The 288,358-nt window shown below is 38.0% G+C and overlaps 4 protein-coding genes and 2 pseudogenes across 26 annotated transcripts; 1 reads left to right on the plus strand and 5 right to left on the minus strand.

Moving 5' to 3' along the window:
- Positions 1–2,418: 2,418 nt before the first annotated feature.
- Positions 2,419–19,763, minus strand: METTL2A (methyltransferase 2A, methylcytidine). 5 transcript variants are annotated; one of them, XM_025436701.2, is made up of 9 exons: positions 19,605–19,763; positions 19,308–19,399; positions 17,220–17,578; positions 14,726–14,775; positions 14,345–14,405; positions 11,312–11,451; positions 9,525–9,631; positions 7,420–7,485; positions 6,030–6,669 (listed from the first exon to the last, which is right to left on the minus strand). In XM_025436701.2, exons 1-9 carry the CDS (start codon positions 19,712–19,714, stop codon positions 6,515–6,517), a joined length of 1,140 nt encoding a protein of 379 aa, XP_025292486.1. In that variant the 5' UTR covers positions 19,715–19,763; the 3' UTR covers positions 6,030–6,514. The 5 variants fall into 5 exon arrangements, 3 of the variants coding, with proteins under 3 accessions (XP_025292489.1, XP_025292486.1, XP_035576253.1); XM_035720360.2 differs by having other exon boundaries at positions 19,298–19,399; positions 19,605–19,743; XR_003131852.3 differs by lacking the exon at positions 7,420–7,485 and adding an exon at positions 7,486–7,633 and having other exon boundaries at positions 6,531–6,669.
- An 8,514-nt stretch (positions 19,764–28,277) lies between these two features.
- On the minus strand, positions 28,278–169,168 carry EFCAB3 (EF-hand calcium binding domain 3). Of its 14 annotated transcripts, none has more exons than XM_049114617.1 (25): positions 121,847–121,906; positions 116,712–116,765; positions 115,847–115,951; positions 112,469–112,522; positions 106,417–106,521; positions 105,536–105,589; positions 103,886–104,045; positions 96,796–96,879; positions 94,488–94,541; positions 93,741–93,845; positions 92,297–92,350; positions 91,737–91,842; positions 86,535–86,570; positions 81,401–81,454; positions 79,818–79,922; positions 70,950–71,003; positions 59,259–59,349; positions 55,516–55,592; positions 48,232–48,375; positions 46,449–46,520; positions 45,241–45,361; positions 38,959–39,152; positions 38,419–38,603; positions 31,652–31,774; positions 28,278–28,752 (listed from the first exon to the last, which is right to left on the minus strand). In XM_049114617.1, the coding sequence occupies exons 12-25, from the start codon at positions 91,795–91,797 to the stop codon at positions 28,426–28,428; spliced, it is 1,644 nt and encodes a 547-aa protein (XP_048970574.1). In that variant the 5' UTR covers positions 91,798–91,842; positions 92,297–92,350; positions 93,741–93,845; positions 94,488–94,541; positions 96,796–96,879; positions 103,886–104,045; positions 105,536–105,589; positions 106,417–106,521; positions 112,469–112,522; positions 115,847–115,951; positions 116,712–116,765; positions 121,847–121,906; the 3' UTR covers positions 28,278–28,425. The 14 variants fall into 14 exon arrangements, with proteins under 14 accessions (XP_048970574.1, XP_048970570.1, XP_048970571.1 ...); XM_049114613.1 differs by having other exon boundaries at positions 86,517–86,570; XM_049114614.1 differs by lacking the exon at positions 121,847–121,906 and adding an exon at positions 117,080–118,541 and having other exon boundaries at positions 86,517–86,570.
- LOC112652932 (spermine synthase-like) lies at positions 112,924–114,169 on the plus strand (annotated as a pseudogene).
- On the minus strand, positions 128,211–201,357 carry LOC112652933 (uncharacterized). 6 transcript variants are annotated; one of them, XM_035721230.2, is made up of 16 exons: positions 199,808–201,357; positions 197,301–197,354; positions 191,709–191,793; positions 191,165–191,269; positions 184,306–184,363; positions 181,861–181,961; positions 179,921–179,974; positions 177,917–178,021; positions 176,640–176,693; positions 174,540–174,593; positions 173,887–173,991; positions 158,728–158,781; positions 158,038–158,138; positions 145,036–145,089; positions 144,199–144,303; positions 142,756–142,787 (listed from the first exon to the last, which is right to left on the minus strand). In XM_035721230.2, the coding sequence occupies exons 6-14, from the start codon at positions 181,919–181,921 to the stop codon at positions 145,048–145,050; spliced, it is 630 nt and encodes a 209-aa protein (XP_035577123.1). In that variant the 5' UTR covers positions 181,922–181,961; positions 184,306–184,363; positions 191,165–191,269; positions 191,709–191,793; positions 197,301–197,354; positions 199,808–201,357; the 3' UTR covers positions 142,756–142,787; positions 144,199–144,303; positions 145,036–145,047. The 6 variants fall into 6 exon arrangements, with proteins under 6 accessions (XP_035577124.1, XP_035577128.1, XP_035577123.1 ...); XM_035721228.2 differs by having other exon boundaries at positions 181,861–181,964; positions 184,310–184,363; positions 191,740–191,793; positions 199,808–201,345; XM_035721227.2 differs by having other exon boundaries at positions 181,861–181,964; positions 184,310–184,363; positions 199,808–201,345.
- A 14,782-nt stretch (positions 201,358–216,139) lies between these two features.
- Positions 216,140–229,247, minus strand: LOC112652934 (transformer-2 protein homolog beta-like; annotated as a pseudogene).
- On the minus strand, positions 228,659–260,548 carry LOC112652935 (uncharacterized). Its single transcript, XM_049114620.1, has 17 exons — positions 260,526–260,548; positions 259,861–259,965; positions 258,785–258,835; positions 257,993–258,048; positions 257,207–257,312; positions 247,862–247,915; positions 245,632–245,736; positions 244,966–245,070; positions 244,237–244,342; positions 243,292–243,345; positions 240,346–240,450; positions 238,894–238,947; positions 238,035–238,139; positions 231,691–231,744; positions 230,207–230,311; positions 229,500–229,553; positions 228,659–229,114 (listed from the first exon to the last, which is right to left on the minus strand). The coding sequence occupies exons 8-16, from the start codon at positions 244,987–244,989 to the stop codon at positions 229,549–229,551; spliced, it is 612 nt and encodes a 203-aa protein (XP_048970577.1). The 5' UTR covers positions 244,990–245,070; positions 245,632–245,736; positions 247,862–247,915; positions 257,207–257,312; positions 257,993–258,048; positions 258,785–258,835; positions 259,861–259,965; positions 260,526–260,548; the 3' UTR covers positions 228,659–229,114; positions 229,500–229,548.
- Between the last annotated feature and the right edge of the window lie 27,810 nt (positions 260,549–288,358).

Below are 288,358 nucleotides of genomic sequence, written 5' to 3' on the forward strand. Positions count from 1 at the left end.
CTGAGGTCAAGACCTGAGCCAAAACCAAAAGTCAGATGCTTAACCCACTGTGCCACCCAGGCACCCATCATTGTATTTATTTTTAAAGATACCTTATATTGGTGCCCTTGGGTGGCTCAGTCATTTAAGTGGCTGATTTTTTTTTAAGATTTTATTTATTTATTCATGAGAGACACAGAGAAAGGCAGAGACACAGGCAGAGGGAGAAGCAGGCTCCATGTAGGAGCCTGATGTGGGACTAGATCCCGGGTCTCCAGGATCATGCCCTGAGCCAAGGCAGATGCTCAACCACTGAGCAATCTGGGTGCCCCAAGTGGCCGACTCTTGATTTCAGCTCAGGTCATGATTTCAGGGTCCTGGGATCGCCCCGAGAAGGGCTCTCCATTTGGTGAGGAGTCTGTTTGAGGATTCTCCCTCCCTCTGCTCCTCCCCTAACTTGCATGCACACTCTCTTTCTCTAAAATCAATAAATAATCTTATTTATTTTTTAAATTATTTATTTATTTGTGAGACACACAGAGAGAGAGAGAGAGAGAGGCAGAGACACAGGCAGAGGGAGAAGTAGGCTCCATGCAGGGAGCCCGATGTGGGACTCGATCCCAGGACTCCAGGATCACACCCTGAACCAAAGGCAGATGCCCAACTGCTAAGCCACCCAGGTGTCCCATCAATAAAAAATATTTAAAAATACCTTCTGTTAATGTCAAGTGATACTTGTTTTATATTTTTAGTAGTGATTTAAAGTTTCCTTTCAAAATAAATTTAAGAATGTAAGTTATTTTATTTTTATTTTTTTTAAAAAGATTTTATTTATTTGTTCATGAGAGATACAGAGAGAACGAGAGAGAGAGAGAGGTAGAGACACAGGCAGAAGGAGAAGCAGGCTCCATGCAGGGAGCCCGATGTGGGACTCGATCCCAGGACTCCAGGATCACATCCTGAGCCAAAGGCAGACGCCCAACTGCTAAGCCACCCAGGTGTCCCATCAATAAAAAATATTAAAAAATACCTTCTGTTAATGTCAAGTGATACTTGTTTTATATTTTTATTTTTTATTATTATTTTTTTATTTATGATAGGCACACAGTGAGAGAGAGAGAGGCAGAGACACAGGCAGAGGGAGAAGCAGGCTCCATGCACCGGGAGCCCGACGCGGGATTCGATCCCAGGTCTCCAGGATCGCGCCCTGGGCCAAAGGCAGGCGCTAAACCTCTGCGTCACCCAGGGATCCCTTGTTTTATATTTTTAGTAGTGATTTAAAGTTTCCTTTCAAAATAAATTTAAGAATGTAAGTTATTTTATTTTATTTATTTTTTTAAAGATTTTATTTATTTGTTCATGAGAGACACAGAGAGAGGTAGAGACACAGGCAGAGGGAGAAGCAGGTTCCATGCAGGGAGCCCGACGTGGGACTCGATCCCGGGTCTCCAGGATCAGGCCCTGGGCTGAAGGCGGCACTAAACCACTGAACCACCAGGGCTGCCCCAGTTATTTTATTTTTATTATTATTTGGAAAGAGAGACTCCTAAGCAGGCTTCATGCCATTCCATCTCATGACCTTGAGATCATGACCTGAGCCAAAATCAAGAGTTGGACTTTGACTGGCGCCCCAGGATATTTTAAGTTTTATTTTTATTATTATTATTTTTTTGGATATTTTAAGTTTTAGTGAAGAAATCCAAACTCAGGAAAGTGGGGAATGAAGGACTGAATGCAATTTGGGGCTCATGTTGGGGTGAAGATGCCACGCTTGAGCCTTTGGTGAGTCTACTGGCCACCATGTTTCAGGATTCCCAGTCCTCAACCCCCCACATCCGCCAAGCATGGAATTTGACTATGGCTGTTTGCTCTGTAACTTGATCATGCACTGTGTTCCACTGATGGCAGGCAAGATGATGTCCAATCTTGGACCTAGAAATTCACAGAAATAGAGCAGGGTGGCTGTGACGCACCATTTCAGTGTTTTTACCTGCGAAACTTAACAGCCAGTGCTGCTTCTACTTGCTAACCCAGGTTCCCAAATCAACCTGCACACCAAATTAAGCAGCATATAAAACAGCCTGCCACGCATCGATGCAGTTGGGCTCCAAAAATAGCAGCTGAAGCCACAAACCAGAGAACAGACCTTTGTGAGCAGAGTGAAAGAAGCTGTTTGTCCTGAGCTCATCTTTTAAGCCACTGATACAGCTCCCCACTATTACTAAAGTGACATCTTTAGGCAAAGATAGGAATCAATTGGAGGAAAATAGGATGTCCTAATACATCAGCTTTTCCTTTTCCTCTTAAGTTTCTAAGACCCTATTTGCCAACCAGAGCCCAAGAGAGTGCAAACTTACATGAAAGCAAGGCAAAGCATAAATTTGACATAATTAGCAGAGGCCAGGCTCAAGATGAAGAACACAAATGGGACGATGAATCTCTGATAATGAATGAGTTCTTGGGGCACAAATCCACACTCTCCCAGGTTACATCCTGACCCTGTGCACCACCTTCACGACTGTGGCTTTACACCAGCAGGTCCAGTGCACCTCTCTCAAGTTAAACTATTATTCATTTTTCAAGCAACATCGAATTTATCTCCTCAGCCAAATGACTAGTATTGGCAGAGCAGTTTCAGAAACTTGTCCATTAGACTTGAATCTAAACCACACAACTTCCTGAGTAGCTTCACACGTGGAGTTACCTTCCCCGCCAACACAGCACTTTTCTTGCACCAAGAATATCAAGAGATCAGACCTGAAAATACAAAGTACAAACTGGTGGTTGCCAGAAGGGAAGAAGGGTGGGGGGGAAGGACAAAATAAGTGAGGGGGAGGGGGAGGCACAGGCTTCCAGGTATGGAATGGATAAGTTATGGGGATGAAAGGCACTGTGTTGGGAATGTAGTCAATGGTACTATAATAGTGTTGTATGGTGAGACTGCAGCTCCACTGAATATAGCATAACATAGAACTGTTGAATCACTATGTTGTATACCTGAAACTAATGCAACATTGTGTGTTGATTAAAAAAATACCAGAGATGCTGTTGGGAGTCAGAGCCATAGTCTAGACTATATGTTTTTGAGTGGCACACCAAAATCATACTTTAATCTACTTTCACCATGTTTATTTTTAAAGATTTTAATTATTTATTCATGAGAGATACAAAGAGAGAGAGGCAGAGACACACAGGCAGAGGGAGAAGCAGGCCCCATGCAGGGAACCCGACGTGGCACTCGATCCTGGCTCTCTAGGATCACATCCTGGGCTGAAGGCGGCGCTAAACCGCTGAGCCCCCCGGACTGCCCTACCTTCACCATGTTTAATTGTCCTCTGACCATTATTAGAGATTCCAAGGCTAAAAGATTATGTCAAGTCCCTAATGGAGTTTAAGGTAGCATGACAGATAAAAAGTCAGAGAGCAAGGGAAGAGAGCTTAGTAGATGTCAGAGAAGAAAGCAGAGCAGCAGGCAGAAAGAGGTTCATTTTTTATACCTAAAGCCCAAAGCCTAAGCTAGGTGCTTCGAAGATGCTCTTCCTGTTACTTTGAAATGCTTCATGACATACCCTTCCAGTGACTTTTTTTTAGCTTTAAATATATTCAGTATAATGGAAGAAATAGGAATCTCCTTCCCTCCCACTCTTTAAAACTCACTAATAGGGGTGCCTGGTGGCTCAGTTGGTTGGGTGTCTGCCTTTGGCTCGGTCATGATCCTGGAGTCCTGGGATGGAGTTCCACATTGCTCCCTGCTCAGTGAGGAGTCTGCTTCTCCCACTGTTGCCTCCTCCCTGCTCAAGCTCTCCCTCACTCTTTCTCTCAAAAAAAAAAAAAAAAAACCCACACCTCACTAATGAAGCTCAGCAAGGTGGACGTTAGTGCAAGGGCAAAGGGATGGTGGTGGTGGTGGTAGGTTGTTGGACCCCAGGCAGGGTGAGGAGGTTGTCTGTGGGAGGCAGGGAGCTGTGGTGGTAGTGACTTGGAGCAAGGTGTTAGAGCCCAAGAAGTGAGGAGGCCATCCACATGTGAGCGGTAGCAAAGGAGAATGTTATATATGCGGGCATTGGCCTAATGTATTGAAGGTTATGGGAGTTTGGGATTGTTGGAAAGAGATTACAAGTACAGAGAAAAACTAGAATAACAACCAGAAGAAATCTTGTGGTGTTGGATTGGAATTAAAGGCATTAATCTGAATGGATGGTTTTCAAGATCTATGTTTAAGTATAGAAATACAGTTGCAAGTATGCATGTATGTATGTACATATATGCAAATACCTGAAGGCTCCATCCACTGATGGGGGTTGGAAAAAGAACACCCCAAAGCCAATAAGCACACTTAGCTTGGTTTCTAAATACCTTTCTGCACTAAAAGACACCAGAACTCCTTGAGGGATATGGCAGATTGACTGGGGCAAGAAAGTGTATGAGCCTAAACAACCCGTGCTTAAAATGCTCAAAGAATAATGGGGAGTCACGAGTTCACAGAAGCATTTGAAGAGGCCCCCCCCACTGGCCAAATCTGGAGTAATGAGCACCAAAATAATGATAGTATATACAATAATCATTTAATAAAACAGAAGTCTGAGTCCACGTTACATAAATGAATAGAAAAAAGAAAGCTTTCCCTACAGAATGCCAACCAATAATATAGAAAGAATGGAGGGATTAGGAAACCCTCTCAGGCTACCATCATAGCAGTAGTTCAGCCAAGAAACTGCATCACAGATACCAAATTAGGGGCTGGAGTTTGATGAGGAATGGGTTTTTACCCGATTTCAAAGCACAATCCCACAAGATGCTTATTAGTAACTTTTCAGTGGAGAAACCCAGCAGATACCACTTCAGGTAAGTGATCAAGGTTAGCATAATCAGTAACAGGAATTCAAAACATTATCCTGATAGGATGTAACAGGAGGGGCAAAGCTCCACTTGATGTTCCTGCCAGAAATGTGTAACCTGAACCAAATCATGAGAAAGCATCAAGGAACCCAAATTGAGGGACAGCCTGCAAAATAGCCTGGAATCTTCAAATGTCAACGTCATTAAAATAAGCCTGGATTGTTCCAGAGAGCAGGAGATTGAGACATGACTACTAAGTGCAACTTTTCTCTAGTGGTAGATTATTGGGGACGTTGGGAAAATCTGTGGGTGGTAGCGTTTTCATGTTTTTACTCCTGATGGATTTATTTGGTGATACAGAACATATTCAGTTATAGGAATTATACACTAAAATATGTGGGAGTGTTGGGACATAACCTTACAACCCACTCTTAAAAATTACTCAGAAAGGGCAGCCCAGGTGGCTCAGTGGTGTAGCACCATCTTCAGTCCAGGGTGTGAGCCTGGAGGCCCGGGATCGAGTCCCACGTCCGGCTTCCTGTATGGAGCCTGCTTCTCCCTCTGCCTGTGTCTCTGCCTCTCTCTCTCTCATAAATAAATAAATAAAATCTTAAAAAAAAATTACTCAGAAAAAAAAGGACTATTCCTGCAACAGTCTTGGTAATTGGTACTTTTCTTTAATTTGAAATTTTTTAGGGGCACCTGGGTGGCACATTTGGTTAAATATGATTTAATATGATTTTTAATATGATTTCAGCTCAGGTAAAAGTCGTAATTTAAAAAAAGCACAACATAAAGAAAGTAATACTGCCAATGCTCACTTCTATCATTCATTCGGTCATGTGGCTAAAATAAAGTTCTCTCAGTTCCTTTTGTGTCAAACATTTAAGGGCACACACACACACACACATACACACACACACACACAAAAAAAAAAAAGAGAGAGAGAGAGAGAGAGAATTTTGCAAAAATCAAGATCTTTCCCAGGACTCCAGGATCAGGCCCTGGGCTGAAGGCAGTGCTAAACCGCTGAGCCACCTGGGCCACCTTAAAGTAGTATTTTTGAGTCAGGAAAATATCCAAAGAAAGATGATTGTTCTTCATGTGTCTCTCGCTGAACAACACTTTTATTTACCCTTGAATGTATCAACTGCCTTGCTTAGGTATTTGAACTCTGAAATAATTTAATGTAACTCCCAGTCAAATGACACTTTATCATACATAATACTTCTTTATTATGTTCATATATAATAAATTCTTGATGCCTTTAAATTCATGATTCTTAGGAAAGTTAGTTATGATTAATTACAAAATGCCAAGAAAGATTCTTTGAGATCTCAAAGTAAGAAAGAAACTTAAGGAGGAGGAGGTGCCTGGGTAGCTCAGTTGGTTAAGCATCCAGGGTTGATCTCAGGGTTGTGAGTTCAAGCTTGGCAGTGGGCTCCATGCCGGGCACAGAGCCTACAAAAAAAAACCCCAAAACCAAAGCAGCCCAACAACCTTGAGGAAAGTATATACAAAAGGGCTTCACAAATATGAAGGACAATTATTAGAAACTTGATAAAAAGCAACCTGTTCTAGGTTCAATGCTCAAGTCTGAATCCTTGAACTTCCCAACATCAACAAGACACCATTCGTGAATGTTCTTTTTAAAAAAACTCCCAAGAACTCCTATCATGGCAAGAGCAGGTGCCTCTTAGCCAGTGCCGGACAGGAGAGGCTTGCGGTATTTGCACTGAATCCAAACGCGGTACATTGTCAGCTGTTTCCCTCGGTTCACTTGCAATCGGCGATCCACCAGGTTCTGAACCTTTTCCAGTCCAGCAGTAGTGAAAAGTGTATCCAGCTCATCTGGTTTGGGAAAGAGATGTTTATATATTTTCTGCTGAAGAAAAAACATTGCCTACCACTTCCTATGTTGAAAGGGCCACTGTGAGACAGTTTTTATTTATCTATTTTAAATGGCTTTAGCTGGGCTGTTTGTTTATAAGCACAGTAGCAGCTTGGTAATAGCAAATTTGTATTTACACAGAGGAAGCCAAACTATCTGGGAAGGGCAGCTTAGGGTCCAGAGAGAGAGCCTAATAAGTCAGCTGATGGGGGGGTATTTTCCAGAAGGGCTTTATGGACACTTGAAGATGACATGCAAAAATCTACAAAAATGTTAACTTCACAGTCACTTTTTTAGGGGAGAGGTTCTACCACGTTAACTGAAAGCTTAAGAAAGTATGTGACACAATAAAGGGCCCAGGGACGACACTGAACACATGACCAGGGCAAACTGTGGAGAGCAATTCAGGGTTACACCTGGACCCCGGGAGAACCCAGCCTCAGGGTGAAGCCAACTGCATCAAAATCTTGCAAAATGGGGTAGGCTCCCCCAGTTCTGGACAAAGTGACAGGGAGGAAGAGCACACAACAGAAGGGCAAGGTGGAGACCGAAGTGGAGCCTGCTTGGACAATGGGCCCTGGGCCACCAAGGGCAGGAAAAGGCTGCAAAAGGTAGGAGGGGCTCAACAGCTGTATGTCGAGGACACAGAGCAGCACTGCAGCTAGGGTTTTGGGGACCACCGACATATGTAAAGAGGAACGTCTTCCTACCTTGTGTGAAGAAGTAAACTCTAGTACCATCACCTCTCACATAGAAATTTTCAGACAGACACTGACCTGTGGAGCGATGTGATAAAAATCAAACTTGAAAGCACTTCTTTGAATTTCACTGCCAATCAAATGTGCATCATGATACCGATTTCTTAGAGAACAGACTCCTGTCTTGGTTACTGTGGGCGCTTTGTAGGACTCTGTCATTTCCCTCCTACAAAGGAACGGTGCTTTGGAGAGGGGTGGCGTGATCCAATTTCAGACTTAGATCACACATTCTCAGCCTTCTGTTCAAGAGCAGTTTCAGGTTGACAACAGTGTTCTTTCCCCTCCCTCATTAAATAAACACCATGTACTCTTTGTAAAACAAAAATAAATAACTAAAAGCCAGGGACCATAGTGAAACTTACGGAAAGGAAACCTGAGATAGCCACCATGACCATGTCCCATGTCTCTGCACGTGTCCACGCATTCACAATACAACACATCTGCTGTTTCTATCATGGACACTCTCCCTTTAGCTGCCAAGCCCTCTGACATAATGCCAATTCACCAACCCAGTATGTAATCCTTCTACACCTTTGGAATGTCAATATCTTACTTGCTTTGCTTAGTTCTCCCCAGCTACTCTTATATGTGCGATCAAGTTTAAAATACACATCTGCACACTGATTTTCTCATCGGGAATGCAGAATGGAAACCCCTCTAAGACTACTGGTATGGGGTCTACCTCAAGCGGCAGGCAGTGTTACCCTCTCCAGAGGCATTCGTTTTGTTCCCAAGATTTTGGCAACACACATAGTACATGCTAGGTCTTGAGTAACTCCCAAGAGTTAAAAGACTGGGTAGAGAACACCAGTGTGCTTAAAATAAAAAACCCCCAAGCCCCAAACACCACTAACAACTTGTTATTTCTACCAGTAATGGAGAAGTATATCTCCTTCTTTGAACTGGCCAGCAGTAGGTTTAAGAAGTGGTTATCTCACTGTAGGCTTTGTTACCTTGAAGTTTGTTTTTGGCCATTTGGATTTGCCCTTCAGTGAATCAACTCTAAAATTTCCCTTTCCCGTTTTTTTGGGTGGGTTATTGATCTGCTTATCAATTTGCCAACAGGGCCTTGAAGAACACAGATAATAATTAAGTCTTTATCTGTTCCAGGCACCAAAATTTGTCTTTCAATTATTTATTTTATTTATTAAAAGAATTTACTTATTTATTCATGAGACACACACAGAAAGAGGCAGAGATGTAGGAAGAGGGAGGAGAAGCAGGCTCCAGCAGAGAACCCGATGCACAACTCAATCCCAGGACTCTGGATCACGTCCTGAGCCAAAAGCAGACGTTCTACCACTGAGCCACTCAGGTGTCCCATCTTTCAATTTTTTACTTATTTTATTTGTAAAAAGATTTTATTTATTTATTCACAAGAGAAAGAGAGAGAGAGAGAGAGGGAGGGAGGGAGGGAGGGAGGGAGAGGGGCAGGGGCAGAGACACAGTCAGAGGGAGAAGCAGGCTCCATGCAGGGAGCCCAACTTGGGACTCCATCCCAGGTCTTCAGGATCAGGCCCTGGGCTGAAGGCAGCACTAAACCACTGAGCCACCTGGGCTGCCCTCTTTCAATTTTTTAAAGACACCTTTTGGCATGCCACATTTAAAATTATTCATGTAATCAAATCTTTTTCTAAAAGTAGCTATTCTAAAAGTAGCTGTCTTGGTTAAAAGATCTCCCCAATATCTAATTATACAAATCTTCAAAAACATACCACCCTGTCACGTACTAAGTGGCCTTATATATGGAGCTATTAATTCAAGAATTTTTATTCGATTTCACTGATTCATAAGTCTAACAGGATGGCAAAACTTCTTGTTTTGGTTATAGTAGCAAAATGCCATAATTATTCATTTAAAAAATTTATTTTATTTCATTCATTCATTCATTCATTCATTTGACAGAGTGTGTGTGCAAGCAGGGGAGGGGCAGAGGGAGAGAGAGAAGCAAGCCCTCTGCTGAGCAGGGAGCCTGACGTGGGGCTCAATCCCAGTACTCTGAAATCATGACCTGAGCTGAAGACGAATGACTGAGCCACCCAGGTGCCCCAAAATACCTTTTTTAAACCGAAGCTGAGCCATGTCATAGCGGCCATAATCTCGCAGAAGCATCAACCCTCCCGGTTTCAGAAGTCTGCTCAGCCTGTTGATAGCCTTCTGCATCCTGTGGGGCAACAAGGAATGAAGATCAGGTCTCCTTTAAGGACAGGATTCTTTTTCCTTGAAGCATGTCTGTAAAAGCCAGTGGACTTCTTAACCCTGACACACGAACCCTGAAATCTTAGCTCCTCTGCTCCTGCTTCAGTCAGAGTGGGAGCACACACCCAAGCTTCTGCGGTCTGCTCAGGACTGTGGCTTTGACCCACTCCCTTCAGGATGAAGAGGCCTGAGGATAACCTGCTTCTGTTAGAGTGCGCCACTTAAGATACTCTGCATCTGGCTCACTTCGTATTCCTCTTGGGATTATCTCATGGGGAAGCCATCCCTGCCCTGTGCTCCCAGGGCTCTCGGAGCACAGCCCTGAAAACGGAGCACAGCCCTGAAAACTTGCGGTGCAGACTAGCTAGTTAGCTGACTCATCCGCCTGCCCCCCAGGCCTGAGCGCTTTGAAGGCAGAGACTGTATCTTTCCATTTGTTAAGTGAAGATGAAACTTTAAGAACTTACAATTTACATGGTGAGTCAGTATGCAAATGAGTGCCACGGGCAGAGCGCTTTACATTTTGACTGCACTCTGCACACACAAGTGCAGGTTTTAGCTGTACTAACCTCAGAAGTATAAGTGCTACAAAATCTGCTTAAATACAGAATAAAGAGTTTAATGATTTGTTTCAGTCACATCAGTTCTTAAGTTTGTAGCGTTTAAACTTCTACTGATATTTTATCAATCAATGAATCTCTATCCTCCAAACATGGGGCTTGAACTCATGACCCTGAGATCTAGAGTCGCATGCTCTACCAACTGAGCCAGCTGGGTGCCCCAAGATTTCTGCAGTTCTGAAAGTTTAGAACCATGCCCGGCCTTTTGGGCTGGCCTGCACCTGCCTTTATGCACACACACTCATAATACCTTCAGGTCAGATGACTCAGTGCTCTCCTCAAGGAAATGTGGGACAGAGACCATCAATCATTCCCCTAGGTCTCTAGCTGACACTGCTTCCTGAGGACAGTATCTCATTAGGAGAGCTGGCTGCCCACATCTAAGCAACTTTTAACAGTATCTTGCAGGGTTCAGCAAAAGACTTTCCTTTCACCCAAACTTGATTTTATGGAATTCCCCAGTACTGCAGTTTTCTGAAGAGCTTAAACATAAAGGAACATCTGAGTTAAGCTTCACTGTAAATTCTGTGTTGTTAATAAGCCTGATTTACTGAAAGCATTTAAAAAGCCCAAGTGACTGGCTTAGTTGATTGAGTGTGTGGCTCTTGATCTCGGGCTTGTAGGTTTGAGCTTCATGTTGGGTGAAGAGATTACTTAGAAATAGCTTAAAATAAAAAAAACCAATGAGGGGATGGTACCAAACAGCTGTGCACCCACTGTTCTAAAACAGCATGCTGAGATTATCAACAGGGGACGCCCCCACACCCAATAGAGACAGTGCTCCCGTTCCTGGCGGATGTTCAACCACAGCATCGAAAAGCCAACCCACCCGCTGCAATCAACTGGCAGAGGTTTAGAGGCACACAGATTTAGGAAAAGGGCCGAGATACTGCCATCACTCTGATAGAGTGGCTTCCCCCTGCCTATCAGATCACCCTGCTCACTTAGGGTCCAACTCTGGGATCAAGGTCCCTGATCCCAGCTTTGTTTTTGTTACACTATTGGTTAAAGGACCTAAAACTTACTTGTCTGGAACAACCGCTGAAAGAACAAATATAAGGATGATAATATCAAGGCTATCCCTGGGCACTGGGTAACTCTTATCTTCGTCACATAGATCGTGAACAAAGGCAAAGCACCGACAAGGATCATATGCTGAATTTGTCTGCAGACAGTTGAAAGTCACATAGGTTAGAAAATGTTCACACACACACAAAAGAAAATGTTCACACAGCCTTAGGGAAAGCTTATCTTGTGTTAAGTGTAACTGCTACTGCCTGCTGAGGGTTATCATTCTAATCATGAAGGCATGTATTCTTAGTCAAAGGCCCAGAATGTTGAACAATTCCAGGGAGGAGCCTGTGGAATCTAACTGGTATTTTTATGATATTTATTTTTAAAAAGATTATATTATCTCTACACCCAACATGGGGCTCAAACTTATGACCCTGAGTTCAAGAGTCACATGCCCGACCCACTGGGCTAGCCAGGTGCCCCAACTGGTACTTTTAAAATGTAATGTTTGGGATCTCCGGGTGGCTCAGCGGTTTAGTGCCTGCCTTTGGCCCAGGGCGTGATCCTGGAGTCCCGGGATCAAGTCCCACATCAGGCTCCCTGCATGGAGTCTGCTTCTCCCTCTGCCTTTGTCTCTGCCATTCTCTCTCATGAATAAATAAATAAAATCTTAAAAAAAAAAAAAAAAAAAAAAAGAAGATACTCTCTTCTAAAAAATAAATAAATAAATAAAATGTAATGTTTTTGGGGCACCTGGCTGGCTCAGTGGGTAGACCATGTAAGTCTTGATCTCAGGGTCGTAAGTTCAAGCCCACGTTGAACACAGAGCTTACTTAAATTAAAATTTTTTAAGTAAAATGAATGAGGGGCACCTGGGTGGCTCAGTTAGTTAAGCGTCTGATTCCTGATTTTGGCTCAGGTCATGATCTCAGGGTTGTGAGACTGAGTCCCGCATTGGGCTCCATGCTGGGTGTGAACCTACTTAGGATTTTCTCCGTCTCTCTCCCTCTATCCCCACACCCTCCTCTCATGCTCACCCTCTCTTTAAAAAAAAAAAAAAAAAAAAGGAATATTCTTGATTCTTCTATATTTTATTTTTTACTCTGATGTACAGAGTTAGATTTGAAGATTGGAAAGTGATCGGGAAGGTAAGTGACCACAAGAAGAAAAATCTCATCAGGAGACAAAACATACTAACATTTATTTATTTATTTTATTTATTTATTTTTTTAAGATTTTATTTATTCATGATAGTCACAGAGAGAGAGAGAGAGGCAGTGACACAGGCAGAGGGAGAAGCAGGCTCCATACAGGGACCCCGACGTGGGATTCGATCCCGAGTCTCCAGGATCGCGCCTTGGGCCAAAGGCAGGCGCCAAACCGCTGCGTCACCCAGGGATCCCACATACTAACATTTAAAGCATGATTGATTGGGATCCCTGGGTGGCGCAGCGGTTTGGCGCCTGCCTTTGGCCCGGGGCGCGATCCTGGAGGCTCTGGGATCGAATCCCACGTCGGGCTCCCGGTGCATGGAGCCTGCTTCTCCCTCTGCCTGTGTCTCTGCCTCTCTCTCTCTCTGTGTAACTATCATGAATAAATAAATAAAATCTTTAAAAAAAAAAAAAAATAAAATAAAGCATGATTGATTGATTAATGAGAGAGAGGGAGAGGCAGAGACACAGGCAAAGGGAGAAGCAGGCTCCATCCATGCAAGGAGCCCGATGTGGGACTCAATCCCGGGTCTCCAGGATCAGGGCCTGGGCTGAAGGCGGTGCTAAACAGCTAAACTGAGCCACCTGCAGCCCAGGGCCTGATCCTGGAGATCTGGGATCAAGTCCTGCGTCAGGCTTCCTGCAGGGAGCCTGCTTCTCCCTCTGCCTGTGTCTCTGCCTCTCTCTCTCTCTCCGTGTCTCTCATGAATAAATAAAATCTTTAAAACAAAATAAAAAATAAGACAACTCCTGGGGTGCCTGGGTGGCTCAGTCAGTTAAGTGTCTGCCTTCGGCTCAGGTCACAACCTTGGGGTCCTGGGATTGAGCCCTGCATTGGACCTCCTGCTCAGAGGGGAGACTGCTTCTCCCTCTAGCCTTCACCCCACTCGTGTATGCTCTCTGAAATAAATAAAATCCTTAAAAAAACAAAAAAAAAATTAACTAAAGAAAAAAATATAATTAATTAAAAATAAGCCTCAGTATTCACCTGGTCTAGATCTATAAAAGTAATTCACTCCAGAAAGACAAGGAACTTCCAATTCCAGAGCCCCTGTACTATAAGCATTATACATGATTAGACACATTTTAGGGTAATTTCTCTTTCCATATCTCTCTTCCCCAAAAATGACTTTGTTGCTCACTGACCACAGCTAATTAAAACAGAGCAAGTTTTGGATTGGGTCAATCAGACTCTGGGGACTTTGGAAGGACAATAAGTAATTCTGGTGAGGTTCTGAGAATGCCTGAACAAGTGGACTTGTAAGGGGGCAAGCCATGTTGGAGGTCACATGAAAAACTTATTACAGAAAGCTGGTCTGTAGACAAAGGACAAATGGGCTCTGGGCTATGAGAAATAGGAAACCATGAGCTTGAGGGAGGTATTGTGATAGGAAGAAGAGAGGGTGGCAACATCTTATCAGCTTAGCCAACTTGCCTTGGTATCTGCCACTTTTTCAGGGCAGAGTGACAGCCCTGGCTACACTTTATGCCTTTGGGTTCTATGACTGTCTCTTTCATTGGTTGAGTTTGTGTAGATGTTTCTGTGACTTGTAACTCAAAGAACCCTGACTAGAAAAAAAAAATCTCATTTTAATCCATAAAATCTAAGTTTGGAAAGGTCAGGAGACCTAACTAAAGTTCCATAGCTGGCCAGTAACAGGTTCCATGTTCATGTTTGGTTCTTTCCTCTACTCCCAGCTGTTTCAGGAAATCTTTTACTTTCAGACCACATAAGAATAAGAAATTTAAAAAAAAGTGCTAAAAACCTTGAATTTTAGGAAACCATTTCCCCTTTAATCAGTGAAAATTACAGATAGGAGCCATTGCACTTACCTGGACCAGTTCCACAGCTGTGGAAGAAAAATCACAACAGTAAACAAAGAGTCCTGGGTCACTGAAATGAACAGGAAAAACAGTAGCACAATTAAGACTACAAACTGAATTATGTCTGTTCTCTCTCCTGTATAGCAGAATTAAAATATCAAAGGGACCACATATTAACAGTGGAATAGGTTTTGAAGCTCATTAGTTTTCCTGATGACAAAGGTAACTAAGAAATCAAATTCAATCAAATCATTAACGGATAACAGAAATCGACATCTCCTATCCCCAGCATTCCCAATAACCACTATTATCAGTTTGCTGCAGTTTTGAGAAACCACACACCCTTTCTCCTCTTTGCTGTCTTACAGTTTAACTTTACAACACACTTACTTGTTAGTTTGTAAAATCGGAAAGACTGTGTTTCCCACACCACAACCAACCTGCAGACAAAAATGAACTTTTAGTTACAGGATGTTCCAAAGAATTAATTCCCTAGAGCTAGATAAATAATCAACAGTAGATAATCTTGTTTCATTGTATTAGCAGGGAAAGTGCAGAGACCAGAGCTAAACAGCACCCATGACATACCCTGACTTTGATCTCAGGAAGTCTAAAGTGGGGGGAGCCATAAAAGACAAGAGCATGGGCTCTCAGCAGCACAAAGGAGCTGCTGTGGAAAAAAGGGGGCATGAACTGCTTTTACTTTTTGAGTTTTAGCAAATAGTCCTAACGATGAAATTTTTTTTTTTTTTAAGATTTTATTTATTTATTCATGAGAGACACAGAAAGAGAGAGGCAGAGACACAGGCAGAGGGAGAAGGAGGCCCCATGCAGGGAGCCCGATGTGGGACTTGATCCTGGGACAGTGGGATCACACCAAGCCAAAGACAGATGCCCAAATGCTGAGCCACCCAGGCGTCCCCTTTTTTTTTTTCTTATTAATACAGCATTTCTTTGTCTTCCCTTTGTCAAACCCCAAGCCAACCACTTTCCCCAGGCTGCCTGGGGAGGTATAGGGAAAGGAGCATCCAGGGCAGATGGGACATAGAAAGACCTACAGGAGTTGGAGATGGTTCCTTCACAAGGCAAAGAGGATGAGAAGGGTCCTATCAGGAAAAACAACCCCATGGCCTCCTACAGGGCAAAGCCCAGAATGATGTAGAAGAGCTGTTGCTTCAGCGAGGGATTCCTGGCATAACCAAAGATGAGGCTCCCAAACAGTCCCAGTTCCAGCCCCGGAGCTAGGCAGCCCTATTGTGGCAGCCCCAGCCCCAATGAACTTGGCTGCTGTGTCGATGTCCCTTGTAATGGCCTGGGTTCCAAAGCTGTGACTATTAATAAGTGAGGTCAGGGGACATGGGGCTGCCAAGCTGAGGCTCTCATCTATCAGTGTCTCTGGTGGTTTTAGCACCACTGCAGACAGTGATCAGCTCAACAGCTGAGAAGTGCTCCTGACCAAGAAAGAGGTGGAGAAGAACTTTGCATATGTGTCCATTTTAGTGACGAGGGGGTATGACAGAAAGAGCTACTCCCAGTGCAGAGAAGAGAGGACAGATGAAACACTTTCTTACTGAACTGCACTTTATATTTTTTAAAGATTTTATTTATTCATGATAGACATAGAGAGAGAGAGAGAGAGAGGCAGAGACACAAGCAGAGGGAGAAGCAGGCTCCATGCCGGGAGCCCGATGCGGGACTTGATCCCGGGTCTCCAGGATCACGCCCTGAGCCAAAGGCAGGCGCTAAACCACTGAGCCACCCAGGGATCCCTGAACTGCACTTTATTATTGGAAAAATGTGTTTCATAGGCTAAAAAATTCATGAAAAAGGAACCATGGGGGCAGCCCGGGTGGCTCAGCGGTTTAGCACCACCTTCAGCCCAGGGCATGATCCTGGAAACCCAGGATTGAGTCCCACGTCAGGCTCCCTGCATGGAGCCTGTTTCTCCCTTTGCCTGTGTCTCTGCCTCTCTCTCTCTCTCTCTCTCATGAATAAATAAATAAAATCTTAAAAAATAAAAAAGGAACCATGGATTACATTATCCTCAACTGGGTGCTACTAAGAACAGTGACTATTTGGGGTGGTTGGCTCTGCGCTGAGTGCAGAGTCGGCTAGAAATTATCTCCCCTTCCCTCTGCTCCTCCTCCTGCTCTCACAAACTCTCTCCAAAATAAATCTTTAAAAACAAAAAAACCCCCAACCCCCCAAAAAAGACAGTGACCATTTACTAAGGGCTTACTACATGCCAGACACTATTTTTAGCGATATTACATCATTATCTCAATGTATGTAATTCTCATAACTACAAGGCAGAGGTCCTCTTCTGCTTGGGGGTTGGGGGGGGCTATAACAAGGTCAGGCTAGAGTACTCAACCCCAAGGTGAGCTTCCAGTGGAGTGCAGTCACCACTTGTAAATCTGCATCACAGTACCCACCCAGACAACGTTTCCAGGTCTAGCTTTATCTCAGCAACACCATCCAAACTAGGAAGACATGAACTCCCCCATGCCTGAGAAGCAGGCACCAACCCAACTAACCCCTCCCCTCCATCCTATATTACAAGAGAGGTAAAAGAATCTGTCTTTTGACTCGGGACTCTTTTCAGGTGGCAGGTATAGCACGATTCTACAATGTTCAGATACAACAGGATGTTTCCAGGTAACACCTCAGGTAATATCTTTGTTTGCCACACCCACCAGATATCTGGTTTGAATTTAAGACATGTCATTCGTTCAAAAATCGAGGGGTTTCCAAGCCAACATGAGTCAAGTCTAGTCAGCTTCTTCAGACACAATCACTTTTGTGGTCAGCCTCTCTGCACCATCCACATGTACAATACAACAGCCTCATTAACCCCACTATCAGGACAATAAAGGGGAGTTACCTCAAGTATTCTGTAGGTAGCTGAGGACCCAGGGAACTCATCCACACAGATTTCCAGGTGACTGAGTTTCTGAGTTACGTTTTCTTCCACAGGAGGCATCTGCATTTTATGTCCAAGGCTATTTGAAGAACACTTGTGTTGTTCTTCTATTTGTAAGCCAGGTCCATCCTCATTGCTTCTACATTGAGGTACTTTACTCCTCTTGTTCTCTGGGAGCAAATCATTCAAGTGGTTTTGGTTTTGGCTGGGTGCCAACTCTGGGAATTCAGTGAAAAGCCAATGTCTATCTTTGAAAAATCCATTTTCGTGGATTTTGTAGAATTCATTCCAATATTTGTGGGCATTGACCTCATAATCAACTGTAAATATTAAAGAAAGAATTTAAAAAACCATCTCCCAATGTTTATGTGTCCCTGATGTCAAACGTCATCCTGCTTCACTGAATGTAATTTTATACTAAAAGTATCTTCAAGTAGAGCCATAACCTCAGAACTGGAAATCTCTGAGTTCTACCACCTACCCTACATAAATTCCCTCTGTATCTTGCCCTTCTTAGGAGGAACTTTTACCAGGGAACTTACTACCAATTCTCCACCCACGTTTTTGGGTGGCTCTTAGCTATTAGAGAATTCTAACATTAAGGGGGGAAAAAAAAAAAAGAGAGAGAGAGAGAGAAAAAAAATTCTAACATTAAGCAGAAAATCTGTCTCCTGGTCAAAAAGTCCTACTTTCTTAGGGCCATACAGAACAATCTTTTGATTTAAGGGCGGTTATGCAGTTATTTTCACCGCTAAACCTTCTCTTTTACAGGCGAAACGTACCAGGTTCTTCAGTCATTCCCCATGTGAACTCAATGATTATGATACATGCAGCTTTTTTGTTTTATATACACTCCTCTGCCTGTGAGTCTTATCGAAAGTAGAGCTAAGGAATGAATTTAATACTACTAAAAGATCCTAAAAACAGAAATAAGTCTAAAAGGAAAGGAGAAAACAGAGACAAGAGGGAAAAATGTCTTCAGGTGAGAAGAGTTCTGATGAGAGACAACAGGAGAGACTTAAGGGTAGACTGCTTCCATCATAGTTTAAGGCCATCAAGGCAGCCGGCAGTCCCAGACTTCAGTTTTCTGCTCTTTGCCAATACAGGGCTTTGATTAGTGTAGTAGAAGAGAACAAAAATCTAACAAATTGGATTTTAGTTCCACCACTCCTACTACTAACTAACTGCTTACCTCTGGGTAAGGCACTTAATGTCCTGTGGTCCAAGTTTCTTTAACTGTAAAAAGAGGATATTGGACTACATGATTTTCAAAATCCCTTTCAGCTCTAACTTGCCTTGAACTAGTCTCTGTCAAACTATGTCGGGTGAGTATTTTGTAACTGGAATCTTCTAATTGTTACTGTGAACTGTGGGATACCACTCTCCCAATTTCTAGTCCTGCTTTGAATGGTCTTTTAGGACATAGGACCTGCCAGTCCTAGTTTTAGTACTTAGAGATGTTTTGCAGTGAAATCATCCACCTCTCCAGAAAGGGGTCTCTTTGACTTTGGCCAGGCTTACCTACATACACTCCTCTTCACCCAGCTTTCCTTGGACGAAGCCCTAAATCCTCATAGCCATCATCCAAGAAAAAGACATATAATTCACCATAGTTAGCTCCCTCCCCCAACGATATTTAGAATCTGGTCGCTAGAATCTAGCTTCAGTGACATTTCTTTAGCCGGAGTGTAATCACGGGAAGCACAGCCTCTAAGTCGATCACGTGACCACACGGCTGCCACAGGCCAGTCCTATTAATATGGGTCTAGTCGACCTAACTAAAAATGTATCCGCTAGAAAATACATCAGGATACAGTTCCTCCCTCTCGGATAAAGCCAAAATCTAAAGTCCCTCTTTGCCCTAATAAGATTTTGGGTGAAGCCCTTTGCCATCCTTACCCATCCCCTGTCCCTCCCATCCCACCCCCGAGTTCGGTATCAGTCCGGTAACAAAGGCTCTTGGCGGTCTCGGTCTCTGGCCTCTAGGGGAGAGCGTGTCCACTGGCACGCTGGCTGCTGCTACCATTGAGGGTCCACACCTGGGCGCACCTTGCTTCTCCTGGCACACCCGCTGGGTACTGTTCTCCCGGACTTTCCTCTCCGCCGCGGCGGCCTGCTCTTCCGACCACTCCACATTGTCCCTGGGAAAATCAAACGAGCAGCTTAGGGGCCTCACGTTCCAGCTGCGAGCGGGGTGAGTCGCTGGCCCCACAGGGCCTCTCCCGTGGAAGGAGAGCGCCTCGAGCAGGGCAGCGGGACTCGTGGCCGGCGGTCAGGGGCTTCTCAGAGAGCACGGGGCGGCGGGACAGAGGGCGAGCCGCAAGCCGGGAGGGGCAGGGCGGTTACCAGGCATTATGGTGGAAGACGCGCGCCGGATCGCTCAGAAATCTGCTCCCAAACTGCTGCCTCTTCTCGCCGACCGCAGCCAGCGCGCATTCAGGGTAAGGGTCGGCCATGACACCGGAGCCGGATGTGCCTCCCTTTCGGTAACGCGAGAACTTCCTGAGAGTCCACGCCCCCTCCGGAAGTCGCGGGGTCTGGGCGGGAAAAGAGCAAGGCGAGGCGGGGCGGGGCGGCTCTGAAGGGCCCCGCCGGGGTTGGAGCTCGAGCTCCGCCTCTGGGGCGGGGCAGCGCGCTCTGGGGACCCGGCACGTGGCCGCGGAATTGGTCAGAGCCGGCTTTTCCCTCCAACCCGAAAAGGTGCTGGCGAAGGTGCAGGCCGTCAGGAAAGTGGGAGACATTAGGCTTGAGCCCCCTTTCTGTGCTTGGGCCCTCTAACAGGTTCGCTAGTTTCCCTCAAGTTTTTTTTTTTTTTTTTTTTTTTTAAGATTTTATTTATTTATTCACGAAAGACAGGGAGAGAGGCAGAGGCACAGGCAGAGGGAGAAGCAGGCTCCATACCGGGAGCCCGACGTGGGACTCGATCCCGGGACTCCAGGATCACGCCCTGGGCCGAAGGTGGCGCTAAACCGCTGAGCCACCCGGGCGTCCCCATCCCTCAAGTTTTAAGACAGGAAGCGTCTTGAATCACTTTGAGAATTAAGGGTGCGTAGTCTCATGGTAGACCTGATGGCAGAAGAATTTGAGCAAGATTGCAAGCTGGCTGACGAAATAGGGGAGTTTTCCAGCTTTTATAGTCAGCTTTTTATAGTGTGGAAAGCTCTGAAAAAAAAAAAAGTTTCTTTTGGGGAAGGCTATAGAATGAATTCTGAGAACCTGCGGTTAATTTACATAATTTTTTAAAGATAGATTTTTAAAATATTTATTCATGAGAGACACACAGAGAGGCAGAGACATAGGCAGAGAGAGAAGCAGGCTCCATGCAGGAGGCCCAATGTGGGACGATCCTGGGACTTGAAACTAACGCACAACCACTGAGCCAGCACCCAGGCATCCCTTGTTTCTTTCTTTTTTCTTTTTTTTTTAATTTTGTTTTTTAAGATTATTTACTTAGAACGAGGGGGAGGGAGAAGTAGACCCTGAGATCATGACCTGAGCGGACGGCAGATGCTTAACCCACTGAGCCACATGGCGCCCCTATAAGTACATAATCTGTAACCACTTACTTTTTGGAATTACCCATACCCGAGCTTGTTTACACAATCTGCATTGTAATATAATGCACATAGTTTGTTAGATTAATACGTTTTTCAGCCTTCCATTTCTATGTCGATAATTACTATAGATGGATTCTCAAAAGAATCTAGAAGAGGGGATCCCTGGGTGGGCGCGATCCTGGAGACCCGGGATCGAACCCCACGTCGGGCTCCCGGTGCATGGAGCCTGCTTCTCCCTCTGCCTGTGTCTCTGCCTCTCTCTCTCTGTGACTATCATAAATAAATTAAAAAATTTTAAAAAATCTAGAAGAAAGTACCCAGTCGATACAAGGTTAATTGAAAAGAGTTCCAGGGGAGTAACGACTACCATTTGAAAGAAGTTAAGGAAAGGGTTAGTTTTTTAAGTGGAACAGTACTAGCCGGCACACTGGTAACCAGTGATCATTTGTTTTCATTGCAGATTCTTTCCACAGGCAGAAGGGAGCTCTGCGCGATTCTGTAATCTTTCTCAGAAAAGAAATACGAACAAGCCCTAAACCCTCCCTAATCACAAAGAAAAATATGGGAGTGAGTCGAGAAGATAAGATAGTAAAGAACTTGTACTTTATTTGAAAGCACTTCTGCCATGCTCATGGTCTTCTGAAACATTTGAACAAAACCTTTCCAAAAAGCAAGTATATAAGGATTTTTTTTTTCTCAAGGCCAATTGTTTGATACAGTGGTTGCTTTATATTTATTCTTGGCATCTTGTCTCTTCTACATGCTTTTTTCTTCTTACACCAAAAGCTGTTAATGCTCCCAGTCAACAGCCCCACTGCATATTTCCTCACATAGCATTCACTCTGTTTTCACTTGAAATCACTATATTAGTTCCAATAATCAGTCATTTAAAATGTCAAACAACTTGGGCCCTTTTGACAAAATGTGGTAAAAGTATCCTAAACCTAACTTCTTTAGAATTGGTTGGTTGACCTGTAAAACTTATTGTTCTCTGAATTTTGAAACACTCAAAAGCATTTTTCTGAAGAAATTTGGAAGACATGGCTGTTGAGTCCTTTTTGTATCAGACTATATACTGAACTGTATCTTCAGCAATACTTCTCAGGGGACCTATGGGGTCCCTCTGCTGGTGAGCTGCAGGAGCTCTTCTAGCTGGGTGGCATGGGTTCAAAGCCTGGAAAGGTTAAGAACACTCAGACTGAATTATGGCCTTGGGCGTCAACCTGGGACATGGGTAGTTAATTATTTCATGCTTTCCTTTGAGTTCCAATCAGTGGAAATACTGGTCTGTGTAAGCATGTGTTCTGGAACTGAAAGGTGGGGAAGGGTGTCCTAATTTGTTCTCCTTAAAGTTTCACAGAACATGTAGCAGCCCTAGATAATTAAGCTGGTTTAACAACTTTAAACAGACTTTGTGGTTCTTTTCTCATTGCAAAATAAATACATGTTTATTGTAGAGCATTTAGACAAAAAAAAAAAAAAGAAACTACCCCATTCCATCCTTAATTTAACCCATTAAACTCTTTGACTTGTATCCTTCCACTCTCTTTTTTCTAATTTATTTATAGAAGTCACTTTTAAGTTAAAATAGTTTTAGAACTGCTTTCTGCCTTCTTTTTTCACAGCTTCATTGAGGTATAGTTTACATACAATTAAATTCATCCATTATAAGTGTACAGTTTGACAGATTTTCATTAAAAAATCTATACTTGTGCAACTACCACCATAATTAGGTTCTAAAACAACCCCTTAAAGTTTTCTCATGGCTCTGAGCAGTTGTAGTCTGTTTTTTTTTTTATTTTTAATCTTTTTAAAAATTTTTATTTATTTATGATAGTCAGAGAGAGAGAGAGGCAGAGACATAGGCAGAGGGAGAAGCAGGCTCCATGCACCGGGAGCCCGACGTGGGACTCGATCCCAGGTCTCCAGGATCACACCCTGGGCCAAAGGCAGGCGCCAAACCTCTGTGCCACCCAGGGATCCCTGTAGTCTGTTTTATAACTTGATAATACCTTGTGAATATCATTCTTTTGCTTGAATGTTCTCTCTCTCTTTTTTAATTTATTTATTCAGAGAGAGAGAGAGAGAGAGAGAGGCAGAGACACAGGCAGAGGGAGAAGCTGGCTCCATGCAGGAAGCCCAACGTGGGACTCGATCCCAGGTCTCCAGGATCACACCCCTGGCTGCAGGCAGCGCTAAACCACTGTGCCACCGGGGCTGCCCTCTCTTTTTTTTTTTGGAATGTTCTTTTCTAACATTGTTTTAATGACCCTGGTATTGTTTAATAGAGCTGTATCATGATTTACTGGCCATTTAAGCTACTTTAAGTTTCTTACTATTATAAATCCAACATGATAAACATCTTTATAACTAAATCATTTTTTTAAAGATTTTATTTATTAATGAGACACAGAGAGAGAGAGAGAGAGTGAGAGAGTGGCAGAGAGAGAAGCAGGCTCCATGCAGGGAACCTGATGTGGGACTCCATCCCGGGTCTCTGGGATCAGGCCCTGGGCTGAAGGCGGTGCTAAACTGCTGGGCCAGCCGGGATTCCCTAACTAAATGATTTGTATATTCACGATTGCTTCTTTAGAAATAATTTCTAGAAGTGGAAGTACTGAGTCAGTGGTTATAATTAGCTGCATTACTCAGCTGTAAGGTCAGGGCATTTTATCTGTTCATTCATTGTTATATATCCAGGTCCTAGAATAGGGGCCAGCATGCAGTATGCAACTCAATAAATAATTGTTGAATGAATGGCTGAATACCTGTTGCTAAACTGTATTCCATCTGCAAGATGCCAGTTTCTACTGTCAACCACAGTGTGGGACAGATTGATAGACCATATTTCTGTACATTTTAGAATTTCCAGGACAGAAAAATATTCTGTCCTGTTGTCCTATTGATTCAAGAAAATATTCCAGGAATTTGAATATTTTGGCATCGAAATTACAGCTCTTAGATTGCCATTACAGTCATAACCATATCAAAAAAAATCTGTCAAACCATAAAACTTGTTTTTGAGGTAGGAACATGGTGACTTATCTATAAGATTCTTTTTTTAAAAAATATTTTATTTATTTGAGACAGAGCGAGTGAGAGAGAGCATGAGCAGGCCAAGGGGCAGAGGGAGAGGGAAAAGCAGACTCCTCGCCAATCAGGGAGCCTGACACCAGGCTCAGTCCCAGGACCCCGGGATCGTGACCTGAGCTGAAGGCAGACACTTATCCTACTGAGCCACCCAGGTGCCCCAAGGTTCTGTTTCTCAACATCATAATATTGTAAAGAATGGTAAATAGTGTTAGATAGTTTTGAATATTCAAGGTAACATAAATTTGCTTCAAGTCCAATTCATTAAATAGTTTTAGGAGCCTTCACAATCTTCATTGTTTTTTTCTGGCATGGTATGATTTCATATTATAAGCCACTGTCTCCATCAATATGGGACATGTCTTTTCCTTTTTCTAACAGGAAAAAAAATGTAATGGATGATATACACCTAAACAGTATTAAAATAGTAAATTGTATGCATATTTTTTCCACAATAAAAAGTACACCTCCCAAACTTGTAATAGTTATACATGCACATCTTTATTAAATGCACTAAAGAACAACAGCAACAAGTGTAATGGATGAGATCAACTATTTTTAAGAGGGATCCAAGAGATGAGCCTGATGACGCGTGACTAAGGAGCCATAGGAACACCCAAATTTAATCAAGAGTCCCTGGGAGAATCAGGGAAATACAAATCAAAACCGCAATGAGATACCACCTCACACCAGTGAGAATGGGGAAAATTAACAAGGCAGGAAACCACAAATGTTGGAGAGGATGCGGAGAAAAGGGAACCCTCTTGCACTGTTGGTGGGAATGTGAACTGGTGCAGCCACTCTGGAAAAATGTGTGGAGGTTCCTCAAAGAGTTAAAAAGAGATCTGCCGGGATCCCTGGGTGGTGCAGCGGTTTGGCACCTGCCTTTGGCCCAGGGCGCGATCCTGGAGACCCGGGATCGAATCCCACGTCGGGCTCCCGGTGCATGGAGCCTGCTTCTCCCTCTGCCTGTGTCTCTGACTCTCTCTCTCTCTCTGTGACTATAATAAATAAATAAAATTAAAAAAAAAAAAAAAGAGATCTGCCCTATGACCCAGCAATTGCACTGCTGGGGATTTACCCCAAAGATAAGATGCAATGAAATGCCGGGACACCTGCACCCCGATGTTTCTAGCAGCAATGTTCACAATAGCCAAACTGCGGAAGGAGCCTCGGTGTCCATCGAAAGATGAATGGATAAAGAAGATGTGGTGTATGTATACAATGGAATATTACTCAGCCATTAGAAACGACAAATACCCACCATTTGCTTCGTTGTGGATGGAACTGGAGGGTATTATGCTGAGTGAAATAAGTCAGTCGGAGAAGGACAAACATTATATGGTCTCATTCATTTGGGGAATATAAATAATAGTGAAAGGGAATAAAGGGGAAAGGAGCAAAAATAAGTGGGAAATATCAGAAAGGGAGACAGAACATGGAAGACTCCTAACTCTGGGAAACGAACTAGGGGTGGTAGAAGGGGAGGTGGGCGACGGGTGGGGGTGACTGGGTGGCGGGCACTGAGGTGGGCACTTGACGGGATGAGCACTGGGTGTTATTCTCTATGTTGGCAAATGGAACACCAATAAAAAATAAATTTATTAAAAAAAAAAAAAGAGTCCCTGGGAGATGGTGATATTATTCCCTGGAACTGAAAGATCATGTCATCTGCTGCCTCTGGCCTCTTTTACAAATAATCAAAAACCTAATGTGATTTATGGTCACATAAACTCAGATGCTTATTACTAGGGGAGCCATTAGGGGCTCATAGGGGTGGCTCTGTATTGAGATTAAGTGCCGGCATTTGGCTTTTCTTCTTCTGCCCAGGCACTTTTGAGCCAGGTGGAGGCAGCAGAGCGCAGCTGTTTGCTGGGGAGATAACCGCATGACCTCTGTATACTAGTTAAGAATTAGGAAAAGGAAACCAAAATAATCAACGTGATAGATCACATCAATAAGAGAAAAAAAACAACCATATGATCCTCTCAGTAGATACAGAGAAAGCATCCATTTCTGGAAAATACAGCATCCATTCCTGATTAAAACCTTTCAAAGTGTAGGGATAGAAGGAACATTCCTCAATATCTTAAAAAGCCATTTATGAAAAGCCCACAATGAATATCATTCTCAATGGGGAAAAACTGAGAGGCCTTCCCCTAAGATCAGGAAACACGACAGGGATGTCCACTGTCATCATTTTTTTTTTCCACTGTCATCATTGTTATTCAACATAGTACTAGAAGTCCTAGCCTCAGCAATCAGACAATAAAAAGAAATAAAAGGCATTCAAATTGGCAAAGAAGAAGTCAAACTCTCCCTCTTTGCAGATAACAAGATACTGTATATAGAACACCCAAAAGACTCCACCCCAAGATTTCTAGAACTCATACAGCAATTCAGCAATGTGGCATGATACAAAATCAATGCACAGAAGTCAGTGGCATTTCTATATGCTAACAATGAGACTGAAGAAAGAGAAATTAAGGAACCAATCCCATTTACAATTGCACCCAAAACTTAGGAATTAACCTAACAAAGAGGTAAAGGATCTATACCCTAAAAACTACAGAACACTTCTGAAATAAAATGAGGAAGACATAAAGAGGTGGAAAAACATTCCATGCTCATGGATTGGAAGAATAAATACTGTGAAAATGCCTATGCTATCCAGGGCAATTTACAAGTTCAGTGCAATCCCCATCGAAATACCATGGACTTTCTTCATAGAGTTGGAACAAATAATCTTAAGATTTGTATGGAATCAGAAAAGACTCCGAATGGAGTCTTTCTAGAGTTGGTAGGAGGCACAAGCACGGTTTTGCTAAAATGTCAAGTGTTGAAAGTGAGAGGGACAGAATGATGAAGGTAAGGTGGGCAAAGTGTTGTTTGCTGTCATGGCCCTTAAACTTATCTCAGTGAGGTTGAATAGTCAGAGGAATATTGAAAAAGAAAACCAATGCTGGGGGCATCACAATGCCGGATTTCAAGCTGTATCACAAAGCTGTGATCATCAAGACAGTATGGTACTGGCACAAAAAAAAGATACATAGATCAATGGAACAGAATAGAGAACCCAGGAATGGGCACTCAACTCTATGGTCAACTAATATTCAACAAAGCAGGAAAGAATATCCACTGGAAAAAGGTTAGTCTTTTCAATAAATGGTACTGGGAAAATTGGATAGCCACACACAGAAGAATGAAACTAGACCATTCTCTTACACCATACACAAAGGTAAACTCAAAATGTATGAAAGATATAAATGTGAGACAAGAATCCATCAAAGTCCTAGAGGAAAACTCAGGCAACAACCTTTTTGAACTTGGCTATAGCAACTTCTTGCAAGATACGTCTATGAAGGCAAGGGAAACAAAAGCAAAAATGAACTATTGGGACCTTAATCAACATAAAAAAGCTTCTTCACAGCAAAAGAAACTGTCAACAAAACTAAAAGACAACCTACAGAATGGGAGAAGATATTTGCAAATGACATATCAGATAAAGGGCTAGTATCCAAGATCTATAAAGAACTTATTAAACTCAACAGCAAAGAAACAAACAATCCAATCATGAAATGGGCAGAAGACCTGAACAGAAATTCCTCCAAAGAAGACATACACATGGCCAAAAAGCCCATGAGAAAATGCTGCGTATCACTTGCCATCAGGGAAATACAAATCAAAACCACAATGAGATACCACCTCACACCAGTGAGAATGGTGAAAATTAACAAGACAGGAAACAACAAATGTTGGAGAGGATGGGGAGAAAGGGGGACCCCCTTGCACTGTTGGTGGGAATGTGAACTGGTGCAGCCACTCTGGAAAACTGTGTGGAAGTTCCTCAAGAATTTAAAAATAGAGCTACCCTATGACCCAAAAATTGCACTACTGGGGATTTACCCCAAAGATACTGATATAGTGAAATGCCAGGACGCCTGCAACCCTCAGTTCATAGCAGCAATGTCCACAAAAGCCAAACTGTGGAAGGAGTCACAATGTTCTTCAACAGATGAATAGATAAAGAAGATGTAGAATGTGGAATGAATGAAGTGAGTCAAATGGAGAAGGACAATCATCATATGGTTTCACTCATATGAAGAATATAAGAAATAGTGAAAGGGATTATAAGGCAAAGGAAGGGAACTAGTGGGGAAAATTAGAGAGGGAGACAAACCACGAGAAACTCCTAACTCTGGGAAACAAAGGGTTGTGGAAGGGGAGGTGGGTGGGGAAATGGGGTAACTGGGTGATAGGCACTAAGGAGGGCACTTGATGGGATGAGCACTGGGTGTTATACTAAATGTTGGCAAATTGAATTTAAATTTAAAAAATGTAAAAAAAAAAATAGAAGGAAACGGAAACCACATTATGACTTAAACTTTTTTACTGGTCAGAATTCAAAAGATGTCAACATTTCCAGGTGCTAAGAATGTACTAGACAAAAGCAAGAAACCATAATTTTGAGATCTATGAAAAAGTAGTTTGCAGTGAGCTGTTTAGAAAATGTAGAAATTTCATTGTTGAGACCCTTTGAAACCTTTCCGTTTTCTTTTTCTTCCTGTCTCTGTATCACATTCACTGATATCCGAGGATGAAGAGAATACAAAGTTGTGGTAGGTATTCCTATTCATGTATGCATCATATAACTTTAAGTCCTTCGGTGAAAGTAATTCTTGGCAAACATTCCAGGACCATGTATAGGTAGAAAAGGTGTCATAAAAGGACTCATTTTTAGTGTCTATTCCAATCAGATCCCCTCGGATCTTCCGCCAGAGGTTTAGCATGTTTTTCCGGTGTTCAAGGGCAATTCCCAAGTTATAGGTATCTGTAGCCCTCTTCACCTGCAGTGAGAGAACAGACGTTTGCAGTAGTTACTGTAACATATCTTTGACTTATGAACCACAATTCTAGATATCTCAAGACTTACATTTCCAGGCTAGTTGAAAATCAGTGAGGTTATACATTGGGTGGAACCTCTTGAGGACATGTGAATTAGGAGTTGGTGGGCAATCAAAATGTCCACTTTGGGAATAATGAGATAACACATTTATGACAATATTAAGAACACAATATACTAAACCAAGGAGGAAATGTGGGATGGAAATAGTCTCTGGTTCTAAAAGGAGTGCCAAGGATGGCATTCAATCCAACCTAGGGCAGGGAGGGAGAAGATGCTAAATAGTTCCTTAAGGATTTGACCAGATTGAGGGGGTCCATTCCAGGGAAAGGAGACAGCATAAATAAAGGGTCAAAGCTGATAAGCCTCTGGAGTTGGTAGGAGGCACAAGCACGGTTTTGCTAAAATATCAAGTTTTGAAAGTGAGAGGGAGGGAATGATGAAGGTAAGGTGGGCAAAGTGTTGTCTGCTGTCATGGCCCTTAGGCTTATCTCAGTGAGGCTGAGAGCCCTTTTCTCAGTGAAAATCACTGAGTGTAAGTAGTAGTAGTAAGCCACTGTTGCTGATGGAAGCAAGACAAATCTCAGTGTGTGGAGCAGAATATATAGTTGAAAATCCTGCCACTATGGAGAGGGAAACATTCATCTGCAAGGACAGGGATGTAGCTAGAGCTTCACGTTAGATCAGCAGCTGTGTGGAGAATGGGTGAGGCGAGCAGCTGTGAGGGAGGGATAGGAGGTTGGAGGGTATCGTCCAGGTAAGACCTAATGAGGGCCTCAGTTAAGGCAGTAGGGAGAGGATGAAGAGGACAGATTTGAAAAATCTTCAGTAGAACAAGAATCGCCATATTTGGTCATAGGTGGATGTGAGGAGTGAGGACAAAATATAAATTAAGGATGACTCCTGGCCTTCTAGTTTCAGTGACAGGGTAGATGGTGATATCAACCCCTGAGATACAGAATCCCCAATGAAGAGCCAGTTTGATGCAAGATGATGCGTTTGAATTGGACATGTATAGAGTTTGATATGCTAAGACAGTGAGGTCAAAATGTTCATCAGGCAGTGAGATGAGTCAAAGGTACTGGAGAGAAGTCTAGGTTAGTGACAAACTTAACTTATACCTTATCAGTATATAGGTGGCAGCTGAAACACTGAGGGTAGACTGAGATCATCTGAAGAATACTTGCCCTAGCTTTTCCTTCACTTAACTCAGAGATCCCCAGTGTTCTGCTGGGTTACAGGTATGCCACCTTACTGATTTTCTCAAGCTTCTTAGCCCTTGAGGCAGCTGCTGCTGTAGGCTGGAGGTCTCTGGCTATAAGTAGCCTCCATGTACTTCAGCATGAATATGCACCAGAGGTTGGGCCCACTCCTTTGTCTTTTTGTGGCATGTAGTATCGACCACCTGTAGCTTCATTGATCCTCATATATCACCAATGTATATTTCCTTCTCTTATCTTCCACCTTCACTCCAAGCTCATGGAGTGGAGGAACTATGCCCCCCTCCCCCCTGCTGTGGTATTCCCTACTCCTAGACCTTTTTTTTTTTTTTTAAGATTTTTATTTATTTATTCATGAGAGACACACACACACAGAGAGAGGCACAGACAAAGGCAGAGGGAGAAGCAGGCTCCATGCAGGGAGCCTGACTCGGAACTCGATCCTGGGTCTCCAGGATCACCCCCTGGGCTGAAGGTGGCACTAAACTGCTAAGCCACCCGGGCTGCCCTAGAACTTTGTTAATAGTGTATAAATATCTACTAAACAAATGAATGGATGAGTGCATATAACAGGAAGAGCAGTAGGATGGGACTAGAAAACAAGGAAATACCAAGCCTTAAGGGATGAACATTCAGGTAAGAAAAGGAAGAGGAAGGGACACAGAGTTGCAAGATGCAGTATTATAAAGGCAAGGAAGGGCAGCCCCGGTGGTGCAGCAGTTTAGCGCCGCCTGCAGCCCAGGACGTGATCCTGGAGACCCTGGATTGAGTCCCACGTCAGGCTCTCTGCATGGAGCCTGCCTCTCCCTCTGCCTGTGTCTCTGCCTCTCTCTCTCTCTGCATCTCTATGAATAAATAAATAAAATCTTTTTTTTAAAAAAAAGGCCAAGGAAGCAGAAAATGTCGAGGAGAGTTTGATCGTTAGTGTCAAATGTAGAAGGGAGGTGCCATGAAATACTAACACCCTAGTCTGTCTCTGTGGAGTACAAAAGTTGCTAATATGTCAGGACACAAAAGCAGACAGGCAGCATAGAGTTATGGTTAAGAGTGTGGATTCAAGGAGCCAAGCTCCTCATATTTATAATTCTGGCTCTATTACTTCCTCTATTACTTCTGCCTTTAGACAAGTCAATCTCTCTACACAGATCTATAAAATGACAATGATAACATCTGGAAGGATTGTTGTGATAAGTAAGTGAATTAGTGCCTGTAGAGTTCTTGTAGAGTGCGAATGCCTGGCACCTAGGAAGTGCACTTAAACTCTTCTTCTTTTAGCTGCTGTAAGAAATAGCACTCAATCATGATTCCCTTAGTACACCTGCTCACTATAACTGCTGGTTTACTGCTTTAACTAGTTGCTATTTCCAGCAAGACACAAACAAATGTCCCAGAAACAATGCTAGGTATGGTTCCATGGGTGATTAGCAGGATGAATTATAACAGCTAACATTTGAATCCATTGGATCATAGAGCAAGAAGCATCATTACAATGAGAAATGATCTTGTCTTATTTTAAAGATGTAGAGCTGGAAAAAAAATCTTTGGGATGTGTGGTTGTAGTATTGAAGTGGAAAATATTCTTGTCAACACATTTTGGGAAGGGATGCAACAGTGAACACTCACATGCTGTTTAATAGCAGTTGCATCCATCACTGTCCAATTCTGCTTCTTCTTGAATATTTGGTCAATAGCCAGGATGTCACTTGGATAGCCTGAGACTGGGTCGATAGGCTTTATATTTTCTGCCTTTATGCATTAAAAAAAGAAGATTAAAGATATATTTTGGGTTGAATTATATAACCAAGACATAATAAACAGAAACACATCATATTAGGAAGGGGTTTGTATTGATTTATAAGGTTATTGCTAAGCCACCTGTCCATATTTTGTGGGCTCCTGGTATAGCGCTGTGTATAAATGAACATTTAGCAAATTCTCTTTCATAATGAAACTTACTCAGATATGTAGACCAGAAGATGGTTTATGTGTGGGATAGATATGGAGGGTGGAGGGGAACCAACTCTGTCCTGGCCAAATTTTCCAAGCCATCTTACTTTCCAAACTTCAACTGGGGAACTGGCTGTTTTCCCTGTTCCTGGGCTGCTGAACAGTGCTGGTAGAAATCATGTAAACATGCAGATTGCTTGCTTGCTTTTTCTTTCTTTTCTTTTCTTTCTTTCTTTCTTTCTTTCTTAAGATTTATTTTTAAGTAATCTCTACATCCAATGTGGGGCTTGAACTCACAACCCCGAGATTAAGAGTTGTATGCTCTACTAACTGAGCCAGCCAGGCGCCCCAGATTGCTTTCTTTGAAAACGTGTAGTACCCAGTCTCATCCAGGCCCTTGGGACTGCTTGACATTACTTTTCTTCATTGAATGCTCTTAACCCTCTTATAGACATTCATAGCTGTCCTCCTAGTGGCTGCTGGAAAACCAGATCTGCACACTCCCTCAGCTAATGATCGTCTCACCAGGACTAGATAACATTAATTCTTTTAACTCTTTTTTGCACCTTAGGATTTCTCCATTGTGTTGCCTGATTTTTCCTCTTTGCTGTTGCTTCTTCTTCTTCTTCTTCTTTTTTAAGATTTTATTTATTTTTTCTTGAGAGAGAGAGAGAGAGAGGCAGAGACACAGGCAGGAGGAGCAGGCTCCATGCAGGGAGCCTGATGTGGGACTCGATCCCAGGACTCCAGGATTACGCCCTGGGGGGAAGGCAGGCGCTAAACCACTGAGCCACCCAGGTTGCCCTGCTGCCCTGTTGCTTCTTCTTTTTAAAAGATCTTATTTATTTGAGAGAGAGACACAGAGGAAGTGTGCAAGCTCGGGGGAGTGGGAGGAGCAAAGGGAGAGAGAGAAGCAGATTCCCCACTGAGCAGAGAGTCCAACATAGCACTTGATTCCAGGACCCAGGGGATCATACCTGAGCTGAAGGCAGATGTTTAGCCAACTGAGCCACCCAGGTACCCCTCTGCCCTTGCCTCTTATATGTAAGAGTTTTTTTCTGATTTCCAAGGCCCCAGTATCTTTATTAATTTCCCTCCTGGACCATTTCCCTTAGATTTTCCTTGTTCCATGGCTGGCTTCATGGGTGTGTGACCTGTTCAATCCCATAGGACTATGCGCTTTGAAGATCCCTGAATTTGGTTTATTGCTCTGCTGTTGCTGTCTTTAAATTCTTAGTAATTTTTGGAGAAGGGGCCCTAAATTTCCATTTTGCCCCTGGCTCCACAAATTCTGTAGCTAGTCCTGCCCCCTCTTCCATCTTCAGTTTCTCTTCCTTGGGCAGTGGTTGCCAGCTTTGGCTGCATGTTGGAACTTCTAAAAATACTGAAGCCTAAGCCCCATCCCCAGCTCTAATTGGATAGGGTTGTGGCCTGAACACAGGGTTGTTCAAGGCTCTCCTTGGTAGTTCTGTTGTGCAGCCAGGATTGAGAATCACGGCTCGGGACGCCTGGGTGGCTCAGCTGTTAAGTGTCTGCCTTCGGCTCAGGCTGTTATCCCGGGGTCCTGGGACAGAGTTCCACATCAGGCTCCCTGCACAGAGCCTGCTTCTCCCTCTTCCTCTCTCTCTCTCTCTCTGTCTCTCATGAATAAATAAATAATTTTTTTTTTAAAGGAGAATCATGACTCTCAGGGCCCTTCTTCCCAGCTACTAATGTATTCAAGCTCCCCCTGTCCTGAAACAACTTTTCCTAGATTCTGATTCTGCAATGTTCCATATCTCTTTTCCTTAAACAGATAACATTTTTTTTTTGTAAAATCAGTTGATTTCCTTTTTTAATTTTTTAAATAAAAGATTTTGTGTTTTTTATGTTTGCTTTATGTTTCTGGAGATGCATGATAAATATTTCCCATTGTGACTATGGATTTACTTATTCACCTTCTTAGCATGCATAATGCCTTTAAAAAGTCTAATCCTTACAATTCTGTTAACTGTCACCTTATCTGTCAATTTGCTAGGTGCATACACATTCAGGATAGTTATATATCTTCCTGATGAGTTAAAAAATTAAATATCATCTTTATCTTTAGTTATGTTTTCCTTAAATTTTACTTTCCCCATATTAATAGATTGATACTGGCTCACTTTGATTTGTATTTGCCTGATGTATCTTTTTCTGTCCTTTTACTTTCAAACTTTCTGTGTTATATTTTAGGTGTGTCTCCTTTAAAGAATATATGTCTGAAAATTATTAAAAATCAGTCTTAGTATCCTTTTAGACTTTGAAAGATGATCCATTGTTTGTTTTTCCCTTTTTAATACTTTTTAAAAAACTAGTATATTTTATCTTTTATTGTGATTGCTTATATATTTGGATTTTTCTGCCTATTTTGTTTTGTACTTTCTATTATTCCATGTTTTCCCTTTTTTTCTTGTTCTTTCCCCCTTCTATTTGACAGTTACTTGTTTTAATAATTATTCATTAAATTATTCATGATTCATTTTACTGATTATCCTCACATTTTAAACACTTATTATAACTTTAATGAAATATAGATTTGGCCAATATCCTAAGTCTCTACTCAAACAATAAAATGAACTTGGAAAACTTTAATTCTGAATACAACCCTCCTCATCTCCCTTGTCACTGTGGTGTATGGTATTTTAGTTCTTGTTGATTAGTACTCCCCAAACCAGTAATTCTTTTTTCTTTCTCCTTTTTTATTATTTTTTTAAAAGATTTATTTATTTATTCATTCAGAGAGAGAGAGGCAGAGGAAGAAGCAGGCTCCATGCAGGAAGCCCGACATGGGACTCGATCCCAGGTCTCCAGGATCACACCCTGGGCTGCAGGCGGCGCTAAACTGCTGCGCCACCAGGGCTGCCCCTCTTTCTCTTTTTTTAAAAAAGATTTATTTACTGAGAGAGAGAGAGAGAGAGAGAGAGAGAGAGAGAGAAAGAGAGAGTGTAGGGTGGGGAGGGCAGATGGAGAGCAAGCAGACCTCTTGCTGAGCGGACAGCCAGTTGCAGGGCTCCATCCCAGGACTCTCAGATCATGACCTGAGCCAAAATCAGGAGACGCTTAACCTCCTGGGCCACCCAGGTGATTCTTTAAATTTATTTTTTTAAAACATTTTAAAAATATTTTATTTATTTCTGAGAGAGAGAGGCAGAGACACACACAGGCAGAGGGAGAAGTAGGCTCCATGCAGTGAGCCCACATGGGACTCGATCCCAGGTCCCCAGGATCAGGTCCTGGGCTGAAGGCAGCACCAAACCGCTGAGCCACCAGGGCTGCCCAATTCTTTAAATTTAAATAACCACTGTGGCTACCATTATTGGAAGTCTCAGGCTTAGATTGTGTAGGATTCTGTGAGTTATAGTAAAGATTTTGGCTTTTACTCTGAATGATATGAAAAGCCTTTGGAAAGTTTTGAGTTGATTTTAGTGGAGCCACTTTGGTTGCAGTGTTGAGAATAGACTGCAGAGAACAAAGATAAAAGGGGACCATTTAGGGGATCCCTGGGTGGTGCAGCGGTTTGGCGCCTGCCTTTGGCCCAGGGCGCGATCCTGGAGACCCGGGATCGAGTCCCACATCGGGCTCCTGGGGCATGGAGCCTGTTTCTGCCTCTCTCTCTCTCTCTCTCTCTCTCTGTGACTATCATAAAAAAATAATAATAAAAAATAAAAATAAAAAAAGGGGACCATTTAGGAAGCTATTGACACTTTCTCTGCTGATATGATTAGAGACAATCTTGCTTTCAATGAATAAAGGTTTTGTATTATATTTTCCTTTCATCCAAAAGATATTTAGTCTCCTATGGGCCAGGTTCTGTTCTAGGTGATAGGGATTGTGAAAGAAAGAAAGTACTTGCCTAAATGACCCTTATATTCTGAAGAGATTGACAGTAAACAGATAAGGATCACAGGTGGAGAGCTTAGTGTTGGGAAATAAATTTATATCATTTTTTAAAATTTATGATAGTCACAGAGAGAGAGAGAGAGAGAGAGAGAGAGGCAGAGACATAGGCAGAGGGAGAAGCAGGCTCCATGCACCAGGAGCCCGACGTGGGATTCGATCCTGGGTCTCCAGGATCGCGCCCTGGGCCAAAGGCAGGTGCTAAACCGCTGCGCCACCCAGGGATCCCGGGAAATAAATTTAAAGGGGAATAAAGTTTCCCTAATGTCCAACTTGTCCGTAATATCTGCCTGTGGATATGATGAGTTCATCTGCAGAGATAAAGATCAAGTCTGCTACTGTGATACTCCTCTATAGTATTTTTTATTTTTTTAAAAAGATTTATTTATTTATTCATGAGACACACACACACACACACACACACACACACACACACAGAGGGGGCGGGGGCAGAGACACAGGCAGAAGGAGAAGCAGGCTTGCCACAGAGAGCCCGACATGGAACTTGATCCCAGATCCTGGGATCACGACCTGAGCTGAAGGTAGCTGCCCAACTGCTGCACCACCCAGGCGTTCCAAGAGTCTTTATTTTTTAAAAAGTTTTTATTCAAATTTTGGTTAGTTAACATACAGTAATATCAGTTTCATGTGTTCAATATAGTGATTTAACACTTGCATGCAACACCTGGTGCTCATCACAAGTGCCCTCCTTAATCCCCATCACCTATTTAACGTATCCTCCTACCCATCCCCTTCTGGTTACCATCTGTTTGTTCTTTAGAGTTAAGAGTCTGTTTCTTCTCTCTTATTTTTTTCCCTTTGTTTCTTAAATTCCACATATAAGTGAAATCATATGGTATTTGTCTTTCTCTGACTGACTTCTTTTCCTTAGCATAATACATTCTAGCTCCATCCACATTGTTGCATAATGGCAAGATTTTTTTTAAAAGATTTTATTTATTTATTCATAAGAGACATAGAGACACAGGCAGAGGGAGAGGCAGGCTTCATGCAGGAAGCCTGACATGGGACTCGATCCTGGGTCTCCAGGATCTCAACCTGGACTGAAGGCAGCACCAAACCGCTGAGCTACCCGGGCTGCCCCCAAATGGCAAGATTTCATTCTTTTTTATGACTGAGCAATATTCCATTATGCATATATGTGTGTGTGGGGGGGTGTGGGTGTGGGTGTGTGTATGAGCTTTCCCTTTTCTCTATATCCTTGCCAACACCTGTTGTTTTCTTCTAGAATCTTTAAAAATTTTTTATTTTACTGTGGTAAGAATACTTAACATGAAATCTATGCTCTTAACACATTTTTTGGTGTACATTTTGTTAATTACAGGCACAGTGTTGTACAGCATATCTCTAGAATTATTCATCTTGCATAACTGAGATTGTATGCCTGCTGATTAGCAACTCCCCATTACACCCTCATTCCAGCCTTGGAGACTCTTAAACCCTATGCCTGGAAGGCCTTCTAAGAGGTTCTTTTTAATTAATTAATTAATTAATTATTCTTCTAAGAGGTTCTATTGTAATGTGAACACCACGTGGACTTCTGGAACCCGGAGATGCCTCACACGGTGGGCTGGTCTCCAGTCAAATCTTGATGTTGTTTTGCAGGCTGGGAGGCCTGTCATAAACCAGGAGTAAGCCCAGAGCTTCCTCAGAGAATTTCTAGAAACCAAGGCATGGTGGCCTGACAGCTTAAAACTCAGAGCTTGAAGGAGGCCAGAAGATGTAGCTGGACTATAAGTAGAGTTCTAGTCCAAGGGCAGGCTGGCGCCTCTGTCACAGCATCATTCCACTCAGTTGAGGATCTGGTTCTCTCATCCCATGGTGTCTGGCCCAACCATGATCTAGAGCCAGTTGAGGGAGCCCCAAATGCAGCTTCTGGCCACTAAGTTGAAGGGAGAGCAGGCATAGGTAGGATTTAAGGAGCTTTTTATTGTTATTCTTATACTCCTCACCTCTATCCCCAAGTGTAAGGTAGTTTTCATTAAGTTTAACTATTTGTTGAAATTAAATGAAATATTTGTACCTGGGCTTAAATTTAGGAGCACAGCTATGGAATCTGGTTTGAAATATAATGACTAAGGGGCACCTTGGTGGCTCAGTGGTTGAGTGTCTGCCTTCAGCTCAGGTTGTGATCTGGGGTCCTGGGATTGAGTCCCACATCAGGCTCCTTGCAGAGAGCCTGCTTCTTCATCTGCCTGTGTCTTTGCCTATGTCTCTGCCTCTCTCTATGTGTCTCTCATGAATAAATAGAAATCTTGAAATATAATGACTGAAAATGTCATTAAAAATGGGTTGGGGTGACTGGGTGACGGGCAATGAGGGGGGCACTTGGAGGGAGGAGCACCAGGTGTTATGCTATATGTTGGCAAATTGAACTCCAATACAAAAAATTAAAAAAAAAATAAATGAAAACCAAAAATCTCATAAAAGATGTTCTTCTGTTAAATTAGGACTTGAAAACCTAAGTATTTAAATTAACTAATGTGACATAACCAAAATCTTACCTGTGTTTTCCAATCCCTTTTATGGAAAAAATAGTTCTCAAAGAAGTTCAGCGGCTCTCTTTTCCTTAGCATTTCTAATTTCTGTATGTCTTTGAATGGCTTTCCCATCACCACCCCGTCCACATTAGGAAACAATGGAAAGACGGGTATTTTTGAATATGGGCTACCTGAAGGAGGATTGCACCCTTAAAAGATAAAAACAAAAATGGTATTATGAACAGTGTAGGAATAAATTTACATAAAAGACATGCATGCAGTGCCTGTTTTGCTCTGTGTCTAGTCTTCTCAGTGGCCATGACCCCTGTTTTCACTCTTTTGACCTCCCTCCCCATCCACAGAATCTAGGCTTCATCCAGACTCTAGGCTTCACTTGTATCAGGAGGACTCAGGTGAGGATGTAGATTTGTTTTCAAATGATATCTGTCACTCAGAATAGACTGTGGTTCTGCTTTTATAGTACTTGGCCTCTACTATTTATTTCTGACTAGTAATGTACAAATAAGTCCTTTACAACAATGGGAGAGGACAAATGGTTCTTACTCTTGAGCTCTTCAAGAAATTTAAGTAAATCCTTTTCTCTCATTATTGCAATCCGGGCAGCATTTGCAAAGGCAGCTGTGCTTGAACTTGGAGGTGTGCATATATCTAGTTTAAATCTCCTTTTTCCATAACCCGTAGTGTAGGGGCTCCACGACATTCCTGATGTGGTTTCCTGGAATTTTCTTTGGAAATAGCTAAAAAAAAAATTAATCCATAAAAGAATAAAAAGTGCTGTATAGTCCTACTGAAAAAGTGTCTGTTAGACAAAAAGAAAAAAAAAAGTCCAGTTGCAAGTTGCATGATGAATACATTTATTTTAAAGTTAATTTGCATATTTGTTCAATATTATTAAATGCTTATTTCTGTGACATTTATAGAATATCTATTAATACTTTGCACAGGCTATTTGGCTAGTTTATATTTCTAGTCTCTGGGCTTTAGTTTCCTTCCTCTGCCCCAAACTCCTCAGTCCTGTCTAGAAAAATATCTATTGATTGTGATCATTGACAAAACCTTAAGTGGTACCAGCTTGAATGCAAATATTAAACATACCTATGATTATATTACTTTATGTTGAGTTTAAAATGTAACTTTTAGTTAAAAGAAATCCTTATTGCATAGAGTTTGAAAAATAAAAGTATAAAAAAGAAAATATCACCTGTAATTTTACTATTTGGTAAATCACTACTGATTACATTTCTTTGCAGTTGTGTGTGTGTATGTGTATGAACATGTGTATAAACAGATCTAGTAGATCTATTGGTATTCATTTATGTTATAAATTCTAAAATTACATCAGGCTATGTATGCTAAAGGACTCTCATTCATAGCACAAACATCCCCAAAGGTAACATCTGATGTACAGACATGCATGCCTTAAATATTAATGGTAGATCAGATTCCTTCTTGTAGCTAGAATGGTGGATTTCCTTTGCAGCTGTGGTAGAGACCTGGCTGCTGAGAGGGAAGGACTTGTTTCTTACTGACTTGGTGTAGTGGGGCTTCAGTATGAATGTGGAAGACCTCACACTTCTCAGCATGCTGGGCAGAGGAGCATCACTTCTTAATGTCCCAGAGGACAAAATATAACACCTTGGTTTCTCATCATTATGTAGACAGGTTTTTCTTTTATAACAATGGGATCTGAGATGATGACAGGCAACTTTTTTTTCTCTTCTCTTCTCAGAAAGAGGGAAAGAACTCATTCTAAACTTTGGAACTGCAGCAGTGGTTTGGTAGATGTGCCAATAGCATTCTGATTGAAGCCTGGATTATTTATTTATTTTTTAAAAAAAGATTATTTGAGAGAGAAAGAAAGTGAGAGGAAGCACGAGTGGGGGAGGAACAGTGGGAGAGGGAGAATTCAAGCAGACTCTCTGCTGAGAGCAGAGCCCAACACAAGCCTCCATCCCATGACTCTGAGATCATGATCTGAGCCAAAATCAAGAGTTGGATGTCTAATCTACTGAGCCACCCAGGAATTCCTAGGGTTGGCTTATAATCAGATAATTCCTTCCCTGTCCTTGAAACCAACCATCCCCAGTGCTTTCACTCTTCTCTGAAAACATATTAACACTTAGTGTAATTTAATTCCTACCAGGTCCTTCAAGGTTCACCTTTTCTTTCCCTCCAAGTATCCTCTGTATACTCTACAGGTCTGAGTGTGGTTTGCAGGCCAGCAGCATCGGCAGCACTGGAGACTTGCCAGAAGTGCAAATTTTTTTTTTTAACATTTTATTTATTTATTAGACAGAGAGGACAAGCACGGCGAGCGAGTGGCAGAGGGAGGAGAAGCAGACTTCCTGCTAAATAGGAGCCCGACATGGAGCTCCATCCCAGGACCCTGGAATCATGACCTGAGCCAAAGGCAGCAGCTTAACCGAGCCAAAATAAGAAACTGACCCCTCAAAATACAAATTCTTGATCCTCACATAAATCTATTGAATCAGAAACCCTAGGATCCAGCAATGTTGAAACAATCACTCCAGATGATCTGATGTGTGCTAGAATTTGAGAACACTGCTGCAGTCTATATTCTCCCCTTCCCTGACACACTAATCTTTGCTCACCGGTTACATACCATGTTGTATTTATAACTAGTGGCTTCCTTCCCTTCTTCTTCCCTTATTTCCTTTTGCAATCTTTCTTTAATAACACAGATTTTCCTGAAATCCCTTTTGGTTCCTGGATGCCTATTCATATTTAAAAGTGAGAGTAAACATTCTTTAAGACCAATTAGAAGCTTTTTGGTATGGTGGGTTGTATTGAGTGGGAACTTCACTGTCAGCTAATTGGGTGGAGCCCAATTAAAGAGATTTAAAAAAAGATTTTATTTATTTGAGAGAGACTGAGTGAGACCAAGAGAGCTTGAGCGGGGTAAGGGGCAGAGGGAGAAGCAGACTCTCCACTGAGCGGGGAGCCTGATGCAGAAGCTTGATCCTGAGACTCCCAAGATCATGACCTGAGCAGAAGGCAGAGGCTTAACAGACTGAGCCACCCAGATGCCCTTAAGAGGCCTTTTAATTGTGATTATCCATGGGTTTTGCTCTCTTGGCTAGTCAGTTACCCTGGTGAGGGATTGTCTGATATTTTAATTGAGTGGTATGAATCTAGCTGTCAGCACATTGGGACCTAGGGAAGGGGAAGGTGACTGGTGGGGCGGGGGGCCTCATCATTCAATAAGTGGACTTTCACATAATTCTGGGTTTCCACTCTGATACCTTCATACTTAGTTATGTCTGATATCCCCGAGTCCAAACAATACTTCTGGTATATCTTCTTCAGAAAGGTAATTGTCAGGGCAGTCCCTTGGTTGTGTGGGGTTAGGGAAAAGAATCTAAGGGTCAACCTGCTTCTCATGTTACTTTTAACCAGTCTTTCTGTTTCAGGATTCTCCTGCTCCCTACTTTCAGAGGTTGTTGGTGCCTCAGTTCCTGAGCCTGTCAGGTGTTCTATGATGAGAACTGGCTTCTTGACCTTCTCCACAGCAGGTGTTCAGGTGTCAACTTGTTCTGAGTTTACCAGCGGGTAAACAGTCATCCATTTCCTTTCAGTTTCCCAAATTATGTTGATATCTCTTGTCCAGTGTTTTCCCTTTTTTTGTGGGTTTATGCCCTCTAAAATTCTTTTTTTTTTTTAAAGTTTATTTTCTTGAAGATTTTACTGAGAGAGAGAGAGAGAGAGAGAGAGCAAGCAGGGGGAGGGGCAAAGGGAGAGGGATAAGCAGATTCCCCAATGAGTAGGGAGCCCAACCTGAGGCTCCATCCCAGGACCCTGGGGTCATGACCTGAGCTGAAGGGAGACACTTAGCTAATTGAGCCACCCAGGTGCCCCTCCCTTATGATTTCTTAACTACCATCTTAACTGTCAGATCTAACTCTACCCATTTAGTTCTGACTTCATCTGGCCTCACTTTAGCATTTAATACTGGGGGAAAGTCTATCCTGGTTTGGATTTCTCTGTGGCTCTGGCTTCTTTGACTTCACACTGTCATGGTTCCCTTCATGATGACTAATGTTTTGACTCATATTTCGTTTGCTGACTTCTCTTTTTCTTTCCATTCCATAAGTATGGGAATTGCTCATGGTTCTGTCCTCAGTCCTTTGCTTTTTTCCTCACCCCCTCCCCACCATGGGGATAGAGAGAAGTGCACAGTTAAGAGGTAGGTTTAGGAGGTCAAATAGGATTTCATGATTGGTTGGATGTGGGGATTGACAGAGCAGCAGCAGCAGCTGAGGAGGATGCTGGGTCTTTGGCAATTGGATAAACACAGTGAGACAGTGGAGTCACTCACTGACATTTGAAAGCCAAGTGGAAGAACTAGTAGAAGTGGGGTTGGGTGAGGGAGATGAATTAGGTTTTGACATTTTGAGTTTGAGGTACCTATGGGACTGCCCAGTAAGCAGATGGAACCCTAGAGAGGGATCTGGGCTAGGTATACAGCCTGATCTTCTCTACGCCATGTTCTCCTTGCCTGTCAAATGGGTGTTGGAGCCTACCTCACATGGTTGAAGTAGTGATTAAATGAGGTCATTCAACAGAGGGCTATTGAGTGTAAATAATTTTTTCTAGACACTAAGGATATAACAGTGAATAAAACAGACAAAAATAATCCCTGTTCTCATGGAGAGCAGCATGAGAAAATACATAACAAAATAAATAAGTAAATTATATACTATACTAGAAGGTGATAGTGTGAAAAAAAGAGAAAGGGAGACAGGGAGTGGTAGGAGGGCTGAATTTTAGATGGGGGGACAGAGAAGTCCCTACTATATGACAGTATTTGAACAAAGACCTGGAGGTGGGGAGATAGTGACTCATGTGGATATCTGGGCAAAGAGCATTCCAGATAGGGGGATCAGCAAGTGCAAAAGCCTGGAGGTGGGAGCATGTCTGGTCTATTTGAGACAGCAAGGAGGCCAGCATGGGTTGAACAGAGTAACAGGAGATGAAGTCAAAGAGTTCAGAGGTGAGTGCAGATAATCTAGAGGGCCAGTAAGTCATGTAGAGTGTGAGGCTTGTACTCTGAGGGGAATGGAGAGTTTTGAAGGTTTTGAGCAGAGAAGCAACATGATCTGATAATGTTTTAAAAGGATCATTTGTAAAAAAAAAAAAAAAGAAAAAAGGACCATTTGTTGCTGTATGTGTCAAGACATCAGGTAGGCAGAGGGCGTGCTGAGAATAGATGGTGGAGTGGGCAAGTCATGGAGGTGGGGAGGAGACAGTAATCCACAAAAAAGCTAATGCATGTAAAGTGCACACTCAGCATGCTATGCTCAATAAATGCTATAATCAACTATGGGCATACCTATAAAAATCTAGGATTAACCAACTCAAGATCAGCTTTCTCAGGAATGAATGATTCTTTGCCACTCATTTGACAATTAATTATGTGTTATATTTTGTGTCACTTCACATCTGCATATTTAGTTATCTACATACTTATGGCTTTTCTCTCAATTTATATTTTAAGTTCCTTACATGCAAATGCTATGTATTAAACACTTGATTTCCTTAGAAACCAGGTTTATGATAAGTAACAGCCAAAATCTTTGTCATAATAAAAACACTAGCTAAGATTTCCTGAGCACTACTGGGTGTGAAAGGCAGTCTAGGGGAATGGATAAGAGCATGGGTTCTAGAATTAGACTGTGCTAAAATCCAGGCACCATTGCTCCTTGGGCAAGTTACTTAACTACCTGTACTTCAGGTTTTTCATTTTAAAATGAGGATAATAGTATCCATTAAGGAGGTGAGGATTAAAATAAATAATATATATGTTCTATGACTATTCTAGCTACCTCCACAAAATAATAATATTTATTGAGCTCTAGGAATATTTATTGAACCACTTCACCTGCATTATCACATATCCCCACAACTGTCCTATAAAGTAGGTATTTTTAGTTTTATTATTGTAAGGTAGGTATTATTATTGTTGTTTCCATTTTATAGGTGAGGAAACCAAGGCTGAGAAGTTAAGCAATGTGCCAAATTTGTGTACCAATAGCAGGCATTTAATAAATGCCTTTGAATCGGAATAAAGAGTAGAATTTTATGTACCCTTTGATTCTATATCTGACAGATATAGGATAGCATAGAGAGATTACCCATTGAAGATTCTGAAAACATTCTGTATTTTTAAGTCTAAGAGGGAAAGCAGGATGCTTTGAAAGAGTATGAGCTAAAAGGACTGATAACAGCAATATTAAATATCTATAATACAATGATGAAAATAGATTGAGGAAATTTATCTTTAGTGGTATTTACTGGAATAAAGCACATTTGGGTGTGAGAATGTTTCCTCATCCTCTATTTGCAAGTCCAGTTCTGGCTCAGCTACAATCCAAAGGCTACTTTGGGAGGTCTGGAATCGCTCTACATTAATCCAGAGTCAAAAGATCTCTTGGGAGCCCCTGGTAGTTCCAGCATGAATGGGAACATCTTCCAAACTAGATTTCCAAGGCCACCCAAAGTCATCCCTGGAAAAGTCTTACTCTTCTTGGATTCTATAGCCTAGGGTAGGAGAGTCTGAACTTTTTTGGCCATCTTATGCCTTCAGTAGGCCCTGAGATGGTCTGAGGTCCATCTTGTGATTTCGGAGTTAGTAGAGTGGGGATGAAGGAATAGGTCTCATGTGGCATGTGAGCATTGCCACAGACCCCTTCTCCTTTGTTTTGGAGCATACCCTGTGGACTAGGATGTTAATCAGATGTGACTGCTTTGTAAATATCTTCATAAGTGCTTCTATGAAGGCTGATTTTATCCTTCTTTGCCACTTACCTTACTATTTCCATTATAGCCTTTCTTGGTAAAGCTGAAGTCTCTACAAGCTTTGATAGTATTTCAAACAACAGGATCCCTGGGTTGCCAGCTAAATCTAAACATTTCTCCTTTTCTGGAACTATGAAGGGGAAAAAATTCAAAATGCCTTCTGAAAAAATATCTATCCAAAGAAGTAATAAGCCTTTTACAGTCTTTTTATTTTATTTACAATATTAATACTAATCCAGGTACTAGAAAATTATAGAAAAACATTCAAAATCCATTTCATTTGGTAGAAAGGTCATTTTGATTACTGAATAGACTGATTAATCATTAAAAAATACTTTAGTTCCATGACTTCTAAATAAATATTGACTTATAAGTTAATACATTTAACATAAACACGACTTATGCATTAAGGACTATTGTCTTGTTCTTCTGGGTAAAGGAATTGCTGATAAACATATCTCAGGCTTGCAGGCAAACCCTCATTATTACAGTAGTACTTGAAGCAGTAGCTTCTGCCTCTTTTAAGGACAGTTCACTGCCTATGAATGAATGTATTTTCAAAACCATATACAGTATTTGGAATTTGGAATATATTTATCCTAGAAAACATGACACAAATTGTAGTTAGTTTTCCCATGCAGACTGTTAAACTCATAAACAAATCCTCAGAGGACTAATAACAGTATGTTAAGGACACCTCCACCTCATTTATGACCTTGTGTGAGAATATGCTCTTTAACCTCCAGCTGACTCTCCAGTCCTTGTACTGAGGGCGGACTTCATCAGGATAAGGAGGATATTTTTGGAATAGTGAATGGTCTATACCCCAAATTTGCATGAGAGAGAGCATTTTTCTTTTTCTAAAAAAAAAAAAAAAAAATCATTTGTAAAGAGAGTACCTCCCAAAGTGGCACATGCATTTGGTAAAGAATATTATAAAAGGTGACTGAATTTTTCTACACTATTCTAAGTGTTTGCATTGGAGGGCAAAAAGCAGTGTCTCCTGCAGAAGGACTTGACACATTTAAGTTAGAATTCTAAACTTGTATCAATTTGCTTAGCAAATATTGTTTTGGAGAAGCAGTAAGACAGTAAATCTCATCCCAGAATATGCCTTCCTCACTTGTCTCCTGATCTGAGGCCTAAATGAATAATGGTTACTATGCAGTGAATTGCAGCCACCCAACCACCATCTGTTCAGTAATATCTCTACTTACCCACAGCTTTAAGGAAGAGGTTCTTATCTGTTAGCACCTTTATAAAGTCTGAGAAATTCACCTTCCCATCTCCTGCAACAGAAATCTAAGGCTCAGAACAAGGACATAAGATGCATTTCAGTAATCAAATTATATATTAAAGAAAAAATAAAAACACCTTGGACTATTCAATAGTTAAAATCAGACAGCATGTTAAAGCTGGAGACTTGCAGGATGCCTGGGTGGCTCAGTGGTTGAGCGTCTGTCTGCCTTTGGCTCAGGGAGTGATCCTGGGGTCCTGGGATGGAGTTCCGTATAGGGCTCCCTGCAGGGAGCCTGCCTCTCCCTCTGCTTATATCTCTGCCTCTCTCTCTGTGTCTCTCATGAATGAATGAATAAATAAAATCTTAAAAAAAAAAAAAAAGCTGGAGACTTGCTCAGGGGAGAATTGGTCTTGAAGTGGTTTTAGCACCAGAATTTGAATGACCCACAGCCACCAGAAGCAATGGTGGGAGTATAAACGTCAAACTAGGGGGTTTCAGCCCCTGCAGTCCTATCTACTCACTCCTTTCCTAGAGACTTGCCATTTTTTCAAGGAATCCATTCCAGCTTTCCCACACCATACCCACCTCTGATTATTTCTTTTTTTTTTTTTTTTTAAAGATTTTATTTATTTATTCATGAGAGACACACACAGAGAGAGGCAGAGATATAGGCACAGGGAGAAGCAGGCTCCATGCAGGGAGCCTGATGCAGGACTCGATCCTGGGACTTCAGGATCACACCCTGGGCCGAAGGCAGGCACTAAACCGCTGAGCCACCCAGGGATCCCCTGATGTTTCTATTATTATAACACCCCAAAATTGTACCCACTCTCCTCTAATGTATAGGCTAGTGCTATTAGAGGCATGTGTGTGTGTTTTGATGCAAGAACAGGAAAATTGGGCAGAGTTAGTAGAAACAAGTGACACCTTAATTAACTGGTGACATTGATTCATAGGTGGAACTTATGCTACTTTAATGAGGCACTGGTAGTTTGGTGGGGAGAGGTGAAAGGAGATAATGCACTGAATATATATTCCATACAACATATCAGCTTGGGCTGTAATCACTAGTCAGTATATTCATTTTTTTTTTTTTTTTTTTTTTTTTTTTTTAGTCAGTATATTCAAAGGAAGTATCTCAAAGCTTTAAAAATATAAACAAGGGATCCCTGGGTGGCTCAGCAGTTTGGTGCCTGCCTTCAGCCCAGGGTGTGATCCTGGAGTCCCAGGATCAAGTCCCATGTCGGGTTCCCTGCATGGGGCCTGCTTCTCCCTCTGCCTCTCTCTCTCTCTCTCTCTGTGTCTCATGAGTAAATAAATAAAATCTTTAAAAAAATAAAAATATAATTTAGGTGGCATCTAAGGATCGAAGGAAAATTTGTACTATATGATTCAAATGGAAACAAGGGGCTTAGAGTTTCTTGGTAACATGTCAGTTTTGAAATTCTCAATGCCTTTATATCTGTTATTTCAACGCACCCTTGGAAATGTACGTCATGACAGGTAATCTGAATTTAATATGAATGTGACAGTCACTTTTAGTTTCCACACAGGGTTTTTCAAAGAATAGTCCATTTTGTAGCATTACTTTGATTTTTTCTGCATTACTTTGATTTTGTGACTTGTACATATACCTTACTGATACCCTCAAAGGGAAACACATATATGTACCTTTGATAATAAATGAGATTTCTTATGAAAGAAAAAATATGTTTATAAAAACCTTTTATGAGAAAAATAATCATAAGTCAAATACTCACGATCAATATCAGCACACCTTAATTCATTATAGACATCACGCTTGGTTAGATTCATTCCCAACTTAGCTAAAGTGCACATCATTCCATGTAAATCAATACAGCCAGTTTTATCCTTGTTAAAGAAGTTGTAGGCATCTTGGAAGGCTGAGGAAATGTAATTAAGTTAGGCAGTTATTCAAGAATAAGTACATATTCTGGTAACTAGGACAGACTATATGGTTGACTGGAGATCATGTTCTGGAAAAGTATTGAGAGAAAAATGCGTACTTAACAGACATTTTTATTTTTATTTATTTTTTATTTTTTAAATTTTTATTTATTTATGATAGTCACACACACAGAGAGAGAGAGAGAGAGAGAGAGGCAGAGAGGCAGAGAGGCAGAGACACAGGCAGAGAGAGAAGCAGGCTCCATGCACCGGGAGCCTGATGTGGGATTCGATCCCGGGTCTCCAGGATCACGCCCTGGGCCAAAGGCAGGCGCTAAACCGCTGCACCACCCAGGGATCCCAACAGACATTTTTAAAAAAAGATTTTATTTATTTATTTGAAAGAGAGAGAGTGTGCATGTGTGTGCGTTAGCAGGGGGCCAGAGGGAGAGGGAGAACAGGCTCCCCCATGAGCAGGGAGCCCCATATAGGGCTCTATCCCAGGACTCTGAGGATCATGACCTCAGCCAAAGGCAGACACTTAAACAACTGAGCCACCCAGGCACCCCTTAATAGATATCTCATATAAAGGACAGCATCCTTCCAAGAGATTTGAACTAGAATAAACTACTTGGTGGAAAACCAAATATATTGCTAAAATGGCCTTTGAAAGCTGTCCACACCTTAATTCTTGGAACCTGTGAATGTATTACTTATAGGACAAAAGGGACTTTGCAGATATAATTAAGATAAATCATCCTGGATTACTGAGTGGGCCCAATCTAATCACAGGGTCCCTTAGGCAGCTAGAAGCAAGAGAGATGTGAGAAGGACTGGACTCTGTTGCTGGCTTGAAGATGGAAGGGGCACAGTGATGTGACACACAGAGAGCCAGAGCCTTAAGGAGTGAGAGAGTCTCTTGGCTGATAGCCAGTAAGGAAGTGGCACTTCAGCCCTAGAATTACAAGGAACTAGGTTCCGCCAAGAACCTGAATAAGCTTGAAAGCAGATTTTTCTTCAGAGCCTCTTGATAAGAAATCAGGCTGGCCAGCTCCTTCATTCTGACCTTGCAAGACCCAGAAAAGGGGAACTAGCCGAGCTGGACTTCTGGCCCACAGAACTGTGAGATAATGAATTTGTGTTGTTTTAAGTTGCTAAGTTTGTAGCAATTTGTTGTGGCAGCAACAGAAAATGGAGGCACCAAAATGGACCCAAATTATATGTATGTGAATGTGTTGAATAGATTCAAAAGTTTTTTTCAAAGACATACTCAGGGCATTAAATGGAACCAAAGTTAGACATGTATTTTCTAAAATTAGTGAATGAAGAAATTAACCCAGAATAAAGTATATCTCAAATGGCACCAGAATAAAACTTATTTCATATCACATTCAAGTGTTAGCATCTGTATGTATGAGAGTGATTCATCTTGTGGAGATATAATGATACCTGCCTTAAAATTGTGTGAGTAGGTAACATTTTTCTCCCTTGGTTGAAGGAAGGCTTCTCTAGGGCTGGAGTCATCTCTAACTTGTTTCTAATTTCTCCCAGTATTTCTAGCATGTCAGTAGGCATGTGCCAGGTGCTGCTTCAGGTGCTTAGGGTACATTAGTGCCCTAATGTGCCAGGTGCTGCTTCAGGTGCTTAGGGTACATTAGTGCCCTAAACAGACAGAGATCTCTGCCCTTCTATAAATGAAATGAATAGGTAAGTTGGATAGCACGTTAGAAGGTTAGAAGATGGTGACGCCTGGGTGGCTCAGTGGTTGAGCATCTGCCTTTGGCTCAGGGTGTGATCCTGGAGTCCTGGGATTGAGTCCCACATCGGGCTCCCTGCATGGAGCCTGCTTCTTCCTTTGCCTATGTCTCTGCCTCTCTCTCTCTCTCTCTCTCTCTGTGTGTCTCTCATGAAAAAATAAAATCTTTTTAAAAAGAAGGTTAGAAGATGTTAAGTGCTCTGGAAAAAAGAAAAAATAATGCAGGTCGAGGGGCTTGGCGGTTCCAGGGGTTGAGGGGTAAGTTGCTTGTATTAAATAGGTGAGATCTGAGCAAAGACTTGATGGGGGTGAGGGAGTGGATATCTGGGAGAAGAGAGGACCAGACAGAGGGAAGAGCAAGAGCAAAGGCACAAAGGGGAATGGGCCTGATATGTTCCAGGGACAGCAAAAGGCTAGTGTGGCTGGAGCAGAGTGAGCAACAGGAGAGGAGTTGGAGAAAGATGAATGGATAAAGAAGATGTGGTTTATGTATACAATGGAATATTACTCAGCTATTAGAAATGACAAATACCCACCATTTGCTTCAACGTGGATGGAACTGGAGGGTATTATGCTGAGTGAAGTAAGTCAGTCGGAGAAGGACAAACATTATATGTTCTCATTCATTTGGGGAATATAAATAATAGTGAAAGGGAAAATAAGGGAAGGGAGAAGAAATGTGTGGGAAATATCAGAAAGGGAGACAGAACATAAAGACTGCTAACTCTGGGAAACGAACTAGGGGTGGTAGAAGGGGAGGAGGGCGGGGGGTGGGAGTGAATGGGTGACGGGCACTGGGTGTTATTCTGTATGTTAGTAAATTGAACACCAATAAAAAAAAAAAAAAAAAAAAAAAAAAAAAGGAGAGGAGTTGGAGAGGTCAGAAAGATGTGTGTGTGTGTTTGTGTGTGTGTGTGTGTGTGCATGCACAGTAACGTTTTTACAATTTTATTTATTTTTTATTTTATTTTAGATTGGTTTTAGATATAGTTGCAAATTTTATTTTTGGATTGGTTTTAGATATAATTGCAAAGATAGCCCAGAGAATTCCTGTAGATCCCTCACCCAGTTTCCCCTAATGTTAGCATCTTAGAGTACTCTGATTCAATTTGTCACATCTAAGAAGCCAACAGTGGTTTAGTGCTATTAACTAAACTTTTTTTTTTTAATATTTTATTTATTTATTCATGAGAGACAGAGAGAGAGAAAGAGAGAGGCAGAGGGAGAAGCAGGCTCCATGCAGGGAGCCCGACATGGGACTCGATCCCAGGTCTCCAGGATCAGGCTCTGGGCCAAAGGCAGGCACTAAACCGCTGAGCCACCAGGGCTGCCCCTATTAACTAAACTTTAGATATTAATCAGATTTCTTTAGTTTTTCCCTAAGGCCATTTTTCTTTTCCAGGATATTACATTTAGTTGTTTTATCTTTTTAGCCTCTTTTCTGTAACAGCTTCTCAGGCTTTCCTTGTTTTGGAAGACCTTAACAGTTTTGAGGAATATTGTTCAGGTATTTTGTGGAAGTCCCTCAGTTTGGGGTTTTCTAATGTTTTTCTCATGGTTTGCTTGAGATGAGGGATTTTTAGAAAGAAGACCAAAGTGAAGTGCTATTCTCATCAGTATATTAAGGTTATGTATTATCAATATGACTTATCACTGATATTTATCTTGATTCCTTGGCTGAGGGAGTGTCTGTTGGGGTCTTCCACTATAAAATTACTTCCCTCCTTTTCATATTTTACTCTTTGGAGTAAGTCACTAAAGGAAGTCCAGACTCAAGGGACCGAGAGCTGGGGACAGGAGATCTAAGTTCTACCTCCTGGAGGAGGTAATATCTACATTCATTATTTGGAATTCTTTTGTTTATTTTTTTAAGATTTTATTTATTTATTTATTCATGAGAGAGAGAGAGAGAGAGAGAGAGGCAGAGACACAGGCAGAGGGAGAAGCAGGCTCCATGCCAGAAGCCCGACGTGGGACTCGATCCTGGGACTCCAGGATCACACCCTGGGCCAAAGGCAGGTGCTGAACCGCTGAGCCACTCAGGGATCCCCTGGAATTCTTTTGTAAGAGAGATTATCTCTTTTCCATTAAAAAATTCAGTCTCCATTCTGTCAGGAGTGACTTGCAGGTATTTATTTTATACTTTTAGTTATAATCCAATACTATTTTATTTTTGTTGCCCAAATTGCTCCAGCCTTAACCACTGTGAACCCCCTTTGAGGTTGGCCTCTGCATCCCTTTGAAAAGCTCCTGTGTCCTTTTTTTTTTTTTTTAAGATTTTATTTATTCATGAGAGACAGAGAGAGAGAGAGAGAGAGAGAGAGAGAGAGAGGCAGAGACACAGGCAGAGAGGGAGAAGCAGGCTCCATGCAGGGAACCCGATGGGAACCGATCCCAGGACTCCAGGATCACGCCCGGGGCCAAAGGCAGGCACTAAACCGCTGAGCCACCCAGGGATCCCATCCTTTTGTTTTTTGAGAACTTCCTTACTTTGTCATTGTAAGATGTTGCAGGTTTGTCTTGTATATTCCCTACCCAGGCACTAGAATCAACCATTTATCCAAGCAACTCTGCTTCTTTTATAGGAAAAGGGCATTTAAATTTCTGGGTGGTGGGTATGCTTGTTGCTGTGGGGGTGTTAGTGCTTAAGTCCTTTCAACAGACAGAGCTAGGAAATATGTGTATGAATGCTGATACACATATTTATTTCTTGATTTACTTGTGTGTATTCCTATGAAGCTAAACATGAGTTCACAGGTGTTCACACTGATGTCTCAAATCTAACCCAGTACTGCTGGTTCACTTTAGCCTTCTCACCCAGTTTCTCTGTAACTTCACACCTTCCCACTCCAACAATGAGAATCCTGGCTCCCACCGCCCACCGTCCATTTCCTGAGTTATTCCATCCTAGTATATAAGTATAACAATTGTAGAATTTTTAAGCTATACCCCTATGAGAAACAACTGTACTGGCTAGAGTACGTTGTTTATGTATAGTTCCTTTGTGTTTTGTGTTAGAGTTTGTAGTCAAAACACCATTTTCAAAGTCCCTCAGGTCAGTCCTCCCCTTACCGCTCCCTGACTTATGTTTTAGCAATCACTCTAGGTGTCATTACGTTTGGGTAGAAGTATGGAGCATCAGGGGGCTGTTGTGGGTGAACAACAATGTATCTCAGATCAGGGTTGTAGCAGAGGTGGTACAAATTGGCTGCTTCTAGATATATTTTAAAGGGAGAGCCAGGGCAGCCTGGGGGGCTCAGCAGTTTAGCGCCGCATTCAGCCCAGGGCATGATCCTGGAGACGGGGTGGGATTGGGTCCCACGTCGGGCTTCCTGCATGGAACCTGCTTCTGCCTGTGTCTCTGCCTCTCTCTCTGTGTATGTCTCTCATGAATAAATAAAATCTTAAAAAAAAGAAGCTTCCAATAATTTAAAAAAAATAATAAAGGGAGAGCCCATGAGGTTTCCTGGTGGACTGATCAGTAGGCTGAGACAGAAGTGTCAAGGATGTCTCCAAAACTTTTTCCAGAACAGTCAAAGGAGATGGGGAAGGCTATGGGTAGAGCATATTTTAAGAGTAAAAGGCTGAGGTGAAGGAAGAATAGGGAGTTATTGCTTAGTGGGTGTGAAGGTTCAGTTTGGGAAGATGAAAATGTCTGGAGGTGGATGTGGTGATTGCTATAGAACATACAAATATATTTAATGTGTTGACCTGTACATATACACTTGAAAATGGTTAAAATTATAATTTTTATGTTATATATATTTAGCTACAATAGAAAAGAGAGTATGAGGAACACATCAGGAGTTCAGTTTTAGACATGTTGATTTTGAGATGTCTACTAGACATACAATTGGAAGTGTTGAGGAGGCAGTCAGAAATGAGCCTGGAGCTGGGGAGAGAGGCTCTGGTTGGACATACACATTTGAGAATTGTCAGCATATAGATGATGTTTAGAACCTGTTCCTTCCTGCAGAAACCACATGTAAGGAAGGCTCTTGCCCATTCTTACCTACTCCTTGCCTCCTGAGTGACTCTGGTGCTGCCCCTGTGCAGCCCTTCATGGTGTGCTGTGTCTCTTACTTCTAGGGATCTATGAGTATAAAACACTTCTTTCTCTTTAACAGTCATATCTGTGTCTGTATGTCTGAAAATACCTGATTAAAATAGATCCTTGGGGGACGCCTGGGGAATCAGTTGGTTGTGTGTCCAACTCTTGGTTGGTTCAGGTCATGATCTCAGGTTAAGATCTCTTTGGTTCAGGTCATGGGATTGAGCCCTGCCTTAGCATGGACTGTGGAGTCTGCTTGAAATTCTCTCCCTCTGTCCCTTCCCCTGCTTTTATGCTCTCTCTCTCTCTCAAATAAAATAAATAAAATCTTAAAAAATAGATCCTGGGAACCCTTAATACAAGCACCAATGTATATTAATGCACGATAGAAACCTTAAACTTTTAGAAGGCTATAAATAGTTATTATTAAGGCATTTAGCTCAGTTTTACAATGAAAAATGCAATTCTGATTTTGACAATCTCTTGTTTTTAAGCCAGCTTTCCCAGCAGTAAACGTGATTCTTTGATTTCTGTTTTGTTTTCAATTGGTTCCAAGTTTGGAGGAGTAAAGCATTAGCCTTCTCAGAACCAAAAACAGCCATGATTAACTTTATTTATTTATTTTCTTTCTTTTCTTTTTTCTAAGGAGTCATGCCTTCCCTTTCCTTTGGGCCTTTGCAGATTCCACTCTTTCTGTCCAGAATACTTCCCTTGCACTATTTGCTTCCTACTCATTATCCAGCTTTCTCTAGGACTCCTCTCTTATCTGACCAATACTAAGTCAGGAGACTATCTTTCATGTTCCCCAAATACTTTATACTTCCTCATAACTTGTGTCATATTGTGATTTAAATGTTTCAGTCTAAAATTCATGGTTTAATGGTCTGGGTTCCCTGAAAGAATTCCTATCAGGGCAGTGACAGTGACCATGTCTGATTTTTTACTTGTTATGTTTCCTATGCTTAGTATAATATGGGCTTTAAATAAATATTTGCTGTTTGGATTAATAAACTATAGCCAGTATAGCTATTTATACTGCCCCATTACTTGATTTCCATTTGACTTTGCATTTTTTTCTTTTGTACACCCACAAGTTCTTAATTGAATAAAAATATTTGTCTAGGACTGTCCAAATCCAAGGAAGATGTTTGTTTAAAAGTAATCCCCCTTCCTTCCCACAAATTAGGCACTGAATTAGAACTTTTGCTCTCAAATAGCAGAGTACTACAGAAAACTCTTGAAATCACAGATCTCTCTTAGAGAAGAAAATGATCAGATTTATCAAGGGGTCATTGTTTATGCTTTCATTTGAGGGCTGATTTTCATTACCTTGAATTTGTGAAGTATTCAGCCTCTTTTCTTTGTGTTGTAATTGGCAGGGGAGAGATTCTGGTAAATCTTTATACCTGACAAAAGACATGAAAAGATTTAATACATATATGAAACCAGCAAATATTAGTTCCATTTATCAGTTTTTGTTGACTGGAATGACTGTAAGCATCACAGTGTACCTCCTAAGGGACCTGTTACTGTCACTCGCCAATAGTTACAGGACGGGCAGTGAAAAAATGCTGGCTGCTGAGGTCCATATTTGCCCTATCCCTGCGTTGCCCTTATACCCTTAAAAAATCTGATTTTCTTCATTTTACAAAAGTGGAAACTGAGGCTCAGAGGGATTAAATAACTTGTTCCAAATTGCGCAGATAATAGGTGAAAGTCCTGGGATTCAAATTCAGGTTTATCTGACTCCAAAGCTCAAGGATATAAGCCCTACACTATTCCTATTGCTAGAAATATAAGTTGCTTTAAATTTTTATTTTATTTATTTTTTAAGATTTATTTATTTATTTATTTATTTATTTATTTATTTATTTATGATAGACATAGAGAGAGAGAGAGACACAGGAGGAGGGAGAAGCAGGCTCCATGCTGGGAGCCCAATGCGGGACTCCATCCCGGGACCCCAGGATCGCGCCCTGGGCCAAAGGCAGGCGCCAAACCGCTGAGCCACCCAGGGATCCCCATGTTTTAAATTTTTAAATGGTATAAATAATCTTATGGTGAATATCTTTATACTGAAAGCTTTGTAACTGTAGTTATTTTATGACTTTAACTGCCAAATTGTATTTTTACCAGCATATAAAATAGAGGTAGTATAGCTATACATTATCTCTATGTGTATCAACTATCTATCTATCTATCTATCTATCTATCTACCTTTCTAACTTTCTTTTTTTTTTTTTTTCCTTTCTAACTTTCTATCTATCATCTGATGCAGAGAGTGCTTCTAGAAAGTTTGGAACCTTGGGTGACTTTTCATTTTCTCAGAAAAATAAAATCTGGAAAGAGAGAAAACATATTAATATTTGCAGATAGTTTGTATAGATCTGCAGGAGGTTATTAATTTAGGAACATAAAAATATATTACCTAAAACTGGGTTTGCTTATAATACAGTTATTTAAAAGTAGATTTAAATAATCATGATTTTATAAATTAATTTTACTTAAAATACGTTTAGCTTTGATCCTAAGCTAAAAGTTTTATTTTTAAATTTTTTTTCTAAGCTTAAAGTTTTAATATGGAATCTCTTGGTTTTTATTTCTACAGGAAGCAGTTAAAAAAGTAAAAGGGGAAGAAATACTAAGCATGGGTAAATTTAAAAAGTTATGGTTTATGAATTTAGTATCCTCTACAGTCTCCAGTAGGTTCAACTAATTTTTTCTTTCTTTTTTTTTTTTAAATTTTATTTATTTATTCATGAGAGATACAGAGAGAGGCAGAGACATAGGTAGGGGGAGAAGCAGGCTCCTTGAGGGAAGCCCCATGTGGGACTTTATCCCCGGTCTTTGGGATCACAACCTGAGCCAAAGGCAGATGCTCAACCACTGAGGCACCCAGGTGCCCCCCTCAACTCATTTTCAAAGAGGCACCTGGGAAAAAAGGAAGTGATAAGGTCTCAAAATGTACCATTTCTAACTTTTTAGGTGTGGAATTTTACCTTTAATTTTCTCTGCTTTAATAACACTGATTTCTTCTTCTGATATTTCTGTTCTATTATCTGTTCGGACTTCTGAAAACTTAAGTTGGCCCTTACTCAGATACGGCATTTTATATTTGTTGTGTTTCTAAATAGAAATGAATTTCTTTTGCATGATATAAAAGATGCAGTAGATGGAGAAATATGGATTTCTCAAGAAGCAAGAGGAAAGTAGAAGGCCAGGCAGTGTGTTTTTATTAGTTACATAAAAAAAGGGATACTCTTGGGATGCCTGAGTGGCTCAGCAGTTTAGTGCCTGCCTTCAGCCTAGCGCATGATCCTGGAGTCCCAGGATCGAGTCCCACGTCAGGCTCCCTTCATGGAGCCTGCTTCTCCCTCTGCCTGTGTCTCTGCCTCTCTCTCTCTCTGTGTCTCTTATGAATAAATAAAATCTTTTTTTTTTTTAAAGGATACTCTTCGCAGAATTTCAAATCTTACCTTGGCTCATGCATGGGAAAGTCTTTTTATTTTATAATGTTTCAAAGGTTTGAAGTACCTTAGATTTGGAATGAGCCCAGTCTGGCCTCTCATCTCATGGAGGAATTCCCTCTACGTGTGGTATTATCGAGTCTGTGCTTGACTACTTTCCATGACAAGGATGTCACTAGTTCAAGAGACAGCTTGTAATTCAGGGTAAGGGAACAACGAGATCAAGGGATCTGGCAGCTTTAAGGTTGTCTTACTCACGTGCCTCTAAAAAGGTCAATAATCTACTTCTGTAGCAGTGGCATAGTCAAGGACAGTAGGAGAAATACTCTCAAAATGGCACAGAAAGTGGATGGTTTGAGAGAGAAGAGAGGCTTTTCTTCTTATGCTGTGATAAAATATAGACCAAGCTCTTTCTTTTGGTCATTTGTGGCTACAGTTTACTGGAATTTGTAATTATCAGACTAAGAAAAAAGCTATTTTTATTTTTTTAAAGATTTGATTTATTTATTCATGAGAGACACAGAGAGAGGCAGAGATACAGGCAGAGGGAGAAGCAGGCTGCATGCAGGGAGCCTGACATGGGATTCGATCCTGGGTCTCCAGGATCATGCCCTGGGCTGAAGGCGGCGCTAAACCGCTAAGCCACCCAGGCTACCCCGAAAAAAGCTATTTTTAATGTCACAGACATATCTCCCTTCCCAATTTTAGCGTAAGGTTAGTCACAGCCAATTTACCCAGATTTCATTTTTCTGGCCATGGTTGAGCTACAGACCCTTTCTCTGGACTGACTTGCTTAAGGGATTAGGTCTTCTTTCTGATCCTCTAACTTTATTCTCTGTTAAACTGGCACTCAAAATATCTTAATGTATTACTGACAACTTCTTAAGCCCTCTACGATAGTCTGTCCTCTTACGCAAAAATTCTCTCTCATTTGAGGGGAACAGGAAAGAGAACTTTTTGTTTCTCCAATCTAAAAGGACATATATTTTTTTCTTTTCATAAAGAATCTTTATCTTTGGGATACCTGGGTGGTTCAGCAGTTGAGCACCTGCCTTCAGCCCAGGGCATGGGATTGGAGTCCCTGAAGTCCTGGGATTGAGTCCCACATTGGGCTCCCTGCAGGGAGCCTGCTTCTCTCTCTGCCTGTGTCTCTGCCTCTCTCTCTGTGTCTCCCATGAATGAATAAATAAAATCTTAAAAAAAAAAACTTTATCTTCAATTCATATGCTTAGTTTTTTTTTCATATGCTTAGTTTTATAAATAAATTTATCTTTGGGTACTTGAAGAGCCTTCTAATTTGTTTCCCCATAGCCTTGTGGGTATTTAAAATTTGTTATCACCTTAATAGGTCTTTACCTTAATCTATGTGGGGTACCTGGGTAGCTTAGTTGGTTGGGTGTCTGACTCTTGGTTTCAGTACAGGTCTTGATCTCAGGTTCATGAGATCAGGCCCCAACTCAGGCTCTGTGCTTGGCACAGAGTTGGCTTGAGATTCTCTTTCCCTCTGCCTCTCTCCCTGCTCGTGCTCTCTAAATAAGTAAAATCTTTAAAAAAAAAAATTCTTTACCTTAATCTATTTATCACCTGAAGACATTCATTACTTACCTCTTGCCATGGAAGCTGGGTATTTTTGTTAGAGGATTCAGCTTAAGTTTTGATTTAATGTCAGAAACTGCCATGGGGCCAGTAACTCTGTCTGGAATTCAGAAGATACAAATAGGATCAAATCACAGATGAATTCCTCTCTTTTCTTTTTTTTTAAGATTTTATTTATTTATTCATGAGAAACACAGAGGGGAGAGAGAGAGAGAGAGAGGCAGAGACACAGGCAGAGGGAGAAGCAGGCTCCATGCAGGGAGCCTGACGTGGGACTCAATCCCAGGTCTCCAGGATCACACCCTGGGCTGAAGGTGGCGCTAAACTGCTGAGCCACCCGGGCTGCCCAAATTCCTCTATTTTCTTTAGCAACTATTCTAGCTCAAGACCTAGAGTTTGAAGTCCAGGGCCTTGAGGAACATGTGCAAATGTGCACATGTTCAAGTTAGATGTATGTGCAAAGTTGGAAGGCCATGTGTAAGAACCCCTTCACTGTCCTGAGATCTCTAAGCAAAATATCTTACTGTTGTCTCCCCCTTCAAATAGTGTCACTCTGATCATGTATAAAAGCAAATGGTACCGTGTGACATAGATAAAGCATCCTGGAAGTGTGTGGAAAAGTTATTTAAGTAACTTTAAGTAAAAACAAAATTTATTTTTGAAATAAGTAGACAATTTCATGTCATAATTGACAGAGAATAAAATGTGACAGCATTTCTAAAATATTTACCCAATTGTTTATATCTTGGATACCTGCCTGGTACTAAGATTTTCCCAGGATTTCCTTCTGGGAGGTCTGTCCCTGCCCTGTCAATTCTTAGGAGTGCATTGGTCTTTCTTGAATGTAGGAGTGGAGGTGGGATACAATGCTGTTTTGCCACTCTAAAACCTCCCAAATGGACTTTTAACCACTAGAGCCTCCCTCGTCCTGCCTTTCCACTTAGGCAGAGTTTGGGCATCAGGGCCTATAGATCAGAAGCTGGGTTGGTAGGGCTTCCCCCTTTTATTGTTGGTTTTACCTCTCCAATTGCAATTTTCAAAGTATAGACTGTATTAGGTGGTTCACTGGCAAGAACACTGGATTGCTGATTTAGGAATAATAGATAACTACTAGGAAGCCACAAAGAAAAGTCTTTGAATGTTTAGTTACAGTTTGGTCCATTTTCCCAAGTCTTCATCTCAGAGCCTGGAAAGCCAGTCATTTCTAAACAACCCCATTACATGTATTCAAACTCTAGAAACCTACCACAGAGATGGGAACTCCGGAGAGGCTCAATAATTTAGGCACTTGAAAGGTGCTGTGAAATCATCCTCATAGTGCAAAATAAACATTACTTTAAAAAACTACCTTCAATCTCTCATAGAGATGATAGATTGAAAAAAAAAGACTCAGCATAGACTCCTACAAAATCCAGATATTTGCCTACTTTTAAGCCATGCTTCCTTCCACCTCTGGGCTTCAATCAGATCAAGAATCCAATAAGGGGGTTTGTTCCATCATACAACTGTGACCTCATTCACTTCTCAGGCTTAGGCCCAGGTGACAATGACCTACGAGCCCCTTCCAGCTTTAGAGCAACCATGTTTTCACTGTGGTTTACTTAGCACCCCTGGGGTATGTGTGGGTGTGATTTGCAGAATGAGAACATTTTGACATTGTGGGGATTTCAGGGAAGGGGAAGTTTTTTGTTTTTAAATTTTGTATTCCATGTTAAACATTAGTGAGCTGAAGTTGTTCAAATGAAAATTTTTACCTAAATGCCTTGATTGAATGGTGATTAAGAACCATTTCATTCATTGCTTAAGCTTAGGAAGGACAAAACAAAAACTCTCATAGGGTTGAAGACTATAATATTATTGGAAGGAGTAATTTTAAAAAGCAATTACAAATTATTACTGTATAATTAGAAACTTTAGAAACTTTAATAGAAAAATATTTCTAAAAAAAATCTAAAATATTTCTAAAATTAGAAACTTTAATATTCAAGGTCTTAAATGTCTCATGGCATTGTAAATCATTTAGCACAGGAATTGGGCATGTTTTTAATCTTCCTCAGGGCCAAGCATAGATAGATACCTTTGACACCCAAGGTTTAGCTTCAGTCCTCAAAATTGTTTCAGGCCTCACTTAGTAGCTGCAGTTTTATAGGCTTCCTATCTCTGCTCTCAGAGTTTATTTATTATGAGAATAATTTTTTTAAAGATCTTGTTTATTTATTCATGAGAGACACAGAGAGAGAGGCAGAAACATAGTCAGAGGGAGAAGCAGGCTCCTTGCAAGGAGCCCGATGTGGGACTCCATCCCGGGACCCAGGATCACACCTTGAGTAGAAGGCAGATTCTCAACCGCTGAGCCACCCAAACATCCCTATTGTGAGCATAATTTGACATTTCCCTAGTGTTTCTGAACTTAGTACATTGCCTCCTATTCTGCTTTGTGATGCAAAGGGAAAGAAAGGGATGGTTTAATTTATAAATTAATTAAACAAGTATTTAATAAGGACCTACTCTGTTAGAGCCTACCAGGATTAAAATGGAAATACTGGCAGTTCCTATTGGATAGTATTGTTGAGAAGTATATTAATATTAATATTATTATTTTAAATTGTGGTAAAAAAACATAAAATTTACTACCTTAACCATTTCAAGCATACAGTTTAGTATTGTTAAGTATATTCACACTGTTGTGCAACCAAGTTCCAGAACTTTTTTATCTTGCAAAAATGAGCTTCTAAAATTATTAAATAATAGCATTCCATTTACCCTTCCCCTTAATCCCATTCTATTTTCTATGAATTAGACTTTAGAAATCTAAGTGGAATCACACAGTATTTGTCTTTTTGTGACTGGCTTATTTCACTTAGCATAATGTCCTCAAGGTTCATCCATGTTGTAGCATGTGTCAGAATTTCCTTCTTTTTTAAGCCTGAATAATAATTATATGTACCACATTTTATTTATCCATTTATCTGCCAAAGGACACTTGGATTGCTTTCACCTTTGGGCTACTATGAATAAAGTTGCTATGACACATTGGTGTACAAATGTCTCTTTGAGACCTTGCTTTCAATCTTTTGGATATATACCAAGCAGTAAATTGCTGGATCACATGGTAATTCCATTTTCAGTTTTTTAAAGAAATATTGTTTTCCATGGTTGCCACCATTTTACACTTCCACTAAGTGCACAAGGGTTTTAATTTTTCTAGATCATTTTCTGTTTTGTTTTTTGTTTTTTTTTTGACAGTAGCCACCCTGATGGGCGTGAGGTGATATATCTCACTGTGGTTTAATTTTTTATTTTTTTTTTAATTTTTATTTATTCATGATAGTCACAGAGAGAAAGAGAGAGAGAGAGAGAGGCAGAGACACAGGCAGAGGGAGAAGCAGGCTCCCACTGGGAGCCCGATGTGGGATTCGATCCCGGGTCTCCAGGATCGCACCCTGGGCCAAAGGCAGACGCTAAACCGCTGCGCCACCCAGGGATCTTTCACTGTGGTTTTAAATTATATTTCCCTAGTGATTAGTAATGTTAAGGATCTTTTCTTTTTTTTTGATTTATTTTTTTATTTTATTGAGAGAGCAAGCACATGAGCAGGGACGGGGCAGAGGGGCAGGAAGAGAGAGAGAATCCTCAAGCAGACTTCCTGCTGAGTATGAAGCCTGACATGGGGCTCAATCCCAAGACCCTGAGATCATGACCTGAGTTGAAATCAAGAGCTGATGGCTCAGGAAACCCAGGTGGCTTAGCGGTTTAGTGCTGCCTTAGGCCTAGGGCGTGATCCTGGAGACCCAGGATCCAGTCCCACATCTGGCTCCCTGCATGGAGCCTGCTTCTCCCTCTACCTGTGTCTCTGCCTCTCTCTGTGTTTCTCATGAATAAATAAAATAAAATCTTAAAAAAAAAAAAAAAGAAAAAGAGCTGACGGCTCAACTGACTGAGCCACCCAGACACCCTGAGTATCTTTTCATATACTTAATGGCTATTTGTATATCTTCTGTGGAAAACTGTCTCTTCAGTTCTTTTGCCCGCTTTTTTTTTCTGTTGTTATTGTTGAGTTGTAGGAGTTCTTTACATATTTTAGATATTAACCCTTTATTATTTGAAATATTTGCAAATACTGTCTTCCATTCTGTAGGTTGCCTTTTCACTCTGTTGATTGTGTTCTTTGATGCACAGTAGTTTTAGATTTTTATGCAGTCCAATTTAAAAATTTTTACTTTTGGTGTCATATCCAAGGGCTCATTCCCAGACCCACTGTCATGAAGCTTTTCTCCTACGTTTTCTTCTAAGAGTTTACTGCTTTGGGTCTTATATGTATGGAGAAGCAGAATTTTTAACATGTAGCACTGAGGGAAGAGCAATTTAGAGTGAAAAAAGAGCAAAAGCATGTAGAATAATCATAAAAATTAGGAGATGAGAAACAGTTCAGCTACATTAGAGGATAGGATTACATTAAGTGAGATAGTGGAAGCAAAAAGGATTAGGTATGTTGGATTGGGTGGTAAACAGAAGCAGAGATTGTGAATCTGAATCTCACACAAGTTTCATTTGCCTTACAGAGCATTTAAAAAATTTAAATTTCATAAATGAAAACATAGAGTTATCAGTTTAGGACTTTGCATGAAAAACCCAAAGATCAGAAAATGGCTCACATTCTGGTATAGCAGTAATTGGCTAGAGCAGAACAAGTGTCAACCTTTTAGCTAAAATCATTAAGATTCCTGATTGCCATAGTCCCTATTAATTTTTCTAGTTTCTTATACCATGCATGTCATTCATTTAATCTGTTTTTTTTTTTGTTTTTTTTTTTTGTTTTTTTTAGACATATACACATCTTCATTGTTAAGCTAAGGCAGTCTGCACTTTATTAGCACTGGGGAATCCTAAAGATATTTGAGTAGGAATGTTGAATGAATATAGCTGTTTTCTATGGGAATTAATTCAACCATATTACTCTAATAGTTATTTAGGCTCATATTCTCTTCTGACCTTATAAGGAATAAAAAGGAAGTGAATATTAGATGGGGCAGGATATCTGGTATTAGGCTTCTTCCTATGTAGTACTGTTTGCTAAAGCAGAAAAACTCCATGACAAAATGTTGTGTCTCAGTGTGATTTATAATTTGTAAGTTCTGAAAACCTAATATATAATATCTGATCCATCTTGTACAGACAAAGATATATGAGCCTTAAAGAGATGAACATTTTACAAGTTCTATCATTTACCAGATTAATGGGAACTGGACTTTTCAGAATAATAAAAAAGTAGCTACCTCTCTGTTAGAGATACTGCCCCAGTAGGCCAATTTCTTTACAGGCAGAGTTTCTCTTTTTTCTCCCTGGCTGTTTTGCTTTCCCTGACTGTAAGCACCTTGAGGTCAGAAGCTCAGTGTTCTATGACAGAATCATAGGAGGTGTTCAATGAATGACTTGGTAAAGGCAAGGTGTTCTTTCCTTTTTGGACAGAGATATTGTGCTTCATCATTACTCCCTCCCCTTTGGCTTGTCCTAATCTTTATGATCTAGAAATCATCAGGGTATGTCAGCATGAAGGAAATATTATTTCCTACCCTCAACTCTGGTAGGCTGGGTAGGCAAAATCCTCTGGGATGGCCTAATCCTGATGAGCCCCAATTCCTCTCTTGCTCCCTCCTGACTAGTCTAGATTAATGATAACGGAAATATTTGCAGAAATTAAAAGTCTTACTCCCCTTTACACAATATGACTTTAGTTATCACTCATTCAGACCAATAGTTATAATTTTAAAATTTATGTACAAATACATGGATGGGTTTTTTTGGAGCAGCAATAAACCCTGGCCCCCATACCATTCAAACAAGGCATGCGGTGCAAGGGTGTGTGGGGGATTATAAGAATAATACTTATAAGGCAATAAGGGGAAAATATAAAATATATTCCTCCTGTTTGTTTATTCTTGAGAATCAATCCAAAATATCAGAAAATTTCAGGGATCCCTAGGTGGCTCAGCAGTTTAGTGCCTACCTTCAGCCCAGGGTGTGATCCTGGAGTCCTGGAATCGAGTCCCACATCAGGCTCCCTGCATGGGGCCTGCTTCTCCCTCTGCCTGTGTCTCTGCCTCTCTCTCTGTGTCCCTCATGAATAAATAAAATCTTTGAATGCCCCCCCCAAATATGAGAAAATTTCGCATCAACTTTATAGCAAGTTTTAATATTAAATTGCTTAACCCATGTTCTGAAAACCACTAAATGCTCTGATTTTTAATAGCTCTTCTTTTCATAATATTTGTATCCATATGGATTTGAATGAATTTACTAACTCAACAAATATAACACCATGTATCCAGTCACCTATTCATTCATCTCTTCATGTTAGGAAATAGCAATTTCATTCTTTTTTCTTAAAGATTTTATTAAAATCTTAATAAAGATTAATATGGAATATGCTCAATCCTCTTCTCTTGCATTTGACATCTAATCCAATCCATTTATTCTGTAAATATTTTATTAGTGCCTATTTTGTTCTAGGCCCTGGGATACATCAGGGAATATATCTAGCAGGAAATATTGTTGATTCCATCTTCAAAATATAAATGTAACCAAATTACTTTCCACTATCTCCACCTCTACCTGCTGTTCAGGTCTCCCTGCTTCTGCTCTTGCCTTGTCCACTACCTGTCAAGTTTATCCTACACATAGAAGCCAGGATAATCCTTTCAAAACCTAAGTCAGATCACATCATGTCTTTGCTCAAATTCTCTAGTAATTTCCTATGTCACTCGGTAAAAATCCAACCTTTACAATAGCCTTCAAGACTTATATGATCTTTACTGGTTGCACCTGCATTACGCCCTTATTGGGATACCTTATTGCACAACCCTGCAATTGTGCATTGCATAGACTATGTGACTAAACATGATAGCCCTGTCTCCTAGTTCTATGATCTTATGTCCCCCATTGCCCTTGTTCACTCTGTTCTAGCCAGAATGGCCAGTTTGCCTTTTCTCAAATACTGTAAACATGCTCTTATAAAAAGGCATTTACACTTGCTTTGCCCTCTACACGGAGTGCTCTTGCCTCAGATTATTATTATTTTTTAAATTTTTTATTTATTTATGATAGTCACACACAGAGAGAGAGAGGCAGAGACACAGGCAGAGGGAGGAGCAGGCTCCATGCACCGGGAGCCCGACGTGGGATTCGATCCCGGGTCTCCAGGATCGCGCCCTGGGCCAAAGACAGGCGCTAAACCACTGCGCCACCCAGGGATCCCTTGCCTCAGATTATTCATGGCTCACTCCCTACCTTTTAATATTTTTGCTTAAATGTCCTTTATCAGCAAGGCCTTTCTTGATTATCTTCCCCTGCTCCCAGAGTTCCCTATACCCCCCTTCCTTGCTTTATTTATTTTTTCATTTTTAAAATTTATATTTTAGGTAGTTAACATAGTGTGCAATATTGGTTTCTGGAGTAGAATTCAGTGATACATACTTACATACAACACCCAGTGTTCATCACAAGTGCTCTCCTTAATACCCATCACCCATTTTACTCACCCACCTTCCTCCATCAACCCTCAGGTTGTTCTCTATTGTCAAGAATCTTGGGGCATCTGGGTGGCTCAGTTTATCTAGTATCCAACTCTTGGTTTTGGCTTGGGTCATGGTCTCAGGGTGGTGAGATGGAGCCCCACATCGGGCTTTGTGCTCAGCATGGAGTCTGCTTGAGGTTCTTTCCCCTCCCTCTCCTATCCCTTCAGCTCCTCCCCCTGCCGGCACTCTAAGAATAAATAAACAAAATCTTTAAAAAAAAGTCTCTTATGGCTTCTCTCTCCTTTTTTCCCCCCTTCTCGTATGTTCATCTGTTTTCTTGCTTAAATTCCACATATGAATGAGATCATATAGTGTTTGTCTTTCTCTGATTTATTTCACCTAGCTAATACACTCTAGCTCCATCCACATCGTTGCAAATGGTAAGACTTTATTTTTTGATGGCTGAGTAATATTCCATTGTATATATACACCACATCTTCTTTACCTATTCATCAGTTGATAGACACTTGGGTTCTCTCCATAGTTTGGCTATTGTTGATAATGCTGCTATAAACATTGAGGTGCATGTACCCTTTCGAATCTGTATTTTTGTATCCTTTGGGTAAATACCTAGTAGTACAATTACTGGATCGTAGGGTTGTTATAATTTTAACTTTTTGAGGGACCTCCATACTGTTTTCCAGAGTGGCTGCACCAGTTTGCATTCCAAGCAGCAGCACAAAAGGGTTCCCCTTTATCTGCATCCTTGCCAACACCTGTTTCTTGTGTTGTTAATTTAGCCATTCTGATGGGTATGAGGTAGTCTCTCATTGTGGTTTTGATTTGTATTTCCCTGATGATGAGTGATGTTGAGTATCTTTTCATGTATCTGTTGGTCATCGGGATATCTTCTTTGGAAAAGTATCCTTGCTTTATTTTATGCTTTGTAGTCTCTGTCATACTATTATCTTATTTTTGTTGTTGTTGTTGTTAGATATATCTCTTCACTGGAGTGTAAGTTCTGTGAGGGTAGGGATTTTTGTCCTAGGCATGTAGAATAATGCTTGGCACATGGCAGACACTAACTGATTGTTTAAATGAATGGATATAGGCATCCATTCATTCCTTCAGCAGATACCTAGTATCTGCTAGGAACAAAGAATAACGATATAAAAGATGGCAAAAGTAGCTGACAGGGAAGTGGGACCAGTTCACCCAAATTCAGGTTTCCATGATCTGTGAGTGAATATTGGTGACAGAAGTCATCAAAATTAATAGGGTGGTATACATAGGAAATTAAAATATCCCAGGGAATAGGCATGTATTATAATTTAGGTACACCAATAGTTATCTAACCAGATCCACATGGGATGAAGGGCAATTTCATTTAATTTACTTGTGGGCATATCCTAGGTAGTTTAGAACTGGTAGACTGGTGTGATATCTGTGGGGCTGATAGTCCCAGGACATAAGTGGGGTTCCACAGATAGATACACTGGGTATATGGAAGGTGCTTTGGGACTAAGATTTATATTTGGGGCCAGCCTATTGTTTATTTTTTCCATTTACAGAGCTTGACAAGTAAACAGGTACAGATTTGGCATTCTTGTGGGTTTTTTTTTTTTTTTTGTCAGTCCTATACTTTAAAGACAATTAAACATAATTCACATACCATAAAACTCACTCTTTTAAAAGGGTGAGTTTAGTGGTTTTTAGTATATTCACAAAGTTGTATAACCATCACCACCATCTACTTCTAGAATACTTCCATCATGTAGAAAGAAGCCCTGTACCACTAGCAGCTACTCCCCATATGGTTGCCTGTAGGCAATCTACTATTTCTATCAATTTGCCTATTCTTGATATTTAATATAAACAGAACAATATAATATGTGGCCTTTTTGTCTGGCTTCTTTCACTTGGCATAATGTTTTTAAGGTTCATCAGCATTGGCACGTATCTATACTTCTTTTTATTTTTTTATTTTTTATTTTTTATTTTATTTTATTTTTTTAATTTTTATTTATTCATGATAGTCACACAGAGAGAGAGAGAGAGAGGCAGAGACACAGGCAGAGGGAGAAGCAGGCTCCATGCACCGGGAGCCCGACTTGATCCTGGGTCTCCAGGATCGCGCCCTGGGCCAAAGGCAGGCGCTAAACCGCTGCGCCACCCAGGGTTCCCCTTTTTATTTTTTTAAAGATTTTATTTATTTATTCATGAGAGACAGACAGAGAGAGAGAGAGAGAGAGAGAGAGAGAGAGGCAGAGACACAGGCAGAGGGAGAAGCAGGCTCCATGCAGGGAGCCTGAGGCAGGACTCGATCCTGGGATTCCAGGATCACGTCCTGGGCTGAAGGCAGGCGCCAAACTGCTGAGCCACCCAGGGATCCCCTTATTTCTTTTTATGGCTGAACAATATTCCATTGTTATCGATAGGCCACGTTTTGTGTATCCACTTATCAGTTGAAGAAAATTTGGATTTTCTTCACTTTTTAACTATTACAGGTCTTGTTTCTATCTATGAACATTCTTGTAAGAATTCTTGTGTGAACATATGTTTTCATTTTTCTTGGGTATAACCCATGGAGTGGAATTGCTGGGTAATATTGTAACTATACTTCACATTTTGGGGATTACCAAATTGTTTTCCACAGCAGCTGCACCATTTTACACTCCCACTGGCAATATATGAGGACTCTCAATTTCTCCATGCCCCCATTAACATTCGTTATTGTCTTTTTTTTTTTTTTTGTAGACATCCAAGTGGGTGTGAAGTGGTAGCTTGAAGTTTCGATTTGCATTTTTCTTTTTTTTTTTTTTTAAGATTTTATTTATTTATTCATAGAGACAATGAGAGAGAGAGAGAGAGAGAGGCAGAGGGAGAAGCAGGCTCCATGCAGGGAGCCCCACGCGGACTCGATCCTGGATTTCCAGGATCACACTCCAGGCTGCAGGTGGCGCCAATCCGCTGTGCCACGGGGGCTGCCCTGATTTGCATTTCTTTAACGACTAACGATGTTGAACATCTTTTCATGTGAATATCAGTCATTTTTATATGATTTTAGATCTTTTGCCCATTTAAAAAGTTAGGTTATTTGTCTTTTTATTGTTGAGTTACAAATGTCTTATATTATTATGTTTTGCTTTGGATATCAGACCCTTATCAGATAAATAATTTACAAATATTTCACCTGTTTTGTGGGTTGTTTCATTTTCTTTTTTTTTTTTTAAATAAACTTTTTAGGTTTTTTTTTTAATTTTTATTTATTTATGATAGAGAGAGAGAGAGAGAGAGAGAGGCGCAGAGACACAGGCAGAGGGAGAAGCAGGCTCCATGCACTGGGAGCCCGACGTGGGATTCGATCCCGGGTCTCCAGGATCGCGCCCTGGGCCAAAGGCAGGCGCCAAACCGCTGCGCCACCCAGGGATCCCTGTTGTTTCATTTTCTTGATGATGTCTTTTCAACCACAAAAGTTAGAATTTTGCAGCTGAAAAAGAACAGAACTAACATCATTAATCTAATTCACCTTTTTCATTTTATTGATAAGACCACTAAAGCACAGTGTGAATTGAATTAATCTCTTTAGTAGCAGAGTTAGGATCATTTGCTCTGTGTAGTTGCACTATAAATCGTACCAAATAAGAAACAAAGTAACTAGAGATGAAAAGAAATTCATCATGGGGGCTCCTGGGTGTCTCAGTAAATTAAGCTCTGCCTTCTGCTCAGGTCATGATCCCAGGGTCCTGGGATTAAGCTCCACATTGGGCTCCCTGCTAGGGGGAGCCTGCTTCTCCCTCACCCTCTGTACTCTCCCACCCCACTGTTGCTCACGTGGCTCTGTCTCTCTCCTGTTCTGCTCTCTCAAATAAATGAAATCTTACAAAAAATAAAAAAAAAAAAGAAAAGAAAAAAGAAAAAGAAATTAATCACAAACAAATCCATTAGAAAACAATGGAAAATATCTGATAAATCACATGTGATGCAGTGTGGTGTGGACTATAAAAGCAAAAGGAACTCAGAAAAATACCTGGAGAGAGAATGGTTTACAGTTGCCTATCAGCAAGTAGATAGAGGGTAGTGGCTAACAAAACTAATGAGGGAAAATAACCATAGGATTGAAATATATAAGTCAAAGTATTAAATCCCATCATGACGATGCCTTCACATTAGGTCTCATACTCACCTTCAGTATCATGTCCAGTTTTCACCAACTTATGTGGTGGCACCATCCCTTTTGCTTAAAGACAAGATTAAGAGTCAAAATTATATGCATTTCTAAAGTTTTAAAAAGTAGTATAGGAGGACATTACAATTTTTCTTTTAACTTTTCTTCTGATGAGTGGGAAAGTGAAGAAAATGTCAGTTATATATGACATACCCCTTTTTTTTTTAAGAATTTTAATTTAAATTCCAGTTAGTTACCATTCAGTACAGTATTAGTTTCAGTTGTATATTCAGTTTCAGTGATTCAACACTTCCATACAACACTGGTGCTCATCATGACAAGTGCACTCTTTCATCTCTAGTTAGTGATAAACCTCTTAATTTATACAGCCATTTTTGGTGCCTTAGTGTATCAAACTCCAAAAAATTGTTTTTGAAAAAGCATTATAGAGTCAACATTGAAGGTAAGACTATTCATTTTTTTTAAAGATTTTTATTTATTTATTCATAGAGACACACACACAGAGAGAGGCAGAGGGAGAAGCAGGCTCCATGCAGGGAGCCCGACATGGGACTCAATCCTGGGCCTCCAGGATCACACCCCAGGCTGCAGGTGCTAAACTGCTGCGCCACAGGGGCTGCCCTAAGACTATTCATTTATCATCTTTTAGGATGAAAGGAAGTGAAGTGACTTTGAAAACTTGTTGACTTGAGGAGAATGACCTACTGTCCATTTCATTTTCCTTAGTGCTTTGGTTATGAACTGTTGACTAATTATATGCCTTTTAATAGTATAGAGATTTCTTTCTAGTGAATTCTCCTGTGAAATGTGTGCATGCAATGTATGTTAAAATATTGACTACAAAATCTCCCCTCCTTGCTCTACCTCATCCCATGGCCAGAACAACAACCAAACAAGTACTTTAATAGTACTGGTTCTTTTCTTTTTTTCCCTCAAAATGTCACATAGTTTCATTTTATATACACAAGGAGATTAACTCAGGAGAAAAGTGCTGGGTATAATAGTTCAATTCCCTAAGTTTGGTTTAGTTTGTCCAGGTAAAGTCAATAATATATATTTTAATGTCAAGAAAGCTCAGTTGCAGGTTATGCTATGGAAACATGGAAAAGTTTTGGTAGTACTTTTAGGCTGTGAAGGCTATACAGGGTAATATATCATGTAGAAGGCAGTACAGATAAAATAGGTATATTTTCTTTATGCAAAGGGAGAGATTAATACTAATACAAAATACATTATTTGTAGGATTAAGAAAAACCTACCAAACACCTTTATTCCCTCCCTTCCCTCTCATTATTCTCTTTTTCTCTGTTGCTTGGTTCTTCTCCCTGCCTAGACATTAGTTTGCTGGTGGCATCCTATGCCATCCTAGAATATTGCATGTGGTACCACTCTGGTTAGCAATGTGACATGGAAGATTACTGTTTCTGACAAGAGGCAGATTTTACACAATAGCCTTTTTCTAAATGTATATTAGAGTTTTCCCCTATAGACCTAATAAGTATGGTTTTAGAAAATCTCATACAGAACCCTACAACCTATATCACTGCAGGCCAGAGGTGAAATTTGAATGTTTAACATCAAATGACATGAATTATTGACAGGTCTTGATGATGTTCACATAGAAGTGTCATATTCATATTATTACACTTAGGTAGCTGAAATTTACTTTTATTCCTTAGAAAAATAGAAATGGTGAAATGGGAATTGGAGAGAAAAAGATACATAAGTGTAAAAAAAAAATGCCACTCTCTAAAAAATGAGTCTAGTCATCAGAAATTTGAGAGTGAAAAATTAAATCATAGGTAGCATGTGTTTGAATGTACAAAAAATGTTAATACTGTATTCAGAAATAAATCTGTTCCCTAAATACCTATATCCATAAGAAAAGTTAGTAAGTGGACTTTAAGTAGTATCTGGTGAATTTGTGTAATAGACTCTACCATTGGAAGTTTCTAAAATTATGAAACATACTTTTCAATGTCTACATATTCTTTAATGCACAGTGGACCTCACAGAATAAGATACATTTTGGTGGCAACAAGTGGAATGGGGTTAGGTAGTGAAAAAAGCAAGTGCTTGGAGAGCAGGGTAGGCATGTGAAACATGTATGTTTAATAGAGACTGGAAACACAAGAGAAAAAGGCAACAGTACTAGGAAAACAAGTGGCAGCAGGAGTGAGATAAAAATAGTCTATTAATAGAGACAGGGAAAAGAGAAGAAAAACAGGTAGAAAGAAGAAATGGAAGAGGATAAAAAAGGATGGAAAAGCAAGCAGACAGGACTGGCAAGTTGTGTTCTCTCAGTTTTGTAAAAGGGTTTTAACAATGGATTCTGATTTGGGTGACTCACTTAGGTCCCCTGGGGTTTTATATAGTGTTATATAACTACTTCTTTTGAGTGGCCCAGATTGGGAGGGTTACTATGAGAATGACCTTGATAAAGCTGCTTGGGTTAGTGCATCTTCCATTATCTGAAAGCAGGAGACTAGAACCTCTATTAGTCAAATCCACAAGCATTTATTGAGCATATACTATCTACTCAAAAACAGTCTTGCTGAGAGCAGGAACTTAGCTTGTCTCTTTTTTATTGCTGAACTTTCTTTTTCACAGTGCTTAGGTACTCAATAAATGCTTATTGATGAACACTGATTTTTAAAAATTATTTATTTTTTCATGAGAGAGAGAGAGAGAGAGAGAGAGAGAAAGGCCGATACACAGGCAGAGGAAAAAGCAGGCTCCATGCAGGGAGCCCGAAGTGGGACTCAATCCGGGGTCTCCAGGGTCAGGCCCTGGACCGAAGGTGGCACTAAACCGCTGAGCCACCTGGGCTGCCAGATGAACACTGATCTTATATAGGATCACAGAGGATTGCTTCTAACATCTCTAAATTTATCACCATGATTTTAAATGCTGGGGTTAAAAGCTACTAAGCAGACATTTTTGAAAGTTTTCTGGCACCAGCGTCAGAAGCAGCAATATATGGGATAGAATGGGACCTATTCAAAGACATCTTTTTTTCTTTTGCAAATAATAAAATACAACAGACAACAGAACTCATTTGGAAATTTAAGTGTGGGTGCCCAGAATTTAAATTTATCTTCTCTTATTAAGATTCATTTTGTAGATACTTACATAAAACACCTTAAATTATTCTTAAATTCTTCTTTTTGAATCACTAGCAGGCTTTCAGAGATACATCAATTAAAAAAAATCATTCTCATTGAAAAATGCTGGTATAGAGAGCAAATCAAAATGACTGGAGACTGAAGTACAGATTGAGGTTGTGTTAGGAGCAAGAGGACAGAAGACAAGTTTTAACTTGCCTCTCCTGATGAGTTTCACAGCATCATTTTCAAACCTCCCATTCATTCTTTTCTAAGTAAGTACAGACGGTGGTATTTGGCATTGGGAAACTTATTTTAGAAATAAATATGTTAAGAGGCCTGCAAACAGAAAGTACTGAGGTTATGTGTTAAATTTCACAGGCATCCAGAAAGGAATTTGGGGTCATCAGATGTACCTATCAATAGGTAAGTTTCAAGTATTAATAAGAAAATGGAAACGTACTTTGAAAGCAGGACTTTAAAGCACAAATTTGCTCAAAAATTTTGTATGTATAAGGGGAAAAATTAAGGGTGAGAAAAGTTATAGATTATCATTGAGAGGATTAGAAATTATTAAAATTTTCCTTTTCCATTCTTTCATTTTTTTGAACATAGAAATTTCCTATAATGAATAGTATTACTTTTTTAACTGAGAAAATACATATAAAAATAAACTCATAGCACCAGATTATCCATTTTTATAAAGTGAATCATGAATTTCCATTCATGTTTAAACTTCTTCAGGTCCTCTATTATTGAATGTACTCTAACTTTCCCATTTCCTGTAAAGCATTTGAATCAAACACAGAGAAGTCACATAAAAAGTGAGTAATTAATATTCCATGTGTATATATACCATATCTTCTTTATCCATTCATCTATTGATAGACATCTGGGCTCTTTCCATATTTTGGCTATTGTGGACATGGCTACTGTAAACGTTGGGGTGCAGGTGCCCCTTTGGATCACTATGTTTATATCTTTTGGGTAAATACTCAGTAGTGCAATTGCTGAGTCATAGGGTAGCTCTATTTTTAACTTTTTGAGGAACCTCCATACTGTTTTCCAGAGTGGCTGTACCAGCTTGCATTCCCACCAACAGTGCAAGAGGGTTCCTCTTCTCTGCATCCAATGTGGATGGAACTAGAGGGTATTATGCTAAGCAAAATAAATCAGAAAAAGATAATTATCATATGATTTCACTCATGTGTGCAATTTAAGAAACAAAACTGAGGATCATAGGGGAAGGGAGGGAAAAATGAAATAAGATTAAATCAGAGAAGGAGCAAAACCATAAGACACTCTTAACTAGAGGAAACAAACTGAGGGTTGCTGGAGGGTAGGGGGGTGGGCGAAAGGTTAACTGGGTAACAGGCATTAAGGAAAGCATGTGATGTAATGAGCACTGGGTGTTATATGAGCTGATGAATCACTAAACTCTACCTCTGAAACTAATAATATACTGTATGTTAATTTAATTGAATTTAAATAAAAAAAACTCATAAAAACTGATAAAAGTTGTGAAATTATTAAAATGCCATGGCAGGCTGGAACTTCTCCCATGAGTTAGAAGAACTAGAGAAACTGGTTTGCTTGGGAATTAGATTCATTTTTCCCTCAGGTGAGTGTATTGGAAGAAAGGATAAATCTTAGTGAGACAAATCTCTCTACTTTTTCAATACAGTTCCTCTTTTCTGTGTTTCAAGGTATGACACTCCAAAGGTTACATGTGGAGAAGGGATATTACAGGACTTGGATCTGGCAGTATCTTTTCCAGACTCAGCTGACATTTAAAAAAGAAAAAAAAAAAAAAAAGATATAGCAGGCAACTGAAAATACTGTGGTGAGAAAGAATAATCCAGAGAACAAACATGCTAGTCTCAGGACTTCTTTACATTCTTAAAAATTTTTGAGGACCTCCAAAAGGTTTGTGTGTTATAGCTATTACGTGGGTTATAATTACCATATTAGATATTAAAACTGAGAAATTTAAAAAAGGTTTTATTTATTTCTTTTTAAAGATTATTTATTTATTTATTCATGAGAAGCACAGAGAGAGAGGTAGAGACACAGGCAGAGGGAGCAGCAGGCTCCCTGTAGGAAGCCCAATGTGGGATTTAATCCCAGGACTCTGGGATCACGCCCTGGGCCAAAGGCAGATGCTCAATCATTGAGCCACCCAGGCGTCCCCAAAAAAGGTTTTAAAATAGCAATAAAAAAAAAAATAGCAATAATAAATCCAGTACATGTTAACATACTTTTTAATGAAAAATATGTGTCAATTGGAAATGAGAAAATTAAGGCATTAAAATTTAGTGGGAAAGGTAGTATTACTGACTGAATGTGTCTCTCCAGATTCAGATATTAAAATCCTATCTCCAGTGTAAAGGTATTAGGAGGCGGGGCTTTGGGGAAGTGATTAGGATAGGATGAGATTGTGAAGACAGACCCTTATGAATGGATTAGTCAGGAGAAAGCCTGCTGCTCTGTTCTCTCTGCCATGTGAGGATGCCATAAGAAGGTGACAATCTGAAACCCAGAAGAGGGCTCTCACCAGAACTCAACCTTGCTGGCACCCTGATCTCAGGACTTCTGGTCCCAGAACTGTGAGAAATACATTTCTGTTGTTTATAAGCCACCCGGCCTATGGTATTTTTGTTATAGCAGCCTAAACTAAAATAGCATTGTTTTACATTTTTGCAAATCTCTTTAATGTCTGGCTTAATAGAAGACAGCTGGGATTCTCAATCTGTTTCTGCATTTAGTTTGCTATGATATATTTCTTCTGTTGAAGAAAATGTGGCCTCAGAGTTATGTAGTCAGAAAAAAAATATTTTATTATTATTATTTTTGATCGAGAGGGAGAGTGCGAGGCAAAGGGAGGGGCAGAGGGAGAAAGAGAGAGAGAGAGAGAGAGAGACTCTTAAGCAGGCTGTATGTGCGTGTGAGCTGGATATGGGACTTGATCTCACGACTCTGAGATTATGACCTGAGTGGAAATCAAGAGCTTGCTGCTCAACCAACTGAACCACTCAGGCACCCAGAAAAGAAATATTTTAATAGCTTTTTCAGATATCATGTGTGGATATGTCATGTAGCTTATTAGAAAATCTATTGTACATTTGTGAATGAATGAGAATGGCAAAGGCAAATAATGTCTTACTGTTATTTTATTTTATTTATTTTTATTTTTTTAAAGATTTTGTTTATTCATGAGAATACAGAGAGAGAGAGAGAGAGAGGCACAGAGACACAGGCAGAGGGAGAAGCAGAGGGAGAAGCAGGCTCCATGCAGGGAGCCTGACATGGGATTTGATCCCAGTTCTCCAGGATCACGCCCTGGGCTGAAGGTGGCGCTAAACCGCTGAACCACCTGGGCTGCCCTTTACTGTTATTTTAAAAATAGTTTCAATCTCATGGACCTCTCAAAAGAGAGAGTGTCCCTGCACTATGATTTGAGATCTGCTGCCATGGAGAGTTGATAATGAAGCCACCATCAGGAAGTGATATAATCAAGGGTGGGAAGGAATTAAAACTGAGAAGACTGAGAAATAAACCCTCAGTTGTTCCCACATTTGGAAGCTAGAATATGTGAAGCTGGCAAAGGAAATCATTAGTAATTTCGGATTCTGAGGGCTATTTCAGTTGAGTCAAGGGCTATGTGAGCAGAGAAGCCAATTGCAAGGATTCAGAGAGAATGTGAACAGAGGAAGCAGAAGTGGCTCCTATAAAAGTGAGCTGAGAAAGGAATGAGGGATGAGTGATTATGATTATAAGGCAGAAGAACCAGTTGAAGGTTAGTTTTTAAAAGCAGTGGTGGGGGATCCCTGGATGGCGCAGGGATCCCTGGATGGCGCAGCGGTTTGGCGCCTGCCTTTGGCCCGGGGCCCGATCCTGGAGAACTGGGATCGAGTCCCACGTCGGGCTCCTGGTGCATGGAGCCTGCTTCTCCCTCTGCCTATGTCTCTGCCTCTCTCTCTCTGTGTGACTATCATAAATAAATTTAAAAAAAATTAAAAAAAAATAAAAGCAGTGGTGGGAGGGGGCACCTGGGTGGCTCAGTGGTTGAGTGTCTGCCTTTGGCTCAGGGCATGATCCCGGTGTCCTGGGATTGAGTCTTGCATCAGGTTCCCTGAGGGAAGCCTGCTTCTCCCTCTGCCTATGACTCTGCCTATCTCTCTGTGTCTCTCATGAATAAATAAATAAAAACTTAAAAAAAAAAAAAGCAGTGGTGGACCATGTGGCCTCTTCATAGAGTAGAAAGAAAGAGATGAAATTGAATGTGTTGGAAAGGAATTATGGAAGAAACGATTCTTTTAAAATAAAAATAACTGAACCATCATGTTGTACACTTGAAATATAACGTTATATGTCAATAATATCTCAATTTAAAAAATAATTTTTAGGGATCCCTGGGTGGCGCAGCGGTTTAGTGCCTGCCTTTGGCCCAGGGCGCGATCCTGGAGACCTGGGATCGAATCCCACGTCAGGCTGCCGGTGCATGGAGCCTGCTTCTCCCTCTGCCTGTGTCTCTGCCTCTCTCTCTCTCTCTGTGACTATCATTAAAAAAAAAAAATTAAAAAAAAATTAAAAAATAATTAAAAAATAATTTTTGAAGAACTAGGAAATGATAAGGTCAAGAGCGATGGATTTGGAGGTGTTGAAAAGAGCCTCTTCTCCTCCATTGGAGAGAGGGGAGGAAGAAAGTCTAGGTGAATAAGAAGATATAGTAAGCTGGAGAGAACAGAAAGTGATGTTTGCAATGAGTAAGTTCAAATTTATTGCTTTAAAACCAAGATTTGAGAAACATACTGGTTCAGTGTTTTACTTCCTACTTTCAGTTAGGTTTAGCAGAGAAACCAAGTCTATACTCCCTGCTTCACTCTTATATTCCTGTACCTAGTATAGTGCCTGGACATATTCAGTAATCAATAAATATTTGTTGGTTGAAGAAGTCAATATACAATCTTTTACACTGAAGGTCAGAGATGCACAGAAACATCACTGAAGCATGATAGTAAGAAATGCTACTCCGCAAATGCTCTCAGATCACCTTTAAAAAAAAAATAAAATTAGAACAGCAAAGAAAATAGTAGAAAAGAAAAAGACTCATCTAAAGTAGCTATAGAAAAAAAAATAAAGTAGCTATAGAACAGAAGAGCCAGCAGATAAGCATGTAGCCAGATTCAATAATACAAATTGCAATAAGCAAACAAAAGAGCAAACATAAATGAAATCAATTAATCCTTAACTTCCCTGGGTTCCTCTTGTATATCTTTCTTTAATACTCATTTTTATTTTTAAATTTCAATTACTCTAATATTTTTCATTCTTTTTTTTTTTTTTTTTTTTTTTATATATTTTTCATTCTTATTTTTGGACTGGAATCATACCTTAACATATTGCTTGTACTTGTGACTTAAGAAATGAAAGGCTGGGCACAATCTTAATGTATCATTTCTTCATCTTTGAGGACCTTTATAGGCAAAGTGTGGTCCATGGACCAGTAGCATTGGCATCATCGAGAACTTGTTAGAAATGCAGAATTTTTCAGGCTCCAACCTAGACCCAAATCATAATCTGCATTTTAACAAATGCCCAGGTGATTCATATGCATGTTCAAGTTTGAGAAGCATTGTTGAGGTGATGAAAAGACAAAGATAATTTCTGAGGATCATATATACAGGATAACAAAGACACTTCTGGGAAGAGAAGAGAATTTTTTTTTTTTTTTTGAGAAGAGAATTTTTAAAACACTTGCCATTAACTGTCAAATGAGGCATCAGCTCCTTCATGTCTTCTTCTGTGAGCTTGATTCCTTCACTTGCTAGAAAGTTTTCTAAGTCATGGATATCAATCACCTCTCCTTAGAAAAATTAAGAAACAAATAGTGGAAATATTATAGAACTATCTATAAAAGATGAAAAATGTTATCGCCCACATATATACCCCAAATCAACAGGAGGTTGTGAAAAAAGTCCTGTGTCAGGGACCCTCGTGGTGCAGTTGGTTAAGCATCCAACTCTTGGTTTGACCTTAGGGTCCTGAGACAGAATCTGTGTTCAGCACAAAGTCTGCACCTGGAGCCTGCTGGAAATTCTCTCTCTCTCTCCCTTCTCCTCCTGCTTGTGCTCTCTCTGTCTCTTTAAAATGAATGAATGAATCGTAAAAGAAAAAATTCCTGTGTCTTTAATTCTGGTGGCTACAAAAAAGAAAGTACATTACAAGGTTAGGAATTGACAGGTGAGGTATTGCAAAATCCATAGCAAGTTAAACTACATACAGGGATTTGGTTTTCTTTTTACCCTTCCTCCTACCCTACTTGAAAATTCAGTTTCTCTAGACCAGTTTTTATTTTATTTTTTTTATTTTTTTTAATTTTTATTTATTTATGATAGTCACACAGAGAGAGAGAGAGAGAGAGAGAGGCAGAGACACAGGCAGAGGGAGAAGCAGGCTCCATGCACCGGGAGCCCGACGTGGGATTTGATCCCGGGTCTCCAGGATCGCACCCTGGGCCAAAGGCAGGCGCTAAACCGCTGCGCCACCCAGGGATCCCTAGACCAGTTTTTAAAATTTTATTTTTATTTAAAAATATTTGCTTGGAGTTTACTTCTCTGATCACTATGCATTCCAAGAATTTTATTCATCTCAACACAGAAGTAATTTTTTCTCATTCATTACAAAAATAATGCAACAACATTAAAGATTAATAAAGGGTAAAAATATAATTCTACTACCCTACCACAAAAACCATTTGTAGTTTTTCATATTTTACTTCTGGCCTTTGACAATAAGGCTATACTTTCACTGTATGGAAATTTAATATATACACAATTCTGTATTTTGCTTTTCCAACCTAATATGATATCATTAACATATTTCCAAGTTGCCACATAATCCTTATGGTTAACATTTCAACACAAATATCCCACTAGCCTAACAGGCCATGGTGTCTGTAGTGATTCCCATACTGTTAGATATTTAGGGCTGTTTCAAATTTCTCTGAAGGGCTTTAGGTAAGATTTTTTTTCTTTTATTCAGCTTAATTATTTTCAGAGGATAAATTCCTGTGAGTGGGGTTTGTGGGGGAAAAAGAATAGTTCTTGGACTCTTGATACCTATTACTATGTTGAAAAACTCTTTGGGGAAAATTTCAGAGAATATGGGCATTGTTACATAAACATACAGTAATTACTGTTTACCCAAGTTCAGAAACATCCATAAAAATGGAATATATTTGCAAGAATTTAAACATATATGAAGGGGAAATATTTTTCCCTACCAACTGCAAAACATTAAGGTGTTACTTATAATATCCTTTCATCATAGCTTGCAACTTACCCTTGATGTAACTGATAGCATCCATCAAGTGATTCAGTCCAATTGTTCTATCACCTGTAAGGCAGATAGTATAAGCTTAAGAATCAGATAAGCTGGTCTTACTGAGACCCACAAAATTTATGATGCATAAATTCTGAAACTATGAAGGCTAGAAGAATTCAGCATTTTCCCCCCAAATTTTCCTTAGAACTTTACAGACTCAGAGATAATAGTGTTATCTTAGAAATGAAGAAAGTTTTCAATTTCTTTTTTTTTAAAGATTTTATTTATTTATTCATGAGAGACACAGAGAGAGAGAGAGAGAGAGAGGCAGAGACACAGGCAGAGGGAGAAGCAGGCTCCGTGCAGGGAGCCCGACGTGGGACTCCATCCCGGGTCTCCAGGATCAGGCCCTGGGCCAAGGCAGGCGCTAAATTGCTGGGCCACCAGGGCTGCCCAAGTTTTCAATTTCTAATGAATCATTCTTGTATCTCCTTTTTTTCCCTTTGCTTTAGAGACCACCAGAGTTAAGATTAAATTAAGCAGTGATTGGTTAGAGGTCAGTATAGGGAGACACAACAAATGAACCTGACCTCGAGTACTTTTTTATTGTAGTCAGTTAATCAACAAACATATAGAGGGTAGCTTCTATATGTCAGGCACTTTGCTAATCTTTGGGGATACAAAAGTAAACCAGCTGGCAGAATTCTTGATGTCAAGGAGTATACATCTAGCAGAGGGAAACAGATAACATGTAAAACAAAAAAGATCATTTCAGATACTGTTAAGATTAAGATGTTATAAAAATAACATAGAGTTATATAATAAAGTGTAACATTAGGATTGCTTTAGACAGGGAAGTCAGGGAAGGCCTCTCTGAGGAGGATCTATTTGGGTTGAGGCCTGAATGATTGGGAAGAGGATAGTCATATAAACAATTAGGGGAGGAGCATTCTAATTTGAAAAACAGTACATGGGACAGCCCTAAGACAGGGAAGAATTTGATATGATTGAGAGGCAGAGAAAAGGCTGGTGTGACACGGGCCAAATTGTGAAGGGCACTGTTGGCCTGATGATAAAGTTGTGATTTTTGTTCTGGTTGCAGTGGAATTCATTGGAGGCCCTGAAGAAGGGGAGTAATTTGATCTGATTTCAGCTTTCAGAAGATCACTCTGGCTACTGTATGCAGGATATGGAAACTGGAGGAATGGGGATTAGAGAGGAGATGATCTGAGATGATCTGAGTGTCCCAGGAAAAGGATGCTGGTGTCTTGGGTTGCAGCAGTATAGGTGGTGATAAATGGATTTAGGACATATTTTTCAGGTAGAACCTAGATTTAAATGTGGGATATAGGGACCCCTGGGTGGTTCAGCAGTTTAGCACCTGCATTTGGCTGGGGCGAGATCCTGGAGTCTCGGGATCGAGTCCCACATCAGGATCCCTGCATGGAGCCTGCTTCTCCCTCTGTCTGTCTGTCTGTCTGTCTCTCTCTCTGTGTGTCTCTCATGAATAAATTAATAAAATCTTAAAAAAAATGTGGGATATAAGGGAAAGGAGAAATCAAGGAAGAAAACTATTCATTTCCTCTCATCTCCCCCTAACCCCGCCCCCCTTCTCACTCAGCAGGGTAGATGGGATGCCATTACTGAGATGAGGAGGGCTTAAGGCTTTTTAGGGGAATTAATTACTATTCCATTAAATTCATGATGACTTTTGGACATCCAAGTGGAGATACTCAAATAGCTAGTTTGAGATACCATTCCTGACTTAGGGAGGTTGAACTGGAGATATAAATTTGCTTTTATCAGCTTAAAGGAGATATCTGATCCAATGAGACTGGATGCAAGCTCCTAGGAAGAAGATACAGGTAAAAAATCATAGCCAAGAGTCTTGTCCTGGACAGGTCATTATTTACAGATCTTGCAGGGGAAAAAGTCAGAAACTGAAAAAGAAACTGAGAAGCAGCTCTCTATGAGGAAAGGAAAAACCAGGTGAGTATGGGGCTTCAAAAGTCTGGAGAAAAAAATGTTTCAATAAAGAGGGGTTAGTCACTATGTCAAATGCTGCTGAGATATCAAGTAAAATAAGAACAGAGACTTGACCATGAACCTTGGCAAGAGATAGAGGTCATTGATGATTGAGAGCTGGTTCAATTCCAAGGCAGGAAAGGAGCACTAAAGGGTGAATGGGAGCAGTGAGGAAGTGGAGACAAAGAGTAACCACAAGTTTGGGTTTCTTTCTTTTCTTTCTTTCTTCTTTTCTTTTCTTTCTTTCTTCTTTTCTTTCCTTTTCTTTTCTTTTTTCTTTTTTCCTTTCTTTCTTTCTTTCTTTTCCTTTCTTTCTCTTTCTTTCTTTCTTCTTTTCTTCTTTCTTTTTTCTTCTTCCTTCTTCCTTCCTTCCTTCCTTCCTTCCTTCCTTCCTTCCTTCCTTCCTTCCTTCCTTCCTTCCTTCCTTCCTTCCTTCCTTTTTGAAGCATACTTAACACAATGTTACGTTAGTTTCAGGTGTACAACATCTGATTTGACAAGTTTATACATTATGCTGTGCTCACCACAAGTGTAGCTACAATCAGTCACCAGACAACTTTTTGAAAGGTTCTTCTCTGAAGAGGAACCAAGAGATGGAGTGGTAACTGGTAGGGCACAAGGAAAATAGGAAAGCATTATCTGCATGTCAGTGGAATCTATAGAGGGAGAAATTGATGATGCAAGAGAGAAAGGGGGAAAGCTGCAGGACTTAAGTCTTTGAGAAGGCAGGTGGAAAGGAGATCTAGGGCACAAGTGGAAGGGCCAGCCTACAATGCGAGCTGAGATTACAGGTGGCTGGTGAATAGCTCGAATTGAAGTTTTGCATTCTGTTCTGCTACCACACCTGTTCAACAGCATCAGTTTACGATTTCAACTGCTGAATGGAATAATGTCACAGCAATGTGGAGGGTGTGTTGGTTCACACACATTTTTTCCTAAGTGAAAGAATTAGAATTACAAATGTCAGAAGGAAAAGAAAAAATTCTGGTTTGGATACAGCAGGGGCCTTTTCAGTTCTATTTTAATAAAATTTTAAAATAAGTGCCTGTAATATAGGAAGGGGAACCAGGTTCATTGGCTCAGAGTTCTGCTTTCATCTATACTATTTCAGAGCTGCAAGCCAGCTTTTCAACTCTTTCCTTGTGGATCTGCATATCTATTTTTTAAATAGTCTCCAGTTACTCTGAGCTATTTACCTGGGCTAAGCTTCCTCACACAGTATTGCTGCTTTTGTTAGTGTTCTGGTTACAAATGGCACACATTTTGAATGGACTTCTCCAATTTTCCCCATAAACTCCATTACTTTAGTGGGTAATTTAAGTTTTATAGAAAGCGAGGTTTTTCAGGCATTCCTACATTGTGTTATGGCAGAAATGTCTGCATAGTAAATAAACTGGAAGGATAAAGGTCAGAAAGTGGGTATATGAAATAGAGATTTTGGGGTTGAAGTATTAGATGAGGATAAGCTCTAGGCCATCACCATGTGAGGAGCAATTAAGGGGATGGGAGTAAAAGATGACTGAAATTAGAGAGGTCAAGGAATAGGTGGTCAGGGTGTTGGATGAGTGACTTATATCAGGAGTTAATTAGGATTTAATCAGGATTTCTTAACCTGGGGTTATGGACCGTTTAATGATAGAATTCAAGGAATCTTTGAGTTTGGGAAAAAATATAGTTGACCCTTGAATGACATGGGTTTGCACTGCAGGGGGTCACTTTTATGTGGACTTTTTTTGGTAAATACTGTACAGTATTGCAAATGTATTTTTTCTTATGATTTTCTTAATAACATTTTTTCTCTAGTTTATTGTAAGAATATAATATATAATACATATAACAAAATATGTGTTGATTGACTTATGTAACTGGTAAGGTTTTCGGTCAACAGTAAGCTATTAGTAGTTTTAAGTTTTTGGGGAGTCAAAGTTATATACTGATTTCTGACTGCAAAGGGGACTGGTGCCCCTAATTCCCATACCATTTGAGGGTCAACTGTACATCTTTATTTTCACTAGTCACTAACTTAAATCTAGCATTTTCTTCAATGATTAGTATAGGCAATAAACCATGTAGTAGCAAAACCTATGACTTTGTTACTAATACAGATCACTGACATTTTCATATTATATGGTAGTTGTTGCAAATATATTGGTATATTGGTATATGGTAGTATGTTGCTTATGCTCATGACTATTTAAAAATTCTAATAATTATTAGATCTACTACCAGAACTTGTTAAATGTGTAAGTACTAATAATTGATATCAATGTTTTGATAAATTGTATTTTAATATAGTTTCTGTATAATATTACGTATTTTGTTTTATGCATTTAAAAGTATTATACTAGGAAGTGATCCATTCATCATACTGTCAAAGGGGTCTATTGCACTGTAAAGTCAAAAACTCTGATCTATATGGAAGATACTGAAGTTGCCAAGAATAAGAATAGGAGTAGTGGACAGTGAGTCCAGTGCTATTTCTTGTAACATGCTCTAGTTGCATTTCAACTATTTATTTATATAAAGGTCATCATCAAAGGTAGAAAAAAGCCCTCACACATTGATATATATATAAAAAAAACATACTGAGAGTAGAAAAACAGGCAAATATACAAATAGATAATTCATAAAAGAGGAATATAAATGGCCAGTAACATATGAAAAGATGTCTAACCTTATCAATAACCATGAAAATACAAGTAAAATACAGTATTATTTTCGCTCATTAGACAGGCAAAAATTAGCAAAATTGAAGACATCTACTTGGATATGAGGGAAGGGACTCCCTGACACATTTCAAGTGAGAGTTACCATTGCTAGATACCATCTTGGAAAAGTCATTTGGCAATATCTACACGGGAAATAAAAACCTTTTATTTTCCTTTTCCCTGGTGAATCAAAGCATACATGCCTCATCTATAATATATAGTATTTCTTTGTGCTGAGGCCTCCTCCTTGTTCTGGAACTAAATTGCTGACAATTTAACTCAACTAAATGTTAGTATCTTCATATGTTAAATGGGAAGAAACAAAGTTGGAACATTTAAAAGCAAATGGTAAACATAAGGATTTTATTTTTATTAGCTCTTTCATTATGTTTCTCACTTACCATTGATGGCCTTCATACCTTTTAGCAATCTATTTTTATATACTTTTCCATTGGCTGTAAGACAAGACACAATTAAGAATAGAGATTAAGTGAAGGGAAGGTTAACAAAGACAGCACAAGGACAATATGACATCCATAATTTCAGAGGGAAAAAAACCCTTCAGATTTGTTTAGGATTTTATTTTATTTTACCCTCAAGTAGGAATGAAACCAAAGATAAAACCTTCATGGATATAAATCTACCTATTGGTTGAATTAAAAAAAGTGTTTATCTCCCTATTTCTCACCCTTTTCTTCCTACTCTTATTCCCCTGCCTTTCCTCTTTCCCTTGGGTCATGACTAAGGTGACGCAGTACTCCAGGGGGACAGGATAATTTAACCTTGATGATGGAAACCAGTGAAAGATGTTACCAACTTCAATGTTCAAAAGGGAGTGACAAGAATAGGATTTCTTATGTGTAACTGTGTTTTCTAAATGAGTTTTATTGGACATATACATATAATTTTAGCAGTTTTCACACACACACACACACACATGCCCATCGATCTGGGTTTCAAAGATGTGCTACTCACTATGAATGGGGAAAGTTTTCAGCAGCTGCTGCTTCTCCTTATCAGTGAGTACTAGCCCCATTTTCCTCAGCACATTGTTCAGATCATTGACATTAACTTTCTCTCCTTTGGAAAGATGGAAATTGTTAACATATAAGAATTTTAGGGGCAGCCCCGGTGCGCAGTGGTTTGGCGCCACCTGCAGCCTGGGGCGTGATCCTGGAGACCCTGGATCAGTTCTGCGTCGGGCTCTCTGCATGGAGCCTGCTTCTCCCTCTGCCTGTGTCTCTGCCTCTCATTCTCTCTCTGTGTCTCTATAAATAAATAAACAAAATCTTAAAAAAAAAATTTTAGGAAGGATTTCAAATGATGAAAAAGATTACCTATGTGGTATAAGCTTAATTAGGAGAGCAAATTGACAGTGAAACTTGTTAACCTATGTAGATTCAGAGTACATGTGGGTGTATAGATTATGTCAGAAATAGAATTTATACTTTTAACTCAAGCAAAAGCATATATAATCCCAGGTTTAAGTCAAATGCCATTATTTCCTGGATTATGGGGTTTTCTGACATAGTGACCATATTTCCTGGTTTCATCTTGAGACTGAACAGTGTTCAGGGTATAGTTTGATTGTTTAAACAATGGCAAAGCAGAAAACATTGGCCCAAACTCTACATAATATAGGTCTATACAGGAAAAATACCAAATCAAACAGTAAGGTTATCAAACAAACATTTAACCAGTAAATCTGTAGAGGGTCAATTTAGCATGCCAATAATAGCCCGAAGAGAAAACTACTATTTAAAAATATCTTTTTGGGGATCCCTGGGTGGTTCAGCGGTTTAGTGCCTGCCTTTGGCCCACGGCATGATCCTGGAGTCCCGGGCTCAAGTCCCACATCAGGCTCTCTGAACGGAGCCTGCTTCTCCCTCTGCCTGTGTCTCTGCCTCTCTCTCTGTGTCTCTCATGAATAAATAAATAAAATATTTAAAAAATATTTTTTTTCTATAAAGCATTAAATAAGACATACAAACGGCCAACAGACACATGAAAAAATGCTCAAGGTTATTTGGCATTAGGAAAATACAAATCAAAACCACAATGAAACACCACCTCACACCAGTCAGAATGGCTAAAATTAACAAGTCAGGAAACAACAAATGTCAGGATGAGGAGAAAGGGAAACCCTATTACAGCATTGGTAGGAATGCAAGCTGGTGCAGCCACTCTGGAAAACAGTATGAGGTTCCTCAAAAAGTTAAAAATAGAGCTACCCTATGACCAGCAATTGCACTACTAGGTATTTATCTAAAGGATACAAACATTGTGATTTGAAGGAGCACTTGCACCCCAATGTTTATAGGAGCAATGTTTACAATAGCTAAACTGTGGAAAGAGTCCAGATGTCCATCGATAGATGTATGAAAAGTGAGGGTGATAGAACATGAGAGACTCCTAACTCTGGTAAACAAACAAGGGGTGTGGAAAGGGAGGTGGGCGGGGGGTTGGGGTGACTGAGTGACAGGTACTGAGGGGGGCACTTGATGGGATGAGCACTGGGTGTTATGCTATATGTTGGCAAATTGAACTCCAAAAAAATAATAAAAAACAAAACAAAACAAAAAAGATGTATGGATAAAGAAGATGTGGTATATATACAATGTAATATTACTCAGTCATCAAAAAGTATGAAATCTTACCATTTACAACATGGATGGAACTAGAGGGTATTATCTGAGCAAAATAAGTCAGTCAGAGAACGGCAAATATCATATGGTTTCACTCACATGTAGAATTTAAGAAACAAAACAAAGGACCATTGGGGAAAGGAAGGAAAAATAAAATGAAATCAGAGAGGGAGAAAAACCATGAAACTCTTAATCATAGGAAACACACTGATGGTCACTGGAGGCGCAGGAGTGGGGAGTTGGAGTAACTGGTTGATGGACATTAAGGAGGGTATATGATATAATCAGCACTGGGCATTGTATGACTGATGAGAACTGAATTCTACATCTGAAACTAATGATACATTATAATTAACATTAACCATATGTTAACTAATTGAATTTAAATAAATAAAATAAGATATTAAAAAAAGCATTAACATCTTAGTTAATAATGAATTCCCTTTTCCCACAACTTCTTACCTGTAAAAGCTTTTGCGTCATCCATCACAACATTCAACTCAACCATTTTATTCTCTAAGAAGACAATTTGGGCACACAGACCAAATCTTAGACTTGGAAAAATTATATGAAAAATTTAAGTTGTAATATAAAGGGTTCAAATTCATCTGTTTTTCATAGTTTTCTTTAGTTACTCTTTTTAATTCAAAATAAGAACAAAGAGGGATCCCTGGGTGGCGCAGCGGTTTGGCGCCTGCCTTTGGCCCAGGGCGCGATCCTGGAGACCTGGGATCGAATCCCACATCGGGCTCCCGGTGCTTGGAGCCTGCTTCTCCCTCTGCCTGTGTCTCTGCCTCTCTCTTTCTCTCCGTGTGACTATCATGAATAAATAAATTTAAAAAGAAAAAAAAAAAAATAAGAACAAAGAAAACGATTAAAAAGTTTAAGTGAACATCCCTTTAATGAATACCACTTTGTACAAAGTATCAAATGACCCTTAACACAGAGGTTAAGCAGGTTTAATAGTATAGTTGACCCTGGAACAATGTGGGAATTACAGGTGTCAACCCCCCTACAGAGTTGAAAATCCATGTGTTACCTTCGACTGCTCAAATACTTTACTAAGAGCCTACTGTTGACCTGAAGCCTCACAGATAACATAAACAATCAATTAACACATATTCTGTATGTCATATGTATTCTAAACTGTATTCCTACAATGAAGCAAGCTAGAGAAAAGAAAATGTTACTAAGGAAATCATAAGGAAAAGACATTTATACCACTGTACTATATTTATTTAAAAAAAAGGTCTGCATGTAAGTGGATCCACACAGTCAAACCTGTGTTGTTCAAGGATCACCTGTAGTCCCTCCTAATAGGATCTCCGTTTCTTCAGACCCAATAAGGAGGTATATTTCAATAGACAAGATGGAATTTGAAACCTAGACATCATTTATTTACATAGCAGCTGACCCTTAAACCTTAACAGGATGCCATCAATCTTACTCTCTAAATTTTATGTTCCTCACCTCCACCCCTCACGACATTAAGCTATTTGAGAGCAGAGATCATGCCTTAATTTTCTTTGTACAACCAAGTATAAACTGTCAGCTCAGTATCTTGCATATAGAGTTGTTCTAGCTAAATGAATGAATAAATTCCAGGGTTACAGTAGTCACTTTTGGAATAGAAAAAAATGTTGTTCTTTAAAAATTTTTTATTTTAATTAATTAATTAATTAAAAATATTTTATTTATTTATTCATGAGAGAGACAGAGAGAGAGAGAAGCAGGGACACAGGCAGAGAGAAGCAGGCTCCATGCAGGGAGCCCGATGTGGGACTTCATCCTGGGGCTCCAGGATCACGCCCTGGGCTGAAGGCAGACACTCAACCGCTGAGCCACCTGGACGTCCCCTTTTTTAATTTTTTTAAATCAAGGGTCTCAAAATACTCATCGGTAACAACACCTTTCCTGGTAGGAAGCATTTTAAGGGTCCCTGGCTAATATGTGGGGACAATGTCATAACTGAAAAATAATTCATAGTGATTTTTACATGATAAGAAGAGGCACCAGACAACCTAATGAATAATCACCCAGGGAAAGTGAAGTTTTAAACTATAGGGTAGGCTAAAACTATTTTCTATGGTAAGGCCAGCTACAGGGAGGGGCAGCAATGGTGTTTGCTGCTGACAGTGGCCTGCCTTAGCTACATTTGCCAGCTTCCCATTGGTTGAGGATATGAACCCTGAATTAGGGAAGAACTATTTTGGTTTGGCCTGTGCTGGCTGTGCTGAAAGATGTGCTGTCTGACTCTCTTAACAAGTTGTTTTTCATCAAGTTTTTTAAAAGATTTTATTTATTTACTTGAGAGAGACAGAGAAACACACACACACACACACACACACACAGAGAAAGAGAAAGAGAAAGAGAAAGAGAAAGAGAAAGAGAGAGACAGAAAGAGAACATGAGCAGGGGGAGGGGCAGAAGGAGAAGCCAACTCCTCGCTAAGCAGGGAGCCTGAGGCAAAGCTCAATTCCAGAACCCCAGATCATGACCTGAACAGACACCTAGGTCTACTCCACTCAGGTGCCCCTTTCATCAAGTTTTTAATGGGAAGCCACTGGCTCTGCGTTTGAATCTAAGAGCCCTCTAATTCAGGGACTTTTAGCCCGGGACTTACCCCTTAGCAAATTCTTTCTAATGAATTCTACTTGGCCTCTGTGTGACATTTTTATCCAACTAAATTGGTCTTATTCAGTTAGTAATGAAACTTTGTCTTATTAAAAAAGTGTTCAAGGAGGGAAAGAAAGGAAGGAAGATATATGAAAGAAATATGGCAAAATGGTAATATTTGTTAACTCTAGCCAGTGTCTACAGAAGTGTTCATTGTACTGTTTGTTTTCTGTTTTAATAGATGTTTGAAATATTTCTTAAATTTTTTCAAAGAGATTAAAAAATAGCTTGACTTTCAGAAGCCCTCATATAGAAGCCCTAAGATTTGCCCTGAGGTATGGTGGTATCTGAAATACTTGCCATCAATGGGCAGCTGGGTCAGTAAATCCTGGTAGTCCTCTTTCTCAAGCTGAATCCCCATGTTCTTTACAATAGCATTCAGATTCTTGACACTGACATGTTTTCCCTAAGGAAAAAAGAGGATGTAAATAATACAAGTTAGTACAAGAAGTGGAAGATGCTAGTCTTGAGTATGCATCTGCTGTAACTGCAGAGTGAAATAATGGCCATTTAACTGAACCCAGATAGTCAGTGTTCGAGCTGAGAAGAGAAAATGCGCCCTCAACATTGTGCTATAACTTTTAATTGAAATAATCATGGATGAAAAAGAAGAGTGATAAGTCTGATGAATTGATAAAGATAACCAATGTAAATGAAATCAGAATCTTGAACTTGCTGTATATTACTAAGAATAACTTCCTCTAATATAGTTATACCTACAGAAGAGTGGTAGGTTATAAAGTTCAAGTTCAGTGTCAGTAAACCAGTGGAATAATGGAATAGCATTATTCTAATTGGAAATTAAAAAAAAGCAAATGCAAAGCATAATACATTTTAGCTGCTGTTCTCATAATTCTTACTTTTGAGAGGCTTCACAGTATTCAGTAATCTCTTCTTATATACCTTTCCATCTCCTGTGCAATAGGGTAAAATTCAAGTCAAGAGAAAAAAAGGATAAGGAACTCTATAATTTTGTAAGACATTTTATATAATTCCCTAGAAATTTATTGTTTCACTGTCAAATAATAATAAAAGGAATGCCCACAATGTGGTCAATCTATTTCCCAGTTGGAACACACGGCAGTAGCTGATGCAGGCCACAAATACACCCACATATGTGCTTCTAATTTTTCCCTTCTTTAACTGTACTTTGAACTCTTTGTCTTTCTCTTTTTCTTGCCTCTGCTCTAGGCCCATAAGGTATTCTTATAAATGTATGTTTAGCCTGGATGGTAGAGCCTATAAAGGGATTTTATTAAAAATAGTTATCAACCCAAACAGTAGTATAAAACAATATTTAAATTTTGTTCTCTCAGCAAACTCTTTTCATAAATGGAATTCAACAGGGACAAAGAACAAGGGACATTTGCCAGCCTAGTCCATCTCCATAGGTGCTGTCTCAGAGTGCCCTTTCCTGTGGAAGGAGTGTCTGAAGCATTGACTGAATACTCAGCGCCTGGCATATGTACGTGGCCATCTCCATTATAGTCCATCTGCTTCTTTTGGCATCTCTACCCTGTTTGCTCAGAGCTGATATCCTAACTATGCTCCAATTCTCATAATTGGCCCCTTGAGAGCAATCTGGGGGAATGCTAGACATAGGGAGTGGCCACAGCCTTAGGTATATGTGAGGAGAATATAGATGGGCATTGAGCATTTGTTGCTTGGGCTGCTGCTTCTGCCATAAGGGGTGCTAGCACCCACCCTGATGTGGGTGATCAGGCTTGCTCTTGCTTGGGGGACACAAGCTGGAGAGTGGAGGGATGTCTACATGGAGGTCCTTGAGACTGGGCAGGAGGCCCAGGTGAAGCACAGGCTGGCCTGGTAGGGTCTCTGGGGGCGAGTATATGCAGATGCCCAGGAGGTAGAATTTTTGAGGGACTGACCGGTTGGATCATTGACCAATCAGAATCAAATACTGACAGCTTAGGCATATGGTCTTGGAGGTTCCCTGCTCTCAGATGTTTATTTTTTAGTTGCTGGATTATGGGGAGATGGGAGGGCTCTCAGGGGAAGCACTGAGAATATGGAGTACACTCAAGGGACTAAAGAAGAATTTAGTTGTGTAGCATTCATAATATGTATAATATATAGCAAGGTGTCCATTGACTGAATGAAAAAGACAGGAATTTCTCACCTGTAAATTTCTCACTTCCAAACTAAAACACAAGGGACAAGAATGGGGTTTATTATGTCTGGATTGCATTTTCCTTAGGAGGTTTCTCAGGGCATTAGACAATTCTCACCCAGAAGCCCACAGTGCCCCATTTCCCTGAGCACCATGATGGCATATTAAATACTCACTAGAGATTGGCAGAGTTTTTGACAGCATCAACTGTTCTTCTTCAGTAATCTCAATTCCCATGTTTCCCAGCACATTTTTTAAGTCACTGGCTTCAACCTTTTCTCCTTTGAATAGATGGGAATCATTTCAGGTGACAATATTAAAAAATACAATTATTCTAAATTATGAAAAACATAATCCAGTACAGCATTATTTCTAACTGCAGGATGAAGTTGAAATACACGAGTTATTGTAAAATTCAATACCTGAAAAAATTTTTAATCAAAATAAGAAGATAACACTCCTATTCCATGTCTGGGTCAGTATAGCATGGAGTGTAACTGCCCAATGACTTATGATGGTATACAGAATAGACATAATTATGCTGGCAAGTAATACCTCTGTTACTGCTTTATGACTTGAATTATGGGGCTTAACTGTACTGTTCATAGTGCTCATAACCCCTGATGCAAAAACTTCACATTAGAGATTCACTATGTTCACCTACCTTTTGATTCTTTAAACACTAGAGAAATGGACACGTTACTGGCCAAAATATTTGAGAGTGCCCATGCTTCTCCTAAATCTCTAATGATTTAAATTATTGTCAATAAGACAAAATCATCAATAAATAAGAAAATAAATAAAAGAGCAAAGCAAACTTACTATTGATGGCTAGAGGGGGTAAACTACTGCTTTAAAAAGGTAATTCTCTACAAGGCATCAAGATCTCAATTTTATGATGTTGTATACAAGTTCTCACTCACCTGTAAAAGCACTAGCTGCTTCCATCAACACATCCAAATCAACCTTTTCGTTTTCTGTAGGAAAATTCAGAATTTAGATTTAGTTGAAGATAACAAGACTTGAACAATTAAATAAAACTCTTTTTTTTTTTGAAGATTAAAGACAATTTTAAGTAATCTCTACAACCAACATGGGGCTTGAACTCAAAACCCCAAGATCAAGAGTCACAGGCTCTATTGACTAAGCCAGCCAGGTGCCCCTATATAAAATTCCTAAATAAAGATTTGGTGTATGAAATACCAATAATTGTCCATGTTTTATTCTAAAATTTTTATTATATTTTCAATCCACAGAAACATATAACAAAAAGTCTGAGCTTTAAGTATATATCTATTCAATTAATATAGCTTCTTTTTTTACTTTATGAGCTATTAAAAATCTTTAGAATGTTATGATGAATGGAATGTTTTGTTTGTTTGAAGTCAGGTCCATCCCAAATGTTAGTTTTCCTTCTTTCAGGCCTAGTTCTATTGCACTGAGTAGAAGGCTGAGATGGTTAGAGCCACAGTTCTCAAAGTGTGATCCAGGGACCTCTGGAGTCACCCAATACCCTTTGTCTTTTACACTTTTGACATTTGCACTGATGATGCAAAAGCAGTGGTGGGTGAAACTGCTGGCATCTGTGCATAAATCAAGGCCATGGCAACAAATGTACTTGCAGTCATTGTGTTCTTCACTGTACATGCTTGTAGTAAAAGAATGTCAGTTTCACTTAAGAATATTCCTGATAGAAAAAATGAGTCGGAAATATCAGAAAGGGAGACAGAACATGGGAGACTCCTAACTCTGGGAAACGAACTAGGGGTGGGGGAAGAGGAGGTGGGCAGGGAGTGGGGGTGACTGGGTGACGGGGGCACTTGATGGGATGAGCACTGGGTGTTATTCTATATTTTGGCAAATTGAACACCAATAAAGTATAAATTTATATATATAAAAAAAGAATGTTCCTGATAGGGGATCTCTGGGTGGCTCAGTGGTTTAGTGCCTGCCTTCCGTCCAGGGCGTGATCCTGGAGTCCCGGGATCAAGTCTTGCACCAGGCTCCCTGTATGGAGACTGCCTCTCTCTCTGCCCGCCCCCTCCACATCCCTCATGAATAAATAAATAAACTCTTTAAAAAAAAGAATGTTCCTGATAATATAGCAAAAGTTATTTATTTTATTACATCCTAACCCTTGAGAACACATTTTTAAATATTCTGTATAACGAACTGAAAAGTTTGTATAAAGCACATCAGTCACATACTAAAATACAATGATTTCTTGAGAAAAAGAACTTGTGTGATTGTTTGAGTCTCAAGCAAAGTAGCTGCTTTTTTCATAAACATTATTTTCATTTGCAAAAATGGACAAAATCCAGGTGTTCAGAGTATTTGGTATTTGTGAAGCATCTTCCTGAAAATGAACAAAGTGAGCCTGTTATTGTAAGAAAACAACTGACAGTAGATATTTAATGGTAGAGTCTGAGTTTTCAAATGAAAATTTAAATTTAGAAGATCTTATATCCACCCTATGACTTGATAGGTTCCTAATACTTAAACACTTTTTTGACTGGATTGGTGGTGATATTAACAAATGTGATTTAAAAAAAATTAAGAAATTTATTCATTTGAGAGAGAGAAAGTGAGAGAAAGCAAGAGCTTGAGCAGGGGAGGGAGGGTCAGAGGGAGAGAAAGAAGCAGTCTTCCTGCTGAGCAAGGAGTCTGTTTTGGAGCTTGATCACAGAACCCTGAGATCAAGACCTGAGCTGAAACCGAGTTAAGGTGCTTAACTGACTGAGTCACCCCAGGCACCCCTATTCTAAACTTTTTTGTCTTCATTTTGCTCCTTTTTCTGTTTCTCCTCCACCCCGCTTGTGTGTGTGTGTTTATGCCAATCATATAAGCTATGAACTTCTGCTTCACACTTCTAGTATCCCTCTCTCTTTAACCTACCACGTCCCATCGGCCCTCCCCTTCTATCACCAGTGCAGTTCCTTAATAAAGACCCTTATCATCTGGACCTTGGCAGCAACCTCTCTGCCCCTGTTTTTTCTCTCTCTGCTGGAGAGAGGTAGACTAGTCATTATCTACAGGATAAAGGTATGTATGTATGTATGTATGTATGTATGTATGTATCTATCTATCTATCTATCTATCTATCTATCTATCTATCTATCAGGCTCCACAACAAACATGGGGCTTGAACTCATGTCTCTGAGGCTAAGAGTTTCATGTTCTATTGACTATGCCAACCAGGTGCCCCAGACCAAGGAATCTTAAAATGCTCACCAATAACTGGGAGTAGGTGACTCTGCAGGTCCTGGATTTCGTTTTCTCAAGTCTGAACCCAGTATTTTGTAGAACATTTCCTAGCTAGAGTCAGGAAAGAAAAAAGTAGATAAGGATGTCACAAAATGAAAAACCAGGCCATCAACCTTACCTAGAAATGAGAGCAAAAGAAGCTCTTTACATTAACTTGTGTGGGAGTCAGGAAGAGCACATGATACTATAACTAAACTTTTGAGAGAAGTTTATACAAGAGAGAAATAAAGTAAAGAACAAGTTTGGCTACTGGTAAATTAGGCAAAGACAAAACCATATCATGTTATTCTGGCCAAAAAGTAAGATTTGAAACTCCCTACAGTAACAACAAATTGCCTTCTTAATATAATTATACATAACGAAAAATTCGAGTTAATGAGGCAAAATGACTGAAAACTATTGGTGTAGTTTTGATCAAATCACTATAAAATAGGAGGACTTACAGAGTCAATTTCAGATGAGTTAAATAATAAATGAAGAAAGTGAAATCTTAGGAAATCAAAGATAAAATATATATAAGTTTTATATGCTATCTAGATAGTAAGGGACTTTCTAAATACGAAAAAAGAAGAAATCATAGAAGGAATGACTGACATAATTAAATACACAAAAATTAAAAATGTGTATCAAAATACAACATAATGGACAGAGAGTAGATTTGTGGTTTTTTAGTCTGGGAGGGCTGTGGGGAATGAGGAGTGATGGCTAATGGAGATAGTATCTTTTTAGGGTGATGAAAATGTTCTAAATTTATAGTGCTGATGGTCATGCAATTGTTAATATACTAAAAACCACTGAATTATACACTTTATTTATTTTTAAAGATTTTTATTCATTTATCCATGAGAGACACAGAGAGATTCATAGAGAGAGGCAGAGACACAGGCAGAGGGAGAAGCAGGCTCCATGCACCGGGAGCCCGATGTGGGATTCGATCCCGGGTCTCCAGGATCGCGCCCTGGGCCAAAGGCAGGCGCCAAGCCGCTGCGCCACCCAGGGATCCCCAACCACATCTTCTTTATCCAGTCATCTTTCGATGGACACCGAGGCTCCTTCCACAGTTTGGCTATTGTGGACATTGCTGCTAGAAACATCACGGTGCAGGTGTCCCGGCGTTTCACTGCATCTGTATCTTTGGGGTAAATCTCCAACAGTGCAATTGCTGGGTCGTAGGGCAGGTCTATTTTTAACTCTTTGAGGAACCTCCACACAGTTTTCCAGAGTGGCTGCACCATTTCACATTCCCACCAACAGTGTGTAAGAGGGTTCCCTTTTCTCCGCATCCTCTCCAACATTTGTTTCCTGCCTTAATTTTCCCCATTCTCACTGGTGTGAGGTGGGATCTCATTGTGGTTTTGATTTTTATTTCCCTGATGGCAAGTGATGCAGAGCATTTTCTCATGTGCATGTTGGCCATGTCTATGTCTTCCTCTGTGAGATTTCTCTTCATGTCTTTTGCCCATTTCATGATTGGATTGTTTGTTTCTTTGGTGTTGAGTTTAAGAAGTTCTTTATAGATCTTGGAAACTAGCCCTTTATCTGATACGTCATTTGCAAATATCTTCTCCCATTCTGTAGGTTGTCTTTTAGTTTTGTTGACTGTATCCTTTGCTGTGCAAAAGCTTCTTGTCTTGATGAAGTCCCAATAGTTCATTTTTGCTTTTGTTTCTTTTGCCTTCGTGGATGTATCTTGCAAGAAGTTACTGTGGTCGAGTTCAAAAAGGGTGTTGCCTGTGTTCTTCTCTAGGATTTTGATGGAATCTTGTCTCACATTTAGATCTTTCATCCATTTTGAGTTTATCTTTGTGTATGGTGAAAGAGAGTGGTCTAGTTTCATTCTTCTGCATGTGGATGTCCAATTTTCCCAGCACCATTTATTGAAGAGACTGTCTTTCTTCCAATGGATAGTCTTTCCTCCTTTATCGAATATTAGTTGACCATAAAGTTGAGGGTCCACTTCTGGATTCTCTATTCTGTTCCATTGATCTATGTGTCTGTTTTTGTGCCAGTACCACACTGTCTTGATGACCACAGCTTTGTAGTACAACCTGATCTGGCATTGTGATGCCCCCAGCTTTGGTTTTCTTTTTTAAAATTCCCCTGGCTATTCGGGGTCTTTTCTGATTCTACACAAATCTTAAAATAATTTGTTCTAACTCTCTGAAGAAAGTCCATGGTATTTTGATAGGGATTGCATTAAATGTGTAAATTGCCCTGGTTAACATTGACATTTTCACAATATTAATTCTGCCAATCCATGAGCATGGAATATTTTTTCATCTCCTTGTGTCTTCCTCAATTTCTTTCAGAAGTGTTCTATAGTTTTGAGGGTATAGATCCTTTACCGGTTTGGTTAGGTTTATTCCTAGGTATCTTATGCTTTGGGGTGCAATTGTAAATGGGATTGACTACTTAAATTCTCTTTCTTCAGTCTCATTGTTAGTGTATAGAAATGCCACTGACTTCTGGGCATTGATTTTGTATCCTGCCACGCTGCCAAATTGCTGTATGAGTTCTAGCAATCTTGGGGTGGAGGCTTTTGGGTTTTCTATGTAGAGTATCATGTCATCGGCGAAGAGGGAGAGTTTGACTTCTTCTTTGCCAATTTGAATGCCTTCAATGTCTTTTTGTTGTCTGATTGCTGAGGCTAGGACTTCCAGTACTATGTTGAACAGCAGTGGTGAGAGTGGACATCCCTGTCTTGTTCCTGATCTTAGGGGAAAGGCTCCCAGTGCTTCCCCATTGAGAATGATATTTGCTGTGGGCTTTTCGTAGATGGCTTTTAAGATGTCGAGGAAAGTTCCCTCTATCCCTACACTCTGAAGAGTGTTTTTTTTTAATTTTTATTTATTTATGATAGTCACAGAGAGAGAGGCAGAGACATAGGCAGAGGGAGAAGCAGGCTCCATGCACCGGGAGCCCAACGTGGGATTCGATCCCGGGTCTCCAGGATCGCGCCCTGGGCCAAAGGCAGGCGCTAAACCGCTGCGCCACCCAGGGATCCCCACTCTGAAGAGTTTTGATCAGGAATGGATGCTGTATTTTGTCAAATGCTTTCTCTGCATCTAATGAGAGGATCCTATGGTTCTTGGTTTTTCTCTTGCTGATATGATGAATCACATTGATTGTTTTACGAGTGTTGAACCAGCCTTGTGTCCTGGGGATAAATCCTACTTGGTCATGGTGAATAATTTTCTTAATGTGCTGTTGGATCCTATTGGCTAGTACCTTGTTGAGAATTTTTGCATCCATGTTCATCAGGGATATTGGTCTGTAATTCTCCTTTTTGGTGGGGTCTTTGTCTGTTTTTGGAATTAAGGTGATGCTGGCCTCATAGAACGAATTTGGAAGTACTCCATCTCTTTCTATCTTTCCAAACAGCTTTAGTAGTATAGGTATGGTTTCTTCTTTAAACGTTTGATAGAATTCCCTTGGGAAGCCATCTGGCCCTGGACTCTTGTGTCTTGGGAGGTTTTTGATGACTGCTTCAATTTCCTCCCTGGTTATTGGCCTGTTCAGGTTTTCTATTTCTTCCTGTTCCAGTTTTGGTAGTTTGTGGCTTTCCAGGAATGCATCCATTTCTTCCAGATTGCCTAATTTATTGGCGTATAGCTGTTCATAATATGTTTTTAAAATCGTTTGTATTTCCTTGGTGTTGGTAGTGATCTCTCCTTTCTCATTCATGATTTTATTAATTTGAGTCTCCTCTCTCTTCTTCTTCTTTTTTTTTTTTTAAATATTTTAAGAGGATGTGAGGTTAGATAATGGTTAGTTCATGATTTTTATCTTTTATTCTTTTTTTTAATTTTTATTTATTTATGATAGTCACAGAGAGAGAGAGAGAGGCAGAGACACAGGCAGAGGAAGAAGCAGGCTCCATGCACCGGGAGCCCGATGTGGGATTCGATCCCGGGTCTCCAGGATCACGCCGTGGGCCAAAGGCAGGCGCCAAACCGCTGCGCCACCCAGGGATCCCCCTCTCTTCTTTTTAATAAAGTTGGCTAATGGTTTATCTATCTTATTAATTCTTTCAAAGAACCAACTCCTGGTTCTGTTGGTCTGTTCCACAGTTCTTCTGGTCTCGATTTCATTGAGTTCTGCTCAAATTTTAATTAACTCTCTTCTTCTGCTGGGCGTGGGGTCCATCTGCTGTTGTTTCTCTAGCTCCTTTATGTGTAAGGTTAGCTTTTGTATTTGAGTTTTTTCCAGTTTTTGAATGGATGCTTGTATTGCGATGTATTTCCCCCTTAGGACTGCTTTTGCTGCATCCCAAAGATTTTGAATGGTTGTATCTTCATTCTCATTAGTTTCCATGAATCTTTTTAATTCTTCCTTAATTTCCTGGTTGACCCTTTCATCTTTTAGCAGGATGGTCCTTAACCTCCACGTGCTTGAGGTCCTTCCAAACTTCTTGTTGTGATTTAGTTCTAATTTCAAGGCATTATGGTCTGAGAATATGCAGGGGACGATCCCAATCTTTTGGTATCGGTTCAGACCCGATTTGTGACCCAGTATGTGGTCTATTCTGGAGAAAGTTCCATGTGCACTTGAGAAGAATGTGTATTCAGTTGCATGTGTACGTAAAGTTCTGTAGATATCTGTGAAATCCATCTGGTCCAGTGTATCATTTAAAGCTCTCGTTTCTTTGGAGATGTTGTGCTTAGAAGACCTATTGAGGGTAGAAAGAGCTAGATTGAAGTCACCAAGTATAAGTGTATATTATCTAAGTATTTCTTCACTTTGGTTATTAATTGGTTTAAATATTTGGCAGCTCCCACATTCGGGGCATATATATTGAGGATTGTTAAGTCCTCTTGTTGGATAGATCCTTTAAGTATGAGATAGTGTCCCTCTTCATCTCTCCCTACAGTCTTCAGGGTAAATTTTAGTTTATCTGATATAAGGATGGCTACCCCTGCTTTCTTTTGAGGACCATTTGAAAGGAAAATGGTTCTCCAACCTTTTATTTTCAGATTGTATGTGTCCTTCTGTCTAAAATGAGTCTCTTGTAGACAGCAAATATGGATCCTGCTTTTTTATCCAGTCTGACACCCTGCGTCTTTTGAAGGGGTCATTAAGCCCGTTCATGTTCAGAGTTACTATTGACAGATATGAGTTTAGTGTCATCATGATATCTATTCAGTCCTTGTTTTTGTGGATTGTTCCACTGAACTTCTTCTTAAAGGGGAATTTTAAGAGGCCCCCTTAAAATTTCTTGCAGAGCTGGTTTGGAGGTCACATATTCTTTCAGTTGCTGCCTGTCTTGGAAGCTCTTTATCTCTCCTTCCATTTTGAATGAGAGCCTTGCTGGATAAAGTATTCTTGGTTGCATGTTCTTCTCATTTAGGACCCTGAATATATCCTGCCAGCCCTTTCTGGCCTGCCAGGTCTCTGTGGAGAGGTCTGCTGTTACCCTAATACTCCTCCCCATAAAAGTCAGGGATTTCTTGTCTCTTGCTGCTTTAAGGATCTTCTCTTTATCTTTGGAATTTGCAAGCTTCACTATTAAATGTCGAGGTGTTGAACGGTTTTTATTGATTTTAGGGGGGGATCTCTCTATTTCCTGGATCTGAATGCCTGTTTCCCTTCCCAGATTAGGAAAGTTTTCAGCTAGGATTTGTTCAAATACATATTCTGGCCCTCTGGCCCTTTCGGCGCCCTTGGGAACCCCAATTAAACGTAGGTTTTTCTTCCTCAGGCCGTCATTTATTTCCCTTAATCTGTCTTCATGGTCTTTTAGTTGTCTGTCTCTTTTTTCCTCAGTTTCCCTCTTTGCCATCAACTTGTCTTCTATGTCACTCACTCGTTCTTCCACGTCGTTAACCTTCGTTGTTAGGACTTCTAGTTTGGATTGCATCTCATTCAATTGATTTTTAATTTCTGCCTGATTGGATCTAAATTCTGCAGTCATGAAGTCTCTTGAGTCCTTTATGCTTTTTTCTAGAGCCACCAGTAGCTGTATAATAGTGCTTCTGAATTGGCTTTCTGACTTTGAATTGTAATCCAGATTTTGTAACTCTGTGGGAGAGAGGACTGTTTCTGATTCTTTCTTTTAAGGTGAGGTTTTCCTTCTAGTCATTTTGCTCAGTGCAGAATGGCCAAAAACAAGTTGTATTGGGAAAAGGAGAAAAAGAGAGAGAGAAGGAAAGAAAAGAGAAAAAGAAAAAAGAAAAATGGAAGAAAAAAAGGAAAAAAGAGAAGAAAAAGCAAAAGAAAAAGAAAGAAAGGTGAAAAAAGAAAAGAGTGTGGGAAACAATCAGAAATCCAAAAGAAAAAAACAAACAAACACGGGGGAGTGAGTATCTTCTGATTCTGTATACTTTAAGTCCCTTGACTTCCCCTGGAACTTGTTCATCTAGCTGGTCTTCTGGGGGAGGGACCTGTTGTGCTGATTTTCAGGTGTGAACACTTGGGGGAGCTGCTCTGCCCCCTGCCTGGTTCAGGGCTCAGTGGGTGTTGTTTACCCCGTGAGGCCGCAGGAGGAACAACCCCAGTGGTTGCTGTAGCTCTGGAAACCTGGATTCAGCTCCCGCAGGAACTACTCCGTCTGCAGGGCCTGGAGGCTCCAGGGCGGGGTCGCTGATCTGCTCAGCTCAGGGCAGGGGCCTCCTTGCGGTCCTGGGCCCTCTGGGCCTCTGCCTGTCCCGGGGGGAGGCTGGATCCTGGGCTGTGTCCCGGCGCCCTGTGCTCCGGGTCTGCGCTGTTGGATTCGCTCCCGGCCCACAGCCCCCTCCGCGGAGCCCCCGCCCGAGCCCCTCCGAGCTGCTCCGGGTCCCGCCGCGCGCTGCAGCCCTTAGGGAGCTCGGCGCACTCTCCTGGGCGAGCAGGTGTCTGTTAGTGTCCCAGGGAGCCCGAGGGCATCCCCGCCCTCCTGGGGTCCTGCTCTAACTCCCCGCGAGCCCCTTTCCGCCCGGGAAGGTTGGTGCAGCTCCTGCTTTTCCAGGACGGGGCTCTCCTGTCCTGGGGACACTCGCCCCGGCCTCAGCCCGGCTCCTTGCGGGGCCCCTCCCCCTTGGAGGCCTTTTGTTTCTTTATTTCTTTTCCCCGGTCTTCCTACCTTGATAGAAGCGCGAACTCTTCTCACTGTAGCGTTTCAGCTGTTCTCTCTAATTCTCAGGCTGAATTCGTAGATTTTCAGGATGATTTGAAGGTTATCTAGGTAATTTGGTGGGGACAGGTGATTTGGAGACCCTACTCTTCCGCCGCCTGCCCCTCTTCTGTAAAATACATTTCAATAAATTGTTGTAAAAAATACAACATAATAAAGTATAAGTACAAATAACCAACTGTGAAAATATTTTCTGTAGCTATGACAATTGTGCTAATATCTTTAATTTATAAAGAGGACACTCAAATTAATAGGAAAAAACTGGGATCCCTGGGTGGCGCGGCGGTTTGGCGCCTGCCTTTGGCCCAGGGCGCGATCCTGGAGATCCGGGATCGAATCCCACGTCGGGCTCCCGGTGCATGGAGCCTGCTTCTCCCTCTGCCTGTGTCTCTGTCTCTCTCTCTCTCACTGTGTGCCTATCATTAAAAAAAAAAAAAAAAAGGAAAAATCTCATATTCTAATATGATAATGGGCAAAAGGCAGGAACGAATAATTAAAAGACTGAAAGACAATGATATAAAAACAGTTTTTAACTTCATTGATAACAAAAAATCTAAACATTAATTAGATTCCATTTTTCATTTATCAAATTGGCAAGGATCAAAAAATGTGAAAATAATTTATTGTGGCCCGGGCATAATGGGAACCAGTATTTTTATCCATTTGTATATATCACAGCCTTAAACATGGTAAGATTTACAGGATCTACCAGAAGAATCTATGCAAAGAAAATGGCTTAAAGTTGGACAAAGATCACAGATATATAAGACCAAAACACTGGAGACTACCTAAGTGTTTAATAAAAAAGGAATGATTAATTATAAATACAACCTGATGATAGAGTCATTAAAAATAGTGTTTATATTGGGACGCCTGAGTGGCTCAGAGGTTGAGGGTTTGCCTTTGGCTCAGGCCCTGGGGTCAAGGGATCGAGTCCTACATCAGGCTTCCTGCATGGAGCCTGCTTCTCCCTCTGCCTGTGTCTCTGCCTCTCTCTCTGTCTCTCATGAATAAATAAATAAATAAAATCTTTTTTTAAAATGGTGTTTATAAAGAAGTTTTATTTTTTAAAATCAGTTTCTTCTTTTTTTTTTAAGATTTTATTTATTTATTTATTTATGAAAGACACAGAGAGAGAGAGAGGCAGAGACACAGGCAGAGGGAGAAGCAGGCTCCATGAAGGTAGCCTGATGTGGGATTCCATCCCGGGACTCCAGGATCATGCCCTGGGCCAAAGGCAGGCGCTAAACTGCTGAGCCACCCAGGGATTCCCTATAAAGAAGTTTTTGGCATGGTGGAATTCTTACACTCAAATTTTAGGATTAAGTGTAGGTTACATAAAATATACCCTAGGAGTTTTATTATCTATACATACATATACACAGAAGAAAAGAATAGAGAGAGCTATAATAAAAAAGGTACTATTACCTGGGATTATGGGTAATTGCATTTTTTTCTGTATGGTACTTTATATATTCCAGATTTTTCTCAAGTACCTAACACACAGTAGAGACCTGGATATTTGTTGAGTAAAATGTTTATCAGAAAAAATAGTTACGACAATTTGATTTTATTGTCCTTATCCTTTTCCTCACTTACCTTTGAAAGATTTCACACCCTCCAGTAATTCTTTCTCAAACACCTTTTTATCAGCTGTAAGATAAAACATTACTGAGTTTTTGGTGATTCATAGAAATTAAAGTGTTTACTTTCAGAAAGGGAAAATTTAGAAATTTATCACAATTCATTTTCAATGAAATGCAAAGTATACAAGGCTATTGTTAGTAGCTAGTTTGCTGAATACACACAGCTTTTTCTTTCTCATTTTCTCTTCCCCAGTTTGACTTCACCTTTTCTTTGTTCAGCTTTCCTGCCCTTTCATCTTCTTCCGGCTTAGACCTTAGATTTCCCCAAAAGGAACAAAAGAACACGTTTGTCTTATGATAGGACCTCTGACTGAAGAGGTCCCAGTTCTTTAAATAATAAGAACAGAATTTTTTTAAATGCTAGGATTGAGTCTTTTAAAAAAATGTTTTTAATTGACATAAAATGTTTCAAACAGTAGAATTCTTTCTTTTTTTAAAAAAATGAGATTTATTTACTTGTTTTAGAGAGACAGAGAGAGAAAGCAAGAGAGAGCACATGAGCAGGAGGATGGGCAGAGGGGGAGGGAGAGAGAGAACCCTCAAGCAGACTCCCTGCTGAGTGTGGAGCCTCACTTAGGGCTCAGTCCCAGGGCCCGAGGTCATGACCTGAACTGAAACCAAGAGTTAGCCACTTAACTGACTGAGCCACCAAATAGTAAAATTTCTAATATGAAACCTTAAAAGAAACCTTCCATGAGGATACATAGTCATTGCAAACATGGTCCTTGTTCTCCCAGAGTTTAGGATAGTGCCATGCACAGAACAGATTTTCAATAACTATTTGTCAAATGAGTAAGTTTTTAGGTATCAGTGAAGTAGAACTTCAATGCTTACCAGAAACTGGCAGAGTTTTCAGAAGCTTTTTATGTTCCTTGTTTGTAATCTCTATTCCCATGTCTTTTAGAACATTTTTCAGGTCCTCAGTAGGAATCTTCTCTCCTTTGGTAAGAAATACATACATAATGAAACATCCTTCTCAGGTACAGGGGAAGAGCTAGGCATAATGAAGCCTTGTTTAGCTATTCAGAATCAAGAAGGGAGTTAGAAAATCTTTTTTTTTTTAAAGATTTTATTTATTTATTTATTCATGAGCGATGCACACAGAGAGGCAGAGACATAAGCAGAGGGAGAAGCAGGCTCCCTTTAGGGAGCCTGATGCGAGACTTGATCCCAGGACCCCGGGATCATGACCTGAGCCAAAGGCAGATGCTCAACCACTGAGCTACCCAGGTGCCCCGGGAGTCAGAATTTTTTTTAACCTAAGAGGATATCCTCAATGTAAGACAATTTCATATATAATCAATAAAACAGGGATTTAGATGTGTTTGATGAATAACTATTCAATCACTAATGTAATATCTGTATTTTCTCTCTTTTCCCTCTTCTCCTTCCCCTCCTCTAAGCCTCCCTGTGCCCTTTCCCTTCCCCTTCCTCTTCTTCTTTTACCTGGATAATGGGACTAGTTTTAAAAATGACAATAAAACCTGGTTCTCTGTAAAAATTTTCATGTAAATGTAAAAAAAATTTATATTTACATGATTACACTGTAAGCTGGGCATATCAGATTGGGGATATATTTGAAATCACATATCTAAAAATCCACCGAAGAGAAAAGAAAGCATAGAAAGCATAAGAACAAGAAGTCAGGGAAAAGAATGGGCCAATTTGGAAAAGAACTAAAACAATATTTAGAAATAAAAATATACCTATTGCACAGTTGTAGAGACAGCAAACTGGAAGAGAGGTTTAAGAAAAGCCAAAAACATAAAAATAGGGAAAATATGGAAAGAAAGACATGAAGAGCAGAATGAGAAGGTTCAACAAACATGTACTAGGAGTTTCCAAAAGAGAGGCAATATGTGAAACATGAGGTCTGAGAGATTCTAAAACTTGATGAGAGGCATAAATGTTCAGTTTCAGGAATCATAAGTTCCAAGTAGGAAAAATGAAAAGAAGTCCACACTTGGCCACATGATAATGAGAATTTCAAAGATAGAGATAATCTTAAGAGTTACAAGAGAAAAAGAGATTAACTCTAAACAAACAATGAAGACTTACAGCTGACTTTTAGCAGCAAAAAGAGAGGCCAGAAAACAGTCCATCTACATATATTGTGTGTATTTTCTTCTTTCTCCCTTTTTTCCCCTTTTAAATTTGAATACACATTTATTATAGGTTAACTTTACAGGTTTAAATTTAGGTTAAATATTCAGTTGGGACTGTAACTAAATTTGAGAATTAACATAGCCCAGAGATAGCGTGACTCTCTCAGAGACTGTTAGAACTTTGTTTCTCCGCATTCTGGGGAGTGAATGAAGACCTCTTCATTTGTATAAAGGACAGTTGCCTCTTACAACTTGGAAATGCAGAGTTATTATGTTGTTATATGGAAGTTGAGTTCAAATATGTGTAGAAGGGTGCATAGCTGAGTAGCCCAAAGGGTAGGCTATTTCAGCTGTTTAATTATTATCTCTTAGCTCCAATCCTACCCTTCTAACCTCTGCTTTGGGATGCTGAGGCTCGGACTCTAGACCACATTTTTCTTTTGCTGGCTGGTTCTATATTAAATTCTGCCAATGTATGGGTGGTGGGACAGGGGAGGGAGGGAAAGAGAGAGAGGGAGAGAGAGAGAGAGAGTCTGAAAAGCTGTCAGAAGTTCCTTCCCTGTAGCAATAGATGAATCCAGTTTCAACTTTGTGGAACCAGTATCATTACACTTTTTGGAGATACTAGCAGCACACTTCAGGGTTCTAGGTAGAATGATAATCTAGGAGTCTTTGACATAGTCAAAGCATGCATGACTCAAGGCTGAGTGTAAAATAAAGATATTTTCAAAGACTAACTCTTGTTGAAATGACTAAGACGGATGTACTTCAGGAAGAATGAAACTGAACCCAATAAAGAACAGAAGTAAAAAGCAATGGTGAGCAAAGAAAGTGCTAAGTGTATTTAAGTTTTGAAAGACTGGATTGAAATTGCTCTGCCCTTGCTTTCAATATATCCACTTGGCAAAAGCTCAATCCTGTTTAAATACAAGTTTGTGCTTACTCTGTGCTGCAGCCAGGCAGCTGAATTAGTGTTAAAGTGAACTGTGCTGACTGTTCTCATTTTAAATGGATCATGAACCTCAGGTGAGTCCTTAATTCTTCTGGATGACCACACTACACTTTGCTAGGTATTAACTTTCCTGCTTTTCTTGCTGACTATATCACTTTTTTTCTTTTCAAACCACCACTTCCTCCTCTTCCATTTGATCATAAATTCTTTTATCTCTTTAATTAAAAAAAAGCCTTCTCTTGACACCACTTTCGACTTACTTGCCTCTTTGTTCCACTTCTTTGCTCCCCTTTGCAGCAAAATTTCTCAGATATTCACACCTTTTCTAAATCCTGTCTTCCCATTTTCTCTTTTTTTAAAAAAAAATTTAGCTTGAATTCAATTTAGTTAACATATACTGTATTATTAGTTTCAAGGGTAGAATTTAGTGATTCATCAGTTGCATTTAACACCTAGTGCTCATTGCATCAAGTGCCCTCCTTAATGCCCATCACCCTGTTACCCCATACCCCCAGGCACCTCTCCTCCAGCCACCCTCAGTTTATTTCTTATAGTTAAAAGTCTCTTATGGTTTGTCTCCCTCTCTGTTTTTATCTTATTTTATTTTTCCTTCCGTTCCCCTATGTTCATCTGTTTTATTTCTTAAATTCTACATTGTTGGTGAAATCATATGGTATTGGGATGCCTGGGTGGCTCAGTGGTTGAGCCTCTGTCTTTGGCTCTGGTTGTGATCCCAGGGTCCTGGAATTGAATCCCGCATCAGGATCCCCACGGGAACCTGCTTCTCTCTCTGCCTATGTCTCTGCCTCTCTCTCGCTCTCTCTCTCATGAATAAATAAAATCTTTAAAAAACAAAAGAAATCATATGGTATTTGTCTTTCTCCAACTGACTTATTTCGCTTAGCATAATACCCTCTAGTTCCACCCACATCATTGCAAATGGCAAGATTTCATTCTTTTTGTTGGCTGAGTAATATTCTAGTGTGTGTGTATCTATCATCTATCTATCTATCTATCTATCTATCTATCTATCTATCTATCATCTCCATACATCTGTTGATGGACATCTGGGCTCTTTCCTTATTTTGGCTATTGTCAACATTGCTGTTATATACACTGGAGTGCATATGCCCCTTTGAATCACTATGTTTATATCTTTTGGATAAATACCTAGTAGTGCAATTGTGGGGTAGTTCTATTTTCAGATTTTTGAGGAACCTCCATAGTATTTTCCAGAGTGGCTGTACCAGTTTGCATTCCCACTTACAGTCTAAGAGGGTTCCCCTTTCTCTGTATCTTCACCAACATTTGTTGTTTCCCTAGTTGTTCATTTTAGCCATTCTAACTGATGTGAGTTGGTATGTCATGATGGTTTTGATTTATATTTACCTTACCATTTTCTCTTAAACTCTCTTCAGTCAGGCTTCTTTCCACCCTCACTACCTGAAACTTCTCTTTTTGGTATCACTGATTTTGTGATATTTTTGGTATTTTGTGATTGAGATCACTAACGTGGCCACATGCGATGGCCACTTTTCAGGTCTTATCTTACTTGACCTATTGATCTGTTTGACTGTTGATTTGTCTTCCTGGCTTATACCTGTAGCAGATGCTATAGATGCCTGGATCATTTCTCTTCAACACTTACCAGTTAATGCATGCTAGTCCAAGTTTCAATTGCTGGTGTCTCTTTGTCTGAGGGATTTCTTCAGTTGCCAGAGCTCACTCTGCTTATGCTCTACTGCTAGAAATGCCAGTGGAGCAATATTGCCTCCTTCTCCTTGAGCATTTCTCAACCAATGACTGAGAGGGGTTTGTGTAAAAGTAACCTAGAATTTCCCAGATATTCTCCAGTGGAATTAAGTTCCAGTTACCTTCTTGGTAACTTGCCTGATAAACCCATATTTTATTTGCTGCCTTCATTCACGTTTCACTTCCCTACTCCCCTGTGATTTATATTTACCTTACCATTTTCTCTTAAACTCTCTTCACTGCCTGAAACTTCTCTTTGCTGAAGTTTGAAGTTTGCTGAAGTTTTCAGAGTCCTGTGTTTTCTGGGCTCACCGCCCATGTAAACTACCTGTATACATGATCCTTGTCTCAGGGTTTGTGTCTGGGGATACCCGACCTAGTATACTTATTTGGATTTCAGAACACCATATTCTCTTGGTTTTCTACCTACTTTACTGGTCACTTCTTGGTTTCTTTTGCTTTAACATTTAATGTTGAAGTGCTCTAGCATTACTCTTTAGTTCTCTTTCCTTCTTCATATATATTCACTCCTTTGGTGAATTCATTCAATCTCATGGCTTTAAATACCATCTATATGCCTATGGCTTTCAATTCTATATTTTCAGCTAAGATATCTCTTGAACTTGTGACTGTCTGGTAACTTTTACCTGATATCTCTATTTCGGAGTCTAATAGGTATCTTAAAATGTCTCAAACTGAACTCCTAGTTTTCTTCCAACTAAACTTGTATTTCTGGCAACTTTCTCCAGGCTCCAAGGGCAAGTCTGTCCAGTCAGTTGTTCAGGACAAAAATCTTAAGAGTCATCCCTGACTTCTCCCTCTATCTAGTTTCCATGAGGAAATCCTGTTGACTCTTTTTATTTTTTTTAATTGAGATATAATTGACATATATCATTATTTTAGTTTCAGGTGTACAACATAATGGTTTGATATTGGTATAAATTATGAAATGACCACCACAAGAAGTCTAGTTAAAATCCATCATCACAATAACTCCTTTTAAAATATATTCAGAATCCAGCCACTTTTTATCATTTTCATTGATTTCTACCCTGATATGAATCACCATAATTTCTTTTATTTATTTATTTTTTATTTATGATAGTCACAGAGAGAGAGAGAGGCAGAGACAGGCAGAGGGAGAAGCAGGCTCCATGCACCGGGAGCCCGACGTGGGACTTGATCCCGGGTCTCCAGGATCGCGCCCTGGGTCAAAGGCAGGCGCCAAACCTTTGCGCCACCCAGGGATCCCTGAATCACCATAATTTCTAACATGGATTACTTTAAAAGCCCTTTTAGGGCTCTACTCACTACTCCTCCCCCACTCCTTGAGTCTGTTCTCCACACAGAATCCAGGAAGATCTGATGAAAGCATAGATCAGATCATATCATGCCTCTGGTCTAAAACCTACAGTGGCTTTCCATTTCTCGCAGAAGAAAGCCTAAATCCTGGCAGAGCTTTCAGAGTCCTGACTAATCTTGCTTTCATCACCTGCCTCTCCTCATCTCTTATTATTTTTTTCCTTCCTTATTCAGCTTCAGCTACATTGGTCTTCTTGCTGTTCCTTGAATAGTCCAGGCTCGTTCTTGCCTTTGGGTCTTAGTCCCTGCCCCTTCTTCCTAAAATTCTTTTTCTAGAAGTCTCCACATGGACAAAACCCTCACCTCCTTCAAGTATTTGCTCAAATGTCACCTTCTCAAGGAGGCCTGATTAGCTGTTTAAAGCCACAAGTGACTCTTTCTCCAATATGCCTTGCCCTTCCAATCTCCTTCAGTCTACTTTTCATTGTTTTCTATAGCATCTATCACTTTCTAACATATTTTATAATGACTTATTATGTCAATTGTTTATTGCTTGTTTCCCTGCTAATATTTAAGCTCCAGGGGAGCAATGATCTTTGCTGTGTTTGCTGATGAATCCTAAGTGTCTAGAACAATGCTTGGCATGTAGTAAGTGCTGAGCAAACAGTTCTTAAGTGAATAAATGGAGGGATAAAACACTATTGTGTTAAAAATATAGTTCCATATAAAACCTTAAGACCATATAATATATTCATCACTGTAACATCTTGCTCACCTGTAATATTTTTAACTTCATCCATCAACACATTTAAGTCAATCTTCCCATTATCTTTAAGGCAAAAAAGCATCAAAAAGATTTTTAGAAAAATTGAAATAGAAACTCCAAATTCAACCATTTAAAAACATTTTTGCTAGAAGTTTATTATTTTTCATGTCATCAATTTAAATTAATATAGCTCCTGTATTTTACACTATCAAAATCCATACAGCACAACACATTAGCAAGGTTTAAAGCACTCTTTTCCTTCAAGACAATCTATTATTTATTAGGCTACTCTTTTTCAGGCATGGGTCTGAAATGTCTTAAGAGTTAAAAAATTAAAAAAAAAAAAAAAAAAAAAGAAAAGAAAAAAAAAAAAAGAGTTAAAAAATTTTATTTCCTCCTCGCCCGGCCACCCGCGCGCCCCACTCCCCACCGGCCGCATCCCAATGTGCCCCCCCCCACCCACGTCTCCCACTGCCGCCTGCCCCAGGCATGGCCCAGGGCCTCGCCTCACTATGGCAGCAGCACGGCACAGCATGCTCGACTTCAAGCTCGGCGCCAGAGCTGATGGCGAGACCATTCTAAAAGGCCTCCAGTTCATTTTCCAGGAGCAAGGGATGACGGAGTTGGTGTACACCTGGCAAGACCATGGTTATCTTTCGACCTACATAAACAAAAACGGCAGCTTTGCCAATTCGATAATTTACCCACATGGATTTGTGTTGTTGGATTCAGAGTTATGGTGGCGATATGCAAGGCCAAGAAGTTAACAGTCTTTTGAACAAAGTGGAAGAAAGAATGAAAGACTGAGTCAGGACAGTACTGAGCGGGTGAAGCAGTTACCACCCATACTTCGAGGAGGGGCCATTGACAGATACTGGCCCACTGCTCATGGTCGCCTGGTTGAGTATGACATAGATGAAGTAGTGTATGATGAAGATTCACCTTATCAGAACACTAAAATTTTACACTCGAAGCAGTTTGGATATATTCTCATCCTTAGTGGGGATGTTAATCTGGCGGAGAGTGATTTGGCGTTTACCCAGGACATCAAGGGCAGTGGAAAAGAAGACTACAGTGGCAAAGATGTACTGATTCTGGGGGGTGGAGATGGGGCATATTATGTGAAATAGTCAAACTGAAACCAAAGATGGTCACTATGGTAGAGATTGACCAAATGGTGATTGATGAATATAAGAAATACATGCGGAAAACATGTGGTGACGTCTTAAACAATCTTAAAGGAGACTCCTATCAGGTTCTAATAGAAGACTGTATTCCAGTACTGAAGAGGTACGCCAAAGAAGGGAGAGAGTTTGATTATGTGATTAATGATTTGACAGCTGTTCCAATCTCCACATCTCCAGAAGAAGATTCCACATGGGAGTTTCTCAGACTGATTCTTGACCTCTCAATGAAAGTACTGAAACAAGATGGGAAATATTTTACACAGGGTAACTGTGTGAATTTGACAGAAGCCTTGTTGCTCTATGAAGAACAGCTTGGGCACTTGTATTGTCCTGTGGAATTCTCAAAGGAGATCATCTGTGTTCCCTCATACTTGGAATTGTGGGTATTTTACACTGTTTGGAAGAAAGCTAAACCTTGAAGACCAATCTCTTCTAATCATGTGTGCTGCAAATAGCCTTCCTGACCTTCATAGGCTATACATGACATAGAAATGAGTCAGGCAATTGATTGTGAATTCCTTCAAGTTTTCTTTTTTTTTAATTATTATTTTTAATTTAAACAAAGCAAATGGAAAATGTATATTTTGATGCGCTAGGGTGTTAATTTTTTTGAAAGTCAGCTGAAGGGGTGGTAGAAAGGGAGGTGGGCGGGGGGGTGGGGGTGACTGGGTGACAGGCATTGAGGGGGGCACTTGTTGGGATGAGCACTGGGTGTTATGCTATATGTTGGCAAATTGAACTCCAATTAAAAAAAAAGTCAGCTGAAGGATGATTAGACAGCACAGCAAAGGCTACTAAATGCACTGAACTCCTAGAATGTGATTTTTGTTACTTTTCTGTGTGTGTGTGTGGGGGGGTGCTTCTTTGTTTTGTTTCAGTAGACTTCAAATTCAGTTGTTTGGAGGAATGAACATCATTGTTTTATTCTGGAGGGAAGTTCTTTGATGGTGTTTCTTTCCCAAAAAAATTGACCTAGATATTAAAATTTGGTGCTAAAAAAAAATAATAAAATTTGGTGCTTATAAGAAAGAGTTAAGAAAAAATGAATAGCAATGCTTTGATTAAAATTATAAATGAGACGAAAAAACAAAGAGTTAAAAAATTTTATTTAAAAATTATGTTTCCATTTTGTCAGTGCTGATTTTACCTCTGGGCTTATGATCACTTTGGCATCAAGTGATCCCCTTAAAGGACAGAATGCTGGTATGCTTGTCTGGCTGCTCTTAGGTTGCCAACATGATAATCATCATGTTGATATATTCAGTTAAGTTCCCAAGTATGATGACAAAACTTTTGTTTTGCAATACCTATCCTTAGTTGAAAGACTTTTTCATAATTGATGCACTTAGTTCCTTTAGTCTGTTTCTCAAAATCTGAAGTTACTAGAAGTCAATGGATACAGTTTTAGTAGTTTGTAAACCTGCAAGTTTGAGAAAGACTGGATTGAAATGTTAAGATAGTACTTAAAAGATGTTATTGCTCTAATAGGCAAGATTTAGTTTGGAACCTTAAAGCTGCCTATGGGACATGCTCTTTCTCCACTTATGACTTGGTCAAGGTGGTAATCCATCACTACTCAAATGTGTTCACACTCTTGTTTTATGTGTAATAATAATCCTAAGATTGTAAATTCCCCTAAGGGTGAGATACCAAGAATCATTTGTATTCCAATTATCTCAGCATTAGTTTAAAGGTCTGCACAAGATTGATGCTCCATAAATGTTTACTAAATAATTAAATTCCAGTAGGCACACTACTTGACTTCTCTGTGCCTTAGTTTCCTTATATGTAAAACGTGGGTAAAAATAGAACCTGACTTGTAGAGTTTTTTGCAAGATCTAATAAGACAATATATGTAAAATGCTTAAAACAGTACCTTGAATGTGTCAGGACCGTAGTGTTGGCCATTTCTATTTAATGCTGGATTAGCAATAGGGACTCAAAGATTAAAATCTTTAGTATTCTGTTAGATCCTGGCATTTCCTGTGAAGAGTGACACTTGCCATCTATATGGGGCAGGATTCTTGGTGATCCTTCCCTAGTGATAGCCATTGGGCCAGTTTGATAGCTATGATAAAGGCCTACTCACTCTTTCTTTTTCTTCTTTTCATATACATCCTATCTTCAGTCATTCCAGAACTGAGACTAGCCTCAAGTCCAAAGTTTGGCTAAGGGATATATTGACACTCAAAACTCTCACCATCAACTGGTAGGCGATCCTTCAGTTCCTTGATTTCTTTCTCCTTAAGATCAATTCCCATGTTTTTCAAGAAAATGTCTTCCTTATTTGGAGATATCTTCACCCCTTAGGAGAGAAAGGGATGGGATATGAAAAATATTTGTAATGTAGAGTGGGTTATTCTAGGTCATGCTTAGATATCAGTACTACATATACAATGAAGAGCAAAGAACAGTTAAACTATCCAAGTAAATGTGGTTTTGGTATGTAAGTCAGAAATTCTTAAATTCTGATCTGTGAGATTCCGTTAGGACTTTTAGGAAAATATCTAAGAGAAGATAGTAAGGAGTTAAGGGTATTTGTAAGTCAAGGCAAAGACTAAAAATCAGCCTTTATACGTGTGTTTGCACAGAATTCAAAACTTGCTAAATCAATGGATTAACTATAAATCAATCCATCCATCCATCCATCCATCCATCCATCCATCCAACCATCCATTCAACCAGCCATCTGTTGAGCAATCCATGGATTTACTGTATCACAATACTCTGGGAAACTTTTTGAGGACATATGTTTCTAGATACTATCTCTGGAAATTCAAGGTCAATATGACTAGAAAGGGGCCTAGTGTTTTGAATGCTGTATTTTCCCCCTTATGATTCTGATGTACAATTTTATTTGGGAACCACTGCTTTTGGGTTACTATATTTAAAACATTTTGGTGACTATAGTGTGCTTAAAGTATATAAAGAATAAACACTGACTTAAATGGCTGGGGTAGGTGGGATTAATAATCTGAAAATTGTAAAATAGTAAGAGTTTTTGAAAATAAAAGCAAAGCTTGATGACCGGTTTTACTTGCCCTTGCATCATGCTTCTTACTCACCTTAAAGAAACCTTAACTCTTTCATCAATCTGTTCACATACACCTTTCCCTTGGCTGGAAGAAAGGGAAAAATTCAGTTTCAGGCAGTACTGTTGATATTTAAATGAATTTAAGTAAAACATGCATAAATTCAGAAACACAGACTTTTAAGTGTTTTATTCTAAAAATTCATATTATTTCACTTCCAGGAATAAAACTTAAGGGTGGAAACAGTTCTCAGTTTGGTGAAATCATTTTAGAGATGGGACTTGGGGGGATGAAACATTCCTTAAATAGAAAGTATTAGTTACAAAAGTTCACACACTCAACTTTCCTTGAAGGCCACTGTGATTTGTTTTCCCTCCCACTGTGATATTTTTAGTGCTTACCATCAACTGGAAGCTTATTCTGTAGTTTCAGGCCTTTATCTTCTGTGAACATTATCCCCATATTTCCTAGAAAGGTTTTCAGGTTACTCATATCAACCTTCTCACCTTTATTATTTTTTAAAAATCTTATTTATTTATTCATGAGACACACACACACACACACAGAGAGAGAGAGAGAGAGAGAGGCACAGACACAGGCAGAGGGAGAAGCAGGCTCCATTCCATGCAGGGAACCTGCCATGGGACTCGATCCCGGGTCTCCAGGACCACAACCGGTACTGAAGGTGGTGCTAAGCCACTGAGCCACCCGGGCTGCCCCAACCTTCTCACCTTTAAAAAGTAAAAGGTGGTAATGGTTGAAAATTGAGGAATGATGATCCTATATTATAAAAAAATGCTGATATGGCATTTGTTGATTAAACAATGATGTAAAGCTGAAAGAATGCTAGCAAAGACATATTCCTAGAGCTTTCTGGCTAAAACAGTGATGATTAAATTTAGGCTAGGAGTCAGTAGATGTAAACATTCATCAGTATATAGAGTGAGAGAATAATCAATAAGGAAAACAATGCTATTGAAGTATAATTTTGTGTAAACATTAAAATCTTGGTTTTGCAGAGTCTTTTTTTAAGGTTTATTTATTTATTCAAGAGAAACACACAGAAAGAGAGGCAGAGATAGAGGCAGAAGGAGAAGCAGGCTCCTCACAGGAAGTAACCTGGGATCCGACCCTGAGCCGAAGGTAGATGCTCAACCACTGGGCCACCCACGTGTCTCTTGCAGAGTCTTCTTAATTATATAACATGGAACCACACAGAGCTTTTCTCCAGGGGCTACTTTCTTAACCCAGACTGGCTCTCTGTCATGCCTCAGGGATTTGGTGGGCTTGGTTTCTTCTCTTCTTGGCGGTTACTATCACCCAGTATACTTTTTGGACTTCCAGTAAGGGTGGCTGGGAAATTAGATGTAGTCTTCTAAGCTCCCTTCTTTTGAGTGTCCCAGAAAAACTAGCACTTGGATATTTTTATTCTTAGGGCTTTAATGTAAAGTGCCAAAGGGAGACAGACAAGGGAATACCAGACTGTCCTAAAAATGGACAACACACAAAGCTAACAAGTTTTGTTTGGTAATGGACTTGGTTTTAGTTCCTGGCTAGAAGGGTGGGAATTACCACTTAGCTCTGCCCCCCTTAGCCATTTCCCAATCCACTTGTAAGATGGTTATGTGAAACTTTCCTTCATGATGGCTCTTCCCTCTAGCTTGAAGATGCAGTTTAGCAACAAAAACAACAAAATGGTAATTATGTGAGGTGAAGAATGTGTTAACCATATTGTGGTAAATATTCTGAAATACATATGTATATCAAATCATCTCATTGTGTACCTTAAACTTATACAATGTTATATATCAATTATATCTCAATAAAGCCCGTGTGTGTGTGGGGGTGGGGTGGGGGGGAAGATGCCATTTAGGTGGACAGTTTGGACCTCCTAATCATTTCCAATTCCAGAAAAAGAAAACTCTTACTTGTAGTCCTCTGGAACCATACTGCAGTGCTTCCATTGGGAGGATAATATCTAGGGAGTTAGCCAGTCTTCTGCATAAGTGCCTGGTAGGAAGTGTGCACAAGAGTTGTTTTCCCCTAACTGCTTCAGACCTCTTATGTGACACCTTGGACTATTGGAGCTTCTACTATCCCCCTGTAACCAGCCAAGGGAATAACTCTTCAGACAAAACAGAGCAATTTCCTAGTCTGCCAACTTGATCACGTTTTGACATACATGGGCCCTTTGCTTCAAGATTATCAGTCTAATCACACCTTTTATCTGTATCATCCCCATTCTTCAGAATGTAAGTCTGCAAAATTATATGTCCTCTCAAATCTAGTCTGTGTTTTACCACTTTGATTTTTCTTTCCATTGTTAGGATTTTTTTCACTCTTCCCAAAGTGCCTTCTTGGACTCATTATTTCATTGAATATGAATTTCTCTATATCTTTAGTCTCTTTACAGACTCTTCTTCCCCAACTGAACACTGCCTGTTCCTGATAGATTTTTCTTTTTCCTTTTCTTTCTTCTGAGAGAAAACTTCTCTTTTTTTCTATATCCCATTTGCCTTAGGGCTTGCAATCTCCTAGATCCAGATTGCTGCTTTCTGGCCATACTCAAACCTCTCCTCTTGTTAGAATTATGGTATTTGGCTTTCTTTTTATTGTCACTGACTTTTTGGTCACTTCAGGAACTTGTCCTATTACTTATAGACTTCTTGCACCCAAATTCCTGGCATCATTATAGGGAATTCCAGTCTTTGTCTGGATAGTTAACTCCACAATATGGCTTCCAAATTTCTTGAGCTCTTTATTCTCAGTGATTGTCTCCTAAATTCTGTACTAGTTAGCCATCATGGATATCCTGAACTTTGTCATCACCTGGAGATGTTTTGCCTCTAAAATCTTAAATTCTAACATACTTTTTACTTTTTGGCCAGAACCTCATATTACTCTTTTACTTCCTTACTCCTACCACACCCATTATAGTGTTTCTATAGAGACTTTCATTTCCTCCTCTCTCACTTTTCTCCAAGTTCATAATTTCCATCATAACCTCACTTCCTCTCTTATCCGCACTACTTAACCACTCTCTTGACTATACTTTTAATATCTTTATGCTTTTACTCTTTCAGCACATCAGCCTTCATAATCTCCTACTTTGGTCCAACTTAAGAATATCATAATCATGTGAAAAGTTGCCATTACTTATTTATAATATCTGACTTTGGTTAGACTCTTGGCACTTATCAGCAAGGCTTTCATATATTCCTCACCAACTTTAGTTCTTATTCTCTATCAGAGTTATCCAAAATCATCAACACTTTCCTTAAAGTCCTCTACCCCACCACTGGGCCCTTTCTTTTAGTAGATGATTGTTTCCTACTATACTGGGAAACTTGAAGCTTTTAGGTAAAGTCCTCTGAATTTTACTCCCATATATATGTAGATTCTCTGTATCTGTATCCTTCCTGACTTGAAGTCTGCTTGTCTCAGAAAAAAAGGTGGCCTCAGATTCTTACATATTTAACTGCCTGGGTTCAATCTCCCTTAGATGTCTTATGGGAACCTCAAACTCGATATGAACAAAATGAAAACTGTATCTTTATTTCTAAATTTATTTTACTGAATTCCTTATTTTGGTCAATGTCACTGTCACCCATCCAACTACCCAGCTCAGAAACTGAGGCATTATCCTTCATTCAATCCTTTTGCTCTATCTCTATACCTGATCAGTAACCAAATTCTACAGGTTCTATATCTGTAACATCTCTTCTATATGTCCCTTCCTCTCAAGTCTCATAGAGAATTATTTACTTCTGCCCTTTATTTTCTTTTGCCTGGACAGTTACAATATGTTTTCTAGATTCTTTCCTTCACTCTTTTCTTGTACACACACCTCCATCCATCCCTTATATAATTGCTGCTAGAGCAATATTTTCTAATTTGTAAATTTAATCACATGGTCCCCTGCTTAAAATCCTAGAATGACTCCCCTCTCTGTGCAGGATGAAATTAATACTCCTTTACTAGATATTCAAGGCCATTTGTGATTTGTCTCTTATATTTGTTCCCTATTACTGTAACAAATTACCAAAAACATGGTGGCCTAAAACAATACAGTTTCTCTTATACTTCTGGAGATTAGAAGCCCAAAATTAGTTTCACTCTGCTAAAGTCAATGTATTAGGTGGGATGGTTCCATGTTCTACTTCTAGAGACCACTTACACTCCTTAACTTACTCCCCTTCTTCCATCTTTAAAGTCAGCAATGCAGCATCTTGCTTCTGCTGTTGCATTGCCCTCTACTTTTTCTTTTCTTTTCTCTCTTTTTTTTTTAAAGTGATTTATACTGCAAGCCTATTCTACTTTTTTGTGTGTGTGGCTTTTTAAAAAATTTTTATTTATTTATGATAGTCACACAGAGAGAGAGAGAGAGAGAGGCAGAGACGCACACAGGCAGAGGGAGAAGCAGGCTCCATGCACCGGGAGCCCGATGTGGGATTCAATCCCGGGTCTCCAGGATCGCGCCCTGGGCCAAAGGCAGGCGCCAAACCGCTGCACCACCCAGGGATCCCTCCCTCTACTTTTTCTGTTATCAATAGTCACCTTGCTTTCCTAAGGATACTTGTGATTATATTTAGGGCCCAACTGTATAATCAAGGATAACTTCCCCATCTCAAGATCCTTAGTCACATCACCATGGTCCCTTTGCCTATATAAGGTAACATTCCTCAAGTTCTGGAGATTAGGACCTGGATATCTTTGGGAGCCATTACTCAGCCCACCACATCCTACATCATACTCTCTAAGTTTATTCTTTGCCAAACTCCTGACAGCATTTATGCTTTAGCTACTCCAGATTTTTTCTAGTTCCTTAAAGCATCATATGGTTTCTCATTTTGGTGCCTTTATTATTATTTTTTTCTCTATCAGGTATGCCCATCCTACTCTCCCTGGTAAGCCTGACTTATAGTTTAAAGATCACCTCATGTGTTGCCCATTCTATTAAAGCGTTTCCCAATTTCTCTTCCTCAGGTGCAAGTGGCCATTCTTTACTTTGTATAGGTTTTTAACATAGCACTGATAACATTTTATTGCATTTATTTATATGTTTTTTTCTTGCTCCAGCTAAATGAGCTCTTGGAAGGTTGGTTTTTGTAGATCCACACTTGGGATATATAGATGTTGAATAATGAGGTAATAAAGATCTAACCCACCTGTAAAAAGTTTTCCTTCATCCATTACTACACTTACTTTAATTTTCTCCTCATCTGTAAGACAGAATTTTATGCATAAAAACAGTAATAGAGAGAAATAGAAGAAAGACATAAAAGTCATACATTGAAGTACAACGCAAAATTCAGCAAATTTTAATTATTTGCTCTGGAATTTTATCCTATATTCTTATCAAATGGAAAATGTGGAAAGATAAAGGTCTGATTATAAAAAAATACTTAATTTCACACTTCTAACCTCAGTTTTTATTCTTTTAAGATAAGCTCTACATAGCAGAGCACTGGACTGACATTTAAAGAGTAGCCTTAAAAAAAAAAAAAGAGTAGCCTTTTCTGTTTTCAGATCTGGAAGACCTACATTTTACTGATTATGAGGCTGATATGCATCTTAAAAGGGGCAAATAGTACAGTAGGAAAATCTGACTTGGAGCATTGATAATGCCTATTTCTATACTCAAATGACAGGCAACACTTAGCTGTCTTTTTCTACTATCCACACTCAATATATATTTGAAAAAGCTTTGATCAATCTAATTGGGCTTGAATAACAATTTTTAAAAATTTTGTATTTTTTTAAGTCTTTATTTTGTATTTTCCTTTTAAATGGGGGTATTTAGAAGGAACAGCCTGATAGGTGGTCAGTGCCTCACATGAAAATGTCTCGTCCATTTTCATGTATTTCAATTAGTCCCACAGAAGACTTATAATAGTCTGAAGCAGGTCTCTAATGCTATTTCCTGTGGGCTTATTGACCTGAAAAGTAGTATTCAGGGAGATGGCTTATCCTTTCACCACTAAAATCACAGTTGTGGCATTTCAGTAAACTTTCAAGATACCTGGAAAATGTGATAAGAAAAATATCCACATCCTTTCACAGGCAGATAAAAAATACCGGGAAATTATATATTTCCAGTAATAAATAACTATCCTGTGGAAAATTTACTTTCTCTGGCCAGGGCAAAGGCATAATTAAGTGGCATTGTGTTGAGATGAATGCATACTGGTTATTATTACTAGTATAAAAGCTCTACACTAGGAACTTCTGTTTATGAAAGGTAGCCATTAATTTATTTTTAACAAAAGGAAACTAAGAATCAGAGGGGTTAATTTGACCAATCTTGCACAGTCAGGAATTTTCAGAGCTGAGGTTTAGATCGGCATCTTATTCCAATTCCTAAATTTTTTCCACAATGGCATATAATTAGAGGAATTGGTGAGATTAATCGCAGGTTTTTGCTGTTTTTCCCATGAGAACTGTTATCTTGGAAACTTTTCCTAGTCAGTACTTGTTGCTCTCACTATTAGGTCATGATAACATATGCTAGATGTGATTGATATAAATGTATATTACTTCGAAAATTATTCTCTGTCTCGAATTTGTTCTGAACTTAGTTTTGAATCTACTCTAGGTAAATGTTTTTCTGTCTTTCTCTTAATACTGTTTCCTCCTTATGATTTGCTTACTTTCAAACTTTTCTTATCAAATATTTCCTCCATTCATTGATTTTTTTCACTGCTTCTTTTGGTCTGCTAATAATCTTATTAGCCCTCTGATATGTTGCTAAGCTTTGTTGAATCTGTGGGTTGCTAACTTCCTAAGTAAAGTTGAATTATTAGAGTATTCATTTCCAACCATATTCATCCATATTTCTAGATGAATGTAGGTCTCTTAAAGTAAACCTGTCTAAAACTAAAACTATTCTCTTGACATTGTAACCTGAATGTCTCCCTGAATTCTTCAATTGGGTGATAATACAACTGATGACTTAGCCACCAAAGGGTCTTTGTTTTCTTAAAAATTTTCTTGTTTTTCCTAACTCGCATGTGATCAGTCATCAAATTCTATTCATTTTAATTCTAAAATGTATCCCAAATTAATCTCTTATCTGTTATTAAGTGTACTTCTCTTGCTCAAGCCCTCATCATCTTTTTTTGGAGCATAGCGATATCTTCTAAGTTTGAGCCTTTGCTTCCAATAATGCCCCTGCATTGTCATCAGTATTGATTTATAAATGAGGAATACTCTAGATATATCACTGCCAGTAGGTTAAAGTCTGAGATCCAGGAGAGAAACAGGCAATTCAAGAACAATAGTTGGGGACTTTAATATCCCACTTTCAATAAAGGATAGAATAACTAAACAGAAAAATCAGTAAGATAAAGAAGATTTGAACAATATTACCAACCATGAAACATTCTCCAGGATAGACTATATACTAGGTCATAAAACAAGTCTCATTCAGTTTAAAAGGACTAAAATAATAGAAACTATGTTCTCTAACTAGAGTGGAATTAATTAAAAATCAACAGCAGATGGAAATTTGGGAAATTCACAAATATTTGGAAGTTAAAAAACACATTTCTAAGTAACCATGGATCAAAGAAGAAATCATATTGAAAATTAGAAAGTATTTCTAATTAAATGAAAATACAACATATCAAAATTTTTGGAATGCACTCGAGTGTTTTGAGGAAACTTATAGTTATAAATAAACACCAAATTAGAAAAGAAGAAAAATCACCAATTAATAACCTAGATTTTCATTTTAAGAATAGAGAAAAAGAAGAGCAAACTAAATCCAATGTAAGCTGAAAGAAGGAAATAATAGAGATTAGAGCTGAAATCAATAAAAAGGAAAAGCAGAAAATCACTAGGGAAAATTGATATTGGTTCTTTGAAAAGATCAACAAAATTGATAAACCTTTAGCTAGGGTAACCAAATACAAAGAGAAAAAATATGGATCAAAATCAGGAGTGATAAGATCACCATCAACTCTACATTAACTAAAAGAATTATAAAGGAATTCTGTGAACTACCTCAAGATGATGAAGGTTCAACTCCACAGCCTGGTGTAAGGTCTTTTTGGTCTCACCAGGATACCTTTCCAGCCTTGTTTCCTGCTACTTTGTAACATGAAGTTTATAGCCTAGTCACAAAGAAATACTTGCTGCTCTCTTAATATTCATGATTTTGCATGATTTTATGCTTTTGTATGCATTGCTTTCCTCATCTGGAAAGCCTTTCCCCCCTATCCTTGAGGTTCCCCATGTAAGTAAGCACTTGCAAGTATAGGCAAGTATAGGCATGTATGCATACATATGGATATGTACTTCATACATGTAGCCTGCTGGAGTTTCTTGTGGGTGATTGTTTTCTAAGGGTTGTCTCAGCTTTTTAAAAAATTTTAATTCCAGTATAGTTAACATACAGTATTATATTAGTTTCAGGTGTACAATATAGTGATTCAACGATTCTACACATTTTGCAGTGCTCACCGTGCACTGTATGAAGAACTCAGTGACAAATAGGATGTGAGAGTGTAATAAAATTCTTGGCTTATCTGGGGGATGATACAGATTGGTAAATTTAAGAAGTCAATAAGGAAAGTGGCCATGAATATGGGTCTTAAGGACAACCACTGTAATTTTTCAACCTGCTGAATAAAACTTGATGAATCTAAAGGGAAATATAAAGGCAGAAAAAAAGTAACAAAAGAACAGTATAAATGGAAACTGAAATATGATAGCAGAATTATGTCCTATATAACAATAATTATGATAATTATAAATGCATTTAACTCAACTACAAAATATAAGCTATCAGATGATATTAAAAGACAAAATCAAAGAATATATTGTCTACAAGTGACACACTTAGAACAAAAAGATACAAAAGCTTGAAAACCAAAGCATGGATATGAACCAAAAGGCAGCTGGGGTAACAGTACTATACCTGACAAAATACGATTTAAGGCAAAATATGTATCATAAGGGACAAAGAAGGATCTGTAAGAGGATCAATAGAACAAAAGATATTTTCACTATAAATATGTATGAATCTGTCATTTGTGACACTACAGATAAACCTAGAGGACACTATGCTAAGTAAAATAAGCCAAACACAGAAAGGCAAATATTACATGATCTCAATTATATGTGGACTCTAAAAAAGTCAAGCTGATAGAAGCAGAGAGTAGCAGGGGGTTACCACAAGCCAGGGAGCAAGGTGGTAATGAAAACATGTTGGTCAAAGGTAGAAATGCCAGTTATAAAAGGAATAAATTCTGGAGATACACAGCATGGTGACTATAGTTAACAATACTGCATTGTATACTTGAAATTTGCTAAGGGAGTAAATCTTAAATAGAAAAATGTACAATAATAGTAGGGGATTTCCTGATTTCTAGTTTCATATCATTGCAGTGAAAAAATATAGTATGATTTTTAAAAAAGATTTTATTTATTTATTCATGAGAAACACACACAGAGAGGCAGAGACATAGACAGAGGGAAAAGCAGTCTCCCTGTGGGGAGCCTGATGTGGGACTCGATCATAGGACTCCAAGATCATGACCTGACCAAAAGGTTCAACCACTGAGCTACCCAGGTGCTCCATTTACTATGATTTTAACCTTTAATTTGCTAAGACTTTTTTTTTTTTTTTTTTTGTCACCTAACGTATAACCTCTTCTGGGAAATGTTGTTTGTGCATTTGAGAAGAATGTGTATTTTGCTTGACGTTGGATAGAATGTTCTGTATAAGTCTATTAGTTCTATTTGGTATAAGGTACAGTTCAAGCCCACTATTTCCTTATTGATTTTTTTTTTGTCTAGATGATATATTTAATGTTCAAAGTGGGATATTGAAGTCCCCTACTATTGTATGTTTTCTACTTCTCCCTTCAGATCTGTTGTAGTTGCTAACTATATTTAGGTGCTCTGATATTGGGTGCATATGCATTTATAATTGTAATATCCTCTTGATTAACTGACTTTTATCATTATATAATGATCTATGCCTGTTGTTACAGTTAAAAAAATTTTTTTTTGAGAGAGAGAGAGAGAGAGAGTGAGAGAAATCACAAGCAGAGGGAAAGGGCAGAGGGAGAAGCAGACTCCCCACTGAGCAGGGAGCCTGATGCAGGGCTGATCCAGGACCTTGAGATCATGACCTGAGCCAAAGGCAGATGCGCAACTGATTGAGGGCCCCCCACCCCCCGCTCCCCGGTACCTCACATTGCTCTTTTAAAAGATTTTCTATCAGTTCTTCTACTTTCAACCATACTCATATTCCTGACTTTGGAGGTAATTGGTGCCTCCACTTCCTGAGCCATTTATAGTTTAGTTTTTGTTTTTGTTTTGTTTTTTAAATATTTTTAAAAGATTTTATTTATTTATTCATGAGAGACAGAGAGAGAGAGAGAGAGAGGCAGAGACACAGGCAGAGGGAGATGCAGGCCCCTTGCAGGGAGCCTGACGTGGGACTCAATCCTGGGACTCCAGGATCATGCTCTGGGCTGAAGGCAGGTGATAAACCATTGAGCCACCCAGGGATCCCCCCATTTATGGTTCTGTGATGTGAAATGGCTGCCTTTAAAAAAATATTTTATTTTTAAGTAATCTCTACATCCAACATGGGGTTTGAACTCACAATCCTGAGATCAGAAGTCACAGTCTCTACTGACTGAGTCAACCAAGTGCCCTTGCAGTGGCCTTCTTCTTGTTTGTTTCCCATTTCAGGCTCAGTTTTCATCTTTATGGTCTTTCATCCACTTTCTGTTTTTTGAAATTTAACTGACATCTCTTATCTGCTATAATGTTCTCTTCTCTTAGTCTTTGTGGATTATGCCTTTTAATTTCTTTTGTGCCTTTTTAGTATTTTAGGAAGAAGTAAAGCTAATGCAAATATTGAAAAAAGTGCTGTTTATCCAGAAGCTTAAAATATGTATTTCTGTCTTATCTACTCAACTAGATTATGAACTTTTTAAAAGCAGAAATTGTTATTTTGAACAGTAAGATTCTGGCATATATCTTCATAGCTCCTGAATTTAGAAAAATGACTTGAATATAGAAATTATTTAATAAACATTACTGGGTTTTTGAAATAGAAAATCTTTTTTTTTCTTTTTTTTTTAAATTTTTTTATTTATTTATGATAGTCACACACAGAGAGAGAGGCAGAGACACAGGCAGAGGGAGAAGCAGGCTCCATGCACTGGGAGCCCGACATGGGATTCGATCCCGGGTCTCCAGGATCACGCCCTGGGCCAAAGGCAGGCGCTAAACCTCTGCGCCACCCAGGGATCCCTGAAATAGAAAATCTAATAACTAATATCTTTATTTTGTATTTCAAAAAATTTATAAATTTCTCAGATTTCCATACCTATCATTTTATTTATCCTCACCATCACCATAGCTGGGGATTGTTATTATCCTATTTCATGGATAGATTATATCTAAATTATTGATCAGATTGATTCAAGTTAATAAAGTATATCTTCACATAATGTGAATGTGTACTCTATATTAGATCAACATGAAATTATACATAGTCAGGTATGTCTATGCCTTTTTCAATGCTTTTATTTTTAGTTCTTGGCACCTCTTACCATCAAACCTTTCAGGCCTATTTGAAGTAATAACCACTCTGTGAAGCCTTAGAAACTCCAGGCATAGTTGGTCAACAACTCCTTTACACTTTTATAGCCGAATAGATAGTGGATAGCATTTGTTTCTGTTTTCATTTTGTATGTGCTGTCCATCTCTACACTGAGTGTTTTTAGAAACTGGACTTTGTCTCATGCATCTTTGTAACTCAGAGCCTAGTATTATGTCTAGTACAATGGCAACCAATTAACTTTTACTGGGTGGATGAATACCTCATTGGTAAATTAAATACTCAGCATCAAGTGGCAAACTTTTCATCAACACAGAGTTCTTCAGTTTGAGTCTTAACCCTATGTTTTTCAGAATATTTTCTAGGTCTTCATAGTTAATTTCTTCCCCTTAAAAAAGAAAACAATAGTAAAAAGTCAAATTTGAAGCTTTAAATCATCATCACCATCATCATATCAACTATTTCTGTGTCGTATCATTCTCAAATATATGATAAAAAGCAATGGAAATATTAAGTGTTGTCTAATTACATAAAATTAGAAAGGAGATTCAGAAATGGAACTTTTTTTTTTTTTTCAGAAATGGAACTTCTTTCTGTTAAAAAGGAGTTCCTTAATATTGGGAACAAGGAACTAATACAGCATGCAGAAAGTTGGTGTTTTAACATCCCACTAAATTAACTGGTGTATTCTGCCAGCATGTAGTATTTGCACTATTGTTTTATTTTTACCTAAATTATGAGCTTGTTCAGATGGTTATATTACCTGTATGTGTAATTTGCCTTGGCATTTTGTTATTCAAACAGTAGAAAATAAAATTATATCACTGAAAAACTCCAAAGAAGATAGGGGTTATTATTTAGGTATTACACTGTGGCTTTTTGAATAAGATGGAGGTAACAATTGATTATAATAATGAATAACATTTAATTTATAAGGCTGTTTCTTTAGTTATATATACATTACCAGTTGAAAGATATATAATGACAGGATTAATATGTCATGCATAGAATAACAGGAAATACTTAAATATAACTTTTCTTAAATATTGAGATTATTTTTATCATGCATCATCATTTCTTCTCACTCACCTAAAACTTCATGTACTTGATCCAGAAGTTCATCCAGTTTAACTCTTCTCTCTTCTGCAAGATAAGACAAAATTCAGATATAGTCCTGCTATGGAACTGTGTCCCCTCAAATTCATATTTTGAAGCCCTAACTTCTGATATGACTATTTGGAGATAAGGTCTTTAAGAGATAACTAAGGTTGTGAGGTCATAAGGGTGAGGCCCTAATCTGACAGGACTGTAAGATACCTCTTTCTCTCTCTGTCTGTATTTCTCCCCCTGTGTCTCTCCCTGTTTTCTCCATCTTTTCTATCTCCATGTCATGAGAAGACACAGTGAGAAGACAGGCTCTGCAATCATGGAAGAGAATCCCCATCAGAAACTGAATCAGCTGGTATCTTGATCTTGGATTTCCCTGTATCCAGAACTGTGAGAAAATATATTTCTGTTGTGTAAGTCACACAGACTACAGTGTTTTGTTATGGCAGCCTGAGTGGACTAAAACAGGTCCCCTACATAAAATTCTTAAACTGTAGGATAAAGTATAAGGACTTACTAGTTGCCTAAAGTCTTTTTTTTCTAATTATTTTCACACTATATAAGCATAAGGTTGAAAAAAGAAAAAAACTAAATATGGTAGATACATCTATTCAATTTTTTTTGTGTTCCTCGTTCGTCAGAATGGAAGAAGAGAAATTATTTTCATTTTTTGTCTTTTATATTAGCTTTATTGAAGTATAATCAGCCAATAAAATTGTAATATATTTAAAGTGTCCATCATGGTGATTTGATATACCTACACATGAAAGGAATCCCCCATCTAGTTAACACATCTATCACCTCACAAATTTGTCTTTTGGTGTGTGTGAGAATATTTACATTTTCTACTCTTAGCAAATTTCAATGATAAATATAGTGTTATCAACCATGCTTTACATTAGGTCCTCTGACCTTACTCATCTTCTAGTAAAGAGTTTATGCCCTATTGCCATTTTGTTAATAATTGCTTTCTAGCTGTTTCACAGTTTCTTTGATCCTTTCTTCTCTCGGGGTCTTCATTTGTAATTTGATTATTTTCTTAGTGGTATGCTTAGATTCTGTTCTCTTTATCTTTTGTGCATCCATTATAGGTTTTTGCTTTGTGGTTACCATGAGGCTTACACAAAACATATTTATAACAGTCTATTTTAAGCTTATAAGAACTTAACTAAGAATGCATACCAAAGGTATACATTTTTACTTTCCCACTCTTTTATAAAGTTTTTTTTTTTTTTTTTTTTTTTGAATTTTATTATTTTTTTTTTTTTAATTTTTATTTATTTATGATAGTCACAGAGAGAGAGAAAGAGAGGCAAAGACATAGGCAGAGGGAGAAGCAGGCTCCATGCACCGGGAGCCCGACGTGGGATTCGATCCTGGGTCTCCAGGATCGCGCCCTGGGCCCAAGGCAGGCGCCAAACCGCTGCGCCACCCAGGGATCCCTATAAAGTTTTTATTACAACTTACATCTTTTACCTGTGTGTCCACTAACAAATTAATGTAGTTATAATTTTCAATACTTTTTTAATGTTTACATTAGATTAGTGAATTATACCCTACTATTATATTAGAATATTCTGAAATTAAGTATATATTTTCCTTTACTAGTGAAATTTATATTTTCATATGTTTTCTTATTACTAATTAGCATCCTTTTGTTTCAGTTTAAAGAAGTTTCTTTTTTTTTGTGAAGAAGTTTCTTTAGCATTTCTTGCAAGGCTACTCTAGTAGTGATGGACTCCTTCAGCTTCTGCTTGTCTGGAAAACTCTTTTAAAATAATTTATTTATTTATTTATTTATTTGATATATTATATATATTATATTATATATATATATATATATATATATATATATATATATATAGAGAGAGAGAGAGAGAGAGAGAGAGAGAGAGAGAGAAAGCAGCGGAGGAGCAGAGGGAGAGGAACAGAGTCCACACTGAGTGTGGAGCCTGACACAGGGCTTGATCTCACAACCCTGAGATCATGACCTGAGCAGAAATCAAGAATCAGGAACTTAACTGAGCCACCCAGGTGATCCTGGAAAACTCTCTCTTTCAATTCTGAAGGACCACTTCACCGAGTATCCTTGGTTGGCAGCTTTTTCTTCTCATACTTTGGATATATAATGCCACTCCTCTTCTGGTCTGCAAAGTTTCTACTGAAAAATCTGTTGATAGTCTTATGGGGATTTTCTTGTATATAACACGTTTTTTTCTTTCTACATTTAAGACTTCCTTTTTGCCTGTAGCTTTTAACAATTTAATTATAATGTATCTTAGTGTGGCTAACTTTGTTTCCTCTTATTTGACACTATCTGAGCTTCCTGTATCTTCATGTCTGTTTCTTTCCTCAGGTTAAGTAAGTTTCCAGGCATTACTTCTTTGAATAAGCTTTCTGTCCCTTTCTCTCTTTCTTTTCTTTCTGGGACTCCTACAGTGTTAACATTGGTTCACTTTCTGGTAGCCCATTAATCTTATGAGCTATCTTCACTCTTTTTCACTCTTTCTCTTTTTGCTCCTCTGTTTGGATAAATTCCATGGCTCTGTATTTGAGTTTGCTGATTCTTGCTTCCACTGTATCTAGTCTGATGCCTAATCCCTCTACTGAATTTTTCATTTCAGTTATTTTATTCTTCAGCTCTGGGATTTCTGTTTGGTACTTTCTTATGTTTTCTATCTTTTTGTTGAAATCCTCACTTTGTTCATGACTTGTTTTCTTGACCTCAATGAACATCATTTTTTTATGATTGTTGTTTTGAACTCTCTATCAGGTAAATCACTTATCTCCATTTCATTAGGTCTGTTTCTGGAGTTTTATCTTGTCCTTTTGTTTGGAAGATATTCCTTTGCATCTTCATTTTTCTTGACTCTTTTTACTGGTTTCTGTACGTTATATAAAAGAGCTACCTCTTTTATTCTTAAAAAGATTTTTAGGCTTTCATTTGAATTCCAGTTAGTTAAAATAAAGTGTAATATTAGTTTCAGGTGTAGAATTTAGTGATTCCATACTTTCATACATCATCCTATGCTCATCACAACAAGTACACTCCTTAATCCTCATTACCTATTTGACCCATCCCCTCACTCCCCTTCCCTCTAGTAATCATCAGTTTGTTCTCTTAAGAGTCTATTTCTTAATTTCTCTCTCTCTCTCTCCTTCTAATTTTTCTCCCTTCACTGTTTTGTTTCTTAAATCCCATAAATGAGTGAAATCATATGGCATTGTTTTTATCTGACTTATTTCACTTATTATACTCTCTAGCTCCATTTATATTGTTGCAAATGACAAGATTTAATTCTTTTTATGGATGAGTAATATTCCATTACTTACATGTGTGTATGTGTATATATACACACACACATATATTATATATATTTTAAGATACATAAAAAAATTTTATTTGTTTATTCAAGATAGAGAGACAGAGAGAGGCAGAGACACCGGCAGAGGGAGAAGCAGGCTCCATTCAGGGAGCCCAATGCAGGACTCGATCCCAGCACCTGGGGGTCACAACTTGAGCTAAAGACAGAAGTTCAACTGCTGAGCCACTCAGGGATCCCTCAGGTGTAAGGTTCTATTTTTTAACTTAAAAACCTCTACTAACTCTTTACTGTACAAAGGTTAAGATCCCAGGCTCTTCATCATGGTCTCCAAAGCAGTACGGCCTTCATCCCAGATTTCTCCCTTTCTGCACATAGCTCTATTCCCTTTTATATGAATATCACAGTTCTCCATTCTCCTTAAAAGAGAAGTTAAGCAAAATATAGTCTATGCCTTATTTTTCTTTTAAGATCTGAAGATCACTGTGCAAAGGACTGTCAGGATCAACCCTGCTTTATAACTCTGTGATCTGTATATGTCCCTGAGCTCTGTCATAAGTCTGACTTATGACATATATATATATACATACATGTATATGTATACCACATCTTCTTTATCCATTCATCAATCAATGTCTTAACAGAGTGGTCTCATGTAGGAGATAAACCTTATTGTTCAGCTTAGTCTGAGCTCCTTATTGTCTCAAACCTTTGTGATTATCTAAGCTGCCTTCTTTGTTTTCAGCAGCTACAGCAGTTGAGGGTGTGCCAATTCTTGTCAGTATCCCAAATGGAGGATCTCAGTCAACACCTAGATGTAGGCTGATTTTTTTCATTTTTAACTCATCAACTATTTGCTGGATGCCTACTTATATGCCAGGCCCTATTTTCAGTGCTGGCAATACAAAGCAAATAATACAAAGTCTCTGCTTCTGTGGCAGCAATTGCTAATGTCAAAGCAACCAGTGGGTTATGAATGACTTCAGATTAAACAATAGAGCATTGCATTAGAGCAGAAATTTGTTTAAAGTGCTTTTACTGTCTCTCTGTTCCTTGGATCTCTTTGGTTTATTACTGTATCTTTGTTTCTTTGGTTATATATTTAAAACTCAGTACTTGGTACCTTTACTGAACAGAAGCAATAATATTTATTTTGAGATATTCAGCTGGGGCCATATTCCAATTCCAATAGGAGTTTTATATAATCTTACTTGGCTCATATATTACAGACAGAGTTGTGAAAAAGGGTTAGAATTGAAAAAAAATAGGAGATTACTTTTTTGACAAGCAGAAAGTCTTGATTTCAAGCATTCATCAGATCATATTAGGTAAGCTTAGGTAAACCAACACTTCTAAGATGCTTATCAAACTACTAATCAGTCTACAGAATTATTTCAAGAAGCTAACGATGTTAAGATGTTCAAGACACTAAGAGTTTTATAGAGTGCTTTGATCAGATGATGTTGCTAATAATCATGCCAAAAAGTACTAATCTCACATAAATTTACTAATATATATTTTTCTTTATATCATAAAGGTTAGCTATTTCAGCAAGTTAACTGTAGGGGGGATTGCTTATTTAAAATTAAGATTCATGGGCTACTTGATCATAGTCTTGAGGAAGTGGGTAATATCTGTGTAATTTAAAATTTGATACCTATGAGTTTATTTAATGCAATTGTTAGATATATGTTATATATATTTTGCAACAGTACAAATAGCATTTAATAGTTTCCAGCACTCTTCTACCCCATTTCTTTTTGTTGCCTTCTGAATTCCTTTATAAATTTCTCTTCCACCCCTCAAATATAATTTTCTGTTTTATTTTTTAATATTTACTTGATCCCAGCACTGACTGTCATCTCATTTTAATATTCTCTGGCATATGAACTCTGTAAGCAGCAACATGAGCAATTACTGATGTTTTATCTAAGATCAATATTGAGACAATATATCTCCACTCTTTAGCATTGGATCTATATAAACTTCTGGCTTTTCCCATGAAATTAATATGTTTGAGAGGTTTCCACAAAAAAATAAAAATTTCCTTTCACTGTGTACTTGAAATGCTCACCATCAATTGACAGGTGACTGCATAATTCCTCCATTTCTTCCTCTTCAAGTGAGAATCCCATGTTTTCAAGAGCATCATCTAGTTTATTGACATTAACCTTTACTCCTTAAGAAAGAAAGACATAAGAATAAAATAAATTTGTATTTATGCCAAAGAGGGAAAAAATGTTTGGTCATATAAATTGACCAACAGAAACAGGAAGTAAAAAGCAATGTCACCATAAAGCTCTTGGAATGATCAAAATATTAGTTAAGGATTAGGAGTGGAAAAGTTCTCCCTATCAATTTTCCAGAAAACACAACCACAGCAGTTTCTAGGGTGAGTTTACCCAGAAGAAAGAGAAAACCAGGCAAGACAGATGAGTTATAGCCAAAGAGACAACCAATACACAATTTACCAATAAATAAGACTTCAAATTTGCTACAATGACAAAATAGCATAGGCAATTTTCCCAAATATGATTGTATACAACTGAGAATGCTAGCTAATCTAATAATTGAGAAATAAGATTTGAGAATAGTAAATGCAAAAGCTGAAATGAAGATGTTTTCTCTTTCCCAGCATGCTTCTCACTCACCTCTGTATGTCTTCACTCCATCCATCAATCTATTTTTATACCCCTTTATATGATCTGTAACATAATGTTTAATTTAGTTTACCAAGAAGTGGAAATTGAGAAAGATAGTAATATTTAGATATTTGTAGATTTTATAAGTTATTATGTTATAATCCAAAGAAGGAAGCAAAGGAATGACTAAGATTCTCAGGGTAACTATCCATTCTCTGGCATCAGATATACTATTGGTGGAACTCCAACACATTGAAACAGATTTTTTCTTTTCTTTTCTTTTTTCTTTTTCTAAAGTGTCCTTCTTTCCTTTCTACAACTGTTTTATCACCTTTTCCATATCTTTAGCTTTAGACTTGCTGTAGATGCTGGATCCAACATTTGAAAATGTTTATCCATAACAGGAATATTCCAGAGAGAACACTACTCTCAAATTAAGACTTAAATGGTAAGGACAGAATATTTTATGCCAGAAGTGGCTCTTTCTACATTTACTTTTCTCTTAATTTTTAAAAAAGATTTTATTTATTTATTCATGACAGAGAGAGAGAGAGAGAGAGAGAGGCAGGGTGAGAAGCAGGCCCCATGCAGGGAGCCTGATGGGGGACTCCATCCCGGGACTCCAGGACCACGCCCTGGGCCAAAGGCAGGGTGCTAAACTGCTGAGCCACCCAGGGATCCCCAAGTTTGATAAGTTCTTTATAGATTTTGGATACTAGCCCTTTATCTGATATATTATTTGCAAATATCTTCTCTGATTCCATAGGTTGGCTTTTATTTTTGTTTATTGTTTCATTTGCTAGGGAGAAGCATTTAATCTTGATGAAGTCCCAATAGTTCATTTTTGCTTTTGTTTCCCTAGCCTCTGGAGACGTCTAGTAGGAAGCTGCTGTGGGTTAGGTCAAAGAGATTGTTGCCTTTGTTCTCCTTTAGGATTTTGATGGATTACTGTCTCACTTTGAGTTTATTTTTGTGTATGGTGTAAGAAAGTGGTCCAGTTTCATTCTTCTGCAAACTTCCAAACTCATTCTATGAGGCCAGCATTACCCTGATCCCAAAACCAAACACCCCACTAAAAAGGAGGATAATAGACCAATATCCCTTTTTGAACATGAATGCAAAAATTCTCAAGATACTAGCTAATTGGATCCAACAGTACGTTAAAAGGATTATTCACCATGACCAAGTGGGATTTACTCCTGGGCTGCAGAGGTGGTTCAACATCCACAAATGAATCAATGTGATATGCTGCATTAACAAAAGAAAGGATAAGAACTATATGATCCTCTCAATAGATGCAGAAAAAGCATTTGACAAAATACAGCATCCTTTCTTGATAAAAACCCTAAAGAAAGTAGGGATAGAAGGAACATTTTTCAACATCATAAAGGCCATATGTGAAAGACCCACAGCGAATATCATCCTCAATGGGGAAAAACAGAACTTTCCCCCTAAGGTCAGGAACATGATAGGGATGTCCACTCTCTTCACTGTTGTTCAACATAGTACTGGTAGTCCTAGTCTCAGCAATCAGTCAACAAAAAGAAATAAAAGGCATATAGGCTGGCAAAGGAGTCAAACTTCCACTCTTTGCACTCTGATTTTTGTTATTTCTTCCTTCTGCTAAATTCAAGCTTAATTATTCTTTTTTTCTAGTTTCTTTAGAGATAAACTAAGATAGCTTATTTGTGATCTAATTTCCTGACATATTTATTTATTATTTTATTTAAAAAAATTTTTTTAAATACTTTTTTTGGGAAAGCTTTTATTTATTTATTTATTCATGAGAGACATACACACACTCACAGAGGCAGAGACACAGGCAGAGGGAGAAGCAGGCTCCATGCAGGGAGCCTGACACAGGACTCAATCCCAGGTCTCCAGGATCAGGCCCTGGGCTGAAGGTGTCGCTAAGCTGCTGAGCCAGTGGGGCCTGCCCTATTCATCACTTTAAACTTCTCCAACAGAACTGCTTTTAAGGCATCCCATAGGTTTTGGTATGCTGTATTTCCATTTTCATTTGTTTCAAGGTATTCTTTGATTTCCCTTTGATTTCTTTGACCCATTGGTTCACCAAGAGTATGTTGTTTAGTTTCCACATATTTGTAGATTTTCCAATTTTCCTCATGTTGATTTCTAGTTTCATACCATTGTCTTTGGATAATGAACTTATTTCACTATTGAAAGCAGGGCATTGAAGTTCCCTACTATTATTGTATTGTCTATTTCTCCCTTCGATCTGTTAGTATTTACTTAATATATTTGGATACTCTGATGGTGAGCTTGTATATATTTATGATTATTATATAATCTTAATGATTTTACCACCTTATCATTATATAATGACTTTGTCTCTTGTTACCATTTTTGGTTTAAAATCTAGTTTGTCTGATAAAATCATAGCTATCCCCACTTTCTTTTGGTTTCCACTCACATGAAATGCCTTTTTCCATCTCTTCACTTTGAGTCTATGTGTTTCCTTAAAGCTGAAGTGAGTCTCTTATAGGCAGCATATAGTTGGATCTTGTTTTTAAACATCCAATTACTTTTGATTGGTGATTTCAATCCATTCACATTTAGAGTAATTATTGGTATGCAAGGACTTACTAATGCCATCTTATTCATTGCTTTCTGGCTTATTCATTGTTTCTTTTCACCTCTGTTTCTGCCTACCTTTGTAAATTGGTAAGTTTCGGTGGTGCTGTCCTCTGATTCCCTTCTTTTTATCTTTTAAATTAATCTAAGTTTAATTTAGATTTTTGCTTTGTTACGACACCACAGGTTTACAGAAAATATCTTATAGATAAAATAGTTCACTCTAGGCTTATAGCAACTTACTTCAATCACCTACAAAGGCTTCACCATTATACTTCTCCCTTTCACATCACTGATGCCACAATTTACCTATTTTTAATATGCATATTTGTTAACAATTTATAGTAGCTCTAGTTATTTTTACTACTTTTCTTTTAACCTTTATGCTATAGTTGAGTGATTAACATACCATCCTATTGTAGAATTAAAGTTTTCTAAGTCTAACATATTTTCCACCTTTACCAATATGTTGTATACCTTTGTATGTTTTCATGTCACTGGTTAGCGTCTTTTCATTTAAGCTTAATAACTCCTTTAAGTATTTCTTGCAAGACAGGTCTATTATTGGTGAACTCCCTCAGCTTTTGTTTGTCTGGGAAAGCCTGTATTCCTCTTTCATATGTAAAGGATAACTTTGCTGGAAAAGTATTCTTGGCTGGCAAGTTTTATCTTTCAATGCTTTGAATCTGTGATTAAACTCTGCAGAGTTTCTGCTGAGAAATTTGTTGATAGTATATAGTAGGGGTTCCTTTCTAGGTTACATTTGCTTTTTCCTCTTTTCTTTAGGATTTTTTAGCATTAATTTTTAAAATTGAGATATAATTGACATATAACATAGTAGTTTCAGGTTTACAACATAATAATTTTATATTTGTATATATTGTAAAGTGATCACAGTTAAGTCTAGTTAATATTATTGATTTTTGACAGTTTCAAAATAAGATGTCTTGGAGAAACTCTTTTTCCATTGAGATAATAGGGTGATCTATTAGCTTTGTGGACTTTTACATCGAGCTCTTTCTCCAGGTTTGGGAAGTTCTCAGCTCTTCCTTCCTTCCTTTCTTTTTAAAGATTTAAAATATTTATTTATTTATTTAGCAAGAACAGTGCAAGTTGGGGGGAGGGGCAGCAGGAGAGGAGGAAGAGAAATTTTTTTTAAAGATTTTATTTATTTATTTATGAGAAAAAGAAAGAGAGAGAGAGAGAGAGAGGCAGAGACACAGGCAGAGGGAGAAGCAGGCTCCATGCAGGGAGCCTGACATGGGACTCGATCCCAGGTCTCCAGGATCATGCCTGGGGCCAAAGGCAGGTGCTCAACCGCTGAGCCACCCAAGGATCCCCAGGAGGAAGAGAATCTTAAGCAGACTCCAGGCAGAACCCGATTCAGGGCTTGATCTCACGACTGAGATCATGACCAGAGCCCAAATCAAGAGTGTGACATTTAAGTTACCTAAGTACCCTCAGCTATTAAATAAATTCTCTGTCCCATTTTCCCTTTTTTTTCTCCTTCTGGAGACTGATTATTCTAATGTTTGTCTTTTGATTAGAATTCTGTAGCTCAAATAGGCTTTCTCTGCTTTTAAAATTTCTTTCTTTTCTTCTATATTATTTCAAAATTTCTATTCTCTAGATCATGTATTCTTTCTTGCATCTTGTATGCCCTGCTACTGATGCATTCAATTGCATTCTTCATCTCACTCACTTAATTTTTCAGCTCCAGAATTACTGTTTGGTTCTTTTTCATAATTTCAATTTCTTTGGTAAAGAACTCATTTTGTTCATACATTTTATTCCTGATGGCATTGAATTTTCTTTCTTTTTTTTTTAAATTTTATTTATTTATTCATGAGAGACACACAGAGAGAGAGGCAGAGACACAGGCAGAGGGAGAAGCAGGATCCAGGCAGGGAGCCTGACGTGGGACTAGAACCTGGGACTCCAGGACCACGCCCCGGGCTGAAGGCAGGCGCTCAACTGCTGAGCCATCCAGGTGTCCCTGAATTTTCTTTCTGAGTTTTCTTGTAGCTCACTGAGTTTCTTCAAAACAATTATTTTGAATTCTTTATCCATTAGATCTTAATATGCATGCCTTTGAGCTCAGTTGGAGAATTATAATTTTCTTTTGGTGATGTCATATTTCTTTGATTTTAAATATTCCTTGTAGTTATGTGTTGCTGCTTTTGCATTTTTTTATAAAGGTTTATCTATTTATTTCAGAGAGAGAGAGAGAGAGCAGGGGAAGGGGCAGAAGAAGAAGGAGAAAGAATTCTCTGGCATACTCTCTACTGAGTACAGAGCCCCTTGTGGGCCTCAGTCCCAGGACTCTGACATCATGACCTGAGCTGAAATCCAGAACTGGCTGCTTAACTCACTAAGCCACCCAGATGCCTCGCTTCTATTGCATTTGAAGTTAAGTAGGTAACTTAACTTTTTGCCTAGTGCTTTCAGATGGAGTGTTATATTCTATGGTGCTGTTATTATGAATTTTTCCTTTGTCTTTGTGAAGGTATGCTTCCTTCACTCTTCTTGTTCATTTTGTAGCTAAATTTAATTTTAACTTTCCCAATATTTATCTTATTTTTATTTTTTAATTTGAGCATAGTTGATACATGTTACATTAGTTTCTGGTATATAACATAGTGATTCAATACTTTATGATACACACTACAGTGTAGCTACCATCTGTCACCATGCAACACTATTATAATACCACTGACTAAATTCTCTGTGCTGTACTTATGACTCATTCACTTCATAACTGGATGCCTGTATCTCCAGTTACAGTTCATTTCATAACAGGATGCCTGCATCTCCAGTTATCTTCTCCTCATCCAGTTTGCCCATCTCCCACTTTCCCCACCTCTGGCAACCATGTTTGTTCTCTGTATTTATAGGTCTGATTCTGCTTTTTGTTTATTTGTTTAATATTTTCTTTTTGGATTCACATATGAGTGAAATCAAATGGTATTTCTTTCTCTGTCTGACTTTTTTCACTTAGCATAATACCCTCTAGGTCCATCCATGTTATTACAAATGCAAAGATCTGGGTAGCCTGGGTGGCTCAGTGGTTTAGCACCACCTTCAGCCCAGGGTGTGATCCTGGAGACCCAGGATTGAGTCCCACGTCGGGCTCCCTGCATGGAGCCTGCTTCTCCCTCTGCCTGTGTCTCTGCCTCTCTCTGTGTCTCTCATGGATAAATAAATAAAAATAAAAAACCCCCAAACAAATGGAAAGATCTCATTTTTTTTTTTAGAAAGATCTCATTTTTAATAGCTGAGTAATATTCCATTGTGTATGTGTATATATATATATATATATATATATATATATATATATATATATCACATCTTTATTCATTCATCTATTGATGGACACTTGGGCTGTTTCTATATCTGGGTTATTGTAAATAATGCTGCGATAAACAGGGGTACACATATCTTTTCAAATTAGTGTTTGTATTTCTTTGGGTAAATATCCAGTGGTGGAATTACTGGATCATATGGTATTTCTCCTTTGAACTTTTTGAGGAACTTCCATATGTTTTCCACCATGGCTGCATCATTTACATTCCCACCAATAGTGCATGAGGGTTCCATTTTCTGCATGTCCTTGTCAACACTTGTTATTTCTTGTCTTTTTGATTCTAGCCATTCTGACAGGTATAAGGTAATATCTCAGGGAAATGCAAATCAGAACCACAGTGAGATGTTACCTTATACTGTCAGAGTGCCTTTGAGGCCAAATTTTAAGCCTTTGTATTTTTTTCTGGTTCTTAGAATTCACCAGGTTGGCTACTGAAAACTTTTGTTTTCCACTAGGTGGCGATATAGCTTAAGTTTATGGTTTCTTCCTTGTGACTCCTGATAGCTTGTTTGCTGAGCGTGCTTACTACTGTAGCTCACTCTAGAGGTTGCACTTGTGACCTAGCAGCAGAATGGGGGAGGTGTGGGTTTAGCACTTGGCCATTGGAGATGCTAGACAACTACAGGGAGATCCCAAGGAGTGGTACTCCCAAAGGCCCATGGGTCGACTTCCTGCTGAGCACAATCTCTTTAAAGCCAGTTGAAATTTGTCTCTCTGCCTCTTTCCCAGTCAGAGAGCAACCACCTTAATGCTCCGGATGCTGGTGGAGAGAAATAGGGTTTTCCAGCTGGTCCTGATGTGCTGGGGTGGGTAGCCAGGCACTCACTCACTGCTTTCCTTTCCCTTGTGGGAGAGGTCATGGTGGCCAATATATCTCTCCTTGAGATAATTACTGCCTCCACTGTGGCCAAACTCATATTTTTCTTTTCTCTTTCTTTTTCTCTGATGGTGTGCTGGAGTCTCCCTTCAGGAAGGCTGGATTTCTGAAAGGTCTCATGCCTGGATCAGCACTCACCTGATCTTTGCCTGACAGCAATGAGAGAGGTGTAGGCAGTTTTGCTGACTGTTGGTTCTGCAGCCTTGTTGGGTGGTTGTCTGTCTCTTACCAATTGGATTGGTGAGTGAGGAGTGAGACTCCTCCTGGGTCCCTTGCGGCAAGGTGCCAGTTTCCAAAACACTCACACAGGTACTCTTGTTTGTGTGTGGGTGTACAACTCATTGATTAAAAAGGGGGATTAAAGAGGAGAAACAACTTGTGCCATGTTGGTGATGTCATTCCTTTTAAAAATTTTTAATGGGACTTTAAATAGTTACACTTCCAGAATTTTATATAATAACTCACAAGGCCAATATTCTCTGAAATCTAAATGCAGTGCCTGAAATGCTTACCATCCAGTGGCAGTATGTTCAGTAGATCCAGGCTTTCTTTCCTTGTTAGTTCAATTCCTACATTTTCCAGATAGAGTTGTGTGTCACTGGCATTAATTTTACCACCTTTAAAAAGATGGGAAATATGTACATTTTCATATCTACTTTAAGATAGTTATAATAAAAGAGCAGTATTTCAACTTGCTAGAGATGTAACTGCAGAAGAACAAGGAGACAATGAAGCCTATCTAACTATCACAAGAAGGGGTTAAGAGATAACATGTTTCCTTTAAGCCTCATCAAAAGAATGCTTTTATTACTGCTCTAAAAAAACAGGGACAAGCCAACCAGCCTATAATAAAATATACTTCTTAAAAAATGATACTTCTAAAACCACAGGTAATAAAAAGTCCATCTACATTCTTAAAAACAAACATGCCATCAGCATATTGGTAAAATAAGGCTTGTGTATAGTTTTGGAATATTGGGATATGCAATTAAAAAATGGTATGTATATACAACAAAGGATCTTAATTTTATATCTTTTCTGTTTTTTTAAAATTTTATATCTTTTCATCATTACTTCTCACTCACCAGAAAATAACTTTGCTGTACTCATAAAGGAGGTCAGTGAAATATTTCCATTCTCTAAAATGCAAATCATAAATCGTATTTAAACAAAACATGTACTATTATTGGGAATAGGGTCCCTTTTTTTCTATGAAAATTTCTAAGTTGTCATTCCTTACATAGAGGAAATATGTTCTTTAAAAAAATTTTTTAATGTCCAACCACCTTATAGAATTCTAAAGAAGTTGTTTTTTTTTAAATTATTTATTATTATTTTTTTAAATTTATTTATTCATGATAGGCACAGTGAGAGAGAGAGGCAGAGACACAGGCAGAGGGAGAAGCAGGCTCCATGCACCGGGAGCCCGACGTGGGACTCGATCCCGGATCTCCAGGATCGCGCCCTGGGCCAAAGGCAGGCGCCAAACCGCTGCGCCACCCAGGGATCCCTAAAGAAGTTGTTTTAACATGCTAACATGATTGTTTGGTATGGTAATTCTTTTCCACTTGATCCTTTTCACTTAAAAGCTATTTCTTTGGGGCCACATTATTAGTCTAAAGTCAGATATCACTGAGCCTCTACTTCAACCCAACCTGACATTCGTATTTGTTAAATGAGAATATGATAGCCTCTATTTGTACATTACATACTAAACAATCCTACTTCCTCACTTGGTTTTGTCAATCTCTGATCTTTTCTGACATCTATTTCAATAACTTCTGTTATTTTCCTCTAAGAGCTCTTTTGATATTCCTAGCTAAATTTAAATCTACCAGTGCCATGTTGGTCCTCTGACAATATTGAGAATAATAATCAGAAGTCATATTTCTCACCATCGAGGATAAAAACTCTATAAGTACTTCTAACTTTCTCAGTGGAATTGAATAAGAATACTCAGATTTCATGAGAATATTTCAAAGATTTTTTTCTGACAGGAAGTGGTAAGTGGTTAAATGAAATACTCACTGTCAATTTTCAGATGATTGTGTAGATCTTGGATTTCTTTCTCTTCAAGATCATAGTTCAAATTTTCCAGAAGGAATTCTATTTTATTATCTAAAATTTTCCCACCTTAATAAAGAGGTAAAATTAAAATGTGAAACTATGTCTAAAATTAAAAATTCTAGATAAGTCTATGCATCAAACCCCAATGGGAAAGAGGAAAGCAAAGTTCAATGCAGATGTTCAAGGAAAACATAAAACTAAGGGGTCAAGGGATAGGGCTGGGGAATGTGAAGAAAAGAACATGTCCTTTACATGTTACAATACACTTTGCTAAAACTTGTTGTAGACTTCTAAAGCAAATAAAAGAAATGAGGCCTATTACTCATTCTTCATTTATTATTCATAAAGGAATATGTCAGAAACAATAGCTATAATTCTGGTTCCTGAGTTTGTAGCCTGCTCTTATAACAGTAAGTTATTTCTACAAACTTAGTGATTACTTGAGCTTGAGTTATAAGTCATAAAGGAGAATGAAAAAGGTTAATAGCCTAATTGTTATATTTAACAGAATAGGCTCAAATATGGGTTTAAATCCTCTTCCCAAGTTCAAACTGTGTGACCTTACGCAAGTGAGTTAATATCTTCCATCTGTAAAATGGTGCTAATATAAGCACATGATCTCTTAGGAGTTTTGTGATAATTAAATGAGTTGCTAGATGTATTTAGGATAGTGCCTGGCATTATAATCAAGAGAAATTAGCTATTGTTATCATTAAGCAATTAAAGGGATTTCCAAAAAGAAGCACAAAACTTAAAGATCTCATTTTCACTTGACTTCTTATAATGCTTATCACTCACCTTGGAAAGTCTTTAAGCCATGTAGCAATCGACTGTGATATACCTTTCCATCAGCTATAAGAAAAGTCATAATTGATGTAACAGAGAAAGTAAAACAGCAATTCATAACAAGAGTACAGATTATTATTTTTTAAACATTTATGTATTTATTTTAGAGAGAGAGAGAGAGAGCATGAGTGTGGGGTAGGGGCAGTGGGAGATGCAGAGGGGAAGCAGACTCCCCGCTGAGCACAGAACCCAACTACACTGGGCTCTATTCCAGGACTCTGGCCAAAACCAAGAGTTGGATGTTTAACCTAGGTGCCCCTAGACTATTTCTTAAAGACATAATGTCCCATGATTGGCTTTACAAATTTATCTAATTTCTTATTCACACATCCTTCTCTTTTTTGGCTTTAAGAATAAAGGGAAGGGAGGCGGGGCAAGATGGTGGAAGAGTAGGGTCCCCAAGTCACCTGTCCCCACCAAATTACCTAGATAACCTTAAAATCATCCTGAAAATCTACGAATTCAGCCTGAGATTTAAAGAGAGAACAGCTGGAATGCTACAGTGAGAAGAGTTCGCGCTTCTATCAAGGTAGGAAGACGGGGAAAAAAGAAATAAAGAAACAAAAGGCATCCAAGGGGGAGGGGCCCCGCGAGGAGCCGGGCTAAGGCTGGGACGAGTGTCCCCAGGACAGGAAAGCACCAACAGGGAGAAGCAGGAGCTTCACGGGCGGAAAGGTGCTCACAGAGAGTTAGAGCAGGACCCCGGGGGGGTGGGATGCCCTCAGGCTCCCTGGGATACTAACAGACACCTGCGCCCCAGGGAGAGCACCACACCCCGTGGCTGAGCTCCCTAAAGGGCTGCAGTGTGCGCCCTGCGGCCTGGGAGCAGCTCGGAGTGGCTCAGGAAGCTGCCCTGCCGGGAGCACCAATCCACCAGCGCAGGCCCGGGAGCACAGGGCACCGGGGACACAGCCCAGGATCCGGCCTCCCCCAGGACAGGCAGAGGCCAGTAGGGCACAGGACAGCAAGGACACTCCTGCCCCAAGCTGAGCGGATCAGTGGCCCTGCCCCCCGGAGCATCCAGGCCCTGCAGGCTGAGAGCTCTGTAGTGACTGCGGGAGCTGAATCCAGGGCTCCAGAGCTGGCCGCTGCCACTGTTGCTGTTCCTCCTGGGGCCTCACAGGGTAAACAACCCCCACTGAACCTCACAGTGGCCTCACAGGATAAACAGGATAAACATCACTCACTGAGCCCTGTACCAGGCAGGGGGCAGAGCAGCTCCTCCAAGTGCTAACACCTGAAAATCAGCACAACAGGCCCCTCCCCCCAGAAGACCAGCTAGACAAACGGGGGAAAAACAAATTATTAACCAAGCAGCACTGGAAAGTTCCAGGGGAAGTCAAGGGACTAACAGTATACAGAATCAGAGGATACTCCCCCTTGTTTTTTGTTTTTGTTTTTTTTTCTTTTTGATTTCTGTGCTTCCCCCTCCCCTTTTTTCTTTTTTTTTCTCTTTTTCTTTTTTCTTTTTTTTCTCTTTTTCTTTCCTTCTTCCTCTTCTCTCTTTTTCTCCTTTTCCCAATACAACTTGTTTTTGGCCACTCTGCTCTGAGCAAAATGAGTAGAAGGAAAACCTCACCTCAAAAGAAAGAATCAGAAACAGTCCTCTCTCCCACAGAGTTACAAAATCTAATTACAATTCAATGTCAGAAAGCCAATTCAGAAGCACTATTATACAGCTACTGGTGGCTCTAGAAAAAAGCATAAAGGACTCAACAGACTTCATGACTGCAGAATTTAGATCTAATCAGGCAGAAATTAAAAATCAATTGAATGAGATGCAATCCACACTAGAGGTCCTAACGACGAGGGTTAACGAGGTGGAAGAACGAGTGAGTGACATAGAAGACAAGTTGATGGCAAAGAGGGAAACTGAGGAGAAAAGAAACAAACAATTAAAAGATCATGAGGACAGATTAAGGGAAATAAGTGACAGCCTGAGGAAGAAAAACCTACATTTAATTGGGGTTCCTGAGGGCGCCGAAAGGGCCAGAGGGCCAGAATATGTATTTGAACAAATCCTAGCTGAAAACTTTCCTAATCTGGGAAGGGAAACAGGCATTCAGATCCAGGAAATAGAGAGATCCCCCCCCCTAAAATCAATAAAAACCGTTCAACACCTCAACATCTAATAGTTAAGCTTGCAAATTCCAAAGATAAAGAGAAGATCCTTAAAGCAGCAAGAGACAAGAAATCCCTGACTTTTATGGGGAGGAGTATTAGGGTAACAACAGACCTCTCCACAGAGACCTGGCAGGCCAGAAAGGGCTGACAAGATATATTCAGGGTCCTAAATGAGAAAAAAATGCAACCGAGAATACTTTATCCAGCAAGGCTCTCATTCAGAATGGAAGGAGAGATAAAGAGCTTCCAAGACAGGCAGGAACTAAAAGAGTATGTGACCTCCAAACCAGCTCTGCAAGAAATTCTAAGGGGGACTCTTAAAATTCCCCATTAAGAAGAAGTCCAATGGAACAATCCACAAAAACAGGGACTGAATAGATATTATGATGACACTAAACTCATATCTTTCAATAGTAACTCTGAACGTGAATGGGCTTAATGACCCCATCAAAAGGTGCAGGGTGTCAGACTGGATGAAAAAGCAAGACCCATCTATTTGCTGTCTACAAGAGACTCATTTTAGACAGAAGGACACCTACAGCCTGAAAATAAAAGGTTGGAGAACCATTTTCCATTCAAATGGTCCTCAAAAGAAAGCAGGGGTAACCATCCTCATATCAGATAAATTAAAGTTTATCCCAAAGACTGTAGTAAGAGATGAAGAGGGACACAATCTCATACTTAAAGGATCTATCCAACAAGAGGACTTAACAATCATCAATATATATGCCCCGAATGTGGGACCTGCCAAATATATCAATCAATTAATAACCAAAATTAAGACATACTTAGATAATAATACACTTATACTTGGTGACTTTAATCTAGCACTTTCTACACCTGATAGGTCTTCTAAACACAACATCTCCAAAGAAACGAGAGCTTTAAATGATACATTGGACCAGATGGATTTCACAGATATCTACAGAACTTTACATCCAAACTCAACTGAATACACATTCCTCTCAAGTGCACATGGAACTTTCTCCAGACTAGACTACATACTGGGTCACAAATCAGGTCTGAACTGATACCAAACGATTGGGATCGTCCCCTGCATATTCTCAGACCATAATGCCTTGAAATTAGAACTAAATCACAACAAGAAGTTTGGAAGGACCTCAAACACGTGGAGGTTAAGGACTATCTTGCTAAAAGATGAAAGGGTCAACCAGGAAATCAAGGAAGAATTAAAAAGATTCATGGAAACAAATGAGAATGAAGATACAACCATTCAAAATCTTTGGGATACAGCAAAAGCAGTCCTGAGGGGGAAATACATCACAATACAAGCATCCACCCAAAAACTGGAAAGAACTCAAATACAAAAGCTAACCTTACACCTAAAGGAGCTAGAGAAAAAACAGCAAATAGATCCTACACCCAGGAGAAGAAGAGAGTTAATAAAGATTCAAGCAGAACTCAACGAAATCGAGACCAGAAGAACTGTGGAACAGATCAACAAAACCAGGAGTTGGTTCTTTGAAAGAATTAATAAGATAAACCATTAGTCAGCCTTATTAAAAAGAAGAGAGAGAAGACTCAAATTAATAAAATCATGAATGAGGGATCCCTGGGTGGCTCAGCGGTTTAGCACCTGCCTTTGGCCCAGGGCACAGTCCTGGAATCCCAGGATCAAGTCCCGTTTTGGGCTCCCGGCATGGAGCCTGTATCTCTCTCTGCCTGTGTCTCTGCCTCTCTCTCTCTCTGTCTGTCTATCATGAATAAATAAATAAAATCTTTAAAAAAATAAAATCATGAATAGAAAGAGGAGATCACTACCAACACCAAGGAAATACAAACGATTTTAAAAACATATTATGAACAGCTCTACGCCAATAAATTAGGCAATCTAGAAGAAATGGACGCATTCCTGGAAAGCCACAAACTACCAAAACTGGAACAGGAAGAAATAGAAAACCTGAACAGGCCAATAACCAGGGAGGAAATTGAAGCAGTCATCAAAAACCTCCCAAGACACAAAAGTCCAGGGCCAGATGGCTTCCCTGGGGAATTCTATCACACGTTTAAAGAAGAAAGCATACCTATTCTACTAAAACTGTTTGGAAAGATAGAAAGAGATGGAGTACTTCCAAATTCGTTCTATGAGGCCAGCATCACCTTAATTCCGAAACCAGACAAAGACCCCACCAAAAAGGAGAATTATAGACCAATATCCCTGATGAACATGGATGCAAAAATTCTCAACAAGATACTTGCCAATAGGATCCAACAGTACATTAAGAAGATTATTCATCATGACCAAGTAGGATTTATTCCTGGGACACAAGGCTGGTTCAACACTGGTAAAACAATCAATGTGATTCATCATATCAGCAAAAGAAAAACCAAGAACCATAGGATCCTCTCAATAGATGCAGAGAAAGCATTTGACAAAATACAGCATCCGTTCCTGATCAAACTCTTCAGAGTGTAGGGATAGAGAAAACATTCCTCAGCATCTTAAAAGCCATCTACGAAAGCCCACAGCAAATATCATTCTCAATGGGGAAGTACTGGGAGCCTTTCCCCTAAGATCAGGAACAAGACAGGGATGTCCACTCTCACCACTGCTATTCAACATAGTACTGGAAGTCCTAGCCTCAGCTATCAGACAACAAAAAGACATTAAAGGCATTCAAATTGGCAAAGAAGAAGTCAAACTCTCCCTCTTCGCAATGATATGATACTCTACATAGAAAACCCAAAAGTCTCCACCCCAAGATTGCTAGAACTCATACAGCAATTCGGTAGCATGGCAGGATACAAAATCAATGCCCAGAAATCAGTGGCATTTCTATACACTAACAATGAGACTGAAGAAAGAGAAATTAAGGAGTCAATCCCATTTACAATTGCACCCAAAAGCATAAGATACCTAGGAATAAACCTAACCAAAGAGGTAAAGGATCTATACCCTCAAAACTATAGAACACTTCTGAAAGAAATTGAGGAAGACACAAAGAGATGGAAAAATATTCCATGCTCATGGATTGGCAGAATATTGTGAAAATGTCAATGTTAACCAGGGCAATTTACACGTTTAAAGCAATCCCTATCAAAATACCATGGACTTTCTTCAGAGAGTTAGAACAAATTATTTTAAGATTTGTGTGGAATCAGAAAAGACCCCGAATAGCCAGGGGAATTTTAAAAAAGAAAACCAAAGTTGGGGGCATCACAATGCCAGATTTCAGGTTGTACTACAAAGCTGTGGTCATCAAGACAGTGTGGTACTGGCACAAAAACAGACATATAGATCAATGGAACAGAATAGAGAACCCAGAAGCGGACCCTCAACTTTATGGCCAACTAATATTCGATAAAGGAGGAAAGACTATCCATTGGAAGAAAGACAGTCTCTTCAATAAATGGTGCTGGGAAAATTGGACATCCACATGCAGAAGAATGAAACTAGACCACTCTCTTTCACCATACACAAACATCAACTCAAAATGGATGAAAGATCTAAATGTGAGACAAGATTCCATCAAAATCCTAGAGGAGAACACAGGCAACACCCTTTTTGAACTTGGCCACAGTAACTTCTTGCAAGATACATCCACGAAGGCAAAAGAAACAAAAGCAAAAATGAACTATTGGGACTTCATCAAGATAAGAAGCTTTTGCACAGCAAAGGATACAGTCAACAAAACTAAAAGACAACCTACAGAATGGGAGAAGATATTTGCAAATGACCTATCAGATAAAGGGCTAGTATCCAAGATCTATAAAGAACTTCTTAAACTCAACACCAAAGAAACAAACAATCCAATCATGAAATGGGCAAAAGACATGAAGAGAAATCTCACAGAGGAAGACATAGACATGGCCAACATGCACATGAGAAAATGCTCCACATCACCTGCCATCAGGGAAATACAAATCAAAATCACAATGAGATACTACCTCACACCAGTGAGAATGGGGCAAATTAACAAGGCAGGAACCCACAAATGTTGGAGAGGATGCGGAGAAAAGGGAACCCTCTTACACTGTTGGTGGGAATGTGAACCGGTGCAGCCACTATGGAAAACTGTGTGGAGGTTCCTCAAAGAGTTAAAAATAAATCTGCCCTACGACCCAGCATTTGCACTGCTGGGGATTTACCCCAAAGATACAGATGCAATGAGGGATCCCTGGGTGGCGCAGCGGTTTGGCGCCTGCCTTTGGCCCAGGGCGCGGTCCTGGAGACCCAGGATCGAATCCCACGTCGGGCTCTCGGTGCATGGAGCCTGCTTCTCCCTCTGCCTATGTCCCTGCCTCTCTCTCTCTCTGTGACTGTCATAAATAAATAAAAATGTTAAAAAAAAAAAAAAGATACAGATGCAATGAAACGCCGGGACACCTGCACCTCGATGTTTCTAGCAGCAATGTCCACAATAGCCAAACTGTGGAAGGAGCCTCAGTGTCCATCGAAAGATGAATGGATAAAGAAGATGTGGTTTATGTATACAATGGAATATTACTCAGCTATTAGAAATGACAAATACCCACCATTTGCTTCGTCGTGGATGGAACTGGAGGGTATTATGCTGAGTGAAATAAGTGAGTCAGAGAAGGACAAAGATTATATGGTCTCATTCATTTGGGGAATATAAATAATAGTGAAAGGGAATAGAGGGGAAGGGAGAAGAAATGGGTAGGAAATATCAGAAAGGGAGACAGAACATGGAAGACTCCTAACTCTGGAAAACGATCTAGGGGTGGTGGAAGGGGAGGAGGGCGGGGGTTGGGGGTAACTGGGTGGCGCGCACTGAGTGGGGCACTTGACGGAATGAGCACTGGGTGTTATTCTGTATGTTGGCAAATTGAACACCATTAAAAAATAAATTTATTATTTAAAAAAAGAATAAAGGGAAGGAAGAGAGTAAGAATTTAAATTTATCCATTTTACAGTTCTAAAACTTTACATCTCTTTGATTTGACACTTTTTACCTGACTTCCTCTCTTTTTTTCTCCCACTTCTTTCTCACTATGTTTTAGGACTGTCAGACATTTCATAGTTAATATCCTGAATTAAAATTTATCACTTTAAAAATCTTAATTTCTTTTTTTTAACTTTATTTATTTATGATAGTCACACACACACAGAGAGAGAGAGAGAGAGAGAGGCAGAGACACAGGCAGAGGGAGAAGCAGGCTCCATGCACCAGAAGCCCGACGTGGGTCTCGATCCCGGGTCTCCAGGATCACGCCCTGGGCCAAAGGCAGGCGCTAAACCGCTGCACCACCCAGGGATCCCAAAAATCCTAATTTCTTTATGAAGTTCTAAATCACAATACAGCCAGTTCCATCCCCTACAGTAGCCTCCATGAATGCAAGGATTTTTGTCTTTAATCCCACAACCTAAGAAGTTCTCAATAAATACATTGAATATAAATATATATTTACTAAATTTTTATTTATTAATTTATTTTTTAATTTTAATTTTATTTTTTTAAATTGGAGTTCAATTTGCCAACATACAGCATATCACCCAGTGCTCATCTCGTCAAGTGCCCCCCTCAGTGTCTGTCACCCAGTCACCCCAACCCCCTGCCCACCTCCCTTTCCACTATCCCTTGTTTGTTTCCCAGAGTTAGGAGTCTCTCATGTTCTTTCACCCTCTCTGATATTTTCACTCATTTTCTCTCCTTTCCCCTTTATTCCCTTTCACTCTTGATATTCCCCAAATGAATGAGACCATATAATGTTTGTCCTTCTCCAATTAATAAATGTTTAATGATTCCCTACCTACCCCAACAATATATATACTCAAAATATATTTTCCTAAAGGCCATAGCAGTATCATAAATGCTTACAAGTAATTGGCAGAGTTCTTAGCAGCTTCCAGCATTCCTTAGGTGTGAGTTCTAGCCCTGTGTTTTTCAAAATGTCACTTACTTCATCAACATGAATCTTGATTCATTTGAAAAGATGGAAATTATAGACTGATGAAAATTTAAGAATTATGAATGATTCTTAATTATGAATTTCATCGAAGTTTAATTGCAGAATTGAGAGCAGGGTTGATAAAAGTGCTGAGTCAGTACTCTAAGGGAATGTCAAAAACAGAACTAAATCTCATAATTCTGGAGAGCATACTTTCTGAATGCTCTAATATAATAAAAGTGGGATAAATAAAAACTCTGAAATGGGAGTTGTATAAGAGACTAGAACCACTTATACAAAGGCTTATATAAATTACTCTATAAAGATGGCATGTATATTACTTTTTATTTGCCTATGTGATAAGTTATTCAGAAAAAGGATTTATACTAATGTTTTATCATGCCAATTATTGTGGTAACATAGATTTTTGGCTGTTCAAACAATGGAAAGTGATATGCATTATTGAAAAAAAATCCAGAGAATATAAGATATTTTACTAAGATATAAAAAATCAGTAGTTTGCTCAAAAAGCATATAGCCCCAAACCAATCTGGATCATTATATAAAAGATACCACTAATGTACCAACAAGAATAACAATGTCAGTATCAGGAATAAAATGTTTAAAAGCATAATAGAAAAGCATCAGGATATTGGTATTTAAAATGACTTTTCCCTATAAGATTTCACTCACCTTTGAATGGCCTTACATTTTCCATGAGTGTATTCAGTTTAACCTTTTCACCTGTAAGATAATGTGCAAACAAGACCCAGCCATAATGACTCAGATCCAGAAAACATTATAAAAACTTTATATTGTAGAACATAACACTGAAATTTAAAAATTTATCCAAATTTGTTTTATAAATGTATCCCAGATAAGCATGGAATTGAAGAATCAAATTATAAATATGATAAATATATAACACAAAAGAAAAAATTGTAGTATAAAATTCTATACATAGCAGTGCTAGGAAGTTCTTTTTGTTTGCTTTTAGTTTCAGTTGTACAATTTACTGATTTAACACTTCAATACATTATCCTGTGCTCATCACAAGTGCACTCCTTAATCCCCATCACCTATTTAACCCATACACCTATCCACCTTCCCTCTGGTAACCATCAGTTTGTTAGATATAGTTAAAAGTCAGTTTCTTGGTTTTCCTCTCTCTTTTCTTTTCCCAAGATTGATTGTTTTGTTTCTTCATTTGCACAGATGAGTGAAATTGTATGGTATTTGTCTTTCTTTGACTGACTTATTTCACTTAGCATAATTCTCTCTAGCTCCATCCACGTCATTGCAAATGGCAGGATTTCATTCTTTTTTTATGGCTAATATTCCATTATATATTTAAATACATTAAATACATACCCCATCTTCTTTTTTAAAATTTATTTATGATAGTCACACAGAGAGAGAGAGAGAGAGAGGCAGAGACATAGGCAGAGGGAGAAGCAGGCTCCATGCACAGGGAGCCCGACATGGGATTCAATCCCAGGTCTCCAGGATTGCGCCCTGTGCCAAAGGCAGGCGCTAAACTGCTGCGCCACCCAGGGATCCCCATACCCCATCTTCTTTATCCATTCATCAATCCATGGACATTTGGGCTCTTTTCATAGTTTGGCTATTGTTGATAATGCTGCTATAAATATTGTGGTGCATGTGTCCCTTTAAATTAGTATTTTTGTATTCTTTGCTGGTAAATACCAGCAGTGTTAGGAAGTTTTATTATTATTATTATTATTATTATTATTTTATATATGTATATTTTTTATTGGAGTTTGATTTGCCAACATATAATATAATACCCAGTGCTCATCCCATCAAGTGCCCTCCTCAGTGCCCATCACCCAGTCACCCAACCCCCGCCCACTCCCTTTCACTACCCCTTGTTCATTTTCCAGAGTTAGGAGTCTCTCATGTTTTGTTACTCTCTCCAATTTTTCCCACTCATTTTCTCTCCTTTCCTCTAAAATCTCTTTCATTATTTTTTAGCTAGGCAGTTTTAAAAGCATTGCTGGGCCTGCTTTCCATTCGGCTTATTCTACTTTAGAATCCAGGAGTACTCTGATGTTTGGCCACCTTACTATCACAGGATTTAAAAGCAATGTATATTATAGTGGGTTCACCTACCTAAAATATTGTAGATGGCTACTTCCATGTGCAATGCTTACTCAGCACATTCTTTATGCTTACAATTCCACAGCCATCAAGATTTCCAATTTTTTCTTTTTTTTCCAATCTTTTCTGAATCCTTCATTTAATTTGTGTGATTACTGGTTGAAAATCCTCATTTCTCAGGCCATATTACACAGCCCCCTGAAGGTATCACTCATATCATTGTCTTTGAAGCACTGCTTACCTCTCTTATACAAGGCTATATTATTTAGTAGATAGGACAAAACTTTGAAGTTATATAAACCTATATAGACTTTTACAGGGTTGACAACTTCTCTCTGCTACTTAGCAGTCACGTGGCTTTGAGCAAGTCAATTGACTTCTGTGGCTGACCCTCAATTTCCAATCAGGGAAACTAAGATAACAATCTATTTCTCAAAGTTGTTTGAGGACTATTTATTTAGTATTATTTAGCATACTTCAAGTGCCAAATACTGTTTGTGGCATATAGCAGGCATTTAATACTTTATAATTATTGAGGAATGATGTCAGCATCATGGCAGCATAAGACATCCCTCTTTCTTGTCCCCCTTTTTAACTACTAAATTCAGCATCTATTTATGAACAGAAATATCTCTGTGGGCATTATGGGATCCAGCACCATATACCAAGAAACCCCGCAGGAATTTGCCCACATGGGTATTGAGTAACAAGGAGAAAGACTTTAGTGCAGGCGGCAGAATCAGTAGGAACTTGCCAACCAGCCACAGCTCCTCTCAGTTGTGGTTGGGAAAATTCAGGAGAGTGATGACTTGGGCAGACACCCACAAAGAGAGGGCTTTGTGGAGGTCCAGCTTTTAAGAGGAGAGATTCCAGCCCTCCACAGGATCTAACAATGAGTTTGGAGGCATTGGAGAGGTAAGGGGAATCCTGACAGTGCTGCCCCACTCCTAAGGCAACAGTGTGCTGGGCTGCACCAGCTGGTGGCAATCTTTCCCTGGGATGGGGATGAGGGGGAGGGAGGGTTGTGATTTCCTAGCTACCCCAGCTATGTGGAATGCTGCTAGAGAAGCCAGTTTTTTTCCTGCAGCACCCAAAGTGTTGAGGTGGGACTTCTATGACTGGGGAAAAGGAGGAGATCAGGAATAGGCAGATAATATTAAAGAGCATTAAACAAGTGTAGTCTCTGCTGACTGCCTTCAAGACTCAGTAGAGAAGCCTGTCCATGAATTGTTGGAGGAACCTCACTGGAAGAACCCCACACCTGGCCTAGGGGCAGTTCCAACACCCATAGTGCTAACCCCACACCCCTAACTCTGCTGCAAGCTTCTTGTGCATACTCCTGAATATAGTGGTGAGAGTAAACAGTGAGTGCCTTCAGAAAACACACTAGGGTCTGTGGGCGAGGGAGAAACCATAAATTTGAGCTTGTAGCTCCACCTTTTGGAAAACAAAAGAGAGGTTTTCAATAGCCAGCCTGGTGTGTTGTAAGAACCAGAGAAGAAACAGAAGGAGCCTCGATGTCCTTCGACAGATGAATGGATAAAGAAGATGTGGTCTATGTATACAGTGGAATATTACTCAGCCATTAGAAATGACGAATACCCACCATTTGCTTCGATGTGGATGGAACTGGAGGGTATTATGCTGGGTGAAGTCAGTCAATCAGAGAAGGATAATCATTATATGCTTTCACTCATATGGGGAAATATAACAAATAGTGAAAGGTATTATAGAGGAAAGGAGGGAAAATGAGTGGGAAATATCAGAGAGGGTGACAAAACATGAGAGACTCCTAACTCTGGGAAACAAACAAAGAGTAGTGGAAGGGGAGGTGGGTGGGGGTGATGGGGTGACGGGCACTGAGGGGGGCATGCATTTGGTGGGATGAGCACTGGGTGTTGTTTTTTATTTTTTTTAAATTTATTTATTCATAGAGACACACACAGAGAAAGAGAGAGAGAGAGAGAAAGAGAGAGGCAGAGGCACAGGGAGAAGTGGGACTCGATCCAGGGTCTCCAGAATCACACCCTGGGCTGCAGGTGGTGCTAAACCGCTGCGCCACCAGGGCTGCCCAGCACTGGGTGTTATACTGTATGTTGGCAAATTGAACTTCAATTAAAAAAAAAAAAAAAAAAAAAAAAAAAAGAATTCTGCCAGAAGAGGGAGCAAGAAGCATGGAGCAGGTATATCCATATGATGCTGGAGAAAATCCCAGAAATAAGCAGGACCAATGAAAAATATCTCTCATCTGAAGATAATCTTCAAGATAAGTAAAGATTTGGGGAAGTGATTACTTGTCTTTTCTGCCATTATATGTTCCTTTGTTTAGTCTAGTTAAAATTTATGATGATTTAAGGGTTTTTATTTTTTATTTTTTTATTTTTATTTATTTTATTTTTTTTTGTTTTGTTTAATTTTTATTTACTTATGATAGAGAGAGAGAGAGGCAGAGACACAGGCAGAGGGAGAAGCAGGCTCCATGCACCGGGAGCCTGATGTGGGATTCGATCCCGGGTCTCCAGGATCGCGCCCTGGGCCAAAGGCAGGCGCCAAACCGCTGCGCCACCCAGGGATCCCGATTTAAGGGATTTTTACTTTTTTTTTCTGACTGTAAAATTTCTTGACTTTCCTTTGTTTCATTTCTTCACTTGCTTCTTAGATCTGTCAATTTCTAGTTGGCATCTAGGAATTCAGTTCTGCAGGTGGCTGTCACTGTTTTAACAGATTACTGATTTAGACACTAATGATCTGAGGTAATATTTTTTCCCATATGAATACACTTGCAAATTTTATTAGAGGAGCTCACTCTCCCTGAAGGCACAACAACATGCTTACCATCAGTCGGCAGTTGGTTCTGCAGGTCCTCAACTTCCTCACCCTCCAGCTCATAACCCAAGTTTTCCAGGATGCTATTTTAGAGGTGCGACACTTTCCACCTCAGGGAAGAAGAAATAAGGATAAAAAATAACTGTATCCAAGAAAAATACTGGCCATATTCACACACCAACTGAATGGAACAAAGCCAGAGCACAATAACTAAAAAACCCCACAAAACCTGTTTTCAGCTACATGTGGGACATGTTCAACACATTGCACAACAGAGGTTTATTGTGGAAGCCAGAAATAGAATATATTCTGCCAATCTCATCCTAGGGGTTCTTTATATAGTTTGCAGGAAAGATGTATTTAGAAGAAAATAATATATAAATTATATATAATTGTACTTACATATCAATTCCATACTGTCTTTTTATATTATATTATACATATATATGTAATATATATGGTCAACCTGATTATTTTGGACAATAACTAGAGCTCTGGATAGCAAATAAATTTTGAAACTTTTTCAGGGTCAGAGAACTATAAATTAATTGGATATAGTTGCATCTAAAGTAGATTTACAGGCTAAAGGGATAGTAAAATCAATAATCTAATTATTGTGTAATGGTAAGGTCTTTTAAAAATTAAGGTAAAGTCTGCAGATGTTAGTTTTACTTGCCATTTGTTAAGATTCTCACTTACCAGGAAAAGCTTTTATATAATCAAGCAATGTATTTTTCTTTACCATTCCATCAGCTGTGAAATAAGATACATTTAAGGTAAAAAAAAAAAAAAAGGTTATATGGATAGTTAAAAAAAGGAGTAGGAAGGGCATAATTTCATAAATATATACTTTAAAAATATCTTAAGTTCTATGCCTACATTTCCCGGGCCCACATACCTCTTCATAAATAAGAAAAAAAATAAAATTCTTAATGTGAACCATCTGTCCATTCTACACTGAAACAAATATACCTTTTTCCTCAAACTGATTTCTCCTTTTCCTTCCTCTACAACCTACTAATTTAGCCTTCTTTTTATCTTTGCCCTGATTAAGCTTCATTACCCTCAGTAATGATACTCTCTTTTTTTTTAAAAGATGTATTTATTTATTCACAAGAGACACACAGAGAGAGGCAGAGATATAGGCAGAGGGAGAAGCAGGCTCCCCAAGGGGAGCCCATGCGGGACTCAATCCCAGGACCTCGGGATCATGCCCTGAGCCAAAGGCAGAGGCTCAACCACTGGGCCACCCAGGCGTCCCTATACTCTTTTTAAAAAGACTTTATTTTTAAGAAATCTCTACACACAATGTGGGGCTTTAACTTAAAACCATGAAATCAAGTGTCACATGCTCTACTGACTGAGCCAGCCAGGCACCCCAGAGTAATGATACTCCTAATGGCAGGGCCCAGGTATGAAGATATTATACCCTCTAATATATACCTAAAATGTCAAAGTCATAATTTCTTTACAACTAAAGTTGATCTTTTTGCCTTTTAGATTTTTATAAGAAACCATTCTTTATATGCTTTCACACTGAAGTTTACACTAGCACAGAGATACTCCATACATACACAGTATGTAAACTACCTACTAGTCATTGGCAACATTTTCAACAACCTCCAGAGCTCTCTATCTGTGAGTTCTATCCCCATGTTTCCCAGCGCTTTGTGTATGTCCTTGGCTTCAACTTTTCCTCCTTTAAAAGAAAGGAATGGTAACAGATGAGAATTGCCTTCTGAATCCAAATGATGAAGTGTCTAAGCTTGCACAGGGTTATCTACAATTATCAGAAGTTATTGTGAGAGTTCTAAATAAAATACTTATTTCTAATGCTCTTAATAACCTCAGAGGAGTTAACCCAAATTGTAGTAAAGGAATATATAGGAGGCAAAGTGATCTAAGTTATGTATAGGCAGCTACCTAATCTAAATTTTATTATCATCACTAAAATCTGTTACTCTTCACTTTGCCTGACTTGTGAGATAGATGATCTTCACTGCCCACATTATTTGTATCCCTGCCAAAATTTCACCTTAAAATTTACTGGGTGATAGTAGATGTTAGTTAAATAAGTGAATGAACAGGTTGCCCATTGGAGTGAATCACAACATGAAAAATGAAGTTTCATAGGAAATATCAGAAAGGGAGACAGAACATGAAGACTCCTAACTCTGGGAAATGAACTAGGGGTGGTGGAAGGGGAGGAGGGCGGGGTGTGGGGGTAACTGGGCGGGCACTGAGGGGGGCACTTGACGGAATGAGCACTGGGTGTTATTCTGTATGTTGGCAAATTGAACACAAATAAAAAATAAATTTATTATTAAAAAAATGAAGTTTCAGAGAATATAGAACTTGTTATTGAGAGTGCCACATTTTTGCCAAAACATAAATAATCCAAAGTAATTTTCATGTCATTAGAATCAAACTTTAATTGTTAAAAAAGTAGAAGTTAAAGGTCAATAACAGAATAAGAAAACACAACCTTAAATATGTATGTAAATGCGAAGTGTTTACATTTTAGTTCTACTTCTTTTCACAAAACAATTTGCTCACCTGTGAATTTTTCTCTTTTTTTTTAAATTTCTTTCTTTTAGCAGTTTATGCAGATCAACCATCCCAGAAGCTAAAAAATAAGCCACAATTCAGACAGACACAATTGTGTACTGACTGAGAAATATTGTTAAGTAGAGCAAAAGAATTAATTTTTTTATGATTTGTTGTTGAATACACACATGCAGATAAGCATGAAAGGGAAAACTATCCTCTAAAAACGTTAACTTTAGTTTCATTATTTATTCTCTACTTTCTTTTAATATCCCAACTCTACACACTATGTAACATCTCCCTCCTCAGGCTTGTTCTCTTCACTTTATACCACCTACTATACCAGATCCCTGGAAAAAGAGCAAGAAGTTGGAATTTTAAGTCTAGCTATTTCCCAATTTAACACTCTCCAGTCAGACACTGCCAAGTTAGCTTAGTTTATTACATTTTTTCTAGTAGATCTGTTCATTGCATGCTCAAAGATTGCGAGTGCCTTTAAATGAAAAGAATGTATTTATTCCTTATCCCACCTAGACATTCTAGTCCAATAAGTAGCATAATGTTTTGCACATGGTAATATTAAACATTTTAAACAGTGAAATGGAACATGTCAGAATGACAGAATCAGCTTTTATATCGGTATATTTTTCCAGGATTGCAGATGCAGTGTATTTTAGGGCAACCCCTCCAACTTAGAAATTATGCATATTATAGAATTTCTTACGAAAAATATGCTATTTATTACTGTGGAATTCCATTCATCTTTTTTTAAGGTCAAATTTATTTATTTGTTTGTATATTTTTTATTGGATTTTGATTTGTCAACATATAGTATAACACCCAGTGCTCATCCCGTCAAGTGCCCCCCCCTCAGTGCCCGTGACCCAGTCACCCCAACCCCCTGCCCACCTCCCCTTCCACTACCCCTTGTTCATTTCGCAGTTAGGAGTCTCTCATGTTCTGTCACCCTCTCTGATATTTCCCACTCATTTTCTCTCCTTTTCCCTGTAATCCCTTTCACTATTTTTTATATTCCCCGAATGTATGAAATCATGTTTGTCCTTCTCTGATTGACTTACTTCACTCAGCATAATACCCTTCAGTGCCATTCTTCTTTTGAAGTAGTTTCCAGTATACCTTCTCCATATATTTAAATAAATATATATATTTAAGAGAGAGAGACAGAGAGAGAGACAGCGAGCGGAGGGAGAGTGAGAAGCAGACTCCCTGCAGAACAGGGACCCTGAGATCCTCTGAGCCAAAGACAAATGCTTAACTGACTGGGCCACCCAGGCACCTCCTCTCCATACATTTATTTAGCAGATTTGCACCTTGAGGGCTCTTGCTATATGTATAGCACGTTGTCATTTTACATAAAATATCCAGTTAACTATCAGTGAATACCTACTAATTACAATAACTGGAAAGTCCTTGTTGAAAGCCTTGAATAGTGTGGCTAAACACATTATGTAATTAATTTCATTTCTTGTTCATTCAACAAATATTTATATAGTATCAGATATCTGCATACCTGTGCTAGGCACTGGGATACAATAGTGAGCAACACAGAAATGGCTCCTGTCCTTAGAGAGCCTTCATTTATTACTTATTTCACTGAGTTTAAGTAAGAAGAAAACTTTGAAATTTCTTTCAGCTTCTCTATCAGGACGGACCTTCAGAAATCTCTTTCAGTTTTTTATTCTAAGATAGCAGGAAAGTTTGTGCTGATTTCCTAGGAACAACAACAAAGGTATACTAGCTAATCATGTATATGATGGGAATCACTGAGGGAAGCAGAGTACTGTTTATTTGATCTGCGTGTATAAATACTTATTTTTGCTTCATGTGTAACATAATATACTCTAGCCTGAGGACCAAATGCAATAGCTTCTCACCTCTCAATTTATATGTATATAAATATATATATACACATAAATAAAATGTATAAAATATTTTGTATATGTTTATATAAAGCATAAACATATATATTATATATATGTTTAATTGAAGCTCGATTTGCCAACATATAGTAGAATACCCAATGCTCATCCCATCAAATGCCCTCCTCAGTGCCCGGCACCCAGTCACCCCATCCCCCTGCCTGCCTCCCCTTCCATTACCCCTTGTTTGTTTCCCAGAGTTAGGAGTCTCTCATGTTTTGTCACTCTAATTTTTCCCACTCATTTTCCCTCCTTTCCCCTATAATTCCTTTCACTATTTCTTATATTGCCCATAGGAGTGAAACTGTATAATGATTGTCCTTCTCCAATTGATTTACTTCACTCAGCATAATATCCTCCAGTTCCAACCATGTCGAAGCAAATGGTGGGTATTCGTCCTTTCTAAAGGCTGAGTATATATAGACCACATCTTCTTTCTTCTTTATCTATTCATCTGTTGAAGGACGTTGTAGCTCCTTCCACAGTTTGGCTATTGTGGACATTGCTGCTATAAACAATGGGGTGCAGGTGTCCCGGCGTTTCACTGCATCTGTATTTTTGGGGCAAATCCCCAGTAGTGCAATTGCTGGGTTGTAGGGTAGCTCTGTTTTTAACTCTTTGAGGAACCTCCACGCAGTTCCCCAGAGTGGCTGTACCAGTTCACATTCCCACCAACAGTGCGAGAGGGCTCCCCTTTCTCCACATCCTCTCCAAAATTTGATGTTTCCTGTCTTGTTAATTTTCACCATTCTCATGGGTGTGAAGTGGTATCTCATTGTGGTTTTGATTTGTATTTCCCTGATGGCAAGTGACACACAGCATTTTCCCAACCTGTAGGCTGTCTTTTAGTTTCGTTGACAGTTTCTTTTGCTGTGCAGAAGCTTTTTATCTTGATGAAGTCCCAATAGTTCATTTTTGCTTTTGTTTCCTTTGCCTTCATAGATGTATCTTACAAGAAGTTGCTATAGCCAAGTTCAAAAAGGGTATTGCCTGTGTTCTCCTCTAGGATTTTGATGGATTCTTGTCTCACATTTAGATCTTTCTTCCATTCTGAGTTTATCTTTGTGTATGGTGAAAGAGAGTGGTCTAGTTTCATTCTTCTGCATGTGGATGTCCAATTTTTCCCAGCACCATTTATTGAAGAGACTGTCCTTTTTCCAGTGCATGGTCTTTCCTGCTTTGTCGAATATTAGCTTTTTTTCCATATATTTTCAGTTTAATGGGAGGTTTTTGATTAAGTGTTCTCAGGATTATGAATTTAAAAAAATTAAGATATTGCTGTGAAATTTTAAAAAATATATATATATTTTATTGGTGTTCAATTTACCAACATACAGAATAACCCCCAGTGCCCGTCACCCAATCACTCCCACCCCCCGCCCTCCTCCCCTTCTACCACCCCTAGTTCGTTTCCCAGAGTTAGCAGTCTTTACGTTCTGTCTCCCTTTCTGATATTTCCCACACATTTCTTCTCCCTTCCCTTATATTCCCTTTCACTATTATTTATATTCCCCAAATGAATGAGAACATATAATGTTTGTCCTTCTCCGATTGACTTACTTCACTCAGCATAATACCCTCCAGTTCCATCCACGTTGAAGCAAATGGTGGGTATTTGTCATTTCTAATGGCTGAGTAATATTCCATTGTATACATAAACCACATCTTCTTTATCCAGTCATCTTTCGATGGACACCGAGGCTCCTTCCACAGTTTGGCTATTGTGGACATTGCTGCTATAAACATCGGGGTGCAGGTGTCCCGGCGTTTCACTGCATCTGTATCTTTGGGGTAAATCCCCAACAGTGCAATTGCTGGGTCGTAGGGCAGGTCTATTTTTAACTCTTTGAGGAACCTCCACACAGTTTTCCAGAGTGGCTGCATCGCTTCACATTCCCACCAACAGTATAAGAGGGTTCCCTTTTCTCCACATCCTCTCCAACATTTGTTGTTTCCTGCCTTGTTAATTTGCCCCATTCTCACTGGTGTGAGGTGGTATCTCATTGTGGTTTTGATTTGTATTTCCCTGATAGCAAGTTATGCAGAGCATTTTCTCATATGCATGTTGGCTATGTCTATGTCTTCCTCTGTGGGATTTCTGTTCATGTCTTTTGCCCATTTCATGATTGGATTGTTTGTTTCTTTGGTGTTGAGTTTAAGAAGTTCTTCATAGATCTTGGAAACTAGCCCTTTATCTGATATGTCATTGCAAATATCTTCTCCCATTCTGTAGGTTGTCTTTTAGTTTTGTTGACTGTATCCTTTGCTGTGCAAAAGCTTCTTATCTTGATGAAGTCCCAATAGTTCATTTTTGCTTTTGTTTCTTTTGCCTTCGTGGAAGTATCTTGCAAGAAGTTACTGTGGCCGAGTTCAAAAGGGTGTTGCCTGTGTTCTTCTCTAGGATTTTGATGGAATCTTGTCTCACATTAGGATCTTTCATCCATTTTGAGTTTATCTTTGTGTATGGTGAAAGAGAGTGGTCTAGTTTCATTCTTCTGCATGTGGATGTCCAATTTACTCAGCACCATTTATTGAAGAGACTGTCTTTCTTCCAATGGATAGTCTTTCCTCCTTTATCGAATATTAGTTGACCATAAAGTTCAGGGTCCACTTCTGGGTTCTCTATTCTGTTCCATTGATCTATGTGTCTGTTTTTGTGCCAGTACCACACTGTCTTGATGACCACAGCTTTGTAGTACAACCTGAAATCTGGCATTGTGATGCCCCCGGCGTTGGTTTTCTTTTTTAAAATTCCCCTGGCTATTCGGGGTCTTTTCTGATACCACACAAATCTTAAGATAATTTGTTCTAACTCTCTGAAGAAAGTCCATGGTATTTTGATACTGATTGCATTAAACGTGTATATTGCCCTGGGTAACATTGACATTTTCACAATATTAATTCTGCCAATCCATGAGCATGGAATATTTTTCCATCTCTTTGTGTCTTCCTCAATTTCTTTCAGAAGTGTTCTACAGTTTTGAGGGTATAGATCCTTTACCTCTTTGGTTAGGTTTATTCCTAGGTATCTTATGCTTTGGGGTGCAATTGTAAATGGGATTGACTCCTTAATTTCTCTTTCTTCAGTCTCATTGTTAGTGTATAGAAATGCCACTGATTTCTGGGCATTGATTTTGTATCCTGCCATGCTACCGAATTGCTGTATGAGTTCTAGCAATCTTGGGGTGGAGACTTTTGGGTTTTCTATGTAGAGTATCATGTCATCGGCGAAGAGGGAGAGTTTGACTTCTTTGCCAATTTGAATGCCTTTAATGTCTTTTTGTTGTCTGATAGCTGAGGCTAGGACTTCCAGTACTATGTTGAATAGCAGTGGTGAGAGTGGACATCCCTGTCTTGTTCCTGATCTTAGGGGAAAGGCTCCCAGTGCTTCCCCATTGAGAATGATATTTGCTGTGGGCTTTTCATAGATGGCTTTTAAGATACTGAGGAATGTTCCCTCTATCCCTACACTCTGAAGAGTTTTGATCAGAAATGGATGCTGTATTTTGTCAAATGCTTTCTCTGCATCTAATGAGAGGATCCTATGGTTCTTGGTTTTTCTCTTGCTGATATGATGAATCACATTGATTATTTTACGGGTGTTGAACCAGCCTTGTGTCCCAGGGATAAATCCTACTTGGTCATGGTGAATAATTTTCTTAATGTACTGTTGGATCCTATTGGCCAGTATCTTGTTGAGAATTTTTGTGTCCATGTTCATCAGGGATATTGGTCTATAATTCTCCTTTTTGGTGGGGTCTTTGTCTGTTTTTGGAATTAAGGTGATGCTGGCCTCATAGAACGAATTTGGAAGTACTCCATCTCTTTCTATCTTTCCAAACAGCTTTAGGAGAATAGGTATGGTTTCTTCTTTAAACGTTTGATAGAATTCCCCAGGGAAGCCATCTGGCCCTGGACTCTTGCGTCTTGGGAGGTTTTTGATTTCTGCTTCAATTTCCTCCCTGGTTATTGGCCTGTTCAGGTTTTCTATTTCTTCCTGTTCCAGTTTTGGTAGTTTGTGGCTTTCCAGGAATGCGTCCATTTCTTCTAGATTGCCTAATTTATTGGCGTATAGCTGTTCATAATATGTTTTTAAAATCGTTTGTATTTCCTTGGTGTTGGTAGTGATCTCTCCTTTCTCATTCATGATTTTATTGAGTCTTCTGTCTCTTCTTTTCAATAAGGCTGGCTAATGGTTTATCTATCTTATTAATTCTTTCAAAGAACCAACTCCTGGTTCTGTTGATCTGTTCCACAGTTCTTCTGGTCTTGATTTCATTGAGTTCTGCTCGAATCTTTATTAACTCTCTTCTTCTCCTGGGTGTAGGATCTATTTGCTGTTTTTTCTCTAGCTCCTTTATGTGTAAGGTTAGCTTTTGTATTTGAGTTCTTTCCAGTTTTTGAATGGATGCTTGTATTGCGATGTATTTCCCCCTTAGGACTGCTTTTGCTGCATCCCAAAGATTTTGAACGGTTGTATCTTCATTCTCATTACTTTCCATGAATCTTTTTAATTCTTCCTTAATTTCCTGGTTGACCCTTTCATCTTTTAGCAGGATGGTCCTTAACCTCCACGTGTTTGAGGTCCTTCCAAACTTCTTGTTGTGATTTAGTTCTAATTTCAAGGCATTATGGTCTGAGAATATGCAGGGGACGATCCCAATCTTTTGGTATCGGTTCAGACCCGATTTGTCACCCAGTATGTGGTCTATTCTGGAGAAAGTTCCATGTGCACTTGAGAGGAATGTGTATTCAGTTGAGTTTGGATGTAAAGTTCTGCAGATATCTGTGAAATCCATCTGGTCCAGTGTATCATTTAAAGCTCTCGTTTCTTTGGAGATGTTGTGCTTAGAAGACTATCGAGTATAGAAAGAGCTAGATTGAAGTCACCAAGTATAAGTGTATTATTATCTAAGTATTTCTTCACTTTGGTTAATAATTGATTTATATATTTGGCAGCTCCCACATTCGGGGCATATATATTGAGGATTGTTAAGTCCTCTTGTTGGATAGATCCTTTAAGTATGAGATAGTGTCCCTTTTCAGCTCTCACTACAGTCTTCGGGGTAAATTTTAGTTTATCTGATATAAGGATGGCTACCCCTGCTTTCTTTTGAGGACCATTCGAATGGAAAGTGGTTCTCCAACATTTTATTTTCAGATTGTACGTGTCCTTCTGTCTAAAATGAGTCTCTTGTAGACAGCAAATATGGGTCCTGCTTTTTTATCCAGTCTGACACCCTGCGTCACCCCAATTAAACGTAGGTTTTTCTTCCTCAGGCCGTGGTTTATTTCCCTTAATCTGTCTTCACGGTCTTTTAATTGTCTGTCTCTTTTTTCCTCAGTTTCCCTCTTTGCCATCAACTTGTCTTCTATGTCACTCACTCGTTCTTCCACCTCGTTAACCCTCGTTGTTAGGACTTCTAGTTTGGATTGCATCTCATTCAATTGATTTTTAATTTCTGCCTGATTAGCTCTAAATTCTGCAGTCATGAAGTCTCTTGAGTCCTTTATGCTTTTTTCTAGAGCCACCAGTAGCTGTATAATAGTGCTTCTGAATTGGCTTTCTGACATTGAATTGTAATTAGATTTTGTAACTCTGTGGGAAAGAGGACTGTTTCTGATTCTTTCTTTTGAGGTGAGGTTTTCCTTCTAGTCATTTTGCTCAGTGCAGAGTGGCCAAAAGCAAGTTGTATTGGGAAAAGGAGAAAAAGAGAGGAGAGAAAGAAGGAAAGAAAAGAGAAAGAGGAAAAAAAAAAGGAAGAAAAAAACAAAAAAAAAAAAAGAAGAAAAAGAGAAAGAAAAAGAAAGAAAGGAGAAAAAGGGGGTGGGGGAAGGAAACAGATCAAAAAGCAAAACAAAACAAAACAACAACAACAACAAAAAAAAAAAAAAAAAAAGAAGAAGAAGAAAAAGAAGAAACGAACCACCGGGGAGTATCTTCTGATTCTGTGTACTTTAAGTCCCTTGGCTTCCCCTGGAAATTGTCCGTCTAGCTGGTCTTCTGGGGGAGGGGCCTGTTGTGCTGATTTTCAGGTGTTAGCAGCGGGGGAGCTGCTCTGCCTCCTGCCTGGTGCGGGGCTCAGTGGGGGGTTGTTTACCCCGTGAGGCCCCAGGAGCAACAGCCCCAGTGGCGGGGCCAGCTCTGGAAACCTGTATTCAGCTCCGGCAGGAACCACGGAGCTCTCCGTCTGCAGGGCCTGGAGGCTCCGGGGCAGGAGGGTCCTTGCTGTCCTGGGCCCTCCTGGCCTCTGCCTGTCCCGCGGGGAGGCCGGATCCTGGGTGTGTCCCGGCGCCCTGTGCTCAGGAGCCTGCGCTGTTGGATTCGCGCTCCCGGCCCGCAGCCCCCTTCGCGGAGCCCCTCCGAGCTGCTCCGGGTCCCGCCGCGCACTCTCCTGCCCGCCGCAGGTGTCTGTTAGTGTCCCAGGGAGCCGAGGGCATCCCCGCCCTCCTGGGTCCTGCTCTAACTCCCCGCGAGGCCTTTCCGCCCCGGAAGGTTGGTGCAGCTCCTGCGTCTCCGGGACGGGGCTCTCCTGTCCTGGGGACACTCGCCCCGGCCGCAGCCCGGCTCCTCGCGGGGCCCCTCCCCCTTGGAGGCCTTTGTTTCTTTATTTCTTTTTTTCCGTCTTCCTACCTTGATAGAAGCGCGAACTCTTCTCACTGTAGCATTCCAGGTGTTCTCTCTTTAATTCTCAGGCCGAATTCATAGGTTTTCTAGGTAATTTGGTGGAGACAGGTGATTTGGAGACCTTACTCTTCCGCCATCCTGCCTGCTTCCCTGTCGAATATTAGTTGACCGTAGAGTTTAGGGCCCATTTCTGGGTTCTCTATTCTGTTCCATTGAACTATATGTCTGTTTTTATTATTTTTTTTGCCTGTACCACATTGCCTTGATAATCACAGCTTTGTAATACAGCTTGAAATCCAGCATTGTGATGCCCCTGGCTTTGGTTTTCTTTTTCAACATTCCCCTGGCTATTCAAGGTCTTTTCTGATTTCACACAAATATTAAGATGATTTGTTCCAACTCTCTGAAGAAAGTCCATGGTATTTTGATAGGGATTGCATTGAACATGTAAATTGCCCTGGGTAGCATTGACATTTTCACAGTATTTATTCTTCTAATCCATGCTCATGGATTATTTATTTTTATTTATTATTATTTTTCCATCTCTTTGTGTCTTCCTCAATTTCTTTCAGAAATGTTCTGTAGTTTTGAGGGTATAGATCCTTCACCTCTTTGGTTAGGTTTATTCCTAGGTATCTTATGCTTTTGGGTGCAATTGTAAATGGGATTGACTCCTTAATTTCTCTTCTTCAGTCTCATTATATTAGTGTATATCATATCTCAATTTTTAGCTGGAGATCTGAGTCTGGATATTTATTTATTTATTAATGAATTATTTATTTAGATTATTTTGTTTATTCATGAGAGACACACAGAGAGAGAGGTAAAGACATAGGCAGAGGGAGAAGTAGGCTCCCTTCAGGGAGGCTGATGTGGGACTCAAACTCAGGACTACTGGGATCATGACCTGAGCCAAAGGGAGATGCTCAACAACTGAACCGCCCAGGTGCCCCATGGATTTTAGTTATTTAATTGTTTTTCAGAAAAAATAGTTTGATCAATTTGTTGACTAGGGTAATGTCTCAAAACCTTTTTTTTTTTTTTTTTTTTTTACTATTCTCAAGTATTTATTTTCTCTTCTTCTTGCAAACTTCAATAAAATGATAATAGGTAAGGAATAAAAACTATGATCACTCACAAAAGATAGCAACAATATAGGAGAGGAGATACCAGTGAACAACAAACTTCAGTAATATTTAGAAATTAGAATGCAAGTAAAGTAGTGATAACTAAATTAGTACAGCTGAAGAAAGGAAATTATAACCTGAAAAGCTTATGAAGGGATAGAAATGAAAAGTCATAGTTGAAAAGCAAATCCATTCTGGAGGAATGCATTTCATTTTAGGTCTCAAAGAATTCTTACAGTAATTTTTCAGTGACATTGAATAGCATACAGGAAATAACCAAACACATAGGGAAACAAGGACACTGTAAGTGAGAATCAGAAGAGACAACAGAGAGTAAAGAAAACCCCCCAAACAATTCATTAACTGGAATTATGAGACCAATATTATAAGATAACTATGTAAATTTGAAAATATCTGCAAGAAATAAAAACATAGCTATTAGATTTGAAAGAGAACTAAGTCGAGTTTCTAGAAATTGAGAATAAAAAACAAAGGAATGCAAGGCAAAATGCAAAAAAGGAATACAAACAATAGGAATACAAGAAATAAAATAAAGAGGTAAATAGCTAGATGCAATAGCAAATTAGACTAACTAGAGTTAGTGTACTAGAAGTCAAGTCAGGCAAAACCCTCCAGAATGATGCACAGGAAAAAAATATAGAAAATACTGAAGAGGGGTTAAGTGTCATGGAAGATGGAGGAAAAAGGTTTAATATACATTTAGCTGGAGTTCCAGGGGGAAAAAAGACTATGGGACAGAGACGATACTGGAAGAGACAGTGGCTGAGAATTTTCCAGATCTTATGAGTGATCCCAATTCTCAGACTCAAGTTCCAAAGAATCCCAAGGAGAATAAATGGAAAGAAATCCATTCCTATCTTCCACATTGTAGTGAAACTTTTAAACTAAAGAGAATTTTTTTTTAAAAGAAAAAGATTATTTTCCAAAGATCAGTAGATTCACAGCTGACTTCTCATCAGCAATGTTATAAAGCAGAATATAGTGGAATGATATCTTCAATGAGCTAAAAGAGCATAACTGTCCACCTAGAATTCTAAACCCAGAGAAAATATATTTCAAAAGTAAGGGTAAAATAAAGATGTTTTTATGCCAAAATGCCTTCCATATCATTATTTGTTACTAGCAGATCCTAAATAAGGAAGTTACATCAAGCAGAGAAAAGTTATCTCAAATGAAAGGTCTGAAGTAAAAAAAAAAAAAAGATTAATAGCAAAGAAAAGGCAAAAGTGGATAAATCTGAATGAATACTGGCCTCATAAAACATTGTTACTAATAATATTTTGCTGAATTAAAAGAATATAAGTTAGTATTAAAAGATATGAAACAATATTAATGTAGGGAAGGGGAAATGGAGTTAAAATGTTCTTTCTTTTAAGGATTTATTTATTTGAGAGAGAGAGAGCATGTGCGTGAGTGGAGGGAGTGGCAGAGAGAAAGGGAGAAGCAGACTCCCCAATAAGCAGGTAGCCTGGTAAGGGGCTGATCCTAGGACAAGAGATCATGACCTGAGCCAAAGGCAAATGCTTAACTGAACTGAGCCACCCAGGCGCCCCCGGAGTTAAAATGTTCTTAGGTCCTGTACTATTTAGGAGGAAATGAATTTGGAGGGGCTCTAATATGCAAGTTTATATGATTTTCCTTAGCAAGGCTCAGCAATAGAAGTGAAGATTTGAATGACTGAGGTGATCAAATGTTGCAAATTTTTATAGAGCAGGTGAGAACAGAGAGTAGTTGGACAGTAAAAGAAGTTAAAAGATAGTTATGTATTGAAAGAAAATGTAGAAATGCAGGGATTAGTATTTTTGATGAATATGAAGAGTATATTTCTTGGTAATTAGAGTAAGAAAATTGTAAGTCTATTTTTAAAAAAAGATTTTTATTTATTTGAGAGAGAGAGAAAGCGAGCGAAAAAGAGTAAGCAAGCATGGGGAGGGACAAGCAGACTCTGCATCCAGTGCAGAGCCCAAAATTGGCTCTATCTCAGGACCCCGATATCATGATCTGAGCCAAAACCAGGAGTTGGATGCTCAACAGACTCAGCCCCCCAGGTGCCCCTAGAAGGCTCTTTTTTAATGTATATATAATATATGTATGTAATCTTTGCACCCAATGTGGGGCTCAAACTAACAACCCTGAGATCAAGCAGTTGCCTGTCCTTTTGACTGAGCCAGCCAGGTACTCCTAGAAAGCTATTTTAAAGAGAAGGTAAAACTTGTGGCTTAAAGTTCCTAAGGTAGACCAGGAAGGAATAATGTAAGCCAGTGCCAAAACATGGGGAGAAGGGATCAGAAGTTGGTTATCACAAAAGTATAGAGGAACTGTTGGTTCACAACCTTGAAAGCTACCTGGATGAAATCTAAAACTGGCCCCCCATAAACAGTGATCAAGAAAGACCAAAGGAACAGGCAGACCAATCCAGATTGGTAGACGGCAGATTTATTAAGCAAAGGAACTTACATACAAAGCTTTTCCTGGGTGGCCACAAGATGAGTAGATCTTTGCATCTACCCTCTGGTATCTTAAAAGTTCATATAGAGGTCTTAACCGGGTTCAGTCATGTATACTGTTCCAGATGGCTTCAAAACACATTGCTCCCTCAACATTACATACTTGAACATGGCTCCCACTGTAAGAATGGTGGGCAGAGGATACATTCCAGAGACAGAGGAGGGAGTGAGGAGCCTCTGGTTGCCTGGGTCTGGCTAAAGGGTCAACCAGTAGTTACAACCTTTTGATTACCTCCTCCAATAGGAATGTATAATTGGGTGACAAGACTTTTTTTTCTTTTTCAAGTTTTTATTTAAATTCCAGTTAGTTAACTTACAGTGTAATATTAGCTTCAGGTATAGAATTTAGTGATTCATCACTTTCATACAACACCCAGTGCTCATCACAACACATGTTTTCCTTAATACCCATCACCTATTTAACCCACCCCCGTTTACCTCTCCTCCAGCAACTCTCAGTTTGTTCTCTATAGTTAAGAGTCTGTTTTACGGTTTGCCTCTCTCTCTTTTTTCCCCTTCTATGTTCATCTGTTTTGTTTCTTAAATTCCATATATGGAAAAAATCATATGGTATTTGGGTGACAAGACTTTTAAAAGATATTTAAATCATATACTTAATCTGAAATTAGCAACCTCTTCTCTGAGGGAATAAGTCCTCTTTCAGCTTCTTTCAAGTAAATACTTATCACCTATAACTCACTCTAACACCTGTACCATGCACCATGAGATTAATGAAAATACCCTGAATCAAAATATTCTTTTATGTCCAAAGAGTATAAAGAGTTAAAAAGTCATATTAACACCCAAGTAGATTTAGTTCCAGGAATTCTCAGACATAAGCTTATAAATATAAATTTCCCTTAAAAGATCTCTAATATCGGGATCCCTGGGTGGCGCAGCGGTTTGGCGCCTGCCTTTGGCCCAGGGCGCGATCCTGGAGACCCGGGATCGAATCCCACGTCGGGCTCCCGGTGCATGGAGCCTGCTTCTCCCTCTGCCTGTGTCTCTGCCTCTCTCTCTCATTGTGTGCCTATCATAAGTAAATAAAAATTAAAAAAAAAAAGATCTCTAATATCTATGATGCTCACCATCAGTTGGTAGGTTTTGTGACAAATCTTTAAGTTTCTTATCTGGGAACTTGATTTTCATGTTTTCTAAAGCATCTTCCAGGTTACTGACATCAACCTTCCGACCTAAAGAAAGAATCAGGAACACAAGAGAAATTTAATGACTTCCCTGAAGGAGAAAATTTCAATAAATCCCTGTGCACCGTGGCTAGCAGAATAAATATCAATGACAACACATTCAAGTGCACAAAGGTAGACAAAATGAAATTAGAATTGTAACCTCTTCCTTAGGCTTGAGGGCAATCTTGCAAAGTACAAATTCATTCTCCAATGAATTATAATGGTAGAACAACAAATTGAAAACTTCTTTCTGGTTAGGTAGGGCATAAATGCTAAGTTTAGTTCTTCTAGTCAACTGAAATGCCTTGAATAACTGCCAATTCTTCACTTCACATTTTCTATGTAGACCCAGATTTAAATCTGCTCTTAAACTAAATTTGACAAAAACCATACTTACTAAGCAGCAAAATGAAAGATTTTGAGCAAGGCTATATTCAAAATAGCAAAATTAGTTCAGATGAGAGGTAATAAGATCCACAAAAGAAAAGCTAAATGATAATACAAATATGAGGCAGGGGAATCTTATTTATCTTTCTTTTTATCGTGTTACTTACCTTTGAAAGATTTCACATCATCTAGCAATCTATTTTTATATACATTTCCATAATCTGTAAGAAAAGGCACAATTGACATCACAGATAAAGTAATATAGAGATTTAAAGAGACAGAACAAATGTATCATTTCACAAAGATACTTTTAAATGATTTGCCTTAGAGATAACTTTGATTTTACCCTTCAGTGTATCTGAAACCACAGAATGGGGAAAATTCTCTGAGTGCTGTGTGTGATGGAGGGCAAAGCCAATAATTGATGGCAAATAGCATAATGGAATATGAACCCATATTTCTTTTACTTTCTTTGACTTTTCCTTCTTTCTCTTACTCCTTTTTCTACTTCCTCTACTTTTAGTTTTGAAGGTGAAAACAATATAGTTGAAAATTTTACATCCAAAGGCAGGATTCAAGAAAATAGAATTGCTGATTCCCAAAGAAAGAACTAAATTACACTTTCCAAAGGAAAAACAAAGCCATGCTAACATTCCTTAGACATTCGTTTTGTTGTTGTTTTAAAATTAGGATATGTTATAAATATAGTTTTTTTTTTAAAGTTGTATTAAACACACAGGACCAACCTCCCTTGAAGGCTCTAGTAGTATTTGAAATGCTAACTATCAACTTGAAGATTTTTCACCAGTTCCAGGTATTCTTTAGGTGTGAATTCTATCCCAATGCCTTCCAGAATATTTTTTACATCTTTGATATTAATTTTTTCTCCTTTAAAAAAGAGAAATGGCAAGTATAGTTGACAATTTTAAGAATTATCTAAGTATTCAAAAAGATGAAACAAAATTGCCCATGTTTACACATCACCATTCCTGGCTTGCTAGATAAAAGACAAAGATATAGCAAGACCTGCTATAGGGGGAAAGGCAGGCAGAGAATTAGAACATATTTCCTTGACCCTAGGGAAAGATGCACTTTCATAACATTGGATAAGAAGGCATAATTCTCAGTAAACTGGGAATTTACATAATTGTCTTATAAATTAGAATGTAAAGGTTAACCTAATATTGCTCTCTGTTTTTCCTAAAATCATTAGATTATTTGGCCAATATCCTAATTTTTACTTCAATTATTATTCTAATGATCTAGATCAAGGATTAGCAAAATCTTTTCTGTAAAGAGCCAGACAGTAAATGTTTTAGAATTTGCAGGATATATTTCCTCTGTTCTAGCTACTAAACTCTGGTATTTTAGCAGAAAGCAGCCATTAATAATACATAAATGAAGAATATGACTGTGTTCCAATAAAACTTTATTTATAAGAGGCAGAGGACTAGATTTGTTGTGTTACCAGTAGTTCGTTTTTTTTTTTTTTTTTAGTAGTTTGTTTATCCTTTATATAGATTGTCAGTTTTTTCAGTGGTGAAGACCAGAAGCATTATTACTGGTAAGTATTTTAGAGGATATAGGACTTGCTATGGAGAAATGAGAAAATTTTAAAATCCAGATAACCCAAAGACTTACACAATTAGACACAAGACTTGTAACAACACCCTTGTAATAACCATCTAGGTGAGAAATAAAACACAGATAACACTCTGAGGGGCTCTCATACTCCTTTCCAATCCTTATCCACAATCTTTCTCTAGAGTTAATCACTATCATTTTTGGACACTGATTTCTTGCTTTTCTTTATACATTTCTCACAACTATCTTAAGAAAACAAGTTATTGTTTCTTGAAGAACCTGCACATTATTAGGGTTATGGAACACTACACATTATTTATGATAGCATTTTTATAGAGGCAAATGAAGCAAAATGAAAGACTATGTTGTTATTATGTAGGTAATAGAACTATGACTTTTAAATTTTTATTTATTTTTTTAGAACTATGATTTTTTTTTAAAGAAGAATAGGCAATATAAAATTCAGGATAGTGTTATCTCAAAAGTGGGGAGACATGGTAAAGGGATAGGGAAACAACCATGTGTTGATGCAATGATATTGGAAATATTCTAGTTACTTTGTTGAAGTGGAGTCATGGAAATTAGTACTATGCTTATGGATTTATGTGTTCACTGAAAAGACAAGATGGGAAAATGTCATTAAAGAATTAGAATTTTAATCTTTATGATAACTTTTAACTTGCCTGTAACTGCTGTCACATCACTCACCACTTTTTTCAGAGAAACATTTCCAACAGCTGTAATACAAAATAAAAAATTTGGACAATGACACCAATCAGGAAAAATGTGATATAGGGTCCAATGAAAGTCCATATATTCTATTAAATAATTTGTGTTCACCTTAAATTTATATTTCCTTGTTTGAGTGCTTGATTCTTTATTAATAAGAAGAACAATGGCATTTGGCCCATGTCCCTTGAACACAGGCTCTGACTATGACAAATGTATTATATTTCTAGTTCTTGTTTTCTTTTAAGCACAGCCAAAGGTGATATCTACAGAAGTCAGTTTATTTTGTTTTGTTTGTTTTTGGTGAACCTTACATCTAACACAGATAAGGAAGGGTCTTCACATCTTCCAGCTATTTGCAATAAGCTTTTCTCAAGTATTTCAACTCCTGAATCTATCTTAAAATGGTGGTGACATGTACTTGTTGGATATTTGAGGAAATAATGATGTTCTACTAGTTCCTATTATGGATATTTTTCTCTCAAGTATTTCAGGCTTTCTTGATTAGACATGCATTAATTTCCCCCACTGCTCCCATGTTTGTTTCTCTCTACCATTCTCTGGCATGATAACAGCTGTGAATACCTTCTCAGCAGTAATCATCGTTGAGTAGGATTAATTGGTAACACCGTTACATCGTTGGTAACACCTTTTATATTGAAAAAATAGGAGAAGAAGAGTGCCTCATGGCTCAGTTGCATAAGTGTCTGACTCTTGATTTTGGTTCAGGTCATGATCTCAGGGTCATGAGACTGAGTCTCGCATCAGGCTCTGTGCTGGGAATGGAGCCTGCTTGAGATTCTCTTTCACTCTCTCCTTCTGCCCCTCCCCCTGGCTACTCTCTTGTTCTAATTTCAGATGAATACAAATGAAAAAAGACAGGATTTCTTTTTATTGAAGGCCAAGTTCTTCTCCATGACTCTTAAAAATATCTTAAACTCCTCAAATCAATCTAGTTTTAGAAATTCTTTTTTTTTTTTTAAAGATTTTATTTATTTATTCATGAGAGATACACACAGAGAGAGGCAGAGACACAGGCAGAAGGAGAAGCAGGCTCCATGCAGGGATCCCAATGTGGGACTTGATACTGGGTCTCCAGGATCAACCCTGGGCTGCAGGCGGCGCTAAACCACTGTGCCACTGGGGCTGCCCTAGTTTTAGAAATTCTTATATGGATCCCAAGATTCTAAGTTCTCCTCTAAAAGGCAAAATACTTGTTTACAATGCTCACCATCCATAGGTTGATTTTGTACCACACTTTTAAATTCTTTATTTTTGAGCTTGATCCCCATGTTCCCCAGAAGTGTGTTCAGGTTATTGACATCGATCTTTCCTCCTTAGAAAGGGATGGAGATGTAAGAAAAAACCAGTTAAGACACAATATGAAAAATAATTCTTGTGCTGATGAGTTAATTCAATTCTCAATAGGCCTGGCTACTGGTTAGAATGTTAACTGGAATTACCTTATTGGAAAGTGGTTTGGTAGTAACTATTATGGTTCTTTGAAATGTTTATAACTTTTAGCCCACTAATTCCATTTGTGGGAATGCAGAAAAGGCTATGCCAAAGGGGAGAGGGAAATGTTCATTATAATCTTACTTGTAATAAGGAAAGAAAGAAGGAAAGAAGGAAAGAAAGAAAGAAAGAACCCACAATTTAAATTTCTAATGACAAGGTACTGGAAAGTAAACCATTGTATCTTCAATCTACAGAAAGTTACGTAACCATAGCTGGTACAAAAGGTGACTACCACAGGCAAAAAAACTGTTATTTTATAGGATGAAGTTACATCATGCAATCATTTAACATATATGAGTTAAAATCATATGCACAGTGAAAATACACATAAAATGAACAATGTAAATGCACTTGACTCTGACATTCTGTAGTTAGCAAACACATAAATAGAATGAACCTTAGATGGACAACATCAATTTATTATTCCATCATATGGATTCATTTCCCCTATGTCTATCATATTGTAAGTATCTTAAGTCAATGTGATTCTAGTATTAGATGCAGTTTTTTTAATATTATGGCTCTTAGGCAAGTAAACTATGTAATTGCTTAACTATAGCAATAACAATGTATTCCATCACTGGAAGAAAAAGTGACTAGTATGTTGGTATCTCTTATAGAGTCTTCCAATGGAATTTCAGAGCACTTTTGACTCAATGAGATTATTACTATTTTAACTATATAGGATTTCATAATATTAAGAATGGTAATGATTGGATAGCAGGATTATGAGTGATTATTTTATCTTTAATTTAATTTATATTTATTGGTCATGTAACACCTTTTATATTGAAAAAATAGAAGAAGAAGGGTGCCTGAGTGGCTCAGTTGCTTAAGTGTCCGACTCCTTCTTTTTTTTTTTTTTTTAAGATTTTATATATTTATTCATGCGAGAGGCAGAGACACAGGCAGAGGGTAAAGCAGGCCCCATGCAGGGAGCCTGACGTGGGACTCGATCCCGGGTCGACAGGACCATGCCCTGGGGTGAAGGCGGCGCTAAGCCGCTGAGCCACCCGGGCTGCCCTAAGTGTCCGACTCTTGATTTCGGCTCAGGTCATGATCTCAGGGTCATGAGACTGAGCCTTGCATTGGGCTCTGCATTGGGAATGGAGTCTGCTTAATATTCTCTCTCTCCCTCTCCTTCTGCCCCTCCCCCTGGCTTATTCTCTTGTTCTCTCTCTCTAAAAAAGCTAAAAAAGAAAAGAAAGAAAAATAGAAGAAAACTAACAATTCACAGCTGAGCATTATCATGATTATTTTCAGTACTATGAAGGCTAATAGTCTAATCAGACCTATCCAAAAGTACATAGAAAGATAACCGGGGCAGCCCGGGTGGCTCAGCAGTTTAGTGCCTGCCTTTGGCCCACGGCATGATCCTGGAGACCCGGGATTGAGTCCCACGTCAGGCTCCGTGCATGGAGCCTGCTTCTCCCTCTGCCTGTGTCTCCACTTCTCTCTCTCTCTCTCTCTCTGTGTCTCTCATAAATAAATAAAATATTAAAAAAAAAGAAAGATAACTGTGGAGATCTTGAGTACTGATTTTTTTGTCTGACCCTGGAATTAAGCCTACACAGGATCAAAAAAAACAAAAAGATGATAAGATTAATAATATATAGAAGGAATGGCAAAGGAATCATGATCTAGTAACTAGGAAAAAATATAAATACAGAGATTAAAAATCTCAATTTTACATACTTTCTCATTGTTTCTTACTCACCTTTGAATGACTTCAAAGCTGATAGCAATCTATTCTGAAAAACTTTCTTATTATCTGTAAGAAAAGGCACAGTTTAGGACAGAGAATGAGTCACAAATAGAATATAATGGTCAGGCTTTCCTTTGTGTGACCAACTTTAGAAATATACCCGCTTTCACCTTCAAATCATGATGAAGCTAAGCAATGAAAAAGTTCTCACTCTGGTATAGAGTGATAGTATGGTGTAGAGGTAAAGAGCCAGAGTTCAAATTCTAGCTCTATTGCTGCCTACTTTTGTGGCCTTAAGTAACAAACTGTGGCCTTTCTGTGCCACAGTTTCTACTATAAAATGGGCATATGGTGTCATCATTGTGAATTGTGAGGACAGAACCTGACACAACATAAGGGCTTAACAAATGTTAGCGGTTATTGTACTAGATCTAGTAATTGATCCAGTAATCAAATTACCAGGTATCTACTCCACCCCGCTTCTGCCCCCACAAATACAAAAACACTAATTCAAAGGGATACATGCATCCCTATGTTTATAGCAGCATTATTTATAATAGTCAAATTACGGAAGCAGTCCAAGTATGTATTGATAGATAAATAGGTAAAGAAGAGGTGGTATATATATATATAGCATATTTTATATATATGTGTTTGTGTGTGTGTATATATATATATATACACACACCATATTTTATATAAATAATGGAATATTATTCAACCATAAAAAAGAATAAAATTTTGCCATTTGCCACAACATGGATGGAGCTAGAGAGTATAAAGCTAAGTTAATGGAATAAGTCACTCACAGAAATATAAATACCATATGATTTCACTCACCTGTGTAATTTAAGAAACAAAACAAAGGAACCAAGGGAAATAAAAGAGGGAGAGAGACAAACTGAGAAACAGACTCTTAACTACAGAGAATAAACTCCTGTAGGTGGGGTAATGGGTGAAATAGGTGATGAGGATTCAGAAGTACACTTGTGGGTGCCTGGGTAGCTTAGTCAGTTAAGTATCTGACTTCAGCTCAGGTAATGATCTTAGAATCTTTGGATCAAGCCCCATGTTGGGCTCCCTACTCAGCAGGGGGTCTGCTTGTCCTTTTCCCTCTGCTCCTCTCTCTGCTCATGCTTTCTCTCTCTCAAATAAATAAATAAAATCTTTAAAAAAGAAGTACATTTATTATGGCACTGGGAGATGTATGGAATTATTGAATGACTATATAGTACACCCGAAACTAACATAACACTGTATGTTAGCTACATTGGAATCAAAATAAAAACTTAATAAAAAAAAGAAATTGAACTTAACAGAGGGAGGAGTTTTTAGGGTTTATCTCTGGGAAGGATAAGGATTAGGAAAAGGGACTCTCCGGGATCCCTGGGTGGTGCAGCAGTTTGGCGCCTGCCTTTGGCCCAGGGCGTGATCCTGGAGACTCGGGATCGAGTCCCACGTCGGGCTCCCGGTGCATGGAGCCTGCTTCTCCCTCTGCCTGTGTCTCTGCCTCTCTCTCTCTCTCTCTCTGTATCTGTCATAAATAAATAAAATATTAAAAAAAATAAATAAATAAAAGCGATTTTCATTAAAAAAAAAAAAAAAGGAAAAGGGACTCTCCAAGGGCAATGTTAGGAAAAGTGACTTGGGGAGAGAACAGGAATTTAAGAGGACTTCTGAAATATTTACTGAGAGACAAGATGTAAATTCTCCTTTCCTCTGCCTTTCAAAATCATCAGTAACATCTTTTCTCAACACTGATTTTGTGGAAAAGGATTCTTTTGACAGTTGAATTCTGTACTTGTATTGGCACAGAGTAATAATAAACTTTATATGGAAGCAAGAGCTGAGGATGAGTACAGGTAACATCCGAACATGTGTCACTTTAAAATATAAATATTACAACTAGACCCATAAAACTGAACTCTCCAGAGGTTACAGATGCAGCTTACCATCAACTGGTAGTAATTTTTGTAGTTTAAGACATTCCTTATCATTGACTTCTACTCTCATGTCTCCAGAATGTTCTGCAGATCACTGGCATCAATTTTTTCTCCTTTTAAAATACAGAGTGTTTATAGGTGAGAATTTTAGAAATTAACAACTCAATATTACAGAGGCTCAAGAGGTTTATAAGAACATGTTATTGACCTATATGATGAATATTTTAAAGTATACTTAAGATAGCTTATACTGCATCATTCTCAATTTGGGATTAAAGAGCAAAGGTAAAATCATTCATTTGGGGAAAATAATAGTGAAAGGGAATAAAGGGGAAAGGAGAAAAAATAAGTGGGAAATAACCAGAAAGGGAGACAGAACATGGAAGACTCCTAACTCTGGGAAATGAACTAAGGGTGGTAGAAGGGGAGGAGGGCAGGGGGTGGGGTGACTGGGTGGCGGGCACTGAGGTGGGCACTTGACAGGATGAGCACTGGGTGTTATTCTGTATGTTGGCAAATTGAACACCAATAAAAATAAATTTATTATTAAAAAAACAAAATAAAATCTCATAATTTAGAAAGTAAAAAAAAAAAGCAAAGGTAAAATAGGATGTGGAAATTGTGTGTCATTAGAAGTCAAAGCAAATTTGTTCCTAAATTATTGATATAAGAAAGGAGAAAGGCTCTCTTAATTTGGGGGATAATATGCAGGATAAAACCTAGTTATCAAACAGAATAGAGAACCCAGAAGTGGACCCTGAACTTTATGGTCAACTAATATTCGATAAAGGAGGAAAGACTATCCATTGGAAGAAAGACAGTCTCTTCAATAAATGGTGCTGGGAAAATTGGACATCCACATGCAGAAGAATGAAACTAGACCACTCTCTTTCACCATACACAAAGATAAACTCAAAATGGATGAAAGATCTAAATGTGAGACAAGATTCCTTCAAAATCCTAGAGGAGAACACAGGCAACACCCTTTTGGAACTTGGCCACAGTAACTTCTTGCAAGATACATCCACGAAGGCAAAAGAAACAAAAGCAAAAATGAACTATTGGGACTTCATCAAGATAAGAAGCTTTTGCACAGCAAAGGATACAGTCAACAAAACTAAAAGACAACCTACAGAATGGGAGAAGATATTTGCAAACGACGTATCAGATAAAGGGCTAGTTTCCAAGATCTATAAAGGACTTCTTAAACTCAACAGCAAAGAAACAAACAATCCAATCATGAAATGGGCAGAAGACATGAAGAGAAATCTCAGAGAGGAAGACATAGACATGGCCAACATGTACATGAGAAAATGCTCTGCATCACTTGCTATCAGGGAAATACAAATCAAAACCACAATGAGATACCACCTCACACCAGTGAGAATGGGGAAAATTAACAAGGCAGGAAACAATTGTTGGAGAGAATGCGGAGAAAAGGGAACCCTCTTACACTGTTGGTGGGAATGTGAAATGGTGCAGCCACTCTGGAAAACTGTGTGGAGGTTCCTCAAAGAGTTAAAAATAGACCTGCCCTACGACCCAGCAATTGCACTGTTGGGGATTTACCCCAAAGATTCAGATGCAATGAAACGCCGGGACACCTGCACCCAGATGTTTCTAGCAGCAATGTCCACAATAGCCAAACTGTGGAAGGAGCCTCGGTGTCCATCGAAAGATGAATGGATAAAGAAGATGTGGTTTATGTATACAATGGAATATTACTCAGCCATTAGAAATGACAAATACCCACCATTTGCTTCAATGTGGATGGAACTGGAGGGTATTATGCTGAGTGAAGTAAGTCAATAAGAGAAGGACAAACAGTGTATGTTCTCATTCATTTGGGGAATATAAATAACAGTGAAAGGGAATATAAGGGAAGGGAGAAGAAAAAGACTCCTAACTCTGGGAAACGAACTAGGGGTGGTGGAAGGGGAGGAGGGCAGGGGGTGGGGGTGAATGGGTGACAGGCACTGAGGGGGGCACTTGACGGGATGAGCACTGGGTGTTATTCTGTATGTTGGTAAATTGAACACCAATAAAAAAGTAATTTATTTAAAAAAAAACCTAGTTATCAAATTGGATAATGAGTTGCCAAAAGAAATAATTATGGCAAGGAGATCTTATACTGACTTATGTCTTTGATTTTTCACAAAATCCACATTATCTTGAGCTTTATAAAACTTTACCTTATTTTATTCATGTGTTTACCTAAAATTTAGCTATTTACGTGTTGGCAAAGACATATACATATGTGAGAAAAACACCTCTACAGTATATAGGACTTGTTTTCAAAAACAAGTTCTGTGGTTTATTTTTAAAATAGATAATCCAAGGTCAAATGGATTTTATCAGGCAGAAATATTTTATAATAAGTAGGTAAGTTGGCAAAATTAGTATGAATAGACTACTGGGAGAATAACATTTAAAATATAATTTATTATAGAACACTCACCTGTAAAATCTTTCATTTTCAGTGTCACATTTTCCAGATCAACCTTCCCATCAACTGTAAGACAAAGAGCAGTCACAGACCAAAAATGAGACTGTTCCTTCTTTTTTCTCTTCCTATGACATCTGTCCCTCCACTAGAATGTTGATATCATCTTGAATTTTAGTTCTAGACTATTATGTTACATTTTTCATCATACTTACTGAAATATAAGTTTTTAAAAGTTCTTTCCTCCACTTTGGTTCATCCCAGTATTTTCTCTTGTATTATATATATTTTTAAATTTTGTGTGTAGTCTGTTTTTTTCTCCTGTTACGTATAAATTTCTCTTTGTTCCTGATGTTATTAAATTTTACAAGGATGTTTAGGCATAGGGTGAAAAAAATTTTTTGAAAAAGTTTTGTAATCTGACCTAGCTCTGTGTTCCCTTTCAATATAGGACTACAGGGAAGGATAAGAAGAAATGAAATGATAATATGTGAGTAATTCAGGGAACACATTATATAAAACAAAAACAATAAATTGGGAAGTGGATAAGAAAGATAGTCCTCTTGAGTGAGGATAAAAATCTAATATAAAATTGGATTATGATAAATTAAGGATGCATATTGTAATTTTTTTTTAATTTTATTTATTTATGATAGTCACACACAGAGAGAGAGGCAGAGACACAGGCAGAGAGAGAAGCAGGCTCCATGCACCGGGAGCCTGATGTGGGATTCGATCCCGGGTCTCTAGGATCGCGCCCTGGGCCAAAGGCAGGCGCTAAACCGCTGCGCCACCCAGGGATCCCACATATTGTAATTTTTACAGTAACCTTTAAAACTTCCAAATTAACAAGAAAAATAAAATATAATCATTCCAAAAGGAAGGCAAGAATGGAAGGAAATAGAATATTGAACATGTGATATAAGTACAGGTATTCAGTAAAAGTAGATTTAAACACAGATATGTCAGTAATTTCATAATTACTACTAATATTGTAAAAATGTAAATGATTTCAGATTGCTAATTGTTTAGGATTTTTGCATTATTTGCTTATGAGAGAGATTAGCCTGTGATCTTCCTTTTTTTGTATTGTTTTCATCAAATTTTGGTATCAAGATTATGATAGTTTCATAAATCAAGCCGGGAAGTGTTCTTTGATTTTGTGTTTTTGAAGAGCTGAGTAATATGGGCATTATTTATTATGTATATACTAGATAAAATTCATCAAGGAAGTTATCTAAGCCTCTAAAACTTAAGAATTAAAAATATCTTAAGTCTAAGGATTCAGAGAGGTTGAATGTAAAAGGATGGATAACTATGGACTATACAAATACTATGCAAAATAGTGTAGGAATATTAATGTCAAACAAAATAAACTTTAAGAAAAAGCATTTCTAAGAAAAAAAGAAAAAGCATTTCAAAGAAAAAGGTTTAATTCAACATGAAGATGTCATAATTCTAAACTTGTATGATCCTAATAATATGGCCTCAAAATACATAAAGAAAAATTTAAAATTACATTGAGAAATAGAAAAATAAAAAATTATAGTTGAAGATTTTTGACACATATTTGTCAGTAGTTAATAGAATAAGCAGAGAAAAATCTTTATGACTTTAGGAAATTTGAACAATAAATTTAACAAACTTGATTTAATGGACATATAGACAACCCAATAATTTCAGGATACATATTTCTTCACATAGGGAATATTTAGAAAAAAATGACCATATCCTGTATTATAAAGTCAAATCTCAATAAATTTAAAAGCAACGGCAAAAAACAATCCAAAAATATTAAGTTTTATTTACAATAGCACCAAATATAATAAGTCACCTAGGAATAAATCTAACAAAAGAAGCACAAAACTCATACTCCAAACACTACAAAATTTTGTTGATAGTAGTAAGATAAAAAAAATCTCTTAGCAAAATAGGAATAGAAGAGAACTCCTCTAATCTAATAAAAGTTATATATATATATATAAAACTTATATATATATAACTTCAGCAAAGTAATACTTAATGGTGAAATATGGAAATACTTCTCTTTGAGGTTAGAAATGAGATAAGGATGCCCATTATCATTGCATTTTGACAATATTATACTAGAAATCCTAACTGATGCAGTAAGGCAAGACAAAGACTAAAAGATATAATCATTGAAAAGAGAAAAAGAAAACTGCCTATTATTTGGAAACATGATTATATATGAGAATATTCAGATAATTATAATTTATAAAAGAGTGAAGACAGGTTGCTGGATATAAGCTCATTACACAAAATCAATAATTTTTTATGTATCAGCAACAAGCTGAAAAAAGAAAATTTTAAGAAATACTATTTACAATAGTATAAAAAATACCTAGGAATAAACCCATTGAATTAAATGTAAAACTTTACATATAAAATTATAAAATAGCCAGTCTAGGGCACTAAGGCACCAGGAAGGTAAAGATGTTGGCATTGCTAATCCAAGCCACTGTTTGGGCTGTGAACAAGAGAAAGCTGACAACCCACCCAGTCTGCCCTCACCCTGACACTCTCAGCAGTAAAGAACTTCTTAAAAAGAAGCTTAAATTTTTACACTTCAAACTGAGGGTTGTAATAGCTTTGTATTATATTCTTATATTCTAGAATATACAAAGACAAAAGTATATTCGGATGGAGAAGTTGTTTAAGATGGAGTCAGAATGTTCATTGAAAAGAAAGAACAGTTAACACTTTAAGGAACAGAATTGGACTAGGTTGAAGACAACTTATCCCAAGTTTGTGTTCAATAACCCAAACATGAAAGAAACTTATGACTGTGGAAAAAGCTTTAATATTTGAAACCTCAGAACTAGTCTGGATGTAAGCTCCAGGAGGTTTGTGGAAGCCTTTAGGCTTACTGAATAAATCATGTGACTGTTATGTGCTGAAGGTTTATAATGTATGGCTGCCTTATGAGGAAAATACAGTGATGCATTTTGAAAATGAAGCCACTGTTAGATTTGAGAAATGATGTTTGTATTCTTTTTAGGGGAGAGAAAATAAGAAATCGCTTTTTGGGGGTTATTTTTCTGTTTTCCCCTCTTTTTAAAAATTCATGTATTATATTAGATTCAGGTGTACAATATAATGATTAAGCCATTCTATACATTTCTCAGAGCTCATCAAGATACTTGTAGTCTTAATCCTTTACCTAGCTCATCCATCTGTCCCACCCATTTTTCTGTTTTTTAAAGGAAAAAAAACACGAAATCTTACACTGCACTTAACTTCCTTGCATCCTTTCTAAACTAATTTCATTAAAGTTGCTTTTTCTGGGCAGTTTGGTTGGCTCAGCGGTTTAGCGCTGCCTTTGGCCCAGGTTGTGATCCTGGAGACCCGGGATTGAGTCCCACGTTGGGCTCCCTGCATGGAGCCTGCTTTTCCCTCTGCCTGTGTCTCTGCCCCTCTCTCTCTCTCTCTCTTGCTCTGTGTCTCGCATGAATAAATAAATAAAATCTTTAAAAAAAAGTTGCCTTTTCTGGAAGGATTACCAGAAGTTTATTCTTAATAGATGTGCAGTCATTAGATCTCTGTTGAATGGCCTGAAATTGTATCTCCCTTGGTGATATCCTGATCAGAGTGATGGTTTTTATTTTATTTTTTAAAAAAGATTTTATCTATCTATCTATCGTATGAGCTGGGGGAGGGGCAGAGGGACAATCTCTCCAAGATCTGGGTTGAGCGTGGAGCCTAACTTGGGGCTCCAACTCACAATCCTAACATTATGACCTGAGCCAAAACCAAGAGTTGGATGCTCAACTAACAGAGTTATCCAGGTGCTCCCAGAGTGATGGCTTTTAAAATTCAGAGGTAGGAAGTCCTGTCTGTCAATCATGAAAAAAAAATTTAAAAAAATTTTAAAAAGATTTTATTTATTTATTCACGAGAGACAGAGAGAGAGGCAGAGATACAGGCAGAGGGAGAAGTAGGCTCCATGCAGGGGGCCCAACATGGGACTCGATTCCAGGTCTCCAGGATCAGGTCCTGGGCTGAAGGCAGTGCTAAACCGCTGAGCCACCCGGGCTGCCCACAAAAAAAAATTTTAATCCAAACTTGGCCCAGTCATTTTACATTGTTATAAAAATTTTCATTGATGCCTCATTGACTTCTTTTTTAAGCAGCCATTCGATTAAAGTATCAGGCAAAGATTTTCTTGATTGGTAGTGCAGAATAGTTCTGAGTTATGGTATCAAAAGATAAGAAATACTTGTCTGGGGGAATCCCTGGGTAGCTCAGCAGTTCAATGCCTGCCTTTGGCACAGAGCGTGATCCTGGAGTCCCAGGATCCAGTCCTGCATCAGGCTCCCTGCATGGAGTCTGCTTCTCCCTCTGTGTCTCTGCACCCGCCCCCCGCCCCCCCCCCCCCCCCGTGTGTCTCTCATGAGTAAATAAATAAAATCTTAAAAAAAGAGAAATACTTGTCTTTTATTTATTTTTATTTTTATTTTTTTAAGTTTTTTTTTTTAATTTTTTATTTATGATAGTCACAGATAGAGAGAGAGAGAGAGGCAGAGACACAGGCAGAGGGAGAAGCAGGCTCCATGCACCGGGAGCCCGATGTGGGATTCGATCCCGGGTCTCCAGGATTGCGCCCTGGGCCAAAGGCAGGCGCCAAACCACTGCGCCACCCAGGGATCCCCAATACTTGTCTTTTAATACATTTCTTTTGCCACTGTAAAGTCTGCTCAAAGATGGGATCTCAATCTGACTTAGATTCTTTTAGTTGACAAGTTGCTCTGTATTATGAATTATCAAGTACTTCTTTTTGGTTGTTCCTTATGTTATACTGATTGTACTACTAGACTGGGTTATTTGTTTTTCACATGCTATCTTCCTTCCATTCTGTCTTCTTTCTTATTTCCCTTTTGCTATTTTTCTTTGCTATGTTAATGCTAGGAAAGTTGCCATGTCCTTTCTTTTTATATTGCATTGGCTTCAGCAGTTCTGTTCAGATCTTCATTTTAGTTTCAGAGTTTAATGTAACCTTTAGTTGCTCTTTCTGTAGCATCCAAGGCCACTTTGCTTTCCTCAGTGAAATGCAGTTGAGGAAAACTGTTCTACTCACTTCTACCGTAATCTGAGGGTGTGGTGAGGTATTACGTGTTATACTTGAGCCCTGCTCTCATACGAGAGGTCTGGTCAAATGTCCCAACAGGGTTCATTGCTCTAATTAAGTAGAATGAACCCTGGTAAAGACATTTAACCAAACCATAGATCTGTGCATGGGATGGTATTCTTGAGCTTCACATCAGACCTCCAATTCCGCCTGTGGTCCTGAAGTGTTTACTTTCACTAAATAGTGATTCCTGTTATTCATTTCTCCCATTTTATTGTTTTTTCCCCAGCAGTGGTTTCTATTCCTTCCTAGGAGGGAGGGAGGGAGAGAGGGAGTCAGGAGGAGGAGGAGGAGAGAGAAATTTATCCAATTTGCTTCACTCCAGATCTGGGCATTTTAGTAAGAAATCTCTGGATTTCACCATTTTAGTTTCTGAGGGAGGAGAAAGGCTAAGAGAAGGCTAGTTCTGCTGTACTACTCTAAAATCTTTTATTTCTTTGGTTGTCCTCATTAAACATTATGGCATTAGATAGGCCTCCTTTTATTATTTGATTGGTGCTGAATTTCCTTTGCTGATTTTTACTTTTTTGTTCTCGTTCACTTTGTTAGGTATTGGAGGAAAGAAAAACTAGGCAGATTTTGGTTTCTTTATCATCTTAAACTGAAGCCCTCTGGATCAGTAAGCATTACTGTTAAATAGTAACTGCTATAAACAGTTCCTTAAAGATTTGAAAGAACTTACTCTTAAAACCTTCTGGGCCTGTTACCTTTTGTTAGAGTGCTGAGCGGTGCTGGAAAAGTGATAGATGTAATTATTTGATACTTTTTTCAACTATCATTATTGGTCTGTCTATATTTTTCACTTCTTATTTGATCAATATTGGTAATTTATTTCTTTTGTTCTGGAAAAGTGTTCACTTTACTAATATATTTAACATCTTAATCTCATGTTATATGTGGTTTCTTACTGTCATAGCAGTATTATGTTCGATATCCACAGTTATCTCTCTTTTAAAATTCTTAGTATGTTTCTCTCTATCCCTTTCCAGGCATACAGCCAAGGCATACCTACTGGAAATAACCATCAGTCTATTTAATCATTCTTCATTGTAGACTGTTCTCTTACTTACTTTTTAATATTCCTTTTAAATGTTTCACATTCTACTTTCCTTTTCTTCTTCATGCTTTGACCTAAGAATGGCTTGGCAGAACTCTAATTTTCATTATTCATAGAATACTCTGTTAATGAAGAGCCAGGATGTGCTTTCATTTGAGACCTGAATTCAGATACATGCTTTAAAAATGTTCTGTTGAAAGATGCCTAGGTGGCTCAGTTGGTTAAGCGTCTGCCTTTGGCTCAGGTCATGATCCCAGGGTCCTGGGATGGAGCCAGAGGCAGTGGGGAGTATGCTTCTCTCTCTCCTTCTGCTCCTCCCTCTGTCCATGCCCTTTCACTTTCTCTCTCTCAAATAAATAAATACAATCTTAAAAAAAAAGTCCTGTTGATACTAAATAAACACTATCCCTGGTCTCTTGATATTCTCAAACCCAGGCTGTCCTAAAGAGAATACATTTTTTTTTTTAAATTTATGATAGTCACACAGAGAGAGAGAGAGAGAGAGGCAGAGACACAGGCAGAGGGAGAAGCAGGCTCCATGCACCAGGAGCCTGACGCGGGATTCCATCCTGGGTGTCCAGGATCGCGCCCTGGGACAAAGGCAGGCGCCAAACCGCTGCGCTACCCAGGGATCCCAAGAGAATACATTTTTATGTACAATACTCACCATCAACTGGTAGGTCTTGTGAAAAATCTTCAAGTTCTTTAGGTGAGAGCTTAATCCCCGTATTTTTCAGAAATGTGTTCAGGTTATTCATATTAACCTTTCCTCCTTAGGAGAGAAAACATAGCATAAAAAACCAAGATGTGAAAAATTCCTCATTAATTCATACATATTATGGTTATCACTTTACTCATAAAGACATTTTTTTTAATCTAGAATTATCATAAAACATTAAGGTCCAGTAAGACCTTAGGCATACAAGGAGGGTCAATATTAAAAACATATATAGAGTTTCATCCTCTGACTGTATCTTTTGTTATATCAACACAGTGAAAGTGTTATATACATACATATATATGTATGTATGTTATATATATGTATATGTATGTATGTTATATATGTATATGTATACACATATGTATATATATGTATGCATGTTATATATACATATAAATACCATATCCATAAATATTTGGAAATTCATATGTGAACTTTTTAATGTAATAAAAATAAACTAGTGTATATGAAAAATAAGAGAATATCTCACATTTATCTGCTTTCTCATACTTCTCACTCACTTTTAAGAGTCTTCACACCATCTAGCAACCTTTTTTAATACACTTTTCCTTCAGCTGTAAGAAAAGGCATAATTCAGGTCAGAGAAAAATAATAAGGGACTTTCACCTAAACAATAAATATTCTACAATTTTCCTCTAATTCCATAAATTTCAAAAAGATAGACTTTTAATGATTTTTCTGAAATTTACCTAATTTGTTCTCAAATAATCACAAAATTTGCTTGGAGAAATATTTTAATGAGGCAAATTTATTCACTCTTGCATAAAAGGCAAGGATTATGGCTTAAAACTTATAAAACATATATCTCTTTTGATTTACTTTTATCTCTAATTTCTTTTCTTACAGTCTTTATTCCATTTTTACATCTTTCCACTTACTCTTAGGAATATTTATGGAACTAAGGACAACAATACACATATGTTATTGGGAGGATTAAGTGAAATAGCTATTGCCTACCATAATAAAAACTAAATAACTGAATAACTAAATAACCCAAATTTTCTTTGGCAAAAATCAAATAATTCTAAAAGTCTTCAAAAATGATTAAACAAAACAACCTGGTAACAATCTGGTATCATTTTAGAAGAAAATCCTACAGCATTCTAAAGCTCCTTGAAATATACATATATATTTTAAATCCTTACCATCAAGTGGTAGAGTTTTTACTAAATTAAAGTATTCCTTCTCTGTGACCTCAACTTTCCTGTCTTTCAGAGGATCACATACATCACTGACATCTACCTGCTCTCCTAGAAAAGATAGAAATGGTGACAAAGGAGAATCTAAGAACACAAAATTAATGAGTTATTAAATCAAATGCTGTTAACTAGCAATATTTTCACTCATGTGCCATTAAAATAATTTCATGGGTAGTTAACAATTATGTATTCTAAAAACATTAAAATTTATTATCACCTTGAGTGATTATATAAAATGTAAGAAATGAGACAAATAATAATTTGGGTCTTTCCTTCACAAAATAGAAAAGTAGTTTTCCTGATACTTTCGAATTATAATTACGTTAGGAGCAGGATGTTAGGCACATAAATATAGACATATACATAGATTACATGCTTATATGAATTAAATAATTAACACACTATATATAAAAATGCACATAGTTAATGTTTGTTAGAAAGTATGTTTCAAAAACAGGGCCTCAGGCTTCCATAATAATTTTTTGTTTTGTACTATTTTTATGGTAAATAATCTTTTGATTATTGTAGTTTTATACTTTGTAACTTTAGAAAGGCAAAATAATTTTGGTTTAATTAAGTCTTTTGGTTTAAATCAGTGGAAACTGAATCTCTGAAAGTTTACTTTCTAGAATCTAGAAACTAGATCTAGTTCTAGATCTAGAACTTTCTAGAATCTAGAAATCCTAAACTTTAATCCATAAATTAGATATGTTGCATATTTTAAATGTATATGTCTAGAATGGATTTCTTTTTATTTATTATGCTTAGGAGTTACTTGGCTTCTTCAAATTGGCACTTTTATCTATTCTGGAAAGTTCTCTTCAAATATTGCCTCTGTCTTGTTTCTCTTTCTCTTTTCTTCCTATAGTTTCAATTATATATATATATATATATATATATATATATATCCTATCCTCTGTGTCTTTTATATTTTTATATATATATTTTTTAATTTTTTAAAAAATTTATTTATGATAGTCACACACACACACACACACACAGAGAGAGAGAGGCAGAGACATAGGCAGAGGGAGAAGCAGGCTCCATGCACCGGGAGCCCGACATGGGATTCGATCCTGGGTCTCCAGGATTGCGCCCTGGGACAAAGGCAGGCGCCAAACCGCTGTGCCACCCAGGGATCTCTATTTTTATATTTTTATAAAATATAACTAGTAATAAAAGTTTACGTTTATATTTCCTATTTCTTTATCTTTCTGTGCTATATACCTTGTAATTTCTTAAGTTCCTTAGTTCTTTCTTCAGCTGTTTATAAATTACTGTTAAATCCTTCAAATGTTTTAAATTTTTAGTATTTTCATTGCTCAAAAGTCTATTTGGTTCTTTATCAAATCTGCTTGCTCTTTCCTCAAATGTATTCAAGCCTCTCCTTAAATTATTAAATTATATTAAGCATGCTTATTTAATAATTTTTGGTCTGATAATTCCAAAATCTAAAACCTTTGCTGATCTGATTCTGCTGTTGTTCATGAGGGGTGTCTCACTCAAGTTGCCTCATTTCCTTCTATATTTAATAATTTTAAACTATGAATTGCTCTTTATGTGAAATTTTTTAAAAAAGATTTTGTTTATACACACACACACACACACACACACACAGAGGCAGAGACACAGGCAGAGGGAGAAGCAGGCTCCATGCAAGAAGCCCGATGTGGGACTGGATCCTGGGTCTCCAGGATCACACCCCTGGCTGCAGGCAGCGCTAAACCGCTGCGCCACCGGGGCTGCCCTGAAATTTTGATTTAAGAAGAAGAACAGTATCCTTTAAAGAGTCAGATTGATTCATTCTAGATTATCAGTGCATGAAGTTAGGCTATGCTTCAGGAGTGTTAACAGAGTACATCAATAGTGTATGTTAAAGACCCATTACTTATTATAGCTTCTCTTAATTCAGTGGCCTTGACTTTATTCTTGCTTCAGAGCAACTGCAGTTTCTAAAGTTAGTTAAAATATCTTCAGTCTCATATTAAGATCATATTTAAATCTTATGGTACTCTGCAATAATAATCTCTATTGCTGACTGAAATGATCCAATATTTTTTGGCTAGTTGGTTACTAATTATGGAATACTGCTACTTTCTCCCCACATTACTATCCATTGGTATAATACTCTCAATCCAGTGACTCTATTACCTTTACTCCATGAAGAAGTTTTCTACTTCTATTATTTTAATTTCTGTAATAGTATTTCTGTCCTAAACAGATCTTTTGGGTATTTTAACACCATTCTGACTTAATATTATTTGTTGATGAAAAGGAACCATAGTAGGCTAAAGATGCAATAAAGTTTAGTTTCTTTTGAAAGATCCAAGTCCTTAGCAGATACAAGATTGATTCAAGTGACTGAACATTGGCCCTTTCTAGAGATTTTAAATTGGTAAACTAAATTATAGGCAATATACTTTTATAGTAATTATTACTTGATACTTTGATACTGCTCAAGGAAATTGTTATCTTAAAGGTAGAAGCTCACAGTAAACAGATTATATAAAGACTAGAGAAAGTGCTTTAGCAGATCTTACTAAATAAATTACAGAAAAGGGTTAACAAAACAGGCCTGAGGCTGCTATATTTAGAAGAGCCTGCTTGCGATGTTGGTACTTGGCTGGCATCTGGGAACTTGGATTTTAGAATGTTCCCTCCAATACAAACTGAAAAGGCTAGTTCATTGTGTCTAGACTTGTGTAAACAATGTGATTTATGGTGAATACTTATTTGTTTTTCTTCTGGGATTCTGGTATATTTGTAGTTGATAGGCAGAGTGTGTCTATGCGAGTAGCCCCATATGAAAAACCTTGGGCACTGAGTCTCCAGTGGGCTTCCCTGGGCACACATGGACAACATTGTGGCCCTTATATTCATCTCTCTTCCCTATTCCACTCTCCTAAACTCCTGGCAACCACGGATCTTTCCATGTCTTTCCATAGATTGATAGCTCATTTCTTTTTTATCATTGAATAATATTTCATTATATGGATGTACCACAGTTTGTTTATCCATTTTTGTATTCAAGGACATCTTATTTGCTTGCAAATTTTGGCAATTATAAATAAAACTGCTATAAATATTTGTGAGCAGGTTTTTGTGTACATGTTTTCAGGTCATGTAGGTAAATACCTAATTTGTGATTATTGGATCTTATGGTACTATTAAATTTAGCTTTGTAAGAAACTGGCAAACTGTCTTCCAAAGTAACTATACCATTTTGCCCTCCCACTAGCCATGAATAAGAGTTCCTCTTACTGGCCATTCTAATAGGTGTGTAGCATTCCTGCATTATTTTAAGTTGCAATTCCCTAATGACATATGATGTCTAGTTTTACTAGAGACAATCACTTTGCTAGAGTTAGGACAATCCTAACTCTATAACTCAGCCTTTTACTAGTAAACCAATTTAAAGAATTACTGTAGGGTTAATGGAAAATTTATGTGTATGAATTGTGGATGACTTTCCAACAGTACTAATGGATCTTGTCTTCTTAGTCCAAGGGGATAGAAACTTTTCTGGGGAAATAAATAACGTCTGGTGGAAGAGATTCCTAAGTATAATGTATTCTATTCACAGTAATAAATACATTTGTGGCTGACTTAGCATATAATACAGTTCATGCCCTATTATTTAGTACAATAAGCCAGTTAAAATTCCCTAGATAAATGACAGAATTGTCTTGAATTTTCTTTTCACCAACTAGGGGGATTTGTACCATATACATAATGCATATTATACTTGGATTTACACTATAGATTTAATTATCTAAGAAAGGAACAGACAACTTGGGTATGTAAGATAGACTCAAGGCATTATTAGGACTAGTTTTTCAGGCCTGAGGAAATATTGGACTACAATTCTAGAGTACCTTCAGCTAGTTTTGTTTGTCTGAGAGCTGTTTGAGGTCTGTTTTTCAGGGATTAAATGCTTCTATGTAGTCACTGTACAAATAATTAAACAAGTAATTCAAAGACAAAACCAAGATGAAATTATCCTGACATTCGGGAAAATCAACAATAGTGAAAGTCTGGACAGTTCCTCATATCTCTCCTATGGCTTCGGTTAAGTGAAGATCATAAGGTAGAGTTAGGAATAAAAACATTCCCATATTATTAAGAAAAAGCTGTTGCCATGACTATAATAGAACATTATCAAATGAATATAAATTATGAAAAACAAGATGTGTTTGTACAGTACCATCTTCTATTGCTAGAGGAACAACAAGGACTTAAGGTCACCTGCTGTATTATGCAGAGTGAATATCAGACTTAAAAATATAACATTGGGGATCCCTGGGTGGCGCAGCGGTTTAGCGCCTGTCTTTGGCCCAGGGCATGATCCTGGAGACCCGGGATCGAATCCCACGTCGGACTCCCGGTGCATGGAGCCTGCTTCTCCCTCTGCCTATGTCTCTGCCTCTCTCTCTCTCTCTCTGTGTGACTATCATAAATAAATAAAAATTAAAAAAAAATATAACATTGTCCCTTATTTATAATAAAAGGCATATCTTCACAATATTAGAGGAAAATACTACATATAATAATATAAGGCTAATATAATTGCCTAAGAAATTATATTGTTGATGACCTATACAAATAATTATGTTTACACATAGTATCTAATTTATAATCTGAATTTTAAAATTTCTTGTCATATGCTAAGACCTGGTACCTTTGTTGCAAAAGCATAGATTATAAAAAAAATAGGTTATCAGAGCAGGTAGAAATGTTTAATTAATGTTAATTAATGAAAATGTTTAATTAGTGAAGGATTAAAATGGTGAAATTAACAAGGAAATTAAGGGACGGTAGAAAATATTATAACAGTATAAAGAATTAAGTAATTTTTCACTTACCTAGAACAGTACTCAATTCTTCCATCAGTGTATTTAGTTTGACCTTCCCTTCATCTGTAAGTCAAGACAAAATTTAGACACTGGTAATCCAAACTCAGGAAAAAAGCAGAAAGCACAAAACATGTAAATTATGAAGTAGAGACTAGATGAAAACTATTCACTATATCTTGTCCTTTTTAAATTTATAATTCTTGAATTTTAATAGATAGCTCCATTATCTGCAAGGGGCACTAAAATTCTTTGAACCATAAAGTCTACCTTAGGAAAAATGTTCTCTCAAGTCTTTTGGTTTCATTCTATTCCTAACTCCATATTTCTCTAGGAATGGCTGATAACACATGATTGGTATACATTTAAAACCATTGTTCATGGTATTGTTTTTTTTTATCATTGGAGAAAGACAAAGCAGCCCAGGAAAAGGAGCAATGAAGAGCACAGTGTGTGGTGAACTAAAGCTTTTAAATTGTGCTTGAGGGAAAAAGGCCACGTAGGGAGTGGAAAAATGAGTTGAAAGAGATTGGTTGGAGCTAACAGTTTAGACTCTGACATCAGACTGCTTGGATTTGGGAATAGAGCAGTGAAAAAAAAAAAAAGATAAAAATCCTAGCTCCACAAAATTTACATTAATTTGTTTTATTTATGGCTGTATTCCTAAGACCAAAACAGAGACTGCTAAGTGTTAGGTGTTCAATAGGTATTTTACATGAATGAATAAATGAATTTAACCGGGAAGATAGTTTACTTTTTATGTTGAATTTGGATTTCCAGTGGGAAATGTATGTGTCAGCAGAGGTTTGTTGATATAGGAGATCTCTTAATTGACCTCCATTTATCCACCCTGATGGCCTGAACTATATTCTTCATTCCTACTGTAAAACATACATACTGATAATGATGGCATGCTAAACTTTGCATTAGTAATCTACACTTTTAGCAAGTCAGCGCATTTGTGTTATGGGTTGAGTTGTTGAGTTTGGTTTCCAGGCTTTTTTATAAAGAGTTGTACTTATTATTAAATTGATGATAACATTATATAAACTGATGAACTATAAATAGAAAAGGGAGTTATTATCATAAAAACAGACTAGAATGTTTTAGAAAGTTTACATAAGGGCAAATTGCTAAAAAAAGTTCTGCTGAATTTGGTGTGGATAAATAACTGTAAGAAGATTGGGAGAAGAATTAAAATCTAGATGGGTTCTGATGGAAATTTCTGCTCAACTTAAAGAAAAAGCACTTTGTTACACTTAAACTTAAAGTGGGAGTGTAGATGATAAACAGGTATTTTTGTGCAAGAAATCTCTATAAAGAGTATGGCGACACTAAGTTAAAATGTCCCTTTTTTTTTTTCAAGGAAATAAAACATGTAAGGTACATATACATCATTTTTATTATTCCTTACTCTGACTGGATTTTAGAGTATCTGATCAAATACTTGCCCCCATCATGCTACATAAAAAGACCTCATTGCCCTAAACTGAAATGCATGAAATAAGTATAGGTTTGAGATAAGAGATTTGAAATACTAAACATATATGGTTAAGTGGAATCAGCCAGGAAGAGAGTGGAAAGAACAATAGACTGAAAATAAACTGTTATATTACTATTATCTAAGCCAGTGATTGTCAAAAATTTTTATTGTTAGCTGCATTAAAAATTCTAAACACATACGTACATACACACAATTGATTATGAAGGTTTATGAAACAATATCTAGCTTTACTATTTCATTAAAAAAATACTCACTTAACCCACTGGTTTGAAGGGACAAAGAGAAGCCTATAAGAAAATGAGCCTTATGAACAAGACAACATTGTCTTGTCTTGTTCTCACCACTGTTATTTATCATAGCACTAGAAGTCTAAGCCGGAGCAAAAGGCAAGAAAAAAAAAGGCATGCAAATAAGAAAGGAAGAAGAATATTGTCTTTGTTTGCAGATGATATGATCTTATATATAGAAAATCATAAAGACTCCACCAAAAACCTTTCAGAACTAATCAATGAATTCAGTAAAGTTGCAGGATACAAAACCAGCATACAGAAATCAGTTGCATTTCTATACACTTTTTATCTGAAAAAGATATAAAGAAAGCAATACCATTCACAATAGCATGAAAAACAACAAAATACTTGGAAATAAATTTAAATAAGGAAGTGAAAGATCTATACAATGAAAACTACAAAACCATGATGAAAGAAATTGAAAAAGACACAAATGGAAATACAGCTCACATTCATGGGCCAGAAAAACTAATATTGTTAAAATGTCCATAACTATCAAAAGTCATCTATAGATTCCTATAGAATTCTATTGATTCCTATAAAATTCCAACAGTATTTATTCACAGGCATAGAAAAATATCCTTAAATTAAATGGAACCACAAAAGACCCCGAATAGCCAAAGTAATACTGACATAGAACAAAGCTGGAAGTATTACCCTTCTTGATTTCAAATGATACTACAGAGTGATTATTGAAAGATATGAATTTAGTGCCATTGTGTTACCTGTAGAGTTGATGTTTCTGGTGATGTTCTCAGGTCCTTTTTAGTCTTTGTTGCTTTTGTTTTTTTCCCACCACCCAAAGAGAGTACCCCTTAACATTTCTTGCAGGGCTGGTTTAGTGGTCCTGAACTCCTTTAGTTTTTGTCTGTCTGGGAAACTCATTCTCTCCTTCTGTTCTGAATGACAGCTTTGCTGGATAAAGAATTCTTGGCTGCATATTTTCCCCCTTCAGCATGTTGAACATTTCCTTTCCCTCCTTTCTGGCCTGCCAGGTTTCAGTGGACAGATTTTCTGTAAACCTGTTCTGTCTTCCCTTGTAGGTTAAAGACTTCTTTTCCCTTGCTGCTTTTAGGAGTCTTTCCTTGACTTCATATTTTGTGAATTTTACTATGATACGCTTTGGTGTATCATGGTTGGCTTTTGTTGAATTTAATGGGAGTTCTTCCACTTCTTGGATTTTGATATCTGTTGTCCTTCCCCAGAATAGGAAAGTTTTCAGTGATAATTTGTTCAAATAAACCGTCTGCCCCTTTTTCTCTCTCTTCATCTTCTGGGACTCCTATGATATGAAGGTTATTACATTTTAATAAGTCCCTGAGTTCCCTAAGTCTACCTTTATGGTCCATTACCTTTCTTTTCCTCTTCTCTTCAGCTTCATTCCTACCCTCCCATAATTTTATCTTCTGTATCATTGATTTGCTCCTCTACTTCGTCTATCCTTATTTTTATGGCCTCCATTTGGAATTGCATCTTGGTTATAGCATTTTAAATTTCAACCTGACTAGAGTTTAGTTATTTTGTCTCTGCAGTAATGGATTCTCTAGTATCTTCTATGCTTTTTTCAAGTCCAGCTGATATCCTTATAATCATTGTTTTAAATTCCAGTTCAGACATCTTACTTGTATCTGTATTGATTAAATTCCTGGTTGTACTACCTTCTGTTCTTTTTTTTGGGGGGGGGTGTGAATTTCTCCATCTCATCATTCTGTCCAGAAAAGAAAATAAGAAAGAAAAAGACAAAACAAAAAACCCACAACAGCAACAACAAAACTAGATCCTGGGTGTGTTTTGGTCTGCTTGTTAAAAGAATATTCCAGAAGGTGGTCACTTTTCTGCTTGTAGACTTGCAGTTTTCATTCTCTGAGACTTATGATTGATTTCTTGGGTGTTCAGAGTGACTTGATAATTATCTAGCTATATTCCAGGGATAAGACATGCTTAGAGTCCCCCTATTCTGCCACCATCTTAACTCCCCCTCAAACTATACTACAAAGCTAATCAAACAATTTGGCACAGCATAAAAATAGATACTTGGACCAACAGAACATAATCAAGAGTCCAGAAATAAAACCTCATGTATACAGTCAACTATCAACAAGGCAGCCAAGAATACTCAATAAGGAAGGACAGTCTCTTTAAATAAATGGTGTTGGGAAAGCAGGATAACCACAGGCAAAAAATGAAATTGTACCACTATCCTTATACCACTCAAAAACATGAATTTGAAATGGATTAAAGACTTAAATGTAGGACACAAAACAATAAAACTTCCAGAAGAAAATAGAGGGAAAAAGCTCCTTGACATGAATCTTGGCCATTATTTTTTTAGTTATGACAACAAAAGCACAAGCAACAAAGAAAAAATTTAAAAATGGGACTGCATCAAACTAAAAGGCTTCTGCACATAAACATAAACAATCAACAAAATGAAAAGGCAACTTACAGAATGGTAGAAAATATTTGCAAACCATATATCTGATAAGGGATTAATATTCAAAATATATAAGGAATGCATATACTCAATAGCAAAATCCCCCCAAATCCAATTAAAATATGGGCAGAGGAACTGAATAGCCATATTTATAAAGAACATACACAAGTGGCCAACAGGTACATGAAAAGGTGTTCAGTATCACTCATCATTGGGAAATGTAAATTAAAACCACAATGAGATATCACCTCACACTTGTTAGAATGGATATCATCAAAAAGATAGGCGATAGCAAATGCTGGTGGGGATATGAAGAGGAAACTCTTGGTCATTCTTGGTGGGACTATAAAATGGTGCAGTCACTGTGGAAAACAGTATATCAGTTCCTTAAGAAATTAAAAATAGAACTATCATATGAGCCATTAATCCCACAGCATAGCATGTAATTCAAAATCCCACTTGGAAATAGGATTTCAAAAAGATATCTGCACTCCTATGTTTATTGCAACATTAATCACATTAGCCAAGATATATGTCTGTCAGTGGATGAATGTATAAAGAAGATGTGGTGCATTATGTACAATAAAAAATTACTCAGCCATGAGAAAGAAGGAAATCTTGCCATTTGTGACACCATGGATAAACTTTGAGGGCATTATGCTAAGTGAAATAAGTTGGACAGAGAAATACCAGTACTGTATACCACTGATATGTGGAATCTAAAAATGCTGAACTTGGGGTGTGTGCACAGTTGGATGAACATGCAACTCTTGGTTTTGGTTCACATTGTGATTTTAGGGAGCTCAGTGTGGAGTCTGGTTAAGACTCTCTCTCTCTCTCCCTGTTTAGCCCTCCCCCCTCTCAAACGAAAAGATCTTTAAAAAAGAACAAAGACAAAAATGCTGAACTCATAGAAACAGAGCAGAATGGTCATTATCAGGGGCAGAGGGAGGAGTTGGGGAAATGTAGAGATGTTAGGTAAAAGGTACAAACTCCCATTTCTAATGTGAATAAATTCTGAGAACATAATACAGAATGGTGATTATAGTTAATAACACTGTATTATATACTTGAAAGTTCCTATGAATAGATCTTAAATGTTCTTACCATAAAAAAAAGAAATAATTATGTGATGTCTCAGAGGTGTTGGCTATAGTGGTAATCACTTTGCAATATACAAGTATATCAAATCAGCAGTTGTATACCTTAAACTTTTTTTTTTGTATACCTTAAACTTACACAATGTTATATGTCAGTTATATCTCAGTAAAGATGAAAACAATAAGTACTCCTTAAAAAGCACAGGGGTGCTCACCAGCATCTGGCAGTCTTTCTATCAGATCCATGAATTCTCTTTCTTTGATGCTGATTCCCATGTTTTCTAAAAGAGTATCCAGCTTATTGACATCAACATTGCCTCCTAAGTAAGGAGCAGGAAAGGAATATAGTAAAATTGAATGTTTCTAAACTGGACCACGCATTCACTCTGTTGTGTTATTATTTCTCTTTATCAAGCATGTGTTTTATTACAATAAAAAACAGTTCACATATTTCTTAGTATTATTGTTAAGACTTTCAAAATGAATACCAGAAAACTAGTTTTGTTCAGTTAATAGAATAAAAATTTGTCTCAATTTTATGTTCGGATTTTGAAAAGTGAGAGCTAGAGAGGATTAGTATTTTATAAAACAGGAGTTGTTTTTGTTGTCTGTATTTTCAAATTATTTGCCTCTGCTTTTGACTGAAATCTTTATCTGACAGTTCATTCTTCACCTTTTGCTTTGTGTTTTTATTTTGTTTCTTTGGGGCTGAATTAGGAAAATTCAAGAAAGTTTAACACTTTCTGTTAAATCCTAGTGCAGGAACTACTTGGTTTACCTGGTAAAGTGCAGATCTACTGAAGAAAGCATAAATAAAAACAATTATATAGGAAACAATGATTCATAGTTTAACAACACAAATAAATGTTTCAGAGTCAATCTTTTCACTATGCTTCTTACTCACGTTTGAGAGACTTTATGTCCTTCATCAGCCTTTTTAGATATACTTTTCCATCAGCTATAACAAATGGGATATTTTGAAAATGGAGTCAGAAAGATAGTATACATCTTTTAATTTCAGAAAGAAAGAATTTAGAAATCTTTGCCTAAGGAACATTCAAATGCAAATAGATAAATAGATATGCCAAAATGTTCACTTCAGTGGTAAAGGAGTGAATTGTAACGCATAGTATGAAATGCTCTTTTTTTTTCTTTGTATTGACAATGTAGAGAAAATAACATCCTCAAATGATGGCTGTGGGAGTTCAAATTACAATATTCTGGAAGGAAACGTGAGAAAACAAACAAAATATCTTCCATTTTGCAACTCTCCTTAAAGGAATTTAATCTTAAGAAATTTTAGAATGTTTGCAAAGATTTATCCACAAGGTTGCCAAATAAAAAAAGGATATGTATTCATAGATGGAGAACTAGAAAAATACACATGAGAATTTTCACAGTAGTTATCGCTTTGAGTTGGGAATAGAGATGTTTTATTTTTACTTATCTGCATTATCAAGTTTTCCATGATAAATATGCATGTTAACATTGTGAAGAGAGAAGAAGTATAAGTAAATTAATATACACATAAATATTATCTATCAAATTATCTACTAAGCACTAAAAGTAAGTGTACCAAAATATTAATAATGGTTATCTTTGGGTTATGGAATTAAAAAGCATTTTTAAACAATGTTTTTTGTTTTATTTAAGCTAATGAGGAAGTTAAGAACTGAAGCCTTTTCTCAGTGTACAAAATTACCCATTTATTGGTAAAGTATATATTTGATGCTGCAGAAACGCACATAGCTACATTATTAGTGGGTGCTGGGAAAACTGGATGCCTCTCTCCCTCTTCTTTTTTTTAATCCTTTCTTTTTCTTCTTCTTCTTTTTTTTTTTTTTTTTTTTTTTTACAAATTCAGTTGATCAGCAACTTGAGGGCTGAATAATGAACTTTGCCTTTGATGGCAACTTAAAACTGAAATGGGTTGGACTGATGATTTTTATTTTTTTAAGATTTTATTTATTTACTCATGAGAGACACACAGAGAGAGACAGAGAGAGAGAGAGAGGCAAAGACACAGGCAGAGGGAGAAGCAGGCTCCATGAGCCTGACGTGGGACTTGATCCTGGGTTTCCAGGATCATGCCCTGGACTGAACGTGGTGCTAAACCGCTGAGCCACCTGGGCTGCCCAGATTGATGATTTTTATTTTTTTAAAGATTTATTTATTTATTTATTTATTTATTTATTTATTTATTTATGATAGTCATAGGGGGAGAGAGAGAGAGAGGCAGAGACACAGGAGGAAGGAGAAGCAGGCTCCACACAGGGAGCCCAACGTGGGACTCGATCCCGGGACTCCAGGATCGTGCCCTGGGCCGAAGGCAGGCGCTAAACCGCTGAGCCACCCAGGGATCCCCCAGATTGATGACTTTTTTTAAATTTTATTTATTTATGATAGTCACAGAGAGAGAGAGAGAGAGAGAGAGAGGCAGAGACATAGGCAGAGGGAGAAGCAGGCTCCATGCACCAGGGGCCTGATGTGGGATTCGATCCCGGGTCTCCAGGATCACGCCCTGGGCCAAAGGCAGGCGCTAAACCGCTGTGCCACCCAGGGATCCCAGATTGATGATTTTTAAATGAAAATCTAAGTGATGAGATTTTTCTTTGTATTTTCATTAGATTTTTAACAGTTAAACAGATTTTTAACATTAGATTTAAACAGTTCTAGTTTTAACAGTTTAGCATGTTTAGTTTATTTCATAACTTCTCACATGTGTAAATAGTTCCACAAAACTAGGCCTATAGCACCCATAAGACTCACCATTAAGTGGCAGTGTCTTCAGCAAGTTCAAATGTTCATTAGGTGTGAGCTCAATCCCCAAGTTTCCCAAACCACTTTCAAGTTTATTACCATCAACTTTGTCTCCTTAAAAAAAAATGGAGTATTGACACATGACAAGTTTAGGATATTATAATGATGTAAAATAATGAAAAAGCTGGTTTAAGAATGTCATCCTAACATATATTCTCACATATTCCAATAGTGTTTAAGGATAATGAGGCAGAACTTATTTCTTGATTCTTCATAAAGAGGGAGTGGTCTCCTAAGATGGCAAGATACCGTACCATAATTGGCCTGTAATTTATGATATCTAGTCTTTAAAAATTTTTAATGTTGAATCATGTGATTATTATTTAAAGCAGTCCTATTAACTTAATTTTATAAAAATATTCATCTTATATTCTGTGCCTACCACATTTGGTTATTTAAGCTAGCAGTTATTAATTCAAAAGCTTGTAGGAGCTTAGAGGTAGAAGAAAGGAGTGAAACTGGCTGTGGTAAACTAGACAGCACATGCCTTGTCCAAAAAGAAAACGCACCAGTTATTGTGAGGGAATACAGGACCAGTGTTACTAGATCTTAGAAAACTTGACTACAGATTGTACTCAATTCATGGATGGCCAATTTGTTAAACCTCTGATTTAAACACTAGTTAAGATCAGTATAATACAGGTGGAAACTGGGGCACCTGGGTGGCTCCGTGGTTGAGCATTTGCTTTTGGCTCAGGTTGTGATCCTGGGGTCCTAGGATCAAGTCCCACATCAGGCTCCTTACAGGGAGCCTGCTTCTCCTTCTGCCTATGTCTCCGTGTCTCTCAGGAATAAATAAATAAAATCTTAAAAAAATACTGGCAGAAGCTACAGAAAATATAATTTATTACTTAAGCATCACCTTTATTTATTTATTTAAAATAATTAATTAATTAGTTAATTAATTAAATAATTTGAGAGAGAGAGAGAGAGAGAGCGCATGCACAAGTAGGGAGCGGGCAGAGGTAAAGGAAGAAGCAGACTACCCGCTAAGCAGGGAGCCTGGATGTCGGGCTCATGACCTGAGCCAAAGGTAGATGCTTAATCAACTGAGCCACCCAGGTGCCCCTCACCCCTTATTTTTATAGCCAAATCCTAGAGAATTCAAAATCAAAGGCAAAAGTAAAGTTGAATATAAATATTTCATTAAAATATGTAAAATATCAACATTAATAAATTTATGATATAATATTGAGAAAACACTATGCAAAATATAATACAAGGTTAGAATTTAATTAAAAATGTCTTAGTAATGTTTTACTCACCTGAAAAAGATTTCACTTCATTCATCAGCCTTTCCAGATCAACTTTACCTTTTACTGTAAGACAAGGAATGTAAGACAAGGAATTAATTGGATAGAAACATGACAATGAGGCCAAGAACATGGAGCAAAAAACTTAGCAATATTTATTTGCTCTAGAAAATTTAACCTTTTGCAGGTACACACTTTCAGTTAAAAAGTAAGTCATGGGGATGTAATATATAGTATGTTGATTATAGTTAATATTGAAATAATATCTGAAAGTTATCTAAGAGAGTAGATTTTAAAAGTTTTCATCACAACAAAAAATTGTAACTGTATGTATAATGATGGATGTTAGCTAGACTTACTGTGGTGATCATTTTGCAATATGTATAAATATTGAAAAATTATGTTATATAACTAAACTGTCAATTATACCTCAATATAAAATATAGAAGCTGGTTTCATACACACACACACACACACACACACACACACACACACAAGAAAACTTAACCTCTTGCTATATCTTTTACAAGAAGGTAAAAGAGGAAGGATGACAGCCTGAGTGATAATAAGCATGATTATTTCCTGGATACAATTAATATTCCAGCATTTCCAATGTATTGTGCTCAGGGAAGAAAAGTGGCTAATTCCTGTCATTTAATTTCTGAAAAGTGCTCCCCGCCCCTGCAGCAAAATAATACTCCATGTTGATGAGAAAATCTAGCCGTAACCTAGGAAACGTGGAATAAAATAGAGTTAATCATAAATTTAACGAACTTGTTTTTGAGTACCCAAAAAAGTAACAGTAGAATGGCCAGAAGAAGTCTATCAGTTACCAATAATGTTGGTAATTCTGTGGTGAGAATTTGTGGGCCTTATTCTTTGTATATTAAAGTATTCTTGGCCACCAATAACTTCTGCATCAATACAAAGCTACAGTCAGGGCAAAATGGAAAACATCTGTTGGTTTATCTGGGCTATTATAGGAAACCAAGCCTATCATGAAAAAGAGATGGGATCCTTGGAGCGGATTACAATTTTTTTGCCTGTCTTTGTATATGCATCTCTATGGTTGTCTATTCATCCTTTTCTTTGTCCATCTGGTTTATTACTGGTAAAATTCTGACCCAAGATGAAAGGGCTCTCTGCCATAGGCCATCTAATTCAGGGAAGTTCTCTTTCATTAAAATATTCCAAGTTCATCTCACCTGAAGAAGAACCTAGTAGTAGGAATTAAAACATCTGTGTGATAAAGGAAATTTTTTTAAACCAAAGTTGGTCATTTTCAATTTTACTTATAATTTTATTCTTACTCTTCTGTATTTAATTTAATAAAAATTTGGAAGGGCTTTTGTGAACATAGAGACTGGAGCATGGCTCATACCCTTTCTATTACTGCCTCAAAGCAGTTGCCTTTTGAAATTCAAATGTTGATGGTCTTTCTAGGCTGCTAGGGCTATATCAAAACTTGGGTTCTGGTTATGTTCTGGAAGAAAGAATGGGAATGGGCTTCTTTCCACTCTCAATACTAGGGAAGCATCAAGAGGTGTCAGAACACATAAACAGAACTGGAAAGCTGGGAAACGCTTTGCATTTAGAATCCTGAAGACCCTGCTGAAGGTCAATTAAAGGCCAGCATGAGGGCATTCTAATTCCTCTGACCTCTAAAAGATCAAGAAGGAATAAAACAGGTGGGCAGAAACATTTATTTCCCTCAGGTGGTGGAAATACAGATATGCCAGAACAAATGTTACCTTCTTTTCTATAAGTTTGAAAACAGTGTTATGGAATATATAATATTAAGTGCTAAATAAAGAATCTTGAAGTTGAAGAAAAATTATGTAAGAGAGATCTTAGGAATTGATCATAAAATTGAAAATGTAGAGCTAGGGAAGTAAAGACATTACAAAGGTCTCATGGTGGGGAGTAGGGGAAATGGTGGGAGGAATGAGTATTCTAAAAGTTTCCACTTATTGGGATTGGGGGTGGGGATGGAGTGGAAGGAAGGGATAAAGGTGAATGAAATATCTGATGGGTATGAGCATCCTGATGGAGAATAAAGCAGTATTTTGTTGCCATTAATAATCATATGTAAGTATGACAATGAATGAGAGGAAAAGAAATGCAATTTCCCACTCATTTTCTCTCCTGTCCCCTTTATTCCCTTTCACTATTTTTTTATATTCCCCAAATGAATGAGACCATATAATGTTTGTCCTTCTCTGATTGACTTATTTCACTCAGCATAATACCCTCCAGGTCCCTCCACCTCGAAGCAAATGGTAGGTATTTGTCGTTTCTAATGGCTGAGTAATATTCCATTGTATACATAAACCACATCTTATTTACCATTCAGAGAAAATGAGTGGGAAATATCAGAGAGGGTGACAGAACATGAGAGACTCCTAATTCTGGGAAACAAACAAGGGGTGGTGGAAAGGGAGGTGGGTGGGGGGTTGGGGTGACTGGGTGATGGGCACTGAGGGGGGCACTTGATGGGATGAGCACTGGGTGTTATGCTATGTGTTGGCAAATTGAACTCCGATAAAAAGAAATTTTAAAAAATTAAATTAAATTTTTTAAAAAAGGCAACAGGTTTGAGTGATGGAAACTTGAGCAAGGCAAAAGGCAGCAAGGCAAAAGGCCCCAAGGCAGCGACCAGGAAGATGAATACATACAGGCTCACTAAGTAACCCATCTTGAAATAGCCATAGGCCCTAACTGACCAATCACAACCAGGCACAGTTCCTAATATTACCAAATAAGGGAAAATTCCGTAAGTTCCCATACTCGCTTATGCTACCCTATAATTGTGGCCCCTCCCCACAGCCTCATTGCAGTCTCTTCTTTGTTATACTTCCCTCTCCATCTTGTCATCTTGTATTCCATGTATTCGATAAACTTCTATATCTTTTGTTCTGCCTTGGGTGAACTCTTTCACTGGCAGCACCAACAGCCTCCATCAGATCAGATCACCCCACACCTAGGAGTGGAATCTGGCTCATAGAGTATGTGTACTTTCAATTTTATTGGAGACTACTAAACTGCCTATCAAAGTTGTACCAACTGCCGCTTCCAACATCAGTGTTTAAGAGTTCCTGTTGCTCCACATAGTCACAAATTTAAAAAAAGAAAAGAAAAGAAATGCAAGAATTAATGAAATGTGACCCTCTTCTGGAACTTCAAAATTAATTAGGAAGAAAAGAAATATAATGAATGACAACTTGAACAAACCAGTATAATAAGCATAAGAGAAAAGAGAAAACAAGAGTAGAAAATGAATAATAAACATAAAACAAGATGAAAATAAATACATATATCCAGTATTACACTAAATTTGAACAAACTGAAATTACTCATAAAAAAAAAAAGATTATCAGATGGGTTCCTTAAAAACCCAGCTATATAATGATTTCACAAAATATATTTCAACCACATGATAAAGAAGATTGGAAATAAAGGAATGGGCAAAGATATATAAGGCATATACAAGCAAAAAGAAACCAGTGCTGGCAATTGTTAATATCAAAGTAAAACTTAGTGTCAAATCATCAAAATAGATGTAGATAAAGAAGGACATCAAAAGGTACAATTTATGAAGAATATTATAACAGTATAGACCTATAAAGCAAAGACTATTAGTAATTTAAGGAATTTTTTAAAAAGATTTATTTATTTGAGAGAGAGAGAGAGCACGAGTGAGAGTGAGTGTGTATGAGTGGGGAGAGGGGAAGAAGGAGAGAGAATCTCAAGCAGACTCCCTGCTGAGCGAGGAGCCTGACATGGGGCTCAATCCCAGGACCCTGAGAACATGACCTGAACCAGAATCAAGAGTCAGACACCCAACCAACAGAGTCACCCAAGTGTCCCAAGAATTTTATAAAAATTCAATTAAAGTAAGAGATCTTAACCCTCTTAATAGAAGATCTATTTTGTAGACAAAATAGAAGACACAAAGGAATTGAATAATACTACTGATAAACTTGATTTCATAATACATATATAGAAGTCCACATGTAGTCTCTAGAGACTATAAATTATTTTTATATGCCTACAAACTTAACAAAAATTTATTAAGTAATGGTTATAATGAAAACTTTATCAAAACAGAGATTTTTCTTAATATCTTAGTGGCTGCATTATCTGATAGAACTCCAAAGTTTATATATAATAAAAACTTAAAAGACTTAAAAAGAAAAAGAAAGTAAGAAATATATTTCTAGATATTAGATAATCTTTGTATCTACTAGTAGAAAGTAACAAGTAAGAACTCTTCATATCAAAATGAAAAGGACTTAGTGAAGCTGCATTCAGAAGAAAATGTATGGCCTTAAACTCCTTCATTTAATAATAAAGCACAGGATCCCTGGCTGGCGCAGCACTTGAGCGCCTGCCTTTGGCCCAGGACACGATCCTGGGGACCCAGGATCGAATCCCACGTCGGGCTCCCGGTGCATGGAGCCTGCTTCTCCCTCTGCCTGTGTCTCTGCCTCTCTCTCTCTCTCTCTCTGTGTGACTATCATAAATAAAAAAAAAATAAATAAAAAAAAATAATAAAGCAGAAAGATGAAAAGAAACTTAGTAATCCTAGCAGGGTGGTATGAAAGAGAAACAAGCATTCCCCAAGTGGTGGGACAAACAATTAGATAAAAAGTGGGCAAACAATTTGAACAGATACTTTATAAAGGAAGTATAAATGTCTAATAAGGACTTGAAAAAGTACTCAATATCATTAGTTATCAGGGAAATGTAAATTAAGGCCATATTGAGATAGCACCACACACTAACAGGAGGACTAAAATTAAAAATAATGATAATAACAAATGGTGGTGAGGAGTTGAGCTATGAGAACCTTCAGACATTGTTGGTGGGAGCATGCATTCACTTTGGAAAAGTATCTAACAGATTCTTATAAAATTAAAGACACATTTACCCTATGATGCAGTATTTCTACTCCCACGCCCAAAAGAATAGTAAACACATGCTCAAAAATATCTCAAACAAAAAAAAAGTCTAATACAAGAATGTTCATAGCAGTTTTATTCATGATAGTCAAAAGCTAGAAAAAGCAAAGGCCCAACAATAGTAGAAGCGATAAACATGTTGTGTATATTTATACAATATTATTTAGCAATGAAAACAAATTACTGACACAAGCCATAACACAGATACATCTAAAACTCATATGCTGAGTAAAAGATACCGTGGCAGAACATATTTTTTAAGGATGGCTGAGCTATCTATTTTCTGTTCCACATGACTTTATTACTACGTGGCTGATACATCTCCCACCAAGAGTTTAGATGGAATCTGGGCAGGTCTTGTGATTGCTTCAATAACAGCATTTGGTGCTCTATGACTTCATCCTAGTTACAGATTTAGAGAAGAACTATTATTTTCTTTTTCTTTTCTTTTTTTTTTTTTTTAAAGATTTTATCTATGTATTCATGAGAGACAGACACAAGGAGAGGCAGAGACATAGGCAGAGGGAGAAGCAGTTTCCATGCAGGGAGCCCGATGTGGGACTCGATCCCAGGACTCTGGGATCACGACTTGAGCCAAAGGCAAACATGCAACCACTGAGCCACCCAGGTGCCCCTAGAGAAGAACTATTCTCAGTTGTCTGCAATAGACTGTTCTCCATAGGCGACCCAGGTAAAAGTGAGAGACAGACAGACAAATACCGAGATGGCAGCCATGTAGAGCAGGTATTCTTTAGCCACATTAAGAAATAAAGAACATTATTAAATGGTTTCACTCATACAGGGAATATAAGAAATAGTGAAAGGGATTATAGGGGAAAGGAAGGAAAATGAGTGGGAAAAATTAGAGAGGGTGACAAAACATGAGAGACACCTAACTCTGGAAAATGAATAAGGGGTAGTGGAAGGATACGTGGGTGGGGGGATGGTGTGACTGGATGACGGGCACTGAGGAGGGCACTTGATGGGATGAGTACTGGGTGTTACACTACATGTTGGCAAATCGAACTTCAATAAAAAAAAACCAGAAAAAACATTTATGGTGGCATCAACAACCAAAAGAAATAAAGAACATTAAAGATAGCCATATATATATATATATATATTAAATATCCTTTTTATGAATACTCATGTCACGTATTGGCAAATATGGCCAAAGAGTTTAAGTGGAATTTGAGCAATATCTATCAATTCTCCCTCTTCCACAGGGAGAAAATAGGTAAGGCTGAGTGAAAAAAACAGAGATATCTTGAAATCCTTCTCTCATTTGCACATAAAACCAGCAAGAGACAGGGTGTGTTCTTTCTTTGGACCTATGTTTTCCCCTGAGCTTTTCAGAATGCCTTCTTGATGCCAAACAGCATTTTAATTTTAACAGCCTATTATAAATAGGCTCATAAAAGTCACTTTTCTGTAGTGTTCAGTGGTATCCAAAATGCTCACCATCAACTGGCAGATGTATTATGTCTTTAAGCTCCTTTTCAGTGAGGTCCATGCCCATGTTTCCCAAAACTGCATCCACTTTACTGGAATCAATCTTCCCTCCTTATGGAAAGATATATATATATATATATACAGAAGTTAATGTCCCTCAAATGTGGGATAACCCCTACCTTAGGATCCTGAGGATTATGGTTATCATGTTCATCCAAAGGACCAAAGCCTGATGAGATCTTTACGAGAGGAGTGTCAAAAGTAAGAGTTAGAGCTTATTGTTTTAATTTTAGTCTTCATGTAAGTATACCCAGTATAGAATCTGAAGGTGATGGGATGACTTCTCAGAGAATTCTAGTAGAGGGATAATAATTCCTGTGTTTTGAACGACTATTGTCTCACTTTCATCATGTTTATTTTTACAGTTAACTTCTAGTTATGGTGTTATGGTAAGGGAGGCTGGTGTTCCATTACCACTTAAAATTTATTTATTTATTTATTTATTTATTTATTTATTTATTTATTTATTATTTTAAAAATATTTTATTTATTTATTCATGAGAGACACAGACAGAGAGGCAGAGACATAGGAAGAGGGTGAAGCAGGCTCCTCACAGGGAGTCCGATGCAAGACTTGATCCTTAGACCCTGGGATCATGCCCTGAGCTGAAGGAGGATGGATACTCAACCCCTGAGCCACTCAGGCATCCCTTAAAATTCAAGTTAAAGTAAAATAGTTTAAATGAAAATATTAATAAGAGCAAAAATAGTGTGTGGATTTGGCAGATATTATGAAGGTGGTATTGAGAACCTTGCTTAGACATGACCTTCCTCCTGGCCTGCTTCCTGTCTATCATTCAGTCTTAAGTTCCTTCAACTTCTTGAAGGCTCTTTAGAGCTCTCCTATGCTCTCTCTTTCTCTCTCTCTTTTGGCCTAAATGTCAGATTAGTAGTCTCTTGCTGCTGAGTAAACTAACTGATGAGGTGCTAACTTTCCCTTCACTTTTGCTGTGCAGCCTGGGCTCTGATTTCTTCTTCTGTCAAAGTTTGAGAAATCCAAAGAGATACATGGGAATTCTTTCCAAGTTACATCATAAGAAATGATATCCTAAAGAACATGTTAATCTATAAAAGAAACAAAAGTAGGTAATAATGTGTTAATAGGGTTGACAATTTAATTACAAGAAATTTGTAGAAATGCCAAACGTGATGATCTCAGATTGATTTGTGTTTTATTAAGTTTCCCCCTTACCTTTAAGAAAAGTTATACCATCCAGCAACTTCTTTGATAGACCTTTCCATCTGTAAGGAAAAGCACTGTTCAGGTCATAGAAACTTACAATGTGGAGTCTCATAGATGGTAAGAAAACAGCAATTTAAGTAAGACATTTTATGAACTACCGTAGAAATTTTCTGATTTAGTGGCAAATAATGAAATTATAGGGCATAGGGATACTGACATGCTACCATTCTGAAACATCTCTTTTCCTTTAATTTTGTGATATTTTCATTTTCCCTTATTATATTGCTCTTTCTTTTTCTCATTTATTCTGGCTTAAATTTCAGATCTTTTGATAGACTCAAAAGTTATAAAAGATATAATTATATAAAAGATATAATCAAACCCTGATGATAGGAGTCATGATGACATAATTGTTGATTCTCAAACTAAAGATTAAATGGCACAGGGTGCATGGGTGGCTCACTTGGTTAAGCATCTGCTCTTGGCTCAGGTCATGATCCCAGAGCGCTGGGATCAAGTCCTGAGTCAGGCTCCCTGCTCAGCCAGGAGTCAGCTTCTCCCTCTATCCCTCCCCTCCTGCTTGTGATCTTTCTCTCCCTCATGTTCTCTCTCTCTCAAGTAAATAAATAAAATCTTAAAAAAAGGATTAAATGGCACAGATAACCTTTTAAGATATAATAGGGTCTTTTATTTTATTTTTATTTTTTATTATTTTTAAAGATTTTATTCATTTGTTCATTAGAGACACACAGAGAAAGAGGCAGAGACATAGGCAGAGGGAGAAGCAGGCTGCCTGAAGGGAGCCCAATGTGGGACCCAATCCCAGGATCATGATCTGAGCCAAAGGGAGATGCTCAACCACTGAGCCACTCAGGCATCCCAAGATATAATAGAGTCATTTAAAATTATATAACATTGATCATAAGATTACTTCTGATAAGCAATAAGATGTAGACAATTTTAGAAATTTTTGCAATTTAATAATATGCTTCCCTGGATGACTATATTTTTATTTGAAATACTATCAACTGGCAGGTTTTTCACCAGTTGCAAGAGTTCCTTATCAGTGAGTTCTACTCCCATGTTTCCTAGAACCGTTCCTATGTCGTTGACATCAACAACTTCCTCTCCTTCAAAAGGATAGAAATAGTAATGTATGATTTTAAAGAACCATTTAATTATTCTAAAATAGATGAAATCTTCTAATACTGTTTAAGTATTAGCTCCAACTACTTAATGCATAATAAAGTCAAATGAATCTTGTTTCAGTATAGTTATGGCATAACACTGAAGTGTTTATTTCCATAACTTTAGCAATAATAGAGACAAAATACATTTGCATAATGCATTTCATAATTTTCTATTATGAGAGATTAATAATAGGTAATGAAACTTTAGTCTCTTTTTTTTACACTAACATATTTTCAGTAAATACCTTAATTTGGAAAAAAATGAGATCATAGGGCCTAACAAAATGTGGCACTGTGTTTTGTTGCTGAAACACTGACAAATCAAAGTCCAAGTCTAGGAAATCAAACTACAATCAGTTTATTAAAAAATAGCATAATTTAAAGGGAATAACAGGAAAGAATATACAATATGTATAAAGAATCAGAATCATATGTATTTGATAACTTCTTTCTTACCTGTAACAGCCTCCACTTTCCAACAGCATTTTCAGATCAACTCTCTTCTAGGCTATAAGACAAAGTTTAATCAGAGAAAAACAATAAAATGGACTCAGAGAAAAGATACATAGGACAAGAGGTCCTTTTTTTTTTTTTTTTTAGAAAGAAAAGTAAAAACCAAACTTTATTGTTGCTTTTTACCATTTGGTAACATTTTTACACACAGGCTTCGATCTTCAGAATACCCTGGATTCAGTAGAAAAACCTTTTAAATGAAGTTTTGTACAATAGAAACTTCTCAGCAGTCAAAATTTAGACTGTAAAAAAATACATGCAAAACATACTTTTCTGAAAACACTTAACTTTGAACAAAGCACCGAATTACACAAATGCAGAATGAAAACAGTATTTCAACTCCACCAAAAGCAGTCATCATAAAAGGTGTAAAAGTCACCTAACTTCACTAGGCACTGTTCACTTTTTAAACAGGAGACAATAAAAAATATTGTCCACAAACAATATCCCAACTTTAGGGCAGGTTTCAGAAAGTCTTCATCTTCATGCTTTAATAGCGACAAGGTGAGTACAATCGAGATCTAGAACGTGATCTGTATCCTCCACAACTATAGTAAGGAGAAGGTGACTGCCTTCTGTAAATCTTATCCCTATCTTGAGCAGCTCTCCATCCTCCTCCTCCTCCACCACCTCCTCTGTATGATCTGCTATGGTAGTCACGATCATCATAGCCTCGATCATATATCCTCTGTCATAGTAATCCCGACGGCGTGAGTTGCCATAGGTAGGTCTCCCCATGTAAATTCCTGGTGTTGGGGTATGTGGTCTTTTTGTTATAGAGAAATCAACTCTGATCCTACGTCCATCAAGCTCCAGTCCATTGGCATGCTCTTTTGCTTCCTTGGCATCATCTATATTTTCAAAATATACAAAGGCAAATCCTCTGGAACGCCTAGATTGCTGGTCATATCAATAGACACATCAGCAATGGGGCCATATTTAGAGAACACTTCTCTTAGATCTCTTAGATCTCTTTCTGTAGTGTACAAGCTCAATCCAAATACTCCAAGACAGCAGTTGGGGTCAGGATTTGCCCGATTCCCAACATGATGCCTGCGAGTAGACATGGGAGAGTGACTGTGGCTATGCCGTCTTCGGAATCTCGACTGTAAGACCTGCTACGGGATCGTCTATGGGAGCGGGACTGAGATCCTGATCTTGTATAATGCTTTCGAGAACTTCTTCTGGATCTAGACCTAGATTCAGATCTGGACCTGGACTTTGATCTGGAATGCCTGGAATCTTCCTTGGAGCGAGACCTTGCAGGGGTATGCCTTGCAGATTTCCCAGATCCATGAGCACTTCTACTTCTGGAAGCAGAACGGGATTCTCGCTCGCTGTAGTTCTGCTCGCCGCTGTCGCTCATGACTCCTAGCTGCCGTTGACGCTGGACGGGCTTCAATTGAAGCTGCCAACCTCTGGCGCCTTCTGTATAGAGGCTCCGCCGCAGCCTCACAGAACGCACGGGCTCCCAAGCCCCGAGTACCGAAGCGCTCCGCACCGCCTCCGCATGGGCTCTCCAAAAGGTCCTTTTTATCTAAGATTTATTGTTCCAGAAGATGACCAAGGAAAATAAGTTCGTTTACAACGAGAACCAAGGTTGTATTAAATAATAAAAATGAAAATTGTAATAATAAGTTCATTTCATATAATATTTAAGAAAATTCAGGTTATAATGATAACTATTGCAATAGTTATTCTGTAGGATATAGAATAATTCTTTGAAGAGCAATGAATCAATACTAACTTTTACAAATGTGTTGAGATGTTATTTTTCTGAGAAAGGTTATTGTATCCTATTGAACTTTGAAACATCCTATTGAACTTTGAAACAAGATATATAAAAATAACTATTACAAAAATGATTGACTTTTTCCTGAGGGTTCCTTTAAATCTTTTGAAATCCATTATCAGTGTATGTTGAATGTCCTATCTCATTATTCATATAGAATTTTTCTTCTTCAATTATTAAATGTTCTAAATCTGCCAGGTCCACATTTGTTAGTGGCTTTGTGTGATTTGGGCAGTCCTTCAACCTTACTTTTACTTATTTATTGAAATTTTGGATCTTTCTCAATATTCGCAAGGATTGTAATTTTGTATTACCACGTGTTGATGCAAAGGGCAGACAGAGACTAGTGTTAAGCAGCAAGTTGATGTTTGAAAGGAGCTAATTACTTATGTGGTCAATTTAGTGATTCCCTAAACCTAATTGGTGGATAAGAACACAGCCAAAATCCTATCATTTTACCACATCACTTATATTCATATTAACTTAAAAACAAAATAAATTAGGTTAAAAAATTAGAATTTAAAACAGACTTTGTGTAACAAATTAAAAAATATATAAGCATATGAAGAAAAGGTAAATGTCCCTTCTTTTACCTCTCCTCAGTGTCATTACTACTCCTTACCATTACTAACAGTTTTGTGTATATTTTCCCAGACGTTCCTTTGCTTATAAAGGTATAATATATATATTTTAAATTAATAATACTATACATATTATTCTCTTAACTTTTTTTTGTTAATAGAACAAAAGAAAGCATCTCAAAATTCATGAACAGAGAAATGAGGAATGGGTGAATGGACTGGGTTATACCCTTGGTTGATGTCAGTGATATTTGGATTAGTGAGAAAAAACATGTTGCAGATCCTATTTTTGTAAAACCAGACAACAAGAACTCCTCCCCTTCTCACTAGCACCCATCTCTACTCTGAGATGTATAAAGAAATAGATTACAGGTTTTAAAGCAACAAAAATGAACAGCCTTTTTTCCCTTGAGTTCTTCTGAAAGCTCAAATGGCTTTGGGCAACAAATAATTTAAACCTTTGAAACAGTCATAATTAATCTTGCAAGCTCAACATCTGTTTAAAAATCACATTGTTTTTCACAGTGCTCACCACTAAGAAGATCCTTCATCAGATCAAGTTCCTCTTCTGTAAGCTTGACCTCTATGGCTTCTAAAACAGGATTCATCAACCTTCCCTCCTTGAAAACATGAAAGGAAAAGGAAAAAAATGGAATGATTATAAAATATTTAGAAAAATTCATAAACACGAATTATTATTTTCAACTATAGGCATTACTGTTTTTACCCAGATTTTTTTGAGATATAATTGACATATAATATAAGTTTAAGGTGATGTAATTATTTTGATATATGTATACTGCAAAATCATTACCACATAAAGTTAGTTAGCACATCCACCATCTCATATAGTTATATTTATGTGTGTGTGTGTGTGTGTGTGGTGAGGTCAGTTAAGGTTTACTCTTTTAGTGTTTTCCACAGTGTTGTCAACTATAGTCACTATGTTGTACATTATATCTCCAGAACTAACTCCTCTTATAGCTGGAAGTTTGTATCCTTTGACCACCTTCGCCCATTCCTTTCCCCATCCCCCTGCTTCTGGCAACTACCAGTCAGCTCTGTTTCTATGAGTTTGATTTTTTTTTAGATTCTACATTATAAGTGATATCATATACTGTTTTTTTTCTGTCTGACTTATTTCACTTAGCATAGTGCCCTCAAGGTTCATCCATGTTGCTGTAAATAGCAGGACTTCCTTCTTTTATTTTTTTTAAAGCTGAATAATATTCTATTATTTATGTATGTATGTGTGTGTGTAAGTGTGTACATACACGTCCTATTTTCTTTATTCATTCATCTGTGCATAGACACATTGTTTCTGTGTCTTGGTATTATAAATAATGCTCCAATGAACATGGGGGTACAAATATCTCTTTAAGATAGTACTAGTTGTTACTGTTACATAAATATACACTGCTAAAAGAGAATGGCTTTATAGTCTAGTATAACTGCTAAACTTTTCTTTTTTTTAAAATTTTTATTTATTATTTATGATAGTCACAGAGAGAGAGAGAGAGGCAGAGACACAGGCAGAGGGAGAAGCAGGCTCCATGCACTGGGAGCCCAACGTGGGATTCGATCCCGGGTCTCCAGGATTGCGCCCTGGGACGAAGGCAGGCGCCAAACCGCTGCGCCACCCAGGGATCCCTAAAATTTTCAAACAAAGAACAAAACTACAATAGATCTGCACAATTCTTTGCAAGCAAAGTTACAATTTAAGAGTTAAAAGTTAGAATTTGTTTCCTTGAATGTTAAACATATGGGCCTAGGAAAAAGTTAGGTGGGACAGGGCTATACAATTGCAACTAAAGAGCACTAATCAATAATCTCCACAAAGAAATAGAGATTGTATGTGTTTCCTATTCTTATTCTCGGATTGTTTTCTCTGCTGCTGCTCACATTTTGGAATAAATGCTAAACCTTCCTCTCTCCTCCCTCCCTTCCTCCCTCCCTACCCTTCTTTCTTTGCTTCCTTTCTTCCCTCCTATCTTTATTTCTGTTCATATCTTACTTTAGAGAAATATTGAAAAGTGCAAACCAGTGGAGAGCTTTCATCTAACATAAAGTAAGGGTTATTACTAAAAAACCCCACAGATGTGATACAAGCAGCAAAATAATGTGTTATATTCTATTGATATAAATTGAATGCTAATAAGGAGAGAGCCCAAATGTCCTTCAACTGATGAATGGAAAAAGAAGATGTGGTATGCATATATGTGTATACAGATGTATACACACACACACAATGGGTTATGACTCAGCCATCAAAAAGAATGAAATCTTGCCATTTGCAATGATGTGGATGGAACCAGAGTGTATTATGCTAAATGAAGTAAGTCAGTCAGAGAAATAAAAATATTTCATGATTTTACTCTTATGTGGAATTAAGAAACAAAACATGAACACAGGGGAAAGAGAAGGAAAAATAAAATAAGATGAAAAGAGAGAGGGAGCCAAACCATAAGAAACTCTTAAAGATAGAGAGAGGGTTGCTGGAGGGGAGGTGGGTTGGGGGATGAACTAAATCGGTGATGGGGATTCAGGAAGGCACGGGATATAATGAGCACTAGGTATTATATGTAAGTGATGAATCACTACATTCACTCCTGAAACTAATAATATACTACATGTTAACTAACTTGAATTTAAATAAAAATTTAAAAACTTAACGCTTAAGGATATTTCATATGCCTCCTCTTCGCACTTCTTACTCACTTTTATTATAAAAATCTCACATCCTTCAGCAACCTGTTTTGAAACACCTTTTCATGAGCTATAAGAAAAAGGTACAATTCAGATCTCTAGAAAATTGATATGAAGACTCCCCAAAACATTACCAATTATGTGATTGTAGAAAGATATATTTCAATGATTTGCTATAAAAATAATCTATTTTATAGTTGTACAAACTGGACATTTAAAAATATAAGTATTTTCAACAGTGACAAACTTACCTATTCTTTGGAATTAGAGACATTTTTTTCCTATTGCTATGACTATGCCTCCACCCTGTTTGTATCACTTTCAGTTCTTACCTAGAGTATTGAAATAGTCTCCTAATTAATTTCTCCGCTTCCCACCTTCTCCTTTTCAGTTATTTATTTATTTATTTATTTATTTATTTATTTAAGTTCAATTTGCCAACATATAGCATAACAACCAGTGCTCCCACCAAGTGCTCCCCTCAATGCCCATCACCCAGTCACTCCAACCCTCCGCCCACCTCCCATTCCACTACCCCTTGTTCATTTGCCAGAGTTAGGTGTAGAGACATTTGTTAAAGTCTCTTATGGTGCAATTCTCAAAAACACATTAAAATGTTTCTTTCTTTTTATTCCACAGATGTTCCATTTCTCCATTACTTTTCATTGTCCTTGTTGCAAAACTAATGCTGATCTGAGGGAGTAGTATTAGTCACCTAGACAACTATACAGCAATGTAGTGATGTCTCAAATTGTGTTTGAAGAAGTAATGATAGAATTTCTTTTCAAGTCAGATGTGACTTTATATTAATTTATGGCATTTTAAAGACAAAACTGTACTGTTAAAATATTGAGAATGGCTCACACTGACCCATAAAATCAAGTTCCCTGGAAGGCATGTTGGCATTTATATGGCATTTATTTACTTACCATCAATGGGCAGTGTTTTCAGCAGTTGCTTGTACTCCTTATCTGCAAGCTCAATCCCCATGTCTTTCAGAATATCTTGTAGGTCACTAGAATCAATCTTTTCTCCTTTGAAAAGATGGAATAGTTATAAGTTAAAATACCAAGGGATGTTCTAATTATTTAAAATCATCTAAACATATATTTTTGCTGCTCTAGTCTTTTTATAATACCAGAATGAAAAGGAAAAGGCAAAGTTAAGGATTTTCTGATAAAAAGAATCAAATGGTAAATAAAAATCAGAATTTGTCCCTTAATGTTAATAAATAGATTGTATTCTTAACACTGAGAATCATACCACATAGTGCAGAAGCAAATCTGGTCATATAATTATTCAGAAATAAGGTCAAGAGATGGTTAGTATAATATAATACACAATTAACAAACTATGACATATTTTACTGAATTTTGTTAACTCTATGTGATTAGCTATTGGCAATGGACTCACTATTTTTGGGTTCTACCCTGTTTTAACTGTGTCCATCTTGTTTTTGGGTTTATAAGTACCAGCCAGATACTTTCATTGAAAAAAAGCATCAGGTGCCTTGGTGGCTCAGTGGTTGAGTGTCTGCCTTTGGCTCAGGGCATGATCCTGGGGTCCTGGGATCGAGTCCTACATTGGGCTCCCCACAGAGAGTCTGCTTCTCCCTCTGCCTATGTTTCTGCCTTTCTCTCTCTCTGTGTCTCTCATGAATAAATAAATAAATCTTTAAAAAAAAGCATCAAAGAATATAAGACTTCTTATGAGGAAATTATCTTTTATTTTACTTATAAACCTAGGTAATATTAGATTGAACTGCCGATCAGTAGATACAAATATTAATTAAAATGAATATTGAAAATACGTGAATTTATAAGTCACTAATACAATTTATAGAGAAAATGCTATTAAAATTTTAATGTAAGTCATGATTTACTGCAAATCATTTATAACAAATTCTTACCTGTAAAAGCTTTTACTTCATCCTTCAAAGTTTTCAGAGCAACTTTCTTATCAACTGTAACAAAAGAAACTGTAACTTTAAGCTCATAAAATGATCACATTTGAGGTAAAATAGCATAAGAACATTCTTTTCCCCTTCAGATTATAACAGCACTTGTGTCCCAGGCATTTTATTAAGCACTTTAAATAGTCATTCAACAAATGTTTACTCAGAATATGTGATGAGCATAGAGTAGAAGAAAAAATTTAATATATTAAAATATATTTATTTAAAAAATGTAAATTTGACCTTCTATTTAATAAAATATCAACTCGAACTTGATAATGAAAAGATGGGATTCAAACGTGGCTATCTTGTTTTCAGAATTTGGAAGACTCTTCTAGTGACAATGCCACCTGTGTCCAACTTCTACATTCCTAACTTCTTTGTCAGTGTTATTGCCTCATCTCCAATCTTGACATCTGCATAAAAAATTCTGTATTCCATTCCTTTCATTGCTAAAGGTACATAAAACCTAAAGCTCAAAACCCAATGGTAAAAAAACAAAACAAAACAAAACAAAACAAACAAACAAAAACAAAAAACCAATGGTATCTCATATGCTCACCACTGACTGGCAGATTTTGTTTCAGATCTTCAAGTTCCTTGTTAGTGAGATTGATTCCCATGTTGCCTAGAATGGTTTCCAGGTTCTTGATGTCAAACTTCCTTTAATCAAAAAGAGAAAGGCCTGTGAGGAAAATTTAGTTACTAAAAAGGTTATTAATTTAAAAATTTTTTTTAGAGAATATGGGTCTATCAAGAAATAAAACTAAAATTTTATTACTAAAATATGAATATCACAAAGTCCAACTCTAGACAAATATTTATAATAAGGAGTATACTAACAGAATCAACATGGCAATTAATTATATGTTTATAGTGACTTTGCATTCACCTGTAATAGCTTTCACTACTTCCATCAAATTAGGCAGATCAACATTCCCATTTGCTATGTAAGTCCAAAAGAGACATATAATCAATGACATTAGCTTAGAAAAAGATATAAATTATTCATATAGAATAATAAAGTCCAGCTAAATTTGACTCACCTAATTTTAATTGACATTCCTTCAAATAGAAGAGAAACAGATGCCCTAGTGCTAATTTCTAGTACTCACCATCAACTTGTAGTTGTCCTGACAATTCAGCAAGCTCCTCTTCTGTGAGCTTCATTCCCATATTTTCCAAGCTAGTATGGAGGTTATTCTTTTTAATCTTCCCATCTTAGGAAAGTGACAGTAAAGAAACATTTGAAAAAAAGTTCTATATAGCAAAACTAAAAAAATATTTTTAGTAAAACTATTAACTTTAATAGTTTAATATATTATAAAAAACAAAAGAGACAAAAGATAAAATATATTTCATGCCTCCGTTATCATTACATCTCAACAAGACTGAAACCCCAAATAGACTTGTCCACTTGAAGAACCAAAGAGAAAGTCAAGAAAGTCAGAATTAGAATTGTATTTCCTTTCATCTATTTTTGTTGAGAAACCTACATAATAAAACAGGGTTAAGGGGCTTGAACAAATAGAACTGCAGACAACTAACTCAATTACTCAGCACAACAAGTAGTAGTAAATTTTTTTTTTAACTGACTTGACATATTAGTTAACATTGTAGCTGACCATTGCTCTTCAGTAATGACCAGCATTTTTTGTTTGTATTTGCTAGGGTTGATTTCTCTTTCTGAGAAAAAGCTGAAAAGAAATCTAAGAGGATACTAGACTTTCTGCCAGGAGAAAGTGTATATTAACAGCAGATAAAATGTAGTTATGCTGAAAGAATCATAAGTGAAAACTTATATGGGGCCAAGATTCATGCTTGGATGACATATCTGGAGAACCTAAATAACATGCCTTATAATTTTGTTTCTTACTTACCTTTGAGAGACTTCATAGCCTTCAGTAATCTATTACGATATAACTTTCCATTAGCTGTAAGAAAAGTCATAATCCATGTAATGGTAGAATGAATATGAGATTCACAAGAAGAGCATGAATGGAATAATTTCAGAAACAGAAATTGTAGCCTTTTAACAACATATATAAATCAATTGTATTTCTATACTGTCGCAAAAAGCAAACAAAAAAGGAAACTAAAAAAGCAATTCCATTTACAAGAGCATCAAAAAGAATAAAATGCTTAAGAATAAATTTAACAAAAGAAGTACAAAACCTAAACTTTGGAAACTATAAAACATTGTGGATGACCTCAATAAATGAAAAGATATCCTATGTTTATGGATTGGAAAACTTAATATTGTGAATATGGCAATGCTCCCCAAATTGATCCATGGATTCAATGCAATTTTATAAAAAATTCTAGCTGGTTTGTTTGCAGAAATTGATGAGCCAATCCCAATATTCATATGGTAAAGCTGGAGCCCCAAATAGAAAAAATAATCTTGGGGGATCCCTGGGTGGCGCAGCGGTTTGGCGCCTGCCTTTGGCCCAGGGCGTGATCCTGGAGACCCGGGATCAAGTCCCACGTCGGGCTCCCGGTGCATGGAGCCTGCTTCTCCCTCTGCCTGTGTCTCTGCCTCTCTCTCTCTCTCTCTCTCTCTCTGTGACTATCATAAATAAATAAAAATTAAAAAAAATAATCTTGAAAAGGAAAATGAAGTGGGGGGCTCACACTTTTCTTTCTTCCTTTTTTTTTTTTAAGATTTATTTATTTGAGAGAAGAGCATGTATGCTCACAAGTGTGCATGGGGCGAGGGGCACAGGCAGAGGTAAAGAATCTCAGGCAGACTCCCTGCTGAGTGCAGGGCCTCATACAAGGCTCAATCCCATAACCCATGAGATCATGATTTGAGTTGAAACCAACAGTTGTACACTTAACCAACTGAGCCACCCAGGCATCCCTCACACTTGTCAGTTTAAAAACTACAAAATGACAGGAATCAAGACAGTGCGGTACAGGCATAGAACTAGATATGTAGATCAATCAAAAAATAGAATTTAGGTCCAAAAATAAACCTTCCAATTTATAGTCAATTGATTTTTGACAAGGCTATCAGCACTATTCAATGAAGAAAGAAGGGTCTTTTCAGCAAATGGTGCTAGGACAACTGGATATTCATGTGCAAAGAGAATATTTCTTTGGATCCCTAACCCACACCATATACAAAAATTAACTCAAGATGGGGCACCAGGGTGGCTCAGTCAGTTAAGTGTCTGACTCTTGATTTTGGCTGGGGTTATGATCTCAGGGTCATGGGACTGAGCCCCACATAGGGCTTCATGCTGGGTGTGGAGCCAGCTTGGGATTCTCTCTCCCTCTCCCGCTGCCCCTGCTTGCACTCTCTCTCTCTCTCTGTAAAATATAAAAATAAAAAATAAAAAATTAATTCAAGACAGATCAAAGACCTAATTACAAGTGTTAAAACTATAAAAATGTTAGAAGAAAACACAGCAGTAAATTTGCTTAACCTTAGATTAGACAATGGTTTTTTTTATATATGACACCCAAAGCACAAAAGAAAAAAATTATAATCTGGACATCATCAAAATTAAAAACTTTTGCGCATCAAGGAATACTATCGAGAAAGTAAAAAAGATAATTCACAGAATGTGAGAAAACTTTTGCAAACATATATTTGATAAGGAACTTGTATCTAGAATATATAAAAAACTCCTATGATTCAATAATAAAGACAACCAAATTAAAAATGTACAAGGGATATGGAAAGATTTTTCTCCAGAAGAGATATACATTTAACCAATGTGCACATGATGAGGTGCTTAACATCATTAGCCATCATGAAAATCAAAACCAGAATAACATACTACCTTACACTCACCATAATATAATCAAAGGGCAAATAACAAGTGTCAACTAGGAAGTGTAGAAATTGGAACTCTGATACACTGCTGGTGGAAATGTAAAGTAGGGTAGCCGCTTTGGAAAACAGCCTGGCTTCCTCAAAAGGTTAAACATAGTTATCATATGACCCAACAATTTTACTCTTAAGGTGTATACCCAAGACAAAAGAAAATGTGTATCCATGAAAAAACTTGTACATGAATGTTCAGAGGAGTATAATTCATAATAGATAGGATGTGGAAACCATTCAAATGTCCACTAACCAAAAATGGATAAATAAAATGTGGTATATCCATATAATAGCATATTATTCAGCAGTGAAAAGAAACAAAGTGCAGCTGACCTTTGAAAAACAGGGGTTTGAACTGTACAGGTCCATCATACATGGAATTTTTATAGTACTGTAAATGTATTTTTCTTCCTTATGATTTCCTTTTTTAAAAAAAGATTTTTATTTAGAGAAAAAGAGTACGAGCAGAGGGAGTGTGAAAGGGCAGAGGCAGAGGGAAAGAGTCTCAAGCAGACTGTGTTGAGCTTGGAGCTTGATGTGGGGCTCAGTCCCAGGACTGTGAGATCATGACCTGAGCTGTAATCAAGAGTTGGAGGCTTAACAGACTGAGCCACCCAGGTGCCCCTCTCTTCCTTATGATTTTCTTAATAACACTTTCTTTTCTCTAGCTTACCTATTGTAAGAATAGGGTATACAATATAGATAGCTTACAAAATATATATTGACTGTTTATATTATCAGTAAGTCTTTTGGTCAACAGTAGGCAATTAGTAGTTAAGTTTTCGGAGAGTCAAAAGTTTTACACGGATTTTTGACTGCACAGGGAGTCAGTGCTCCTAACCCCCAGGTTGTTCAAAGGTCAACTGTATTAACACATAACAGAACAAGGATGAACCTTGAAAACATGCTAAGTGAAACTAGTCACAAAGGACTACATATTGTATGATTCCATTTATGTGGAAATTTCAGAATAGGAAAATTGTGGAGATAGAAAATAGATTACTGGTTGCTCAGAGCTGAGGGGATGGAGAAATTGGGAGGTGGTTATCAATGGATATGGGGTACTTTTCTGGGATAATAAAAATATTCTAAAATTGATCATGGTGAAGAATGCACAACTTTGTAAATATATTAGAATTCACTGAATTGTTTACTTTATTGGGTTAATTGATATGGTATGTGGATGATATCTCAGTAATGCTGTTTAAAATGTTTTACCCAAAGTTTTCATTTTTATATAACAATAAAATTAAGGAAGAGAAGCCTTTTTCAATATGATAAACTTGTCTCATTGAGTGGGCTTACTGTACTGTATAAATATGTCTTCCTTTTCTTTTTAATTCTGACTTTTATCTTTATTTCTTCCACTAATCTCTTACCTCTTTTTACTTCTTATGGTACAAGCTGTGAAGGACAATAGTAGGCATTTGTTAGCTTTCATGGCAATTTATATATGAGGAATTGCTCGGCTTCTAAAATAAACTCTAAATGAAACTTACAGTTTTATATGTAGCTTACATTTTAGTTTTAAAAAATGTTCTATCATGTTTTAGAAAAAAATTAAAATTTTCATACAGATCTACAAAAATCCAAGTTCCCTGGAAGCTCCATAGACACTTGTATGACTCACCATCGATTGGCAGTATTTTTAGCTGTTTTTCTAGTTCCTTATCTGTAAGCTCAATTCTGAGATTTCCCAGAACATTTTTTTAGAGCACTTGAGTCAATCTTCTCACCTTTGAAAATAAGAAATTTGGTACACATTTTCATTTTACATAGCAGTAGTTATTTCTAATGAAAACATTATTTTAGGATAATTAATATCTCATTTTCAGATTGAAGATTAAAGTAAAAATAAAACATTTTCAAATACAGAATCAATGTAGATGTTAGGTCAAATTTATTTCCTTAATTTGAACAAGAAAGTTTCTTCTAAAATCGGGAACTACTTTTGGAATAAAATTTGATCTAATAATTAAAAAAATAGATGCTTACATGAATTTTTCTTTGAAAAAGTCTTTATTTTTATTTATTTTATTAAAGATTTTATTTATTTATGAGAGACATAGAGAGAGGCAGAGACACAGGCAAGAAGGAGAAGCAGGCTTCATGCAGGGAGCCCAACGCGGGACTCAATCTTGGGTCTCCAGGATCATGCCCTGGGTTGAAGGTGGCACTAAACCACTGAGTCACCCGGGCTGCCCAAAAAAGTATTTTAATTAAAAAAATAAGAATTATATGATAAATACAATGAAGACATTACCTCAATCAATTTTATGCTTCATTTTCTGATTTGCTGTGTCATTCTACACTGTAGTTATTAAACACTGGTGAAGTGAATTATATTATTAATATAAACAACAGAGATTACAGAACTTGAAAGCAAGAAATAGTATGGTGATTTCATTGCAAAAACAGACAATTTTATATCAATATATGAAACACTAGAGGCAAATATTTCATTAATAAATATAGAGAAATAACAATTTATAAGTCAATGGTAGAATACTAGGAAATATCGGGGAAAAAACAAAATTTAATGTAGATAATTGAAATCCTAATTTATGGTAACTTTTCACTTGCCTGTAAAATCTGTGACATTTTCCATCAATGTTTCTAGAGGAATTTTCCCTTAAACTATAGGAGAAGATCAAAATCACAGTATATTATATTATAGATCTTATATGTTATAGACCTTATATATTATATAGATCTAATATATTATGATAGAATGCAAAACTTTGTGGAAAAACATAGAAACAACTATAATAGTTGCACTTGCTATGTGTCAGGCCCCATTCTAATTGCTTTATATATTTATTTAACAAATATTTTTAATACACTTTCCAGATTAGTATTCTACCCAATTTTTATTTTAAGACAAGCATGTATAAGAAGAAAATTCAAAACATGAAAACCATACAATTGCAATGATGCAATATGGCCTATAATAGCTCAGATTTATTTGTGTTAGTAAGAGGAAGTTATTCAGAAGTTGAGTGTGTCTAAAGAATCTGCATTCTTGCATCCAAAATTGGAAAGATTACTAACCATGATACTTGTAGAGAGGATAAAAGTTACACATATCACACATATAAAAAAACTTTTAATTTTGTTAACTGGATACTCATAAACTTAAATGACATTTTCTATGTTTTAGTCATTGATGTGTACCACCATACTGCTCTTGGGGCTTCCCTTCTCCTTATGGAAAAGGCATTTCTTCCCTCAAAGGTTCTTTTAAATAAACTCTCTCCAGGGTTAACCAGTGTATCTGATAGTATGCTTACCACCAATGTGCATGTTTTTAGCCAGATCTTTAAGTTCCGTATCTGCAAGCTTGATCCCCAGGTTGCTCAGAGTGGTGTCCAGGTTGTTGATATTGACCTTCCCACCTAAGAAAAATAAGTCCATAAAGAATATTGACTCCAAAAGAGAAGTTTTTATATTCTTTTGATATACATAACCCATTGTGAATTTCTTAAGCAGATAATTTCTCATAAAATTTGCACACTATTTCAGACAGGTTATATACTTACTAAAGCCTATAAAAGGATTCCCTCAAACCTACTATCTGTCTAAAGTAAAGATTATTTCATTCTAAAGTGAAAAAAAGTAAATTAGTTAATGTTCAACAACTTTAGCACAGAGATCAAATATTTTAAGCCATCAACTACAAAGTTATTATTAAGGCTACTTTCCTTGAGACTTTTCTTGGAGACCAGCCTACACAACACAAGGTTTTAGATGGTATTCAATACTGAAATTAGTTTGAGAGGGATGCCTGGGTGGCTCAGAGGTTGAGTGTCTGACTTCAGCTCAGGGCATGATCCTAGAACTGCTGGATTGAGTCACTCATTGGGCTCCCTGCAGGGAGCCTGCTTCTCCCTCAGCCTGTGTCTCTGCCTCTCTATGTCTCTCATTAATAAATTAATAAAATCTTTTAAAAAGAGAAATTAGGTTGAGAAAGAGAGTGAGGTACAGAAATAGAGGCTCAGGGTATGGACAAGTCTCTCATGAAGTAGATGAGAAAGGGATGAAAGAGCTGGAGTTGTGGCCAAAGAGGAGTGTGAAGAGTTTTAATTTGTTTATTTTATAGGATGGGATATGTTGAGTATGTGCATGGGCTGAAAGGAAGGCTTATCCATAGGAGAAGAGGTGGAAAATGGCCAATGGGGTGGGGTCTTAAAGATGTGGGAGAGAGTGGATTCAAGGGCATCCTGGTAAGCCTTGAAGAGGAGAGGTACTCTTCACTCATCCTTTGATACTGGGATAGGTGTGCTTAAAGATATCTCTAAAGGTAGGGATTAGAGATAGAGAGCTGAGGGCTATCACTCTTGCTAGCCTCTATTTTCTTAATGAATAAAAAAAATCTGGTGGGAAAAAATTGGTGTTCAATAAATGCTCTGGGAATTCTGGTACTGAAGGTAAATATTCTTTAGTTCTAAACAACTGTAAGTTGACTTTTGATGAATGAACTTCCAGTTTAGTTTTTTCTATTTATTAAATTTCCTGAATTACTGCTAATCATTTCTATATTTTTTTTGCTATGAAAACTTGAAATTTGATATTTTTCTTCCTAAAACTTTGGAAAATGACAAGAAAGTGTGGTGCTTTACTTCTAAGATAGAACATGAGATTCATCTGCTAAGATAAAGATTGAGCTCTAAAAAAGTATACATTTGCAATCAGTATAAGACAGATGGCAGCAAATTCCTATTTCTGAAACAGTATAAAATGATTCATTTGCACTCTCATTATGTTTCTCACTTACCTTTAAGAGACCTCACACCTTCTAGAAACCTGTTCTTAAAGACCTTGTTATCATCTATAAAAAAGGGCACAATTAAGATCGTAGAGAAATGATGTGGTTTTATACTAAAATTATTTCAGTAAAACTGAGGTTTTCATGATGTGCCCTAGAAATTTCCCCCACTAAAATAAAATTTGAGAGAAAATTAGGGAAAGTTTATTTTATTTTTTGCATATTTTTTATTGGAGTTCGATTTGCCAACATACAGTATAACACCCAGTGCTCATCCCGTCAAGTGCCCCCCCTCAATGCCCGTCACCCAGTCACCTCATCCCCCTGGCTACCTCCCTTTCCACTACCCGTTGTTCGTTTCCCAGAGTTAGGAGTCTCATGTTTTGTCACCCTCTCTGATTTTTTCCCACTCACTTTCTCTCCTTTCCCCTATAATCCCTTTCACTATTTTTTATATTCCCTGTATGAGTGAAACCATGTGATGATTGTCCTTTTCCAATGGACTTCAATCAGCATAATACCCTACAGTTCCATCCATGTTGAAGCAAATGATGGGTATTCATCCTTTCTAATGGCTGAGTAATATCCCTTTGTATATATACACAACATCCTCTTTATCCATTCATTTTTCAATGGACACCAAGGCTCCTTCCACAGTTTGGCTACTGTGGACATTGCTGCTATAAACATTGGGGTACAAGTGTCCCAGCATTTCACTGAATCTGTATCTTTGGGATAAATCCCCAGTAGTGCAATTGTCATAGGGTAGCTCTATTTTTAACTCTTTGAGGAACCTCCACACAGTTTTCCAGAGTGGCTGCACCAGTTCACATTCCCACCAACAGTGCAAGAGGGTTCCCCTTTCTCCACATCCTCTCCAACATTTGTGGTTTCCTATCTTGTTAATTTTCACCATTCTCATGGGTGTGAGGTGGTATCTCATTGTGGTTTTGATTTGTATTTCCCTGATGGCAAGGGATGCAGAGCATTTTCTCATGTGCTTGTTGGCTATGTCTATGTCTTCCTCTGTGAAATTTCTGTTCATGTCTTTTGCCCATTTCATGATTGGATTGTTTGTTTCTTTGCTGTTGAGTTTAATAAGTTCTTTATAGATCTTGGATACTAGCCCTTTATCTGAAAGGTCATTTGCAAATATCTTCTCCCAACCTGTACGCTGTCTTTTAGTTTTGTTGACAGTTACTTTTGCTGTGCAGAAGCTTTTTATCTTGATGAAGTCCCAATAGTTCATTTTTGCTTTTGTTTCCTTTGCCTTCATAGATGTATCTTGCAAGAAATGCTGTGGCTAAGTTCAAAAAGGGTGTTGCCTGTGTTCTCCTCTAGGATTTTGATGGATTATTGTCTCACATTTAGATCTTTCATCCATTCTGAGTTTACCTTTGTGTATGTACGGTGTAAGAGAATGGTCTAGTTTCATTCTTATGCATGTGGCTGTCCAATTTTACCAGCACCATTTATTGAAGAGACTGTCCTTTTTCCAGTGGATGGTCTTTCCTGCTTTGATGAGTATTAGTTGCCCATAGAGTTGAGGGCCCATTTCTGGGTTCTCTATTCTGTTCCATTGATCTATGGGTTTGTTTTTTTGCCAGTACCACACTGCCTTGATGATCACAGCTTTGTAGTACAACTTGAAATCTGGCATTGTGATGCCCCCGGCATTGGTTTTCTTTTTCAATATTCCCCTGGATATTTGGGGTCTTTTATGATTTCACACAAATCTTAAGATGATTTGTTCCAACTCTCTGAAGAAAGTCCATGGTATTTTGATAGAGATGGCACTGAACACGTAAATTGCCCTGGGTAGCATAGACATTTTCACAATATTTATTCTTCCAATCCAGGAGCATGGAATGTTTTTCCATCTCTTTGTGTCTTCCTCAATTTCTTTCAGAAGTGTTCCGTAGTTTTTAGGGTATAGATCCTTTACCTCTTTGGTTAGGTTTATTCCTAGGTATCTTATGCTTTTGGGTGCAATTGTAAATGGAATTGACTCCTTAATTTCTCTTTCTTCAGTCTCATTGTTAGTGTATAGAAATGCCACAGATTTCTAGGCATTGATTTTGTATCCTGCCACATTGCCATTTGCTGTATGAGTTCTATCAATTTTGGGGTGGAGTCTTTTGGGTTTTCTATGTACAGAATCATGTCATCTGCGAAGAGGGAGATTTTGACTCCTTCTTTGCCAATTCGAATGCCTTTTATTTCTTTTTGTTGTCTGATTGCTGAGGCTAGGACTTCTAGTACTATGTTGAAGAGCAGTGGTGAGAGTGGACATCCTTGTCATGTTTCCTGATCTTAGGGGAAAGGCTCTCAGTGTTTCCCCACTGAGAATGATATTTGCTGTGGGCTTTTCATAAATGGATTTTAAGATGCTGAGGAATGTTCTGTCTATTCCTACACTCTGAAAAGTTTTGATCAGGAATGGATGCTGTATTTCATCAAGTGCTTTCTCTACATCTATTGAGAGGATCAGATGGTTCTTGTTTTTTCTCTTGTTGATATGATCTATCACATTGATTGTTTTATGAGTTTTGAACCACCCTGCATCCTATGGATAAATTCCACTTGGTCATGGTAAATAATCTTCTTAATTTACTGTTGGATCCTACTGGCTAGTATCTTGTTGAGAATTTTTATATCTGTGTTCATCAGGGATATTGGTCTATAATTCTCCTTTTTGGTGGTGTCTTTGTCTGTTTTTGGAATTAAGGTGATGCTGGCCTCATAAACGAGTTTGGAAGTATTCTGTTACCTTTCTACTTCAGAACAGCTTTAGTAGAATAGGTATTATTTCTTCTTTAAACATTCGATAGAATTCCCCTGGGAAGCCATCTGGCCCTGGACTTTTGTGTTTTGTGAGGTTTTTGATGACTGCTTCAATTTCTTCCCTGGTTATCAGCCTGTTCAGGTTTTCTATTTCCTCCTGTTCTAGTTTTGGTAATTTATAGTTTTCCAGAAATGTATCCATTTCTTCTAGATTGCCTAATTTATTGGTGTATAGCTGCTCATAATATGTTTTAAAATTATTTGTATTTCCTATATATTGGTTGTGATCTCTCCTCTTTCATTTTTGATTTTATTAATTTGAGTCTTTTCTCTCTCTTTTTTTTTAATAAGGCTAGCTAGGGGTTTATCTATCTTATTCTTTCAAGGAACCAACTCCTGGTTTTGTTGATCTGTTCTACAGTTATTCCAGGCTCTATTTCATTGAGTTCTGCTTGAATATTTATTATCTTTCTTCTTCTGCTTAGTGTAGATTTTATTTGCTGTTGTTTCTCCAGTTCCTTTAGGTGTGAGGTTAGCTTGTGTATTTGAATTTTTTCCAATTTTTTGAGGGATGCTTGTATTGCGATGTATTTCCCTCTCAGGACCGCTTTTGCTGTATCCCAAAGATTTTGAATGGTTGTATCTTCATTCTCATTAGTTACCGTTTTAATTAGAAAAGTTTTAATTCTATTCTAATTTCCTGGTTTACCCATTCATCTTTTAGTAGGATGCTCTTTAAACTCCACGTGTTTGAGTTTCTTCCAGATTTCTTCTTGTGATTGCATTCTTGTTTCAAAGTATTGTGGTCTGAAAATATGCAGGGGACAATCCCAATTTCTTGATATCATTTGAGACCTGTTTTGTGACCCAGTATGTGGTCTATTCTGGAGAAAGTTCCATGCGCACTAGAGAAGAATGTGTATTCAGATGCATTTGGATGTAAAGTTCTGTAAATATCTGTGAAATCCATCTGGTCCAATGTATCATTTAAAGCCCTTGTTTCTTTGGTGATGCTGTGCTTAGAATATATGTCATTTGCAGAAAGTGCCGTGTTGAAGTCTACCAGTATTAGTGTATTATTATCTAAGTATCTCTTTATTTTGGTTATTAACCGATTGATATACTTGGCAGCTCTCACATTAGAGGCATAAATATTCATGATTGTTAGGTACTCTTGTTAGATCCTTTAAGTATGATATAGTGTCCCTCTTCATCTCTTACTACAGTCTTTGGTACTAACTTTAATGATCTGTTATGAAGATGGCTACCCCAACTTTATTTTGAGGACCATTTGAATGGTAAATGGTCCTCCAACCTTTCATTTTCAGGCTGTAGGTGTCCTTAGGTCTAAAAATGAGTCTCTTGTAGACAGCAAATAAATGGGTCTTGCTTTTTTATCCCGTCTGAAACCCTGGGTCTTTTGATGGGATCATTTAGCCCATTCACATTCAGAGTAACTATTGAAAGATATGAATTTAGTGTCATCATAATACCTATTCAGTCCCTGCTTTTGTGGATTATTTATTTGGCCTTCCTCTTTCTTTTACAGGGTCCCCCTTAGTATTTCTTGCAGAGCTGGTTTGGTGGCCACATAATCCTTCAGTTTCTGTCTATCGTGGAAGTTCTTTATATCTCCTTCTATTCTGAAAGAGAGCCTTGCTAGATATAGTATTCTTGGCTGCATGTTCTTCTCATTTAGGACCCTGAATATATCCTGCCAGTCCTTTCTGGCCTTCCAGGTCTCTGTGGAGAGATCTGTTGTTAATCTAATATTTCTCCTCATATAAGTTAGGGATCCTTTGCTGCTTTAAGTATTTGTTCTTTATCTTTGAAATTTGCAAGTTTCACTATTAAATGTTGAGGTGTTGAATGGTTTTTATTGATTTTGGGGTGGGAACCTATCTCCTGGAGCTGAATTCCTGTTTCCCTCCCCAAATTAGGGAAGTTCTCAGCTATGATTTGTTCAAATATGCTTTCTGGCCCTCTGTCCCTCTTGGCGCTTTCTGGAGCCCCAATTATACATAGATTCTTCCTTCTGAGGCTATTATTTATTTCCCTTAACCTTTCCTCATGGTCTTTTAATTGTTTTTCTTTTTTTTTCCCCTCAGCTTCCTTTCTTGTCATCAACTTGTCTTCTATGTTGCTCACTGTTACTTCCACCTCATTAATCTCATCGTTAGGACCTCTAGTTTGGATTGCACCTCATTTAATTAATTTTTAATTTCAGCTTGGTTAGATCTAAATTGTGCAGTCATGAAGTTTCCTGAATCCTTTATGGTTTTTTCTAGAGCCACCAGTAGCTTTATAATTGTGCTTCTGAATTGGCTTTCTGACATCAAATTGTAATTCATAATCTGTAACTCTGTGGCAGAGAGTACTGTTTCTGATACTTTCTTTTGTGGTGAATTCTTCATTCTAGTCATTCTGCTCAGTGCAGAGTGGCTGTTGAGTGGGCTGAGTCAAGAACCTCAACCATGACCTAAGTAAATTTCACCCTAGATGATTCTTGTTAGGAGCGAAAACCCCAGGGGATCCCTGGGTGGCTCAGCGGTTTATCACCTGCCTTTGGCCCAGGGCGCAATCCTGGAGTCCTGGGATTGAATCTCACGTCGGGCTCCCAGCATGGAGCCTGTTTTTCCCTCCTCCTGTGTCTCTGCCTCTCTCTCTATGTCTATCATGAATAAATAAATAAATAAATAAATAAATAAATAAATAAATAAATCTTAAAAAAAAAAAAAAAGAAGTGAAAACCCTTCTCTCTGTAGCATTCCAGCTGTTCTCTTTTTAAATCTCAGGTCGAATTCGTAGGTGTTCTGGGTGATTTGAAAGTTATGTAGTTAAGTTGGTGGGACAGGTCAGTTGAGGACCCCTACTCTTCTGCCATCTCACCCTGCCTCCAGTAAAGTTTATAATATGGTAAATCTATTCAAAATTTGGCACACAAGGCACCATATATTATGCACAATTTCTTTTGTTAATAGCACCTCTCACCTCTTAGCCCCTTCCAGTTTAACATGCCTCTTTCCCTGACTTCCCACATTTGCCTGTAGGTATCTACAAGGTAAGGGTAGCCTCAGAAATGTTTTCCCCTCAATGGTATGAGTCAACGTGATGTAGATGTTTATTCTAAAACTGAAAGTTAAACATAGATGGAAATTTCCCTCAGGAATAAGTGAACATTTAAATTATTTTGATATGGGCATTTATTTATTTATTTATTTTTGCATCTTAGCAAAGGGGGATAGCTTGAGTTTTTAAAAAAGCTTAGAAGGAAACAAAACAAATGAACATAGGGGAACAAAAGAGCAAAACCAAGAAACAGACTCTTAGCTATAGGTAACAAACTGTTGGTTACCAAAGGGGAGAAGGATGGAGGGAATGTGTGAAATAGGTGATGGGGATTAAGGAGTACACTTGTGATGAACACAGGGTGATATATGGAAGTGTTGAATCACAAAATTCTACACCTGAAACTAATATTACACTGTATGCTAACTAATCGGAAGTTAAATTTTAAAATTTTAAAGAAAAGTTTATAAAACTCTCACATTAGTATTTGAAATGCTTACCATTGAAAGGCAGGTTTTTCATCAGCTTCAAATGTTCCTTATCTGTGAACTCTATTCCCATATTTTTCAGAATAGTTTTTACATATTTGACATCAACCTCCCCTCCTTAAAAAAAGACAGATATCATTACACATAAAAATTTAAAGAATCTAATGATTCCAAATAGCGATAATTAATCTATGCCTATGTAGCTTGAATATGTAGAGAATGAAGAGCAAAGGCCAATGAGACCTCTCCAAGTATACTGACTATGACATTCACAGGAAAAGAACTTAATTTTTAAATATAACAAAAGAAGTGACAATGGCAAGGCAATTCTGAACCCAGTGAAATTTTTTTTTAAGATTTTATTTATTTATTCATAGACACAGAGAGGCAGAGACACAGGCAGAGGGAGAGGGAGACGCATGCTCCATGCAGGGAGCCCGATGTGGGACTCGATCCTGGGTCTCCAGGATCACACCCCAGGCTGCAGGTGGCGCCAAACCGCTGCACCACCCGGGCTGCCCTGAACTCAGTGAAACTTATGTTATGTATTTGTCTATTCAATTAGAATTATTATAAATTATTCAAATAATTTTATCAATAAGGTAAGATCTGTTTAGTCTCATTTTTGTAAGTTTTCTATAGTCTTTACTAAAATTCTACTTCATATGTTATTTTACTAATATAGAGTTTGGCTGTTCTAGAAAAAGAAGAGCAAAATATATAAATAAAAAATCTACCAGAAAATAAATGAATTGCTAGTAATTTAATCAATAAGGAAATAAATGCCACAACTAAATGGCAATTGAGGGATAATGATAAAATATAATTACTATAAATACTAAATGGTTTAGATTGATATTTTCTCACTTACCTGTAGTAGCTTTTACTCCATCCATCACCTCTTTCAGACCAATCATCCCATTAGCTACAAGAAAAAGCACAATGCAAATGTCAGAAGTGCAGAACACAAATTTAAAAAATATATTTTGTGGAAACAATTCCATTAAAAATTTCTTATATTTTCATTTTACCTGAGACCATTTATTAAATCCCTCTCAGGGAGTTAAGATGATTTCCATTAATACAACGGTCTCTTATATCTGAGAAATTGGGTTAGGAAAAGTGCTCTTTCTTGTGTTTTCAGATGCCATTATAAGCCATAGTTGAAGATACTATTGGGGTTGGCCAGGTATTCTGGAAACTTTGTGTACCAAAAAACAGCTGAGGAAGGGGCCATTAATCTAGCTTGGTATGTTCTAAGATTGTTTCCTGCAGGAGATAATGCATGAACTATATTAATGTATCAGAACCGCTGATCTGACTATGGAGGGATGCAAGAGATTTCACATGGAGGAGAAGTGAAGAAAAGGGAAAAGTCTAGGGACATCATGCTATGCATGTGAGACTACAAATAGTTCAACATGGCTTGAACAGAAGGAAAATGAGAGGAGATATATCCAGACAGGCAGATGGAGATTGAATGTCTCATGCACTACGATAAGAATCTTTGAATTCATATTAGAGTGAAGACTTCGGTAGACAGAAGGATAGATAGAATAATGGGCCTATTGACTTCTCTATAAATAGATGTTCATATCCTTATTATTTTGGTTTCTTATCATCCAGACCTATTAGAATCCTAATATCCTCTGCAATTCTTGGTATACATAAGAAAGGTGATACTATTTTAGATTAATTATAATGAAGATCCAAGATTTATTCTGACTTTGAAATTAGGTTCTCTGCCAAGTATCCATTGATAAACGAGTGGATAAAGATGTGGTACACACACGCACATACAAGGGATATTATTCAGCCATAGAAAAGGATGAAATCTTGCCATTTGCAGTAACATGGATGGAGAATATAATGCTAAGTGAGATAAGTCACGCAGAGAAAGACAAATACCATATGATGTCACTCATCTGTAATATTTTAGAAACAAAACAAAGGAACAAAGAAAAAAAAGGAGGGGGAGAGACAAATCAAGAAACAGACTCTTAACTATAGGGAATAAACTGATGGTTAGCTGAGGGGAGGTGGCTGGAGGGGATGGGGGATATAGGTGAAAGGGATTAAAGAGTACACTTAGCAAGATGAGCACTGAGTAATGTCTCCAATTGTTGAATCACTATATTATATATCTGAACTAATATAAATTGTATGTAAAATATACTGTAATTAAAATAAAAAACCTTAAATTAAAAAGATTGGGCTCTCCTCAAACCTTTCTAACATGTGTCTGCCAATTACATATATTTTTAAACATATCAGATACAAAGAAAAAATAAAAAGATGCCCTGAGGATATCTGTAGTGCTCACCATCAATTTGTAGGTTTTTTGGTAGCTTTGAAAGTTTCTCTTCTGTGAGTTCAATTCCTAATTTTTTAAGAGTGTTGTCCAGGTTGTTTACATGAAACTTCCCCCCTTAGGAAAGAGACAATGTAGGAATATGAAAAAAAAGTGTATTATACCAAAATTTTACATGCATATCAACATTCTATTTATTGTTTGTTTGTTTAAGGTGAGGTGATGAATGTGGTAATCATTTTGCAATGTAATAGTGTATCAAATCATCATACCGTATACTTTAAACCTACATGTTATATGTCAATTATGTATCAATAAAGTTGATAAAGAAAAGAATATCCTATGGCCAACTGACTGAGGAAGAAAAAATACTGAATCCGAGCCATTTTGGCTTCCTGTTGCTGTGAATCTATGAGAAAAGGATGACTTTACTGGTTAAAGTGATTTATTCCCCTGACCATCAGGGAATAAATACACTCTGAGAATATAGATAAATATGTCTAGAATATAGGACATCTGATGATATTCTATTGTCTTTTGATTAATTGTAAATTAAACAACCTAATACAATGCAGACAGGTCTGATAATGACCCTTATCCCTCAGGAACAAAATTTAGGATCACCTACCAGGTAAGGAAGTAGGAGAAGCCAAAGTTCTTGGTGAGAAAAAGAGCAATATGGAATGGGAGTGGGAAAAGAAAGATATATACTAGCTACAACTACATGACAGGTTGCTAAAGGACTGCATAGGATTATAATAGTCATGAGTATATCTATATTATTTGATATAGATATACTTGTGGATATTTTAACCAATTCCTTTCTTTTTATCTCCTATTTCCTCACATCTACAAAGGATTTGTGAACAGTATTAGCCTTATATATCATTGTTTAAGTTACAGGATGCCAAGGAAGAATGTGAGTCAATTAGAAAATAAACATAACCTAGAGAAGGAGAGAATGATAGTTGGGATTTTGAAACATCTTCTGAGAAGAGTGTTAGCATAGTAGTTTTGGTTGTATGAGAAATGGTTATTACTGTTTTTTAAAGATTTTTAAAAGTTTATTTATTCATGAGAGAGAGAGAGAGAGAGAGGCAGAGACACAGGCAGAGGGAGAAGCAGGCTCCATGCCAGGAGCCCGACGCAGGACTCGATCCCGGGGCTCCAGGATCACGCCCTGGGCCAAAGGCAGGTACCAAACCACTGAGCCACCCAGGGATCCCGGTTATTACTGTTTTTATTAGAAATATTAAAAAGGCTAAAAGATATATACATGGATGCTTAGTTGCCAAGGGGTGGTTGATGGTTCACTTTTACTATGTCATATTAGCTAAGCTGTAATTATATTCTATGATTTCCCTTCCCTATAGAGTTCTGGCTTGCCACAGAATATTTTGCATGAGATTTGGAAGGTACAAATGAAGAAGCTGCTATTATACTCTAAAAATCAGCATCAGGGGCTCCTGGGTGGCTCGATTGGTTAAGCATCTGACTTTTGATTTTGGCTCAGGTCATGATCTCAAGGAGGTGAGAACGAGTCCTGCATTGGGCTCCACACTTGGTATAGAGTCTGCTTAAGATTCTCTGTCTCTCCCTCTGACCTCCCTCCTACCCCTCTGCCTTCCGCTCCCCCCCCACTGCCCAGGCTCACAGGCACATGCTCAGTCTCTCAAAAAAATTTACAAAAAATAAGTAAAGCTCATTGTCAGGTTCTAGGTGCCATTACAGCTCATGATATTATTCTTAACCTTCTGGATTGCTTTGTTGACATGAGTTGGAAGCCAGGCCTACAATCTTCTGGCTCCTCCCACTTCTCCTAATCTTGGGTTAAGTACATATACATCTCCATGGGGAATGTATATGTGCTTGTATTCACTTGTACTCTTTTTTAAAAAAATATTTTATTTATTTATTTTAGAGAAAGAGAGAAAGAGTAGAGGAAGAGCAGAGAGAGGACAAGCAGACTCTGCACTAAGTGCCGAGCTCAACACTGGGCTTGATCCCAGGACCCTGAGACCATGACCTCAGCTGAAATCAAGAGTCAGACACTCAACTAACTGAGACACCCACCCAGGTGCCCTATCAGGTCACTTGTATGCTTCAGGATGGGGGGAAATAAGACTGACATGGATTCCAGTTTGTCTTCATGCGTTCTAGTTTTCTTTTGTTTTCTCCAACTCTTTCATGTCCAATTTTTCCTCCTGAGTACTGATCCTGCTGACTGTAGTGATTTCAGGACTTCAGGCCCACCAACAAAAGCAGAGGTGACAGCTTTCACAGACTTCTTCACCAGCTCTCACAATTATATATAATCTAATCCTTATAATAAATCTCTTATTCCATGTCATTCATCATGATTTTGCTTCCCCAACCAAGCCCTAATGGATATAATAATCATAAATTCTATCAAAGTAAAACAGAAAAAAAGAAAAATGTATTTTTAGTGTTTGTATACTTACCTTTCAACAAAGCTAAAATCCCAAATAGACTTGTCCAAGTATGGAGAAAGTCAATAAAACAGTTAAAATTAGAGCTTGTCTTAGTAAAAAGCTTGTATAATAAAACAAATTAAGAGGTTGAAGCCAGTGGAACTGTAGACAACCAATATAATACTTGTATGCAATAAATAGAGGGTATGAATATATATATTTTTGCTTGAGTTTCTATGTTAGAGCTGACTCAATTCCTTGAATAAGCCTAATACTTCACTTTATGCTGTGACTTTCTATGTTTGATTGCTTTTTTGTGGGGGAGGGGTATACAGATTTGAAAAAAATGCAAGAGTATATGGAATTTCCTACAAGATAAACTATATGCTGTTATCAGTTAAAATGTAGATAGACTGAAAGAATCATAAATAAGGAATGATACCAAAGTAAGGAGCCGGGATTTGTAACTGAACGGCGGTCAAGTTGGAGAATGTCATAAAATACAATTTTTACTTCGGTTTCTTACCACTGAGAGACTTCATACCCTTCAGCAACCCATTTTGATATACCTTTCCAGCAGCTGTAAGAAAAGTCATAATTCATGTTAGGGCGAAGCTAACATGGAATCACAAAAATGGCATGAATTAAATAATTTCAGAAATAGTATTTTAAGAAACGTTATCTCTTATTTTTAGTTTATTTCATCTAATATAGTGAAGTTTAGAAATAGAAACTTCTCTCATGGTGACAAATATTCCTATTCCAGTACCTGAGGGAGTCTACTTGCTTAAACATGAATATAGCTTCCCTTTCTTTTTTTATTCTTTCATTTTTTATTTAAATTTAATTTAGTTAACATAGAATGTATGTTACTACTATGTACTACTGTCTACTTCAGGGTAGAACTTAGTGATTCATCAGTTGCATATAACACTCAGTGTTTATTATATCAAGTGACCTCCTTAATGCCCATTGCCTAGTTACCCCATCCCCCTCTTCCCTCCCCTCCCCTCGAGCAACACTCAGTTTGTTTCTTATAGTTAAGAGTCTCTTATGGTTCATCTCCCCCTCTGTTTTTATCTTATTTTATTTTTCCTTCCTTTCCTCTATGTTCATCTCTTTTGTTTCTTAAATTCACATGAGTTAAATAAAAAAGGATTACCCTTTCCTTTTATTTATGCTTTCTATATTTTTTTCTTCATGGATTGCCAATCTTTTCTCTTCTCATGATATAAACAAATTAGAGGCTTGATGAGTAACAAAATGTTTAGCTGTTAATGTCAACTCTCATCTGAAGAGTTACTTAACTTCCATTATAAATTCTAAGACAGGTTGCTATATAACTTAGAATTCACTTTAATATTTTTTCTTTTGTGTTTTTGGAGGAAAATAAACAGAAATGAAGTTGGAGATATTCACATTGACCTAAAGACCCACAAAAGACCTCCATGGCACCTCTATGATATCTCACCATCAATTGGCAATGTTTTCAGCAGCTTCTCTTTTTCCTTATCTGTGAGCTCAATCCCCAGGCTTCCCAGGAAATTCTTCTGGGTCACTAGAATCAATCTTCCCACCTTTCAAGAGAGGGGAGGGTACACATAAGAGCTTTAGGTACTCTCATATTATCTCAAGTTATAAAATATGCTCTCTGCAGCTTAATGATATCCAAAATTCAAGATGAAGAGTTAGGAAAAGATATTCTCAGTCGTAGACTCATTGAGCATGTCCTATGGTATTTATTAAATACTGATTTAAATAAAAATTAAAAGAGTTTTTGCTAAAGTTGGAAAAGACAATTTCCAGAATAAAATCTGAGGAGTGAATTAAGATAATGCTGATTTGTATTTGAATTACTCTTCAAAGCATTTGATTGTTTTGGTGAGAATTATTGATGATTTAAGTGAATATATTATCTCAATCTTTTATAAACTTTACCATATACATTTCTAGATTATGTTCATCTAAATATTCGTGACATGAAGCATATTACTTGCACAAACAACAGAAAACTTAGGATTTAAAATTGACATGTAGTCTTGTATTCTATTGCAGAAGCCTTCTTAATGCCAATCCAAGGGGCCTTAGATGCATGTATTTAATAAGGAAACATCAGACTTTAGTGAGATACTAGAAATGCCACTGAAAAAAACTAATATAAAGGACTGAAACCCTAGATTTACCTTAATTTCTCACTTACCTGTGAAATTAGCCTTCCCTTCATTCATCAGTCTTTTAAGTGAAATCCTATCATCCGTAGGACAAAAGTCAAAGTCATATTGAGATTAAAAAGACTCACAAAATACTGCGAAAGAGAACATAGGAATAAAGATAACAAATCCTCGTTTACTATGTGACAGGCATTATCTTAAGTGCCTTATATATGCTTATTTAAGAAATATTTACTGAATAATATTTTTCTAGGATATGGATTTATTCAATTTTATTGTTTTATTATTAGAAAGAAAAGCTTAAATATAAAAGTATACCATTTCAATAATATAAAGTTTACTTATAGTTCTATAATATTTCAAACCCCTATGTGTTAGTAATGGGAAGGAATTCAGAAGTACCACCATCGAAGTGGCCTACATTTTTCTACTCAAAATGTGGAAGACTGTTTTCTAGTAACCATAATATAGATAATGAACATAAAAGACATACATACAAAGTGCAATGCTTTCATGTTGATTTTGGTAACTGCCTGCTTATATGTTGGTTACATGCTTTGTCTGTATTTATAGCTTCTTGATTACTATCAGGGTAGATTACCATTCCTAATGCCCCTTTCCCTTGGACCGCTGTCTGTGGTTCTTATACTTAAGCTCCCTCGGCATGCACCTATAGTATCGGAAAACTTGCTCACCATCAGCAGGGAAATTTTTAGTCAGAGCCTTAAGGTCTTTATTTGAGATCTTGACTCCCATATTATCCAGTATAGCACTCAAGTCGTTGGTATAGATCTTCCCATCTAAAGAAAGAGAAAGTCCAGGAAGAAAATTATGTAACTCCAAAGAAGAGTTTTGTTTTTTAAAATATTATTTATTTATTCATTCATTCATTCATTCATCCATTCACTCATGAGAGACATATAGAGAGAGGCAGAGACATAGGCAGAGGAAGAAGCAGGCTCCGTGTAGGGAACTTGATATGGGACTCAATCCCAGGACCCCAGGATCACACCCTGAGCCAAAGGCAGATGCTCAACCACTAAACCACCAAGGAGCCTCCCAAAAAGGTTTTTAATTCTTTAGAGACACAAACCCTGTTGTGAATTTCATGAACTATATGTCTGTGTTCATAAAGATTGTATATAATTTCAGGGGGGCCATGTATTCTCTGAAGCCTATTCATAGACACCCCCCCTCAGTAATAGAATTAATAATGCCTGTAAAGTGTCAAAAAAAACCCCATCAATTTTAGAACAAGAGACTAAGGACTTTATGTCTACAGAGAATGTCAACTATGCATTAGAATTAAGGTCACTTCTCTTGAGACTTGTCTTGGGGACCAGAGTATTAAACACAAAGTTTTAAACAGCACTGAATAAATATTGAGTGAATTCTATTCTGGATGGAAACATGTTTTACTTCTGAACAATATTTTGTTATTTGTTCAGAAGTAAAGTAGTAACTATATTTAATTGGATATAATAAAGAAGTAATAATATTTAATTTGATGTAATAAAGAAGTAACAATACTTTTTGATGACCAAACTCCCAGTTTAGTATTTATTGGCAGCTGGTTAAATTCCCTGAGTCACTGCTAATCTTTTCTGCTACATTATGCTGTGCAAACTTGATATTGGAGGGGACAGGTGACTTGACTTCATCAAGATAAGAAGCTTTGCAAAGCAAAAGATACCGTCAACAAAACTTAAAGACAACCTACAGAATGGGAGAAGACATTTGCAAATGACGTATCAGATAAAGGGCTAGTTTCCAAGATCTATAAAGAACTTATTAAACTCAACAGGAAAGAAACAAATAATCCAATCATGAAATGGGCAAAAGACATGAAGAGAAATCTCACAGAGGAAGACATAGACATGGCCAACATGCATATGAGAAAATGCTCTGCATCACTTGCCATCAGGGAAATAAAAATCAAAACCACAATGAGATACCACCTCACACCAGTGAGAATGGGGAAAATTAACAAAGCAGGAAACAACAATTGTTGGAGAGGATGTGGAGAAAGGGGAACCCTCCTGCACTGTTGGTGGGAATGTGAATTGGCACAGTCACTCTGGAAAACTGTGTGGAGGTTCCTCAAAGAGTTAAAAATATATCTGTCCTATGACCCAGCAATTGCACTGCTGGGGATTTATCCCAAAGATACAGATGCAATGAAATGCTGGGACACCTGCACCGCGATGTTTATAGCAGCAATGTCCACAATAGCCAAACTGTGGAAGGAGCCTCGGTGTCCATCGAAAGGTGAATGGATAAAGAAGATGTGGTATATGTATACAATGGAATATTACTCAGCCATTAGAAACGACAAATACCCACCATTTGCTTCGACATGGATGGAACTGGATGGTATTATGCTGAGTGAAATAAGTCAATCGGAGAAGGACAAACATTATATGGTCTCATTCATTTGGGGAATATAAAAAATAGTGAAAGGGAGTAAAAGGGAAAGGAGAAAAAATGAGTGGGAAATATCAGAAAGGGAGACAGAAAATGAAAGACTCCTAACTTTGGGAAACGAACTAGGGGTGGTGGAAGGGGAGGTGGGTGGGGCGTGGGGGTGACTGGGTGACGGGCACTGAGGGGGGCACTTGACGAGATGAGCACTGGGTGTTATTCTATATGTTGGCAAATTGAACACCAATAAAAAATAAATTTATATAAAAAAACTTGATATTGGATATTTGTTTTCTTGAAAAGTTTGGCAAAATCTTGAGAAAGTGGAAGACTTTCTTCCTGGATTCAAAGTAAAAGATTGGCAGCTAAAGTGAAGCTTGATCTTCAGTGGTAGCATACATTTGCAATCAGTATATGTGAGATAGCAGTATTCACTAACATCTTGGAAACAATATAAATGCAAGGATCCCATTTGTCTGCACTTTCATTATGCTGCTCACATACCTTTTAGAGACTTCAGAACTTCTCTCAACCTGTTTTGAAAGATCTTGTCATCATCTATAAGAAAAGGCAGAATTTAAATTGCAGAGAAATGTGGAAAATGATTAGAATATTGTTAGGAAAAGTGACTTTTCAGGACATTTCTCTTATAATAAAATTTGAGAGAAAACTGGGTGAAATTAACACACCAAGCATTCTACAACACTCATGCCTCTTTTCTTTCCCCAATTCTGCTTTATTCATTTCTAAACAATCCTTTTCTTCTTTCCCCAAATCCCAGATTAACACCCCCCCTTTTTTCATTCTTGATAATAGCACTCATCATAATGGAAATGCTGTTTCCCAATCGAAAAGTAAAACTGTGTAATAGGGATTCATTTCAGGTATAAATGGATGTTCTAAAAAAATTTTTTTAAAGATGAACTTTCTATTTCCTTGAGCTGAGAAAATGAAGATAATTTTAGAGGTTCTCAAGACACAGAAATCGAAAACCTCTTTCTGGTTATATCAGTATTTAAAATGCTTACTCTTAGAAGGAAAATGTTGGACCAGGTTCAAGGATTCTTTATGTTTGAGCTCTATCCCCATGGTTTTCCAGGGCAGTTTTCACACTGTTGGGATCTGCCTTTTCTCCTTAATAAAAGGATTAAAATAATGACATCCATGGAATTGATGTACAATTGAACAATTTCAAATAATGAAACTAAATTATGATCCCTATACAAAATGAGTACAAGCTGGGGAAAGTGAGGATCTCTGAGCTCTGACCAAATAAATAGAAGTAATGTCATTCATGGAAACATAATTGGTTTTCTAAAGGCTAATAAGAGAGGGCACTCTCACTGGTAACCATGAGAATATATTCTGTAGGACTTCTAACTATGGAGAACATAATTAACCAAGGGCCACACCTTCTGTCTTAAAATTAATCTGTGTTTTTTTGCACTAAGGCCATACCTACCATTGGCACTGGCCAAGGACTGGATGCAGCATAGATACTAAGAGAGCCCTGTTCCTGAGGGAGATGGGATGATGACTTTGACCTTAGGGTTTTTTTTTCTTTTCTTTTCTTTTCTTTCTTTTCTTTTCTTTTCTTTCTTTTCTTTTCTTTTCTTTTTCCTTTCCTTTCCCTTCTCCTCCTCCTCCTCCTCCTCCTCCTTCTTCTTTCACTGATTTTATTTATTTATTTGAGAGAGTGAGTGAGAGAGAGAGAGAGAGAGAGAGCATGCACAAGTGAGTGCACACATGAATGGGGTGGAAGAGCAGAGGACAAGGGAGAAGTAGACTCCCCGTTAAACAGGGAGCTCAATGTAGGACTGGACACTAGGACCCCAAGATCATGACCTGAGCCAAAGGCAGACACTTAAACAAACCAAGCCACCCAAGTGCCCCTAACCAGAGGATTCTTGAAAGCAGTATTGCCAGATCATCTTTGGACTGAATTGCAATCTAGGATGCTTCCACCCAACCTTTTCTTCCTCTTTCCTTCACTTGGTGTCAGATTTGCATTGCAGTCTGACAGCCTCCCAGCATTTTCATGTTTCCTCCTTATTTTCTCTTAGGCAGACATTTCCCCTAATAATGTCCTTCATGTTTAATCCTTCCTTGGTTTCTTGGAAGGCCTGGACTAACAAACTCAAAATGATAATGACAAAAAATGGGCATTATAAATCTCTTTTGTTAATTAGCAAACTGCAAACAGCTTATCCTAATAATTCTATCGACATGAAGAACCTATCACGTCTTCTTTAAGTGATTACCAGAGTCTTTTCCAAAGATCATTTCACCTTTTATTGCAAATTCTGGCTGTCTTATTTTTTTTAATATCTTATTTATTTGACAGAAGTGAGAGCAAGTGCGCGAGAGCACAAGCAGGGGGAGTGGCAGGCAGAGGGAGATGGAGAAGCAGGCTCTTTGCTGAGCAGAGAGCCCTACAGGAGGTTCAATCATAGGACCCTGGTCTCATGACTTGTGCTGAAGGCAGATGCTTAACCAACTGAGCCACCCTGGTGCCTCATGGCTGTCTTAAAATAAGGAAAATGAACTGTATTAGTGGAAAACACATCAGAAAATACTCCAACTTTTGGATTTCTGGTATGAAAACACTAAACAAATGGCAAAAAAGATAGAATTAGCATATCAATTAAGGCATGAAGAAAAATAATCATTATAAAAAATAGGATCCTATATTTACATTAATTTCTCACTCACCTGTAACAGCTTTTACTCCATCCATCACTTTACTCAGATCAAGTTTTCCATTAGCTATGCAAAGAAGTGACAATTGAGATGTATACTCAATGTCATGAGCTCCAAAAACATATACAAAGGATGCATGTTGATGAAAAATTCCAGATAAGTTCCATTAATATCATAATTTTACCCACACTTTCATTAAATCATTAAATCCTGAATTTCAAGGATTTAAGCTGATCTATATATTTGTAAAAAGATGTCTTAGATATTGGAGTTGCACAAAGGAAAAGGCAATTTTTCCAGTGTTTCTGGATCATTGTTATTGGTCAGCTATCTCGTAACCCTTCAGGTATTGTCATGAGCTGTGAGTGCCACAGATCATATAGGAACCATTAATGCAAATTAGGCTGTTAAATGATTGTATCCTGGAGTATGTAGTGCCTGATCAAGTTAAAATATCAAACTTTAACTAAAAGAAAGGGGCATGCATAAAAAGAGCCTTCTACATGGAAGAGAGGCTGAGAAATGTAAAAAAAAAAAAAACACACACACACAAAAACAAAAAACCACAACACCTCAAAACCTAGGTACAACAAATATAATATATACAACATATATATACATACATACACAATGTATGGAGAACCACAGTCAGTTGAGCATGGCAGAAGAATAAAGTACAGATTTGGGAGAGAAAAGTTCATATAAGAGAGGCAGCAGGTTGAGCTCAGATAATTGAGGGATTTGTAAGCTAATTTAAAAAGCTTAGCTCTTATCTACTAGATTATACAGAATCAGTGAGGGGTTATAAGTTCAGAGATGATATAGACCAATTTGCATTTTATTTTAACTTTATTTAATGTTACATCATAATTGCTTCTAACAAAAGCTTATACTGAAATAAGAGAGTGATGTCATCAAGATGGTGACATAGGTCATTCCCGACTTCAGTCCCCCTCACAAAAAGACCATCTTCCAAGTATCCATAGACAAGACATCATTGGGAAAATCCCAGAATACGGTGGTGAGGCTGAAGCATCTCCCTAAACTACAGAGGCTGAGAAGGACTGCCTTCGAAGGGTGAGAGAATTGGCTGTACTCTGACAGTACTGCCCCTCTCCTGGGCTGGTCCAGTGCTGCACCGAGAGGGCTTCCCAGAGCTACAGTTTCTCTGGTGGGAAAAAGAGCCCGAGGGGAACATCCAGCTCCTTCAGAGTTATAGATTGCTTCCTGCAAGGCCCATCTGGGTCTTGTCTCATAGGTATTGCAGAAGAATCTGTGGAACTTGACCACTGGATTTGACCTCCCTGGGAAGGGGAGCATGGCTTAGAGCAACCAGCCCTTGAATCCTGGCAGACTGTGTTTCTTCTAGCAGCAGTGCCTGAGTAAATAAAAGTGTCTGAGTAAAAAAAAAGACAGTGGCTTTGCCCCTCTGTGGAGACAAGCTGGTGGCCCCTCTGGCCAAAGAACTGTTCTGGGTGATTAGGGTCCCCAGCCAATAAGCCATGATGGCCTTGGAGCCTGTTCTGCCACCCTACCCAGGAGAGGAAGCAAATTTATGACTCCTGCCTACTGCTGGGTATAGCCCTCTGTCCTGCCTGACCAAGAAGCCTATTGGGAGTATCCCAGAGACTGTGTAGGTCACCTTACAGTCCTTCTTGCAGCAGTGCCTGAATGAAGAACTCAGTTGTTGGCTCTGCCCATCTCCAGAGCTGAGCTTGGTGGCACTGCCTGTCTAGGGAAAACAATGGATAGTCCTGTCTGATCAGGTACCCAGCCAATAAGCCATATCAGCAAAGGAGCCTGTACTATAGAGACTCCTGGGCTGGGAAGGACATTCAAAGTCCTAATCATGGATGAATATAGCCTCCAGCTCTGTCTGATCAGGAAGCCTAACCAAAATACCTGGGAAGCTATACAGCCCATCTTAAGGATATGCTTATAATGGTGACTGAGCAGAGCCAAAAAATTTGACAACCTAGAAAAATGGATAAATTCCTAGAAACATATAACCTACTAAGACTGAGTCATCAAGAAATAGAAAATCTGAAGAGACCAATAACAACTAAGGATATTGAGTCAATAATCAAAATTTCCCCAACAAAAGTCCAGGATCAGATGGTTTTATTGGTGAATTTAAAGTAAACATTTAATGAAGAGTTAAGACCAATCCTTCTCAAACTCCAAAATTTAAGGGGACAGAACACTGCCAAGCTCACTTACAAGGTCCATGAGAAAGTAGCTCATCCTCACTAATCATCAGGGAGATGCAAATCAGAATCACAATGAAATATCATCTTCCACCTGTTAGAATGGTTAGTATCAAAAAGACAAGAGATAGCAAGTACTGGCAAGGATGTGGGGGAAAGGGAACCCTTGTGCACTATTGGTGAAAGTGTAAACTGATGCAGCCAATGTGAAGAGTATGAAGTTTCCTCAAAAAATTAAAAAATAGGGGATCCCTGGGTGGTGCAGCAGTTTGGCGCCTGCCTTTGGCCCAGGGCGTGATCCTGGAGACCCGGGATCGAATCCCACATCGGGCTCCCGGTGCATGGAGCCTGCTTCTCCCTCTGCCTGTGTCTCTGCCTCTCTCTCTCTCTCTCTCTCTCAATGTGACTATCATAAATAAATAAAAAATTTAAAACAATTAAAAAATAGAACTATCATATGATCCAGCAATTACACTTCTGTGTATATATCCAAAGTAAAAAAAATTACTATCTTGAAGAGATATCTGTACCCCCACATCCATTGTAGCATAATTTATTTATAATAGCAAAAACATGGAAACAACCTAAGCATCTATCAGTGGATGAATGGATAAAGAGAATGTGGTGTATATATACAATGGAATATTATTCAGTCATAAAAAAGAAGAAAATATACCATATGTGACAACATGGATGGACCTTGAGGGCTAAGTGAAATAAGTCAAAGAAAAGCAAACATTGTATGATCTCCTTTATATGTCTAATATAAAAAACTCAAACTCATGGAAACAGAACAGACTGGTGATTGCCATGGGGCTGGAGTGTGGGGGAAATTGGTAAAGGTGGTCAAAATTACAAACTTCTACTTATAATATAAATAATTTCTGGGATATAATATACAGCATGATGACTATAGTTAACAATACTGCATTGTATATTTGAAAATTGCCGATAGACTTAAGAGTTGTCATCCTAAATGAATAAAGATGTGGTATCAATGGAATATTACTTAGCCATCAAAAAGAATGAAATCTTGCCATTTGCAATGATGTGGATTGAGCTATAGCATATTATGCTAAGTGAAACAAATCAGTCAGAGAAAGACAAATACCATACGATTTCACTCATATGTAGAATTTAGGAAACAAAACAGATGAACGAACATAAGGGAAGGGGGAAAAAAAGAGGGAAACAAACCATAAGAGACTCTTCATGATAAAGAACAAACTAAGGGTGACAGAGGGAGGTGGGTGGGGGATGGGCTAAATAGGTGCTAGGTATTAAGGAGGGCACTTGTTACGATGAACACTGGGTGTTATATATAAATGATGAATCACTAACTTCTACCCCTGAAACCAATATTACACTAAATGTTAACTAACTAGAATTTAAATAAAAAATTTGGGGGAAAAGAGTTGTCATCCTAAAAACAAAAATTTGTAACTATGAAATGATATATGTTAACTAAACTTCTTGTGGGATTTAATCATTTTGTAATACATGTATTACCAAATCATTATTCTTAAACTTATGAATATGTCAATTGTAACTCAATAAAACTGGAAAAAGAGAGATAAAAATCAATACATACAAGACAAAATTACAATAGCAAACTGTGGAAGGAGCCTCGGTATCCATCAAAAGATGAATGGATAAAGAAGATGTGGTTTATGTATACAATGGAATATTACTCAGCCATTAGAAACGACAAATACCCACTATTTGCTTCGACGTGGATGGAACTGGATGGTATTATGCTGAGTGAAGTAAGTCAATTGGAGAAGGACAAACATTATATGGTCTCATTCATGTGGGGAATATAAATAATAGTGAAAGGGAATATAAGGGAAGGGAGAAGAAATGTGTGGGAAATATCAGAAAGGGAGACAGAACATAAAGACTCCTAACTCTGGGAAACGAACTAGGGGAGGTGGAAGGGGAGGAGGGCGGGGGGTGGGGGTGACTGGGTGACGGGCACTGAGGGGGGCACTTGACGGGATGAGCACTGGGTGTTATTCTGTATGTTGGTAAATTGAACACCAATAAAAAATAAATTTATTAAAAAAAAAGACAAAATTGACAGAATAGCTACTTTCTATCCATCCTCAATCTCTTACCCTTAGGTTCTACTTCTCATCACCACGTTTTGCTATTTTGTTTTTAGTTCTTCTGGTTGTTTTCTCCCTAACTGAATTATATGCTTATTCCTGTGTTTCTTCAATAATCGATGTTAGTGAATGTCTTTTAGTTATTATAACTAACATTTATTTATTTAATTTCCAATACTTATACTACTAGGGATGACCTTAATCCTCTTTTCTTATTTTTGGGGGAATATTTTTATTTTAAAATTTTAAAGAAGATTTATTTGAGAGAGAGTGTGCATGAGCAGGGAGAGGAACAGAAAGAGGGGGAGAGAATCTCAAGCAGATTCCTTAAGATACAGGGCTCAATCTCAGGACCTTGAGACCATAACCTGAGCCAAAATCAAGAGTCAGATGCCCAACCAACTGAGCCACTGAGGCACCCCTATTTTAAATTTTTTATATATGATTTTTGTAACTGTAAAATATACTTAGGCCTTTAATTCTTTGGTTTATCATCTTTGTTTTTTGGGATTTACTCTTTATTTTTATAGTTCTTAGGATTCTGAAATTTACAACAGTATGATTGCCTAAGCAACTAAAGATTAATTTTTGCTGGTCACGAAGTAGGCTATTCCATCTGGATACTCATGTCCTTAATTTTTAAACTTTCTTCCATTTTTTTTCCTTGATACCAATCTGTTCTGTTTCCATGAGTTTGGGATTTTTATATTAAACATATAAAGGAGATCATACAGTATTTGCCTTTCTTTGTCTGACTTATTTCACTTAGCCCTCAAGGTCCATCCATGTTGTCACATATGGTAGATTTTCTTCTTTTTTATGACTAAATAAATAAAATCTTAAAAAAATAGGGACGCCTGGGTGGCTCAGCAGTTAAGTGTCTGCCTTCAGCCCAGGGCGTCCTGGAGACCGAGGATCAAGTCCTGCATTGGGCTCCCAGCTTGGAGTCTGCTTCTCCCTCTGCCTCTGCCTGTGTCTCTGCCTCTTTCTCTGTGTCTCTCATGAATAAATAAATAAAATCTTTAAAAAAATAAATAAATAAAATCTTAAAAAAAAGAGTTCATGTCTCCTAGACATAAGATGCAGAGCAATAACCTTCATGTATTTTACCAGCTTCTGTAACTGTGTCAAGTTTATTTCGCAATAACGAATCCCTTATCCTAGATCACTCTGCTTTCTTGATCAAATCCTAACTGAAACTGTGCCTTTTTCAATATCACATATTAAACTTTTTGTTTAGGCAAATACATTTATTTTTTTTCTTTTCTTGCTTATTTAAGAAAATCTCCTTCAACCTAATGTCATAAAATATTCCCCCAATTTTTCCTAATATTTTTCTTTATTTATATTTTACATTTAAAGCTTCAATTCACATAGAAAGTATTTTATTTATTTGTAAGGTAAGAGATTTCTAATTTTTTTCTTTTAGACAGATTGTCAATACTATTTAAAAATCATTTAATATAAATCAACATAGCAATTATACTGGGATCTATTTTTTAACTATTTTTTTAGTCTACTCCTTTATCTATTACTTACAATGAAACTTTGTTTTGATTATAGTAGTTTTATAGTAACTGCTGATATATGGTAGAGCAAATCTCCATCCTAGTTTTCTTTTTCATAATTTTCTTGGTTAGAGTTGGGCATTTATTCTTTCATTTGTTCTTTTAAATAATTTATAAGCTCTTATAATAAGACCCCACTAGGATTCTGAAAATTTTATATTAAATATTTTTGAGAGGAAAGAGTTTTAATAGATGGTCTATAATACATTAACTTCCTTTACTGTGGGGATGCCCTTGGAGGAAAAAAGGAGGCAAGTGACCCAGTTTAATATCTTTGTCAAGATAGTCTGTTTATCCTCCAGATAAACAGACTAATAATATTAGTTATGGGAAGAGATTTTATGTTTGAAATGCCCTTAGCAGTATGTCTCTGGATAAGAATTACCTACAGTAAATAGAACCCATGACTTATGAGGCATGGCTCCCTGGAAAAGTAACATAGGCTATACAACTCTCTGGAGATGTTTCATAATTTAAGTGCTTCTGTTGTGTAAGGTGACCCTGTGGCATTCACAGAGAGACTTCATTTATTCTGGGCCAGAATGGCATGTCCAACACGGGAAGGAAGAAACTATGAAGTTGCTCTTGACATTTCAGACTTGTATTTGCTTTTTTTGATTGCTTTTATCCTTGACATTATTTAGTAAAGCTTGATACTTGGTTACATCTCTGATTCATGAGAGTTTGATTTAACATCTGATCCTGTTAGTTTATTTTTCAAGAACATTAATATTTTATTTTATGTTCCAGTCAAGATTTTATAGTTTTATTTATATGAATCCTATTTCTATAAAATTCATTCCTAGATATTTAATGGTTTTTGTTGATGTTATAAATCAGATATTTTTCCTATTTCTATTTCTACTCGGTTTTTGCTAGCTTAGGGAAAGCAATTAAGTTTTGCACATTTATCTTATGTTGAGCCACCTGAATCAAAATGGCTTATTGAAGACTCAGTTCTAATAGATTTCTTTTAGTTTGTGTGTTTCTTGGGTTTCCTAGATACACATACCATCTGAAACTAAAGGTTACAGTGTCTTTCCCAATATTTTTACATCTTACTTTCTCACTGCAGTAGCTAGAACCTTTAAACAATGTTGCATGGCAGTAACATCAGTGGGCATCTGTGCCTTGCTCCTAATTTTAGGGTTCCCTAAGATTTTGAACATTTATTATACCACTAACTAAATCTAGCATTAGAAAATCTTATCTACAAGACAGAAAAAATTCCTTTTAGGGACTGACATTAATATCTATTATCCATACCATCAACATGTAGATTTTCTCTCAGCTGTGCAAGTTCTTTTTCAGTGAGCTTGATATCCATCTTTTCCAGAAGAGGTATCAAGTTTTTTTATACCAACTTTTCCCCCTTAAGAAGGGCAGAAAAGGAACAGGAGAATAAATGATCTAAAACATGAAAAATACTTTAATGCCTTTGACTGTTTTTAGTGCGTATGCATAGCTATTTATAAGAGACAACAAAAATATGATTTGCATCTTTGTATTCTTATTGCCATTACTGATAAGACTATAACTTCCATTTGGCTTTATCAAGAGTATAGAGAAAGTCAATAGGAACAATGGAAATGGAATACATTTCCTTAAAACCAATATTGGTGACAAGTCTTCATAGAAAAGAAGTTCTTAGAAGAAGGAAATCAGGTTTAACGGCAACTGGCACCTACTCATCTGTTACTTCTAACAATCCTAACACACAATAAGAAGTATTTATTTCATTGCTCAGACTCCAAGATTGGCTGTGTCTGCTGCTGGACAGCTTTCCTAAATGTGGTAAAGTGAAGCTATTTCTCTACTTCAATTTTGCTGTGCATATCCAAATGCCAGTTATTTATTTGGGAATAAAATTAGGACATTTCCAAGTATGTTATTTCCTATGAGGATAAAAGTACATACACCATTTCTCTGTTAAGTGAAAATACAGTGAAAGAAGCAAAAGTAAGGAATAAAAATATAAAGAGGGAAATAGGACTCAAAATCTTTTGCAAAGTTTGAAGATTTCAGACAACAACAATGCATTAGAATTCTTACTTTTTTTAAAGACTTCATAGCCTGTAATAGTCTATTTTGATACACGTTTCCACCATCTGTTTTAAAAAATGGAGTTACTTTATGATACAGGATAATAAATAAGAGAATGCATAAGAATATAATTTATTTCTTATATTCAGAAATAATAATAATTTCTTCTAGAACATTTTGTTCTATTTTACCTAGAAGTAGCACTAAAGTTAAGGAATGCTGAAACCTTTAAATGTACACTTTGTCTCACAAGGCTATTTTTAGCAGAATTCTATCATGCTGAAATACATATGATCAGGTTGCAAAAATAAAAGTATTTCAGGTATTTCACATCCATTTACACACACATGTTGATGTCCTTTGTCCAGTGTCCATTCTTACATTGGGTTGTCTTTTTACTTAACAAAAAGGTCTTTAAGAAGCCCTTCATTATATTTTTATTACACCTGATGCAAATAGTTTCTCTAAATTGTAATTTGCTTTTTTTCCTCTCATGCAGAAGTTTTAAATCTTGTAAATTTGTTATTTTTGGGTGTTTGATGGTAAATATTTCTGCAATTGATTCAGAAAAAAGTGTGTATGTGTGTTGGAGAGAGAAAAAGAAAGTATTATAATAAATGATAAAACAAGTGGGTAAACTGAACAAATTGGTGATTCTGAATAAAGGGAGTTCTTTGTACTATTCTTGAGACTTCACTATAAGTTTGCAATTATGTCAAAATAAAAATAAAAAGTTAATAGGAACCAAAAAATCCAACCATATTAAAATTTTTTCTAAGCAACATTTGGGTCATTGCTTACCTTATCATGGCAGGTTTTCACTGGAGAGTTTAGAGATTCTCAAACCAAAATCTATATATGACAATGACAGAGCTTTATTAATTTTTAATTTTAGCCTTTTATTTTAATGTGGTTTGAGACTTACAGAAAGTGGCAAAAATAGTACAAAAATTCTTGTACTCTTAACTCAGATTTTTCAAGTGTTAACATTTTACTATATTTGTTTTATTATCCTTTCTGTATGTGAATGTTATTTTTTTCTGAATTTGTGAGTTCGAGACACAATGCCCTCAACTTCTGAATACTTCAGTGTGTATTTTCTTTATAAAAAAGTATATAACTGATAAATCACTAAATTCTACCTCTGAAACTAATAATACAGTATATGTTAATTAAATTGAATTAAAATAAAAATTAAAAATATATACATACATATATAAACATGCATATATATTTTTCTCACATAACCACAGTATAATTATCCAAATTAAAAGTTTAAAATTGGTATGGTACACTTAACTTATGTACAGAATTTACTCAAATTTCACTAATTGCTCCATTGATATCATCTATAGCAATTAAGCATTAAGTTGTCATGTCTTGTTATACTTTATTTATTTATTTTTTTGTTATACTTTAAAAAAGAACAATTTTATTTATTTATTTGAGAAAGAGAGAGCAAGTACAAGTTGGGGAGAGGGGAGGGACAAAGGGAGATGGAGAAGTAGGCCCCTTGCTGAACAGAGAGCCTGAAAGCAGGGCTCCATCCCAGGACCCTGAGATTATGGCCCAAGCCGAAGGCAGATGCTTAACTGACTGAGCCACCTAGGTGTCCTCTCTTTACTCTTTAGTGTAGGACAATTCTTCAGTCTTTGTACTTCATGATTTTAACATTTTTTTGGAGAGTACAAACCACTTAATTTGTAAAATATCCTCTGGGTGACAGGTTTTTAAAAATAACCCAAATTTTCTATTTTCCAGTAGTCTTTAGGCATTAAATTCTAATGCCTAAAGCTCCAGTAGCTTTTGGACTTCCCTCTCAGGCTTATGCAAAGTCTAGTCATTAAAAAATTTCCAGCTGTATATTTTAGGCTTACCACTAAGTGGCCGGGCTTTCACCAGCTTTGTATATTCTGTATCAGCAAGTTCGATCCCCATATTTCTCAGTAAATTTTCCAAGTTATTGATATCAACCTTTTCACCTTCAAAACATTAGAAATAGGTGTACATATTATTGATGATCCCCACTTTTAGGTTAGATAGCAAAAACACAATGCAAGTCCTCATTCATTACATAGTCTTGAAACCTTAGTTGATCTTTTATACTAAAAGGTAAGGGATCTTTTTAAATTCTGGGAAAAATAAATTAGTCCCTATTACTGTTAAAATTAATCCACATAGGTAGCTAATGTAAGAAAGAGTTATATGACTTTATTAATAATGTATTCTTGCCAATGTTAACTCATTCCCTCAAAAATTCACTGTGCCACTTACCGTGCTGTGCCTATCTAGAGTTTTGTGCAGGGAAATATTTTATTAGGAAGTAAAACTCTACAGAAATCAGGATCTTACTAAGATTTAGTCCTGTAGATGTTTTTTGTATTGTTTTATTTTTACTCCCTTTTGCCAAACTTAAATTTATATAATTTAAGACAAAACTTTCTATTGGATCTAGTGGCAGAATATTGGGAAAACATCACAGGAAAACAGAAATTATTGTAAAGCCTTGAGGCCCCCAGTTTATTAGTAATGTATCACTAACCTGTGAAAGATTTCACTGCATCCATTACCTGTTTCAGATCAACTTTCCTGTCAACTGAAAGACAACATACAAATTACACTTATATAGCACTAGAGATGAGAAAATGAACAAAAAGAATTTAGTAATTATCATTTGCTCTAGAATCTTATCCTATTTACCCCTTTCATTAGTGTGAAGAAGAAAAGGGTTTTAAGCTTCACAAATACAGTTAATATGACATTAACTTTTTTGCTTTAAGATATTAAAACTTTTAGCCATAAAAGAATATGTTAAGAAAACCCCTTCTATCTTAGCTTCTTTTTAGCATTTGGATCTTAGAAAATTATTATTTACCCAGGCTATTGGGAAAAATTAAAAAGTTAACATCTACAATATTTGAATGTTTTAAGTTTGGAAAATTTCCATTCATTTAAAGTCAGCCCATACTCACTATTTAATCATTATTTCAATTAAACTGAAAAGACTTCATTGATTCTTTATATGCATAGGTTAGAAATGATTTAAGACATACTAGAGGTTAACTGTAGCCTTTACATGTAATAGATATTCAATGGTTCATTTTATCAGTTTTTATTTAAAATTTTTTAAAAAATTTATTTATTTGAGACAGAAAGAGAGAGAACATGCAAGCAAGCACATGGGGGGTGAGGGACAGCGAAAGAGGGGGAGAGAGAATCTCAAGCAGCCTTCTCACAGACTGTAAAGGTGGATGTGGGATTCGATCTCATTACCCTGAGATCATGACCTGAACTAAAACCAAGAGTTGGATGTTCAACTGACTGAGCCACCCAGATGTCTGTGTATCAATTTTTAAAGGGACAATAATATGGAAACGCTACATAGAATTAGCTCACTAAATCAGAATCTCAATTATATTGTGTTCCCAGAAAGAGAAAAGCAGCAAAAAACATTTTTGTGCATTTATTTTCTGACTATTTACCTACTGTTTGACTAAGAAGACAAAGTTTGAAATATAAACTACATTATTGAGAAAATGTAACTAATAAGGACAATAAGAAAATCCATTATGATCTTAGATAGGCATTTTGAGCTAAAAGAAGGTCTTTAAGGCAAAAGTTGAATGGTCCACATCTAGAATCCTGTTTCTCTGAATATTAGTGTAAATTCAAGAAAACAAACAAAATAAAGAAACAAAACACACATGTTGCACTGGTAGATCAAAAATAATGGACAATAAAAGAGTAGTTTAACAAAATATCTTTTATAAGAAGCTTATCTCTGATAAATGGAAAGTAAGAAATGGCAAAAGATGAGACAGAACAGCATTGGAATAAGGTGAGAAAAAACGGATTTGCTCAATGGAAGTAGCTATGTAGGAAATGTTCCAGGTGAGATATTTTTTGGCCTTACTGGAATCTTCTAAGGTTAACATATTACAGTTCTTGTCCTTCCAGAAGGGAATCACTTTCTGAATAGTCGCACTTCAATCTTATTTAACATTTCTTAGAAACCAGAGCTTGTTTCTAGCTTGCTTGCTTATTTATTTATTTATTTATTTATTTATTTATTTATTTATTTATTTATTTTTAAGATTTCATTTATTTATTCATGAGAGAGATAGAGAGAGAGAGAGAGGCAGAAACACAGGCAAGGGGAGAAGCAGGCTCCATGCAGGGAGCCTGACGTGGGACTCGATTCCGGGTCTCCAGGATCACACCCTGGGCTGAAGGCAGCACTAAACCGCTTAGCCGCCTGCCCTGTTTCTAGCTTATTAAGAGGGACCTAAAGCCTGTTATCAGCTCTTGGATGATGGATGGAGTCTGCATACATCATATGGGAATCCTAAAGCCTTCTAAGAAGGGAGAACATGTCAAACATGCTGGCCCAAACTGTGGATAACTTTGCTCCGTGAAAAAGGGTCTATGAGGGAACAAAAATGGTGACACACTATTTCTTTCGCCATATTTTAAATAGCTGGGGGAACATGGTCTCTGCAAAATTTTTTTTTTTTGGTCTCTGCAAATTTAAAGCGATTTGGGGTGAAATTTTAATCCTTATGCTCATTAGGCTTTCTCTGTTTCTCCCTTATTTATTTCCATTTGGCTCTTTTAAATTCTCTTATATTCCATGGTCACAGGTCCTGTCCTCTCCTCTGCACTCTATTTCTACATTTTTTCTTTTTCCTTGCCTCCTTCCTGGCCCTTCACCAATCCTGGTGACATTCTCAGCAATGTGTAGACTTCACAGTAAAAGAAACCACTAAGAGAGTGATGTAAATGTCAAGAGAAAAGGTTTGTCTTTACTTTAGTATTGGGTCTTTCTCAAAGTTTTTCTAAATGATTGATGTCAAGTGAACATTTTGAAAAGGTTTGTAAATAGAATCCCACAAGCTTTTAGAGGGACTTAATAATAATAGTAATGATTATAAAAATAACAAAATGACGATAATAATAAGCAACATCATTGAACACTATTATGTGCCAGGCACCGGTCTGATTTAATCCTTATAAAATCTCTTATTAAGTAGGTGTTCTTAATGTACCACTTTCATAGATGAAGAAACTAAGGCATAGAAACATTCAGGTGACACAAATTTTAAGCTGAAGGGTCAGAATTCAAACCTAGTCAGTCTGGCTTCAGAGTCTGTGCCTTTCACTACTGCACTGGTTTGACTCTGTATGATAACTCACCATGCGAGGCTCCCCATCAGCATCAAAGGAGCTGCCTCACCTAAGATTATGTCCCCTTTCTGAGAACAGCTTACACTCAATGACGAGTTCGTGTAGGCACCAAGGCACAGCCCCTGGAGGCCAGCAGAGGCTTCTGTAGCAATTGAACTATAGGTAAACTTCCTCTGCCCAATCCTGCTTCCTTCATTCCCTTATAGATATTGTCCTGAGAGTATCCCCCAAGAAACCTCTTGCATATAAATCTCTGCTCAGGTTTGTTTCGTAGGATCAAACAAATGGCAAGTTACCAAGAAAATATGCCAATAAAAATTATATACATGTTGTTCATTGATTCTGAAACATGAATAGGGAAGTTAGGAAAAGCCTCACTGTTTCCACCTTACAAATGGAATTTAAAATTCCTGAACATTAGCATGGACTCATGGAAACTCCTAGAGATGTGGCAGTCCATAGTGTCAGGAGTGGGAGAAACAGGACTTACTTCCTAGACTCACCACAATGGTCTTCCTCTGTGGTGGCTGCCATCCACAGTGAAGGGGCAGTCATATTCATCACTCCTTATTCTTTTTAACTTTCTATTTTTAAAAAGATTTTATTTATTTACTTATTTATTTGAGAGAGAGAGAACAGTGGGGGAGAGGGGCAGTGGGAAAGAGAGGTAGAGAAGAAGGAGGGATGAAGGGAGGGAGGGACAGGGAGAGAGAGAGAGATTGAGAGAAAGAGAGAAGCAGACTCCCCGCTGAGCCCAGAGCCTGAGGTGTGGCTCAATCTCAGGACCTGGAGATCATGACCTGACCTGAGCTACAGGCAGACACTGAACTGCCTGAGCCACCCAGCTGTCCCTTAACGTTCTATTCTGAATAGCTACCAGAAATAGGACTATCACTATTTACTTAAGAAAATTCCTGGTAGCACTTTAGTAATATTCAATTATTATAATTTCTTCCTTCTATTCCTCATCATATTCTACTGCCACCTCTCCTCATCTTCGTCTTATTTTACTCCTTTTACATTTTCCTCTTTTCTGATTTATTCTTTTTCTCTGTCTTGTCAGTAGTCCTACGGATTTCCTTGAGCTTAGCTCCACAGTGCAAAAAGCTGTTGTGAAGTTGAGGAGACTGATGGGAGAAAGGATTGAGTCTCACTGTAAGCCTCTTTTTTTCCCCTCTAAGTTTTTCCAAATGGCTTTTTTATTCCAAATAATCATACTCAGGGTTTTTTGTTAAGAAAATGCACATTTTCCTGTGCTCCTGTGGAGTACAGTTTGTTTACAAAACAGTAATGTTTACATGTTTACCATTTTCTGGAAGATTCTGTGTCAGATCTTTAAGTTCCTCTTCTGTGAGGCTCATGCCCATACTTCCTAGAACTGTGTCCAGCTTGTTGACATCAACCATTCCTCCTTGGCAAAGAGACATGTATATAGATAAAATTTAAGGAATCCGTGATCTTGCCCCTCCCCCCGAAAATTGGACATCCACATGCAGAAGAATGAAACAAGACCACTCTCTTTCACCATACACAAACATAAACTCAAAATGGATGAAAGATCTAAATGTGAGACAAGAATCCATTAAAATCCTAGAGAAGAACACAGGCAACACCCTTTTTGAACTCGGCCACAGTAATGTCTTGCAAGATACATCCACGAAGGCAAAAGAAACAAAAGCAAAAATGAACTATTGGGACTTCATCAAGATAAGAAGCTTTTGCACAGCAAAGGATACAGTCAACAAAACTCAAAGACAACCTACAGAATGGGAGAAGATATTTGCAAATGACATATCAGATAAAGGGCTAGTTTCCAAGATCTATAAAGAACTTACTAAACTCGACAGCAAAGAAACAAACAATCCAATCATGAAATGGGCAAAAGACATGAACAGAAATCTCACAGAGGAAGACATAGACATGGCCAACATGCACATGAGAAAATGCTCTGCATCCCTTGCCATCAGGGAAATACAAATCAAAACCACAATGAGATACCACCTCACACCAGTGAGAATGGGGCAAATTAACAAGGCAGGAAACAACAAATGTTGGAGAGGATGCGGAGAAAAAGGAACCCTCTTACACTGTTGGTGGGAATGTGAACTGGTGCAGCCACTCTGGAAAACTGTGTGGAGGTTCCTCAAAGAGTTAAAAATAGACCTGCCCTACGACCCAGCAATTGCACTGTTGGGGATTTACCCCAAAGATACAGATGCAATGAAACACCGGGACACCTGCACCGCAATGTTTATAGCAGCAATGTCCACAATAGCCAAACTGTGGAAGGAGCCTCGGTGTCCATCGAAAGATGAGTGGATAAAGAAGATGTGGTTTATGTATACAATGGAATATTACTCAGCTATTAGAAATGACAAATACCCACCATTTGCTTCAACGTGGATGGAACTGGAGGGTATTATGCTGAGTGAAGTCAGTCAGTCGGAGAAGGACAAACATTATATGTTCTCATTCATTTGGGGAATATAAATAATAGAGAAAGGGAATATAAGGGAAGGGAGAAGAAATGAGTGGGAAATATCAGAAAGGGAGACAGAACATAAAGACTGTTAACTCTGGGAAACGAACTAGGGGTGGTGGAAAGGGAGGAGGGCGGGGGGTGGGAGTGAATGCGTGACGGGCACTGGGGGTTATTCTGTATGTTGGTAAATTGAACACCAATAAAAAATAAATAAAAAAAATAAATAACCAAGGCAAAAAAAATAAATAAAAAATAAATAAAATAAAATCTCAAAAAAAATTTAAGGAATCCAAAAAATGACAAAACCACTAATTTTTATAGTATTCTGATTAACACTTTCTGATCAAAATGGAACAAAAATCAACGACAGATAATAATTAAAACCTTTGCTTCAAATAAATCTGGTTTCAAGTACTAATCTACTTAATACTTGTCATAATACTTTAAAGAGGAAAATTAATTAATTTGAAGGTTATCTGCAGTTTAGCTTTCTGCAGTGTCAGTTACCCACTGTCTACCATGGTCCAGAAGCATATATCTTCCAGACATACCTTTGGAAGGTCAATAGTAGCCTAATGCTACGTCACAATGCCTACGTCATCCATGTCCCTTCATCTCATCATGGTAGGCATTTTACCACCTCACATCATCACAAGAGAGAAGGGTGAGCACAGTACAATAGGATATTTTGAGAGAGAGAGAGAGAGAGACCACATTCATATAACTTTTATTATAGTATATTGTTATAACTGTTCTATTATTATTATTAATCCCTTACTGTGCTTGTAAATTAAACTTTATCATAGGCATATATATATGAAGAAACATAGTTTATGTTTTATATATTTATACACACACACACACACATATATATGAAAAAATATAGTATATATAGGGTTCAGTACTATCCAGGGTTTCAGGGATCCACTGGAGATCTTAGAACACATCTCCTGTGGATAAGGGGAGACTACTGTATAGTCAATTCAGTATTGGAGTCATATGGAGATGACAGCTTTTATATTTTTTTGATCAATAAGTGAAGTTTATTTTTGTTAACTGAAACTTGTGATTATTTCTACTAATGACCAAATTACCTGTATAATTGAGCCATTCCTTTTTTTAAAAAAACATTCATTTTTATTCTTCAAAGTCCAAAAAATTCCCTAAGAGTACGGAGACTTCTTCCCAGCACACAAAAATAAAAATACAATAGCAAATTATAAATAGTCTTATGAAGGAGCATAAGATCAATAAAGATGCCCAGTAACATTCAAAATTTAATGACTAGGGAAGAGTGGAAATAAAAAACTTGAGAGACTTCAGATCTATTTGTATTTTCTCACAATTCTTACTCACCACTAAGAGACTTAATACCACTCATCAGTCTATTTTGATAGATCTTTCCACTTGCTTTAAGAAATTGCACAAGGGTCACAAATTATGTAGAAATCCACTAAGGTAAAATATAGGAGCTAGAATTTTAAAAAGATATATGATTACTTACACTAGAAATATCCAATTTACTCTAAAATAATAAAATCAAGAAAAAAAGAAGACTCACAATGCAGATATTCCACCAGCTCATTAGCAGTAGAGGCAGCTGCTCTTGGCTAATGCCCATACTGAAGTATATTTTTTTCATTTCTCCTTTTGACTTGTCTTTCTTCACCTCTAGCACCTACTTTGTTCTCATGTTCACAGTTTAATTTTTTGCCTCTCAGAGGACTCAAAAGTGACAATATGATTTTTTTTCTCCTTAATGGCAGAATTCATGACTGTTGTTTTTGTTATTCCTAAACTGAGATGGAACTTCTTCATTCTGAGGCAGAACAAAATCATGCTGTTTCAAGATACGTATTCTTTTTTCCATGATCAAATAAAGAAAAAATTTTAAACTTTTCACAAATATGTAACAGTAAGTTCTCTTAAAGTCTATAGTAGTATCGAAATTCTTTCTTACCATTTATTGGTAGATTTTTCAGCAGCGTCAACCATTACTTTCTTGTGACCTCTATTCCTGTGTTTCCTAGATGATTTCCCACATCACTGACATCAATTTCCCCTCCTTCAAAAACACAAGATGGAATTAGATAAGAACTTTAAGAATGACCTAATTTCAAAATGTGAAAAAAAATCAACTCAGTCTGTTCCATGTGAATTTTACTGCTTGATGAAAGCAGAGTGTGACATATCCAATTATATAACTAGTAGCTTTCATGTAAATAAATCCCTTCCCTTAACACTACTAAAATGACCATGATGTCATATCTAATGGATATAAAATAACACAATTACAAAAAGTGAACTATCAACACAAGAAAATAAGGATTACATATTTTCTAGTGAATTAGGATTTTGTTAGGATTGATCCAAATGATTCTGTTATCAGATTAGACAATGTTTCTGATCATCTTTAAATAATATAATCACCTATATCTTTATTAGCACTTTACTATTTATTGATTTGATTTAGAGTATTCCCCCCCGAACATAGAAAGTGATATATTAATGTCAAATTCAAAAAACAAAGAATTTGGTACCCAGACACAGAACTGAAATTGTTAATACTAAGGTGTAGACAATCAAAATCCTAATTCTAAGAAGTAAGATTTAAAAAATTCTATCAGGGGGAGGAGCAAGATGGCGGAAGAGCAGGGTCCCCAAATCACCTGTCTCCACCAAATTACCTAGAAAACCTTCCAATCATCCTGAAAATCTATGAATTCGGCCTGAGATTTAAAGAGAGAACACCTGGAATGCAACAGTGAGAAGAGTTCGCGCTTCCATCAAGGTAGGAAGACGGGGAAAAAGAAGTAAAGAAACAAAGGCCTCCAAGGGGGAGGGGCCCCGCGAGGAGCCGGGCTGAGGCCGGGGCGAGTGTCCCCAGGACAGGAGAGCCCCGTCCCGGAGGAGCAGGAGCTGCACCGACCTTCCCGGGGGAAAGGGGCTCGCGGGGAGTTGGAGCAGGACCCAGGAGGGCGAGGATGCCCTCGGGCTCCCCGGGACAGTAACAGAGCAACTGCGCGCCCAGGAGAGTGCGCCGAGCTCCCTAAGGGCTGCAGCGCGCACGGCGGGACCCGGCGGGACCCGGAGCAGCCAGGAGGGGCTCGGGCGGCGGCTCCGCGGAGGGGGCTGCGGGGCGGGAGCAGCTCGGGGGGGCTCGGGCAGAGGAAGAGGCTCCGTGCGGAGGGGGCTGCGCGGTTCCAGGAGCAGCTCGGAGGGGCTCGGGCAGAGGAAGAGGCTCCGTGCGGAGGGGGCTGCGCGGTTCCAGGAGCAGCTCGGGGGGCTCGGGCGGCGGCTCCGCGGAGGGGGCTGCGCGGCCCGGGAGCGCGAATCCACCAGCGCAGGCTCCGGAGCACAGGGCGCCGGGACACAGCCCAGGATCCGGCCTCCCCCGGGACAGGCAGAGGCCGGGAGGGCCCAGGACAGCGAGGACGCTCCTGCCCCAGCTGAGCAGATCAGCGGCCCCGCCCCGGAGCCTCCAGGCCCTGCAGACGGAGTTCCTGCCGGAGCTGAATCCAGGTTTCCAGAGCTGGCCCCGCCACTGGGGCTGTTCCTCCTGCGGCCTCACGGGGTAAACAACCCCCACTGAGCCCTGCACCAGGCAGGGGCACAGCAGTTCCCCCAACTGCTAACACCTGAAAATCAGCACAACAGGCCCCTCCCCCAGAACACCAGCTAGACTGACAACTTCCAGGAGAAGCCAAGGGACTTAAAGTACACAGAATCAGAAGATACTCCCCGGTGGTTCTTTTTTTTTGTTTGTTTTGCTTTTTGATTTGTTTCCTTCCCCCACCCCCCTTTTTTTTTCTCCTTTTTCTTTCTCTTTTTCTTCTCTCTTTTTTTTTTCGTTTTTTTTTCTTCCCTTTTTTTTCTCTTTCTCTTTTCTTTCCTTCTTTCTCTCCTCTCTTTTTCTCTTTTTCCCAATACAACTTGCTTTTGGCCACTCTGCACTGAGCAAAATGACTAGAAGGAAAACCTCACCTCAAAAGAAAGAATCAGAAACAGTCCTCTCTCCCACAGAGTTACAAAATCTGGATTACAATTCAATGTCAGAAAGCCAATTCAGAAGCACTATTATACAGCTACTGGTGGCTCTAGAAAAAAGCATAAAGGACTCAAGAGACTTCATGACTGCAGAATTTAGAGCTAATCAGGCAGAAATTAAAAATCAATTGAATGAGATGCAATCCAAACTAGAAGTCCTAACGACGAGGGTTAACGAGGTGGAAGAACGAGTGAGTGACATAGAAGACAAGTTGATAGCAAAGAGGGAAACTGAGGAAAAAAGAGACAAACAATTAAAAGACCATGAGGATAGATTAAGGGAAATAAACGACAGCCTGAGAAAGAAAAACCTACGTTTAATTGGGGTTCCCGAGGGCGCCGAAAGGGACAGAGGGCCAGAATATGTATTTGAACAAATTCTAGCTGAAAACTTTCCTAATCTGGGAAGGGAAACAGGCATTCAGATCCAGGAAATAGAGAGATCCCCCCCTAAAATCAATAAAAACCGTTCAACACCTCGACATTTAATAGTGAAGCTTGCAAATTCCAAAGATAAGGAGAAGATCCTTAAAGCAGCAAGAGACAAGAAATCCCTGACTTTTATGGGGAGGAGTATTAGGGTAACAGCAGACCTCTCCACAGAGACCTGGCAGGCCAGAAAGGGCTGGCAGGATATATTCAGGGTCCTAAATGAAAAGAACATGCAACCAAGGATACTTTATCCAGCAAGGCTCTCATTCAAAATGGAAGGAGAGATAAAGAGCTTCCAAGACAGGCAGCAACTAAAAGAATATGTGACCTCCAAACCAGCTCTGCAAGAAATTTTAAGGGGGACTCTTAAAATTCCCCTTTAAGAAGAAGTTCAGTGGAACAGTCCACAAAAACAAGGACTGAATAGATATCATGATGATACTAAACTCATATCTCTCAATAGTAACTCTGAATGTGAACGGGCTTAATGACCCCATCAAAAGGCGCAGGGTTTCAGACTGGATAAAAAAGCAGGACCCATCTATTTGCTGTCTACAAGAGACTCATTTTAGACAGAAGGACACCTACAGCCTGAAAATAAAAGGTTGGAGAACCATTTACCATTCGAATGGTCCTCAAAAGAAAGCAGGGGTAGCCATCCTTATATCAGATAAACTAAAATTTACCCCAAAGACTGTAGTGAGAGATGAAGAGGGACACTATATCATACTTAAAGGATCTATTCAACAAGAGGACTTAACAATCCTCAATATATATGCCCCGAATGTGGGAGCTGCCAAATATATCAATCAATTATTAACCAAAGTGAAGAAATACTTAGATAATAATACACTTATACTTGGTGACTTCAACCTAGCGCTTTCTATACTCGATAGGTCTTCTAAGCACAACATCTCCAAAGAAACGAGAGCTTTAAATGATACACTGGACCAGATGGATTTCACAGATATCTACAGAACTTTACATCCAAACTCAACTGAATACACATTCTTCTCAAGCGCACATGGAACTTTCTCCAGAATAGACCACATATTGGGTCACAAATCGGGTCTGAACCGATACCAAAAGATTGGGATTGTCCCCTGCATATTCTCAGACCATAATGCCTTGAAATTAGAACTAAATCACAACAAGAAGTTTGGAAGGACCTCAAACACGTGGAGGTTAAGGACCATCCTGCTAAAAGATAAAAGGGTCAACCAGGAAATTAAGGAAGAATTAAAAAGATTCATGGAAACTAATGAGAATGAAGATACAACCATTCAAAATCTTTGGGATGCAGCAAAAGCAGTCCTAAGGGGGAAATACATCGCAATACAAGGCATCCATTCAAAAACTGGAAAGAACTCAAATACAAAAGCTAACCTTACACATAAAGGAGCTAGAGAAAAAACAGCAAATAGATCCTACACCCAAGAGAAGAAGGGAGTTAATAAAGATTCGAGCAGAACTCAACGAAATCGAGACCAGAAGAACTGTGGAACAGATCAACAAAACCAGGAGTTGGTTCTTTGAAAGAATTAACAAGATAGATAAACCATTAGCCAGCCTTATTAAAAAGAAGAGAGAGAAGACTCAAATTAATAAAATCATGAATGAGAAAGGAGAGATCACTACCAACACCAAGGAAATACAAACGATTTTAAAAACATATTATGAACAGCTATACGCCAATAAATTAGGCAATCTAGAAGAAATGGACGCATTCCTGGAAAGCCACAAACTACCAAAACTGGAACAGGAAGAAATAGAAAACCTGAACAGGCCAATAACCAGGGAGGAAATTGAAGCAGTCATCAAAAACCTCCCAAGGCACAAGAGTCCAGGGCCAGATGGCTTCCCAGGGGAATTTTATCAAACATTTAAAGAAGAAACCATACCTATTCTCCTAAAGCTGTTTGGAAAGATAGAAAGAGATGGAGTACTTCCAAATTCGTTCTATGAGGCCAGCATCACCTTAATTCCAAAACCAGACAAAGACCCCACCAAAAAGGAGAATTATAGACCACATACTGATGAACATGGATGCAAAAATTCTCAACAAGATACTGGCCAATAGGATCCAACAATACATTAAGAAAATTATTCACCATGACCAAGTAGGATTTATCCCTGGGACACAAGGCTGGTTCAACACCCATAAAACAATCAATGTGATTCATCATATCAGCAAGAGAAAAACCAAGAACCATAGGATCCTCTCATTGGATGCAGAGAAAGCATTTGACAAAATACAGCATCCATTCCTGATCAAAACTCTTCAGAGTGTAGGGATAGAGGGAACATTCCTCGACATCTTAAAAGCCATCTATGAAAAGCCCACAGCAAATATCATTCTCAATGGGGAAGCACTGGGAGCCTTTCCCCTAAGATCAGGAACAAGACAGGGATGTCCACTCTCACCACTGCTGTTCAACATAGTACTGGAAGTCCTAGCCTCAGCAATCAGACAACAAAAAGACATTAAAGGCATTCAAATTGGCAAAGAAGAAGTCAAACTCTCCCTCTTCGCCGATGACATGATACTCTACATAGAAAACCCAAAAGTCTCCACCCCAAGATTGCTAGAACTCATACAGCAATTCGGTAGCATGGCAGGATACAAAATCAATGCCCAGAAGTCAGTGGCATTTCTATACACTAACAATGAGACTGAAGAAAGAGAAATTAAGGAGTCAATCCCATTTACAATTGCACCCCAAAGCATAAGATACCTAGGAATAAACCTAACCAAAGATGTAAAGGATCTATACCCTCAAAACTATAGAACACTTCTGAAAGAAATTGAGGAAGACACAAAGAGATGGAAAAATATTCCATGCTCATGGATTGGCAGAATTAATATTGTGAAAATGTCAATGTTACCCAGGGCAATATACACGTTTAATGCAATCCCTATCAAAATACCATGGAGTTTCTTCAGAGAGTTAGAACAAATTATTTTAAGATTTGTGTGGAATCAGAAAAGACCCCGAATAGCCAGGGGAATTTTAAAAAAGAAAACCATATCTGGGGGCATCACAATGCCAGATTTCAGGTTGTACTACAAAGCTGTGGTCATCAAGACAGTGTGGTACTGGCACAAAAACAGACACATAGATCAGTGGAACAGAATAGAGAATCCAGAAGTGGACCCTGAACTTTATCGGCAACTAATATTCGATAAAGGAGGAAAGACTATCCATTGGAAGAAAGACAGTCTCTTCAATAAATGGTGCTGGGAAAATTGGACATCCACATGCAGAAGAATGAAACTAGACCACTCTCTTTCACCATACACAAACATAAACTCAAAATGGATGAAAGATCTAAATGTGAGACAAGATTCCATCAAAATCCTAGAGAAGAACACAGGCAACACCCTTTTTGAACTCGGCCACAGTAATGTCTTGCAAGATACATCCACGAAGGCAAAAGAAACAAAAGCAAAAATGAACTATTGGGACTTCATCAAGATAAGAAGCTTTTGCACAGCAAAGGATACAGTCAACAAAACTAAAAGACAACCTACAGAATGGGAGAAGATATTTGCAAATGACATATCAGATAAAGGGCTAGTTTCCAAGATCTATAAAGAACTTCTTAAACTCAACACCAAAGAAACAAACAATCCAATCATGAAATGGGCAAAAGACATGAACAGAAATCTCACAGAGGAAGACATAGACATGGCCAACATGCACATGAGAAAATGCTCTGCATCACTTGCCATCAGGGAAATACAAATCAAAACCACAATGAGATACCACCTCACACCAGTGAGAATGGGGAAAATTAACAAGGCAGGAAACAACAAATGTTGGAGAGGATGCGGAGAAAAGGGAACCCTCTTACACTGTTGGTGGGAATGTGAACTGGTGCAGCCACTCTGGAAAACTGTGTGGAGGTTCCTCAAACAGTTAAAAATATACCTGCCCTACGACCCAGCAATTGCACTGTTGGGGATCTACCCCAAAGATACAAATGCAATGAAACGCCGGGACACCTGCACCCCGATGTTTCTAGCAGCAATGGCCACGATAGCCAAACTGTGGAAGGAGCCTCGGTGTCCAACGAAAGATGAGTGGATAAAGAAGATGTGGTTTATGTATACAATGGAATATTACTCAGCTATTAGAAATGACAAATACCCACCATTTGCTTCAACGTGGATGGAACTGGAGGGTATTATGCTGAGTGAAGTAAGCCAGTCGGAGAAGGACAAACATTATATGTTCTCATTCATTTGGGGAATATAAATAATAGTGAAAAGGAATATAAGGGAAGGGGGAAGAAATGTGTGGGAAATATCAGAAAGGGAGACAGAACGTAAAGACTGCTAACTCTGGGAAACGAACTAGGGGTGGTAGAAGGGGAGGAGGGCGGGGGGTGGGAGTGAATGGGTGACGGGCACTGGGGGTTATTCTGTATGTTAGTAAATTGAACACCAATAAAAAAAAAAGAGAGAAAAAAAAATAAAATGTGGACCAAGGCAAAAATAAAAATAAAAAATAAAAAATAAAAAATTCTATCAGGTACACCTGGGCAGCTCAGGAGTTGAGCGTCTGCCTTTGGCTCAGGGTGTGATCCCAGGGTACCGGAATCAAATTCCATATCGGGCTCCTTGTAGGGAGCCTACTTCTCCCTCTGCTATGTCTCTACCTCTCCCTGTGTCTCTCATGAATAAATAAATAAAATCTTTAAAAAATTCTATAAAATAAAAGACAAAATGGTAGAATAAACAAAGAAATAAAAAAATCTTTGAAATATAATTTTGAGTAAAACGTATACTCTTAGATTAATATTAACTTCTCACCTGTAAGAGTTTTCACTCCATCCATCAACTTATCAAAATCAACCTTCCCATAACCTATAAGAATGGGTAAAAATAAGAATAATAAGGTGATCCAGACTCAGAGAAACAAAGTATGAAACCCCTATATTGTGAAAGTCTACTTTTTCTCATTGTGCCCTATCTCAATCTTAAACTTATAAATCCTGGCTTTTAGAAACTCTGTAATAGAACATGTGCCCTATTCCCTATTAGAGGTTGATAAACTATGGAACACTAGCCAAATTCAGCCCACCATCTATTTTTTTTCTAAGGTACATGTATCTTTTTACATTTTCACCACCTATTTTTATATGGTCCATGAGCTAAGAATCATTTTTACATTTTTAAATGGTTGAAAACCCCAAAAGGATATTATTTGTGACACATAAAATTTATATAAATTTCAAATTTTAGTGTCTATAAATAAAATCTTTTTTTAAAATTTGGATCCTGATTTATTTATTTTTATTTATTTATTTATTTATTGGTGTTCAATTTGCCAACATATAGAATAACACCCAATGCTCATCCCGTCAAGTGCTCCCCTCAGTGCCGGTTACCCAGTCACCCCCACCCCCAGCCCACCTCCCTTTTTACCACCCCTTGTTCGTTTCCCAGAGTTAGGTGTCTCTCATGTTCTGTCTCCCTTTCTGATATTTCCCACTCAATTTTTCTCCTTTCCCCTTTACTCCCTTTCACTATTTTTTATATTCCCCAAATGAATGAGACCATATAAAGTTTGTCCTTCTCTGATTGACTAATTTCACTCAGCATAATACCCTCCAGTTCCATCCACATCAAAGCAAATGGTGGGTATTTGTCGTTTCTAATGGCTGAGTTATATTCCATTGTATACATACACCACATCTTCTTTATCCATTCATCTTTCGATGGACACCGAGGCTCCTTCCACATTTTGGCTATTGTGGACATTGCTGCTAGAAACATCGGGGTGCAGGTGTCCCAGCATTTCATTGCCTCTGTATCTTTGGGGGTAAATCCCCAGCAGTGCAATTGCTGGGTTGTAGGGCAGATCTATTTTTAATTCTTTGAGGAACCTCCAGAGTGGCTGCACCAGTTCACATTCCCACCAACAGTGCAAGAGGGTTCCCCTTTCTCCACATCCTCTCCAACATTTGTTGTTTCCTGCCTTGTTAATTTTCCCGATTCTCACTGGTGTGAGGTGGTATCTCATTGTGGTTTTGATTTCGCTGATGGCAAGGGATGAGGAGCATTTTCTCATGTGCTTGTTGGCCCTGTCTATGTCTTCCTCTGTGAGATTTCTGTTCATGTCTTTTGCCCATTTCATGATTGGATTGTTGGTTTCTTTGCTGTTGAGTTTAATAAGTTCTTTATAGATCTTGGATACTAGTCCTTTTTCTGATACGTCATTTGCAAATATCTTTCTATACACTTGACAATGAGACTGAAGAAAGAGAAATTAAGGAGTCAATCCCATTTACAATTGCACCCCAAAGCATAAGATACCTAGGAATAAACCTAACCGAAGGGGTAAATATACCCTAAAAACTATAGAACACTTCTGAAGGAACCTTAGGAAGACACAAAGAGATGGAAAAATATTCCATGCTCATGGATTGGAAGAATTAATATTGTGAAAATGTCAATGCTTCCCAGGGCAATTTACACATTTAATGCAACCCCTATCAAAATACCATGGACTTTCTTCAGAGAGTTGGAACAAATCATCTTAAGATTTGTGTGGAATCAGAAAAGACCCCGAATAGCCAGGGGAATTTTTAAAAAGAAAACCATATCTGGGGGCATCACAATGCCAGATTTCAGGTTGTACTAAAAGCTGTGATCATCAAGACAGTGTGGTACTGGCACAAAAACAGACACATAGATCAATGGAACAGAATAGAGAATCCAGAAGTGGACCCTCAACTTTATGGTCAACTAATATTCGACAAAGGAGGAAAGACTATCCACTGGAAAAAGGACAGTCTCTTCAATAAATGGTGCTGGGAAAAATTGGACAGCCACATGCAGAAGAATGAAACTAGATCATTCTCTTACACCATACACAAAGATAAACTCAAAATGGATGAAAGATCTTAATGTGAGACAAGAATCCATCAAAATCCTAGAGGAGAACACAGGTAACACCCTTTTTGAACTTGGTCACAGTAACTTCTTGCAAGATACATCCATGAAGGCAAGAGAAACAAAAGCAAAAATGAACTATTGGGACTTCATCAAGATAAGAAGCTTTTGCACAGCAAAAGAAACAGTCAACAAAAGTAAAAGACAAAAAAAAAGTAAAAGACAACCTACATAAATAAAATCTTATTGGAACACAGACACACTCATTTGTTTACACATTGTTTATGGCTGCTATTGCACAACAGCAAAATTGAATTGATGATAGAGATCATATCGTCCACAAAGCCTAAAATAATTATTATCTGGCCTTTACAGAAACATTGCCAACTCTTCCCTAGATGATGGAGTCTACAGACTGACAATATATACTTCTGAGTTATTTAGATTTATCTTACTTTATAAACATGGGAGAAACCATTACTGATGTTGACCATATTCTATGACCTTGCTCAATTATGGTATGGCCATAAAGCCTACGTATCATCATATAATAAATGGAAAAATGATAATACTTTTACAATCTTTCATATAATCCCAATCTAAGTCTTCAATTACTATGATAATCATGGAATAGCTAGTGATGCATTATTGGTATACCTTTGAAGCAACTGTTAAAAAGATTTAATCATCTCATTATAGGCAAATTTCCCTTCCTTTCTTACTTTCCACTACTTTTATTTATTTAGTCATATATTAGTTACTGACAAGTGGCCAAGAAGTCCCTAGGCAGTGGTGTAGTGTTTAACCGGTCATCAAGATGACCACTGAATCTGAATCTGTCAGGTTGGCTTGTCGCATTTCTGCAGATTTTGATGGTAATGAGACAATAAGCCCAAATGGATTAAGACAGTTAATTACTTATAAATGAGAAGCAAGATCAGCATGGTGTTGGATCTCTGCCTCTTTAGTCCTAGGTACATCACTGAACCAGCTGGGCCAGATGACTGGTGGCACATACAATGAGATCTTCTGATACCAAGGAGCTCACTCAACACTATAAGCAACCAGTTTTATGGACTTACACAGAAATCTGCAACTGTGTACCCTAAGGGAGAGGGGTGTGAAGTCTGAGTTCAATTGAACTTAGGGAGATGAAGGAGCAATGACCTTGTAACAATCTCCTGCAGATGGGGAAGCAGATGGAGAAACTGTTTGGTGGCAGCTTCTCATAAGGCTGCTTATGTCCCCTTGTTCCAGGAGGCATCATGAAGCTTTCAACAAAGACTCAGGTTAGATTTGTGTCAAGATGTATTGATGTGGCCTATGTGGAGATGTGCAAAGTTGTCAGAGAAGAGCATTTCCCTCAAGTTACATACCTAATATTTGAAATATGCTAGAGGTACAAAGATATTTAAAGTACACTCTCTACTATTACTTCAGAGTTTAGAAAAACTGCTTTGCTGAGTAAATAAATTTCAGAGATAGTGGACAGTTGTGGAAGACTCTTGATCCAATTGCCTGATGTATTCTTATACACACCACATAGTAACTTTCCTTTTCTATATATAACAAATTAAATTAGGGGATTATTACCCATTATTCTTAAGCAAAATATTTTAAATATACATGTGTCCTACTGCAAAAGATAGAGTATAAACTATAATTAAGAATATGAAAACCATCTAGACCTGGATATTTAGTCACTTTCTCCCTTATTATTTAGAATGTTTATATTTATTGAATGATATTTAAGCAGATTTTTAAAATACTCCTATGCAAATATAAAAATATGTGAAATAAACTTGCAATTAGTATAACTTCATATTTAGAGTCTAATTCTTTCAAATTGCCATTCAACTCTTCAACTTAGAATCACTGGTGCATATATATTTTTGAACTAGCATTTTCGTTTTCTTTGAATAAGTACTCAGAATTATTGGATCATATGGTATTTCTATTTCTAATTTCTTGAGGAATCTCTGTATTCAGCAATATCAATTTACATTCCCACCAATAGTGAATGAGAGTTCCTTTTCCTCCACATCTTCACCAACACTTGTTATTTCTTATGTTTTTGATTTTAGCCAGTTTGACAAGTGTGATGATATTTCATTGTGATTTTGATTTGCATTTCCCTGATGAGTGATACTGAATAACTTTTCATGTGTCTGTTGGCCATCTGTATGTCTTCCTCAGGGAAGATCTATTCAGGTCCTCTGACCATTTTTAAATCAGATTGTTTTTTGGTGTTAAGTTGTAAAACGTCTTTATATATTTCGGATATTAACCCTTTATTGGATATATCATTTGCAAATATCTTCTCCCATTTGGTAGGTTGCCTTTCTGTTTCGTTCATGATTTCCTTCACTGTGCAAAAGCTTTTTATTTTGATGTAGTCCCAATAGTTTATTTTTGCTTTTGTCTCCCTTGCCTTAGAAGACATATCTGGAAAAATACTGCTATGGCTTATGTCAAAGAGATTACTGCTTGTGTTCTCTTACAGGATTTTTATAGTTTTAGGTTTCACATTTAGATTTTGAATCCATTTTTTAAAAGATTTTATTCATTTATTCATGAGAGACACACAGAGAGAGGCAGAGATGTAAGCAGAGGGAGAAGCAGGCTCCATGTAGGGAGCTGGATGTGGGACTCCATCCCAGGACTGCAGGATCATGCCAAAGGCAGGTGCTCAACCACTGAGCCACCCAGGTGTCCCTTGAATCCATTTTTTAAAAGATTTTGTTTTTCTATTTGAGACAGAATGTAAGAACCAGTGAGAGAAAGAGAGCACCAATAGTGGGGAGGGACAGAGAGAGAACAAGCAGACTTCTTGTGAGCAGGGAGCCAAATGCATCGCTTGACCCCAGGAACCTGGGATCATGACCCAAGCAGAAGGCAGGTGCTTAACTGACCAAGCCACCCAGGTATTCCAGTTTTTAACCCATTTTAAGTTTCTTTTTGTGTATGGTATTGGAAAGTGGTCCAGTTTCAATGTTCAGTTTTTCCAACACTATTTGTTGAAGAGACTATTCCACATTGTATATTCTTGCCTTCTTTGCCATAGATTAATTGACCATATCATCATGGATTTATTTCTGGGACCCCTATTCTGTTCCATTGATCTATGTGTCTATTTCGTGCCAGTATCATACTGTTTTGATTACCACAGCTTTATGGTATATCTTGAAATATGGAATTGTGATATCTCCAGCTTTGTTTTTCTTTCTCTGCCTCTCTCTCTGTCTCTCTCATGAATAGATAAATAAATCTTTTTTTAAAAAAGGAGCAGTTTAAGAAGGTATAGAATATATAAGATTAAGAGAATTATGTTTGTTTATTTATTTATTTATTTATTTATTTATTTATTTATTTATTATTGGTGCTCGTTTGCTAACATATAGAATAACACCCAGTGTTCATCCCATCAAGTGCCCCCCTCAGTGCCCGTCACCCAGTCACCCCCAACCCCCGGCTTACCTCTCTTTCTAAGAAAATTATGTTTTTATTTGTTTTGTTTTGTTTTTAATTTTTTATTGGTGTTCAATTTACTAACATACAGAATAACCCCCAGTGCCCGTCACCCATTCACTCCCACCCCCTGCCCTCCTCCCCTTCTACCACCCCTAGTTCGTTTCCCAGAGTTAGCAGTCTTTACGTTCTGTCTCCCTTTCTGATATTGCCCACACATTTCTTCTCCCTTCCCTTATAATCCCTTTCACTATTATTTATATTCCCCAAATGAATGAGAACATATAATGTTTGTCCTTCTCCGACTGACTGACTTCACTCAGCATAATACCCTCCAGTTCCATCCACGTTGAAGCAAATGGTGGGTATTTGTCATTTCTAATAGCTGAGTAATATTCCATTGTATACATAAACCACATCTTCTTTATCCATTCATCTTTCGTTGGACACCGAGGCTCCTTCCACAGTTTGGCTATCGTGGCCATTGCTGCTAGAAACATCGGGGTGCAGGTGTCCCGGCGTTTCACTGCATCTGTATCTTTGTGGTAAATCCCCAATAGTGCAATTGCTGGGTCGTAGGGCAGGTCTATTTTTAACTCTTTGAGGAACCTCCACACAGTTTTCCAGAGTGGCTGCATCAGTTCACATTCCCACCAACAGTGTAAGAGGGTTCCCTTTTCTCCGCATCCCCTCCAACATTTGTTGTTTCCTGCCTTGTTAATTTGCCCCATTCTCACTGGTGTGAGGTGGTATCTCATTGTGGTTTTGATATGTATTTCCCTGATGGCAAGTGATGCAGAGCATTTTCTCATATGCATGTTGGCCATGTCTATGTCTTCCTCTGTGAGATTTCTCTTCATGTCTTTTGCCCATTTCATGATTGGATTGTTTGTTTCTTTGGTGTTGAGTTTAAGAAGTTCTTCATAGATCTTGGAAACTAGCCCTTTATCTGATATGTCATTTGCAAATATCTTCTCCCATTCTGTAGGTTGTCTTTGAGTTTTGTTGACTGTATCCTTTGCTGTGCAAAAGCTTCTTATCTTGATGAAGTCCCAATAGTTCATTTTTGCTTTTGTTTCTTTTGCCGTCGTGGATGTATCTTGCAAGAAGTTACTGTGGCCGAGTTCAAAAAGGGTGTTGCCTGTGTTCTCCTCTAGGATTTTGATGGAATCTTGTCTCACATTTAGATCTTTCATCCATTTTGAGTTTATCTTTGTGTATGGTGAAAGAGAGTGGTCTAGTTTCATTCTTCTGCATGTGGATGTCCAATTTTCCCAGCACCATTTATTGAAGAGACTGTCTTTCTTCCAATGGATAGTCTTTCCTCCTTTATCGAATATTAGTTGACCATAAAGTTCAGGGTCCACTTCTGGGTTCTCTATTCAGTTCCACTGATCTATGTGTCTGTTTTTGTGCCAGTACCACACTGTCTTGATGACCACAGCTTTGTAGTACAACCTGAAATCTGGCATTGTGATGCCCCCAGATATGGTTTTCTTTTTTAAAATTCCCCTGGCTATTCGGGGTCTTTTCTGATTCCACACAAATCTTAAAATAATTTGTTCTAACTCTCTGAAGAAACTCCATGGTATTTTGATAGGGATTGCATTAAACGTGTATATTGCCCTGGGTAACATTGACATTTTCACAATATTAATTCTGCCAATCCATGAGCATGGAATATTTTTCCATCTCTTTGTGTCTTCCTCAATTTCTTTCAGAAGTGTTCTATAGTTTTGAGGGCATAGATCCTTTACATCTTTGGTTAGGTTTATTCCTAGGTATCTTATGCTTTGGGGTGCAATTGTAAATGGGATTGACTCCTTAATTTCTCTTTCTTCAGTCTCATTGTTAGTGTATAGAAATGCCACTGACTTCTGGGCATTGATTTTGTATCCTGCCATGCTACCGAATTGCTGTATGAGTTCTAGCAATCTTGGGGTGGAGACTTTTGGGTTTTCTATGTAGAGTATCATGTCATCGGCGAAGAGGGAGAGTTTGACTTCTTCTTTGCCAATTTGAATGCCTTTAATGTCTTTTTGTTGTCTGATTGCTGAGGCTAGGACTTCCAGTACTATGTTGAACAGCAGTGGTGAGAGTGGACATCCCTGTCTTGTTCCTGATCTTAGGGGAAAGGCTCCCAGTGCTTCCCCATTGAGAATGATATTTGCTGTGGGCTTTTCATAGATGGCTTTTAAGATGTCGAGGAATGTTCCCTCTATCCCTACACTCTGAAGAGTTTTGATCAGGAATGGATGCTGTATTTTGTCAAATGCTTTCTCTGCATCCAATGAGAGGATCATATGGTTCTTGGTTTTTCTCTTGCTGATATGATGAATCACATTGATTGTTTTATGGGTGTTGAACCAGCCTTGTGTCCCAGGGATAAATCCTACTTGGTCATGGTGAATAATTTTTTTAATGTATTGTTGGATCCTATTGGCCAGTATCTTGTTGAGAATTTTTGCATCCATGTTCATCAGGGATATTGGTCTGTAAACTCCTTTTTGGTGGGGTCTTTGTCTGGTTTTGGAATTAAGGTGATGCTGGCCTCATAGAACGAATTTGGAAGTACTCCAACTCTTTCTATCTTTCCAAACAGCTTTAGGAGAATAGGTATGGTTTCTTCTTTAAACGTTTGATAAAATTCCCCTGGGAAGCCATCTGGCCCTGGACTCTTGTGTCTTGGGAGGTTTTTGATGACTGCTTCAATTTCCTCCCTGGTTATTGGCCTGTTAAGGTTTTCTATTTCTTCCTGTTCCAGTTTTGGTAGTTTGTGGCTTTCCAGGAATGCGTCCATTTCTTCTAGATTGCCTAATTTATTGGCGTATAGCAGTTCATAATATGTTTTTAAAATCGTTTGTATTTCCTTGGTGTTGGTAGTGATCTCTTCTTTCTCATTCATGATTTTATTAATTTGAGTCTTCTGTTTCTTCTTTTTAATAAGGCTGGCTAATGGTTTATCTATGTTATTAATTCTTTCAAAGAACCAACTCCTGGTTCTGTTGATCTGTTCCACAGTTCTTCTGGTCTCGATTTCGTTGAGTTCTGCTCGAATCTTTATTAACTCCCTTCTTCTCTTGGGTGTAGGATCTATTTGCTGTTTTTTCTCTAGCTCCTTTATGTGTAAGGTTAGCTTTTGTATTTGAGTTCTTTCCAGTTTTTGAATGGATGCTTGTATTGCGATGTATTTCCCCCTTAGGACTGCTTTTGCTGCATCCCAAAGATTTTGAACGGTTGTATCTTCATTCTCATTACTTTCCATGAATCTTTTTAATTCTTCCTTAATTTCCTGGTTGACCCTTTCATCTTTTAGCAGGATGGTCCTTAACCTCCACGTGTTTGAGGTCCTTCCAAACTTCTTGTTGTGATTTAGTTCTAATTTCAAGGCATTATGGTCTGAGAATATGCAGGGGACGATCCCAATCTTTTGGTATCGGTTCAGACCCGATTTGTGACCCAATATGTGGTCTATTCTGGAGAAAGTTCCATGTACACTTGAGAAGAATGTATATTCAGTTGAGTTTGGATGTAAAGTTCTGTAGATATCTGTGAAATCCATCTGGTCCAGTGTATCATTTAAAGCTCTCGTTTCTTTGGAGATGTTGTGCTTAGAAGACCTATCGAGTATAGAAAGAGCTAGATTGAAGTCACCAAGTATAAGTGTATTATTATCTAAGTATTTCTTCACTTTGGTTAATAATTGATTGATATATTTGGCAGCTCCCACATTCGGGGCATATATATTGAGGATTGTTAAGTCCTCTTGTTGAATAGATCCTTTAAGTATGATATAGTGTCCCTCTTCATCTCTCACTACAGTCTTTGGGGTAAATTTTAGTTTATCTGATATAAGGATGGCTACCCCTGCTTTCTTTTGAGGACCATTCGAATGGTAAATGGTTCTCCAACCTTTTATTTTCAGGCTGTAGGTGTCCTTCTGTCTAAAATGAGTCTCTTGTAGACAGCAAATAGATGGGTCCTGCTTTTTTATCCAGTCTGAAACCCTGCGCCTTTTGATGGGGTCGTTAAGCCCGTTCACATTCAGAGTTACTATTGAGAGATATGAGTTTAGTGTCATCATGATATCTATTCAGTCCTTGTTTTTGTGGACTGTTCCACTGAACTTCTTCTTAAAGGGGAATTTTAAGAGTCCCCCTTAAAATTTCTTGCAGAGCTGGTTTGGAGGTCACATATTCTTTTAGTTGCTGCCTGTCTTGGAAGCTCTTTATCTCTCCTTCCATTTTGAATGAGAGCCTTGCTGGATAAAGTATTCTCGGTTGCATGTTCTTGTCATTTAGGACCCTGAATATATCCTGCCAGCCCTTTCTGGCCTGCCAGGTCTCTGTGGAGAGGTCTGCTGTTACCCTAATACTCCTCCCCATAAAAGTCAGGGATTTCTTGTCTCTTGCTGCTTTAAGGATCTTCTCCTTATCTTTGGAATTTGCAAGCTTCACTATTAAATGTCGAGGTGTTGAACGGTTTTTATTGATTTTAGGGGGGGATCTCTCTATTTCCTGGATCTGAATGCCTGTTTCCCTTCCCAGATTAGGAAAGTTTTCAGCTAGAATTTGTTCAAATACATATTCTGGCCCTCTGTCCCTTTCCGCACCCTCGGGAACACCAATTAAACTTGAGTTTTTCTTCCTCAGGCTGTCGTTTATTTCCCTTAATCTATCTTCATGGTCTTTTAATTGTGTCTTTTTTCCTCAGTTTCCCTCTTTGCTATCAACTTGTCTTCTATGTCACTCACTCGTTCTTCCACCTCGTTAACCCTCGTCATTAGGACTTCTAGTTTGGATTGCATCTCATTCAATTGATTTTTAATTTCTGCCTGATTAGCTCTAAATTCTGCAGTCATGAAGTCTCTTGAGTCCTTTATGCTTTTTTCTAGAGCCACCAGTAGCTGTATAATAGTGCTTCTGAATTGGCTTTCTGACATTGAATTGTAATCCAGATTTTGTAACTCTGTGGGAGAGAGGACTGTTTCTGATTCTTTCTTTTGAGGTGAGGTTTTCCTTCTAGTCATTTTGCTCAGTGCAGAGTGGCCAAAAGCAAGTTGTATTGGGAAAAGGAGAAAAAGAGAGGAGAGAAAGAAGGAAAGAAAAGAGAAAGAGAAAAAAAAAGGAAGAAAAAAAAACGAAAAAGAAAAAAAAAGGGAAGAAGAAGAGAAAGAAAAAGAAAGGAAAAAAAAAGGGGGGTGGGGGAAGGAAACAAATCAAAAAGCAAAGCAAAACAAAACAGAACAAAAAAAAAAAAAAAAAAAGAACCACGGGAAGTATCTTCTGATTCTGTGTACTTTAAGTCCCTTGGCTTCCCCTGGAAGTTGTCAGTCAGTCTAGCTGGTCTTCTGGGGGAGGGGCCTGCTGTGCTGATTTTCAGGTGTTAGCAGTTGGGGGAGCTGCTGTGCCCCTGCCTGGTGCAGGGCTCAGTGGGAGTTGTTTACCCAGTGAGGCCGCAGGAGGAACAGCCCCAGTGGCTGGGCAGCTCTGGAAACCTGGATTCAGCCCCCGCAGGAACTCCGGAGCTCTCAGTCTGCAGGACCTGGAGGCTCCGGGGCGGGGCCGCTGATCTGCTCAGCTCCGGGCAGAAGCGTCCTCGCTGTCCTGGGCCCTCCCGGCCTCTGCCTGTCCCGGGGGAGGCCGGATCCTGGGCTGTGTCCCGGCGCCCTGTGCTCCGGAGCCTGCGCTGGTGGATTCGCGCTCCCGGGCCGCGCAACCCCCTCCGCGGAGCCGCCGCCCGAGCCCCCCGAGCTGCTCCTGGAACCGCGCAGCCCCCTCCGCACGGAGCCTCTTCCTCTGCCCGAGCCCCTCCGAGCTGCTCCCGGGGCCGTGCAGCCCCCTCTGCGGAGCCGCCGCCGGAGCCCCTCCAGCTGCTCCAGGTCCCGCAGGGTCCCGCGGTGCGCGCTGCAGCCCTTAGGGAGCTCGGCGCACTCTCCTGGGCGCGCAGTTGCTGTTACTGTCCCGGGGAGCCCGAGGGCATCCCCTCCCTCCTGGGTCCTGCTCCACCTCCCCGCAAGGCCTTTCCGCCCCGGAAGGTTGGTGCAGCTCCTGCTTCTCCCGGACGGGGCTCTCCTGTCCTGGGGACACTCGCCCCGGCCTCAGCCCGGCTCCTCGCGGGGCCCCTCCCCCTTGGAGGCCTTTGTTTCTTTATTTCTTTTTCCCCGTCTTCCTACCTTGATAGAAGCGCGAACTCTTCTCACTGTTGCATTCCAGGTGTTCTCTCTTTAATTCTCAGGCCGAATTCACAGATTTTCAGGATGATTGGAAGGTTTTCTAGGTAATTTGGTGGAGACAGGTGATTTGGGGACCCTACTCTTCCGCCATCTTGCCCCTCCCCCCTGTTTTGTTTTGTTTTTTAAGAAAATTATGTTTGAACAGCTGTTTGGGGTGACGAAATATAAATGTCTTACAAAATTTAGAATAAAATATCTTGGGGTACCTGGGTGGCTGTCAGTTAAGCATCTGCTTTTGGCTCAGGTCACGAGCTTGGAGTCCTGGGATCAAGACCTGCATCAGGCTTCCTTCCGCCCCTCCTCTCCACTCATACTCTTTCTGTCTCAAATAAATAAATAAAATATTTTTAAAATTTTGATAGTTCAAATAGATGGTTAAAAGTGGAATTCTTAAAATCACTCAAGGAAAGCATGTAGAATAAAAAAAAAAAACATGTTTCAGGATTGGAGGATCTAAGAAATGAAGGGTTAGCAAGCATATGATCACTTTTAAACTTAATACATAAATTTTTTATTCTACATTTTGACTATTCCTCAGACAAACATCCTGGATCCTTTGTTATCTACAAGAAAACATATTGCTAAATTTAAATTTTAAAAAATAGGGCAGATTTCTTTTTATTTTAGGAATGGGTTTGACTCTAAGATACTGACATTTCCTTTTAGCATCAAATAATCCTCATTTCAAAAATTTTCATATACACATTCACACTTTCTTCAGTAAAGCTCTGCAGAAAGGCAGAGTAATGCTCACAGTGCTCACCATCAACTGGTAGGTTATCTGTTAGACTTTGAAGCTCCTTTCCTGTGATTTCTAAAACAGTATTGACTTTACTTCCGTCAACCCTTCCACCTTAGGAAATAGAAACAGTGAGAAATTTAAAATATGAAAGCACATTAAATACTAGAAATATTGGAGTGCCTGAGTGGCTCAGCTGGTTAAGTGTCTGACTCTGGATTTTGGCTCAGGTCATGATCTTAGGGTTGTGAGACTGAGTCCTGTGTTGGGCTCTGTGCTGGGGATGAAGCCTGCTTAAGATTCTCTCATTTTCCCTCTGCCTCCTTTCCCCCATGTGCTCTCTCACTCTAAAAATAAATAAAAACTTAAAAAATAAGTACCAGAAATATATCAGTGCTCTGTTACTATTGAATTAAAAATGTTTTACTGTTAAAATGAAAAAATGAGGAATAAGGAAAAATCTATTTTTCAGTACTATTAATATTGCTTTGAAACATGAGTACCAAACTTTAACATGTGTTAAAGAACCTTAAGTTTTGTTTAGATGAAATGATGGACAAGAAATAATTTATGAAAGGGTTTTGCAACTGAAGATAAGGACAATTAATTGAATTTATAGTAGAGAAGGATTTTTTTAAAAAGTCTCTGTTGTCAGAAAACTTGTACTGGTTTCCATCCCTCTATCTCTCTGCTTCTCTCTCTGCGTCTCTCATGAGTAAATTAAAAAATATTTTTAAAAACCTGCTTATGTCTTGACAGTATGTATGTACGGAGTTGTGACATAAAATGTAGCTCGCAGCCCAAGAACAGTATAATCAGAGGAGAAGTGCCCCTCTGGAAAGGAACCATCTTCTGACACTCAGTAGCAGTATGCCCATGGGGCAATT

The sequence above is a fragment of the Canis lupus genome, chromosome 9 (assembly GCF_003254725.2).
Source record: "Canis lupus dingo isolate Sandy chromosome 9, ASM325472v2, whole genome shotgun sequence".
Taxonomy (NCBI): Eukaryota; Metazoa; Chordata; class Mammalia; order Carnivora; family Canidae; genus Canis; species Canis lupus.

Bases quoted from the DNA above. Each gene is read 5' to 3' on its own strand.
- METTL2A (XM_025436701.2), bottom strand. From the start codon at position 19,714: ATGGCCGACCCTTACCCTGAATGCGCGCTGGCTGCGGTCGGCGAGAAG. The intron at 19,400-19,604 runs GTAACCGCCCTG...TGATTTTCCCAG, and splicing joins GTCTTCCACCATAATGCCTG to GGACAATGTGGAGTGGTCGG. The intron at 9,632-11,311 runs GTAAGTTTTAGG...GTTGCCCCACAG, and splicing joins TCAGCGGTTGTTCCAGACAA to GATGCAGAAGGCTATCAACA.
- EFCAB3 (XM_049114616.1), bottom strand. From the start codon at position 91,797: ATGGGGATTCAGCTTGAGAAAGAGGACTACCAGGATTTACTGACCCAG. The intron at 81,455-86,516 runs GTAAGTGAGAAA...TCTGCCTTACAG, and splicing joins AGGTATGAAGGCCATCAATG to GTGATAGAACAATTGGACTG. The intron at 46,521-48,231 runs GTGAGTATTTGA...TTTCTGTTGCAG, and splicing joins AAGGTGTGCTGATATTGATC to GAGATGGGAAGGTGAATTTC.
- LOC112652933 (XM_035721230.2), bottom strand. From the start codon at position 181,921: ATGAGAGTAGAAGTCAATGATAAGGAATGTCTTAAACTACAAAAATTA. The intron at 179,975-181,860 runs GTAAGCTGCATC...CTTTTCTTACAG, and splicing joins AAAATTACTACCAGTTGATG to ATAATAAGAAAGTTTTTCAG. The intron at 173,992-174,539 runs GTAAGTAACACG...TTCTTTCTTTAG, and splicing joins TGATGTGAAATCTTTCAAAG to GTCGGAAGGTTGATGTCAGT.
- LOC112652935 (XM_049114620.1), bottom strand. From the start codon at position 244,989: ATGAAGGGAAGGCTAATTTCACAG. The intron at 244,343-244,965 runs GTAAGTGAGAAA...CTCTCTTGAAAG, and splicing joins AGGGAAGGCTAATTTCACAG to GTGGGAAGATTGATTCTAGT. The intron at 238,140-238,893 runs GTAAGTGAGAAA...TCTTTTTTTAAG, and splicing joins TGGAGTAAAAGCTACTACAG to GAGGGGAGGTTGATGTCAAA.